Source organism: Diorhabda sublineata, chromosome 5, assembly GCF_026230105.1.
Source record: "Diorhabda sublineata isolate icDioSubl1.1 chromosome 5, icDioSubl1.1, whole genome shotgun sequence".
NCBI classification, from domain to species: domain Eukaryota; kingdom Metazoa; phylum Arthropoda; class Insecta; order Coleoptera; family Chrysomelidae; genus Diorhabda; species Diorhabda sublineata.
In genome coordinates this window covers 32803540-33063772 of record NC_079478.1, presented here as the reverse complement: position 1 = coordinate 33063772, position 260233 = coordinate 32803540, and the positions used below count along the sequence as shown (strand labels likewise).

General features: G+C 31.8%; 16 protein-coding genes and 3 long non-coding RNA genes across 25 annotated transcripts; 10 read left to right on the top strand and 9 right to left on the bottom strand.

Moving 5' to 3' along the window:
* Positions 1–38277: 38277 nt before the first annotated feature.
* Positions 38278–41433, top strand: LOC130444605 (dnaJ homolog subfamily A member 2-like). The gene is made up of 2 exons (XM_056779835.1): positions 38278–38462; positions 38619–41433. The coding sequence occupies exons 1-2, from the start codon at positions 38394–38396 to the stop codon at positions 39771–39773; spliced, it is 1224 nt and encodes a 407-aa protein (XP_056635813.1). The 5' UTR covers positions 38278–38393; the 3' UTR covers positions 39774–41433.
* Positions 41049–56128, top strand: LOC130444604 (uncharacterized). Its single transcript, XM_056779833.1, has 10 exons — positions 41049–41433; positions 41516–41785; positions 43100–43315; positions 43373–43621; positions 44952–45273; positions 46850–47153; positions 48205–48460; positions 50535–50829; positions 52882–53105; positions 55340–56128. The coding sequence occupies exons 1-10, from the start codon at positions 41290–41292 to the stop codon at positions 55484–55486; spliced, it is 2427 nt and encodes an 808-aa protein (XP_056635811.1). The 5' UTR covers positions 41049–41289; the 3' UTR covers positions 55487–56128.
* LOC130444606 (uncharacterized) lies at positions 50269–60822 on the bottom strand. The gene is made up of 2 exons (XR_008909977.1): positions 60490–60822; positions 50269–51379 (listed from the first exon to the last, which is right to left on the bottom strand). It is a non-coding gene; the product is annotated as an uncharacterized LOC130444606 (long non-coding RNA).
* A 46-nt stretch (positions 60823–60868) lies between these two features.
* LOC130444602 (fumarate hydratase, mitochondrial-like) lies at positions 60869–76294 on the top strand. The gene is made up of 6 exons (XM_056779831.1): positions 60869–61102; positions 61282–61407; positions 70689–70911; positions 72822–73137; positions 74578–74802; positions 74855–76294. The coding sequence occupies exons 1-6, from the start codon at positions 60998–61000 to the stop codon at positions 75357–75359; spliced, it is 1500 nt and encodes a 499-aa protein (XP_056635809.1). The 5' UTR covers positions 60869–60997; the 3' UTR covers positions 75360–76294.
* LOC130444603 (arginase, hepatic) lies at positions 76252–81288 on the bottom strand. Its single transcript, XM_056779832.1, has 4 exons — positions 80875–81288; positions 80364–80549; positions 78217–78648; positions 76252–77762 (listed from the first exon to the last, which is right to left on the bottom strand). The coding sequence occupies exons 1-4, from the start codon at positions 81047–81049 to the stop codon at positions 77512–77514; spliced, it is 1044 nt and encodes a 347-aa protein (XP_056635810.1). The 5' UTR covers positions 81050–81288; the 3' UTR covers positions 76252–77511.
* A 979-nt stretch (positions 81289–82267) lies between these two features.
* Positions 82268–88325, bottom strand: LOC130444600 (CST complex subunit STN1-like). Its single transcript, XM_056779830.1, has 5 exons — positions 88180–88325; positions 88043–88129; positions 87775–87987; positions 84812–85029; positions 82268–83193 (listed from the first exon to the last, which is right to left on the bottom strand). Exons 1-5 carry the CDS (start codon positions 88211–88213, stop codon positions 83044–83046), a joined length of 702 nt encoding a protein of 233 aa, XP_056635808.1. The 5' UTR covers positions 88214–88325; the 3' UTR covers positions 82268–83043.
* A 1565-nt stretch (positions 88326–89890) lies between these two features.
* LOC130444599 (isoleucine--tRNA ligase, mitochondrial) lies at positions 89891–92919 on the top strand. Its single transcript, XM_056779829.1, has one exon. It carries the CDS (start codon positions 90037–90039, stop codon positions 92878–92880), a length of 2844 nt encoding a protein of 947 aa, XP_056635807.1. The 5' UTR covers positions 89891–90036; the 3' UTR covers positions 92881–92919.
* Positions 92920–95315: 2396 nt separating this feature from the next.
* On the bottom strand, positions 95316–98343 carry LOC130444598 (FAD-dependent oxidoreductase domain-containing protein 1). The gene is made up of 7 exons (XM_056779828.1): positions 97808–98343; positions 97490–97758; positions 97199–97421; positions 96812–96960; positions 96463–96706; positions 95648–95762; positions 95316–95548 (listed from the first exon to the last, which is right to left on the bottom strand). The coding sequence occupies exons 1-7, from the start codon at positions 98132–98134 to the stop codon at positions 95409–95411; spliced, it is 1467 nt and encodes a 488-aa protein (XP_056635806.1). The 5' UTR covers positions 98135–98343; the 3' UTR covers positions 95316–95408.
* Positions 98344–98511: 168 nt separating this feature from the next.
* LOC130444595 (pre-mRNA-splicing factor CWC22 homolog) lies at positions 98512–106230 on the top strand. 2 transcript variants are annotated; one of them, XM_056779826.1, is made up of 8 exons: positions 98512–98617; positions 98855–99126; positions 99211–99902; positions 102330–102551; positions 102622–102939; positions 103011–103344; positions 103611–103864; positions 105052–106230. In XM_056779826.1, the coding sequence occupies exons 2-8, from the start codon at positions 98882–98884 to the stop codon at positions 105405–105407; spliced, it is 2421 nt and encodes an 806-aa protein (XP_056635804.1). In that variant the 5' UTR covers positions 98512–98617; positions 98855–98881; the 3' UTR covers positions 105408–106230. The 2 variants fall into 2 exon arrangements, with proteins under 2 accessions (XP_056635804.1, XP_056635803.1); XM_056779825.1 differs by lacking the exon at positions 98512–98617 and having other exon boundaries at positions 98733–99126.
* Positions 106231–106353: 123 nt separating this feature from the next.
* Positions 106354–120059, bottom strand: LOC130444596 (EF-hand domain-containing family member B). Its single transcript, XM_056779827.1, has 9 exons — positions 119933–120059; positions 119699–119875; positions 118543–118723; positions 117512–117641; positions 116023–116205; positions 113919–114156; positions 109527–109797; positions 107797–107969; positions 106354–106583 (listed from the first exon to the last, which is right to left on the bottom strand). The coding sequence occupies exons 1-9, from the start codon at positions 119981–119983 to the stop codon at positions 106389–106391; spliced, it is 1599 nt and encodes a 532-aa protein (XP_056635805.1). The 5' UTR covers positions 119984–120059; the 3' UTR covers positions 106354–106388.
* Positions 112972–117446, top strand: LOC130444597 (uncharacterized). Its single transcript, XR_008909976.1, has 3 exons — positions 112972–113351; positions 113408–113574; positions 116691–117446. It is a non-coding gene; the product is annotated as an uncharacterized LOC130444597 (long non-coding RNA).
* A 1103-nt stretch (positions 120060–121162) lies between the features above and the next one.
* Positions 121163–139187, top strand: LOC130444594 (ras-related protein Rab-5B). Of its 3 annotated transcripts, none has more exons than XM_056779821.1 (4): positions 121163–121363; positions 124477–124734; positions 130714–131003; positions 135628–139187. In XM_056779821.1, the coding sequence occupies exons 2-4, from the start codon at positions 124487–124489 to the stop codon at positions 135738–135740; spliced, it is 651 nt and encodes a 216-aa protein (XP_056635799.1). In that variant the 5' UTR covers positions 121163–121363; positions 124477–124486; the 3' UTR covers positions 135741–139187. The 3 variants fall into 3 exon arrangements, with proteins under 3 accessions (XP_056635799.1, XP_056635802.1, XP_056635800.1); XM_056779824.1 differs by lacking the exon at positions 121163–121363 and adding an exon at positions 121405–121731; XM_056779822.1 differs by lacking the exon at positions 121163–121363 and adding an exon at positions 121926–122197.
* A 1123-nt stretch (positions 139188–140310) lies between these two features.
* LOC130444593 (uncharacterized) lies at positions 140311–142723 on the bottom strand. The gene is made up of 3 exons (XR_008909975.1): positions 142572–142723; positions 142129–142200; positions 140311–140472 (listed from the first exon to the last, which is right to left on the bottom strand). It is a non-coding gene; the product is annotated as an uncharacterized LOC130444593 (long non-coding RNA).
* Positions 142724–142770: 47 nt separating this feature from the next.
* LOC130444591 (cell division control protein 6 homolog) lies at positions 142771–148125 on the top strand. 2 transcript variants are annotated; one of them, XM_056779820.1, is made up of 5 exons: positions 142771–142898; positions 143253–143581; positions 143638–143901; positions 144838–145004; positions 146650–148125. In XM_056779820.1, the coding sequence occupies exons 2-5, from the start codon at positions 143255–143257 to the stop codon at positions 147500–147502; spliced, it is 1611 nt and encodes a 536-aa protein (XP_056635798.1). In that variant the 5' UTR covers positions 142771–142898; positions 143253–143254; the 3' UTR covers positions 147503–148125. The 2 variants fall into 2 exon arrangements, with proteins under 2 accessions (XP_056635798.1, XP_056635797.1); XM_056779819.1 differs by lacking the exon at positions 142771–142898 and having other exon boundaries at positions 143071–143581.
* An 858-nt stretch (positions 148126–148983) lies between these two features.
* On the bottom strand, positions 148984–152814 carry LOC130444589 (tyrosine--tRNA ligase, cytoplasmic). The gene is made up of 6 exons (XM_056779817.1): positions 152210–152814; positions 151875–152153; positions 151658–151798; positions 150504–150908; positions 149987–150269; positions 148984–149309 (listed from the first exon to the last, which is right to left on the bottom strand). The coding sequence occupies exons 1-6, from the start codon at positions 152436–152438 to the stop codon at positions 149057–149059; spliced, it is 1590 nt and encodes a 529-aa protein (XP_056635795.1). The 5' UTR covers positions 152439–152814; the 3' UTR covers positions 148984–149056.
* Positions 152811–162085, top strand: LOC130444588 (coatomer subunit beta'). The gene is made up of 8 exons (XM_056779816.1): positions 152811–152926; positions 152981–153332; positions 153428–154072; positions 154140–154439; positions 154835–155049; positions 156520–157622; positions 158264–158360; positions 160616–162085. The coding sequence occupies exons 1-8, from the start codon at positions 152924–152926 to the stop codon at positions 160649–160651; spliced, it is 2751 nt and encodes a 916-aa protein (XP_056635794.1). The 5' UTR covers positions 152811–152923; the 3' UTR covers positions 160652–162085.
* An 876-nt stretch (positions 162086–162961) lies between these two features.
* On the bottom strand, positions 162962–171765 carry LOC130444590 (aladin-like). The gene is made up of 5 exons (XM_056779818.1): positions 171528–171765; positions 170929–171477; positions 170620–170873; positions 166349–166711; positions 162962–163383 (listed from the first exon to the last, which is right to left on the bottom strand). Exons 1-5 carry the CDS (start codon positions 171648–171650, stop codon positions 163185–163187), a joined length of 1488 nt encoding a protein of 495 aa, XP_056635796.1. The 5' UTR covers positions 171651–171765; the 3' UTR covers positions 162962–163184.
* Positions 171766–173523: 1758 nt separating this feature from the next.
* Positions 173524–190951, bottom strand: LOC130444587 (probable serine/threonine-protein kinase ifkC). 2 transcript variants are annotated; one of them, XM_056779814.1, is made up of 6 exons: positions 190218–190951; positions 188085–188446; positions 186406–186674; positions 185225–185430; positions 182940–183260; positions 173524–182879 (listed from the first exon to the last, which is right to left on the bottom strand). In XM_056779814.1, exons 1-6 carry the CDS (start codon positions 190710–190712, stop codon positions 182853–182855), a joined length of 1680 nt encoding a protein of 559 aa, XP_056635792.1. In that variant the 5' UTR covers positions 190713–190951; the 3' UTR covers positions 173524–182852. The 2 variants fall into 2 exon arrangements, with proteins under 2 accessions (XP_056635792.1, XP_056635791.1); XM_056779813.1 differs by having other exon boundaries at positions 186406–186677; positions 190218–190942.
* Positions 190952–191702: 751 nt separating this feature from the next.
* LOC130444586 (multiple epidermal growth factor-like domains protein 8) lies at positions 191703–228978 on the top strand. Of its 2 annotated transcripts, XM_056779811.1 has the most exons (24): positions 191703–193604; positions 196957–197337; positions 198001–198251; positions 198336–198692; positions 200544–200922; positions 202444–202695; positions 203605–203794; positions 204562–204824; positions 205256–205572; positions 206746–206902; positions 207378–207642; positions 209545–209931; positions 211651–212017; positions 212159–212303; positions 212385–212669; positions 215427–215696; positions 215830–216206; positions 217297–217501; positions 219557–219714; positions 221480–221732; positions 223064–223348; positions 224973–225331; positions 226251–226611; positions 228735–228978. In XM_056779811.1, the coding sequence occupies exons 1-24, from the start codon at positions 191822–191824 to the stop codon at positions 228899–228901; spliced, it is 8214 nt and encodes a 2737-aa protein (XP_056635789.1). In that variant the 5' UTR covers positions 191703–191821; the 3' UTR covers positions 228902–228978. The 2 variants fall into 2 exon arrangements, with proteins under 2 accessions (XP_056635789.1, XP_056635790.1); XM_056779812.1 differs by lacking the exon at positions 228735–228978 and having other exon boundaries at positions 226423–226609.
* The last annotated feature ends 31255 nt before the right edge of the window (positions 228979–260233 follow it).

Sequence of the window (260233 nt, the reverse complement as noted above, 5' to 3'; positions counted from 1 at the left end):
AAACATCTTCACAATGCTGTTTTTATTCCATTTTGAGCAAACGTGTCACCCATCTTACTCACAGCTTTCTCATGTTCAAATTTTCAGTTAATATGCGATGTACCGCATTTTTTGAAATGCTAGCTCGCGTACTTTCAGTCGACGATCATCCAGTAATACTTTGTGGATTTTCCTCAACATTTCTGGACTCGTCACCTCATTTGGTCGACCACTTCGATAATGGTCTTCGTAGATTGTACGGCGTCGTTTAAACTCAGCTACCAAACATTTTACTGTTGATAACGAAGGAGCAGTCTCACCCAGAGAAGAATCTAGTTCAGCTCTTTTATTGGTTGGTCTAATGTCTTTCAAATAAAAGTACTGTATCGCATAACGATGACCAATTTTTATGCACTGAAAACGTTCACTATTGATACCAAACAACGTGGCGTCTTCAAACTTGTTTATAGATTGTGTACTTTCTAATACAGTGGTATTTTTCAAGTAATTACCGTCATCTCTAGGTTAGTCCAGGTACTTCTGGAACCATCCTCGTAGACTTAACTGATAGGCATCTATGCGTCTTAATTCTTTATTGTACTTTCTGTGTATCATTAAATTTTGTTAATAAAAGCATTCAATTGTCATTACTTAAATTTTATATTCGAAATTTTTATAATAAAAATATAATATATTCATGATTTAATGACAAATTAACAATAAAATAGTTGTTACTAGTAACACATTCCTCATACACCTGTGTTACAATTTGAAATAAATGAACATTCTTTCAATACGCTCAGTGTGTTGTTAGAGAACAAAGTTAACATTCCACATACTGTTTAACGAATTTTATTCTTAAAAGATGGCCTTCGCTAAAAAGGAAAGAGGTTGTCACAACAACAATTACCGTCTCCTCCTTGACATTATGTTAATCTTGAAAATGAAGATGCATTCGAATTTCTTTAACGTCACAAAATCCGACCGATGTGTGGGATAACCTCTGTACCTAATATTTTCAAAACTGAATGAATTTATTACATTCAAATTATTGAATACGGGGCTCATTTATTATTAGGAAGATAATAATAGTACGAGGAATATCTACAAAGTTAGTTATATAAAAGAAAACGTCTACAGATACAAAATAAATATTTATTGTACTGAAAACTGTGAAACTAAAGCCCCAAAGCTTCCGAAATTTTGTAGGCTCTTGTATAAGCGTGGTACAAGTTTTCGTCTTCTTCATACAAGGTTGCCGCTTGTGTTTTTAACCTTATGGTAACAGTGTCTTTTTATCTCCCGAGACTATCCGAGCGTGTCAAAAGTGCACTAGACCCGTTGTTTTTTGATACCCAACTAAAGCACAATTTTCGAAATTTTAGATTTTAAGTAACAACCATAGCATAAGTACTAATTGTAAACTACAATTTTGCTTAAACTTAAACGGCTTGTAAGTTTTTTATAAATCTTTGTGTGCAAGGGTCTTGCCGGTCTTAGCCGGTATTATAGTGATATTTACTTGGATCACACTATATATTTTGTGATTTTAAAAATCCTTAAGAAACACTAGTTATTTTTCATGTGATATTCTCTATGCCTTAATGTTATAACTACATTTACAGAATCTCCGCCAAAGTTACAATAAATATTGTACATTTAGATGGCTACGATTGAATAAACTCGTTTAATTTGAATATTCATTAATAATTTATGTGCCAATAAAAATCTTGTAACAAATGTCAGTAAGTTGGTAAAAAGTTCAACGAAACTGGTGCAGCAAAATATTTATCTAAATGATGGTGCTGAAAACCTACAACAACTGAAGACAAATCTTTAAATGGTTGTGTCATGGTAGAAGTAGATCCACATTTGTGAAGTAGAGAAAACATACAGTAATTGCGATTACAGCAGTTGCTCCAAATTTTGTCCATTCACTTGAATACAACAAGTCATGAGATTTTTAAAACTTTGCAATACATTTTTCAACATCCTTGACTACTCAATCCTGAATATTGGCAGGTTTTGTTTTATATATGATGTTTTTTAAGTGACCCCACAGGAAATAGTCTAAAGGATTCATGTCAGGTGTTCACGGGGGACATTTGATAAAACCACGCTTTCCAATCCATCTTCTGGGAAACACTTTATTTACCCTCAATGAAATAGGGTCCTTATTATTTTGTCGCCCATTATTCCTGCTCATACATTCAGTTTTGCGGGATATCGGGTGTGGGATTAACGCATACAACGAGGATTGTAACGTGACCAGTATCTACAATTATACCAATTATGTCAAAATCGTCATCTGACAACTCTTGAACCAACTTTAGTTTGTATGGATGGAATTTAGTCTTCTAAACAAACATCTAAAGAGTTGTTTTCAGTTGATGCAGCTTTCTGCGCCCTGAATTGGATAAATCTTTTACTGAGCCATTTTCTTTAAACTTTTCTACTAACTTACTGACAGTAGATCTTGTTATGGGATTTCGGTTAGGATATAAACTATTACAGATATTACACCCTTCTTTAAATCTTGATCTTTTTAGAGTTTTTTTATTCAACCCTCGCAATTCACTATTCTACCGCATATTTAACTGGGATGAACTGACACTCTTTCACTATATTTGGTTCTAAAACGTTTTATGGCTTCTTTGAGTGTTTTCAGATTAGGGACATAATAGGGTGCGTTGACTATTGTTTTGGAACCTCTGAAGGATGGCGGTACGCCATAGTTGTATGCTGTACTTCCTGATTTGATTTTCGGCCAATAATCCAGTGCGTTTTATGTAGTTTCATGTCTAGTTGCTTACTTGTTAGACGTCTATTCAAATGCATGCTTAGGTATTTTGAATCCTCTACTTGTGGAAGTATACTTAATCTTTATCGATAGCGATGCTTTTCTCTTCGTAGAGTGAATGTTACGTTTATTGATTTTACTTAATTGGCTTTGATATACCATTTGTTAATGGTGGCTTGTAGGAATTTGAAGCGTGACATGAAAACAAAGAATTGTCATCAGCATATATTGCTATAATGGTAGATCTTGAAATAAATAAGACTGCTGTGTACGTAAGGTAAAGAATTGGTTCTAATACGCTTCCTTGTGGGACACCAGAGTGAATATGTCTTGTGTCACGTTGGAGTGTCTACTAGTTGTATATTATTTGAGGAGCTGATGGTGAGGACGAGAAAGTAGTTCCTAATCAGACGTAGCAGTCTGATTAACTATCCTATGGACTTGCTCTACCGTACGGGAATCCGAACTGATGGTCTGGTCTTTTGATTTATCATCTTGTTGAGCTTTTTAACTTACAGCTTCCCGAGTATTTTTGAGAGAGATGGAAGTAGACTTATAAGTCTTAAAAAGGAGACATCCTCTGGCTTCTGGGCAATGTTCTAAGTGTACATAAATTAGTTTATTGTGAGCATAGCATACCTACTATAAGTTTGTATGTGTTTCTGATAGTTCTTGTAAAATTTTATCAAAGATTAAATCATAACCAGGCGCTTTTTACATGTTGATTACTTTTATACGGTACGTCTAGGGTTTGAACAATATTATCTTCTTCTTTAGTAGTGAAAATGAATATAAACAGTTGTTGCAACGACTCAATAAGAAGAAATAAAAGCAACAATAATTTTTCCCCGTTGGATAGTTTCAATGTTTTGCAAAAACTGTTTTTGAATTTTCTCGAATTGGCGAATTGTAACTTTTTAATGGATTATCATACCAACACTGCTACCATATGTTTGTCAATAGTACAAAACTTTTAATAATATTTGTGGACTCTGAGACTTTATGTTACTGATAGGCATTGTCACAACTAAGTTCAAAACATTTCACCAAATGTGTTACAACCGTTATAATAAATTCAAATTTCGTTTTTACTTTGTCATTGCTATCTTTTTTATCAAATAACACTACCATTGACGTCGTTCAATCCGTAAAATTCTTATGGCTTGTTGTGGACAATTCCTTAAAATGGGAGTTACATATTGTTGACTTATCTAAAAAATGAAGTTCTTCCTACTTTGGGATGAGATCAGTTTCCAAAGAACTGAACTTAACAGTTTATTATGCATTTATTGAGTCGCATCTCAGATATGCCCTTCCCTTCTGGGATACGTGTGGTGCGACTCAATTTGAGCGAATCTTTAAACTACAAAAAAGAGCTGTTAATTATTTACTGGACTAAACAGCAGGTCTCACTGCGGGGACTTCATTAAAAGATTCAAGATTCTTACCTTTATCTATCTATTCCACTTCAGAATTAGTTAATGGCTCAATATTTTACAATGCAAAAAAGTGCACAATCACTTGCCAACCCAACCCCCTAGCCTAACCTAACCTAACCTAACTTAAGCAATATAAGCTCACATTTTTTTGTTTCCATATTTTTTTTCGTAAATCTATCATAAAAACGAAGATTTAAGAAAAAATTCATCGAAATCGGATGATTTTTCGATTTCATAAAATGAAAGTATAAAATTACCAAATTTTATTTGGTTTGTATCTTTATTTAGCTATTTTTATGTTTGTTCTTTAGTTTTTACAAGCTTTTGTCTACAAATTGCAACTTTTTGACAATAAATGGTTGATCGACTTCAATTGAATCAATACATCGATTATGTAGATCTAAGTAGAAATAGTACCGTTTAGAAAATCCTTATAAAAATATAAAACTTATAAAATGTCTTTTTAAGTTCTCAAATATGATAATATTAAATTTATTTTTAAAAAAATGTACTATGTATTGATCTAGAAAATTTTTAAAACGACGGTTACGTGTTGAGATTGTGTTCAAATAATCAACTTCCGGATAAAATAATTTATGGCAAAAGGAAAACATGAAAGCTATAACCATTTATATATCTTATTCCGCTTCGATAAACAAATTTTCATAATATCTGAATCTGCAATATTTCAACGTCCATTAAATACAAATTAGAGCATGTTGAATAAGTGTGAACTGAAATTTGTATTTACAAGTTTCTTCAAACAGTTATCTAAAATATTTGATGGAATAAACAACGCAAAAATAAGATATTTTTCATATAGAAACGGGAGAAATTATAAGGTAGAATCGGTCGTCATCAGCTTCTAAGAATTACTAACAACCCTCTTCCTACATATCGCAGGTGGCTGTGCCCAGGCTAGTAACAGTGCCGAAGAAACTCCCTACCGATCAATACCAGAGTCTGCTTTAGTCTTCAGCGATGCGTCCTTCAGTCTTGGAACGGTATTTTTTGTAACGATATACATATCACAAATTATGATGCTTTAAATAAATAATAATTTACATCAGCCTATCAAATTATTTTATCTAAATTTATTTCGTCATTGGAGCAAATACAACAATTAAAAATCGATGGGGTTAGCTTGAAGTGTTTGGGAAAAGAAAAAATTCAAATGCACCATAAAATGAAAATTATAATTTTGGTATTAATTTTGGTACATTTGATGATAATGATGATGATAAAGTTGAACAAGTAGACAGTCAACATAAAGGCGTGGATATGTAAAGGAGAAGAATTTATTATTTCCTTAAAATGGTTTTTTCAAGAAAAAATGACTTTTTTGATTAACGTTCCTAATGAAATTCGAGCTTCCAACCATAAGATTGTACACATCGGTCACGAATCATTGAGCTATCCAACTTTATAATAGAAACATTTGACTATAGGCTAAAACAATTTATTTATCTTACAAAAATCATTACGAATTTTGTAAAATCAAGTTGATTCAATTGAAAATGTTATTAAAGAATGACAAAAATCCAAAGTTGACTTGAACTCGAGAATATTTGACTGCAAAGCAACGACCAAACCAAACATTTTTTTTATATAATAAATCAATTAATTAATTAACGTGACATCAAGTATGGCTTAAATTAATTAATTGTCATCAAAATTTCGAGTCAAAGGTATTGAGAATTTGATTAGAAAACTCCGTCTAAACAGGAAAACTAATAGAGTAAGTCAAATAAAGTGTAGTGGAGAAAAATAACAAGATTCTTGCTAAAGGTAGTTAATTAATGATGTTTTTCTAAATTTTCAGCTAGATATATGTTTTCAATCAACTTACAATTATAAATGATACATTAAACAAAGATCAGCTCAAACAGTTTCATACAGAAACCTACAAGTAATCAATATAAGCACACGAACTTTTATCAGTGTCTCTTGAGTAATTTTTACAACAGCTGATTCAATCCTGTTTCTTGTTTACGGAAGATCAGCTGATTGTGAAAACAACTACACACGATCTTTTATGAGTCCCCAAAGTTAGGAATCGAAAACAATTTAGCAACCGAGTACACGCCAATAGTTCAGTTTCATATTATCCCAGCTGAGTCAAGTATGTTACAATCAATTTCCTGAGCTCCAGATACGATCATTATGAAAATTAGAATGTCCATGAGTGTCAAAAATCGAAGAACAGCCAATTTTTTACTTAAGAATTTATCGATTTTAACTCAAATTCTTGTCAACTAGTTCAACTCAATCAGAAGCTAGCCCGTTGAGAGCAATTGGAAAATTATTTTCGTCTTAGATACACCTTGAACTATAATTAAGTTATAGATGTATAGCTGCCTACTGAATTAGGCAACCTGATCTGGAACTTTGGCAGCCAAAAGAGAAAGTGGTCATATTATCCTTAACTTCCTGCAATTTCTCCGAAAAACGCATTTGATCTTGAAGCTTGGATTCTTTTTTACCATCAATTTTCTTTTCAGTATCCTTTTCCTGATTAATTTTTTCTGCTTACTCGATACATTTGGATCAACCATCAGAGACTTCCGAAGCCGATGTTATATTTTTTCATAAAATATATTGTTGCTCAATAGCTGGACACACATTATTTGATCACAAAAGAAATGATGAGATAAGGGAGATATGTGACATCCAGGATGTAGTGAAATTGGCGAGAAATCGGCAGAGGGACTGGAGAGACCACGTGGACAGAATGTCAGATGATGATTGGCAAATATTGCAAAGGAAGAAAAACCGAATACAACCCGACCACCTACAAGATGGTATGGAAGCTAGACTTCATCATCCCAGCTGCAGCTAGGCAACCATTGATACAAACACAGGACTAACGTACGAAGATGAAGAAGAAGAAGATATTGTTGATACACCTTTCTAACCTCTCCCTTCTTTCTCTCACCTTTTCGTTTAGATGGGATACATTGAATACAGGTAGATAACGCGTATTATACTTTAGTAGTATGCTTGGATAAGATCAATTTTGTTATGATTACGATATTTGAGATGTAAAATTAAACAGGATATAGCTAATTTTGCAACAACAATATCTCAAATTCTAAGCACTTAATTTCCAGAGCTGACTTACGAGCTGTAAATATGTCGTTGAAAATCATGAAATATTTAAAAAAAATCACAGTAGCTTTATACATAATACAAGTTCCTAATGCCGTTTCCATCTCTATAGTTCTTTCGTGTCATGGCAGGGCCTCCCTTGATGACGGTCGGTAACACGGTAACAGCGTGGCTGGCGATGGCGTGGTGGAGAATGGATTCCATTCCAGACACAATCGTCCGCCCTTTTCAATAAAAAATTGCTACATTCACAGAACTTTATCCATGAGTCACAGTCATCCACCGGAAACAGTACTGATTAAATTTTAATTAGTTGTGTATTATGTAGGTAAAGATTGTTAATTAATTATCTTTCGATAATTAAAAATAGATTTCTAAGACGCTATTATGTCGAAAACAGTTTCTATATTACCAGACAGATAATTATACTGTCTTATTCTTCTTCAAGTATTTCAAATGTTTATGTCCCTTCCCCAAAATTATTTAAAAAGAATAAATGATTGTAAATCAGACACCTTTGTAAATAACCTTTTTGTATTGTTATAAATTACAGCACTGTACATGAAAAAGGCTTTGACAATCTTTTACCACAACCTAATACATGCTTAGGTGCCAATAAAGGTTCAGTTATTTAAAGAAAAATTACGGAGCACTTCTCTCCCACCTCAACCTATTATTACAAAACGGGGCACTTGGTTGGAAGCTGCTTTTTTCACAGTTTTTGTCAACTAAAAAATTTAATTTCTGAATTGTCTGCCGACTCTACTCAATTCTTTACTAACATTGAACAATTATTCAAAAATAGAGAAATAAAACCATAAAAGACACGATTAAAAAGAAAGCACAAAAATGGAAGAAATACCTAACAATTAAAGCACAATTTGTTTACGAAAAATACAAAAAAGAAAAGTTGAAGAGGAAAGATTAGCTGAAGAACAAAAAAAGCGAGAATTTGAGGACAAACGACTACAAGGAAAATAAAAAAAAATATTTGGAGCGATTAGAAACGCAAGAGAAACAAGTAATAATTGTAAGAGTTTACTTATAAACACCAAAAACACAAAAAAAGATAAACAACTTAAGATAATAGAAAGATGGCAACAATATTTTACAAATCTTTTAAAAGGAAACAGACCAAAGTATGATATAAGTTCAAAGAAATAGAATTAGCAATATAAAAACTGTAACTAGAGAAGAAATAAACCAATTGACGACAGATGTAGTGAAAACAGTAGAAACTGAATTAAAGGATATACTAAAAATCGTAATAGAGAAAATATATGAGACAGGAGAAGCACCAGAGATTGGCAAGCTTCTATAATTGATCTTTTAATAGCTATTTGTAAGAAAACACAAAAATTTTGAAAAAAATATATTTATTTTTCAACTCAATCTCCTTTTAGCTCCATATACTTTTTTTTACTATAATTTCGATACCCTTTTTATAATAATAATCGTCAACTCTTCAAAATAGCCTTTCACTGTCGACATCACCTCTTTATTCACCACATCTGGAAACAGAAAATAATCCGAGTGGGCTAAATCTGGCGAATAGTGTGCATGAGGTAGCAATTAAAACTTTAATTCATTGATTTTGGTTATTGCAGTAACGGATGTTTGAGGTGGTGCATTGTCAAACAACACTTCTTAGCCATACGTGACCGTTTTTAGCTGATTTCTTCGCCCAAATGTTACAATAATTTCGCATAATACTCGCTGTTGATATTTTTTCCTTTTTCAAAATAGTCAATGAAAATTATCTCACGCGAATCACAAACAACCGACGCCATGACCTTGCTATCAGACGGAACGGTCTTTGCATTCTTTGGAGACAGTTTTCTCTTTTCTGTCCATTGTTTTGATACTTCTTTTGTTTCGAGTGTGAAGTGATGGACCCACGTTTCAACCATGGTTATAAAATGGCGGAAACGCGGCATTCATCTTGCCATCAGACTTATTATCATATATAGTTAAGAAACGCCGCAAAAAATCGGCTTCATTTATGTGAAACATTACCAAAGACTCGATGGAAACATCCTCAAGATGCTTGTAAACAAACGGGGCGTCCATCTCGCGCGCAGCTTCTCATGTCTAAATTTTCAGTTAATATGCGATGTAATGCACTTTTTGAAATGCCTACTATGTCTGTTAGCTCGCGCTCGCTCATCATCCAGAACCCTTAGTGAACTTTCTTCAACATTTCTGGAGTCGTCACCTCATTTGGTCGGCCACTGCGAAGCTGGTCTTCACAAGTCACGTAGTGTCTACAAACTTGGAAAATATACTGTATAGATTGTGTACTTTCTAATACAGTCGTATTTTCAAGCAACTACCGCGATCTCTAGGTCAAGGCAGGTACTTCTAGGCCCATCCTTGTACATTTCTCTGACTGTTGCTAATAAAGTGAATACCACCAATTTTCTTGATAAGTATTAGTACATCAATTATTATTATGTACTTTGTAATTAAGTAATAACCAAAAAAAAAATAATTTTATATTTTTATTCATAATTCTCCAATTTCTCCAATCCCGCGATCTTGGAATGTCGATGTCCATGATTCGGCTCATCTCTTTGGAGATCTGCTTGCTGATCTTCTGGTGGTTGGCTTCTCCTCGAATGCTTGTTTTGCCAGTCGATCCTCCCCCTTTCTTCTCCGTACCCATCTGACTACATCTGTTGTCTCGTTCCATGTTTTTTGACTCTGGGGCTAAGTACCACCCCCACTAAGGGTTGAAATTTTATTCGAAACTAACCATAGAAGTCCAAATTATTCTTTGGAGTTTTTTCGTAAAATTAATACACTTTTTAACTTAGTCGTGATTGAAACTTTGAATTTTTGGTACAAAACCATTTTTTCACAAATAACTTTAGAATTTATGAAAAAAACTGTGATGAGGTTGAATGTAGCTTTTGAAAAATAAAAAGAATGTTTTTTTTTGGTTATAGACCTAATACAAACGGAGTTATGATTTATTAAAGGTGGAACTTATTTAGTGAACCGAGTATTTTGAAAAATTTAAAATTGAATAAGTGGAAAACGGTCAATTTTACGAAAATAATGTATTGAAGCTTTTTTAAAAAACTTTAAAACAACATTCAAAAGAGACTTTATAATACTTTGTAGTACGTAAAATAAGGGAGTTATGACGAAAATAAGATAGAATCCCTCCATTTCATTTAAAAACATTCCTTGATATTGCCACCAGAATTGAAATAAAACGTTTCAAATTTTCAAATCACTTTATTTGTATACAAATAATAGGATCAAAAAGTTCAAATGGATTAGAGAGATTTATTCTGAAAAAAATTGAAAAAGCATTTTTTATTTTTTTAAATATTGTCTTTTATTATAAATAACTTCAAACAAATGAAAGATACATTAAAACTACTAGAAAACAAGAGTTAGGGTTTTGACGCGCGTCAAAAACCCAAAACCCGCTAATAGATCCCCTATAATTACAAGATCCAGACGACTAGCTCACCAGTTAGCTCAAAGCTCAGTATATCTTTTCCATTCTTTGATCAATCAGCTCAATTTTAATCAGATTGAAAACTTTCCCAGTTGTAGTTATTAGAATTAATAGTATTGGAAAGTAGATTGATGAAAATTCCTCTACCTTTTATATAACGTGTTGCCACATTTCTAGATTCAGTCCAAAAGGTGTAGTTTGGTATATAAAAATTGCATTTTCGGAATATTCTTTTCGTATTATTAATAATGTTGAAAACTATCTCTATATACTTTGTTTCTAAAATATATATAAATACAATAAAAACAAGATATAACTACATAACACTTTTTTCTTGTATTGATCGCTATTTCGGTATTCTTTGTAATATTTCCTGAGCACATCCAACAGAAACTCTCATTCTTGGAATCATTCGGCCAACTCGACGTTCGTCTGTCTTTCTTGTCATTTTCTGTGATATGTTAAAGGCTGGATCTGGGAACTAGGAGCCCTTCTACTTTAATATTTTATACCGTGTGTCAGGCCCAGATCAAACCGGATTATAAGAGACTTTCATTTCAAAACGTTTATTTTTCGGCGTGTTTTTCGATGTATACCGATAATAGAATTGATAGACAATAATATATAAAATAAATTTCTATTTTGCACCTATAACAGTGCCATACGTGAACAGGTGTCATCTTGAGCGCCGGTATGATACGCAAAATTTGAATGTCGCTGTTAAGTATCAAACAACAATTTAATATACGAAGCAAAAAAGTACTAGACTTTAGTTTGAGATATTATGACTGGAAAAATTAATTTTAATACTATTAAGCCGATAAAAATATGAAAAGCATAAAAATATAGAGCATATTTACTACTTTCATAGATATATTCTCAATATGAGCACTTTAAAATATTAGCAAAGTTATCCAGGACAACAGATTTGTGCAATACGAGAATATATTGATATCTAGTTAGCCTAGACCAGTTCCATGCATAAACAAAATATTGCGGTACCATAGCAACGAACAATAACTTACTAGAAGTGTAAGTGTAAAGTTTGACGTCAAAAAAGTAAACCAGAGTTACGGAATAAATTAAAAAAAAAAATGTCCACCGAAATTGAGGAAATCGAAAAATTGGATTATCGTGCCATCATCAAGTACCTGTATTTAAAAGGGTTAAAAGGCAAGCAGATTTACGAAAATATGCTTAATACCCTTGGTGATCAATGTCCTTCGTATGCGGCCGTGAAAAATTGAACTGCAAGCTTCAAAAGAGGTAAATTTTCCATTGAAGATGATGACCGAACTGTGTCAGTCCCCGAAAATATCGATGCAGTTCATGACATGATTTTATCAAACCGTCGAATTGGGCTAAAACGGATCTGATCTGAAGCACTGAATATTTCATACGAACGCGTTCATGTCAATTTGGACATGAGAAAAATTGCTGCAAAATGGATCCCCAAATGTTGGAATGTTGACCAAAAGCGTGCAAGGGTAGAAGCATCGCGTTCGATCTGTGCTCGATTTAAAAACGATGTACACTTCTTAAACCGAATTGTTACTATGGAGAAGACTTGGGTACATTTCTACCACTCAGAAACAAAGCAGCAATCGATGGAATGGCGACACTCTGGTTCTCCAAGACCTAAGAAGTTTCGTGTCCAAAAATCTGCTGGAAAAGTTCTTGCTTCAGTTTCTTGGAATTCCCATGGAGTAATCATGATTGATTTTTTGGATAAGGGTAGAACAATAACTGGAGATTACTATTCGACACTACTGACCACTGTACGGGAAAAAAATAAAGAGAAAAGACGCGGAAAGCTATCCAAAGGTGCTTTGATCTTGCAGGACAACGCCTCTGCACACAAATCTCATGTTGCCATGCAAAAAATTCGTGATTTAGGGTTTGAATTCCTAGAACACCACCCTTATTCACCAGATTTGGCTCCATCCGACTATCATCGACCAACGAGGATATAAATGTATCCAATTAAGAGGAGAATATGTTGAGTAATAGAATATTTTGATATTGAAATTTTGTTTGGTTCTATAGTAGGCTAAGAATTTTTCAATATGTTCTCGTAAAATTTTAGTGCTTTTTTTTGTACAACTGGTTCTTAAAAATTTACATACAATCTAAATAGGAATTTTATTTTTTTGAGCAGTCTAAACACATCATCAATTTGACGTGAAGACTTTTGACATATTTTGCAAATTTAAATCAATTTTTGATAAAAAGCAACTGCTTCGGTAATCCGAATTATTTGTTAATCCGAATCGCCTTGGTTTTTATTGATTCGTATTATCGAGTCTGCACAATATAACTTGGGTTGGACGTAAAACAGTGTGACCACCACATTCACAATGAAATTTCCATGCCCTGAGAGAAAGAATCAGGTCCTAAGATTTTCCGCCGATTTTTAAAAAAATTATTCAACAGATGGTATCATATATGATGCCATGCCCGTTTAAGGGTTAAGCGGCGTAGCGATCTCCCCAAAAATGTCAATTTTTTTTGTTTACAAAGCCATTTTTAATTTGTATTATTATAATCTACAAAACTATTACAACATACGTTATTTCCTTACAATTTCAATAATTAAATCAATAATAATTTTTAAACTTCTTCAGATCGGTAATCGGGATGCGTAAGACAAAGTTCTACAAATCCCAACATGTGGGAAGTGGTTTCCATCCCGTACAAGCTGTACCGCATCGTATTATCTTATTTTTCATCCCCCTAAATGTTAAGAGTAGTCCACACCTAAATTTTTTGTTCTTATTTTTTAAATAAAAGTTTTCGTTTTCATTTTTTCATGATACCGCATTAACAAATACATACAACCCTAAATTTTCAACCCTCTGCGATCAACCTCTATTTTTCCATCGTGACTTTTTTATTTTTTTTATTTTATCCACAAATCCGCAATAGGATTGCAAGATGGCAATCGAATATAATAATTATAGTACCATAAATTCTTATTTACAATTTCCTTTTTGTAGCAGTACGTCCTATTTTCATTTTTCTGTACAGCTCTCATTTTAATTTTACTCTAATCGTAAATTTATAATTAATTTCTAGTATAATAATTATTTATTAATAACTGAAGAGACAGTTTTTACTCTCGTGTAAATAAACACGTTTTTTGAGCTCCCGCTAACAACGGCCATTATCGTACTTGTACATATTGTACTTAACATTTTTTGCAAATAGTTTTAAATCAAAACAGAAACGTGTACGTGTTTAATAAATATACGTGCTGTATTATTGTGAAAGGTAAGTTAAATAATAAGCAAATAAGTATTTTAATTTGATTTATTTACAGGTTACATGTGGGGCACGAGGCACGAGATGAACGAAATCAACAGACGTAGAGGAATCGACCAACAATGCAAACAAGTTCTTCGAGCATTTACATCAGATTTAGTCTCATTTCAAAGTGGTTATTGGACAACCATATGTGGCATATTCTCGCCCGATTGATAGTAAAAATATGAATAATTATTTTTGATGTCTACAAAGCTATCAAGAATTTTAATTTGAAAGAATACTTCATTAACCTAAATAAAGCGTACTTCCCTTATCTACAGGGTCTTAGGAGGATGTAGACATGTCTTTGTGCAATGTTTGTTGGATTTTGAGATATGGTCAATTTTGTGTTTTTTTATTTTATGGGTGCTTTACTGCCGTTTATATGAAATAAAACTGAAACAACAAGTTTTAAGTAGTTTATTGCCCATTAATGCGCAATGCGCTACGACAAAAAGATGCGTTTACGCACTACAACCACGGAAGTGGTAAGGAGAACTCGAGTATTCGTAATCAAGGAGGTCATTTTGAACACCAAAGAAATTTATTTTCAAAAGTTTCACGTTAGTTTTGATTGATTCCACTTGCAATGTGTAAATTTTATGTTTGTGCTAACTTCGGCCAATTATTTTTGTCTTTTTGTAAAGATAAAAGTACTTTGATGTTTTTAAAGTATTTTGAATAAAAATAGCATTTGTATTTTTCTTGTTTTAACACTTTGACCTCCGGTGTGATCCATAAGACCGCAACAGAACTTCCCTTAGCCCAGATTGATTCCTCGCACCACACGACGTTTTTTATTTCAAACCTTTCTAAGGTTCAAGAGACTGTAGTTAAATATGTTTGGTTGGATCGTCCTGGGTACTTGAAACATTACCCTACACTAGAACCATTTAAGTTTTTTGCATGATCTCTAACTCCATTGTAAAATAAAAAACCTTACTTTTCATTTATATTAATGACTAATCATTAATATTTGACTAAAATTTTTCATTTGTGACACCTTCACGTTACCTTGAACTCATAATATTTTGTAAAACACATCACTTTACATAAAAGCATAAATCATCGTTAAACGAATAAAAAAACAAAAAAAAAGTTGCTTTTTCTTGCTACAAGTATGTTGTACCTTCAAAGAAATATAATTAAATATTTATTTCGAGTGAAAAGTGCAAAATTTGATGTTTTTTGTCCATAGGACCTCTCTTGGCAGTGGGGAATGTTGTAAAAACAAAGAAATTTTGGACCCAGGGGAAAGTTTAACAAATTTTCTTGAGGCTCAACGTATTAAAGCTACGAAAACTAGTTTGTTGGAGTTTACTCCTTAAGAATCGATTTGCATATATAAGAGGCCCGGTATGAGAAAAATGTGGAGTAAAATCTATCGATGAATGACCTCGTTACGTTTTTGGTGCGCACCCTATGATGCGCAACTTTCTAATTTGTCAGTGTCGACATACTTATATTGCTGTTTTTATTATAAATATCAATAATTAATATTGTTATTGTGAAGTTTTAATTTTTATCATTGTGTTCCGCTAAAGTGAACCTGAAAGTATTTTCAAATAACTATGGCAGAAAGAGGTGTAGATGATATTGCCGGAACATCTAACAAACACGTGGTTGCAAGGTACGTTATAATTCACGTATTATATGTATGAGCATGTGCAATTTGTATTTATTAAAATTAGATAATCAACCCAATATGAATTATCGAGCGCATCCACATAAAATAGAAAATTTCTAACCTAACCAAAAATTAATTTTTTTGTCTATGTCTATAAATTCTTCCACGTTATTATGATTTATTTTATAAATAATTTTTAAATATTAACAACTGTAGTCAATAATTCGATAATATTATCAGAGAAATCGACAATATTTTTCATTATAATAATGTTTTTATATAATTTTCTTTCGAAAAGTTATTTTTTAGCTTATTTAAATAATTTTCATGTACTATTTATTATTGTATGTAAAAGATTTAGTGACATAATTATCTTTTTATAACCGTTTTTGTTAATTATTAAGATAATATTATATTTTAAATAAAAAATTAATTATAATAATTTAAAAAAAATGTTTATAAACCTTTTTTTATCAATTTTCTTAAAGTCGGTTAAAATTTTTATAATTATGAATTTATAAATTTTCTAATTTTTTTTATATTTTTTGACTAGGAAAAAATCTAAACCTCCAAAAACTCCAGCCGAGAGACAGCGAGCTTACAGATTAAAAAAAATTCATGAAGGAAGCCCAAAATATTCTGGCAATCAAGTTAAATAAACTCTTTTTGCGTCTGGTTAGACTATCGAACTTAAGGAGTAAACTCCAATCGTGCGTCGAAAAAATACCTGAAATATTTTTCAGACCATAACTTGATAGTATGTTTTTTAAAGTATTGTAGCTTTTATTTGATTGACCAAAGACTCCTTATGCGTATTAATGGGCAATAAACTCCTTAAAACTTGTTGTTTTCCTTTCATTTCATACAAACGGCAGTAAAATTAATTGAAAAATTAAAAAAAAACACAAAATTGACCATATCTCAAAATCCAACAAACATTGCACTAAGACATGTATGGTTAAAAACACTTTAAATGATTTCCTTCATCACCTCCTAAATGCCTACAACGTACCCCTAGAACCCCGTATAAAACGCTTTCGATTATAAGTACATCCCTATATACTTATGGTAAATTAGGTATTTCGTAGATATATATGGCAGAACAACTTTTGCCGGATTAGCTAGTCCAATTATAAATATTTGTTTTTATTTGTCTATCTCAAACCAGCAGCCTTCGTACATACAATTAGATTTAAAAATCATCGTTCGGTGGATGTTGTTCTCAACACGAAAAATATTTTATATTGCGATAAACAGTTTCGTAAACGTTTTCAATCTATGACACCATCAGCACACTTCTTGTATATTGAACTAATGATAAGATAAGACTCGTGCACCTAATTTTCGTCATTTTAAAATTTTATTGCCTCAACCATCTTTAGCAATGTTGATTTTTTTACGTGTTCAAATTTAATCCAAGATAAAGTAATGTGAAAATTCGAGGAAATATTTCTTTGTTTCAAACAATAATCAATATCTTATCAATACAAATGCTACCTAATCTGTTTGTTTTTCACAATGAGTATCAAGTCTTTAATTTTTTTCTTTTACAAAAAAAACGAACATAGATAACATATTTTTCAATGATAACAATATTATATTTAATTATTCTTTTCGAGTTATGAATATCCTATGAAAGTAAATTATTCTCATAGGAAAAATAGAGTTTGTCTTAATTTATATCTACGTATGTGAAATGAATTACTATTTCCCTTTGTCACGCCATCAGGTGTGAACACCTGGACTGATTTCGATAATTATTTTTTTGATGTGTTTGTTATGAAACAAAAAATGAAGAAAATTGCTCGAAAATTTAAGAATACTCAACTACCATTCTGGCCATACGTCCCGTTTTGAACAAGACAGTCCCGTCATTTTAGGCTTTTGGGGTTGTCACGTCGGTTAAAGAAACGTCCCGATTTTCTCCCAGTAATACGAAAATTTAAATTATTTAAGTTTTATGAATTAAATAAAAACTATTACTTGGTATTTTTTGTTACATTTAATACAGATTTAAATTCACTTCTAGAATATTAATAATGAAATCAATCCTCATGTAGATTTAGAAAGAAAAAATGTATGTTCTTCCAATATTAATTACAGAAGACAGTTAAGCGAGGAACAGTCAATATTTCATTAATACGCACGGCACTCATACCAAATTAAGAAATTAAAAATAATGTTTACACCCCGTATAACATTCGGTAAACATCTAACAAACCGTCAGTCCACGTGGACTTATCATCAGCACTTTTTACCAATGAAAACATCGAATCGTAATCATAAACGCTTTTCTATTGGCCGAAGCCGTATGTACACAATATCTTTGAAATACTCCTGCTAAACAGTCTGCGATAAACAGTGGTGTGGCTTGGTGAGAATTATTTAATTCATAAATGTATTTAAATGTAGTGAAAATAAAGACAGTTGTGAATTTAAAATGAAGATTTAGATATACAAACACAGCAAGTATTTATAAAAATAATAAATTCATAAAATGAAGTATCTGCGCCTATGGTAGATCAATAAAGATTGTCGACAAGGGTTTTTATAATCTGCAATTGATATTGGAAAAACTATAACTTTTGGACAGTGGGATGGCGCCAAGGTCATTCTTGTGATGAATTTTACGAAATGCTCGTAAAAAACAAAAGTGTATTGAAAAAAATACGCAATTCCCAGAAGTACTTTCGGAACAAAAAAAAAGAAACTACTGGTATACATGTTGATAGAACAGATTATTTAGTTGAAATGAATTTGTATGATTTAAGGAAAAAGGGGATTTTTTGAAGTTTTGTAAATATCCTGTTCAGTATTTTGTTTCAATAATTTCATAAACATTTTTGTCTAGTTTTAGGTTAGGCCAGTATTGAACAACCCGAAAATATTTTACACTTTTTGATGTTTTAGAGGCTTTCAAATTTAATAGACGGGGAGCTGGCTACAAAAAACAGGGTCGATAAGGTGCGCGCCATTTCAGCTTGTAAACTGGCGGTTCCCACTTAATACATCACCGAACGCCACTTCTTAAGGTCAGCACAGGTCGGATATGAAAATGCCAGCCGGTTTTCCCGGACGAAAAAATTGGCTGAAAAACATCATAACGGGCGCGCGTGAAACCTTTAGTAACGTGGGGTTCAAACCTCAAATAAGAGCGGTGTAATAGCGCAAGAAGTTTTGCAGGCCGGAAAACCCTCGTAAGAAGTGATCGAAAGTGTCGGAAAACTCATCTGAAAAACCTCATAACGGGCGCGCGCGAAACCTTTTGTAACGTGCAGTTTAAGCCTCAAATAAGAGCGGTGTAATAGTGCAAGAAGTTTTGCAGGCCGGAAAACCCTCGTAAGAAGTGATCGAAAGTGTCGGAAAACTCATATGAAAAACCTCATAACGTGCGCGCGCGAAACTTTTTTATTAGGTTTTTTGGGTCTCAACTAAGAGCGGTGTGATAGCGCAAGAAGTTTTGCGGGCCGGAAAGAAAATCTGCGTATATTTGAAATGAAAATTTTTCATATTCGGCTTAATGGAAAATTATTTTTGATGTCTCCATTCAAAATACCTGTTTGAGCTACCCGAAATTAAAAAAAAATCATCAAGATACGATGAAAACTCGCTGAAATATAATCATTTTTTATCGCGCGCCAAACAGGTATTTTGAATGGAGACATCAAAAATAATTTTCCATTAAGCCGAATATGAAAAATTTTCATTTCAAATATTCGCCGATTTTCTTCAATTTTTTTCGGGGGTTTTCCGGCCCGCAAAACTTCTTGCGCTATCACACCGCTCTTAGTTGAGACCCAAAAAACCTAATAAAAAAGTTTCGCGCGCGCACGTTATGAGGATTTTCATATGAGTTTTCCGACACTTTCGATCACTTCTTACGAGGGTTTTCCGGCTTGCAAAACTTCTTGCGCTATTACACCGCTCTTATTTGAGGTTTGAACCCCACGTTACTAAAGGTTTCACGCGCGCCCGTTGTGAGGTTTTTCAGCCAATTTTTTCGTCCGGGAAAACCGGCTGGCATTTTCATATCCGACCTGTGCTGACCTTAAGAAGTGGCGTTCGGTGATGTATTAAGTGGGAACCGCCAGTTTACAAGCTGAAATGGCGCGCACCTTATCGACCCTGTTTTTTGTAGCCAGCTCTGGGACTATAAATGCAAAATAAATGTTGGAATTTCCGCCACATTCGAATTCTTTCCTGACCCTACATCTCAACCGCAAAAATAATCTGACTGACCCGTTTTTGAACAAAGTTTTTATGCCATCCTAATTCTAATCTAAACTTAACGATTTGTCATTTTATTTGATATTTGTCACTTTACTGAAGCTAAGATCGAACTCATCGAGAAGGTTTTCCCAAAAATTGCCAAAATCACCGAGATCATTCATAGTTTATATTGTCTGCAAAAAAAAGTTGATCTCAACGAAATGAATTTTCAGATTAAAAATAAGATAGCTGGCTAATCACTGACATATAAATCGATTGATTCCGTTACTAATCAAGATGAAGCTATCAACTATCTAACGAATATTTTGAATTTGGAACTGCCTGCATTACCACCTCATAATCTGCAATTAAAAATTGGTAGATAGGTACAAATTTTTTATATTCGGGTTAAAACGTTCTTTGCCGTCTTCCGATTCCCAGTTTCCATTTTTCTCGATCTTCCCAAAGATCTTCTTTCAATCCTATCTCTCTAATATCCTTCTCGATACCTTCTCTCCAACTTAATCTTGGTCTTCCTCCCTTTCTTCTTCCTTGTGGTGCCCAATTTAAAATTTGTTTAGGTATGCGGTCTTCAGGTATTCTTTGGACATGTCCGTACCATCTTAACTGATTCACCCTAATGTCTTCCGTAATCGTGTGTTGCACCTTCATGATCTCCCTGATTCTGTCGTTTCTTATTTTTTCCAGTCTTGATATTCCTGCCACGCATCTCCAATAATCCATTTCTGTGGCTTCAAGCATTTTGACTGTTTTTTCTTTTAGAGGCCAGACTTTGCTACTATATGTTGTTATACTTTTTATTATGCTATTGTATATTCGATGTTTGTTTTCCTTGGATATTTGTTTGTCCCACAATATACTATTTAGTTGTCTTATTGCTTGTCTTCCTTGGTTATTTCTTTGTGCTATTGCTTCATCTAATCTTCCATCATTAGTGATGATCATGCCTAGGTATTTGTATTTTGTACAATGATTTATTTTTTGTTGTGTTTCTTCAAGTATTAAATTTTGTTGTTCTCCTCCAATACACATATATTCCGTTTTACTAAAAGTTACTTCTAGACCCCATTTCCTGTATTCCTCTACTATTCCTCTAGAGGAAGAGATAGGTACAAAAATATGAGAAATGAGAGAGAAATCATAGAACAAGGATTAAAACTTGAAAAAAACTCATTTTTATTGAAAATCTAATAAAAATATGATGTTAGGACTAAAATTTAAATCATTAATGCTTCCATTTTACGTCATCCTCGTACCCAATCAAATCTTTTGGTCTGAACCACAAATGCCTTTCTCATCACACACTTTACTCTTTTAATCCTCGACTTCCAATAAACGTAGACGTGTTTATAAAACTATATTATTACCAACCACGCCATAGTAAGCAAAAGAACCTTACTGGATAACGAAATAATTCAAAATCAAGAACACCAGTATGCTTTTTACATCGCTGCGTAGGTACAGATGGAATGCAAGATGCGAAAACTGCATTAATGTCAACCTCATCTTCTCGTGATGCATTTAACAAGGGGGAACTCTTGTGCCCTGAAGCAGGGAAACCGGCTCTTGAAGACGACCAACAGAAGGATAAGGAAAAAAAAGACAAGACACCTCAATAAAGATTCCTAAGTCCTATTAAATCACTTAATGGCAATGCATCGAAAAGGCAAGATTCACCTTTAACCGAATGAGTGCCTTCTTCAAGAATCTCTCTTGAAATAAAAATAAAAATTCTGAATTTTAAGGAATTGAGCTCTGGACCTTGAAAGAAGCAAATTCTCAAGATCCCCTAGACCGCCAAGGTAACAAATGAAGAATTCCTCAGAAGAATGCAAAACAGAAGGAGAAATAAATTTCCATCAATCGAACAGAAAATCTAGAATCAATAATATTCTATACGCATGACGCAAATTTAGTAAAATTATCATTTATTCAAAATATTAAATTAAACTACTGTTTGCTTCTAGCATTAATTTGTATAAAATGGATATGTCATAATCAACACGCTATTATTAATTAGGTTATATTAAATTGATGTTTAAATTGGATACCTACATCTCTATGTCCTCCGCGTTCTACTTTTAAAATAAAACATTTAACACATGGTCTTCATAATCAGAATTACACCGTCATGTTGTTGATATACGACTTGTTAATCCACAAAATGATAGATAATTAAAATAAAAATTTGAAGTTGTCATTAAATAAATAATTTTCCATTATAATTGGTTTGAACCACTGAAATATTGATTCGAAGCACTCAACTATGCCAGTTATGATTATCCTGTATCCTTTGTTGTGTTTGTGCTATCTTATATCTGTGATGATAATAGTTGCTTTCCAATTTATTAAGCCTAAAGCCTATGGGCTCGACTCTAGCCAGCTTAGCACACAAGAATAAATTGGAAAACTTCGAAAAAAAATACAGTCGATTAATTATATAAAAAATACGAATACCATAGAAGTACTTCTTTGTAACTACGAGGAAGGTCCTAAAAGTACCTGGCCTGACCTAAAGATGGCGGAAGTTGCTTGAAAAATACCACAGTCTATACAGCATATGTTTCAAGTTTGAAGACATTACGTTGTTTAGTATTTGTTTGGCAGCCATCCATGGTGAACTTTTTCATTGAATTCGTGAACATGGAAAAAATTGATCATCGTTTATTTGAAAGACCTTAATCCAACCAATATAAAAGCTGAACTAGATTCTACTCTGGGTGAGACTCGTCCTTCGTTATTAACTAAAATATTGGATACCTGTGAAGACCAGCATCGCAGAGGTGGATTTACTGAGGTAACGACTCCAGAAATGCTTCAGAAAATCCACTAGTCGGTACTGGATGATCGCCGACTGAAAGTGCGCGAGCTAACATTTCAAAAAGTGCGGTACATCGCTTATTAACTGAAATCTTGGACATGAGAAAACTGTGCGCAAGATGGGTGCCACGTTTACTCACAATGGAACAAAAACAGCATCTTTAACATGCTCCAATCAAAGAAGTAAAGCCGATTTTTGCGACGTTTCATAACCATAGATGAAACGTGGGTCCATCACTGCACACCCGAAACAAAATAACAATCAAAACAATAGAATGAAAAGGTAGAACCGGTTCTAAAGAAGGCAAAGATCGTGCCATCTACAGGCAAGGCTATGGCGTCGGTTTTTTGGGATGCGCGTTGGATAATTTTCATTAACTATCATGACAAATAAAAAACTATCAACGGCGCGTATTATGCGAACTTATTACAACGTTGAATAAAGACAATAAGACAAAACACAAAACAAGCAAAAACGGCTGCTATTGGCTAAGAAGAAAGTGTTGTTTCATCAAGACGTTACATCCATTATTGCAGTGACCAAAATTAATGAATTAAAGTTTGAATAGCTCCTAATGCACCCTATTTGCGAGATTTAGCTCCCTCGGATTATTTTCTGTTCCTAGACTTGAAAAATGATTCGGTGGTCAAAGATTTTTGCAGAATAATGCAGCAAAGATTGATTTGAGTAGCCCGATGTTGATTCTATTTCAAAAACACGAATGTACAGTTTGGTAAATACTGGAGTGAATGTCGAGAAACGTACGAGAGGCACGAAGTTAAAATGAGAAAGAGGGTTATATGCGCTCGGTAAATTAGTACGACAAATAATTAAAGTACTAAATTCTGTATTCCAGAATAAAGTATATATTAAGTAACATTTTTTAATTATTCAGCCTGTTTTGGAGTGTTGGAGTAGAAAATGATGAAGATTCCCCATTTTCCATTTGCCTCATCTCCCATATTTGAAATCGTATGCACACTGACACCTGTGGCAATAGCAACACGTTCTTGAACTTATTGAATGTCCTTTATAGGTTTATTATCTGACGCATACTGGCGCATAAAATAAATTCTATTCACCAAAATTTTTCGTATACCTGCTGGAAGGACCGTACTAATCCCTACTACCATAATCCAGTAACGCGCAATGACGGACGTGGCTATTTCACATTCATTCACAGACGTGACTGTGTTTGACGCACAGATATTAAAAACTGCAATTTGAAACATTCGTTTGAAGTTTCGCGCACTATATGTTCGATTGGCTGCGCAAATTATGCAATTGAAAAGCAACTATTGAAGATGGATCAGCTTAAGCTTGAGCAAAATAATTGACATTGTAGCAAGCTTCATGTAAAGAAGTTTAGGATATAAAATATAGAACAAAATACAAAAATGGATGACCGATGAAATCCTACACAAATTCAAAAAAGATAACATTTATAAAAACATTCAAAGACTCATAAGATCAAAAATAAGAATAGCGAAAAACGAATGGCTCAAACGAGAATATTCAGAAATAGAACAACCAGAAAATCAACACGATGATTTCAATCTGCATAAAATAGACAGCAAGCATATATAGAAAAAAAAACAACAACAATAATAATAATCAGATAGTACTAGACAGCAAAGAAAAGAATAATGTTTAGGAAAAACAGAAGAACTATTTAACGACGATAGACCCTCAAGCCACATCAATATATCATTAACCTGCCCACAAATAACTAAAAACGAGATTTAAAAAGCAATATATGGATAGAATCCCTTCAGAAATGCTTGAACTTTTAAATGAAAGGCGCATAACAGCACTGATCTTATGATGAAAAGAGTGAAGGAAAGGCGATAGATAGCAGATGATAAACGAATATGAAGGCTACTGGTAAATATAGAAGATAGTCATAACGACAATAACTAACAGAGAAGTGAAGAAATGACTGGACAAAATGGTAATGGAGAGAGACATTTGAAAGACTATGAGGTAAAAGGCGAAAAGACAGACTAAAAAAGAAATGGTAGGAGGAAGTCTCAATGAATTTTAAGGCAAAAAGATTGACTAAGTGTATAAATATAGCTGGCGATAGTCGAAGATGAAGCTTACTGGTGAAACTTATTGAAAAAAATGGAGAAATTGCAATTTTTATTTAGGCTTTCAGTACCATATCCCAAGATTCATCACTGGAGAAACATACCAGTAGAGTCGTAGAGGTAAAAAGCTGAAAGACAGACCGAAAAAGGAATGGCTAGAGACAGTCACAACTGAGGTTAAGAAGAAAAAAGTAAAGGAAATGAGACAGATACCTGACTATAGACGAAGATGGCTATTGGTAAATTTAGAAGATAGATCATAGAGAAGAATAACATATAAAAGAAAATCCACCAAATAAAGCACAAAAATGAAATGCAAGCAGAATCATTGTGGAGAGGCGTGTCAAGAGTTATTTTGAAAACAAAAAAGGGAGAAGACGAAAGAACAGACTGAAAAAGAAATGGTAAAAGGCAATCACAACGAATTTGAAGTAATAATAAAGAAGGAATGAAGAGATACAGCTCATGAAAGTCGAAGATGGAGGCTATTAGTGAAACTTATTGGAGAAAATAGAAAGTAATTTTAGATTCCTCACTGGAGAAACATGCCAGTAGAGTCATTTTTTGAAAACAGAAGAGGTAAAAAGCGAAAGGACATACCAAAAAAAGAATGATTAGAGACAGTCACAACTGAGCTGAAGAAGAAAAAAGTAAAGGAAAGGAAATAGATACCTGACGATAGACGAAGATAGCTATTGGTAAATTTAGAAGATAGATCATAGAGAAGAATGACATATAAAAGAAAATTCACCAAATAAAGCACAAAAATGCAATACAAGCAGAATCATAATGGAAAGACATGTCAAGAGTTATTTTGAAAGCAAAAAAGGTAGAAGACGGAAGAACAGATTGAAAAAGAAACGGTAAAAGGCAATCACAACGAATTTGAAGTAATAAAGGAGAAGAAACGAAGAGATACAGCTCATGAAAGTCGACGGAAATTGGTTAAACTTATAGGAGAAAATAGACAGACATTGCAATTTTTATTTAGGCAGGGATTATTTTTGGTATATAGTATAGCGTTCCATCCTTGTTCATCAAGTAAACAATTTTTATAAACACATTTGGAACGCTTTAGGGGTGGTATCTTAGAAAGCGATAGACTGAAGAAGTTAAATTAAAGACTTATCAATATCATATGGGCAATCAACGACTTTTGTCGTATGAATTTAAAACTACCCTTCATATTATGAAATAGATCGCCTAATTTATTCAATTCACCCGACCTGATTTATATTTATCAAATTAAATTCAGCTGATTATTATTGTTGAGCGACAATTAATCTTGACTAGAATCAACTAAAGAATTCTCGTGGTATATTTGTAGTGAACTTACAGGATGTGGAATGAGGAAACCCTTGTCTGACCACATATCCGCTGAAACATAAATTTATCAACCAACACACATAAAGAAATTAGTAAATACGTGAAAGAATATTTTCAACGACGAAAAAAAATAATAACAAAAGGGAATAACCGATTACAAAATATACGATAACGCGAAAAGTTTGTAAGGAAACTCAAAACATTATTATTGATTTTAGAAAACGATTTCTTGTCATCAAAAGTAATGGTTATTTCCTTTATAATTGGCCGTTGACCTCAGCTTTTCTATACATTGTTTCTCTTCAAACTATTAGAATATTTCATCACTTAAGATTTTGTCATCATGTAAAAAATTCGAATTCAATCACCCGTGGCAATAGATGTTAATCTAATCGAAGCCATTTTACATTTGAAACATCATTTGGGGACCATGCAACAAAAAATGAAAATGACAATATGTTAATCGAAATCTGTACACACAACGAGCTTTGAATAAACAATGCCTAGTTCGAATATAAATAATAACATAAAAAAATACACATTCAAGATGTAAACATTCGATCAATGATGCAGGAAGTTCCGCATAATAACCAACACAGTAAAGGAAAGCCCAAAATTGAACAATTGTGGGCAATTTATCTCTATTCAATGTCTGAAAATAATTTCTTTGCAAGCCTTGAACTTAAAAGAACCAGGTTTGGTACACTATATGAGCCAAAGAATCGATTAGATGTAAATACAAAATAAGTTAGGTTAGGTTAGCTTAGTACAGGCAACATAGATCTATATGGGTCGTAGTTGTTCATTAGGATACCTAAGACCTATTGTGAGAACATAATACAACCAAAAATGATGTTCAGTTACCTGGTAATAGCAATACTAAGAGAGAGAGAACAAATAGAATGTAAAAGCTAAAACAATTAGAAGAGCGAGGTTTAAAGATAGAATGAGAAGAACCAGTAATTCAAGATATGATGAGGTGGGTTAAAGAATGTAAATGAGGTTGAAGATTCATCTCTAAAGAATACCAGGGAACATATAAGGAAAATGGACAGAAAATCTGAAAACGAACACACGAAGACCACTAAGCAAATCACCAAAAAGATTGTATGAGACCTGGACTTAAATTGAATTGATCAGGACATGGTTATATCAGAGAAAAATAAAAATTAATTTAAAAATACTATTGAAAAATGTATTGCTATCAATAGCGAGAAAGTATACTAAATATCATGTCTACGCAGAGTAAATTATATAAAGGCAGAGACTATTTGAAAGAAGATAATTTGGACAGGGAAGTCAAAAATAAGGGTCCTACTTTCACTTCATAACTTTGAAATATCCTGAAAAACGTATAGAACCAAATAGACGACGATTATTTGTCAAAATTGTTACAGAGAATGACAAAATTGTACCCCGAAATAATAAAAGTAAAAGGGGACTATACTGACGAATCAAAATTTTAATTAGGTACCAATTACAGACCGTACTTTTATTATTATTATATTATTATCAATATATGTCTATAAATGCATCTAAATGTTCTTGATTTAAGGTCTCTTCTGTTTTAAAGTTAGTTTTTTTCATAAATTTTAGAAGATGAAATTTGACGTATCTTTATCAAAATATCATATTGACACTGACAATTTGCAAATTTATATTAATCAATAAATCACCTACATCAGAAACATCAAAATAAGAATGAAATCAAAATAGAAAACGTTCTAATGAATTAATTTTTCCTTAGTCCTTACATCTTAAATATGTTGCAGTACTTAATCAAACAAATTATTTGTAGTTTTATTAGAATTAAAAAAAAATGTTACTGAAATTTTTTAGATCTTTTTTATCATTCATAGGTTTTTCATTTTTATTTCCAAAAAGTCTCTTTTTCGAATATTAGATTCCGTTCCAAGATTTTTGAATTCTTGTAATTGAATTTTTTTTTTTGATATTTCATGGTTTGTTAACACAATTTTATTTTTTTATCTTATTGATGTCCTCTTAGTCTTTTTTCTAAATACTGAGATGTCTGCCCTATGTAGACAGCACTTGATATATAATATTGGTGTTTTAGATTTTAATTTAGTGAAATATTTGGATAACGTATTATGTCCTGACTTATACTAATCATATTTATTGAAATAATTCGATAATTGTTGGGAAAGTCCTTGTACATATGGTATGGGAAAATGTTTTAAATTTTGATGTTTCATTTCTATTTTGTCTTTTAAAAAATGATGAACAACATATTCAAGAAAAGGATAAACAGACACTACAATAAATTAAAAGACAGAAAATAAACGAAACATCAAAACATTTTTCCTTACTTATCAAAAGTTGTAAGAAATAAGAAATTAAAGAAATATATATGTATATATAGATATCAAAATCGTTCGTGATGGTTTTTCAACTGTATCGCTCACAAACTTTAGAGTGGGCAAAAACTTTTTACCAGTAGTGTAAGTACACTTGAGGAATTTGGACAATATGATTGATTTATTTCTCTGTTCTCTGTTAGTCCGGTCAAATAAAAGTGAAGCTACATAAATTCCCATCAAGTTGAAAATCAGTAAAATCGTTTAAAATATAGTTAAAAATAAAAGTTCCCCATCATTCCCGTGTATGGAAAAGATTTTATTTAAGCTCAAAGATCAAAAAATGGGATTTTCAACAAAACGGTAAGTTTTATAATAAAAATACCTTAGACAAAAATTGTACACCATAAAATTGTCTACAAAAAACGTCTGAATACTTTTTCTCCTACGAGCCACCGTTTCTGAGATATAACGATTCAAAAAGTTCTAATCGTCATAATATATATGAGTACGCCACGTATGTACAACTTTAAGAGTTGGAAAATATTTTTCTATCGGTCATTGTAACTAACTCTTAAAATATAAATTACACGTAAGTTATAACTATAAGAATATCAGGCAATATGAAGCCCAGTCCCTTAATCAGGGCCGGATTAAGTGACTTTTGGGGGTCATAGTCCCTGGCCCAAGGTCCAAGAGCCGAGCCCCATCATTTGAAAAACATTCTTTATTTTTCGATGTGTTGATACACAAATCTAACGTATTGATTTTATTTTTTTAATTATTCCGTGTTTCCGAATTCCTTAAGGGGGAACGGTCATTATTTTAGCCCCGGGCCTTATAAATCTTAATCTGGCACTGCCCTTAATTTATACTCCATTGTCACCATGAGACAACATGTCTCCTGTTCCATTGTGTGGAACAGGAGACCGCAATAAGTCCTCCTCAGTGAATCAACTTTTTGCTTTAAAAAAACTATGCTCCTTTTGTGGCCAGGAATTGAATGGAGAGTATGGAGAAGAGAAAATTGTCAGATTTTTGTCGTCGAATGAGCAAAGTAAGGAAACTTCAATGCTGGAAGTAGCTCGGACTCGTGACGACGCTCGACTCGATTTTAATATGATTTAGTTGCTGTTGAAGCTAAATATCATCATTATTGATATTCTTCTTTCTTGAAACCTTCGACTGGAGCTAAAATTTTTTGTCGTCGTAAAGACGAAGATACGAATCGAGCAATGGGGGAAATATTTACTTACATTGAAAATAGCGATGATTGTCTTAGCAAAAATACGACTTTAGATAACAGAACGATTAAGCTACAACTAAAACTGAAGTAGGGTTATAAACAAAAAAGTTAGACAGTTTTGTTACCTGGTATGTACACCTTGTCAAGGACGGTCATGTTGAAGAAGAAAAACAGAAGAAGAACAAGAAGAAGAATATGAAATGTACGACTCGGACGATTAAATTACACAACTTTTTTAAATTTAAATCCCTTTCATCTTTTTAATATCTGATATTTTCCATTATTTTGCAATAGTTTCAAATTGAATATGATCATATCAGACCCATAGAATGGGCCTACTGGGAAAACCACGTTTCAAGTGCTAAGTACATTACCTCATAGATGGCGTGGAAGATTGTGCATATTACAACTTTACGAAACATTATATCTCAGAAACAGTGACTCATAGGAAAAAAAGCATGAATACATTTTTTGTAGATAATTTTATGATCTACAATTTTTGTCTGAGGTATTTTTATGATTAAACTTTCTGTTTGGCTGAAAATCGCGAAAAACTCATCTTTTTGACCTTTAACATCCAATAAAAATTCACAGGAGTTATGGGGTACTTTCAAATTTTATTTTATAGCTTAATTAAACTTAGAAACCAAATTTAAAAAATTATAGTTCCAAATTTTCCATTAAAAATTGTTCCACGACGTTTTTCTTGTTTTTTATTACAGAGCTCGTTGCCGTTTTCAAGAAAGTCGTTTCATACATTGTGTAAACAAACGTTATCAAATATTATTTTAGTTTATCGAAGTACAAACCTACCTTTTTATGTGCGTTAACTAGGTTACCGATACGGTATTGAAGAACTAAGCAGTTTAATTCGTCTAAGAATATAATATTCTCCTTGAACTAAAACGATACCGAATTGTTTACAGATAAGCATATATACAGAGCGCGGATGAATAATAGAACTTATTCATTATTTTATTGTATAGATAAAAATCATATACTGGGTTGATTTTTATTTTAAATGACGAGTTCTAATACTTGAGAACTGCACCCGTGATGATTCAAAATTCGTTTCCTTCAGCTCATTCAGTAAGCTTAATTCTTTAAGAAATGATGGACATTTTACTTCAATCAGGAAAATCAAGGTCACAATTCCATTTTATATAAATCGGATGTCGTCATAAGAACATATAGTTCCAAGATGACATCACAACACTATTTATTAGTCCGGTCAATTTGGATATTCGAAGTTACAAAAATTCCCATCAAGCTGAAAATTAGTAGAATTGTTTGAAATATAATTAAAAATAAAATTTGAAAGTTTCCCATCATTCCTGTGTATGGAAATAATTTTATTCAAGGTCAAAGGTGAAAAAAATTAGTTTTTTACGATTTGAAACAAAACGGTAAGTTTTATCATTTAAATACTTCGGACAAAAATTGTAGATTATAAAATTATCTACAAAAAATGTATTCATACTTTTTTTTCTACGAGTCACTGTTTCTGAGATATAATGAGTCAAAAAACTATAGAAGTTGTGATCGTCGTAATATGCACATTTTTCCACGCCATCTATGAGGTAGTGTACGTAGCGCGTTTTTTGACGTGGTTTCCCCAGTAGGTCTATTCCACCGATCTATTGCGATCATCATCATCATTTAAAATTATTACAAAATAATTGATATTAGCAGAAATTGATAAGATAAAGGGGATTTAAATTAAAAAAAAAGCTATGTAATGTATTATTGACCAACTCCCTACCCCTCTCTCCAACATATCTTGTATGGTTTGAGTCATATCTTACCAGCAGAAGTAAGTTTGTAAGGGTTCATACAACGATGTCTTCTTGCAAGCCAATACAATGTGGAGAGCCCCAAGGCTCAATACTAGGCCCTAAATCATGGTGCGATTTTAATCTTCTATGTCTCAACGTTTCTAAAACTGAAGTTTTATCATATAAAAATACATTGCTGCCTTTTTTATTAAATAACTCCACAATTGACGTCGTTAAATCTTTAAAATTCTTAGGGCTTGTTGTGGACAATTCCTTAAAATGGGAGTTACATATTGTTGACTTATCTAAAAAATTAAGTTCCTCCTGTTTTGCGTTGAAATCAGTTTCCATAGAACTGAACTTATCCATCTCCTCAACAGTCTATTGTGTCCTCATTGAGTCGCATCTCTGATATGCCCTTCCCTTCTGGGGTACGTTGGTGCGACTCAATTTGAGCGAATCTCCAAACTACAGAAGAAAGCTGTTAGATATTTACTCGGACTAAACAACAGGGCTCACTGCAGAGAATTCCTTAAAATATTCGAAATTCCAACTCTTCCTAATTTATTCTTCTTTGAATCCGTTTGCCTAATTCGTAAACACGGTTCTCCAATTTCAGAAATGACGTTGCACCTCTATCCACTTATCCACGGCCTTTACCTACCTACTCCACGTTCAGAATTAGTTAAGGGCTCAATATTTTACAATACAAAACAATGCACAATCACTTGCCAATTGAAATCAAATCGATATCATCTTTTCCCGCAATCCGCAATAATTTGAGGGCATATTTACTGGAAAGTGTCTTGTACTCTGTAAACGATGCACGAGTATCTAAAGACGGAACTTCTTGGTCAAAGGTACCGTTTAAGGGTGTAGTAAAGAGAAGGCAATCAGATATTGTAAGAAAACTTCGTGGCTGACACGTATTAGTTCTAAAGTCGCCAGTGTAAAAGATGCTAAATTTTTTTACATTTCAATTTTTTCTGCTAAATTATCAACCAATATACCTGCCCACTCATTAACACAAAAAGTTGAAGGCTAACTAAATTTTTATAAGTTCAATTTTTTCCTTATGTAAGTAACACGTTGTTCGACAGTTTGCAGTTCAATTAGAAATGTTTGGATTGTGTTTTAATACCTCCTCTAAGTAGTTTCAATAAATAATTACAATTTATGATAATTTTCTTCATAATGTCTCTTTATGACGAACGATTTCCTTGGCATATACAACGCTCTAAAAATCTACATATCTCCCAAACTATAAATTTTATCCGAGTATCTTTTTGTTAAAAAGTCGATTGAAAACTAATTTCTGCTATCTTGTTGTCCCTGTGAATGTTACTAATTGTTAACCATTGGGCATGTGCCGCCCCTGGCCTTCAGATAGTAATGTACAATTATTTATTCCGTCAAATACACTATATGAACATACATAATGATCCATTAAAAATTTATAATGTTCAAATGTATAATTTAGAAAATATACTTAAAGTTCTGATTTCGCAACTTTAAAGGTCTATAACTCAAAAACGAGGGGTCGCATGATAATTTTATTATATCACAGTATTATTTTCACGTCATCTACTCACGCAAAGGTAAAAATCTGTACACCACTGACCCTTACGAATATAAATCAAAATATTTCGCGCAGATATACCGTATTTTTTAGTATATAAATGTTACGTTGACATATATCTCTACAAAATCTAAAAATAACCTTTCGTTGTCTATTGTTCATGATCAGCTGAAATATCCTTATCCAAATCCAAGTTTATTTGAAGATACTCAATAAAAAACGAATAAAACGCCTTCATTTAGCGTTACATTTTCATACTTCGTCGATTCGTCGCTACTCGATTCCCCCACAACCTTACTGATAAGAATATTATTATCATTAAGCCACGTTAAAGAAGTATCCGACAAAGACGAAAACAATAAAATCCTAACGAAAATAGATGATAAAATGTACATAATAACTACGTCATACCTATTGTTTGGTATATTATTACAATGTCTAATTAAAAAGTTAACATATGAAAAACGAAATAAATATGAATAAATAAGAATTAAGCTCGATAATTAAAGTACACGTAGACGTTCAGGAGCTACACATACAGGGTGTTACAAAAAAAGTGACCGTATCTAGGATACATAGAAAACTGGTTAATTATTGAGGTTTGGACTGAAGTCCCGAAATCAGATATCCACCGATTGGCTTCAAATTTTCACCAGATATTCTATCACACACTAGATAATTGCACCTAAAAGGATTCTTGACGCCTCGCAAGGAAACCTAACCTAACCTAACCACTTATTTTAGGCTATTTAGGTGTCTATACACAAAAAACTTCTTTCATCCAGCACGTCATATTCCTTCTATGCTTTCTGCAATATCTTTATTAGGTAAAAATTCTTTTTGTGTGGAAATAAATCTAAATATAAGCACAAAATATCGGTTGCTGAAAATAGTGATTAAGTTAGGTTGGAAATTTTTTTTTCATCCCTTTTTTGCGAGACACCAAGATTCCTTAATAGTTATCGACGATCGTAATTGATAAATCTTCGACTCGCAATTAAATTGAAACGAATGCATTAAGGTTCTTGTCGTCAAATTTCAGAATGGAGTAAACCTATTAAAAGTTGACTGGAGCTTACAGAACATCTCCCATCGAAAATTTACAAGTAGAACTAGGAGAGTCATCATTAGCTAAAAGAAGACAAATACCTAACATTGTCATATCCCAGAACTGTAACGAGCAACCTGAACATCCAAACTACAATAGCACAGTTGCAAACAGATATCAACAGCACGTTGTAATTCAGGAGAGGAGTCGACTATCCCTTTTATCAGAGAGTTTTTATCTGAATATATCACACAACTATATATATATATATAGTTTCCTCCCATTCTGCAATCAAATATCGATATACCTTCCCCGTGGCTGATTAAAACTCCGGGCATTGACACAAGATATCTTTAACAAGGCAAAAACGCCACCCTAGAACTTTCACTCGAACCTCTCCATATATTCTAACTTTCATAAAATATACACTGATGCATCCAAAATCCCCAATGGAGTTATAATTTCTCATAAACCTCCATTGAAATATAAATTACCTCACGTAAGTGCTATTCTGCAAGCTTTGGTCGAAATTCAATCATTAAACCTACAAAAAATCCTCTTGAACTACAAATCAAGAAATAATTGCGTCTAATACAAAACAACTTAGATGTCAGATTTTTGTAGGTGCCCTCTCATCAAGGAATACAAGAAAATGAAGATGTTGACAAACACGCAAAAGACGCTACGGTTTACAATGCAAATTAATCTTCATTGGCAATCTAAGTGGCAAAGATCATTTTAAAAACTAAAACAAATAAAGGAAAGTGTTGGATGGCGGATACAGTAGACAAAGGTGTGTTAAAACAACGCCAGACTGACTTTTGATATAGACCTGAACCTCCTCATACCAACGAGAGAGGACTGGGGGGAGAGCCCAGGAACAGTAAGTAACTCGATCTTCACGGACGCGTCCGTAAAGGGAGCGAGAGTATACTCTGAAGTTCTGGGAATAAGAGAATCCTTGAGGATTAGAAATGGCTGCAGCATACTGCAGGTCGAGCTGCGGGCAATAGAACGAGCCGCGGAACTAATCCGATGCAGAGATTAAACGGTGCGTGACATCACAATCTACACGGATAGCCAAGCGGCTCTGAGATCACTATCGTCTCCGGCAGTGAGATCTAGGTCAGTGAGCTGTCGCAAAGCCCTGTCATGGATTCGTGGCCGAAAGGTTAGACTCTAGATTCAGCAATGTAGAAGGGAATCAAATGGCAGACAAACTAGCCAAATTGGGAACGACCAGGAGCGGGGACGAAGTGGTGGGCTTGCCACTACCACCGATCAAATTACTGAGAGATACGATAGATAGAACATTAGAGGGAGAGCTCGGTAATAGAGGGAGTAATAGAGATGACTGTGTCATCTCACGCTCCTTGTTGCCGGTGCTACAGAAGAGGAAGAAAACAGAACTGCTAGGCTAAGTGAAAGCCTCGATCCGAAGGATCGTAGCAGTGATTACCGGTCACTGCACAGTAGGCTCTAGACTCAGAAAAATGGGTACCAGAGCCGACGATCTCTGTGCAGAATGCAGTGAAGAGGAAGAGACAATAGAACACCTAATGTGTCACTGCACAGCATTGGCATCGAAACGACTACAATGCATGGGGAGTGAAACATTAGAATGGAAGAAGCAGCGGAGCTGGGTGTTAAGGACCTGAATCGCTTCATTGCAAACTGGAAAAGCTTGGGAAGGGGGTAGGGACCTAGCAACGGAAGAGATAGAGAAGGGGAGTGAAATGGTGCTGACTGAAAAGCCAGCAAGGGTATCACAATGGGCCTAAGGCCTCCGAGTGGATCTTGGCTTAAAAGTGGAAATCACCATGCTAACCTAACCTAAAGGAAAGTGTTGAACAATGCCCGCTAATATGCAGTAATCGCCCAAAACAAGTAATAGTAACTATGTTAAGAATAGGTCGCACTAAAATTTACGCGAGAACTTACTGTAAGAAATATACATTTTGGCCTCTTTTATACACGCGTTATTTGTCGCTGGTCGGGGGGCGACAAAACATGCGACTTTTCTAAAAGCACGTCGCGACAGGCGTTTCAAAAGTACATTTATTTCAATGCTTTTATGCAGCGCGTTTATTATCGTTTGTGGTTGTCATTTTGAACAGTCAGTTCGCAGAGTTGTGTTGATGTGTGAAGAAATACCATGGACAATCTGGACGTTGAATTTTTTATTGACGCAATAAAAGAAAAAACACGTTTGTGGGATTCATCATCTGAAGATTACAAAAACAGGCAATTGAAAAGAGATTTGCGGAAGGAAATTATTATTCCCGAATTCAGTAAAAAAACTGAAAAAGAAAAGCAGGAAATTGGTAAGCATTGGTAAGGTTTGTTTTGTCACAACGTATTCTATATCTATTCATTTATCAGCAGTATCATCTACAGTATTCTACAGTATTACCCGGGCCGTCACGTACATTATGTTTTGCAGTACCACCTGGGTCCTCACACACATCATGTCCCTCAGTATCACCGGAGCTCACATTTTCTTCGTTCAATAGTAGTCGCAGTACTCGCAGTTACAGTAATGCTGGAGAGAGTGTGGCCATACCAGAAAAGTATCCGATAGAATCAGAGGATTTTATTATGTTCGAAGCCGAATCGTTATTATCATTTATATAAACAAATGTGTATCTACACTATTATAATACTTATTTTCTCAATAATGGTCTTTTGTTTGTACTTACACATTTGTAATGAAAGTGCTTTTTAACTTTTCATCAAATAAGCTTGTCACACACGGTAATAATTGGAGAATTTCTCCCTGTCGGATCTTAATTCTGCATGAAGTGTATAATATGCGCCCCTGAGAAGTCCTCCCTAATTGGTTGCATTTCCCAACGTCTCTATCATATTTTTTTAAAGAAATTTTTATATATTAAATACGTAAAAACACACTGATCCATTTTTGATAACTGCCAGTGTGTGGTCCACTTGCAACAGTTGACACTGATCAAATTTGAAAGCGTCACGCGACAAGAAACGCTTGTATATTGTTTCATAAAGATAAAGGCTATTGAAGAAAAAAATTTTATATGCATTTTTTATGATTTTGCCAAAACTACTGGCAACATCGTAATGTAATTTGATGCGAATATGTATTTGAAGATAGTACATCCCATGAATAAAACTGGTTACCGTTTTCGGAATATTTTTTTTAATACTTTGAAATGTTAGACCTGTATAATTTTGTTAATTATACAAAATACAATACAATAATACAACGAATTACACCAGGGCAGAGAATTTTCTCCAATTTATAAAAATATCAAGTTACACAAAAGTAATTCTACACATTACATTATCATTATGTGTTTACGTTTTAAGCAAATGGTTATATTAATTGACACCAATCCTACATAGTAGGCAACCAATTCAACAATGTCGTTTGGTTAAAATATTAGATACATTCATAGTTTAATTTATATTTGTCTCATATAAATAAATTGAAAACTCCGACTATATTAAAAACAAACAGACATAAGAATGGTACTTAAAATTTGAAAATAAATATTATTTTCTTTTCTATACGAACCTTCACAAAATATTGCAGTAATTCTAGGTAAAATGATATGATTAGTAATTTATTATAATTTAATATGAAAATGAGGAATAAACAGTACTACATTGTATATTTGCTTATTTTATAAGTATCGGGAGAGAACACAATGCAAATAATTATAGTCATTTAAATATATATAATGAATTTATCAATAGAAGCTAATTCTTATTTTGAGTTAATTGAATTCAAGTTAAAATCCAAAAGTAATCTGTCAACCGTTTATTTTTATTTATCTATGATCTCTGAAGAAAATAATTAAGTTATTGAAACGCGCATTAAAAGTATAAGAATGAGTGTTGGTGTAACGGCAATAAGAAAATGCTCAATTCCAAACAATACATGTCTTATGTAATTCAAATAAATCATCTTTTTTTAGTATAAATTCTAACTTATTAATATTCTGTTATTCTCTGTGGTTTATAGAAGTATATAGATAAATGGAATTACATAGAAAGATTTCTAGGTTTTTCTCTATTACAATGCTCTAGATCGGAATAGCACAGTGTAAATCGGGGCACAAAAAATCACACCGGGTTCAAATTTTATTTTTTATGTGTCATCCCTATATCTAGTGACATTTTTGTCATTTATTGTGGTAGTGAAACTAGAGTTATACGCATGCTCGAGAAAATCTATCTTTTAATCCTTGTTTAGAAAGATGGCAGACAACAAACTGTATGAAATATTAGGTGTTAGCAGAAATGCCTCAGATAGCGAAATAAAAAAGGTGAATATATATTTTCATCCTTATACGTTCTAAATATATAATTTAATAAAGTCTCCAGCTGACCGTATGCAAGATAATGATAAACTTGCACGCCAAGGACAGCAGTAGACGTTCTACTCGTGGTCAAATTTTCATGTCATGATTTTGTTTTTACAGCAATATAGGAAATTAGCAAAGGAATTTCATCCCGACAAAAATCCAGCTGCAGGAGACAAGTTTAAGGAAATAAGTTATGCGTACGAAATTCTTTCTGACTCAAAAAAACGATCTTTATACGACAAAGTTGGCCTTAAGGGAATGCAAGAAGGTGCCCAGGATGGATTCGGTGGCGATCACTTATTTTCACATCTTTTCGGAGGTGGTTTATTCGGTGGCTTTGGAGGATTAGGTGGTGGTGGATCACGAAGAAGACAAAGAGGTGAGGACACTATACATCCATTAAAAGTGACCCTAGAAGATATGTATAATGGAAAAACATCCAAGCTGCAACTTAGTAAAAATGTCATATGTGTAACTTGTGCTGGAAAAGGATCTAAAAGTGGTAACACAGAAAGATGCCAAACTTGTAACGGTTGTGGTTTAAAGGTTACATATCGCCAAATTGCTCCTGGAATGGCTCAACAGACCCAAACACGCTGTCCCGATTGCTTAGGAGAAGGTGAGAAAATTAATGAAAAAGATAGATGCACTACATGCAAAGGAAAGAAAGTGTGTAATGAAACGAAGATTTTGGAAGTTCATATTGATAAAGGTATGAAAGAAAATCAAAAAATTTTCTTTAGAGGTGAAGGTGATCAACAACCTGATATGGAACCAGGTGATGTTGTTATTATTTTACAACAGAAACCTCACGAAAAATTTCAGAGAAACGGTGATGATTTGTATTTTAAACATACTATAACCTTAACTGAAGCACTATGTGGATTTTCTTTTGTTATTCATCATTTAGATGGAAGGGACATTCTTGTAAAACATCCACCTGGAGATGTGATTAAACCAGGAGGTGTCAAATGTGTTATGAACGAGGGTATGCCTCATTATAAAAATCCATTTGAAAAGGGAAACTTGTATATACCGTTCGAGATTAAATTTCCAGAAAATCATTTTACCAATGAGACCAATTTAAAAGCTCTAGAAACCTTATTACCTCCTAGATCCGAATTTACAATGCCTTTTGGGGATCACGTAGAAGAGGTTGATTTACACGATTTTGACCCATCCGATAAGGGTAATTACTCTAGGAATGAAGCATATGCTAGTGATGATGAAGAACAAATGCATGGGTCTGGTCTACAATGTGCACATCAATAGAATAATTTTTTTTTATTGCAAATCTGTATGTTGTTCTGTGCTTCTTTCTGAATAAGGATATTTAACTTTAAATTGATCTGTAGAAAGATGAATTTGGATTTAGAGTCGACTACTATTTATTTGTATTTAAATTACGGCAACTTCAGATTGCAGTTTATATCTTTTTTTTTTGTCGCATTATTCTCATATTTATTGCATTGTACACTTCTGTTATTCAAATTGTGTCAACAATAAGGATTTTATTTGCAAACAGGATACTTTTTATTGGTGGAATTGAAACTTGTTGATGTATATAAATTGACAGTTCAATTAATTCTTTTTTATGAAAAAAAAACCATTACTTCTGACTAGTATATGTAGTATATACATTTAATTTACCTATAATTTATATTTTTCTCTGTGTACAATAATTTAAATAAAGTAATGTTTTATAGACAATTTTTATTATATTTCTTCTTCAGGTGTATTTCTTTAATTACTTAAGGCTCCCAAGAGGTTTATCAAAATCTTAACAGGTGCATTGGGTCCAGACTCATATCTTCTAGGTAATATATTTTTTGAATTGAAATTTTTATTTTTACATGTATGTAATTTCGAATTGTGTTTAGCAAAATAAAAAGCGATTTATTATATTAATTGAAGAAAGCTATATTTTCAAAATAATGAAAATATATTCAGGTTTGGTTCTAGAACCCCAAACAAAAGAAATGGTACATAAATATACAAATTTACTGCAAATTAAAAATAGTAGTAAGGAACGCAAAAAAATTAAAATATACAAGGGTTGACTGAAAAGCTTCTGACATAAGGGGTCAACTATAAATTACGTCACACGAATTGTATGATTTTTTTGGTATGGGATATTATAAGTACTTTTGAATCATTTTTATGACGCACCACGAAATATTTTACTATTGCCGAAGAAAATATTTAAATTTTACATCAATGTAAATTAATTAAACATTTCACTAAAAAATTCAATGACTGACAAAAAGTTTTCTCTATTTTTTTTCTGTTTTACCATATGTTAATATTTTTGTCAACATTCAAAACGTCTCGTAAGCCATTCCATTTGGGTTTACGATTATAACGTTCTGGACTAAGTGGAACGGGAAAAATCGTGTACGTGAGTGCTTAGTGGAATGCGCCCAATATAATATTAAATTAAGATCGTCTTCAAATTGAAATTACTATGGAACGCAAATTTTTTGATTGGGTGGAAAGTTAAAAATATGTCACGTGATCTAATTCATTAAACATTGCCATAAGTCAACTGTCAAAAATGTCAACTTTTGTAAGTTTTTACAGTGTATTTTTTAAAGTCTTAATTGATGCACAAAACCTCATAAAGTTTTGAAATTTTTGAGTTAATTGTTAATAATTTTTATTCATATTTATATATGCAATGCAGTAAATAAACATTTTATGTCTATGTTTATCTTATTGATGCTGAGTTTTATAAGGAAACAATTTCAAATTTTAACGGAAACTTTTAATACATTATTAAGTCGATACTATGGAACAACTTTCAAACAACGGTAGTAGTTTAATAAATCAAACATCAATATGTTCAAACATGAGAGAATTGATTGAAGCCATTAATGAATACATAAAAACGAAAACAGATAGTAGTACTGAAATAATCAACAAGTTTCTTCAAGTAAGTGTAGCGCTACATAATACATTAAAAATAAATTGTATACAAATTAAGTCATTATTTTCATTTAGAAATATAATTATAGGCTTATAGTGTAACTATTGATGTCAGTACTTTTGATCCAGAAAATGGTCTTGGAGCTCAATTTTATGTTAGTTTATATAATTTATTTACAAATTTGGATCCACATTCTCAAATGGCTTGGGACTGCGTCGATGTTTTATCTAACGCATGCAGAAATAGTTCTGCAAGACAAGCCCTTATAGATACTTACCAATTTGTACCACCATTGTCTAGACTTTTAAATGATCAATTAAATTTATCTAAAAGGAAGAAAGTCTTAATACTTTTGCAGGTAATTCACATTTTACACTATTATCACTAGCATAATTTTCCTTACATAACAACAAATCATAAAATTATAATTATAAAGTTTATTCTTTAATAAAATACATTCTTGTTTTTACAACTTTTTGCACTGTTTAATCATACTGTTAAATGTGGTAAAATTACCATTGATGTTCAAGATTTGGATTGTTTTTTGTCCATTAAGCTAGATACTGAAGAGGTGAAGACTGCAGTTAATTTTTAATCATTATAATAGCAAAAAAAAGAGCTTTATGGAAAAAATTAAAAAAGAAGACTCTTTTGAACAAGTTAGATAGACGTTTTAGAAATATCAATGCTTACTCAGGGAAAAAATAGTGCAAATTATTTATATTATTTGAGGAAAAGGATCCTTAATGATCTTTTAACTTTGAGCTTCAAGTACAGAAGCTTTGTCAACACTGGTTGAACGTCATCGAATCTTCAGAAGCCTATGTAAGAGCTTACTTTGATCTAGAGGGTCAAGTTCGGATTGTTTGATAAGAAATGAATTATCTCAATGATAGAAGCCAAATGTCAAACCAACTGATAATTTGTTGCTTACCATAAATAAGTCAGTCAGTAGCTTAATGGATCTGTTTTTTTACTGTTATAAGGATATTCAGAAATGGATTCTACTTCAAATATCCTAAATTTGTCTATTTTTTCTTTTTGTAATCAACATTTTCAATTTCATTTCAGAGTTTTTTATGCCTATTATCTCCATTTCAAATTTCTTGAGACTAGAAAAATGATGTGTTTCAGTTTGTCCTTAAAACTACTGATATTCTTTTTAAATCTTCCCCTTGGTATTTTTTTATTTTATATTATTTAGTTCAATTTGTATTAAATATTAGTTAATCAGTGAAATATCTAACAGTTCGCCGTTTAATCATACCATTATTTGTGGGGAAATTACCATTGATGGATATTCATGGATATGATTTGGATTTTTTACTGTTCTGAGGATATTGTTTGTGTTGTTGCAATATTCTTAAAGCTTAAAAAAATTATTTTTCTGAAGTCATATCTAAACTTTCAGTTTCTTCTCAAAACTACTTAAATGTTATTCTTGACTTGGTATTTGTTTAAAATGTCTTTTGAAAACATATAGTTATTTGACCGCATTTGATAGTTAGGATAATTGCAATCCACATAACAAAGGACTGTATAAATAAGTTTCCACTGTAGTATGAAATCCATAAACTCTTATTTTAGCAGAATTATGATACCGCATTAAAATTAAGGGAACAAACTAGGATTTAGTGAAGGTTTCAATGTTTCTAGTTATTTTTATTTCCAGGATTTAACATGTGGAATAAAATTATCATGGCAAGTCTCCTATTTACCACATCTACTGAAAATTCTCACTAAATGGGTAGAAAGTAAAGATCAAGATATTGTTTGCTTGTCTTTAAGTGTTTTGGTTAATCTCTGTTTCAAAAACATTTCTGTAATGTATACTTTATCAAGAATAGTAGATATTAAAAAATTTTTAAGGTTTTGTCTGCCGTTACAGGTAAGTTTGTTTATACAACCAAATGCTTTAATGAATATTCAACTATTCTGATTTCAGGGTCCTTTGATAGAAATTCATGTTTGTAAATTAATGATTATTCTCAACCATTTAAACGATGATATTCCTAAAAACACTTTATTACATTTGGTATCCCCAACATTTAATTCAATGCAAGAGTCACTTGCAAAAAATGATGCCGTGATGCTTAGATCGGTGGTGGATTTTTTTGTGGATATCACATCAGAAAACAAGGATATTTTTAAGGAATACAAATATTATACTGAACAAATAGATGATCTCATAAAGGTGATGTATATTATATTGTAAATTCAAATCTTATTATAATACTAAACAAGTTTTTAATGTAACTTTTTATTCACTAACAAGGTATTATTAAGAACGAACTTTATGGTTCAATGCCCTCGACATGATAATTTTTTTAATCTATTTCTTCCTTTCATTCACTATTTGATGTAATTTCCTGTATTACCTCTTTGTAAAATTGGATCTAATGGGATGATTTGTTTTATAACAATAAATTGAGAAAATATTTCGGGTGCAAAAGTGCTTAACAAGTTACAGATGGCCAATATATGTGGTACAATTTACTCATAAGTGGATTTAAGGAAATAAAGTAGTGTTATGAATTGATTGATGGCAAAAATTTCATCTACAACGACCTTATTTTCATAGTTTGGTCCGTCCAAAACACATATACCTCTTGTGAACACCCACTTCACTTGATAGAAGATATAAATTATCGAGTTAGAACGTCCTGCGACGTTATGCCCATTTACCATTGTTTTCTATTGTTGCAGTCTTTCTCTCTTAATCTTTGCTGGCTTATTGATCATTTTACTCCTTCCATCCATGTTTTCATTTGTCTTCCTCTTTTTAGGTTTTCTGGCAGTATCCATCTCACTACTTTCTTTTTTAGAATTACTTCTGCCATTCTGTGAATAGGCCTGTACCATACAAGTCGTTTCCTTTCTATACATATTATAACTGTCTATTCTACACCCATTTATTCCTTAATTTTCTCATCTACCCACACAAAAGCCACATTATTTCTCCTCTTCTTGGTGTTTGTATTCCGTAATGCAGTGGTAGTAGTAGTATGACATTAGATTCTTGACTACATTTTGTCATTCGAAAATAAATAATATATTTGTCCAAATTATAAATTTGAGGCCTCTTTGTCTTTGAAAAAGACTTCGTTGTTTGATTGTTGCTCAAAATCAAAATGTTATATTCATTCATCAAATATTTGGATATATAATATAAATTTGCATTTTTTGGTTCATTTGTAACATTATTTATAAATAGTTGAAAAATAAAAAATTTTTTATTTGAAAAGAAATAATCTTTATTTTTGATCTAAATCACAAATTTAAGGCCCCTATGAGTAACCTATTTTCAATCGATAGTAGAGATTGAAGATTTGCTGTGGCAATTTTTGAAAATCCGTTAAAATTTTTTTCCTTGTTTCGCGAAAGTTCTTAACTTTGAAATGAGCCTATTTTGATAGAAATATAATAAACTTTGATAATTAATATATATTTTGTGTTGAATTGACAATAAACTATTACTATTTGAAATTTTGTGATATAATAATTGACCAGTAACATTTTTTTAGACTCTAATGTCAAGAAAAATACCAACTAATGCAGATTCAACTCCAATTCAAGAACATGATCCCGAGTGTATAGTACCAGTACTCAAATTTATTCATGCCATAGAAGACAACAAAATAACAGACTTATCTAGTTTGTATTCTAGTATAATAAAATTAGCTCTGGAGTGGGTACAAAATGCGAAAGTAACCTATGAATCTAACATTTTACTCACAATAATTACACAAAACTTATCCGAAATTGGTGATAATAAAAGTTTATTGAATATGTTGAGTATAAAGTTACCCACATTTTTAACTTTACTTGGAAATGAATCCTCTCTGGGTACGTATATGATTGTAATTTTTACCTGAATAAAATTCTCGAAGTACCTAAAAGTACTTTATAAATAATTGTTTTTTTAATTCCAGTTTTCTTCTTAATTATACATTTAAGGTTTGTACCAAAATCAATTTTTTTTTCAGTTTTATAGCTATGACCCAGTAACAAATTGACATGGAACCATTGCCAAGATCAAAAAGGGAGGCCAAAGTGAAGACAGTCTTTTCTTTGATTATGAAGATGTTTTACTCTCTGTATATGCACCAAGAAGGGATTGTTTGCAATATGGATCATACCAAAAAAAAACTGACAAACCCACTTTTATTATATTATTATATATATATATATATATATATATATATATATATATATATATATATATATATATATATATATATATATATACATTTTTTACTCGGATTTACAATGCTAAAGTAGCAGTCTTGGATGTGATCTTTTGCTTCTAACCAGATTCTTGGTATTGCAAATTTCATAACCTTTTCTCACCTCGATACCAACCTGAAATAAAGAAAAAAAAATTAATATGCCTATAAGATTTGATTTAATGATAAATTAAAAATTGCTCACCTTTCAATCATCTTTTACAGTAACTAGAAGCAACATGTGGAGCCTATGTCTTGTCTTGATTCCAAACAGGATAGTCGAAATATGCTTCGTAGGCTTCACAGAGAACATGAGGATGTCTTAAGCCCATATTTTATGTCTCTAACTTCAATAAATTGACCACATATAAAACAAAATACATAAAGCATCTTATTTACACCTTCGCGACGACATAGAGTGCCATCTGGGAGCATGGCGTGTATGTAAAAACCTGATCTCGCAGTATTTTTGAATGTATTATAACTAATTGAAATTTATAAAAAAAATTGATGATGGTAATTATCACGAAAGTAAACTTTATATCAAAAAATGATATTTTCTTTCCGAAAGAAAATTTTTTTGTTGAGTCGTGTAATCTAGCAGACAAACTAAGTGGGACAAGATAAAGATAAAATACTTTAGAAAAGTAATAAAAGAAGAATAAATTACATAATGGGACAAATAAACAAGAAATAGCTCAATTGATATGGATAGACCAAAAGAGAAATGGACAAATCAAATAAAGGAACTAGTGAAACACACCACTAAACCAACACCCGCAATTACAAACGCGTCTGACGCACGTTTCAATAACCAAGTTATCGTCTTCAGAGATTGAAGGTGTATTGGTGGCAAAAAGAGAAAGAATTCTGCCGGAACCCTCATTTGATACTTGAAAAGGCAAAAGGAAACTAAAAGATTAATTCTATAATTTGACCACCAGTGTTGCTTTCAATCTGATTTAGTGCTCTGCTTCGATGTGATTATGGTGTCTTGCTGACATATATCTGAGATTAAAGGATTTCTACAAGAAACTACACAATTCCTTTATAAGTTTTTGTATTTTTTCTTTTTTCTAGTCACTATATCCTTGGAAAGGACATCTTTTTTTTCTGGATCGTAGAATGGAAATTCTATTTATTATATTTGTTACAATTTGGTTTTAATGAAAACATAAAAATTTCTTCTTTTTTAGCAAATATGGATGCATGTAGAAGACTCAGATCTGTATTACAATTGCTGAGAGTGATGCTCAAAGCTACACCTATATCTGAAGAGGTGATGAAATCTTTGACTGAACCTTTATTGATGGGTATATTTTCTCCTGTTTTATCAGATGATTTCAATTCGAAAAAATTATCCCTTCTTAAAGTTAATGAGGACACTACCACTTCAACAGAATATGTGGATGTTTATGTTTGTGGTATTGGATTAGTATATGAACTTGCTCAACATAACGCCGATTGGCTAGAAATGTTAAGTATGTTGATGGAAAATAGGTAAGTGGTAACTGAAATCTATTATTTTCTTCGTCCTAAATTGACATCCGAATTTTCAAGGTCCAAAAACAATCTCTTTAAATTCAATTAGTCCAATGTCTTCATTACTAGCTCAAATGAGTTTGTCTACTCTAAGTTATAATATATCTATTACTTGTCCATTATTCTTATGTGAGTTGATTCTTTGTTGCAATATTATTGATAATTATGGTCTATTGACTACAACACACAATATCTCTGATAGTGTTCTTTCCATACCACTGCCATAGATTCATGCTCAGAAAGTCATTTCTTGACTAAAGCTGTTTTCACCCATGGTTTTGTCTTTGATACCAAGGGTCTAAATCACCCACGTATGGACTAATGCTATAGAGAAATATAGGTAATCCAGAGCAATCGCACTAGACATATTGAAGGCTTTTGACAGAGTTTGTCTTCTCAATCTTCTAAATGAATTAAAATCATATGGTTTGTCGTCGTCACCTATCGACTAGCTAGTACCGTTCTCAAAGACCGATAATAGATGCTCTAAACAGGCTCATTTGTTAATGATAGCAGGTAGGGCATATTGTTTTGTTGATAATGGCATTATGTGGGTCACCGAACAAGCGACATTAGGGCATTGGCATATAACTTTGTTAATAATGGCCTGACAGCGAATACATTATGATGGGGGTTGAGTGAGGAAATTGTATAAGCGAGCCGGATTAAAAAGTATATTCTTATGCAAATCATGTAAATGTTGTGGATACTCCAAATTAACCTCGAGCATATAACCTTCTGGGGGATGTTAACCGTATTATTCGGTAATTAATTTTATATGGATGAAGTACTCTGCTTTCGTCATTTATGGTCATTCTCCTCATTAGTGGCTCTATATATTCAGATTATTTTTAGCGTGCATTGGTAGGTTCCTATCAATATTTATTTATTTACTGTTACAAATCTACTTGAAATAAACTTAAAATTTATAATAATCAGAAGATTTAATGAAATTTTTTTCTTGAAAAAGTACAACAACTGAACCATTTTTCAACAATACTTTTTTTAGGAACATACAAAGTATCATTGCTATAGCTCTTTACGGTAGCAAAAGTCATATAAGACAGCTCGTTTTGGAATTATCCAGATATTCAAGATTTCCAATTGCTAAAATAGCTGAGGCTATGGAAACGTCACAAAACATGTTTTGTAACAAAACATCATCAAATAATCATATGGACGTTACCACATCGCATAATTCAGGGTATCCGGTATTAGGATATGGTCAATTAGAGATGGTAGATGATACATTGAATAGTTTAAAGGTAAGGCAACAAGAATTCCAAATATCCAGAAGAATTCTAAGATCAATCCTTTTAACAAATTAACCTGCATTAAAAGTGAAAAAGTGTATAAATATTTTACAATAATTCATTTTTTTCAAATTAATAATATTTTATTAAAAAATATTCCATGTTCAGCCCTTTCGTTCATTTTTTCTACAAGTTATGGTACCACTTAAACATGCTGAGGTTATTTGTAAAGAAAACTTAGTGTTTTTGTTATCTTATTTCACGTTGTTACCATTTTGTTTCTTCCTTTACCATCCAGTTTTTGTTTAAGTTATGGTATCACTTGAAGTGAACAAGTTATGGTGTAGTTTGAAAAAATAAAGATCCATAAAATGTTTAAACATGCTGAGGTTATTTAAAAAGAAAACTTAGTGTATTTGTTAGCTTATTTCACGTTTTAGCCATTTTGTTTTTTCCATTACCATCCAGTTTTTGTTTAAGATATGGTACCAGTTGAAAGTGAACAAATTATGGTGTTATTTGAAACAATAATGATCTTTACAAATACTTTACAAAATGAAAACTTACCTTTGAGCATAACATGAAATAATTTCAGGTTAGGACGCGGACGCTTCTATCATAAGTATGAGCATGAGAAGTGTAATAAGGGCGAGTTTTACTTTTGTATACATAATGTATGTCATGCTCATGCTGATGACTGAAGCATTACTTTAACACATTCAAGAAACCTGCTATTATTAAAACCTAGTCTGATTTTAACAATATTCATTTTAATGCTTACAAGTCTGTAGTTATCTCTTTAGAGGTACCATTTGTTCTTAATTACAGCCCAATTGAAGCTGTTAAGTTTTTGTGTCTTCATATTAAAAACTTTCTTAAATGGACTCAGCATATAATGAAATTAGTTCAGTTGCACAGAAAGTTTCTTTATTCACAGTCTTGATGACCTAAGTTTGAATTTTACCTATCCCTCTGTGGTTGTTGTAGTTTTTGTTACTTTGATTCTCTCTCAGAATAACATAAAAGAACATTCCAGTATATTTTTTATATAAACATAAGAACACTACTTCAAAAAATACAAAATTTTAACTATTCCTGCTCTGTTTATGTTATTCACAGATTCAGGATCCGATATACCCAACTCAGAGTTACCCTTCAAGAAGTTTTGTTCATAATCCCCACCATAGATTTAATAAAAAAATTCATTTATTCATAATGCCAAAAAAATGTACAATAATCTTCATGTAATAATAAAAATAGCATGAAATTTCGAAAATTGACTAGGTTGTTTCTTTCAGGAGCACTATATACTCCATAATACTTTTAAAACTAAACAGATATAAAAATTATTTTTAAATTTTAAAAGATATTAGTTATCGTTAGGGGTGGAATTAATTTGCAAGCCCAGATTGATCTGGTTTTCATCGATAATGGTGCCCTATTTGCTCAGAGGTATATTGATAAAGTACTCCTAGCGGCTGTGATCCCATCTGCTCCATTTGTTGATAACCAATTCATTTTAATGCAAGATAATGCTTGTTCATATACCGCCAGAATACCGAATACTTGGAGCAAGTGGGAATCGCAGTTTTGGAATAGACTGTACGATCTCCCGATGAGAATCCTATAGAGCATTTGTGGGGTAATTTAGGGAGACGTGTTAGATATAGTCAGACTCTTCCTAATGATTTAGATCAACTCTAAGCTGTCATAATGTATGTCCAAAATTTAATTTCTTCAATGCTTAATAGGTTTGGAGCCCTTTACAGTAGTAGAGGGAGAAATACCTGCTATTTGAATAACATGAAAATTACGGATAAAGGTTTTAAAAAAATGTTTTATTTTCTTGTTTTTTTTTATTTTGTATTTTTTTTTTTGTTAATAACAATAAATAATTAATCGTTGCGGGTAGATATTGTGTAAATAACTAACTGGTAAAGATTAATATATTTAACAAAATTATAAGACCAAATCTGAGTTTTTTGCTGTGTGTATATTCTTATTTTGATAAAAAGAAATTTATATATTTGCTATTGTCACATCAGAAATAATTAGTCAGAAGCTAATACCTCTTATTTTATTTTAGAAATTGATTAACGACCAACAGATTTCCAATATATCTGTATGTCAAGTGATGGAGTTGTATGAATATAAATTAGCATCATTGGCTAATTCGGAACTGTCAGCTTCAAACAGTTTACAGGCGGCTTCCGAGCGTTGCGTTCATTTACAGCATCGGATAACGCAACTATCATCAGAACATAACAAATTAGGACAATTAATACACCATTATGAAAGTAAATTAGAAAAAAATCAGAAAAGTATGAATGATTTGAAGACATTCTGTTTGAATGAGAGAAAAAACGCCGACAAAGAGATTGGTAAGTTTTGAAAATTGAATACATTGAAAAGTAATTGTTATAAACACTCGAGGTGACAAAATTAATGCTGTCAATTCTTTTGAAGTCACTAAAATGGTCGTCAAGAGAGTAATAATATTCTTGAACTTTAAATCCTTTTATTTTGAGAAAAATTATTATAGACAGATAACTTTTTCGTTTTTTTGTTGTTGAAAGAAAGTTGTAGTGGAAGTCGGAATATTTTTGAAACTAGAAATAACGTCAAACTCTAGGTCGTTGAAATGGGCTTTTTTTACTCTCTCTTAACACTGACATGACAATTGTTTGAAATGGTGCCTGTCACCATATGGTTGATTAATTTTTAGATACTGGTCTAGAACACTAAATTTTAGGCATTTTTGAAACTAACGTAAAAAAACGAAAAACATTTTCATCCATTTTTTATATGATATTCATTGACTTTTCAAGAATATAAAAAAAAACAAAAATTCAATAAATTACAGACCGGTAAAGTGGGGGCCACACAAAAACGGTGCAACTTGGTTGACTTGATTCCGGCGCTTGTAGTGATCTAGAACAAAAAAAATTTAAAAATTCTTAATCTATAATTAAAAAAATTCACAAAATAGCGTCGACATGAATATCAATTTTTTTGCCCATTTATTTGACATCTACTCTATCTCCGAAAATAATGCGAATTTTTAAAAATTCTTTATGGTCCAAGCTTCTGACCTTCTGCCATCTTTCTTACAGCTTCATGATTCCGCACTCATAAAACTTCTGGTCCTTATCAGCAAAAAACTGAACAAGGTGCGATTGAAGGTCACTGTAATTTGAGAAAGTTTGACCAATCAAAGAATACTGCAAACTTTGAGATAAATGGTAATCAGATGGTGCCAGATCAGGGCTGTATTGGGTATGTGACATCAGTTCCCAGCCAAGCTTCCCAAGAGTTGCCAAATATGTGTGAGGCCTTGCATTATCATGGTGGAACTCTAAATCTTTCCGATTTGATAATTCTGGCCGTTTTTCTTTGAATGTTACTTCCAATTTCATTACTTATTGATAGTAAACATCACAAATAATCGTTTGGTTCCTTGGAAGCAGATCAAAAAACACAACACCTTTGTAATCCCACCAATCTTACACCTTGAGCTTTTTTTTTTGTTGTTTTCCAGCTTTCGATGGTTTGTGCTGGTTCATCGTGTTTGCTCCATGATCGTTTCCGAACTATGTTACTGATATAACTGATTCGTTTAAGGTGCATATCGCAACTGTTGAGTATTTGTGTTAAATGAATTTCTTCAATTCGTGATTTACCCCCAAATATCAAGCTTCTTAACTAGACAAAGACAGTGTTTTTCAATTGTTGTGTGTGATACATGTAGCCCCTTTGCAGCCTCTCGAATATTTATATGAGGATCCTCTTCAATTATAACTTGGATTTGATCAGCATCGACTTCAGTAAGCTGACCAGAACCACAAAATTCAAATAAGGAATCTCCAGGTCCTCTTTCCTGTCCTATTCACGCTGCTGGACTTCTTAGTATAGGTTGATGAATCTGCCTGCTGTTTGGAAGATATAATGAAACTTGTGGAAAATTTTTATAGCTATCACGATACTTTATAAATTTTACCAGAAATAGTTATGTTTACATTGTTTTGAAATTAAATAAGAAATATATCAAATACTTTTACATTAACCAGAGTATGAAAGCTTCAAACCATCTAAAAACATCAGTCAACGTGTCAACTATCATTGACATTTTACATGTAATGTAGGTATTCTAACAATAATTATAGATGTAGCAAATGAAGCCTTTAACAATAATTAATCGTGTTCATCTCAGCTGTAATAAAGTATCAATTTTAAGTGCAATATAATAATCCTCAATAAGCAAGATCAACGATTCAATAATGCCATTACGATACCTGATAATCAATTTAGAAACCTGAAAATAATTTCCAACATTTTCTTCATTATTTGTTCAATTGTCTTAATGATAATTACTTTCCAAGATTTTTATTAATTAACCAACCTCGTAGCATAATTTATTAGAAATGTTATTACAGAAAAATGGGAGGAAACTGTTAAAGAAAGAGAAGGCAGATTGAATAGCGTTAAACAGGAACTCTTACATATGACCAAGTTGAAGGATGATTTGGAAGAACAAATAAAAAAGAATGAATCGTTGATACAAAAGTTGGAAGAGAATGGAAACAGAGTTGAAAAACAATTACAGTCACGGGAACAACAACTCAAAAATGCAAATTCGCACATAGATGACCTTAACGTGGTAAGTTATGTAATTGAATCAAAAATTTTACGTAAGCCAAGTGTGAGTGTTGGTGTAGTGGTAGTTTTAATGTGTTTAGTTTGGAGAACAAAAATGGTTAAGGAAACCTAACCTAAGAAGAAGAAAAGAAGAAAAATAAAATCATAAAAAAATTTAGGAGGGAAAAAGCAATATTGGAGGCGAAGTTTTGAAGTGTAGATTAGAGAATTTTAAAAATGAACATCTAGAAACAATGGGGGCCAGAAATCTGTAAAGAAGTGAATGCTATGACGATAATACTTACAGTTTGACTCTTAACAATCAGAAACAATAGAAAAGGGGGAGAAAAATCCTTTACTGAAACACAAGATAGTGTTAATCAAAAGTAGGAAAACCCGCAAGCAAAAAATGATCAAGCCTTGGGAAAACTACCATAACAGAAGGGTTAAAAACTGAATAGGTGTTGTGCTACTAGATCCCCATACAAAATCAAATCAATAAAACAGTGTCCTGGAATTAATTTCAGAATCTTGTGGATCGGATAACTATTTTAAAGGTTAAAAAGGCAATATAACTTTGGATGCGGAATGTTGAAATAAATAATGATATACGTCTTGCTGTAAGAATATTGAACCATCAGTTTTGACTTCTATTTGCATACCAAGAAACGTGTCCATAGTGCCAATTGTGATCCTGAACTCAGTTCTTAATTTTGACAAAAACTGGTCTATCTCAGATCTATCGCAAACCAGAATCTTAACTACATAGACGGGGATCTACAATGCTTGCCGCCATGTTTTGATATTCCATAAAGTGAACAAACCTTTGATTCCAGCAGTGGGGTGACTGTTTCAGTCAACCACTTCCATCCTCAAAACCAGTTGGTTAATTCATGAGTACATCCTCTTAAAGTTCATGTTACAGAAAAACAGTATGCACATCAAACTGGCCCAAATAGTACTTTTCAGTAGCAGCCAGATTCAACAGAATTCTCACTGTTTTAAATCAAGCAACAAGGCTGAAGGTTTACTTAAAATCCGCACCCTACTCCTGGGTGTACCCGTTTACAACCAAACGGATTTTATATCTGTCGACATCTCCATTCGCTTTGAGTTTGACTTTAAGAACCCATCGATTACCAACACCTTCTGGCCTTCGTGTAGGTTAACGAGATCCCAAGTATCATTGTCAATGAATTCACCTCTTCCTGCCTGGCTTGTTCCCATAAGTCGCCCTCATCTGTATGAGAGCAACTGCCTGGTACGGCTACTCCTGCGAAATTGAGATGACAGTTCCACTGCCAATGCACTCGTTGTTGTCTTGTGTTTAACAAAGTACGAACCTTATACCTTGTACAAACCTTATATAACCCCAGCAGACCAAAAAAGAGGACTACAGTTTAGTAAACATCATTTGTACTGGACAATGTTCTCAGATATGTCCAAATTTTTATTTTTGGTAATAATAAACAGAAGAGTTACCGTACAACCAGGGTATGTCTATAGTGGTTCGGTTAAAGTTAAGCGGACTTTAATATTAGGGACCACATCAAAATTATGCTCATTGAAAATGCTTACATTGTCGTAACTTTTGTCCATTTTTTGGAGAAAAAAATTTCTCGTGACAATAATTGTCCTAAAAGTTATTAAAATGGCCAACTAACTGTCTGACTTTTGGGATCTTACAAAATTTATCAAATCCTCTTCCCAATTTATATAAGATAACACTCACTTATTTAAATATGGAATGCTCTTGCCCAAAATAAATCAGAAATGAGATTCCAAACATGCCCAGCCACTGTCAAGTTATAATTGAAGCCAGAGAGAGAAATACTGACTATTATAGGGCGTTTATTTGTTTTTTAGATTTTATTTCAAACTCTGTGTACAAATTTGTATGTAGTATTTTTTTTTTCAATTTCATTACAATATTTTATAACAAATAAATTTTGTTGTTAACATGTTGTCTGCCAAGACAATTTGTACAATTTTATTTAATCGCACTATATTATTAAAAATACTTATTTAAACTGGAAGGTACAGAAAATGAAAGCTGTGTTTCAAAAAAAGTTTCATTTCTTAGGTGCATTATATGAAAAAAATCTTGGGGGATGTCAGTCAACGCGTTAATTTCCATTTGACTATGAATTTCTTTGATAGGTAATTTATGTTTCTGTCTTTCATCTGCTGCAATTTTTCAACTTATTAATTTCTGGTAATCTTATTATCTAATATTGAGATATGATTACATTTTAGCAAATTAAAGACTTGAGAAAAATGCTGGACCAAAAAGAGACCAAATTGGCTGATGTAACGAAGCATTACCTAGCAACCAAAGAAGTTCTCAATACAATTACAAGAGTAGCAACATCCCAGATGAATTCTGAACGTCAAGTAATTTAGAAATGTGCAAACACATTTACAAAAATCGTGCTATGATCCCGTTTTATCTGGATTTTCAGTATACACAGGGTTTTATTGAGATTATTGTATTTTTCTTGAAGGAATTTTTACCATCAAGTAAGAATCACAATTCTTGATTTATTTTCTTCTATAAATTACTTTATTGATAAAAAAAGAAATTATGTTTATGGTTAATCATCAATCAAACTCGATGTTGAACTACGAATGCGAATTGAAAACTTTTTCATACATTTTTAAAAATGATTTTTATTTGTAATACTTTATATATATATTTTAAGAACCCTTCTAGATTATACCTTAAATTAGAAATAAGTACTGTGATTCATTTTTTTAAATAAATAGACTGTATTTTTTTAAAACTAAGAATATTTATATTTGATTATTAATATCAGCCAAAAGATATAGGTAAATAAAAAGGTTATATGAAATCAAATTTCAACCATAAAGGAGGGTCGTTTTCCCTTTGCACTCCAGCCTAATAAGCAATAGTAGGAATCAGTAACTCCAGAGCTATATTAGAAAAAAGTACATGGATTAATGTTTAAGAAAAATGCGGTCGTTATAATTAAACAAACCGATTTATTGTTACATATATTATAATAAAGCATATTGTGGCTTATATTTAAGGCTAAAACGACTTAAGGCTTAAAATTTCTTAAAGTATGGTATTTTTCAAAGCAATCGAGGTTTTTCGGGACAAGTATCGCAAATTTTCACAATTTTTTGTCTCTGTCCTTGTTCTTGCCTGTTGGAACAAACTACGCAATACCTTTTTTGCTATTACGCAAGATGTGGAGTCTTGTCAAGCCTAGCTTCTTGATGTGAGGTGGATGGTCTTGATCGAATTTCCTGGAATTCCTCTACGAATTGATCGACTAAGTTCTTGACAAACTTCAAATGGGATATGGATTTTTTATTTTTGTTCTTTTTTATGCATTTATATTAAATGTATAAATTTATACAGGACATCTCCATGCCCTAAAAAATATTTTCCTCCACCATTTTAGGGATTTTCTTAGAAATCAATAGGTTTTTCAACATGTTGCTTATCACCCCTTAAAAATTTTGTTTTTGTGATGTATCCAACACTATCACTGGTGCTTAACAACGTCACGACTCTTTTATCCTTCCAGGATAATATCATTGTTCTTACTTTTTGGTAGGCAATCGATTTATTTACACCAGAAGATCCCAAACTTTTTTAACCCTCGGCTCCTTTTCACTACAAATATAGCTTGCCGGCGCACCTTGAATAATTTACCTATTTTAAATTGCATTACATTAGATTTTTAATTTCTCTAATAGTTAATTGTCAACATATTAAATAAGATTGTTACTATTTTAAACTTTCCGCACAGATTATTTGGTTGCTGAAAAAGTTTAGCAGGCTTACCTTGTTTTTACAGAGGTCAAGAAATAACATTTAACAACATACAAGAGTTGTAATAATACATGATTTACTTCCAAAAAATCTACTTGAAATAAACATTAGGAAAACACATTTTTTTCAAAAAATTCTAAAATATAACTGAACATAAATGAAGTGCCAACTTGCAAAAAAATATACAGAAATTAACAAAGTCCCTAAGTTTCTGTTTCGATGGGAGGGATGCGCTTGTTTGTCTTTTATAAGCTCAATGTATCTGGGAGTAAATTTTGATAGTCACTCGAATTTCTTTTTGGATGTTAAACTTTGCTCTATACTTGGATTTCATCACTGTAACAGCAGAAAAACCACACTCGCAAAAGTAAGAACTGGCAAACGGAATAACAGCATGCAAAGTCTTCTTGCTCAACACTGGAAATTTGTTCTTAATACCACTCCAAAACTCAAAAAGGGATTGGGACGGAAATTTTTATTTCAGTGACAAGTCCAGGTAAAAAGGTAAGTAACTGTGGGTAGTATTTAGGTTTTAGTAAAAACCAATCTCTTTATAAATCTATATTTACAATATAAATATTAATCAAATTAAATATGAATTGAAAAACATAATGTAAATTTAAATTTTGAAAGAGATTGTTTTAGTCGCATTTCGCCACTCGCAATTTTCAAGTCTAGCTCCCAATGGCAGTGTATCTGAAATAAAGTAGTAAGTTTGCCAATGGTGGGTAATTTTTTCTGGATAAGTGGCTAAAATTGCCATAGTATATTGGCAACACTGATTAGTAGTCTCCTCGCTGTGCCAGCGCGGAAGGACGCAAATGATTACAACGACAAAAACGTACAGTCGCAAAATTCGGTGCACAGTTTGGGAACCGCTGATTTACACCAAATCTTGCTGCAACATTCGAGATATCCTGTCCTACTTGTAGCCAAGTAGGTGGGGATTCCGTGGAGCAGATAACATGATTTGTTTTTTTATTTTTTGTTTCAATTTTGGAAAATATAAGTTTACTTAATTTTCAAATTAAGTTGATCTTTTAAAACGTTAATTATATTTGTCTCACCTTGTATATTACTTGATATGAACTATCAACAACATTAAGAGATATTGAAACCAACCGTTGAAAGTATTAAAACGTAATACAGAAATTTTTATTTTATTTCAATTGAATTATTATGAAATGTTGTGGACACTTGATATTCAACAGTGCATTTGACCAATGGTAAAGTTTGAGTTAATTGGCCACACGGTACGTATATATATAGATATTTTTGTTTTTATGATTAATTCTATATTTTTGTTTCATTTAGATGAATTGAAAATTTTATCTCTTTTTTTTTCAATTGTTTTGGCAGATTTTGGATTTTATTAAGTCCAATTTATTAGGATAATGAATATAAAAAAACAATCAAGTATTCTAATGATTCTTTTTTGGTCAGGTATTTTGGTGCGTAGACGACATTTTTTTGTTTTATCAGGCACAAGAACGAATAATGAGAGATGTGGCAACAAAAAATTAAATGAAACTAATAATGAAAAAATATATAGAAACTAAAAATATTGGATGGGTAATGGATGTTGAGTTGCTATCAAGGAGACTTACGTGGAATATTTAGTGTTTCTGTATGGATTTGAAGAACACAGATAATAAAAAAAATTATAAATTAGAAATATTTTTTTGGTTGTTTTTATTGAAGCTATCGAATAAAATAGTCTTAATTATACTTTTTTACCAAATATTTAGAAAAATAGTGATAGGAGGTGCAATTACTTTTCAAAGAATGTATTCGATGTTGTTGAACCATTTCAAATATTCTATTCAGTAAAGGAAGAAACTAAAACTTTAGCCATTATGGACAATTCGTTCAAGTGATTCGTGATTATTTTTCTGGAAATGGGGAATGATCGTTATTGAAAGGCAACAAGTTGGCTATGTTATGATGTACTGTCGTGGAATAACATGGTGTCAGGTTGTTAAAAACATACGGAAAACTTTGTGAAAATACACGAGATCACAAGTGTAAAAAAATTTTAAAAAATGTCCGGTAATGATGAAACTGAAGTCGAAGTCTCCACCTGGCAAAAATCTCTTCAAAAGTTCAATGGCAATCATATATCACTTTTGTCTCTAGAAGGAAATTTATGGGCAACAACTGGGCCAAATGGTTACAGGATTTCAAAATATTTATGAGGGCAAGTGGTCTTGAAGAAGATGATGAGAAAAGTCGCAATATTTCTTCATTATATTGGTCTTAAAGCACTTAGTATTTTAAATTCATTGAGATATGGATACTTGTAATTACACAGATTTAGTTTCAAAATTTGAGTTGTACTATAAGCCTAAGACCAATTTAAGGGTTGAGCCACAGATTCAATGTTCCCATTTTGATTTTACTTTTGAAATAATAACAAAGCTGTCTGTGGCTGACATGTTTGTCATTTTGACAGAGTTTTACACATATTTTTTTTTTATAAATTCTATTCAAATATGTTTCCCAAATGGAATATAATCAAGACAATGTCTAGAGCACTGGTTATGATAAAAGCCTCACCTTTTATTACCAGAAATTTAAATACTTTGACTAAATCGAAATTTGTAGTTAGGCCCCAAATTGCTTCTATGGTAAGTACGTTATTTTGGGTTAGTAAAACAATAAATTTCATAGATTTAGATTCTTTAGATTTTTTGCAACCAGCACTTTACTTTTAAGTAAAAGTTTGTGGCTTAATGACCAACCATGTAGTGACAGATTTTTTTCATTTTTCAATGGAAGTTTGTTACTGAAGCTAAAAAAAACTTTGAAAATATGAATAAAATACAATCTAACAGCCAATTGGCTAATTTAATAAAATGTATCAACATCAGGTTTGTAACTAGTCTGTTCTGATGCTTGAAATTACTTTACGAATCTTATATAGGGAATCATGAAGCTTCAATATCAGTTATAACACTTTGTTGATGTTGGGTTCGGGTTACTGTGACAAAAAGTGTTTTCCATGCATTCAAAATGTAAATGATGAATTAGAAGTGAAATCTCTGAAATATATTCAAATGATCTACAGCTTTAATTATTTTGTGAATTACAGCAATTCATTCCTCCTATCAAACTTCAACTCAAATTGATTGATAATAAAAATAATTTATTAATTGGAGTGTTGAATCAGATATGATCGAAACTTTTCCAAATGTATATATAGCTTACCTATTTCTCGTGATATCGAGTTGTGAAACAGAAAGGTTGTTCTCAGTTATAAAGAGAATAAAAAATTTACATCACTTTACAATGTTAGATGAGCGATTGTCGTCATTAACAAGGCTGTATATTGAAAATGAGTCGTTACAGAATACGAATTTTGGTGAGATAATTGAAAATTTTTCCACAACTAAATCGAGAAAGAAGTTTATTAAATAAAAATTTTATATAATTTAAAACTAATATAATCTTAAAAAGAGTTCGAGCTGATTTTGATTCCCTTAAGTAGGCCCCGAGTCGATTTTAGTCTCAGGCCCCACTACTTCTTAATCTGACGCTGAGCTATATATTTGTATTAAGTTTATATAAATCAAAACCAAATAAAAAGTAAAACAGTTCTTACTACTATAATTTGAAGAGGTTCGTCCAAATATTTTCTGTCATGTCAAAACATATCTGAAACTTTCTTTGGTTAACCGAAATATTTTTTTAAATTTGTCATCACTGAGTTGTATTAGAGGATCTCTTAAAACACCTCAATGTGGTTCTGCAACAATTTCTTCTAGGTCTTCCAACACCCCATTATACAGAAGATCGTCCATTACTACAAATCTCTTATATATGACTACAATTATAATTTTAAACCAGTTTCAATAAAAATGATTGGTTAGAATTGTCTATTTACATGCGAAATGATGAAATATCAATTCTGTATAGAGTATATAATCTTTGTTCTGTATTTTGTTTTGCCTATTATCATATTATGGAAAATAAATTTCTTTATGTTGCGAGTACCGTTTTTGAATTGACAGTAATTGTCAAATTCTGTCTGCTATTTTCTAACAATCTGCGCTCTTTGGGAGAGGTCAGGGGAGAAGTAAGATTTAAAAGAGTTAAATCAAAACAAAACCATGGTATTTTCAAGACTTTATAATCCTAGTGTCCGCTTGGGAGCCGGAGGTAGAACAGTATTAAAATTTTGTAAAGAATCTTTCTCCCCTCGAATAGCAACTATGGTAGGTGTTATGTCATCAGTAATGATTTGTTTGATTAAGTACACTATGATTTTTTAATTAAAATTTTGTTTAAACTTGTTTTAACTTCGATATGCTTTCAAAACTTCAAAATTGTATTAACATCATATTATGTTAATGTAATTGTAAAATTGTAAATGTCTCAATCTAATTCTTTGCAGGCTGACTTCAGAATTGAGAAGGATACATTTGGAGAATTGAAAGTACCTTCAGATAAATATTATGGAGCACAGACTGTTAGATCTACGATTAATTTTCCTATTGGAGGTGAATTTGAACGAATGCCTGTAAGTACATTGCTGAAAGATTCCCATATTATTTTTCAACAACACAGTAAAGTGCCAGTTTTTTGTGGAAATTCATTCATTTCTTAAGTATTATTATTTTATTTATATTTTTTTTGTGAAACTGTTGAATATGGATACTTACAATCTGTGTCAGCACATTAATTTTTTTAATTTGTTTCTTTTTTTACCAGTTTTTCCCCAATATTAACTGATAAAATAAAAAATATCAGACCTATGCAAAAAAATTATAATAAACAATAAATTGTTCAACAATACCAAAGTTATACATATATTATTTTGTAAGTAACATTAATATTTGGATAATTCTGTTTTTCGAAATTAAGGGAGTTTCTAAATTTATGAGACAAAATTCTGGAGATGATTGCTTTTATGAAATTAAGATGGGCTTTTCCTATAACAAAATTTCCTAAGTCCACCCCTTTCCGAAATACCACCCTTAAAATGTGGTGACTAAAATTGAGTTTTCAATTTTGTTCTAAAGCTAGAAACTTGAAATTCTGACATTAGCCACCCTTACTTTATTTCATATCAAAACCTTTTCTTCAAGTTGAAATTTTATGAAATGATATTATAACTCAAAATCCATGTTTTATTTAATAATATTTTGTATTCTTATTTTTTTTTCCAAAAATCAATAGCTGCAGAGAAATAAAATAAACACCATAATTAAAATATTTTTTTAATAAATTGAGTGTAAAACAGTAAATATGTAGAGGGTATGAAAATTACAGATTATAAGTTTCTAGCTTAAATGAAATTTTAGAAAAAAAATTTAGTACCACCTTGTAAGGGTGATATCTCGGAAAGGGGTGGGCTGAGGAAATTTTGTTAAAGGAAAGATCCATCTTGATTTCATACGAGTAATCACCTGAATTTTATTGCATGAATTTAGAAACACCCTGTATGTGTATAATTGAGAAAAGAATCTCAGGATATATTTTTTTATCAGATTACTAACATATATGACCTCAATTTACTTTATTCAGTCTAATAAAAAAGCATAAAAAGTTTTATTTCAAAATCAGTACAACTTAAATATGTTGAAAATAATAACAAATGGATTTCATTATTTTTTAAGCCTCGTCTTCTTCAGATTGAAAAATCTCGTTTTCCGCCTCATTTTCTACATAATCATTTTTTAATCCTCAGACATTTCTAAATTTGGAAAATTGTTAGTTTCTAATTTCACAATATCCACATGCATTTGACAGGGCCGGATTAAGCTAGGGGCTTGGGGGGCTATAGCCCCAGGTCCAAGAGGGCATTTGGAAATCATTCTGTAGTTTTCGAATTCCTTAAGGGAGCCCCGTCGTTATTTTAGCCCCGGCCCTATAAATCATGATAATTCAACTTTTCTGCAACTGCAAATGCAAAAGTTTCGTTGGAGCAACTTCTTGCGTTATTGGTGCCAAAACAAAACATGCTAAACTGCTTTTTCTTTTTTCCGGTCCCAACTGTCAGGTGATTCTTTTTTTTGATAACCAAAGCTGCATTTTGGCAGTAAACTCTAAAAATTAATGCTGAGCAGCATCTGATGTTGGGGGATTAGCAAGATTAACAGGTTTTGGTTTGACAACTACCTTTGAAAACATAATTTATCACAATTCATTAATACATTTTACTGCCTTTGCTACCTTGTATAGATGCAGCAGACATTTTATTCCATTTTGCACAATTAGGTTTTTATGAGCAGCTTCTATATAAAAACTTTTTATAGATTCTTCCAGTTCATTATTGTGATTTTTTCCAAAGTGTTTAAATATATATTTTTTGCTATGATTTAATAAACAAGATGTCGAATCACAGTATAAAAATAAGATGTACTTTTTACAGAAAGGATAATTATAAAACTTTTTGACGAGTATTGAGTGCAGAGTACTATCTTGGCCTTGTCTACGTAATTTCAAAAAATACAGTTTTATTCACAGGTGTCAATGCTATAATCAGAACCAAAAATTCTGTATCTTATAAGGCAATAATAGAATATTGACAGACACTCCAAAAGAAACAATACATTTGGAATATTGAAGTAAACGTTTTTAAATCTTTATCAGTTGACCCAAGGACCACAATTTCAAAACCAACATTACGTTAATCTGAATATTTTTAGTAATATATTTCGAGCATATTGATTTACTTAACATCTGTAATATTTCATCGACATGTGTTGAAATATACAGTATTAACCATAATTGTATAATCATAAAATGCACAATATTAATTAAGAATGTGAATTTTCACTTGTCTTTTTTATCTTGTAATGTTTTCCTTATTTATTTACACTATTGTATGTATGTATGGATTTGGGGTTTAGTATACACTGCAACCCAAAGAATCTATTGTCTCACCCTTTCTTGCTGCGATACTGGAGAACCCCGTGTTAACAGTTGATCAGCCCCATTATCGTCTAGGTCTCCATTACCATCGGTGGGGTAAATTTATAAACACCCTCTTACTCACTTAATTTATTCAAACACTTACAGTAGGCTTAACTTTTATATTTTATTTAAATTCTTCAATTACATTTCTATTTCATTCCATTCACTATGACTATTTATAAACTAATTTAAACATGTTCCATATATAAAGCCGAAACGCCATTTTTCGTATTTTAAAAAGTGAACATATAAATAACAAGACCTGCTATGATAAAAACATTTATAAAAAAAAACCTTAAACGAATTCAGCTATTTATAAAAATATTTCAAACATGCCATGAATTCGCCAAATTTTAGAATTCCATTATAATCGGACAGGACCGGCATCACAACCTATATCTTGAACTTGTTCGTAACAATACCATGATATAAACATGTTTATAATGATATCCAAATTTTCATTATAAATTTTTATATTTCTTTAGATTATTTACCTTTATTTTTTTTCTTTGATCTAGTTCATATTCTATATCCTTTAGTAAAATTTCTCTAGCATATATTTATGTTATAATACTCATGATAATTATCATTATCACTACCCATGGATTAATGTCTACGCTGAATATGAGAGTTGTTAATTGTTCAGTCACCTGCTTGCTTTTTTTATAACAAAATACCAATTTTCTCAAAACGCTTAAGCCCAGAATTTTGACTGAAGAAAATATTGCAAATAAATGGAGAATGTCGTTGAAAGTATCTTTAAATTATTCTCAATATTAATATATTTTTATATATAAATATATTTTTCCCTGTGCTCTTTCTAGTTTAATTTGGTATCTATTACATCACTCAATAAGTCGTTTGACTGAAACATAGATGGCGATGCCATTGCATCCAAATCCATATGACCTTATGAAGTACTAACTTTCAAAAGACTATGTATAAAATTTAACACACTCCTATTAGTCAGAAAAAAGAGACAGTCGTGTAAGGGAAACTACTTTTGTTATTTTCAAAACAATGGATTTAATGGCTTCAAAAGTGTTATCCGGACTCTGCCCCATCGAAAAGACCCATTTGTCATTGACTTGCTGGATTTAAACGTGGTCGTATAGACACTGATGATGATGATGATGATGAACGTTCTGGTCGTCCAATTGAGGTTGTTACTCCAGAAAACATCAAAAAGTCCACAAATTGGCTATATCTAATCGTAAATTAATCTCGCGTGGGATAGCTAAGACCGTAAGGATATCAGAAGGCAGTGTCTTTACAATTATTTGACCACAAGAAGCTTTTTTCAAAGTGGGTGCCGCGATTACTCACAGTCGATCAATAACAACAACGTGTTGATGATTCACACTAGGGTTTGGTCATGTTTACACGTAATAAATCAGATTTTTTGCATCGATATGTGATAATGGATGAAATATGGTTCCATCACTTCACTCCGGAATCAATACGAACATCATCTGAGTGGACTTGCAGCTGGTGAACCACGTTCGAAGTGTCCAAAGGCTCAACAGTCAGTTGGTAAGGTTAAGGTTTCAGTATTTTGGGATACACATGGAAGATTGTTCATCGACTATCTCCAAAAGGGAGAGACAATCAATAGAGACTACTACATAGTTTTTGGATCATTTGTATGCGAAAATCATAGAAAAACGATTTCATATGTCGAAGAAAAAACCAGTGTTTCACCAAGACAATGCACCGATTCCCAAGTCGGTGGTAATGATGGTTAAATTGAAGGAATTACACTTCGAATTGCTTCCTCATCCACCGTATAGTCCAGATCTCGCCCACAGTGACTACTGGCTGTTCGCTGATCTCAAAAAAATGCCTGCCCGTAAGAAATTCAGCTCAAATGAAGAAGCAATTACTGAAACTCAAGCCTATTTTGAGGCAAGACAAATCATACTACAAGCACGGCATCGAGAAGTTAGAGAAGCGTTGGAATGATTGTATCGCTCTTGAAGCAGATTACATTGATTGATAAAATATCGATTTTTGGCAAAAAAATATGTTTTTCTTAGTAACACGACTTATGAGTGATGTGTTGAGAAGTTTTTTAAATAATTATCAAAATTGATCAAAACTCATATTTTTTTTGTGTACCTCGTATAAACTAAAATAATATCTGATGTTGCGTGTTGAGTTTTAGACTTTGTAGAGATTTTTTTAAATATTCTTTCCTATAATTATTAAAAAAGTTATGCGTTGATATCAAACTTTATAGGTGTGTTTTCAGAGCAGTTTTAAGATAATTAATATCCACCACCACCATTTTCTTTACATTCCTTTTAAATATATCGTATTTTCGTTATACTATTCAACTTAACGCAAATATTCTATACCGAAAAGTAATAAGGCAATAAACTGGTTTACAGATGAATAAGATAAATATAAAATCAAGGTTTTTGTTATGAATAACCATAAAAAAAATGTGTTGTCAATATTTTCTATCGTCTACAACAGTTTTTTTATATCAATACACTATGAAAAATTTTCCTACTTAGTTGAAATACTACTTTTAATCCATGTTCCAGATTTTCTAAATCAATTTTCATGAAATTATGCGTTTTAAATCAAATGAAATAACCTTCAACTCTCAACATTCAATTTCAGTAACCTTACCTTCAAAATATCAATGTGTTTATTGTAATTATCTAATAATAAAAATTTTAAAAGACTTTCACACTGTTGTAAATATTTGAAAATGTATTTTCACTCGGAGTTGGACTATTTGCGAGGATGGTTCCTGAAGGATTGTGCCAGAAGAACCTGGCCCAATAAATAATACACAAAAACTTTGGAAAAAAATAAATTTTTCAACGTAATCTCCTTTTAGCACTTTTCGATACCCTACTCTCTTCATTGTTGGAGAATATTCGAGCAGAGAAAGTAATTCGAGGGAGCTAAATCTGGAGAATAGTGTGTATGAAGTAGCAAATCAAAACTTTAATTCATTACTTTTGGCCATTGCAATAACAGATGTATGAGATGGTGCATTGTCTTCATAAAACAACATTTTTCGAGAAACTACCGTCATCTCTAGGTCAGGCCAGGTACTTCTGAGACCATCCTCGTAGGTGCAGCTTTCTTGTTTTTATTCAGCTTCTGTGCGACGAATGTTTGTTAAATAGTTTTATAAAATATCAAACTGAGTAAAGTACTTACCAGGTTGTTCATAAAATTCCATCTATTTATAAATTGAAACAATAATTTATCATTACCTTACATTGTAACCGATTATGTATGTATAGACTAACGCTAGAAATAGAACAATAGAAACTTAAATTCGAGATAATCAGATCACAGTAACAAAATGAATCGTGCTGAGCAACGTACGGTAATTAAATACTTGCATTTAAAAGAATTAACTTCAATGCAAATTAATATTAGAGGAATCTGTAGAATAAGACATTTGCAGACGTCTTCTAAAGCACTGTAGACAAAGGAAATTTTTTTGTAAAGCTTGTTAGGCCAATTCAGTTCCAAAATTACGAAGGAAGTTTCCAATTATTTTTTCTCGATAATTTTCCATTGGAATTGAAAAGTAAAAGTAATTTCTTTACCATTTCTTATTGTAAATGAATCGGGGGTAAAGCAAAGGAATCAGACCTTGTATATTCGAGATTAGAAGTAAACGACCCGGAAAAAATAGAAAAATATATTTAAAAATCATAAAATACTTTAGCAAAAAAATTGTTAATTTCGTACAATTTTTTAACAATACATTTTTGTATCTAAAAATTAGCGGTGAAGGCAAATTATAGTGGAAACTTTTTACATTTTTCGTAATGTTCTTTTATTTTGGAAAGTACTATGCACATATCAACATTGAACTGCATGAGAACCGATACAGAGCAGAGGCGTATATTGGAGTGGCTGCTACCTAAGTAATCTAAAATATTATATAGGACGCTTCATCACTCCATTTAAGACGAAAAGTTCTTATAAACATGATAAATCTTGTAGTTAATTAGATACATAGTGGCGAATACTAAATTTCAGAGTTTAAAATGTGCATCTCCAACCTAAATGAATACATCCGCTCGGCGTCTAAATGGATTGCGTAATACATTCGAAGATACCAAGGTTGTTACGAATAACATTACAATCTTGTATAATACGATTTTGAAGATCGGGACTGTGTAAATGAACGATTTTAGATACCCCCACAAACCTGCCTGTAACGCATTTGGCCAGTAAGCGCACTCCAGTGCTCCAACACCCGCCGTACTCACCAGATTTGGAACTGTGCGACTTTTTTTGTTTCCGAAGATAATATCTGCTTTGAAAGGGGCCCGCTTTGAGTCGATGGAAATGGTAAAGCAAAAAACGGCAGGTTCCTAAAGGCCCTCACCAAAGAAGACTTCCAGCACTGCTTTGATCAATGTAAAAACGTATGGAAAGTTATGTGGCGAGGGGATGGGAGTATATTGAAGGGGAGTATTCGAATGTAGAATAATTTTTATAATAAATCCCGTAACCAATCTCGTTATTTAATAGCCAGACTTCGTATGTCTGACTGGTCAAGAAAAAAGAAGTCCTGTTAAATTATCTTCGATGATGCAAAGCTAAACATTGATCGAAAAGGAGTGTTGGAACCGTGTTTCAACTGTTGGGGATTCACATCGGCCCATATGTACTCATAATGACATGTCTTGGAAAGTTGGCTTCATCCGAAAACAGTAAAATTGGGATTGTTTGCGATTAAAATCCATTGGTAATATTGTATACGAAACGGGTAGTCAGTTACATAGTCCGATATCTTTTATAAAATTCTTCTCAGCAATTTGTCTGGTACTCGTTTCTGGATGTTGGTCAATAATTTGAAGGATCTGGTTTTCTAATTGTGGGTCTTCCAATAATATTCTTTGATTTAACAAAAGTTCCAGTCAACTTTAAACGAATATGTATATTAGTAAAGGTATCAGAAAATTCGTATGATATAAATTTCTTATTCGTTTTTGCGTTAGTTTTTAGGTTTGACAAGTATTTGACCTAACCTAACCTAACCTAACCTGACAATATTCTTTCAAATTTCACTTGGAATAAGCATGTTGTTTCGTATTACTTCCTATTCAAAATTAGGCAACATTGCACGAATGTTTCCCAGACAGAGATACAACATCTGTTAATCATGTAGTTAAGTGATACAAAGTGTCCCTTAGACACTTGAAGTTTCATTAAAGTATCAAATTACTTACCCTTCTTTTTTGTATTGATGTGGCTCTAAGGACCATAAATATTATTATTAATAGCTTTTCTTTACAATGGGATTTTGGTATTTAAAGAGGCATTCATCGAGTACAGTAGTCGGATTATTGAAACTAAGTTTAATTAATTATGTTCGTGAATAATAAATAGTTTTTTCACAAAGTAGTTTTTATGTTTTGATACAAAGAATATGGTTAACCACCATTGGTTAGCCCGAAGATACATACAGTCAGAGCACATTTATTACAAACAATTCAGCTCCCTGTATCTCATTAACGACAAGACTTATCATTTTTCGTTTTAAAATGGAGTGACGAAACGCCCACTACAATATTTTAGATTACTTAATAAACCACTATGACGATTACACGAAACATTTTATTTGCAACTCTTTAACTTAAAAATACCAAATTTGGTACACAGTATGAGACTGTTAAGTATGAAAATGAAATTTTTTAAATCAATTGACGTTCATCCCCAATGAACGCTCCAGAATGTTTTTATCGCCTAATAGTCTCATATACTTTACCAAATTTGATACTTTTAAGTTGAGGGTTGAAAAGAATTATTTTTTTTGAAATTTTGTTCCATACTTCTATATAACTCCCCAAAGATGCAATTTTGTATAGAGATTAATTACCCCCAATAGTTATATTTTTGGCGCCTCTGTTCTATATAATTATAAAATTTTGATTTCAAATTTTTAAATTCGTTTCCTTTAATAATTCACCAGATAATATTGTTACAGCATTAAAATAATCCTTAATTAATTATTGTTCATTGTTATCGCAATGATTTATGTTGTATTTACAATTAGACATGTAAATCTAATGTAATATCAAATTAATGAAATATGGAAAAACAAGTTAAACGGTTTTAATTTACAAACTCATTATTCTATATAATTAATCGCTAGTATTGTACTAGTTTTTAATTACATTAATTATATTTCGTATCATGGTTCAATTAAAATAATATCCTTAAAGACCGCTTGACGTGAAGCAAGATAATGTGCCAAAAATTGCATGCAATTTCTTACAAGGTCAAAGTATGTTACAAACCAAAACTAATCCTTTTTTCTTGCACTAGTGCCATAAATGAGACGATTAAATGAAAAAGAAGTCATTTATGGGAAATGGAAAATACATTGGAAACAAATTGAACTGTTTTAAGTCCTATCCTCTTTGCGTTATCTCATTTTGATATACCAAGATCCTTAAAGTAGATTTTGTAATATCTTTAGGAAAGTTTTAACACTTAAAGGTGCATTTGGAGGATCCAAACACGAATAGACCACCATTCAAACCCGATCTAATCCTCATAGAATATATTTGGGATGTGTTAAGCGCTTAGATATGATGTAGACTGTTAGCTTGTTAACACTAAGCCTTGTCAAGTACGGCACGATCAAATTTAAAAGAACTTCACAATCAGTACTCTTCATTTGATAATATAAAATAAATTATACAGTCCAGTCACAAGTTTCTCTGTTTGTTTGATTTGCTTTTTTTGCAATTTAATTTCAACAAAATGTACATTTAAAAAACAAGCGGTATGAGATTTCCACAATGGTAAAATTATATTATTTTAAGCAGTTAAAGTAGTCTAAACTACTAGATTTCTCATATTTTGTTAATGGTAATTAATTTCCTGCAGTATCCCGTCATAACAGCAATGGGTATTTTGAAAAAGGCAGCAGCAATAGTGAACAAGGACTATGGCCTAGATCCCAAAGTAGCCGATGCCATTGTGAAAGCTGCAGATGATGTTATTTCGGGAAAATTATATTGTGATCATTTTCCTCTCGTTATCTGGCAAACTGGATCTGGTACCCAGACTAACATGAATACTAATGAAGTTATAAGTAACCGGGCCATAGGTATGTTAGTTTAGATTTTTTTGTCTATATTGTTTCATAATAATTGCAAATAAAATAAAAGATGAAATAACTGAAAATTCCAATTATAAGTAAAACCTATAAGAAAACCATTTCATACAAATTTTGCTGAATTCATTTTTTAAGTATCCCACCCCCCGCTGGCCACTGAATTAGTCCTCCCCTAGCAATACATCATTCTATAAATTGATACATACATTTGCTGAGGTAATTCAATAAGTACATGCCACTGATTCTTCAGAAAGTCTAAATAGACACCACTGTGGACTGTCTCCTCAAAAATTTTGGTCTATTAATATAAACTTCAGTAATACTACCCAACAAAGACTTTTTTGTATAATAAATAATATAAACAATCACTATTTGTCCAGAATGTCTCCCCATCTAAAAAATAAATATAGACAAACAGAAATTTCTTTGATTACAAATTTTTGGTTGTATCCAATTCCTGGTTGTTCTTGAAATAAATATCAAAAAAGTTTTCAATTCCAAATACTTAATTCTTATTTTCATGAACCTTTGTACAGAAGACACCATGTGTATAAAATAAATATGGACAAACGAGAAAGTTTTTTAATTACAAATTTTTGATTGTGGCCAATTCCTAGTTGCTCTTAAAATGAATGTAAAAAAAAGTTTCCAATTCCAAATATTTAACTCTAATTTTCATACGTTATTATAGTGAGTGAGATAGAAAAAAGTCAACTTGAAGTAGATCTAGAAATACAGCTGGCCACTGAATTTGTCTTATGTATTAGTGCCCCTTTATGTAGAAGTCACATTTGCTGAGATATTTCAATACAGTAGAGCTATCTGATTATCCAGAAAGTCTAAAATGACATCACTGTTGCCTCTTTCCCTAAAAATGTCGCATAATAACAATAATAAAACCTCATGAAGAATATTTTGTTTCATAAGAAATAATAAACATAGATAATAATAATAGACAAACAAGAAATGTCTTTGATTACAAAATTTTGAATGTGGCCATTTCCTGGATGCTCTTCAATGTATTCTAAATACCTAATTCTAATTTTCGGGTACTTCTTGTAGTGACAGGTATTTTAGATATACTTCATTATTCAAATACCCTCATAGAAAAAATCAACTAGTCAAATCTAGAGACTCAGCTGACTCCTGAATTGGTCCTTCACTACCAATCCATCGTTCTGAAAATTTATCAACTGAATGACTTTATTTTGTTTAATAAGTAGTAATAAACATGAAATTTGTGTCAATTTAAACCACCATTTGTCCAGAATGTCACCACGTGTATAAAATAAATATATATAAATATAGAAATAAATATAGACAATATAGAATTTGTCCTCCTCTACCAATCCATCGTTCTGAAAATTTATCAACTGAATGGCTTTATGGATACTGATGTATTATAGCCCCATTATGTAGAAATCACATTTTCTGAGGTATTTCAATACAGTAGACAGCTGTCTAAATAGACATCACTGAGCACTCTATCCCCAAAAATGTTTAATAATAAAAATTGTGTCAATTTAAATAATCATTTGTTCAGAATGTCGCCCTATCTAAAAAATAAATATAGACAAACAGAAATTTCATTGATTACAAATTTTTTATTGTGGCCAATTCCTGGATGCTATTGAATGTATTACAAATACCCAATTCTAATTTTCATGGACTTCTTGTAGTGGCAGGTATTTTAGATATACTTCATTATTCAAATCTCCTCATAGAAAAAATCAACTTGAGTTAAATCTAGAGATTCAGCTGGTCACTGAATTGGTCTTCCCCTACCAATTCATCATTCAGTTGACTTCCACCACATAGTACACATTATATATTACATTAAAAATTGTTTACTCTTTAGAGAGAATTAATAATACAAATTTTATAGCAGTTTTTTGTTTTAGAAATATTGGGAGGTAAACTTGGTTCAAAAGATCCTGTCCATCCAAATGACCACGTAAATAAGAGTCAGAGCAGCAACGACACTTTCCCTACAGCTATGCACATTGCCGTTGCCGTTGAAATTGAACACACTTTGTTACCGGGATTAAAAGCTTTACACGAAGGACTAGACAAAAAATCCAAAGAATTTAAAGATATAATAAAAATAGGGAGGACACATACACAAGATGCCGTACCGTTAACTTTGGGTCAAGAATTTAGTGGTTACACACAACAGATGGCTTTCGCAATTGATAGAATTAATGCTACATTACCAAGGTCAGTATTTCTACTTTTCAAGATAAAAACATTTAAAATTTTATTTCCGTGAAATAAAATCCTTTTCCTTCCATTTCTAAATGTTTTTTAATTAATACTTCATATAAGTTCTGGTCATTTTATAAAATTCACCCCCTTTTTATCAAGTTCAGTGTAAAATGCTCCAGAATAATTATAACAAAGGATCATTATCCTTTCAGATAGTTCCAGAATCAATGACCAAGTTCAGGGGATATTAAACTATGAATTATATCATCACATATGATGGTAGATTATTGTACATACTTCTGAAATCTCTTCATACGATGGTGGGTTAATGAGACCGCAACAACAGGGCTCCTCTCAAAAGGAGAGGAAATTTGAACAAGCTGCGTCATTTAGTTTGTATAGACAGATAAGGCTAAACTTGATACATACATCATCAATCTCAATGATAAAAAGTTGTTTACTCAATTTCATCCAAACATGGAAGATGCCCAATTGAAGTCTGTACACCCAAAATAATTCACAATATGGCGTTGGTAGAACGTAGATTAAAAGGGCGAAACCAATAGAAATCTTACTCGACTCAATGGTTCCAATATTGAATAATTACTTTTGAGTATGAACTTTCCGCAAGATGATTGCTAGGTCAACCACCAACCACAAATATAATCATGTTACAACGTCACAGGATTAATTGCAATATGTAGGAAGTTATTTCTTAACCCTGGACGAAACATGAATCCATCACAATGCACCAGATATCAAGTAGTAGTCAAAACAGTTACTTCCTCGCCTTAAATTGACACCAAAAAGAGATAAGGTGAATTTATCAGCTTGACTTGACTTTCACAACTACATTGATCACCTTCAAAAGGTGATTACAATTGGCCAAGAAATTCTCTTGCAGTAGAATAATGCCAGAGTGCAGAAATATGCAGTTTCGGTAACAAAAATCCATGGTTTCTACTAAGAACTGTTCTCTGATCTGCTCGTTTCTTCAAATTTGAACTTAATTATGTCTTGGTTGCAAACCTGAAGAAATAGCTCAGCTGGAAGAGATATAACTCTAGTGATGAGATCATCTTACAAAAAGAACCTATTTATTTTGATTAATTCGACAAATTCTATATTATAAAAGGAATAAAAGAAAATAGGAGAAACGAAAAAAAAAATGTCCAAAGACAGAAATTGAATTAAAAATAGATTTGTTTATTCTAAAACGTATATTTCATTGGAAAATCAGGCCTTTTGATGCACCCTCGTATAAACACATATCTCTTGGATTCACAAATTTTATACTTTGATTTATCATACCAAAGAACATTGTCTCATCGGTCTGTTATCCAACTGTTGTACTGATTTCAAAATTTCATTTGTCTTTTTTAAAACTGCTAGTTTTGTCTTTCAGTATCAACATCTTGTAGTACCAGAATTCATTATAATTTTTTTTGGCAGGGTAAGAATGCTGGCTTTGGGAGGTACTGCTGTCGGTACTGGTTTGAATACAAGAAAAGGTTTTGCTGAAAAATGTGCCGCGAAAATCTCGGAATTGACTGGTTTACCTTTCACTTCCGCACCAAATAAATTTGAAGCGCTAGCTGCTCGTGATGCAATGGTCGAGGTATCTGGAGCTTTGAATGTCATAGCTGTATCTCTAATGAAAATCGCCAATGATATTAGGTGAAAATTAAGAATATTAATCGAACAAGTAAACTGATTATTTTCCTCGTAGATTTTTAGCATCTGGTCCCCGTTGTGGTTTAGGAGAACTCTCTCTTCCCGAAAATGAACCAGGTAGTTCTATTATGCCGGGAAAAGTCAATCCTACTCAGTGTGAAGCTATTACAATGGTTGCGGCTCAAGTAATGGGTAACCACGTTGCTGTTACCATCGGTGGTGCTAACGGTCACTTTGAACTTAACGTTTTCAAGCCTATGATTGTATCCAACGTACTTAGGTCGATAAGACTATTAGGTGATAGTACCAAATGCTTCACCAAGAATTGCGTCGATGGAATTAAAGCAAATACTGAAAGAATAGATAAATTATTGAACGAAAGTTTGATGTTGGTTACGGCATTGAATCCCCATATTGGATATGATAAAGCCGCTCTGATTGCCAAGACGGCTCACAAAGAAAATTCAACTTTGAAGAAAACCGCTGTGAAATTGGGAATACTTACAGAACAACAGTTTGACGAATGGGTGAAACCGTCTGAAATGATTGGACCTAAATAATGTAATAGATAATGGATGGTGTTATATTTAAAAATTTTGTTCTTTTCATTGAATTATAATATTTATTTATGAACATGAATGTGTTGAATTTTTTTTTAATTGGAGATAACAATATTTGTTTGTGAGAAGCATTTTACAGAAAAAAACTGTTTGAAAACATCCAGTAAATATCAGTCAAGCTACTGGGTATGTTTCAGTTGATATCCAGTAATTTGCCCTGGTAGTATCGGTAAAATAAGAGTCAGGTCAGCAACTTTCTTCCAAACTTTAAGCTGCCCAAGTTTCTAATCAACTCTGAATCGTCTATAAATCGAATTGTTCTCTTCTGTATTGAGTCGAACCTCTTCAGGGTATGCTTGGGAGCCGAGCTCCAAATATGAGAGCAATATTCCAAAGATGGATATTTGCAAATGAAGTTAAAATTGAATTGTTTGGTTCGCCGCTGAGGTAATTTATTTTTTATAGATGAACTTAAAAAGAGGATAGAATAGCTCCTTGTTAGAATAAGGAAATAAATATGTTCTAATACAATCATTGTTTATTTAGAAAAAAGTCTGGAAAGCTCAAAATTGTTGCAAATTTTAATTACTTCAAGCTGTTATAAAGCAAAATGAACTATTTACTTTTGAGTCAGTCAGATGCCGTCACAATTAAGTCTGCTATGTGTGCAGATACATGTCACTAATCAGGTGACAAACAGTTCGTGACTTCAGTCACTTTTGAGTTTAGTTTCTTGTTAATTTCTCCATGTGTATTGGGCATTAGATCAAAGTTATATTTTCAACAAATTCATCATAAAAATGTGCAAATATAATTTTGACCACGATTTGCGCCTATTTGCAGAGGGGATAAAATAGGAAAGGTTAAAAGGTCAGATAAAAGATAGAAAGAATTCAACTAAAATAATTTTTATTAATAATACAATTTACAGTTTTGTACTAACAACAATTACTAGTTTTATATACAGTCACTGGTATAATAGTCATACATGGAAAAATATTGATGACCTTTGCTGTTTGATAAATTTTTTAGATAGATAGACTATAGATAGTTTTTTAATATGGTAATTAATTTAGCATAAAAATAATCTAGCACGTTTTGAATTTTAAGCACATTTCAGAGGGATACAAGGGTTGAAAAATGGTATATTTTTGGATTATTCTTTTCTAATTCTATTATTTTTATCTTTTTGATATACTCCTAACCAAAAAAAAGGTGCATAAAACCAGAAAATCCAATATTCTCTCAAGTGGGAGATTTTAGCCTAATTGAGAGATTTGAAAATTTACATTCGGGTTCACTCAAGATATAATACTGCTCAAATTTAACTAGTTTGCATAAATGGGTATAAAATTATTATAAATTTTTGATGTTTCTAACCAACTGGTAATTTTAAAATTTCAATATCTGAGAACTATTATTTTAGTTCAGGATGGTAGGTCACAGGGTTATTGGAATTTGAGGTGATCTCCAAAGATCAGTAAAATAGTTTGATTTATTTAGTACATTTACAAGATGATATTATAGTGGTTGAAAAAATCTTTGTAATAATTACTTTGTAATGCTTGATATATACATACATACACAGGTAATGCAAATGTGAATATTTGTATAGTGGCGGTTCCTAAAATTTCAACTGAGTCAACACAATAAAAAAAAGGAAAAACCAAAACATAAAAGTTACTTTTGTGAAAATTAAAAGGGAACGTGAAGTAAGTCTAAGTAGAAAACAATAAGAAGTTGCGTTGCCTTTTTCCTATTCTGCCACTAACAACATAAAAATTGACATTTCTTCCAAAACTATTTTTTACAATAAGTTAGTTCAGTTCAGTAATGGGATGGGGAAGTGTAAATTTTGACTTGGTTATGACAGCCGATAGGTGCATATGAGAAGTTTGGCAGCCATATATTGTATAATGCTCGACAACCTATGGCGAAAATTGTACGAAAGAAATCCAGTACTAAATTTGCCTGCTCAAAGTCTAGCCAAAAACTCAATTCAACATGTTACTCAAAGTACTCCACATATACCTAGTTCTAATAAACAAACTTGATCAATTTTTGAATGGATCGATTATTGTACCAAGTACAGATAGCTAGTATTTACATTTGCAGTTGTATTTCCCTCGGAAAGTCATTACATCATGGTTGCTCACATTATTGGAGGTCGTGTTGGAGGGAATGTTTGTAAAGGCAATGTAGCATTTTTAAGTTTCATCCCTCGCCGGTTATTTCCAAATGCAGCCGATATTAATTGAATTGCAGCATCTACAGTTTTTTTAACATCTTGCTCGCTTCCTAGATCTGGATTAACTTCTACTAGATCCATTGCACTTAATCTACCTGTATCATATACCATTTCCATAAGGTGAATTCCTTCTCTTAATGTTAAACCCCCGCGAACTGTAAGTGAAATAATAGCAATCAATAATATTTTAAATCAATGAGAACTATGAACAGAAGCTAATAAAATTATAATATAGAGGTTAATTTAACATTCTATGGTAGCCCGGTGACTTGAAAATAAAGATTGTGTAATAGTGAGTGACAGTGGATAATTTTCATCATTAATATTATCAATTATGCGATGGAAACAACAGTAATCAACAAAAGGGAAGAAGAAGAACTTAAAGGAACCGAGAGAAAGGATAATGCAATGGACCCCATTGTAACCAAGGAGAAGAGGCAGGTCGAGAAAGACTTGGAGAAACGAAATAGAGGAGGACATAATAGCACTTAATATAAAGAACTGGAGAAGACAAAAATAGAGGAGTAATCCACATCAAAAAAGGCTTGATGATGAATATTATTGAAGGTTCCGGAAATTTTGGTTAAAGTTAATAATATCACAACTTACCGGAGGTTCCAGTACTAGGCGCTTCCAAAGTATCCAGTGAATCGATATCAAAACTAACATGTATTGATCTAGTTTTATCGGGATCAATGGCTCTCAAAGCCATTTCAACCACAGAATGTATTCCGTGCTCTTCGACGTCGGCCATACCAAAAGCAGTTATACCAAGTTTATCTATGACCATTCTCTCATATGGATCGACCGATCTTAATCCTATATAAGCTAAATTTCTAAGAGATATTACCGGTTTCTGCCAATCCATACCTGGTAAGTAAGGCCAGTAGTCGGATAATTCTGACGCTAGAATAGCCAAAGGCATGCCGTGAATGTTTCCACTGTCTGATGTTTTATTTGTATTTAAATCTGCATGCGCGTCTATCCATAAAATGCAAATATCTTTTTTGGCTTTGACGTGTCCATCTACTGTACCTACCGCTGCAAATCATAAATAAAAAATCAACATTTGCGAAATTTATTTGGCTTTTAAAATTAAATTTAAAACAGAAGAGATTGTGTTAAAAAGTAGACAAACCAGTTCGTCAAACAGATGGTTGTCTATTCGATAACTCGGTTAAGAAAAAACTCCCATATATTTAGAAAAAGACATCTATCCATATCCACCTTATTTACCAGATTTTGTACCAAGTGACCACTGGCTCTTGCCAAAGATAAAACTTTTGTTAAATGAGAAACTTTGTGAAACGATTTCTAACATTGAATTGGTCACAATATAGCAGATAAGTACACAGCTAACCATACGCAGTAATTTTCAAATTTGATGTTACTTTTTTACTTTGATGTTAACTCTACATTCAATTTCAAATCCAAAATATCAATTATTCACGAGAAAATTAAAATGTAAACTTTTGTATTCTACTAATTTGAATACCCATTTAACCTTATCTACCTTAACATGGAAAATAGATTACTTTATATAATCCAATTAATGTACTAATCTGAGTAAAAACAATTTTGTAGGGGCATTGCTGCTTAATGGAGACGTTAGGTTTAACAGATAATGCAATGTGCAGATTCTGCTACATAAAAGAAAAAATCCACATTCTCTCGAAGTATGAGAACTCCAGAGCATATAAAATAGAAGATAATCGTCTCTGGCAGCTATAGCCATATACTGAACTTTTTAAAAAGAGTTCGGTAACCACTGAACATCCCCTAGTGTCACAGCAATAGATCACTTGGGTTGCAGTGTTTGTTATACCCTGTACTACACATGCATAATCATAAAGAAATACAGCTGAGAAACGAAATTATTATGAGTAATCTTATCAATAGAATGAAATTAACACATTGTGGCTACTCCACAACATCTATATAAAATAAATGCTAAGGAAAATCATCAAGTCCTTATTAATATTTATTCGTTGCTTCTGGTTCCAGGGTCGAAGTCAGTGGAGCTTTTAGTCAAGTACCTGATACGAATAGACAATAGGCGTTTATATCCAATTTTGTAATGCATGGCATAGCTTATAATAGTTGTAGAATGGTAGAGAATATTTTTACTTTCATATGAGCTACTTTCTAAAGCTGTATTTTTTCACTCTCAGAAAAAAAGTTCTTTCTTTAACCTACTCTCCTTGTGCAACTCTCTGTGTAATGTCCTGGATACACCACAGGACGTGAAGATTCTATATCTGCTACCCTTTGTCTTAAGACGTACCTCACGGTGCAATCTTCAAACAAGCTGTTTACAAGCAAACACAGATCTCGGCTGTATGTCTTTAGACAAAAGGCAAATAGAAAAGAAGAAGAATTATTTCCTTTGAGTCACAGTGGCTCGTTTCTGTTAAACAAGTCATCCACAATCCAACGTTTGCATGTTGGCAGTGGTTTTACCTTTAACGATGGAGATCACACATTTACTTTGGTTTTTCATCAGTAAATTTTGGGCCTTAGTGCAATAGTTCAACCAAAATCACTATTTTTAAAATTAATCTAAAGTAAAAAGAAATCATTTGGGTCGCGGAATCTTGTTTCTGTTGAATAAACCATCCATAATCCAACGTTCGCATGTTGGCAGTGGGTTTTACCTATAACGGTGAAGATCACACATTTACTTTTGTTTTTCATTAAACACATTTCACAACACTAATAACCTCAGAATATTCGAAACAGGATATGCTTATTCATACCGATTGAATGATCTCCTCCTAGTGTTAAGCAGATATGATCATCTCGTAGCAATTCTTCCACTTTTCTAGAAACCTCTTCATTACATGATACCATTTCATTGTATTCTTTCATATTTGGAATTGATTTATGCCTTTCGAGAACCTTGTATGCTATATTTCCATAATCGTGTATCAGGGATTTGTCATCTAAAAAAATAAGTTTATTTTATTAATATACAAAGTGTGCATAATTACATTATCTGTACATTGGGAACTATTCTAATGATATACAAAATATTTTGACAAGTTTATGTTTACTCCTCGTATAAAGGAATTGGTTTTATTTTAATAAATTGAAATTAAGATTTTCCAACATGGAAGTAAAAAGAAATTCAAAATTGACTACATGTAAAATCTTTGGAAGTACATGATCACTTCCATAATTTATTAAGAATTCGTAAAAGGTACAAATGAACTACTTTTAGTATGAATATAGATATTATTTTTATTATTTAAGTAGTATTTTACTTACAAAATCCAGAAAGTTGTTCAAATAAACCTCCAGTCCTTATCGCTTCAGGTCCATTATTGGCTCCTGTTTTAGAGGCGCCTTTACCAAAAGGTACTCCTATTATACCAATTTTACTTTTAACTGATGAAAATTGTCGCTTAACATAATTAAATTCAGTTGTAATCTTCTTAAACATTATTTTAAAACAAAATTGAACAATTAAATAAAAAGATTTAAAAGTTTAAGACAGATACCTAAAGATATGCACATCAGATCAATAGGTTATCACTTCTTGACTTTGAGCAACCTTGAATCAAAACAAATATATCGTTTTTTTATTATAAATATATCTTTTCAAGATACATTTTTTTAAATTCAAATAGCTGAAAACGGTTTTCGGAAGGAGCTTTTTAGCCCGAAAACCAACTCAGAAATAGTTGAAGATATCTTTATACAATATAGTTGTTATACCAACAATACTATATCGAGTAAAAATCTCACAAAATAATTTTTTAGCGTTGATTGGTGATCAAAAAATTAGTTTTAAAATAATCAAAAGTCACAAATTCGGTTAAATAAAGTAGTTTTGAACTTTGACAAACATTTTTCCAGATATTAGATACTACATAAACCCAAAGATCCACACTGACCCATGGCTTCAGAGTTTTCTTCATATTTTCAGTGTGATTTTCTTTACCAAGTTTCTCGATTTACTTCTGTCCTGTGCCTCTTATATCCCTTTCTTCCATGGTCTTCCTTTTGTTTTCTTTCCCCTGCTCTTAATAATCCTTTTGGTATTTTGGAATTATTCATTTGGGAGACGTGTCCCAGCCATTTAACTCATTGTGCCCTTTATCCCTGGGTAATGTGATCCGAAACAGATTAAATTTCTCAAAATTTTCCTCTACTATACCATAATATCCATTGTTTGGACAACTGTTGGTTGAATAACTAAACTAACCTGATATTGATAATTTAACACTGCTTTTAAGGTACCTGCTGCATCACTTCCCTTTCCAATTCTTGTTTTCACCTCAAGAAATTCACAAATAAGAAGTTGAATTGGTCTTTCTACAATATTAAATACTATTCAGACATTTGAAGTGATATTTTATATAGAATTATGAATTCAGATACTTACAATGATTAACAAAGTTCCTTTCTTCTCTTATGAAGGTGATTTAGTAAAATAACTACTTCAAAGAAAATAGAGAGAGAGGGAGGAAGATTCGTTTGATAATTTTTAGGTAGGATAAGGGAGATTTTTTTATAAGAGAAATGTTTGTTGGAGTTAGCCATGATATAGGAGTTGCTCCTCTACAGGTCTGGGGTTTTGGAAGTTGTGTCTGCTGTCCTGGATGGAACAGAGGAAAAACATACGACCATTGGCCAGAATAAAACGAAAAGAGAGATCTGATGGGGATATATTTATTTTTTTGTTTTTCTATATAACGGACAGTGGTTATCACAAAATTCACAGTATTCCAGCACGTTAGTTTACTGGAACATATCGACAGCCACATTACAAAAGCCTGTAAGTACAATCTTATTCGAAAATATGTTTTTGCGCTTTACTAGTCAATGTTGGCTCGTTGCACATTCTGACATCACCAAATGAAACCTTTGAGGTTCTATGTTTTGTCTATCACCTTTTGTAATAACCTGTAAGTTAGAGATCTCAAAATCATGGAGCAACAGCCTGCAATGAATTCGATTGTTTTACATAACTACTCCCCATTTTCCTATGAGGGCAAAAGTCTGTAAGAACCAAGTAAGTTATAGGTAAATACCTATAAGTTATGAAATTGAGTTTAAATCTTATTTCACAAAAGTAAAAACCAAAAATTTTACTTAAAACATTTCATCTTTGTCTTAAGCTTGCAATAAAAATAAAACATAAAATGTGAATTTTATAAAATAAAACATATGCAGCACATTTTTAGTTTTTGCACTTACAGGATTTTGCAACGTAGCTATCGATATTTGATAATAGTCTTTTATTAGTCATTAATTCACAAATTTAATAATTATCAATTAAAACTTCAATCTAGAGCTAAAAATAAAAAAATTTAAAAGTTTACCTTTAATATCTAAGGAAGATAACACAAAACGCCCAATCAGATGGTGTGATTGTAAGAATAAAAAACATAATCAATAAAATTATGAAAATTAATATGATATTTCACTGAATTATTCTTGACTGTACACTTCACGATATAAATAAATCATTTCTTCTAAATGTGACATAAAAATAAGAGGATTGTATAACTCTCTGTTGATTCTTTTAATAAATACATTTCTACCATGTGTATATTCCCTTAATGTACCAATTATTTGAACCTGAAATAATTTAAATTCAATATTCCATATGAACATGATTACTAACTAATCAATATTTTTTTATACGAAAAAGTGAAACAAACACTAGTTCAAATTAGGATTTGGTTTCGTCTGTTACCGCATTTGATGGATATTTAATTAATTGAAGCATTTTCCCAGCTACAGTGAGTAGTCACTAATGGCCAGATCTGAGAATATGATGGGTACGGAAGCCTATATGACAGTTTATGGGAGCGCAAAGAAGAGGCCAAAAGCCTCAGATTAGTGCTATATTATAGCATAACCAAGGCGTCCATCTCCAAAGCTGGAAGGAAAGAGGATGGCAATTCCAAGGCAGTCCCTAACAAGGACCCCGGAGAAACCAGTCCACCATGGGAGGCTGTCAGCCAAGTAACCTCCGCCAAAGAAGAGGAGCCGGAAACACCCGTCATGGATGCTCACTCGCCAGACTGGGATCGGCGAACTCACTCGCGAAATCAAACTAGTGACCGGACTTCTAACCGGACACTGCTATCTAAGACGTCATCTTCACACCATGGGCATTACGGATGATCCAGAATGTCGCTGGTGCATGGAAGAGGACGAAACTGCAGACCACGTTATCTGTGAGTGCCCTGCACTCACACGGACGCGGTTTAAACACCTGGGCAAACCCCACAACCTGCCCAACGACAAAGGGTTCAAGCTAAAACGCCTGATCGGCTTCTCAAAGGACATCGGACTTTGGTAACGTCAAGTTGGGCACATCGGGTCTATAAGATAATTTTTTACATTTATTATTAGTTCTTAAATGGTACAAATGAACTACTTTTAGTATTAAAATAAATAGACCTTGGAAATTATTTATAATAAATATATAAATATTCTCTTCATTATGCAAATAGTATTTACGCATATAATTATAAAAAATTGCAAAATAAGTCACATTTCTCTACTTTGTCCCCTTCCATTGAAAAGAATATTTCATAATTTTAAAACTAGAGTTTGTGGTGTTTCCTTTTAATGATTTATCATTTCTCCATTCAAAAAGTTTATTGAGAAGAATCAACACAATAAAAACAAAATGATATTGCAAAATTAGCTGAAGTCACTGCAATACACTGTATGCAAAACTAAAATATGATAATTTCATGTTCATGATATAAAAAAGTAATAAATAAGTTATGAAAACATGTCTGCGCTGACCATTATATTGATCTTCACCTCCCTTTGCACCTATTTGGTAATATGGCAAAGGAGTACTACCAGACATTGTGGTAACAATGACTCCATATTTCTAGAGCTACATCACATCCTCTATTAGTAGAATTGCAAATAATTCTATACAGTGTTTTTTTACTGGATAACACTATTTTTGTTTGCTTATAAATGAGGATAATGTAGCTAATTTTGATTTTATTTCATGTCATTTGTTGAATAAACGTGAAAATTATTACATTTTTTAATAAAAAATTTATAATTTAAACATGTTAAGAATTGTTTTATAAAAATATACAGTATAACCTAAGTATTTGATAACAATGATAGAAACATTCATTTCTTATTTAATAGGATGTTGTTTCAATTTTTTTATTAAATATCTAAATTTGTTACAATTGTATACAAATATATTACTCACAGTATCTCCTAGTTGTAATTCATGGAAATCTGGTATAGATCTCTGCATATAATCAAAAGAAGACATTAAAACTCTAGCTGCCTTTAGTAAACAAGTTTCAGTGTGTTTATTTTCTTCCATCCAGCTTCTACATGTTTCTAAACCTTTATTTGATTGCTTCATGTAAGCTAAATTACTCATTGATATTAAACATTTAATTGAACTTGTACCATCATCCACTATAATAGAAAAAATCATTATTAAAATTGTATTAAAATTTAAAGCATGGAGTTAAAAGGGGGTTTAAGATGATTATTGTGAAGGAATATAGAAGAAAACAATCAAAAGAAACAGAACTTATAGACAGGGAAATTCATACAATTTATTTTCTACAGATGTCTGCTGGCAACCTTAGGCGCCATATGATTTGTGTCCAAAGCCTTATTTATGTTTACTTCTCCTTGTAAATCAGGAAATAGGTAAAAAGATAGACCTACCTTAAGAAAAAAACTGCACCTTAACATAACAACATAAATGTAAGAATTTAACGAAAAACAATAGTAAATACTAACAAAAAAATCAATGAAATACAAACAGCTACATAACTTAAGCCAAAATACTAGTAGTCTGACAAGAAATAATGATAGTTCACAATTAGAAGGGGTAGAGATGTTTAAATTATAAAAATCACACTGAATACACTGTATATATGAATATCGCCAACGGTTCCAGAAATTTCAACTTAGTTATAAAAATGACAAAAAGAAAATTAAGCAAAGTTATGTAGAAACAACAGAAGTATAACAAAGTGCCATTACAACCAAAGTTAAATTCAAAAGCTAGTGGATCAGAACCTACATTTATAAACTTACCCTATAGACAGTTGGTAGCATTTCTAATTTATGTTATGTTAGGAACCGGACCAGATCAGAGCTATCCAATTTATTATTTCAGTAAATTTCAAAATCGTTATACAAATAAGCCTTGGTCATACTTAAAAATGTATTGAGATTCTTAAAATCAACAGAATTTTGATTTGAAATATGAAAAATCTCAGACTTGGCATATTATTAATACTTATATAGATTATGATTACGCCAACCATATAAAAGACAGAAAAAGCATTTCTGGTTATGGTATCAAAATTTTTAATAATTTTGCCTTTTGAAACAGGAAGAAACAAGCAACAGTTTCTCTCAGTAGTGCTGAAGTAGAGTACAATGCAGTTCTCTTCATTGAAGTTATTTTCTGAAATATCAAACAAAAATACTTTTCCTAAATAAGCATTTAAATGTTAAGCATCATTTTATCGGGGAATTTGTTAATAACAATATATACAGTTGAATTATTTGTCCACAACAGAGCCAATCACTGATATTTTTACGCCATTAGCACCATCAAACAAGAGATATTTTTGTGATAAGCTAAACATTTGTGTTGGATAAACATAGTTTATATTTTGTTACTTCTGTTTGTGAAATTAATAAGTTAAATGAATTGTAAGCTCTCATTAAGGTATTACTTTTTAATAATTTTCATGGAACAAGAATTGAGATGTATTAATACTGGCAATTCTTAATTTGTGAACAGACCCATAAACTATCAACCAAGTACAGTGATTTTATGGTTCTGTAGACCTCTCGACAAGTCGTTTTTGTCTGCCATATTTGTTATTCAAGTCTGTTCTACCCCAATAAAAACTCTTCTATAAACTGATCGATTTACTAGAATAACAACAGTTGTTTAAGAATCAAATGAAGAAAATATAATACTAATAAATGAAGGGCTCACAATACAAATAGAGCACTAACTATGCAATAGTGAATCAAGTCCTAGTTCTTTTGATATCCGCTAGACAGCAACAAGTTCTGTTGCTTAGTGATAGATTTTTTTTTTCAGAATACTAATAAAACAAGTCCAAGTGATTGTTGCAGCAACTGTTATTTCAAAAAAATCAGTGCTAAAACTGATGACAAAAAGACAGCCGACTCAAAAGCAGAAAAAGAATTGTATTTAAGATAAACTGAATTTGATGTAAAAGGCTCACAATCTTAAAAAAGCATTGCATTTCCTTAAACTCACAACTTCAATAGTCTACTATAAGAGAAATCTTTACGTCTATAACTTTGGTATTCATTTTAATAACAGTACTGCCTATATGTACGTCTGAGACTAGTGGCGGAAGATCTAGTTTCATGCTTTACTGTTGTTGTGTCTTTTGATTTATGCACCTGCACAACAGGAATGTAAAAACTAGCTACACTCTGCTGAAACTTCTTCAAGCCCCTTATTGGATGTAGAAACAACTGATATGAAATTTATGATTGTACATAGTGATTGGTATATCATTAAAACTGCAGTGAAGTGAATAAGACTCAGTTTGGAGTTATAAATAAGAGGGGAGTTTTTGAACACAAAACCCCTCAAAGATGCAATCACAAACAGGATAAAGGACATTGAGGTCAGAAAATCAATTGGCTTAAGATATGGTGGTTGAGGTTTGAAAAAGCAGGACCCAAATAAAAATAAATGAATCTTCGGGGTTTCATGCCTTGAATATATTGAAAGAGACCAGCAAAAAATGTAGACTAGGTAAACCTCTGTGGAAGTGCAATTGAGCCCACCCCCTATTTATCATAAATACTTTAGAAACCTTCCAGGGAATCAGACAAATTGTCAAACCCAGGAAAAAGGGAAAGAGTTTTTTATGTCAATTAACTCTTCCTCTCGACTAAGAAATACTATTTTTTTTAAATATGTTTAATTTGATCTCCATGCAGATGTGAAAATAAAGAGTACAAACAACAGTTTAGTTGGTTCATTACTTTCTAAAATTCTTTAGAAAACATTTGAACCAAGTACACTATTTTGGATTTTTTGGGGTTATAACATGAAATTTGTTCAAAAAAAACTATGTAAATGTCTATGTTACTCCTTAGAATGCACTTGGTTCACTTTTATCCAGAACCCTACAAATATCTTACCATCTATGAAGTAATACTCCGAACTTGCATATTTATCAACCACTTGGCCACAAATGTACACAGACGTAAATTCAATATTTTTATGAATAAAGCAACCATTTACTTCTTTAGCATCCAAAAAATCTCTGATAAAGAATTTCGCTATATTTTTTGAGACCATTATATTTTCATTAAACTTCTGTCTATTTGAATCACATTCAGTAACTACCCAATCTAAAATAAATTTAATTTTTAAATGAAAATTATATCAAATGCCGTAATAATGTACCTCTTGTTTTATCGTATACTTGAGTTTCATTTTCTTCACAAGTAGCTGTTTTAACAAATCCTTGTTCATTTTTAATGATCAGCCAGTCTGAAAATATTTAATTTAATTAATGATTTTAGAAAAATTACTATATTTACTATTAGAGTCTTCAGGAATTGTATTGTTCTCCATTTTTAGATCTCCAGAAAAAAAGAGCAATGTATTTGTCAAAGATACGTTTATACATTATTGTTTCTTGTCCTAACCTGTATTAAAATTGGTTAATTTAAATATCTGACTTTTTCAAAACTATCCATAGAATCGCCGATTCCGAATCAGTTGAAAAATTGTGAAAACAATTATCAATCACATATATCATTTATCTATGAAACAAAATATCCACTTTGGGTGCGTTCCACTAAGTGTTCATAACGTCTGAATTACTCTTTTCTTTATACCTCAGTCGAAAGTACGCATCTTTTATACCTATTTCGAGTCAGAAACCAGGACTACTGATCTTCAATTTTCTACCTCGAAATAGGTGCAAAAGACAGGTACTTCCTTTTGACCGACTATACACCACACGGGCAGAAGTTTGAGAGCTCCGCTACGTCTAGGGCATCATGGCGAGTAATTCAAGTAGAAATCTCAAACTGTCTGCTTGTCACCTGAACTGTAATATACTATTTGACCGTTCGACAATCAAAATACGTATTATGACAATTCGACCTAGTGCGTATGTAAACTGGAATTTTTAGTACCGTTGGTGATATTAATACTGAACACACTGTTTATACTACCACTATACCAACACACACAATTACACTCTATGTCACGCGTTCCTTCAGTCTCTGACGACGATAACTTGGTTATCGAAACACGTGTCAGACAGTGTAATTGTGAGTGTTAGTGTAATGGTAATGTAAACAGTGTGTTTAGTAGTGCGCATGTGTAATGCTCGGAGCTTGGAGCCTTTGTGGAATGTGTCAGCACGATTCTAAGCCTTGAATTGCATTAGAAACACTGAACATTGTTTCTGTATATTCTCAATTTCAACTCAAAATAACCAAACAAAACAAAAATATCAAAGATTTATGAAAAGTTAAAAACTGTCCGATATTGGAAGTCATAGAGTTTATATTAAAGATAGAGCGAAGTATTGGAACTTGTCCAATTGTTCACTCTCTATCCCTCTCTACACTATTCTGATTGAAACATAATTACGTCAGAGTTTCGAATGGTCGAAACGGCAAAGGAGGTGAATAACAAGTTTTGATTATAATTTCGATTAGAGAGAGATAGAAAGTGGTAAATCCATAGACATATTAATTGTAGACTGCTCGTTTGATGTTGCAATATTAGAATGAGATACGAAGAAAGTTACGGTAGAGCTATCTCTGTCAATCGTTCCTCCAAATTTCTTGTATGGTACTCCTTCCTCTGTTATATTTATCTCCACCTTAGACCAGAGGCTGTTTCTTTCTAAAATTAGTACAACTTTTCAATATAGAAATTATATATATCCAGCTGTCTAGAATTACTATCGGATCTATCTTTAATACTAATTCTATTGAAAAATTGAAGCAGAATTCAAGTCATTCGACGTCGATTGGATGGTTAAAATACTCTGATGAGAATTCTCATTAAAATTTCTGACCAATAGGAACAGAGTACCGTACAATGGATCGTTAAAAATATTCGGACTAAAGTTTTCACTAAAACTTATGATCAATAGAACTGAGTATCAAGGACTCTTCTAGAAAGAATTTTTTACGGAAGAGTTCATGGCAGAGTGCAAGCTGTTGTACATGGAAAGTCATATGCTGAAACATCGGGATCTCCGTAGAAAGAAGAATTCTAAGAATAATAATTTTATCTATGTTTCATAATAACACTAAACATAACCTCTTAAAATGACGAAAAATTTTAATTTTAAAATATAATAAAAAGTATTGTCATATTGTCAAAGACCCAAAATTGTCAAACTGAAGCAAAATTATCAAATTTCACATAAAATGTTATTCAAGAATAATATAAGAGGAATAAATTATATCAACAAAGCTTCTTTCTGTGCCAAATCACAATCTTCAAAAAAATATAGTAGAACGATTTTATTACCAAAAACCCAGTTTCCTTTGAAGTTAAATAACAGTAAAATCGTAGAAAGAGATGAATCTGTGTATAATTCAGCCGGATTCGAAAAGCTTTATGATTGGCAAAGAGCACATTTGTCAGAACCAGAATTTATTTTACATGATGGACCACCTTATGCTAATGGAAATTCACATATGGGACACGCTATAAATAAAATTTTGAAAGACACAATTTTACGTAGCAAGATTTTAAGTGGCAATAAAGTCCATTATATACCAGGGTGGGATTGTCATGGACTCCCTATCGAATTAAAAGCTTTAACTGGTGTTAAAGAAGAGGATCCTATTGAAATTCGCAACAAAGCAAGAAATTTCGCAAAAGAAGCTATTGAAACTCAAAAAAGAATGTTCAAGTCATGGGGTGTTTTGGGTGATTGGAAGAATGCATACACCACTTATTCAGCTGACTATATGAAATTACAATTTAGACAATTTTTTAAATTATATGAAAAAAAATATATTTACAGAGATGTTAAGCCGGTATTTTGGTCTCCTTCATCGATGACAGCATTAGCAGAGGCAGAATTGGAATATAATGAGAAACATGAAAGTACTAGTGCATATGTCAAGGTGAAAATTATTGATAAACCCAAATTAGAGATTTGTGCAACTAAAAATCTTTATGCAATTATTTGGACAACCACTCCTTGGACTCTACCTTCCAATCAAGGTATCTGTTATAATAAGGTTTTGTCATATTCCATAGTGAAATCATCTAATTTCCAAGATGACTTGTTCATAATTTCAACAGATTTAGTCGATGACATTGCAAAGGTGTTGAATACTACTTTAGAAGTTGTAGAGGTTATTCCAGGTAGTGACCTAGAAGGAATCGTTTATCAACATCCTTTATATCAAGATAAAATGCATAACTTCGTTTCTGCATCCCACGTAAGTAATACCAAAGGTACAGGCTTGGTACATTTAGCTGGAGCACACGGACCAGACGATTTTTTAGTTTGCCGTGAAAATAATGTGAGTATAGTAGATCTAATAGATGATACAGGGTGTTATGTAACAGAAGCTGGACCTTCATTAAAAGGCAAATATTCATTAACCGAAGGAAATGATGCAGTATTGGAGCTAGTACAAGATAACTTATTGCACAAAGAAATTATTACACATTCTTATCCATATGATTGGCGAACTAATAAACCTGTTATTATTAAGGCTAGTAAACAGTGGTTCATTAATACAGAATCAATCAAAAATAGAGCTGTGGAACTGTTAGAAGATGTGAAAATTTTTCCAGCAGATAGAAGTGAAATATACAAAAATAATTTGATTAAACAAATCCAAAAGAGACCGTATTGGTGTATATCCAGGCAAAGAAAGTGGGGAGTTCCTATACCCATTCTATACAATAAAACATTGTCTGATGTAATAATTAATGAAGATAGTATCAGTCATTATTGTAGGCTTGTAGATGAAGTGGGAACTGATTTTTGGTGGAAGATGAATACAGAAGAACTTTTAACAGAAAATATGTATCAATCTAATGACATCATTGTCAAATGTGAAGATATAATGGATATTTGGTTGGATAGTGGTTTATCTTGGAGTAAAGTATTAGATGGTGCAAAAGTAGCAGATATGTATTTAGAAGGTGTAGACCAATTTACAGGTTGGTTTCAATCCTCCCTTCTTACATCTGTAGCACTTAGGGATAAAGCACCTTATAAATCAATATACGTTCACGGTTTCGCAGTTGACCAAAATGGAATTAAAATGTCAAAATCTCTAGGAAACGTCGTTGACCCTTTAGAAATTACCACTGGTAAAAATGATAAAACTACTTATGGGGTTGATGTGCTGAGATGGTGGGTTACTTGTCATGCAAATCAACATGCATTAGCAAGTGTTAATACAAACACTTTGGATTCTAGTGCCGAGGAAGTACAAAAGATTAGAAGCGTACTTCGATTTGCTATAGGAGCTTTAAGTGATTACGAAAATGAAAACATTGAAAAGTTCAAACTATTGTTTATTGATAGATATATGTTGCACTTGTTGTATAACTACCACAATAAAGCTTTAGAATTCATGGAGAACTTCCAGTACCACAAATTATCTAATGCAGTTATAAACTTTCTCACAAATTCTGTATCTGCTTTGTACTTTAATAGTATAAAAGATCGTCTTTATTGTAATATCGTTGACAGTACAGAGAGAAGATCTGCTCAGTTTACACTGTACCAAATACTTGAAATTGTAACTCAATCTGTAGCCCCTATATTACCACATTTAGTCGAGGAATTATATTTATATTTTCTTCAAAAACAGAACACCTCATATTTTACAAGCGAGCATTCGAAGCCTACTGAGGAATGGAAAGATTCGAAAATTGAAAAGTTATTTGATATAATTTTGTTATGCAAACGTGATATTAATAAGGAGATTGGGGCAAATACTACTGATAAAGTTGTCGAGATTATGTTTGCTAAAGATGTGTGTTTTTATGATATAAAACCAATAAGCAATTTAAAAGAATTAGAAAAGCAACTTATTGATATTTTGCAAGTATCCAATGTGATTGTTACACAAGGTGATATAAGTAAAAGTTATCGAATCAACATAACGCAAAGTAAAAAACACGTTTGTCCAAGATGTAGAAAAGTCAATGCTGACCATGATGATGAATTATGCAGGAGATGCTATGAAGCATTCAATTATTTGAGAAGTAAATCTTCATTTGTTATTAACTGAAAAAACTTTTAAATAATAAATGTTTTTTTAGTACACGTAGACTCATTTCCTACCTTTCATAAACAAAGGTAAATACTTGTAGGATTCAACATGAAATCAAATAATCCCAATGGTTTTGGAAAAAAAAAGTTTTTTCTGATGATAAAAAAGCACTTTTTAAATAAGTTTCATTTTTTTAAAATTTTTTGTGAATTTAATCATCTTTTCCTATACCATGTTGCAGGATCTGGATCATTTTTACACTGATTTGGATCCACTAAAACTTATATGTTCTATTTTTAGTAAGTATAAGGCAGATGAGGGCAATAAATTATTTTATTTTTAAGACTGTGGACGCAATGGCTGGATAAAATGATTACCAAACGTATTAAAATAGATAACTATTAGAAACTTTGGACCTTTGTTTTGAATGTTTAATAAAAAGGCATTAGAAGCATCAAGAAATTATTAATATATGCAAACTCTTTTTTTCTATCATTTAAAAAAGTCTCATCCCTGCAGATTGGAAACTTATTCCTGTTCAACTCGTACCAAAAATGGAAAAAAGAAGGTTCCCAACAACTACCGTTCGATTGCGTTAACCGGCAAAACTTGAGTCTACTAACATCATCAACGACCATCAATACGACTTTCAAAAACAAATCAACCGGGAATCTCCTGACTTATGTCACCAACGTATGGTCTAAAGCTATAGAGAAATATGAGGAATCCCGAGCAATCGCATTGGACATATTGAAGGCTTTTGACAGGGTTTGGATTGCCAACCTATATAAATAAAGATCATACAGTTTTTCGTCCTCACCTATCACTCGCTATCGATGGACACACCTTAAAAATATTTGGGATTAACGCTGGTGTTTCCAGGGATGCATCTTGTCATCTACTTTCTTTCTCTGTACATACAGCATACAGCTCAGGATTTGGTCCTATCTGTATATAAAATATTACCATCAGTGCAAATTCGCTTATAGGGCCTTGAGGTTGGAAGCAATATGTCCTAACATAGTCACATCGTCATATTAGCAAAGGCAGCTTCACAAAAACGTGTAGCTCTCTTTAAGACCAAAAAGCTATGGCCCAGATTCGTCCATCATTGAAGTATTGCTCGTACATTTTGTGCTTGGCTCCCAAGAATACCCTGAGGATGATTGACTCAATACAATAGAGAAATTCGACTTATAGGCGATACAGAGTTAACAAGAAACTTGACAGTTTAGAATATGGAAGAAATGTCGCCGACCTGACTCTGTTTTACCGATACTACCACTTCCAAGCTGTTCATAATCTTACCTAGAGGAGTTCACCTGCAGCCGCCCTAAACTTCAATCAGGCACATGCGAACACTACAACCACAGACACCTCCGGTAGGCACTACTCGAACTACTTGAATGTAATAGGGTTTAACCTCTTGTGCTTCCTCTTTATGTAAAAAAAAGAATCTTATACAATTGATAATTTGGTGATAAAAAATTAATTGGTTGAATTTTTATAAATTTGGTTGGGGTTTTTGTTTAATTATTCAGCCCCGGAGTTGAATGGAGACTTTAAATGAATGATTTTGGTATGCCCTAGAGCGATTTTTGAGGAGAGAGTAAAAAAATTAAAAGGCTCAGAAAAATCCTTTCTCATATGAAATAGCTTGTTCAATTCATGTATCAATACCTAGTTAGATTGTATGATGCCCTATCAAATAAAAAATTATGGACTCACCTCCGTAGGCCCAGGATTTTGTTATCGGTCATATCCTTATAGCTATGAATTCATAAGTATTCAACATGTAACTCCTATTGTTTTGATACTTGTACTGGATTTTTTGGACTAATGCTGTGGGTCAGATGTAAACCATCATGAGTGCATTTTTTTACTTCTGAGATTTTTACCAAAAGTGACTAATTTTTGATAATATAATATATGGCAATATTTCACCTACCATCTTATTTTGCATGTAGGATAATTTTTCTAGATGGAAATCAATCAAAAATGAGGCACTTAAAGTGAAAATGTCTAATGTGGAAAAAATTTACTTATGATGGTTTACCTCTGACTTACAGAATGGATAGCCTAGAACCGATTCTTGTAGGGACTTCAGAGATTTTGAGAAAAGAGGAGACTCAATTTGAATTTAGGAAAAAAATTAAGAATATAGCTCCAGCAATTCAAGAACACTTTATATTATCAATTAAAATATTGATTGAAATTATGTGGAAAAAAGAATTTTTGTAATAGAGGATAAGAGATCATTTGAGAACATTTTAAAATTGTGTGAACAAATGGGAAAGTTTCTGCTGTTCAAAACTTTGTCTTCATATCACTTAGACATAATTGAAATGCTCTTAAGGAAATCCTATGAAGAACTGAGTTGTGATGAATCAAAAGAGAGAATTAATAAATATAACAAAAATAACGTTATTATAAGCTATATAAGGGCATTGCACTTTCAAGTAATAAGTTATATTACCTTATTTAGTTTATAAAAAATTGTTCTTTGCTTAAATAATATTTACAGTAACAAACTAATATTAATAACGCTAAGCAATTCGCAATTGATACATTGGTTTATCCACTATTAATCTATCGAACCCTAATCTAGTAAGATCGATTGTTTTAAAGCCTCCATCGACTATCATTTCTGCCACAGCTCGTCCAACACCAGGGGCTTGTTGGATACCTGTAAAAAAAACAAAATTTTTTTTGTATAGTTAAATAAAATTTGAATTTATAAATTATCAAAAACACATCCCATGTAACGTAAAAAAAAGTTTTCTACCTTGGTTACTAAATCCTGTAGCTAAATACATATTGATATAATAAGGATGAGGTCCTACTATGCCATTTCCGTCAAAAACGTTGTAATCATAGGGTCCACTCCAAGACCCTGTTACCTAAAATTTATTTTCATATGAAAATGGTAATATCTATATTTATTTAGTTGAAAATTCAATATAAACCAAGGTAGGGAAACTATTTTACCATTTCCAGTATTCATATTCACTGAAGACAGTGTTACTACACTATCTAGGAAATAATCCTTTGGGAGTGAAATAAGAGCTAAATTGGTAAAGGATATATCGCAGCATTCCATTCAAATGCATGGTCAAGATGGGATTCATGGGGTTTGAGACGATTGTTTAATAAAATTTTCACATTTTGAGACGAAAATTCTCTTATTGTGATCATGATATATTTTATCTTGGTGCTCAAAGAATTGATTTGGAAGAAGCTAACATTTCAACTGCTGTGTGTCTGGTTAGTATCATTAAGTGCTTATCAGAACTTCCTATATATATTTTCCACCACATTAGCTACAAACTATTTTGATCCTCGAATACCTCCAGATTTTAAAATGTAAATGTATAATAGTAGTTGATAACTATAATTTAATTGATAATATCTTCCATTATTAAATGAAAACATTGAATATTTTGATCATTACCTAAATGTATAGTTGTGTAAAAAACAATCATTAATATCCAGAAAATTATAGTCCTGTTTTTAATCCTGAAATATATAGTATATTTTGTTCCAATTGATATTACCTAAGCCACCTACCAAAAGTAGGGCTAATTATGAAATTATAATTACCTGAACATCTTTAAATGCTGGAACTCTTCTTGATAAACAAGGTAATACCATCTCATTAAAAAATTTACTTTTGTCTTCTTCACTATCACTGGGAGGTGTAAAATCAGGATGAGGTGAAGCACCTACAAGAAATGTGCCAGCTAGACCTTCCCTTCTGAAGTATATTCCAGAATAATCTTCTATCATGGGGGTGTTAATACTTGGTACGTGTTCTTTACAGTCAAAAGAATAAACATACCTCTGCCTGTTGATTTAAGTTGATAGTTTAGCTAGTATTAATTAATTTAATATATTATTATTAATACTTTTATTTTAATTTTATAATTGTGGTTATTATACTGAAATTTACCTCTTTTCTATTGGCAATGGAATTGATAACATCCCTGGTTTAATTCCTATCCCTGCTAATTTTGATACCTCAGTTGATTCGTGGCCAGCAGCTATAATACAATAAGCAAATTCTATTGTTCTATAATCTTCTTCATTCGGAAGTTTCACCTTAAAATGAATATTTATTTTAAAATTATTTATAGATTAGTGATAATTTCAATTTTCAACATTTCAATTATATTTTGCAAAAGATAAGCTTCATGAAAGAGTTATTTAATGTAGCTTATTATATATTGTAGTGTAGTCTATAATTTAGCCCTAGTGTTTACTTTGCGTAATGTATTCATACATTCTAATGAAAAGCTGTAATTCCATTAAATGAAAATGAGTTGTAAAATTAACTTACCACAATTTGATTTGTACCTTGATAATATCCTTCTACACCTTCTACCATAATGTCTTTTTTTTCTTCAAACAAAAAGTCTATAGCTTCGGCGTTGATATATTGAGCTCCTAATTTAATAGCATTACTTCTTATAAGTGTTAACATATCCCAAGCATTGAACCATCCCTCTCGTTCTAAACCCAAACTTCCAATAGCAACATCTGTCACATCTAAATAAGGAAATCTAAGAAAAAAAAAACAAAAAATACTTACTCTTATCAATTACAGGCTTTTATTTTTTAAATTATTAACCTTTTTTTAATTTGTTGAGGACTGAGCAAAATATTTATTGTTCCATATTCATTTTGTAATTTAATATTATCTTCTAATTGTGAAGCACCATCTTCACTAGCTAACAACAAATAACCTGCAGGGTCAAAATTTATATTAATTTCATCACCAAATGTCCTTTTACTGTTCCTCAAAAATTCGGCCCCATATGTAGCTAGTTGAATATTTTCTGGCAAAGAATACTGTTGTGTTAATGCACCCATAGATATTGCTGTCGAGCATTTTTTAAACTAAAAAATATAAATGTATTTACCAAATTTTAATGTAATTTTTAATTACCGTTGTATCTTTATCTAACACCACTACATGTATTCCATCATAGTTTGTTTTATATTTCAACCAATAAGCGATAGAACTACCAATAGCGCCTCCTCCTATAATTACGACATCAGCATGTCTAGGAAACTGTCTATTCAATAGTTTCACATGTTCCTCTGGTGTTTTAGGTGCTCGTCGTTTGAATTGTAAATCTTCACCTAATATTCGCAATGTTCTCCAAATGGGATTTTCTGGTTTTCTTTCACACAAATTTGAAGTCCTATGAAAATATCTTCTATCGATTAATGACTTATTTAGTGATAATAAACGTCTTAGGTGCATTTTCATTTAGATATTTGATGGAATCATACTATATTATTTATTATTATATTTTATTATTGTAGGTTATGCTCTAATATTTCATAGACAATTTCTTCTCATCTTTTGCAGGTTAGAAATATTCTCTGATTGTGCTATATTAGTAATAGCTCAAAGGTATCACTAGAAAATTCAGGACAAATAGCGGTATTATGCTCAGCTTAATTACAAACCTAGATAGTTTGTATTTTATCATCGATATATCAAAATAATAAGGTGTTATGATATATGTTCTTCTACCTATCATAAGACTATTTATGGGTAAAAAAGAAGAAGTTCGGAGTAAGAGCACTTGCATCGTAGGAATTTTATTTCTATGTTCTACACTACTATTTCTATGGCAGCGCTGGGAATGTCAATGGAAAAATTATAATTCATTTCACTTTACTTGGGATGGGATAGTATAAGGAATACTTGTGGAAGTGTTCCTTGAAGATAGTATTATTGGGAAAGGTGAGGTATCACCATACATTAATTTATCAAATTTTTTCATGGTTTACAATCTATTCATAAACAAAACAAGTTTACTTTTCAAATCAAAGAGAGCAAGCGAATCTTCCTGACCCTCCCCCTTCTTTAGGTGATCAGGGGTCCCACCAAACTACTAAGTTTTATGAACCTTTGAATTTACCTAATGTGACATTGTCGTATGTCAAAATTTGGTTAGAGCGAAAACAATTTGTGTTTTAGTTATTTACAATCTGTTATTTTAACATAATGCCAGAAAATAAAGAGGCTGGAGAATATTCACCAGAACAACATAAGAAGCGTAGGAAAAGTAAGTCCAATTCTCCAGCACGAAAAAAGAAAAAGTCTTCCAAAAAAAAATCTCATGGGAGTAGTAGTTATGAGGACGATTACAATCCAAGGGACTACCAAAGATATTATGGAGACGATCGTCCTAATAGTGACAGCTATTGGAATAAATACCCAAGGAAGGATAATACAAAAGTTGGCCAAAGGTTTGTTAATGTTGATATTTCACAGTGAACCTAAAATTATTTGTAGTTAAGTTATACTAATACAATTAGTTATTAATGTTCTAGGTATTATGATGTACCTGATAATACAAAGAAAAAAGAAGTTTCTAGTAATAAGAATGATAAAGAAAAGTCAGAAAGTGGAGAAACTACTGACAAATCAGTTATAAAACCAAGAGAAAGGAAAGTAGTAGATATGTTAACTTCAAAGACAGGAGGTGCATACATTCCTCCAGCTAAATTACGTATGATGCAAGCAAGTATAACTGATAAATCATCTGCAGCTTATCAGCGTATAGCATGGGAGGCTTTAAAGAAGTCTGTTCATGGTTATATTAATAAAATTAATACCTCAAATATTGGGATCATTGCTAGAGAATTACTGCATGAAAACATAGTAAGAGGTAGAGGATTACTATGTAAATCAATAATACAGGCGCAAGCTGCTTCTCCTACTTTCACTAATGTATACGCAGCATTAGTAGCTGTAATTAATTCAAAATTTCCAAATATTGGGGAACTTTTATTGAAAAGATTAGTCCTCCAGTTCAAGAGAGGTTTTAAACAAAATAATAAATCCATATGCATATCGGCTACTACTTTTGTTGCTCATTTGGTGAACCAGAGAGTAGCTCATGAAATTTTAGCTTTAGAAATTCTGACTTTGCTAGTGGAAACTCCAACTGATGATTCTGTTGAAGTTGCTATTTCATTTTTAAAGGAATGTGGCCAAAAACTTACCGAAGTGTCTAGTAAAGGTAATTATTTTATTCCTCTTTATTTTATTATTATTATTTTTAATTAATATAGCTGAAGATCGAATTCTATTTACTCAAAGTATATTAAATGGTGTGTTACATGAATTTTATTAGTACATCAGATGGTTTGAATTTCTATTTGATGTATTTTATATATAAATTCAATAAAATTTTATATATCAAGAAATGTCGCCAAAATAATACACATCGACGACAAATTTGTCGCCCAAAATATTTTTATAAAAACCTATGTTTTATATTTACTGTGCTGTTTTTGCATAAAAGAATTTATATATGCCGTAAAAATATGTATAAAAGTGTGTGTAGCATGCATATGTTAATTTCTTTACTTTTGTCTACCACATTATATTTTTGGACCACTAAATTTTCATTGCTGGTGTGAAGCCTAGTTATTGATTAGTGAAGTGAAGATTAGAGATATAAGGCGAGAATATTTTCCTGAGGCTAAAATTTAGAGAATTGAGAATATTTTTTTTTCTTATGGATAAAATAAAACAACGTATAAATCATACCAGTATATAAAATCTAGTTCATTTATAACATAAAAAAAATACTGAACATGCTGTTAAGACTACTACTATACTAACACTTACAATTACACTGTCTGACGCGCATTTCGATTACCAAATTATCTGAACAATAACTAAAATCTATTAACTTGACCTACCTTTTACAGTGGAAAAACCTCTTTGGCAGTAAATTCCACATTCATTCTTTGACTACTAAACTATAGAGTGGAATTTGTCCCTATTTAAACTGTTTTTACATTTAGGGCCAATTTTGCAACCTACGGTAAAACTGAAGATTGAATTAAAGTTTAAACTATGGGTAGAACTCTAGTTTAGATCAAGAATAAACAAGATTGCTCTATTTTACAGGTTACAGTTGAACAGACATTTTTCTGCCAATTGTCACAAATATAACCAAAGTTTTTTCAATATTTGTTTTAAAGTTGAATTCTTTAAGAAAGTTGTATAAACAAAAAACAAAAAAATCGTGCAATTTCTATGAAGTAGTGCTTGTGGAAGGAACCGAAGTTTAAACGCCATTTATATATATATATATATATATATATATATATATATATATATATATATATATATATATATATATATATATATATATATATATATATATATATATATATATATATATAGTATGTGTATCAGTATGTGTAGTTTAAACCAAAGTTTGAGGTTTAAACTTCACTTGTAAAATTGGGCCTTAACAATCTTAGTGGTTTCAAATGAAGGCCACAATGTAATATTGGATACTTTTTTTAACAAGATATGTGCTCTTTAAACTGGATGTAAGTCTGTCCTACCTCCCGTCACAATCATTACAGCTAATTTTTCTAAATTTGATATTTTATCCTTAAGATTATACAAGAATTGTTTTAATGTATTGTTGTACCTGTAAACCAATTTAAAACCCACTCTGTTCAATATTCCTTCCCATCCTTTTGTATTTTTCTTGTTTTTCATTTTGATTTTGGAAAAAGGTGGCTTCACATAGAGATTTCTTAAACCTATTGTGGTGGATAAATATTATCCACATACCTGTACCATACCTTGGGAAAATACTGAAACTCTTGACTAATTTCCTTTTCAAAGTGACTTATGAATAGTTTAGCCATAAAAAGTGATAGGCAATTGCCCATTCATGTTGCTTGAAAAATCATTGTTTATGGTGAACTATTCATGAGTCGCTTTGAAAAGCAAATTAGTGAAGAGTTTCAGTATTTTCCCAGGGTATGGTACAGGTATCCGGATGATATTTTCGCCATATTTAATATGAAAAAGGCAAATGTAGAAGAAACTTAATTCAAAATGTCCATCCATGAAATGGAAAATAATAGACAGGTACCATTTTTATTACTTTAGTTTTATATATTAATTAATATCTTTACAGATTTTCTATATTTATACTTTTATTCAGCTGCATTATTATAATAATTATTATTGAGCAATTATCAGTGATTTAGCCACAAACGCTGATTTGACACCAAATTTTATTGCCTAGCTAATTTTTACTTTGAAAAACCAAGAATTACAAACCAAATATTCAGAAAATTGATAACTTTTAATGATCAAAAAACAACCGTCAACCATTTTAGTATACTAGACTAGAAAAGATCATATAACCCTTTTACTTTATCCAGCTTTACAAACTTTAATGTACTTAATAATGTACATTATCTGGATTTTTTTTAATATTCAGATCATGATCCCGTAAACTCAATCATAGTTTCCAAAAAATCAATAAAAATTCAATTAAAAAACGCTTTTAATATATTCAGCGTTAATAAATTGAACTGTCAAAATTTATTTTTTAAATAAAAATTGATAGTAGATATGGAAACTATGATTGTTCACAACATGTTTTCAATACATCTCATTTTTTAAGGTATAACTGCCATATTTGAAATGCTAAGAAATATTCTACATGAGGGACAACTTGAAAAAAGAATTCAGTACATGATTGAAGTAATGTTTCAAATAAGGAAAGATGGTTTTAAAGATCATGCAGCTGTGATTGAGGAATTAGATTTGGTTGAAGAAGAAGATCAGTTCACTCATCTCATAATGCTTGATGATGTCAAAGAAGCCAATGCGGAGGATATTTTGAGTAATTATATTTTAACTATATCAGTATGTAGTTATATGCTCTAGTAGGATATTATAATTTATTATTTTAGATGTGTTCAAATTTGACGATAAGTATGAAGAAAATGAAGGAAAGTATAAGACGCTTAGTAAGGAAATCTTGGGAAGTGATAGTGATTCAGAATCAGGTTCTGGAGGATCTGAAGACGAATCTGGAGAAGACGAGGATGAAGAGGAAGTTAAAGATCAAGGCAAAATTATTGATAATACAGAAACAAATTTAATTGCTCTTAGAAGAACAATTTATTTAACAATACAATCAAGTTTAGATTTTGAAGAATGTGCACATAAGCTTCTTAAAATGGAATTGAAGCCTGGACAGGAAATTGAATTGTGTCACATGTTCCTCGGTAAGAATTCCACATACATATCGAAAAAATACTTGCAGTGGTAATGTACTAGATACTATATTTTCTTATAGATTGTTGTGCAGAGCAGAGGACCTATGAAAAGTTTTATGGACTATTAGCACAAAGGTTTTGTCAAATCAATAAAGTGTATATTGAGCCCTTTCAACAGATTTTTAAAGACACTTATGCTACAACGCACAGATTGGATGCCAATAGGTTACGCAATGTTAGCAAATTCTTTGCTCATTTACTTTTTACTGACGCGATAGGTTGGGAAGTTTTGGAAATAATGAAACTCAATGAAGAAGATACCAATAGTTCTAGTCGTATTTTTATTAAAATCCTCTTTCAAGAATTAGCGGAGTACATGGGATTAGGAAAACTTAACAAAAGGCTTAAGGATGAGTGAGTTTCTTTAGACTTTTTTTTGTAAATTTTTATGAATATTTTTAGAGATCCTAATTTATATAATTGACTCTCACTTTCTTAGTTTTATCAAGTTAAAAGACAAATTAGTTTTTGAATCGAATATTTTTGGGTCTAGCTCAGTTGAAAGTTCTTCAGAGTCATAAGAGACAGAGTTGCTGGGTAGATTCTACTTTCACTAGCACAGTAGGTCCTTGAGGTGTTAACCACAACAACATTGATTAATTCGTTTTCCTCTGTTTTAGGACACTTCAGGAACATTTTGCAGGATTGTTCCCTAGAGATAACCCTCAGAATACCAGATTTTCTATAAATTTCTTCACATCTATAGGTTTAGGAGGTTTAACTGATGAACTTAGAGAACATTTAAAAAATGTACCTAAAATGGTGAATCTTAAATTAGCTGCAAATAAAGAAAGTGGAAGCAGTAGTAGTAGTAGTAGCAGCAGTAGTTCAAGCAGTTCAGAAGATGATAGTAGTAGCAGTGAAGATAGTGGAGGTAAATAAAACAAAATTATTTTATTGCTTATTATTGAAAATTATATAAAGATATTAAATATTCTTCAGTAAAGTAATAAATAAATATGATGTGAGTGAGTGGATTCAGGCAGGTCCAGCTCTTTAATTCTTTTTAGCAACAAAATCTTCACGTTATACTATGTCTAACGAATTAGTCCTCTTGGAATGACTTTACTCAACAGAGAGGACTCTAACCACTTTCCACTGTACTCATCCATTTCGAACCTGTTGCACTTACTCGCCTCCAGCAATGCCTGTGGCTCAAAATGATCAAGTTGAGACCGCCCTTGGAACCTTAACAATACCACAATTGAGCCCGTGGATTTTCTTTTCAACACAACAGCTAAACGACTCTAATGACATCTTGGCTGTAGCGCAGCTTTTAACACTTAACACAACAAAATCTTCATGTTATACTATGTTTTTCAAATTACTTTTCTTGAAATGCCTGTATACCACTTGTACTGTACTCATCCTCATCCATTTCGAACCCTCCAGCAATGCCTCTGACTCCAGATGATCAAGTTGAGACCGCCATTGGAACCCCAACAATACCACAATTGATCTCGTGGATTTTTGTTACATCACAACAGCTGAACGACTTTATAGACATCTTTACTTGCAGTTAATCACCAAGTTCACTATAGCTTCGTTCCGCTTCTGAAAGGGAACTATGCTAGTATCTAATGTGAATATTTTTATATCTTCTAAATTTACCATCAACCTAACCGGAGATACAGAGTGTTATACTTCGATAATATTTTTTTAATTCGAAATTTCATAATATTGATATTTTTACAAATATCTTCAGAACTATTAAACTCAATGTTTGATGATTGTGCCCAATCTTCCTAGGAAGAATTACTTTACAAAGCGTGAAACTTTCAAATTTGTTACTCTATTGGTTTTTGAGATGAAGGGTGTAAAGCTTCGATAACATGTAATCATATAGCCAAAGTCCTGGAAGAATAACTGAACTAGCCTGGTTACAATATCTTTAACTTAAGTCTCCTATTGTAGTTGAAAATGCTCCAATTATTGTTGGGATTGTTGAAATGTGGTATCCACGTAATGTTATAAGAGGAGCATTTACCATTTGTTTCACTATGAAACCCAAAATAATTCCAAGGATATATCTGTCTAAGACTTTTTCATAAAATGTTTTAGGTACACATGATTCAGATAAAGCAAAAAAGAAAAAGAAGAAATCGACAGAAAAATACCAAGAACGACACCAAAAATTAAACTCTAAATCCAAATGTCAAGAAAAAGACAAGCACAAACAAAAATATGCCGAAAAAGAAAATGATAAAAAATCGAGAAAAGAAAATAGAAGGGATAACGAAAAAAGAAGTAGTAGAGATTATGAATGGGTGAAAAGTAGGTGCGAGGATAATATTCATCAATTGAAAAATGAGAAACGAGTATTTGAAAGATCATCGAAAAGAGGTTCCAAGTCTAGAGATAGAGGTAAGGGTAAAGAAGAACGAAGACGCAGAAGTAGAGAAAGGCAAAGGAGTTGAAAATGTTATTAATAATTAATAATAATGTATATAGGTAAAATAAGTATTTAAAATATGATTTTTATCAAATTACTTGTATTAAAATTAAATATCAACCACTATATTTTATTAATCGGTTTTATTGTTGCTAAAATAATTAATATTACCATTCTTAAAACATACGCCAATTCTTCAAATCGCCGATGTTACACACTATACACTACACTGAACTAACTTATAATAATTCACTTATCACTAACACTTAAATAATTTATTTAAAACATCATTTAAACATCAGAGGCGCCGCGCTTTCGCCGAATGTTAGGATTCCACTACAATCTAGACAGGACCGGCAGAGTTTCTTCCAATTAACCAGTTCATTTTTCTATACTTCAGTCAAATTTCTTCTTTGGTTATCTAAGGTAATACCTAAGTATTTTGCTGTGTTTGAGTGTGGAATCAGGTTTTTATTTATCCCGATTGGTATATGGTCTATCCCTTTGTTTGTTCAGTTGAAATGAACTGATTTAGTTCAATTTTTCATCTCATCGCCCAGTCATATATTCGATGTAGCTTGTTGCTTCTTCATTTCTCTTTTATACTACTAGAATGGTAGTTTCAACGGCGAATGTGGTTATTGTATTGTTTTCTAACTCTGGATTATCACATGCATATCCACGTAGATTTGAAAAAAAAAATAAACTTGAGCGATTTAATGTTTTATGAAAGTAATGTTCTTTGGAATTTTTTACTTCACTGAAGTCTACTAGTAATGATTTATAATAATTTTTTTGTAGCTAAATCTGTGTCAAATGAGGGTATTACTAAACCAAAAAAGTCGGGAGTGCTTCATTTTGTTTCTAATGTGGCTTTTTTTTAATTTCCAAGGATTCACTTAGTCCACATTTAGCTACACCACCAAGTTCATAGATGCCGCTTGTGCTTAATAATGTTAAAAAGTTAATTATTCAAAACATCTTTTATTGGTAAAAAAATAATTTCCTAACAATCCGCTTCATCCACTTGAATTTTTTGTCGATGCGAATATTTTTGTAATATTTTTTTAAAAGTATCAACACAAACCAATCCAGTTCCGTCTTGCTCTACACCTTCCTTCCATATTTTCTCAAAATTATTTTCCGAAAAACTGTATCCAATTTTTTCAAATAATGCTCTCAACATCTCTGGTTGTCTTGGCTAAAATAAACAAATAGGCTTTCAAATATTCCACTATAAGTGACAGTTTAAGAGTTTTAGGAAAGGAGTTTCAGAAAATGTGTAAAAAATAAGAACTGGTACTGAGAGACAAAAACCACCTTTCGGTTGCTGGTTAACAACATTCTTATTTATACGGCAACATGAGGTTTATACAACAAAAAGTAATTTGTTTTAAAATGTCATTTGTCAGTAGTATTCGAGAGCAGAAATAAGACAAACAGTAACCTATGTAGGAAAAACGATGAATCTGACAAAAACTTAACACCTTCAAAAGAAAAATGATAATAGTTGGTCCAAAGAAGTTAGGTGACCGACAATACAGAATATTTATGAACGCTGGAATTAGAAAAAATCTTGAATGAAACGACTATCATCATATTCATGAAATTACAGCGAATACGATGGCTAGGACACATAAAGCAAATGAAAATAATAGTGAAGTTGAAGAAAATAAACAATGGGAAAGTTAAGTAACAAGTTGATCTGAACAAAATGGGAATCCGCAGGTGGTGGAGTAATTACCTAAGACAGGAAAAAATGGAGAAAAATAGTGGAAGAAGCTAAAAAATGCAATGATCTTTAAATAAAAAATGTTTAGAACGTGGATTGACTCACCACAGGGAATGAGTCAAAGAGCTCTTTATTGAGTAATTAATATTCTTATTGGAATATACAACTAATTATATATACAGTAACATGAGGGTTTTCATAGTGGGATTGTGGCAAAATTAAAGTGTACTAACTCTAATATATTTCCGACATTTCGAATACTTATGTATTCATCGTCTGAGACTGGAATTATGGTCAAATACAATATAAAAATATATACAATATTTACAAAAACATTAATTTCATCGGTTTTTAAAAGAAACAAAATTTAAAACGCCGCAATTCTTAACTAATTAATTTTTTACTATTATTTTTATTTATCTAATTATATTGTATTTGACTATAATTTCAGTCCCAGACGATGAATACATACTTTGGTGTTTAATTTTGCCCCAATCCCACTACGAAAACCCTCATAATCTAGCTAGCAAAGACTTCATTCCAATTCACATATAGTAACATATAACAAAAATTATTCAGAGGTAATTTGTTTTAATGTGTCATTTGTCAGTAGTATTCGAGAATAAATTTTTAGTGAATACCAATTTGGCTTGTTTGGGTAAAAGACAAGTTGTTAACTTACCAAAAAGAAATCTCTATAACTTAACCCATAATTGGCGTAGATGCTAGGATTAAGTAGTGTTTTAATATTAGTCGAATCGCCCAAGTTTTCGATGTCTGCTAAACAGGAACCTGGAGGCGTTTGGGGTGCTGGTAAATCTGTTCGGCAAGTTGGAATTCCGGAGCTTCGCATTTCTGGTTCAAATTGAAAAAAACATTTAATGTTGGTTTCGATCTTCGTTAACATTTTGAATGGTAGTATAATTTTGGTCTGGTCTATACCTTGACCTGACAATAGCTTTTGACCAGGTAAAGGAGAATATATATGGAAAGCTCTAAGAAATATATTGTATAGAGCCTATATATACAAGAATATTACTGTATATTGCCATAGAAAGTGTAGTCACATTTTAAGGGGATGTCTTATTAATCTATTCATCATGGGGGTCAGTCCAACCTTTTCATGTTTATCTAAATGTTTTCAAGCGAATTAGTTTTTTATACTAATTTTTTTTCAAAACTTTTTTACTTTCTTTTTTGTTTCCATAATATAATCTTCATCTTCTCATTTTGTTTTTTCTTCTTACTGGTTTCATACTGTATCGTCTCCACTACTTCTGTAAACGTGTACGTACTATGTGAGTCTTCGTACTTTTATGAATTTCACTATGCCTTTCCTATATTTTAACTCGAACATCATCGATTTATTTCTTTTTTTTTTAATTTCTTTTCCATATATCAATTTGCTTCTATTTTTACTATACTTGCCGCATATATTGATAAAATTTTTGATCAATTTTTAAAAAATTATAGGTTAAAAAAATGGTTTTAGAACTCTAGTTCATTACATCACATTAAATTTCTTAAGATTTTATGCCCACAATTTTTTTTGTACGATAAAAAATGAAAGAAATAGTGTAAAAGACCAAAAAGCCTTAACAGAATTTATCAGAGAATTCAGAAAAATAATTGGGGGCCCATATATTTTCAATTAGGGACATAATAAACCGTCCCCGAAATAATTGATGCAAGTTTTATTTTTCGACCTAATTTCCCGGACTAAATTAGCAAACTTCAAAGTAAAATTCAATAAATAAAATTATTTTAAGGACAATTTGTTTAAAAGATTAATTTTTTAATCACAAAAAATAAATGCTTTAGTCAATAGTACGTATTTTGAAAAATATAAGTACAGGCTATATTATAAATTTGCGCTCTTTAGGAGAATAATGGAAACGCGTTAGTTTAGCGTTTTTAAGGGTCGTAAATCCATTTATCGAAGTCCCATATATTGGACATTAGTAATTTCGGTTTTACCTTTAATTGGATTGGGTATCTTGCGAAGTCTTATTTTGAAGCCTATTTTTGCAATATGGAGGCTTGACCTAAGAGGAGAAAGACTTTAAAAATCGAAAAATAATTGTTGTTCGCGCTTTTATTTATTCAATTTTTATTTGCACTCGAATTTGTAACTGTCTCTTGATGGTATTAACCATACCGAGGAACATATCCAATTTTTGGTTAGGTTTAGTTTACTCAGGCTTAGGTTAGGCTATCTTAATTGGCCGATAATTTAGGGAAAAGATCATTTATCTACGAAATTCGATATATTTTTATAATAAAGTGGAACTACCATTTCGTGTAATTTATAAATATACTTTAAAAACCTAGGACCTCGATAAATGGATTCTGTTACCTCGAAAACGCCAAATTAACGTAACGGTTAAGAGTAAATCGATATGAAAATATCACCTGCATTATTAATAAAAAGAAAATCGCAACTTGAAGCTTGACTTGTAGTTATATAATACAGTTTGTCCGGTGGAATATCTTTGACCGACATCAATTCAATGGGTGGAGCATTGACGTTAATCATATTCACGAATAGTGTATAATCAATTTGATCGCCTTCGATTACATTTAATAATTTCAACAGGGGTTCCATATCTGCTAGTGAAAAATTGATGTGGCTATTCAAACACAGTTCATAGAATTTGTCTTTCGGAAGGCGACCTACTTTTTCCTAAAATAGATCATTTTTGTTACTAAAATTGAAAAAATATGAATAATAATTTACAAGTACGCAGATGGTTTTTTAAATCAAAAAATTGAACCCATATCTACTTTCACAACAATACTATTTGTTCTTAACAATTAAGCGCCATCTAGGGGTGTAAACGTTAACTACAAATTTCGTAGCTTTAAAACAATACTGTCAAATTTGTTAGGCGCGAAATTTGAATATTATTTTCTTTGTACCACTACCTCAGAACAAGTGATAAATTTATTTTATCAAAGTCTGTAAGGATAAAATTTTTTTAGGTATATTATCACAAAAATGACGTAATTTTTGCGAATTTGATTTATATCTATGATCTAAATGAAAAATTGAAAAAAATAATTTAAATTTAAGTAGTTTGGTGAACCGATTATACAAAAAGTAGTTTGTGTTGCGTTTTTTTGCAATTACAAAATCTTCATAGATTTTAAAAATATAAAAATGATCTGATACCCAAAGAGAATCAACTAACCAAGGAAAGTTTCCCATTCTGATGATATGTTATTGTCTTCTCTTCGGGTCCTAATTGTTTTGTTTACTTGAGGTTCATTTCCCCTATTTTTTATTTTGGTGGTTTTTCCTGTGTTTATTACATAATTTTTTTATTTATACATTCATATTTTTAAACCCGTATAATCGATGAGTGATTTTTTATCAATTTTCTGTTTTTTTTTCCTCAAATTACCGAATTAATTTACACCAAAAATAGGAATGAAAATAACAGACAGAAGAGCACAAAAGAAAAACTTGAAAATAAAAACAAAAAATTGAATACAGGAGACACAGTGGAAGAAATGTGTACAAAATTTAGAAATATATATAATAGAACAAATTGGTTTTCGGAAACATGAAAGATGCAATAAAAAAGATAAAACAAAAATAAGGAGGAATAAGGAAATAAATAACTACAGTACAATCAGACTATAAAAAATTAACATCTACAAGGAAAATCAAAAACTATTCTTTTGATCCATTAAAAACATCAGAGATACAAGTTAGTAATCATAATAAGAACTCGCTCATCGACATAAAAGAAACAAAAGGAGATATAATAACAAACGAAGGTGATATCATGGAAAGTGGAGAAAATATTTTAAAGATATTTTAGAAGTAAAGGATATAAAACGAGACAAAAAATGAACAGGACAAATAGAAAATACAACAGGCAATATAGAAACTGGAACTAGGAAAGGCACCAAAAATAGACCAAATAACGACAGATAAAACATGATAAAAGCGGTACACAAGGAAATAAAGACACTAGAAATCATACTCAACAAAATATATGACACAGAAGAAGCGCTAAAAGATTAACAAGAGGGTATAATTAAAGCAATATACAAGAAAGGAGCAAGCAAAATATGTAGGAAAATAATAGAAAGAGATGACCTAGAAAGACTCACAAGGATTTAGAATAAACGGAGGAATAACATATGCAAATCTTTATAATTAGATAAATAACTGAAAAAGCAATTAGAGAAGACATACTTGTGTTTTATAGATCTGGAAAAAGTATTCGACATAGTCAATAGGAATAACGTACGGAAAATCCTAGAATACAGAGGTAAAGAAGAAAAACTGACTAAAGACTTTATATAAACAGATGAAAAACTATGTCAGAGTTAGACAAGAGGTGTCGAAAAAGGTCCAAAACAACAAAAAGAGTAAAGCGAATGTTAGATGAAGGGGCAAAATGAACAAAAAAATAAATTAAACAATATAAAGTCGGACACAGGAAAATGGAAGAATAAAAAGAGCAGGTCAAGGATTAAAACAAGAGATAAAGTAGAGAACTTGAGCAACTGGAAGATTATTCAAAGCAATTAAGATGGTTCTTAGCCAAAAAGGTAATACCCAAATAAATAAAAACAGAAATATATAAACAAGTAGCCACACTCATATTGACATACGGATCAGTCACTCACACAGAAACAAAAAAGCAAAATAAAAAGAACAGAATGAGATTTCTATGAGAAATAAAAAATAAATCAAGATATCAGAAAATAAGGAATAACATTATATGAAAAAATTTGATTGTAAAATCACAATTATGATGGTTTGGCCAAGACACAGGATAGGAAAGAATGGAAACTGATGGGGGAGAAGGACCCCGCGTTATGACTCAACTCTAGCATGACTTACATCCGAAAAGATAAAAAGGCTTCAGGATTATATAAGTAATGTAAGTAAAACAAATTTAAGGTAAAATTTCATAAATTATAAATCAAAGGTGAAAAATATGAAAAAGTATCCACGTTATGTCGCAATTCTAGCATGCCTTACATTTGAAAAGATAAAAAGACTTCAGGATTAAGTAAGTAAAACAAAAATAAAGTAAAAATTCATAAATTGTCAAAAAAATGTTGAAAAATATTAAAAACGATCTAAAAATGTATCATTACAGTTTATACGAAATAATCAACTTCAGATAACTCGATATCTCATTCTTTTCACTTTGTTACACATTTCTAGTATCATATCATTAATTTTCTAATGAATAAACGAATGAAAATACCGAAATCCGTGTAATACTTCATTCAAATACAAAAAAATAATAATTGTTGTGTTTCTTTTTGCATGAAATCTCAGATAATTTGAACTCACTTAAATGTAGATAATTGAATTCTAGATCCCATTTAATTTTACTCAAATCAGATTAATTAAGGTATTTACTTCTCCCTTTACCGATGCAGCACCAACTTCTTTCGTTTAAAGGAAATAATAATTACAATGAACTGAATGAATGTCTCAGTTTGTCATTCCATTTGACCCACCATTTCAAAGTGAGAACAGGTGAGCTGATTATCAGCTCAACTTGGAAAAAACTCAGATCATTTGCAAAAGGGGAGCCATAAATAAAACAATAGAGTACATAATGACGAGCATAACCTATAAATGCGAAAAGTTTCATCATTGTTTAAAACTTGATAGTTTGCTCTCATTGCTAAAATAATAACAAAACGAAGTAGTGAAAAGAAGCGAAGTAGTGAATTCATGCTAAAAGTGATGTATACATAATAGATAAAACACGTTGGTTTAACGTTTTCGAGGCCGTAGTATCCATTTATCGAAATTTCAGAAGTCGAAATATAGTACTTTTTACGTTTTACATATAATTAGATTTGTTGATTCAATTTTTTTAACTGGATTTATGAAATAAAATAAAGGTTTTATTATGGAGGGCATATTTTTATGAGATATAGGCTTGGCTTAAGGGAGGAAAGACTTACAGTAAGAAAAAACTTAAAAATAATGAACATTCGAATTGTAAACTCTTGATGTTTATATCCATTTTCTGATTAGGTTAAGTTTACTTCAAATGCGATTAGGTTAGGTTTACTTTAATTTAGGTTAGGTTATCCCAATAGGTCGATAATCGAGGGAAAATATATTTTACTAGAAGTACTGCCGCGTCGTTACTTGTAATTCTTAAATCCAATTCGAAAAGCCGAACTGGAAGTTAACCCATTCAATTATTAACGAGCAAATATTTCTGCCATATCCGCCATGACTCAAAGGTACTATTGCGACTACTTAGTGTTTGCTGCTGATCTATTAACTGCACTGCTTTCAGAAAGTTCAGAATGTGGTATGGTTCTAGCTGTCAAAATGTAATACTTTGGAGTTGCTTTTACATAATGTGGCTAGAGGTTTCGTATTCCACGTAGCAGAATCTGTACGTTGAATCCTAGCGTCTACAGGTGTCCATTCAGGCGGTAGTACCCCGTCAATACTCCAGAGGTAATATTCGTAAATTGTTCTTATTTAGATTAATATATTCAATAAATCTTTGGTTAGAGGTTCCTATGAGTCTCTTTGTCTGTCTTAAGCTAGGTGGATTATTCCATTATTTCCCTATCTATCTATTTTCTAACGTTTTCTCTATTGTTCTGTAGCCAATTCCACACATGGGTTCAGGAACTACTGCTGCTATTTAATTGCCCCCCACTTCGGTGTGCCACGGAACTACTATATATCTTTTATCCTACATTTATCATTATTTTTAATTAATAATTTTCAATTCAATCGATTTATAAAATGTTTTAATTATAAAGTAGCAAAATTGGAACTTCTAAAATATTTACCTTATCGAAATGCAACAATTTCTTATAAAATTCTGGGAAATTGAAGCGCCCTTCTCGGACGAGCTCTTTCGTTTTACTTCTTAGTTTGTTCCACATACAAACCCAAATAAAAAAATCTCTTTTAAATAAACATGGTTCAATGCTGGCATCTTTCATTAAATCTTCCACTCCATATTGATCTCTGACATAACGGTCACCAAAAGCGTGGTTCTTCGGAACACAAGTTATATTACGGTTACTATAAATAATAATAAAAATTTTTAAAACATGAAGCCGTTAGTTATTTTTATTTTTGGTAGAAAATTCCGCATATTTCAGTCCTCGAATTAAGGTTCAAGATGTATTTATTCTTCATCTGATTCTATTCAAAACAATGGGATGTACAGGGTGATTTATAACTATTGGGACATAGAGGGGTGCAAAGAGGGCAAAAGAGGGGTGCAAATTTGAAATAAAATATAAATAAAAGGCTGTGGTAAATAATGTAGAATGAAAGTGAACCTTTACACAGTTGCATAGTATTACTTACAGCCATTTTAGCCAAAACATCTAAAATGACTAACGTCGAAACGATTTTGTACCATTCTATTGTGGGAGTGTAAATAAACTCTAAAAGCACCCGCTAACAAGAAAAGTCCCTTATATCCTAATATGGGTATACCAGGTATACTAAGCAATGAAGAAGGAGCCTTTTCAAAAAAAAGGAGCAACGACTCCATACCTAGGACCAGAGCCCTACTATGGATTCATGAGATGCCACATCAGTAACAAACTGAATGGATGGCTAAAGAATCAGATAAGAGTCTTACTGGAGATACACTCCAGTCTGAAGAACTTTTCGTGATGACCAGAATCTATATGAAACTGGTGATAGGAAGACAATCGCAGTTTTTGCTAGCAAACCATGGAAACAGCAGAGCATCTACTCTGCGAGTAACATCCTATATAAGGTGATATCAAGAAAATTTTTTTTGCTCCATATCAGTTTGTAATAAATGATAAGTTTACATATAATGATTTCATCAAGATCTTTTATTGCTAAATGTGCTTTAAGAATTGATATGGATATCCCTATAGTATTTCTACAGCTTTTTAAGGTATATTTTCTATAAGATATGAAGCACATCTTGAAAGTAGTCTTTCCGATAATTTCCCCTTCAAAGTAAAAGTAATTATCATGTAATGTAATGAATCATCTGCCAACTGATCCCACAAGTCCAGCCTCGTTCCTATAGCATGGTAACAATAGTCCGAAACACTGAGGAATACTTTTCATCAGGTGTTGTGCTCGTCCACATAGGTCTCGACGCACAGTAGTTGTTTTGACGTAGTTTGGCGGGGAATTGTTTGATCATCCACCCTAAAGCCCCGATCTTGATTCCGGTGACAAGAAATTCCTATCGACCGTTTTGAAAAGGAGGAAGAGCTGAAGACTTTTTACATGCTGGTTCCATTCACAGAGGACATAATTATACAAAAGTTGATATCAGTGACAAGAAATTCCTCGAGCTTGACTGGGAATTCATTGATTATCCACCCTAAAACTCTGTTCTTGATCCCGGTGACAAGAAATTCCTATCGACCGTTTTGACCACAACAAGGAGCCGAAGGCATCTGTCACACGCTGGTTCCATTCGCTGAGGACATACACATACAAAATTTGATGTCAGTGACAAAAAATTCCTCTCGTCCGTTTTCGCAAGGAGGAAAAGCTGAAGACATCTGTTACATTCTGGTTAACAGAGTTCGAAGACTATAGTTGATCTCACAAGTGGTTCTGGTGATGGCTAGGTTGAAAAATACCTGAAACATTAGTGTACTTGTTAATACATATGTCCCAAAAATGGAAGTTATTTTTTTTTAAATACATAAACTTACTTTCTGGATGTGCCTATTATCTTTTATGATAGTATTTGATACTACTTCTAATGAGATGAAAAATTTTTTTTATATTATTTAAATGTATTAAATAATTGGAAGTTTGTATACTTGATGCAATTAATTGTTATTTTCATCTAATTTTGATATGAAATGATACCCCATAAATATTATGGGGTATCATTATGAATTTTCAGTTCAATGTAAGTAAAAAAAAATTATTTACGGTGCTAATGATTTTCCAAGTACTGGTTTCCATTTGTCTATGAGGTCTGCTTGTATTCGACTGGCATAAGTTATCGGCTTTTGAATATGCCATTGGCAACAACATTTCACACAAATTCCTCTATAATCAAAATTTGTTTTTTTGCCAAAACATGCCTTTTCATCAAATGGTGGTGACAGATAACTGAAATAATATTTCAAATTAAAATATATAGTTAGCAATTATGTTTCAGATTGCACATAGTTACTCATTACATACCTATACCTTATACCGATATTTCATTATTAAATATAATATGAAAAACAAAAATATACTATGCAAATGACAACTAATGTGTATGATAATAGACATTGAAGACATACATAAGGGAATTTATTTATTGCCAACAATACAAAATAAAAAAAAAAAACAAGAAAATGTAGGAAGGAAAAAAATCGAAATATAGTGATCAAATTTAGAGAGTTATGTGGCTATTTTATTTCCTATCCTTATACAAATGCTCTTGAGTGGGTCTGATACCATGTATCATATTTGAGTGTTTTTTACTTGTAATGTTTCCGGGAAGTATGTATGTATGTATGCTTGATGGTGTGCCCCTCCATCACACAGTTTCCATTTACTATCTATGAAACTAGTATTTATTTATTCATATTTTGATAAATTTGTAGGGTATTCAAGTTGAGTTGAGTCTTCCTGAGGAAAATTGAATAGCTACAGACTTGCTAAAGTAGGAACAAATAAACCCTTCATAGGACCCTACCCCTTTTAAGAAATCAAATACAGAACAATGAAGAAAACTTTGAAAAAGAGTGTAGATTGGGAAAAACAGTTACTGGACCAATCTACCTAGGTTGGGACACTACAGGACTCCAGTGGTTCACACCACACGAAGATCTCTGGCAGCTAAAGCCATTCCAGATCCTGAAGTTTCTAAGGGGAGTTGGATTAATACATCAACTTTAAATACTGAGAATCCCCAGGTCACGACAAGAAAAAAGACAGAATAGATCCTTTGGGTCAAAAATTAGCTGGGAAAACTAAAAAGTCAGATTAAAAACTCAGAAATTATCTATGAAATCTATCTATTGAAATGAGTTGCTCTTTGTTACAACTCTATGTTTTATTGGCTGAAAATGAAGGCATTAATCCACTAAGGAAAAATATTTTCTAGTGGAAGATTTGGATACAACGCCCAATATGCTTTTTTTGAGTTCACTATAGTTCGTTTAGATTTCATTAAATAAATAGTATATAGGAAAATATGCTATTTTAAAAACATAAGAGGCTTTTTTTAATATCCAATTATGCTAGTAAGTAGGTATCATAGTTTATCAAAGTTTATTCATAACCTTTCAACAAAATTCAGTCTCAAGTACTGAATTTTTGGATACTTTTGTTTGTACACAGACTATTATAATGAGTAAACATGTACACTGAATTTAAAAAATAGTATAATAAATAACAATAACATGATTTTAAATATTATTACCCTCTGAGGAGTTGTTCGCCAGCATTATAATCATTGTGCGTTTTTTTGTAATAATCATGACCTACTTGACTTTCCCATAGTACCTCGTATGGTGTTTTTGGAGGGTTAATTAGTTCTTTTACACTTGTCTCTAAAAATGTAATATAATTTAAAGTTTTGTAATATAGAAAGTTTGATACAGGGAAGAACATTATGGAATATAAAACATAAAGTTCAGTGAAGACAGCTGAATAAAGAGGTAACAAAAGCCGGAAGAACTGACATCAGAAACTATAACAACAAATTGTTAACCGAAGCCAACACAAATAGTAACAAAATCTACATTGAATAATTTCAGAATTAAAAGTGAATCTCCAGAAATTCAATTATTTGAATTAAAAAGTAAAGCTTTGTGGAGTTGAAAAGTTACAGAAAAGCAAGTTAGAAGAGTTGGATGACCAGAATAGTTGTGAGGTGAAGAAAAATTAGCTAAAAAACTCAAAAATCAGTCAAAAATCTCAAAAATTAGTTGTAAAAACTTAAAAACAGCTAAAAACACAAAAATAAGCTAGAAACATCAAAAATCGGCTGGAAAAAATTAGGTAGAGAACTCAAAAATTAGCCATTGCTCCTATTGAATTTGTATGCCTATTTGTTATTGAAGTTCAAGTTAGGGTTGTGTATAAATGTTTGTTTTATTTTATTTACTTAAATGATGAGTAATTATCTAATAATTTCATATAAATATGTAAGTATATTATCTAATTTGTTGTAAAAAACACTACAAATATGTGAATAAATATTTTTTCTTATGAATAAAGATTATTTTTTTTACAAAGAAAACTTTAGTTAAGAGTACTATTTATTATGGGCAACATAAAATGTTGTGGCTCTTTAAAAACGTTGAAATTTTATAAATGTTTGGCTCTTCTGATTTAAAACATTAGATTGTTAAAAATGCTGTATTCCAAAGAAATAGTTCCAAACTTAACAACAATTGTTTAAAGAATAATGATTAATAGGTGATAATTATATTGTGATTAAGTGATTACCTTTGACTGACGGTTTTCCAAAAGTAACAGTGGTAGGTATCATCCCTTTCGGTAGACCCGGAACTGGATCTCTTACTTTTCCAATTTCTTTATTCCATAAAGAGTCATATGTAGTTTCACGTAAATCTTGTAAAAGAGTTTGATATCTTGTTTCTAATGGAGGATTCAATACTTTTGATATCTGCAATACATTAATATAACCAGTATATATTATAAAACAAAGTCTGTTCACAATTAACTCAAAAACTAATAAAGTGATTTACAAGGAAGGTCAAGATATATATATATATATATATATATATATATATATATATATATATATATATACTACCTACTCCGTGTTCAGAATTTGTTAAAGGCTCAATAAAATGCAAAAAAATGCACAATCATTTACCTATTGAAATCAAATCTATAACAATTTCTCCAGCATTTCGCAAGGCAAGAATTTGAAAGCGTATTTACTGGAAATTGCCTTCTATGTTATAAACCACTAATATTCAATTCAGAGCATACTTCAAACTGGATAAAATTGGTATTGATCTCTATATCATATTTCAAAGTTTTGTGTAAATAAAAAATAATAAAATTATAGTTACTTGCCCTGTATCAGATAATAATAATAATAATAACATATAAAAAGAGACCATTTTTTATACAGAATTATATATACTTCTTTGAACTTCATAATCCAATAAACACAATTCATTAAAAAATTCTTATTATTAAAAGAGTATCAAAAATTGAAAATCTTATCTTTTTGAGAGGACAGATACTTTGAAAGTAAAATAACAGAAGTTGGAGGGAAGTTTTATGTTGGATTGGTGGCTATAAGATATTCTAAAATGAAAATTATTAAAATAGAACTAATAATTGAATTTAAAAAAAAATCATTTGCTCTTATTTCAACAACTACACACTACTCTATTCACTTTTTTACACTACTTGTAAAATGTTACTTATATAAATAGCTGACGAGAGGTTTATCCTTCACATCTCCCATATTCAAGAGTCAATACCCTATTCACCACTTGTAGAAATATCCGAAGAAGTCCATTTATCCCGCACAATTATTAAATTATTATATTATGATTCAAATGAATTAAATTCAAAATTTCTTTGCAATTAATATTAAATACAATTTATATTGCTAAATCACCTCGGTATTTCGCCCCAAAAAAGCAGATTGCTTAAAATTTGGAAGTTTTAGAGGAGGCTCAAATCTATCTTCATGCCAAATATTGGCATCATGCTTCAGTGCAGTTATTTTATCTTCAATATTATATTCCTTGAACGTGTTAGCAGCATTATTTGAATCTGTTGTTATTTTCCCCGCCTAAAAGGGAAATAAATTATTCCTATAGCCACCGAATTTCTTCATAAATCAAATTACGGCACAAATAAGCGGTGATCTGTCGATAAATCTTCCTTTATTTGAACCCATCCTTTTAATTCTAGTAAAACTATCTGACCTATATTTTTAAAAGTCCAACGTTCTTTCTTGTTCAACTTGACATTGACGTAAACTTGATAATACCAAGAGCACTAGATAGATTACATATACAGTGTGATTCATTATAAATATCCAGCTTCAATAATAATTCAGCAATTATTCTCACAAAAAAGATATAATAAATACACTTAAAATATACGTTGCTCTATTAGTAATTTTATTTATGGATTGGCAATAACCCGTACAAATTCATTAATCCAGTGAAATTTTGGTTTCAATGTACTCAATTAATGGCTCAATTTTTACAAGTGTAGTTTAAATCTTAAACGTCGGTTTAAACTACAGATACAGTTTGTTTTCACGTTTATTGACAACCTCCGGCTTAAACGTTACGGGCGATCCGGAGTAGTTTAAATTTCAGTTTAACATGAAACGGAGAATCCGAACCTTTTTCGAATTTATTTCATTTTTACAATATTATAAAGGTTTTTGGTAGAATGATTGATGACCTCGACTCAAAGATGATGAAGAAATTATCAACATTGCCGACGCGCCGAGAAAACAAAATTTATTCGTTCTAGAGCGAATTTTTAAATGGTTGCACATTTTTTAAATTTGTTGTGGTTCATCGAAAACATGATCGTTTTTATTATTCTCATCATTAAGTTCCCTTGCCAATTCCTCCCAATTTTTGTCTTTTCCAACCAAAAGCACTACCTTGAAGAAATTGCCCGTTTTTTTGTTTTTTGTTCATTTTTGTTTATACAACTTTCTTAAACTTTAAAACAAATATCGAAAAATTTTGTTTATATTTATAATAACTGCTAGAGAAATGTCTGTTTTAGTTTAATCTCCAGTTTACCCTAGATTGTAAAATTGGTCGTACGGCAAGAGCTTGAAAATAAAATATGCGCCGTGTATTGATACCGCTCTAATATTTTTGTATAAATAGTTGCTCAACATCGTTTTTAATTGATGAAAAATTGTTCATCATAATGAAAACGTTTTATTTTTTAAATGTTTGACCCAATTATCATTTTAGCTTAATCTCTAGCATAAAAATTGTATTTATCCAGGGCTGTAGTAGTATTCAGTTTCTGGTAAAAGTAGTAGTATTCAGTAACTGGTAAAATAGGTTGGTATCTCCTTAATGTCCACCAAATAATTGATGACTCAGATATTGGCACCATTGTTGACGTCGTTTAGTGGAACTGTCATTTTTGTCTGCTCTCGTTTACATCTTTTGTGTATAAAATAGGTGCTGTTATATAAAAACTATAATCGAATAAACGTTTTTATGTCGGAAGAAAGTGTTTATTATATTAGTGATACGTGATCTCAAAGTGGGAATTAAGAAAACCCTATATATAGGTAGGTTAACTGTATTAATGTTTTTCCCCTTGTCAAAATGCGTCATTGATATTTTACAAAATCCTTCGAGTTACTACACATACTTTATTCTTGGCAGACCTGTTGATTAGAATCAATTAGTAATAAAATGTAGACATTTTGTTATAACAGTCAGCTGATTTACTAAATCTTTTACGCCCTTGAAATCCTCTTTAATCAGTGAGTGTGCTATACGCCCCCCTCTTTGTTGTTCAGCATTTCTTCATATAATTATATTTGCTTTGCTGTATATATTGGAGTGATTAAGGTGAAAATCGTAGATTCAATAATAACTGGATTGCGCTTTTTTTAACCTACTAGACATCATGTTATACGTATGGAGACAAATGGTACGAACTTTTTATGAATGTTTCTCTATTAATTTGATTTCATAATAAATTTTTGTACTTGTTATTTTTGGATAGATTACATCTTTACTACGTCTCTCAACGATGTCACAAAAGTAACAATGTCTATTTAATTATCATTCTCAATTAAATTTGTTTTTCATCAAAAAATAAATATTGGTCTATCATTAAGATAAGTCTTTAAGTTAGACAACAAAAAGTTCCTTCATGTGCAAATTTACTGACATTGTGGTAATAAACGATGTAGAAATAAGTAACTATTTTCTGATAAAGCCATCAGTTGTGTTTTCATTTTTTATTTATTAATAATCATTAATAAGATATGAATAATTCCAAATAAGATTTGATGTTGATTATTTAGATTTGCAATAGTTTAAGCTTATCAAATGCGATATTGAAAGATATTTTTCTTCCTCTTTATCTAATTTGTGAAGTTTTTTTAAAGAATGTAAGTAGATATTGTGAGTACCTTTTAAGTCAGAGGTAGATGGTTATATTATTATGTACTTATCAAATTAATTTTTCACTATCTCAAAAAATATTATTTGGTTAGTTTATATGCACAGTTTTATCAATTGTATAAGGTTATGATAATTTAAATGTTATTGAAGTGGACATACGCTACAGGTTGATCAATGATCCATTCATTTAAAATTAATTAACAAATTTTTCTTTCATATCATCAACCTAATATTGAAACAGTATCATACAAGCCAAAAATAACAGTGTTTAATTTATATGAGCACATGTTTATATTTTTTAGGTGAGTGTAACAAGTTAAAACTTGCAAGTGCAGCTGATTTGTTTATTATAATTTAGTTGTGAATTATTTATTCAGTGTTTATGATTATAGTTTTGTCCCAGTTAGCCCTGTGAGATGTAATAACATGCTGGGATTTATACTTTAGTACAATCAACCAAAACCAATTAACTATTTGTTGAAACTTGTGCATTAATTGCAACTCTTCATAGTCTAGGCAAAGTAACTGTACTATTCCTGTCAAATTGAAAGATGTACCATGGACTGCAACGGGAAAAAATATGCATCTACCAGTGTTCAGGACTTAATTTAAACTTAAATTAATTTAGGAATCTGCCTTTGAGTACTTCAGTGAGGAGATTGGAGAAGCTGGTCTTTTTGGAAGGATGACAGTGTCAAAATAAATGAAGAAGTTGCAGTGGGCTAAAAAACATAAAAACTGGACGCGAGTGAGTTTTATGGAGTGTTGAGTCAAACTTTGAGGTTTTTGTGTCTAAGAGAAGAGTGTTTGCGAGCACGTCAAAAAAAGAACGGATGTTAGATCCATGTGTAATCCTAACTGTAAACCACAACGGATGCTTGGTGATGGTTTGGGGATGCTTTAGAGATAGAGCGACTCAAGACCTGGTAAAAATTGAAGGGATTCCAGTATGACAAAGATCCCAAGCATTTCTCGAAGCTGTGCAAAGAGTATTTGAAAGACTTGGAAAGGAAGAATGTACTAAAAGTAATGATTTGGTCACAGGCGCCTGACCTTAAGCCGATTGACTTGTTGTGGGAAGAATTGGATAGGGAAATCAGAAAGCAGTGTCCTATTTCTATTTCGCATCTTTGGAGTATTCTGAAAAATAAATGGAACCAAATAGACGATAATTATTTGTGAAAATTATTACAGAGATTGCCAATCGTGCAGCAAAATAATAAAAGCCAAAGGGGTTTCATCAACGAATCAAAAATTTAAATAGACAAGGTGGGCAAAAACTTTTGACTCATAGTATACATACTAATACTGTCTAGAAGAACAAATCAACAAATTTATGAGAGGAATAGATAAGCCTGATACTATACAAATATAACAAGTATTTGTTTAATAAACAAATCTTAAGTACATAAATAGAGGTTAAAGGCAAGTCAACATTCAACTTCTTGGTAGTTTGAAAACACACTGAAAATGCTTTTGTTGAGGATGATTTACACAAAATTATTCAATTATAAGTAATATGGTTATGTATGGAATAACATCCATAGCTTTGCACAATATGTACATTTGTTTTGATTTCCCATGTTCAACATGTGATTTTTCTCCAAAGTTTGTCGATTTTTATTAATATTTCCACACTCCTTTTATTATGACATATTTACATATGTAGATAGCTAATATCGCCTCTTCTCATGCATAGTGTATAATGTCAAAAATTCTCCAAAACACAACAAAGTACACAGAATTGCTTAGTATCCTTCACATTTTCTCTAGAATAGTAACATAAGGTAAGAGATAATTCTGTTAAAAGGTAAAACAATCATCTACAAAACTCCATTCAATACTGTGGAAAATGCTTTCCTGTATAATTTGTAAATTTTGATATTATACAAGTTTCTTCTGAAAAAGCAAAAGGTTTAACATCAACTTATCTATCATTTGATGCTGCTATACTAACCTGAGACTATTAGATGTTGATGGAGTTTGATAGAATTGACAACACTATATTGGATATATTATAGCAAATTAAAATCTTGTCATAATTGTAGGCCCTACAATGTAGGGTCCTTTTTAAACAATTTTTATTTATTGATCTGATTCTATTCTTTTCATACCTTTTTCTGGGGTAAATTCTTTTCACTACTAAGGTATTTTCTTTCCATATTCCTTCTGCCCTCATTACAAAATAAGTTTCAATCTGGTTGCTTGTTTGCGTTCTCTTATTTATTATAGTTGTAAAATCCTTTAAAGACAATTTTTCTTTTAGTTAATTGAAAATGGCGGCAAATAGAACCGGAACTGCCCAGAGACCAAATGGTGCCACTCAAGGCAAAATATGTCAGTTCAAACTTGTCTTATTGGGAGAAAGTGCAGTTGGTAAATCCAGTTTGGTATTGAGGTTTGTTAAAGGGCAGTTCCATGAATACCAAGAAAGCACTATAGGAGCTGCGTTTCTTACACAAACTATATGCCTGGATGATACAACTGTAAAATTTGAAATTTGGGATACTGCGGGTCAAGAAAGGTAAGTCACATACCATTAAAGAAATATTGATTTTATAAACATACAGGTGACTTATTAATGAACAGTTCACAATATGTGACAGTTTAAAATCAAAAAATTGTTCTTAGCTTCAATTCAATCCATTTGGGAACATTTAGTGTACAGTCTTAAAATATTCTTTTAGTTTTGATGTTATGAATATTACTCCAAATAAACTCGGGTGTGTTGACAAAGCAATGTTACTAATGATTTTTGAGAGAAATACCATGTCAAATAAAAACTATTACTGAGTACAAATGTATCATAATTTTGATGACAACAACTATGATCATTACTAATACCAATTCTATGTTACTATTACAAGGCAGTAATGGTATTTTTTGCCAATAGCTGTAACTACTAAAATAAAGTAAATTTCTTATTCCTAAGACCTTTTGATATGTTTATGTTTCTAAATCATCTAGATTTTAGGTCTTTTCTGATATTTCAATAAAGATCGCAATAGATTGAAACTTCAAATTTTTATCTATCTTTAAAAAAATTAATTTTAAATCAGAAGAGACCTAAAATCAAGACAATTTAGAAACATAAAATTAATTTCTACACTCTATTTTTAAAGTAAATAATTGAATTAATTTGTAAATAAACATTAAAAAGGTGTTTCTTAATTCTCTTTATCAAGATTTCTAATGCACTCATTTACATGGCTATGATAAATTAAGTATTCTAATAGTTACTTGTGATATATTGTTGTAAACTTCTTGAATCTGTAGCTGGAGATTGTGGTAAACTACCCAGTCGCGACCCTCTTGATGACATGTTCAACCCTTATTTTAGTAATTGACTTTCAGCAAGTAGGTACTGGAATGTATTAAAAATTTTGTTTATTTCATTATAAAAAAAAATTTGAAATATGAGTAGTATTCAACAGTTTTTGGATTTCACAAAAAGTTCTTATGTTCCAAAAAAAATAAAGCTGTCATTCTGTTATCTACAATGCATTCAAATGCATCAGTTGTTGATGACTCAAAACAAAAACTAGAAATTATAAATTTTTATTATGAATGTAAAGCTAGCATTTTATTTGACCAAAAACATCTTCAAAATAATCAATGGTAATGTTTTTCAACATGCTAGATATTTCTCCACTGATTGTCAAAAAAACGACAGAACGTAGTTAATTTATGTGGAAGCTAAATGAAGAGCAGGTATTACTGATAAATGAACACCAAGATTGTTGTTATAAGTATTCTAGGTTATGTACTAGCAGAAACAATTGAAATAAATCCTGGTCCAGTAGTTCCAAAAGATGAAACCGGAAGGAAAAGGTAACTCATAAGAGCTGTGCCAATTGTCACGGACCAGTATGTGACAAGTACACAATTAATATCATACTGTGCGTTAAATGTTATTAAAAATAATAAAGTTGCATCCATTTATAAAAATCATTTTCAATTTAGTTTCTATACTGTGGATACCAGGGTACCCAGATGTTTCATGGGCCAATAGCTGAAGTTTAAGCTTATTTTAAAAATAAATAAATAAATTAAATGCACCCACAACTAATATTCTTTTAAGCTAAAAAACGACGATTCCAGAGCTTGAAATATTCAATCAATCAATCCATTAGAGAATATTAATGTTAGATTTTTTCAAAAAACTTTGTAGACTAAACCCCCATATCATCACTCCTTGTGTAAAGTTTGTGTTCTACGGCACTGCTCGATTTTAAATTATCCATGCATTTGTTTGACACAATTTGTTGATATTCTTGTGCTCAATTTGCAAGACTGTGTTGACTATGAGGGGGATATATAGTGTAGATTCAAGTTTTGATCTAAATATAGAATTGTTTGGTATCACCTTGCAACATCTTATTTTGCAAATCTTCTAGAAACTGTCCAATCTCTGAACTTGATTGTAATTAAGTGTAAGTCACATTCTTCTGCCCAATTTACAAGCCTGTGTTGGCTTTGAGGTGATATATAGTGTAGATTTAAGTTTTTATTATTTTTACTAACGTGTGATATCATTTCGCTCATCAGTTTAGATTTCTCTTTGTAGTTCAATTTACCGGCTGTTTCTAACATCATACTTAAGTTGGCTGTGACATGCTTTGTTGAAAAAATTTATTTTTCGTTAATTCTCTAGGGAATGATTTATTAAATATAACTTAATTATCTTATCTTTGTACAATTAAAAACACTCATAGATTGTGATTAAAATAGTTTTGAAATGCTGAATTAATTAGCGCATTTCAGTGGAAACTGTTTACCTTGAATGCTTTTTTTAAAAACTGTTTGTTACTTAAAAATAATAAAAAGTGTTGAAAGGTTATTTATATACAATGGAGTTTCAATCTTTCTTCAAAAAATTTATTCTATCGAAGAGAAAAAACAGTGGACAATATACAGTTTTGTCTTTATATAATCACCATTTTTTGTATCGTAAAGCTTTCTGTGTTAACTTACTGCCTCTATTAACTTTTCTTCTGTCATGCTGCACGGCAAACACTTCTTTTTGTCATTAGGGTTGAGAGCCTTCACGAGTTCTAAAGGTAGGGCAAACGCCGTCTCAGAACTTTCCATACAGTTGGTTGGGGTATTCCAAGTTCTCTACTAGCTCTATTGGTAGACTTACTTGGGCTGCGAACAAAACTGTCTTCTATCCGTCTGACATCATCTTCTGATACACGCGGTCGGTCTGTGCTTTTTCCTTTTCACACATTTCCAGTCTCTTTAAATTGATTAAACCAACGAGTAATGCTTTTTCTAGTTGGGGGTTTAGTACCTATTTCAGCACGAAATGCCCGCTACACTACAACTTGCGACTCACTTCTTGCCAACTCAATAACACAGAACATCTTGTGCTCCAAAGTCGCCATCTCACTCACAACAGGCAGTAATACAGAATAGCGGGCTATTGCGAAAACTTTAGTGGCCGTTTCTGGAACCATCACTGCCTGCCTACACTTGTAAAACATTAAAAAAAAACTTTGAAATTTCCCCTTTCAAATGGTATAAAAATTATTCATGTAGCATTTGTACTTTAATAAATACGAATTTTTAAAAATGGGTCCATTATTTAGAATAACGCTGTATCATTGGATAATGTCTCCAGTGATTCCAATTCCTTATAGCCCACTCTATAGTTTAATAGTCGAGGAATAAATGTGAAGATTCCCACAAGGAAGGTTTTCCCTCTGGAATTAATTTTCAGTATAAAAGAGGTTAGTCAAGTTATCGGATTTCAATTTCCCTTCAGTCTCTGAAGATGATAACTTGGTTATCGAAACGCGTGTCAGACAGTATAATTGTGAGTGTTGGTGTAGTGATAGTGTAACCAATCACCAACGGTTCCATAAATTCCAACTTAGTAAAGAAGTGTCTTATTATTTTCTTAGTTTTTTGCCCTTTCTGGTGTTATTTTCTCTCTTCCAGGTAATTTTCTCACAATAGTCTATTTTTTATTAGATGAATTATCCAAAAATTCTCTTTTCACCTTATCTCATTCAACCACCTAATGAGATTAAGAATTTTGGATAGGTGCTCTTTACATTGCCTATTGTTTTTGAAAATGATCTGTTGGTTTTTCTTCGATTTTTTTTATTTGTAAACGTGGTGTTTTATCTGCTGGAATATGAGTTCTAACCTTAAAATAGATAATAATTTGTATTTTTTATATATTTAAATTGTGAAATTGTTATATAATTGGAAAGGTTATCATATTTCAATAGATAAATATTCTTTAATAAAATTTATAGTATCAAATGTAATTGAATTTTGAAGAAAAATTTATAAAAAGAAAATAGATTTTGTTGGACTTCGAAGGAATAGATATTTTTCTTAAAATTAATAAAAAATGTCTTTTATGTCAGTTATTATTATCATTCAAACCAACAAACTATTAACCAAGGACCTTCTGCTTATTTGCATTCTTCTAATTTAATTTTGTTGTATTGTTTTTCTATACAGACATCAATAGATTAAAATTTTTGTGCAAAAAAGTATTGGAAGGTCTGTGAAGTGATGTCTAATTCTTGACATTTTCCTAAAAGCCGATTTTTCCTCAACTTTATTTCATTATTTTTAGTTTAAAATTTGATAATATGATAATCTACGCTCGCAATAGTACATTTCAACATAAAAATATACTATAAGTCAATGAGTCGTGTGACTAACTAAGAAAAACAAGGTTTTTTTAGCCAAAAATCGATTTTATTTATCAATGTAATCTCCTTCAATAGCATTACAATCATTCCAATGCTTTTCTAACTTTTTGACCGTGCTTGTAGAAGTATTTATCTTTTGCTTCAAAATAGGCTTCAGTTTCAGCAATTTTCTTCTTCATTTGAGCTGAATTTCTTACCGGCGAGCATTTTGTTGGGATCAGCGAATAGACAATAGTCACTAGGAGCCGGATCTAGACTATACGGTGGATGAGGAAGCAAGTGTGATTCGTTCAATTTAACCATGGTTACCATCGACTTGTGAGTTGGTTCATTGTCTTGAAAAAACGGTGTTTTTTCTTCGACTTTTGAGGCCGTTTTTCTTTGATTTTTAAATTCAAACAATCCAACAACTATGTAGTATTCGTTATTGATTGTCTCTCCCTTTTGGGAGAGATATTCCATGCGCATCCCAAAATACTGAAGCCATAACCTTCCCAGCTGACTGTTGTGTGTTTGGACGTGGTTAACCAGCTGCAGTCCACTTAGATGGTGATCGTTTTGATTCCAGAGTGTATGGATCCATATTTCATCCATTGTCACATATCGACGCAAAAAATCCGATTTATTAGTATACATGGCCAAACACTGCTCTGAATCATCAACACGTTGTTTTTGATCGATTATAAGTAAACGCTACACCCACTTTTAAAAAAGCTTTCTCGTAGTCAAATGTTCATGCATAATTATAAACACACTGCCTTCTGATATCTTTAAGGCCTCAACTATCTCAGTATCGCAGCTTCAATTTACGATTAGATATAAACAATTTGTGAACTTTTTTGATATTTTCTGGAGTAATCACCTCAATTGGACGATCAGAACGTTCACCATCATCGGTATCTGTACGACTACATTTAAAATTAGCAAACTAATAACAAATGGCTCTTTTCGATGGGGCTAAATCCAAATAACACTTTTGAAGCAATTCCTGAGCTTGTACACTATTTTTTTCTCATCAATAAGCAATAATAAATTGTCACATGAAATTGTTTTGAAAATATCGAAAAGTAGCTGTTAGTACTTCATAAACGTCATATGGATTTGACAATGGCATCGCCATCTGTATGTCAGTCACGCGACTTATCGAGTGATGTATTACTTTTACTCTATAATAACAAGAATAAAGTTGTAATGAGAACAATAAAGAATTATGCAAATATAACCTACTACGTCATTGGGAAAATGTATAATAATGACTGAAAACATGCCTAGTAGGTCCATGGTCCACCAAGTCGTTGGTGTTGTAGACATAGTTGCCGAAAATAGGGACTATAAGACTATGTTTCCAGTGTGTTACAGGGGACATTAGAACTACTCCCACAACTGCAATAGAAGTCTTGCTGGACAGTAAATAATACAGACCTACAGTGCCGACTATTGAAAGCTAATTGAGGATATGAAAGACAACCCACAGCATACAGCTTTAATAACAAGTTAAAGAGTATGGCAAATTCTATAGGCATTTAAAATTGATGGGGTCGACAGAGGAGTCTTTATGTGGATTATGTAGGATCAGAGGAGGAAACTGTGGAGCTAATAAGAAGATTCTGCTTGAAAGATTCAACCTCTAAGCTGATAGACTTTATAAGAAGAATAAGACTGTGAAGCTCGCTGAGAAATAGGTCACTGGTCACCTCCATAAAATAAAATGTACAGACTATCAATACAGATCTTATTTTTAAATTTTAGTAATATCTTGATATCAAATTTATATTATATCTTATTGAGTATATGAATTTAGATTTTTAAAGGATTTTTCATTGTTTTAGATATCACAGCTTAGCCCCGATGTACTACAGAGGCGCCCAGGCAGCTATAGTTGTCTATGATATAACCAATCAAGACACATTTGGTAGGGCGAAAACGTGGGTAAAAGAACTCCAAAGGCAAGCGAGTCCAACAATTGTAATAGCCTTAGCCGGCAATAAACACGATTTGGCTAATAAACGTATGGTAGAATATGATGAAGCGCAAACGTACGCCGATGAAAATGGTTTACTTTTTATGGAAACCTCCGCAAAGACCGCAATGAATGTTAATGATATATTTTTAGCAATAGGTTAGTATAATATTTAACTTAATAAATTTCCGAAAGAATCCCGAAGGAACTATTTGCAATAGGCTTACACAGCATAAGGATCAGTTGAGGAGTTCAAGCGAGCAGCTGAAGCAAGAGGACTCAAAATCAATGAGCAGAAAACCGTGTGAACCTCAAGAGACCCCCCCCCCCCCCCCCCGACCTCCCTAACCACGTTCCAAGTCAGAGAACATCTTTTCCTGTGTGCCACCAATTCAAATGTCTTGGGGCCTTGATAACTGAAGATGATTGTGTGTCAACAAGATCAAGGCAAGAAGCATCTGTGGGGAACAGATGCTTCTGGACAGTCCAGATAGCACTTAAGTTTAGAGGACTCTCACTACAGTCAAAGCTCACAATTTACAAGACAATAATCCCGTAGTCACACATGGATGCAAGACATGGACTATGACGACGACAAGTGAGTGGATTTTGAACTGCTTGGAACGTAAGATCCTACAAAAGATTTTAGGCCCTGTTTGCGAGAACTGTTGCGTGAAGGGTCCAGAGGAATGCTGAGCTGAGCCAGATTTGGTGGCGTTCATCCGAGGAGCGCATCTAAGGCGGCTGGAACAGGTGGAGAGGATGCTTTTTGATCGATACCGGCGCATAGCCATGTATAGAGTTCCTGAAGGACGGCGTCTGAGAGGAAGACTGCGCCTTCGCTAGTTGGAGGACGTTGAGGCAGACCTGATCCAGCTAGGGGTTCGACGTTGGGGGCACCATACTCAGGACAGAAAGGATGTGCAATCGATTGTTGAGAAGACTCTAGTTCTTAAAGGAACGTAGCGCAGGTTGAAGAAGAAAGAAGAAGAATGTTCCTGTATCATCATATTTATACTTGCCTCGGTACAAGTCTTCATATAATTTATAGAATGGTATTCTAGTGGATAAACGAATGTAATCAATCTAGGAGAACTTTTTGATTTTTTAATTTCCCAAAACTGCATTGTTTAATATTATCCTTGGCCATTTTTTGTATATTTTATATTACATTTTTTAGAATCCCACTTTAATTTTAGAAACAACCAATGAAACCAAACGTTTGACAAAGAAAAATCATCATTCACACATTTCCATTATGCTTTAGTATAATGGATTAAAAAGCCAGTGGAACGATAAAGTTTATTATAATTTTTTGCTTAGTTCTATTGAAACTTACAATTTTAGATTGTAATTAATATTTTACATCGATACTCCTACATTTGATAATAATTTTTCAATACATAAAACCATATATTTTTTTATTATATACTGATCAACCAGCAACTTTGTCTTAATTGTATGTAAAATCTTTAAAACTAAGTGGTGTCACCCAAATATTATCTGCTTTTAGACTTTCACTAAGTATTTACACCAGATCTGAACGTTTTGTCCTCTTCAGTCTTCTGTTTAGGTTGTATTGATAAAGTAACTGGGACATGTCAATGATTATGTATCCTGTATTCGCTCTTTTAAGCATATCTTTGATTTTTTTCATTTTACTATTGCTATCTTGAGGTCACTATGAAAATTTACATTTCGAATATAGTATCCACATTAGGGTGGGTGAAAAAAATTCAATATTTTTTTTTTAAAATTTGACACACAAAAATGGGTTGCTAGACACTTTAAAAAAATTCTCACCTCTGATGAGCTCTTAATTTTAATAAAAACATCCTCAGAAATGCAGTTTTTTTTTATTTTTTTCTCAGTCCAATAGCAAAAAAACATACCTCATGAATTGATTGTACAGAAAAAATTTCTAAAAGAATTTTGTAAAAAAATTTAATCCTCTACAAAAAAGGTATCTGATATTTTCTCTGTAAACTTCACCATTTGAATATATTGAAGATTATTCTAAAACATTTTGGAGATTTAAATTAAGTGGTTCATTCCTAAAACTGTAGTTCATATGTCCAAAGTAATTTATTATGTGTTGACATTTGGAATTTTCTGCTATAATCCAATACATTTTCCTATATTTTTCATCTATTTCTTTTTCTTTTCCGCAAACTCCTTCCATCTCATTTAGCTGTGTTTCCATATGGTACATCACTACTTTTTACTGAGATTGGTACGTTATTATTGTTTGTTTTGTTTGTAAAATTTATGTTTACCTATTTTAATTAATTGAGTTTCATTAGTCACTTTTTAGTTCATTCCTTGAATTGATTAGTGACTCTTTGTAGATTTTGTGTAGCTTCTACATTTTTCCTTATCAAACCCCTGAGCTATACACAATTTCAATTAGATCGTGATGCTTCGTACTTGGTTCATCGCCGAATAATAAAATTATTCATAATTGAACAGATATTTCATCATTTAAAAAATTTTTAAAATAAATATATTCCTCTAAAGGAAAAATTTCTGAAGGATTTATCTATATTTCGATAGTAATTTCAATTTCTTAAAAAAAAACCTTTTACAGTTTTCCTATACTACTAATAGTGCTTCTATTTTTAGACAAATACTTTTACAAACTCATTCAATAATCTTGTTAAAGGATATGCTCTATTGACGCACATTAACGTTAAGGGATGAATTAATTAAATAATAAAATACCACATTTTTACAATTACAAAGTAAATTATAAAAATATGAATAATTATTATTGATTTCAACTTTTAGTCTCAATTAACTTCAACTGAAGCAGGGTTATACCAAGAACTGGCAATGAAACTAGCGTTCAGAAAAAAAAGAGTTTTAACCTTGAATCTGTTGAATATACGTTTTTACGATATTTAACTTGATATGTACTAATACAATATTATAACATTTGAAATACACCTCAGCAAAGGTTAAAACAATTCATCATTTGGCTAGAACTTCTAATGAGAGAACTTTAGGTCTTTTTTGGCTAAAATTTTTTGCTGCAAACTTGATTGAAACTTACTCTAGAATAGTGTCCTGCAGCTATTCCGCTGATTGGAAAAATATTTTTACACATATAAACAGTCTAAAGAGTCCATGTCAATTTATATGGCATCAAGGATGTTCCAAGAGACTTAAAGAATTTCGAGATCAGGTCAGGAACGAAGAAAAATCAGAACCTATTTTTACAACTTACAACAACTTAGACTCTTTAATAGATTTATAAAAGTTATATCCATATTAACATATGGTTCCAAAACATGGACAACGACCGAAAGGAAAAAGATAAAAACAACAGAAATAAGGTTCCTCCAGAAAATTGAGGAGGATACTAGATTAGACCACATCAAAAACGAAACATATAGGCAAATATTAAATTTAAAACCTGTAGAACTGTACATAGAAGAAAATCAACTAAGAAGGTTCGGACATGTGAAAAGGATGAAGAAAGTATAAGAAAAAAAAAATACTAGAACCCATAAAGATAAGAGAGAAAAATAAAAAAAGACCTGGATGGACACAATCGACAAAGCGAATGAAAACAGAGGGAAGAAACTGCATGAAGTACTACCACAAATAAAAAACAGAAAGAAATGGAAATAATTTTGGAAGAAAGACTCCATGAAAAAAAAAATAAAATCAACCCCACGTCTTACACCCGTAAGGGTAGTGATACATATGGATTAAGTAAGTAAACAAGCACTAAGATAAAGAATTATATCTACTAGGCTTTAACAAGATTGTGTGTGGAACCATCAACAAGAAATATGATAAGAAGACAACTTACAGGGACATCCGTTAACTGTAGCACTACAGTTTTTCAAATATGATTTGTGATGGACAGACTTCAAGTTGTTCAATGCGATGTTCTCAGATGGGAATAACATCAACATGGTGATCATTAAACGAGGTCTTTACACTCATGTTTGCATTAATTAACGAATCAGAACAAGTCGTATCTTTAGGTTTCTTTATAGGAGAAAAGTTTCTCTTCATGCCCGATAGTAAGAATTGTTCAAAAGTAGTTTGAATCTAACAGTCCTAATCTCAATCCATTGGATCCTCTCCTATTGCTTCACTATATGATCCTTTGAGCCTTCCATAGGTTCCTGATTTATTTCCGACTCGAAGGACCATGCAGTGTAATAAACCATATGAATGTATCCAAAGGCTCTAGAAATTCTAACTTAGTTACTTTTGCCTCAAAAATTTCATAAAACCAAAAGGACAAATTTGTTAATGTGATATTTTCGAATGAGTAGAGTGAACTTTGATTTGTGCAATGCTGCATACAATCCAGGTGTGCATATGGTGGCAGATTAGTAATGGTATCGAAGACCACACCAACATGGTGATCATTAAATGAGGTCTTTATGTTTATGTGTGCATGGTTAACGAATTAGAACCACAAGTCGTATCTTTCGGTTTATTTCTCTTCGTGCATGATAGTAAGAGTTGTTTAAAATTTATAAAAATAATTTATATGAGCTTTTTTTAATAATTGATGGTATGCTTTTAAAATATTGAATATCATATTGAATAAAGTAAAAATATAAACTAATTTATATTAATCCTTTGCTATTTTTACCTGTCTTCTTGTCTTGTCATCTGTCTTTTGACTTATATGCTGTTTACCCATTCATTAATGTTTGTCTATGTCACATGATGGTCTGATACTCTTTAATTATTATATTGAATCCAGTGTTAGCTTTCACATAATAAATTTTTGATCAACTAATGTTCTTTGTTTTAGCTAAAAAACTGCCCAAGAACGAACAGACATCAGGTCAAGGAGGTAGTGCCCAGGGCAGGCGATTAGCAGAAGGCGATGCGGGAGCTAAGGCACCAGGATCGTGCTGCAAGTGATGGTGCACGCTTGCAGGTCAAGTGTTGTTATTGAACCGTCACGAGAAAGGACTGGCAAGTGCAGCGGCACTCTAGTGATATATATGTGTAATAAAGGTCCTTCTATTAACAAAAAAAAATAAATAAATTAAAATCTATTCAAATACACTGTCATATATCTTTAAAATAGAATAAAAACAAAGAAAGAAGTGAGTCTCCAATGGTAACATTGAGTTAAAATGCTCTAAAAGCATATTTAAATTTGTGATAATCGTACCTATTTTTGTTTTTCTTTTGTATATTATAACAATATCTGACAGTGTAAGTTAAAACGTTTAAATCGAACATACTAACAGCACCGGTTCAGTAAATAATGAAAATCTATTTCCTACTTGTTTTTTTATATATACATGTTTTTCACTTAGTGCAATTATAATATTAATATCACGTTTTTTTGAAGCGTAAGTTCGATTTAAACGTTGCCAAATTTCAATTTGTACTTTGGAAACACAAAAAGTATAAACTGTAAGAATAAACGTTATATGTATTTTATTAATATAATTATTTGGTGAAAGTATGTTCCCTAACAATTTATTGTATTCCCTACTCTTATATATCTATTAAAAACGATGTTTATTATTTGGATAGACTGTTTCAGGAATGTACTTTCGCGATGCATGACTGAAAAGAACCTACAACGTGTTATACATAATTTTAATTTTGTGTTTACATCGACAGCATAGATTATTGGAAAAAGCATAGAGGGCAGTTATAAAAATACATTTATTTTTAATTTATCCGTCCTTTAATACCATTCTATTGAATTATTCTACGTTTTATAAAGGATTTAGCTCAATTTTATTATATAAAAAATATTGGAATTTTGGTTTTTTACCCTCTATTGGTACAATTATGAACTATCTAGTAAGAAATATCCGATATTCTTAAAGAAATAATTAAACCAATATCTACCTATCGTTTTAAGTAGTAAAGACCACTGTATCGTTCATCTAGCTTTCTATAGGTTGCTGATTAATTTCCAACTCTAAAGACCAGATTTACAATATCTCCACAGTTTACAGAAATTCCAACTTACTTTTACCCCAAAATTTTATAAAATCATTTTCATGGACAAATTTCTTGAACGAAACTACGATAGGCTTGATTCACTAATAAGTTAACAAAAACCTCATTTTAATCTACACAATTAACAAAATATTGATGAATGTCAGGATTAACGTCTAACATGAATATTAAAATAGTTTTGTTGAAGGAGGATACAGGATGATAGTACAATAAAATTATTATATTCGTGATTTTTGGTTAATTTTAGTACTCCAATACTTTTTCTCTACATATCTTTTAAAATACTGTGTAGGGGTGACTCAATAAAAAGTTATTCACTCTTCTCCTGCTTTATGGATTGTACAAACTTAGTAGCATTTGAAAGGTAATTCAAAGCTCGATAAAATAACGTATCAACTTATTTTGAATGCGATTTTTTTCTTTGTCTCTTTTTGAGAAAATTTATCATGCTGTTGCTAATATTTTTCACACCATCAGAAAGTAGATATCTCAGCGATCAAAAATCTCATCGACTTTTAGTCCTTTTTTGCATGGTTATTTCTTTATTGGTGAAATATTTTAAGGTTATATAATTCATGTTCAAAATCGAAGGAAAAATTGTTGAAAAAATCTTATATATTTATAGTATAAATTGAGCAAAAAATAATATGATGGAAATTCCCATCATCATGCAAAGTTAGATCATTAGCATTATACTAATTAAAAAAAGATGATATCATTGGATATTTTTTATTCTTTATGATAATTAACAAAACAATTATTATTTTTATTTAGGCACAGGCTGACTCCACATTTACCACACAAAATTGTAGAATTACATTTAGTATATTTGCGCTGGTGCTTGTACGAGCTAATTCATTTCTGAACTAGCTCATTTTAAGTAGATTTTTCTTATGGTGGCTTCTTTCCATTGCATTCTATAAATTACCCATGCGTTTATTACTGCAAGATCTAGTAAGTTAAAAACAAAGTACAAATACCACTTTTTTGACCTCATAGGTAGTTATATGGTTTCTACCCAAAAAACTATCCACAATCTACACCTTCCATATGTTTATTCTATTCCTGAATTTTTTTCCTTTTTTGCCTTGTCATATCTGGAAACCTCTGTGACAAGTAAAGCCCCAGGATAGGTGGATAATAGAGGGATAATTTGTCGGATTAAAAAAATTCCTGACTACAGGGGGTTATAGCAGTACTAACCAGAATCTGCGTTGCAAAATTTTTGCTCACCATTGCGATTATGTGCATAATTTTCAAATTAAATAAAAAAATATTCAAATTGTTTTTATTTTATTTATTGTTGTACCTCTATGCTTCATCTTTTTAAAAATTATGTGACGTGTCATGTATCAAACGGTTCGATGCCATTTAGAATAAATAAAATGAATTTCTAAGTGTCTACGATTCCGTTATACGTTTTAAATTTTACATATTGGTATACTGAATTTCGTAGAGGTACAGTGTAGAGGGGTGATTGTACAAAAGAAGTTTAACTGGATATAAGCTAATCTCTTAACAGTAATTGCATTGTAAATTGTTGATTTTATCAGTTTATTCCAACTAAAGATCCTCGATGATATTTAAATTCTAAAATTTAAATGTTGGTTTTATACTATACTGGTTTTATATTATATACCATTCCCGCAATTCGTTTTAATGTATTGTCGCAATAATGAAACAAAAATTTGTATCTAGAATTTTTGATGTCTTTGAAAAAATTACAATTCCTCTGTCTATTTTTTAAATTGTTTGGAAACACTTTGGTAACCCCAGCGCACTTATACTAAAAATCATATGAAAAAAGTCCGCGTGATCTGCTCGTTAAAAAAATACCGCGTCCTTTTATTGTCGAGATATTGTTAAAAAAAATTGTTAGTGGTGGGTGAAAATTAATTTTTTTCTCAGAATTGGTCCATTATTTATTCAATTAGGGGGCACCAAATGAACGCCCCTATTTAAATTATGCAGGAAATAATTTAATTTCCTGCTCGCTGTGGTCTCAGGTTCGATTCCCAGCAAGTCAACTTGTTTGAAAGAATTTAGTTTGATATAATATTTCCTAGATGCAACTCAATAACCCAATAATTTTCCACAGTATTATGTTTAAATAAAATTTTTTTGACAACGAATTCATAACGAGATCACGCGGATTTTTTCAATATTACACTTAATGATTTTTAGCATAAGGGTGCTGGGTTTACGGAAGTGAACTAAGATTTTGTATTGGAATAAACATTTATAGGTTAATAATTGATAATTATTATTGTAGTGTGATAGAATGTTCGTCTATTACATCAATTTATGAAATTAAAGGTGATTTCCCCCGAAATTGTCCATTATAATTGTATTATAATTGAATATATTTTATTATTTGCTTGCTTATCTATTATTATAATTATTCTGTTTGCACAGAATCAGATTGTACAGGAAAGTAAATCATACTCAATAAAGTTATGACATATGGATGTGTATCGTTTAACTCGGGCGTTGAAAATTGCAGGTAGAAAAAAATATAAAAATACAATAACGGTTCATTTCACCCTCCTCATATTTTTAGCTCGCGAACTGAAATTTCGAATCACTCCCAGAATGCCAAATCGGTTTATTTGATAAAAAAAATTCTGTAATTTTTTATCTTTGTATACAAACTGCGGAAAGTTTTAAATTAATTTTGTCATTCCTTTAGTGAATGAAAATATTTACTTACAAAAAAAGTTTTTTAAAAAATGGTCTGGCGCAACTAAAATTTTCAATGAGTTTAAATCTGCTACGTGTAAATTCATTATATTGTTAACCCCTCCCCTAAAGTCTTATTTACATGTAACAAGCCTAAGAGGGTGAAATCCTCAACGCACACTTTACGTCCACGATTCTTCTAACTCGTTTTAATTTATTACTCCATGGAGACAACCTTCGTCAACTGTGATTTACACGATCTTTGTTTTTTAACAGCTGTGGTGCCCCTACGCTCTACTCACACAAATCCTCTTTCAAAGCAAAATAAACTCTTATTGTCATATGAGTAACGCTAAATAATAAAACCGTAAGATTCTTTTTCCCTGTCTTATGTATCCAAAATGATTTCATTAAAAATGTAACAAAACGAAAATAATTTTAGACTACTAAAACAATGCAGTAAAGCTCACTCATTAAATCGTTTTTCACATTTTTGTCTATCCATAATCCTTTTGCAAATTGTAGTAATTGATTCAAAAGTTGAACAAATATCTCCTCGCATAGTAAATTATTTCAAAAGGAATTATGAAAACCACAAATTTTCATTGTATCTAGAATATTTCAAAATAGTCAACTTAATTTGTATGAGGGAACATGATTTGCTGTTCAATAACTTCCCAAATTAATAAAAGCCACAATTTCTTCAGCAGAAAGTGTGTACATATAAGGCAATACCATAAATTTCAATGATTTCAATAAATTTTCTTTCCAATTTCAAATAATTAGGGAGCTAGTAGACATAGCCTTCAAATATTCAAATAAAATACTTTCAATTTTTTCAAAATTTTATTATTTTTTTGGGTTCGTTCCATCAAGTCGTCAATTTATAAAAAAGATGAATGATGATCCAATTTTGAAGTTTTTCTAACAAATGAAATTTCACTTCAAGAATCTTCAGTTTCTGAAAATAAATGGGAAAATGAAATTTCTGAAACAAAAAATAAAAAAAATTAATATGCCAGCAATAAACACTTAGTTGGATATTCAAAGCTAATCCGCCAAATTTAAAATGTTTTTCCATGGAATATTTCAACTAACCTATGTGAAATTTTGAACAGCATTCTTTCAGTTATTTAGACAGATTAAAAGCTGATTAAAACTATCTGGAATAAAATATCACGCCTAAAATGTCAATGTTAAAGTATTAATAAACTTATTGTGCTTTGTATCCCTCCTGGTAATTAATTTAAATTTTTATCTTTATTTTAAAAAATAAAGAAGATTTTCAGGTTTATCCTGTAATGTTTTTTGCAGTTAATAAAACAAAATAAGTGACAAAACATAAAAAGTTACAAATCTTAACAGTGACATATGAAACAATAGATTTATTGAAAATTTACACTTGTGAAAATGTTTTCCAATCGTTGGTAGGTAGAGAGTTTGAAATGATTGAACCCCCATGTTATGACTTATGAAAATGACAGCATGAGGCACTTATGGGGTATGGTGAAGTATTACTATAAATGTAATTTTCTTTGTAGCTACATGTGCTTTTCACAAAAATGATACCAATTAACCTAGAATAGATCTAGCCCCAGAAAATAATTCATTCAAACGTTAAAAATCATTCAATGATTTGATTCTTTAATGTCTTGTTAGCATAAGTTGGTTAAAATTAATATGCATATATTTAATAAACAAATTATATTTGTAAATATGTTATGGACAAAATCAGTTTTCAGGACAAACTAGTTGATCCTGATATAAATATGCTCTAGAATAAACTAGTATGGTCTAGTCTAAATATTATAGTATATCTAGAATATTAAAATATATAAACTGAATAAAATACTCCTTAATTTGAAATATAATTACTTTTATTAGAACAATTATGAATCTATGGATAATTGGCAATACAATTATATAATAAATAATAAGTGTTTTTTTAATAACATCAAAAATCGTATTTCAATTTTTTAAATTGTTATTTATGTTTACATGGTGTGTATTGGTGGTCCTTAGAATTGCAAAGTATCCTTACCTAATCTAACCTAATTGATAACATATTCTAATGAGAAGACTTTAAACTTTCAATTTGTAAAATTTCTGTCAAAAACTTTTCCCTCCATTGTTTTTGATCTGCTTGTTAACTTCTATGAATGATTTTCAACGTTTAAAATGAACAATTTTGCAGAAATAGATCAATTCTAGGATTGGTTAAAATCAATTTTATGAAAACCACATGTAGCTTAGATTAAAATTAAATTTAAGTAATAATTTACTGTACCTACCCCACTTTTGTAATGCTGAAAAAACAATAACATCAGTTTAAAGTAAATTCGTTCAATGTCACAATAATATCTGTTAAAATACATTTTAAGCATATATTTATTAAAATTTTAAATTCTTGTTTTGTGCTCTTAGACTGCCCCTGTTACAAGTTCACAGTGCAGGTGGAAACACAATTTTATATACCCCCAGTTGGTGTAATGGATACCAAATAGTAGAGTATACAAACACCTTCCAAGGGAATTTTCCACCATATTAAATGTGTAAGCATGCAACAATTTATAGATATAATTAAAATGAGCAAAATACATGATTTTTTCAAATAGTTGATATATTAATGTAAAAAAGTACTTACCATGATCTACTTTGATCTCGCACGCATCTTCCTGCGCTTTCTTTTTAGCCTTCGCATACGCTTCTTACGCCACTGAAAATGTTATTTATATTAGATTGAATATTTTTTCAACATTCTAGTTAATTTAATAAAAATAGCTTGTCTTGTGCTCTTAGACTGCTCCTGTTAGGGAGTACACAGTGCAGGTGGAAACACAAATTTATATACCCTTAGTCGGTGTTATAAATACTTTAAATATTAAGTACAAAAACACGTTCCAAGGGAAACTAGCTGTGTAATAGATGTTAAATAATTTTATTAAATGAAAATAATCCTAATACCGTTCAAAACCAAAAAATTAATCATCTATGTATTTAACGACAAAACGTGTAAAAGTTTATATTTAATTTGAAATTTAAAAAAGAATGTATTAACAAAAACAAAAAATATCACTAGATGTTTACCTTAGCCCGCATTTCAGGTTTATTAAAAGAAGGCTAGTTTAAAAAAACTAGACGATCCTTCTAATAATAACGAATTTATACGTACACTTCTTGTACTGTTCAAAACTAAAATGGAAGAGATTAGAGGATTATTGACAGACCTCAACCGTAATGTCAATTACTTAACCAGTGCGACCAATATCTAAGATATCAAAGTTCCTAGACCTAACATAGATGACAGAAAAATTAAATAGAAGTCTATGGCAACATCCCTTTGAAAGGATCAAAGGTTTCATACCATAGATATATATTTCTCAAATTTTCCAAATTCATACCGATAAAATACAGGTACACGAATTCAAATTTTATAGCTTTTAAAGATTGAATAATAATTTTCCAATTGGTAATTGTAACTCAAATTGTATTGTTCTCGATACATGATTCATTTGTTTTTGGATCATTAAATGTGGTAACATTTGATTGCAGCTGGTGTTCTGTATATCTTTTAATTTTGACAGTTGTAAGAGCGGGATTTTGATGTTTCTCTTTAAATCAACGTAGTCATATTTGCACTTGTCGAAAAGAGTGGAGTTTAACAATTATTTTATCACCTATATAAACTTTATATTTTACAATATTCGCGTAACAGCAAAGTTAAATGGTAATTATAGTTGAAATTTGTTTTTATTTGCGATTATAAAGGAATGGTAAGAATGAACACTAGGTCTTCGATACGACTTTCCGACAAAAATAAAACACAATTTAGGAATCAAAATTGGATATATTATTATGAGAGTGATTCTAGTTCCGACGAACTGACAAAACCTCCTCCTAACCCTAGAAAAAGTAAATCAAAAACAAATTCTTGTACTGGAACTCCACCAAAACAAAAGAGATTAGAAACAAGTCCAAATGTGGCTACACCAACAACAAATACTCCTTCATTAGAACGATTAAGTATTATAAGCCCCACAAAACCCAAATCTAGTAGAAAAACTTTATTCAAGGAAAATGAATCTACAAGTACTGAGGTAAGTAGATGTAAATGTTCAATTAGTTGGTGAGTTCTAATTTAGTTTTATTTTAGAAAAATGGAAAAGAAATAGATGCACCTGATGATAGTAATAAAGAAGTAGAAATACCAAAGAATGTAACCTTATATCAAAGTGCCAGACAAGCACTTCACGGAACTTTACCAAACGACATGCCAGGAAGAGAAAGGGAACTAAGCCAGTTGAGAGATTTTATAGTACAACATATTGAAAACAGTACCTCAGGTTCTCTTTATATCAGTGGACCTCCAGGCACGGGAAAAACTGCATCTTTAAACATGATACTCAAAGATAAACAAGTGAGTATTTAATTGTACAACATTATTAATCTTATTTTATCCATTCTACTTATATTGATGTGAAGTTAAAGTCTGTTGCATAATTTTTGACCTGCTGACAGGGAGGAAAATTCGCTATTGCAACATTATTATCATACTAATAAGATTAATATATAAAAACTGCATCTCTCTGATGTTATATCACTGTTCTAAAAGCATAATGACAACTGCTAAAACTGAAATTTTACAGAAGAACAAAAAGGAAAAAATATATTTGACATATGTGAAAATAAATCAGTTGACTGAAAATATTGACAATTGTGAATATAAAGCACATATTCCTTACTTTTATTTTTACAGACTTAGAATTAAACAAGATTAATTTCTAACCCCAATTTTCAACATTTTATTTCTTGTTTAAATACCTTTTATAAAGGCATACTTATTGATTTATGTTATATAAAATGGATAACTGATTATTAAGCCAAACTAGGGTAAAAAGAAAACAAAAAATAAGAAAAAGTCAAAACACTTTGTTTTGTTTTATTCTTCCAAGAAAAAGATACTTTTTAAATTATTGCTTAACATTAAAAAATTAATATAAAATGGATAAAAATTCAACCACATCAATAATTTATCAACCTCCCTAAGCAAAAGAAAAAAATAAATAAAATTAAAAAACAAACTGATACTGATAACTACTTTTTTGAATCAGATATAGTAGTCACAAGGAAAAAGAAAACTTTTTTTAATTTAGGTTTTTATATTTGATTTTATCATTTCTATTTTGTTTCTTTTATTGTACATATTTCAAAATTTTAAATATCCTTTTTTATACAAACTATATATGCAAATTCAAACGCATAAAGTAAAGTTTCTATCTACAATTTTTCCCTCTGCCACTTTAGATATCATAGCTCAAAAAGGGTGAAATTCTATAAAATTTTTTCTTTTCAGATTTCTTCTAGTGTTGATAATGTATATGTAAATTGTACTGCAATTAAATCTCCCACAGCTATTTATTCAAGAATATGTAAGGAATTGAATATTAAAGTGAATGGCAAAAGTGAAAAAGACCACTTACAACAGTTGGATAAATATTTAAAAAAGAAGCATAAACCTATGTGAGTATTTATATTATATTTATTCAATTATACCCTTTTTAGTCAACATTAATTATATTAATATATAATGCAATGATTATAGTGAAAAATTTTGAATTTCGTTCATATTCACATACTATGAATTCTAATAGGTAAGCAAAATGGGTAAATCACTCAGAATTGCACTATAGAATGCCAACATGAAGAAGAACTAAAATATTCATAAAGAAAGAACAGATAGATGTAATGGTCATATCCGAAACTCACTTTACTCATAAATCATTTTTTAAAATAGCTGGCTACCATATTTACCACATAAATCACCCAGATAATGCAGCACATACTGGATCATGTCACTAAAGTAAGCAGAGCAATATGCGCAGGCTAAATAAACAATTAGCGGAAATTCAAGTGCTATATTACAAAATTTTCTTCTATGCAATTCCTATATACATTTCTGTGACATCGTTGGATGGTAGAGTGTGAATGACGGCAACCAAATTTGTGATGTGGAATTTCATTTAAAATGAAACTTAGTATTAAGAGTTTTTTAAGAAGTTTAGATATGATTGACCACATGGATCTGTAGGAGGCTACATAATTTGGGTTTTTGCCTAGCTTGGGTACTGTTATATTAAGTTATTAATTAGGTTAGCATTACGATACATTTTTTGGAGAGTTCTTTAAGCATTTTTTACCCTTACTTGTTCAGGTCCAGGCTCTGTTGGCTCTACAGTGTAGGAATTGTAAATTAAGTTTTCCATTATTTCTTATTCATCATCTATATCATCATTGCATGTGAAAATTTCAGGAAGGTGTTCTGCAAGTGCCATCTCTTTGTTGCTCCTTGTCCAATTTTTCTTGTGCTCATTTACTGGATAATGATTAGTTGTATTTTATATAGTATTGCTAATCGTGCAATATCACTAAAGTCAGCAGAGTAATATGAGATGACAGAAAAAACAATAAGCAGAAATTTAAGTGCTAATTAAGTGCCATATTACGAAATTTTTCACTGTGTAAGACTTTGAGAAATTGCTTTAGAAAAAAGATTGCAAAGCAATGCAAAACTCTTAATACTAAGAATGAGTTCCATTTTAAATGAAACTTCACCAATTTGGTTTTTGCCATTCACACTCTATCATCCAACAAAACCACAGAATTATACATAGGATCAATAGATCCCTCAGAGAAAAAAAATTGCCCATCAGTATTCCTTGACATAATCAAGCCTTTGATAAGGTATGGCACAGATGCATTCTTTTCAAAATAAAACTTCCTCTTACTTCCAATTATTGAAGTCTTCTCGACAAGCAGACAGTTCAAAACCAGAATTAATGGGTAAGTCTTAGACACGTTCCTGATCAAGTCTGTAGCATTCTGCAGCATTCTGGGGACACTGTTTTATTTACTAAATACATCTGTATAAATACTTTAACAGAAACATTTACAGACAAGGAAGTGGAATACAGAAATAAATGAAAATATTTTTACATAAGCCATTATGGTTCCTAAAATACTGTACAAAGATTTTATTTTATCATTGTATCAGCATTTTGCTTTTCATTTATTTTTCATTTATTATCATTACCTTGATTTCATTTATGTTCACTACTAATTTAGATTTTTTATATCTTTAGAGCATTTAGGTATAATTTTTTTTTAGTTTGCTAGTGCTGGACGAAATTGACCAACTAGAAAGCAAAAACCAATCGATCCTGTATACAATATTTGAATGGCCCTCTAAACAAAACGCTCAAGTATTACTAATAGGAATAGCAAATGCTCTCGACTTAACTGATAGGATTCTTCCAAGACTTCAGTCGCGCTGTGAGCTAAAACCTAATCTAATGCATTTTGCTCCATACACAAAGTCACAAATTGTTGAAATTTTTACGTCAAGATTAAGGTCAGCTGGTGTATTGGAAATATTTTCAACTCCGGCAGTACAAATGTTAGCAGGTAAAGTAGCAGCAGTATCTGGAGATGTCAGAAGGGCGTTAGATATAGGAAGAAGGGTAGTAGAATTAGCCGAACAGAGTAAAAAAAGTGGGGCTTTAAAAGCAGTAGAAAACTTGGCAAATCAACTAGTAGAAGAAGAATTGAAAACAGTGAATCTTAAACAAGTATTGACTGTTTTAAATAATATTTATGGTACATCTCAAAACCTGGACGACAAGGGCGACGAATCCTTTCCATTACAACAAAAAATAATTGTGTGTTCTTTGTTGTTGATGCTGAAGAAAAGTAGTAATAAGGATATTACAGTAGGAAAACTACATGAAGTATACCGTAGAGTTTGTGATAAAAGAAAAATTAGCTCTGTGGACCAAGCAGAATTTGTGGGATTATGCTCATTAATAGAAACGAGAGGTATGATAAGTATTACTGGAAAAAAGGAACCGAGATTGAACAAAGTTAGCTTGGTGTGGGATCGGGAAGAAGTTACAAGTGCTTTGAAAGATAAACAGTTGATTTCAGAAATTTTACAGGATGAATCCTGTTTGGGAAAATTTTAAAGTAAATAACGTTTCATTTTTAAAGATTATGACATACTGTTAATATTTTCAAGGGCCTACATTAAATATTTAATAGTTTGACATAGGAATTAGCAATTCATTAGCTAATAATGGCTCTAATGAGAAAGCAGGATTTCATTTAGTACTAGTACGACAACCTTCCGCCAATTAAGTATTTTGTGTATATCATTGGAAAAGTATAGTATACAAAACATGGCAGAAACTGTATATTTCATACTTGTGCGACAAGATGATAGATAAGAGTTTGAGTATAATCATCTTGTCACACAAATATAAAATATCCTATTTTTATATAAATATTTTAAATGACATAAGTATATCAAATAATTACTTTTATAATTCAAATTTTGTTACTATTTTATTTTTACAACATAATTAGAAACAACTGTATAAATTTTAATTTATTTTTAAAAATATTTTAGCTAAATTTATTGTTTAGTTTAGCTTTAAAATTATAATTTGAACTGATTTTTATGTTTCCTTCTCTTTAACAGTTAATCTCTTTATAGTTACTACCCCTGAGTTATACGGACCCTGGGGTAGTAACGAATAAGATATTTATTAAAACATTACTTAACTCTGTTCATATGACTTGATGTAATTTTACATTGAATTACATATATATATATATATATATATATATGTAGGCCTTAAATAATAAATAAGCTTTCAGTGTAAAAAAATTTTTTAGAAGAATGTTTGATATATATATATATATATATATATATATATATATATATATATATATATATATATATATATATATATATATATATATATATATATATATATATATATATATATATATATATATATATATATATATATATATATCAAACATTCTTCTAAAAAATTTTTTTACACTGAAAGCTTATTTATTATTTAAGGCCTGATGAATTCTGTCAAATACATTGAAAAATTATACCATATGTTTGTTCTTCCTTGATAATAATTGGTGGAATCTTTTTAACATAACTTTTTCCAATTCTAAATCTTTATCCAGAAGAATAAATTAAAAGTGCTTGATTTGCCCGTCAATTCACCAGATAAAAACAACTTATGACACATTCTTAAGTAATGTTTGCTAAGGTGGATTGCACTAAAAGAAGACATTAAACTAGTAGAGTCAAAGGTTAGACATGTTTAGGTTTTTTCTTTCAAGGGTGGACATATTTTGAATTAATATAAAGATTATAGGAAATAATGAATAAAAGTCAATATTTTAGAAAAAGGTTTTCCTTTCATGAATCTTGATTAATTCCCACATTTTGTTGTATAGTTGTAAAAAATCGTGACATCCTAGAGATTCGACTCGACTAACTTCGAGTTGAATCAATTCTCGGGGAGATGCAATTTTAAGAACCAATATGCTATATGTTAACCATTTCAAAAATTGTCATAAAGGGTTTCAATTTTATTGGACTAGAGAGGGGGATACAGATTAACATAAAATGAAAATATTTACAATTCAAAGCTTCAATTTTATTGCAAATGCTTATATGAGTAATAAATATATAAAATGCAAAATAAAACTTATTTAATAGGAGCACCAACCATAGTTTTGCTTCTTATTTTATCACCTGTTTTAGTTACCAAGTTATTACCCTGCCATTGTGCTACACATTCCAAATCAACTTTCAAGTCTGCCTGTAGTTTTTCCCATACTTTTTTCTTGGGATTAAGCACTTCATCCGGTTTTCCATCTTCAAAGTTCTCTACAAATACTCGCTCTCCGGGAACAGCATTCTCTGGTGGTATTAGAGTTTCTACTTGTCTAGGTTCTTCTCTGAGAAATGATGTCATTGAATTAATATCACAATATAAAAACCTCTATGTTGTACAAATCATTTTTTGATCAAATTAATTTAATATAGCGATACTGAGTCGTAGATTTGTATTGGACACTAAATAAAAGTACTTTACTATACTAACAAAACCTTTATGTCAAAACCATGGTTCCCAGATTGTTTTTCTGCTTGTATTTGCAAGCAATGAGAAAGAAAACATCCAATTGATGTCGAATCTTTCCAATTAAATCATACACATCGACGACAAATTCGTCGCCCAAAATATTTTTAAAAAACTTATGTTTTATATTTACTGTGCTGTTTTTGCATAAAAGAATTTATATATGCCGTAAAAATATGTATAAAAGTGTGTGTAGCATACATATGTTAATTTTTTTACTTTTGTCTACCACGTTATATTTTTGGACCACTAAATCATAACTTAGGTGGTCCTTTTGGACCACTAAATTTTCATTATTGGTGTGAACTCTACCAATGAAGTATGATTAAAAATTTTAAAAGACATATTTTTTTCTTAAATCTTAGTCTTAGATGTATGCATAAACCGTTATTTTATTTCCTTATGTTCATATTTCATAGTTTTAAATATCGTTTACGTTTTATTTTAAATAATACCCTAGACAGCACAAACTAAATTTTAAATTAAATTACTTACACAGATGCACACAAAACCATTCCTTGAGATTCGATTCCTCTCATCTTGGCAGGTTTCAAATTACACAACACCACAACCATCTTGTCTTGCATTTCTTCAATAGGTATAAAATTAACCAAACCACTTACTATTGTTCTAGGTTTTTCTTCTCCCAAGTCAATTTTTTCTACATACAAACTATCAGCTTCTGGATGTTTTGACACTTCCACAATTTTCCCTATACGTATATCCAGTCTACTAGGAACAATTTCTTCTGATGTCCCGATTTGACCAGTAGTTCCTTCTAAAAAACAAAATTGAACAATAAAGAAATAAAAACATGACATAGTACAAAATAAACCATTGATTTTGAGGTGTTAAACTTTTCTCTGAAAAAGACAATTAGTTATTTATTTGCAATATAATTTTTAGATTTCAGAGACTAATAATTTCATTTTTTTTATGATATTTTAATTAAAATATATATTAAAACTAATTTATAAGGCTTATTAAAAGAACGGCTAATTTGTATACTTACTTTTATTTTGTACGGGGTAAGCTTTCTCTGTTAACTTCTTCAATTCTGGAGAATCAAAAGTTTTTCTAATGGGATCTAATAATCTATTTATATAGATTTCCACTGCTGCTTTCAGATCACCTGGATGCACTATTTCCTTAGCAAAAGCCTGCTCTAATTCATCATATACAGAAAAATTTAGGTCTCCACCGTATTCTGCTTTACGTGAAACAGAAAATTTTTCATCAGGTTTTAACAAAGGAAATAGTACATGTTTGGAAAAAGATAACAAGCCGTTATTTTCAATGTTTCCTGGTTCACAAAAAGCTTTTTTGAGTTTTTTTTTAACATTAGCGGGTGAATCCAGCAAATCAATTTTACTGTCTTCTTCAGAGGACGACATCTTTGTTCCTGTGAGTCCAGGCACTAAAAGCATATGGTTGAAGTTATTTGATAATAATATTGTAATATTGGAAATTATTTGAAAAAAAGATGTGGCCTACAGAGAAAATGTCTAAAATTACATAAATCTTCCAGAAATGTAAATAGGTACTTTAGGGGATGGTTTATCTGACTCCAAAGAATAGGAATCAATCTTGATAAATCTGGTCATCTGACATTCTTTCATTATTACAAGTATTTTCCAAATAAATTTTAACTTTTCAACAGAACAACCATATAGTTGAAAACCCAGACAAAAGGTTTTGACCCAATTTAATTGATCGAGGTGTTACATTGATATTCCCATATACAATTTTCTAATATGTGTAAATAGTTATTTAATATCCACTTAAACATTATGAATGTATGTAATCAACTAAATTCAAATTAAATGATGAGCTGGTAACTTTTACAGTCATCATAAATACCTGGGTATTTTTCAAATTTTTAAACAATCAGGTATTTTACATCATTAGTTATCCATAGTAGTAAGTAGTAAGAAGTAAATTTTTTTTAAATAAATGAATTGTTTGAATAAAATTAATTTATAATATTTCTAATTATATTTGCATATATATTATATTTTATATTGGTCTAGACCTACTAAAGTGGGGCATAGCACGCTGGGAAAGCCTTTCTAGCTTGATTATAGGAGTGTCGCAGTTGAAAAGTTAAATACAAAGAATATTCCTATAATTATCGAATTTAGAAGAAATTTTTAAAATGATACTTACCCATTGGGTTCATAAGGTGGGCTCTTTTCTTGTACCCTAGTTGTGGCAAGTATTTTTCAGCAAGTGTGAAGATTTTTCTTTGATCAACACCACCGAATTGGGCATCAACTTTGAGATACTCTTCATCCAAAGCCTGTAAAACTATAATAACAATTATTTAATAAAATACTAGACATTGTAAATATATATGGAAGAAATTTTGAAGCAAGTAACTCACTAGGGTATAAAAGTCCACTAAGCAGAGGATTGTCTACTTGTTTAACAACCTCAGCTCCAGCTTTTTTCGCATCATGCTCAGTAACTACTGATGTCATTTTATACACATCTAAAGAATATTCCTTTGATAATTCATAGTCTGTTCCTTTTACAAATTTCAATTTATCAAGTGGAACCCCAATAGAATTAAGCATGGCTTTGATACTGTGTTCATAGTACTGAACTCTAAGCTCCAACAAATCCCAAGGTGCTTTCATATTGTCCAAATATGCATGAAGATCTTAAATAATACTTGTTTGTTACACTAAGTTATGCGGTATTTATAAATATACATACCAGCAAATAGTATTGTAACTTCAACACCAGCTCTAAGAAAATCTGCTATTTTGGACATTGGTACAAAATATGCAATGTGTGGTTTACCAGTGGTGGCAGTACCCCAGTAGAGCCGAACATCGCGTTCCTTTAATATTTCTTTGATCCTATCTTCTCCTAAAACTTCTTGAAGATTTCTAGATATGAGATTGTATTTTTCATCTGGTGTTAGCTGTTGTCCTCCTGTCATATTTGATGTTTATTTAAACAGTTTATTGTTTTTCTAGCTATTACTTTTATAATTATTTAAATTAGAGACGAATTACAACATCTGGTAAATTTGTTGCACTTTCAAATGATGTTGGAAGTGACGAGTTAAGGTTAGAAAAGATAACCTCAATTTCTTGCACATTGCATGACAGATATTCGTTTTGCATAGCCAAATTTTAAGCTGTTTATCTCATAATTGAAAAGGTTCTAAAATAAATATTATACTAATATTTTTTTACGGAGTCCTTAAGAAAAATCAATTGCTCTTTACATAAAACCTGGTTAAAATTTGTTATCACATCACAAACGAACGCCTTTGATGAAACACGTAAACTTATTAAAAAAAGAAGAGCCACGTAATAATTTAGGTTATTTTTTTGACAAAACAAGAATGGTGATGTGTTTATAATCGTGTCAAGTTCATATAATTGCTGTTATATTTATTGATAATTATTACACACGAAAATGGTAAATTTAATAAGGAACTGTATGAGCATGTATGATTGTATTTTTAAATTCTAGCCCCTTCGACTAGATATAAAGAGAAAGCTAACAGCTCGTTCTGACCGGGTAAAATGTGTAGATCTCCACCCCACAGAACCCTGGATGCTATGTTCTCTTTACAGTGGGAATATAAATGTTTGGAATATTGAGAATCAGCAACTGGTCAAGACGTTTGAAGTATGTGATTTGCCAGTTAGAGCTGCGAAGTTCGTACCAAGGAAAAATTGGATTATTGGTGGATCTGATGATATGCAAATCAGAGTTTTTAATTACAATACACTAGATCGTGTGCATTCTTTTGAAGCTCATTCTGATTATGTTAGATGTATTGTAGCACATCCAACTCAACCTTATATTTTAACTTGTAGTGGTAAGTAGGTTAATTAATTATTGGCATTAGTAATAGCGAGAAGCAGAATTTTATTTGATGAAAGAATATAATATTGAACATTATTTTTTATGTAGATGATATGCTTATTAAGTTATGGAATTGGGAAAAGGCTTGGGCATGTCAACAAGTTTTTGAGGGCCATACTCATTATGTAATGCAAATTGCCATAAATCCAAAGGATAATAATACATTTGCAAGTGCTTCTTTAGATAGAACATTGAAAGTATGGCAGCTAGGTGCATCAACTGCCAACTTTACCCTTGAAGGACATGAAAAAGGTGTTAACTGTGTAGATTATTATCATGGGGGTGATAAACCATATTTAATATCTGGAGCCGATGATAGATTGGTGAAAATTTGGGATTACCAAAACAAAACTTGTGTTCAAACATTAGAAGGACATGGTCAAAATGTCACTGCTGTATGTTTCCATCCAGAATTGCCAATAGCACTCACAGGAAGTGAAGATGGTACTGTAAGAGCTTGGCATGCCAACACTCATAGATTAGAAAGTAGCTTAAACTATGGTTTTGAAAGAGTTTGGACAATATGTTGTCTGAAAGGATCAAATAATGTAGCATTGGGGTATGACGAAGGTAGTATTTTAGTCAAGGTGGGTAGAGAAGAACCTGCCGTTAGTATGGATGCTAGTGGAGGAAAAATCATTTGGGCCAGACATGCTGAACTTCAGCAAGCCAACCTTAAAGCACTTCCTGAAGGTATGTTGTCTCCTACAAATAATTTTATTGTAATTAAAAAACATTAAATATTATAATTACATTTCAGGTGCTGAAATACGTGATGGTGAACGTCTCCCTGTTTCTGTAAAAGATATGGGTGCCTGCGAAATTTACCCACAGACTATTCAACATAATCCCAATGGTCGTTTTGTAGTTGTGTGTGGAGATGGTGAATACATAATATACACTGCCATGGCTTTGCGTAATAAAGCATTTGGTAGTGCACAAGAATTTGTGTGGGCTCAAGATTCCAGTGAATATGCTATTAGAGAATCTGGGTCCACTATAAGGATCTTTAAAAATTTCAAGGAAAAGAAAAATTTTAAATCAGACTTTGGAGCCGAAGGTAATATAAATAAAAAATGTAACAGTTTGCTCTACAGTTATCTTATTGTTACTTCAAGTAAACCAATTTTTCTATAATTATAATAATTAACTGTTATTTGGCAATGGTATAGTGGGTTATGGTTTTATCTATCAGTACTTGAAATTTATTTGGATGATGGCTTATATTCTACTGTAGGTAGCATTCAAATAAAGTTCCGAAGCATTTTAATTTGAATCTATATGATGGAAGACCAGACTAGACCAACTAATAAGTTCTTTGCTTTCAATCCATTACAAATTCCATCTATAACCATAAGAAGGCTTGGAGCTAGTTGCTAAATATCTCTTGTTTTAAACTGAAAAAAAAAAAAAATCATAAGTTACCAGAAAACTAAATGTTTACAAAAATTTTAGGTATATATGGTGGTTACCTCTTGGGGGTAAAATCAGTATCTGGATTAACTTTCTATGATTGGGAAACTCTTGATTTGGTTCGTAGAATTGAAATCCAACCTAAAGCTGTTTACTGGTCAGATAGCGGGAAACTTGTTTGCTTGGCTACTGAAGACAGTTATTTTATTCTGTCTTATGATGTTGATGAAGTACAGAAGGCCAAGGATAATAACCAGGTTAGTGGATCCAATATATATTAGGGTGCTTCAAAAAAGTTTTTTGTGACTCTTACCTTCTCAAATGTTTCTATTTAATGTAAAGAGAATCCTTACAAAACATGAGCTCTATAGCTCAACTCTAAGGGGTCGCTTTTTCATTTTAGTTTCCCATTCAATTGACACGGTTTTTTTTAATTTGAAATTACACATAATTTATGAAATTTTTTTACGAAAAACTATATTATACTTAAATTTTTAAGTTAAATCTTTAAGCTTTACAAAATTGTAAAACACTTAAATTGTCTTTAAAAGAAAAGTAGTAGCCATAAAAAAATTATTCAATTTTGAAGATTGAGAAAATAGCTTACAATATTTTTTTTACATCATCTGTAAAATATTTACTTCAACTATTAAGCAGTATTGTTTTTGTATGGATCACAAATTTTAAACATGGTTGAGACCACTTATAAAATCTAGATCATATGGTCGTGAAATCATCAGTATTGCAAGCTGTTTTTTAAAATTTCAAAATTCAGTTATTTTTGAAAATAATCTTATACCATACTCAACTTTGAAAATATAGGTTTTTTTGTAAAAAAATTGCATAAATTTTGTATAATTTCAAATGGAAAAAAACTTGTTTTCCATTAATTGAATGAGAAATTAAAAAAAGAAAAGAAAAAAAAGGCCACCCTTTAGAGTTGACCTATGGAGCTCATGATTTTGTGAGGATTTTTCTCACATCAATTAAAAAAATTTGAGGGGATAAGAGTCAGAAAAAAAATTTAACATCCTAATATTTGTACACAATAGATTTATGTATAGTCGTTTACGAGGTTAGTTCAAAAGTTTGTTAACAAATTTTGATTTGTTTAATGTGTTCCATGAAACATATTAGTTGTTCTACTTATATGATAGTCCAACATGTCTATTTGATTGATTCTGATAATTTGATACAATGAAAAAGAGTATCATTTGAAATTGCAACTCAAGCTCACTAAATGGCTCTTTAAGGTTTTAAATAACATAGTGATCATTTTCCAATAGGAAATATCGAACATGGAAATTGTTTCGAAACTACTTTTTGAATTTGTTATATCGCAATAACAAGAGTCAATTTTTTTTTTGATAAAAGCAAACATATTTACTCATTACTCTTGCACTTGGAATATAGTATCAGAGATATTTAATAAATTCATTAAATGAGGAGGAAGTTTCCATAAAAAAAATAATAATAATATATCTTCACATGGAATAAAGAATATCATTGATTTCAATACACTGATTCTTATTAATTTTTATACTTCTTGAAAAGTAAATAACTAGCAAGATTTCTTCATCTTCATCATCTGTAGTATTGTGACTTTTATTTCTATCTTTAATAAATTTAGAACCCTGACAGAATCGAGGCAAAAAAATTTGAGAATGGCTGAACTAAAAGAAATAAGGAACTACGTAATTTGTTCAATATTCTTGTTTATTTTGTAGGTGGCAGATGATGGAGTAGAGTCAGCGTTCAATCTTCTAGGTGAAGTAAATGAATCAGTACGAACAGGTTTATGGGTAGGCGATTGTTTCATTTACACAAATGCTGTTAATCGTATCAATTATTTTGTGGGTGGAGAATTGGTGACTATAGCACATTTAGATCGTCCTTTATATGTATTGGGTTATGTTCCAAAAGATGACAGATTATATCTGGTAGATAAAGAGTTAAGTGTAGTTAGTTACCAACTGCTCCTTTCAGTACTTGAATATCAGACAGCTGTAATGAGAAGGGACTTTCCAACAGCAGACAGAGTATTACCATCAATTCCTAAAGAGCACAGAACAAGAGTAGCACATTTCTTGGAAAAACAAGGTTTTAAACAGCAAGCTTTGGCTGTGAGTACAGATCCTGAACATAGATTTGAACTAGCTGTTGCATTAGAAGATCTTAATACTGCTAGAATTTTAGCACAAGAAGCTAATAATCCACAAAAATGGAGTCAGCTAGGTGAATTAGCGGCGGTTACTAACAATGTAGAGTTAGCTAAAGAATGTATGCAAAAAGCACAAGATTATGGAGGATTGTTACTTCTAGGTACCAGTTCAGGTGATGAACAATTGGTCCGAACATTAGCAGAAACAACACAAGCTGAAGGAAAACACAATTTATCTTTTCTATCTCATTTTTTAGTAGGGGATTTGACCAAATGTCTAGATATCCTCATAAGTACAGGAAGATTGCCAGAAGCAGCATTTTTCGCAAGGTCTTACCTACCAGATAAAATTTCTGAAATAGTGGAACTTTGGAAAGCTCAATTATCAAGTGTAAATCAAAAAGCTGGACAAAGCTTAGCTGATCCTAAAAATTATGAGAATCTTTTCCCTGGTCTTCAAGAAGCTTTAGTAGCTCAGAAATTTATAGAACAAAATAACACAGGATTAGCTCCTGCTTCTATAGCTCCTACAATTACTCCAAATCTCGATAGGAATATTTTAGCAGAGGTAGAGGCACAGTTAAGGAATACTGGAATATCGTCAAATTTGCGAAGTGGAGTACCTGAAGCATTGCCTAGCAGTAATATTGCAGTTTCGTCTTCTATTAAGTGAGTAAAATCACTTTGAATTGATTATTTAATTGTTATTGATCTGTTGATGTGGACCATGTAACCTAAACATCATATATATGAATAAAAAAAGTCTGTTATTATTTTTATTCATTCCATATTTAAATAAAGTTTTTAAACTGTTTGCAACACTTCAGTTAATATTTCATGTAACTTTTATTTTAAGCCATGTATATCTTTGATATTCAGACATATTATATGGGCCTCCAAAAACAATAATTCTGGATTGGATAGATCACATATCAGAGATGATTTCCAAAAAAACATTAAACCTAAAACTCTCTATTTTAATTACTTTTGTTTTGTGGCATAATTTTTTCATGATTTATCACATTTATATTTGTTTCTCTTTATTCAGTGGTTTTATCTGTTTTTTGCGCCTTATTGATCATATATAACTATGCCTTATTCTCTTCAGTTTAGTTTCTGATTGTCAGTGAACGTGATCCAGATTACGAGTGCTATAATTATTTCATTAGATGCTTAATAAAAATTATCATTATTATTATTATAATGAAAAAAAATATACTAGGCAACTAGGCAAAAGTTATGTATTTAATATCTTTAAAAGTTCACTTTTTAAGTTTCCACAACACATTGCAACTTATTATTTGTTTTAGCCCCACTGATAATCAATCGAGTAAAAGTTTATTAGATCAAGATGATGATGATTTAGATTTGGATGACGTCAATATTGACGATAATATCGATACAACGGTAAGTTTTAAATAAAAATAATATATTTAAATAAGTTATGAAAATTATGCCTCTTTGTTCAACGTCAGTTTTTTTTTTGTAAGAAGCAAGCACAAGAAGGTAAACCCTATTAGACTCGAGTAGTTCGAGTACCTGTTGTAGAAGGTGCCTGTGGATATTGGTCTTGAACTTCTATAGGTTGTAGTATTCGGGTGCCTTTGTAGCTGATTTCACAGGCTTGCACCTCTCCAAAGAAAGAAATCTCTATAAATTGACGTTCTGGGCGTCTGTAGACGCTCATGATCTACGTCTGTCTGTCAAATTGCTCTAGGTGAGATTATGTTGGAAGAGCAACTGTCGTGGTAGTATCGGTAAAACAATCAGGTCAGTGACCTTTCTTCTATGCTCTGGATCGCCTATAAGTCGAATTGTTTTCTTCTATATTGACACCAGCATTCTCAGGGTATACTTGGAAGCTTTGGTCTTAAAGAGGGCTTCAAGTTTATGTGGAGATTCTTTAGTCAATTCAGCCACGTGACTATGCCGGGATATATTACTTCCAACCTCAACACCGCAAGCTATCTTGCGGTGATCGTGATAAACCAATTCCAGTCAAGATGGGTGGTAGTTTTCGACCCCATATGCGACCCCACAAGTCTCTTTTGTCACTGTGATTGACCTGTCTTTTCCAGCCAACAGTGAAATTTTGACTTATGAAAGCCTTTGCTCACCGCTTTTATTACAAACCAGAAAGACCTTGATCTATTTTGGCAATTGAAGCAAACATAATTCTAAGGGAACATAAAAAAGATCTTTTAGATGCTTCCATTTGGCCGATCTTTAATCCATCATATACTTTACGTGGTGTAGGTGGATCCTGAGTTTGGATTTCTAGTTCACACGCTGCTGTAAATAGTTTGGGATCCGATGTGGTGGTATTTCATTGGGCGATGGGATTGGGCCACATCTACTACCAACGGCCAAATCTACTACCACATTGTCATGACTTGTGTTGATTCCCAGTATGATAGTTCAGGAATTCGCTATCTTCACTTCTATTTGTAAACTATTTTGCCGAACTATCTTTTGAAAACCCTTTGGTTGAAACTATGTTCCATAACTTGTATTAATAATAGTATAGAAAGTTGCTAACCACTGGACTTTTGTTCAAGAACCCTTTGTTGAAACGACATTTTATATCTTGGTTATAAATAAATCTTGATACATTCATCACATAGCACACAGTGGTGCAAAGGGCACATTTCGGTGCAGTTTACAGGTTTCTATCCTCTTACGCCCTTTTATGAGTTCCATCCAGTATTGTTAAAGATGACTCTCCATTTCCTTCCGTTATTGGTATTTCTGTAGCCTCTTTCCATGTTAAGTTTATCTGTTGCAGTTCTTTCACGGTAGTTTTCCATGTCCCTACAGGTATGCTTATTTTTCTTTTACCTGTTGTTGTCTTGTTATGTTTTTTACTGGTTTCCGTAATATACGACCTCTCAATCTCTATTTTAGCTTCGTAATCATTACGTATATTTTCTTTTCATCAGTTTTTTTATAGGTATCTGTTGGTAAAGGTCCAAATTTTCTGAAACATCTTTCTATTATATTTCCAAGTGTCAGCCCCATATAACAGAGCGGATTTGAGATTGGTCTGAAATAGTCTTAGTTCTGTTTTCGATACATTACCTCATTACCATTCACACTCCAAAATTTATCTGCTTGGGTTATCAATCTGCCGATTAAGATATTTGAAAGTACCTTTTGTTAACCATTTCTAACAACACTTTGAAAGATTAGATTAATGGAGAAGGTCGCAAACAACGGTGTAATTTAATTATATGACTAATCTTTGGTTCTGTTGATGTGAAACATTTGGTGCATATGGAATATTTAGAGATTCAACAAACACCTGGAAATATTTTGAAATGATACCAAATACCCAAATAATGGGTATTTTTGATTTCCAAAAATATTCGTAGACAATTCCAAGCAAATTAATTATTATTAATTATTATTATTATTATTAATTACATATTAACTATGTAAATATTAAATTTTAATAACTAATTACATTGTTTTTCTAGCATAGAATTTTTTATTTCATTAAATCTTATAAACGTAAGATGACAAATTTTACTTTATTATTTGCAAATCTGCTCTTGTTAAATCATTGTTCGAGTTGTTTATATGAAGCTTGGTGCTTGAGAGACAATTCTTACTTGTTTTTTAGATTATAGATGTAATAATTTATGTTAAATTTTTTGTTACAGGATATCAATATTGATGACGATTTACTGAGTGATTGAAATAATTTTGCTAATACATACCTTAGTATTAAACTGTAAATTCTTCATTCCTATTATTAAGAAAATGAATTATATGTAAGATTTCAATGTTTTATTAATATTTAAAGAAAAAATATATAAAATTTTGTGTAAAACACAGAATCGAATGACGAGTGTCCTACAAAATGCAGAAAACTTTTGTTAAAAGTAATTCCCCCCCCCTTAAACACATTCAAAATTGTACACATTGGTGGAATATAATGTTGCATGCAATTTCTTGCACGTTGTTTGATAATATGCAATGCTCTTGTATCATGGCTGCTAAAAAATAAAAAAGTATTTTTTCTGTATTGTATTGTTACGGAATAGTTTGTGTTCGCTGGGTCACAAATATGTTGACTGACGAATACTAAAATTTGGTGAATCGTTGCAGCCCTCTTGAAAAGATTGTTGAATATGATCTGGCAGATCAAAACAACAATTAAACAATGGATGCACCGATATTCTCTAAAGACACTGGCGATCATATGCTCTGTCATGTTATCAATATCAGGAACCATAAGATTTTAGCAAAAATTTGTGAAATTAAGAGCTTGGAACGATCAAATATTAATTTTGAGATCTCGATCATTCTAATGCCTCATTTCTATTTTTAAATTGCTGATACTACTCGCAAATAGTCTTAAATTATTACAATATCACGATAAAAAATTTGAAGGTTTGTTTCTTTGTATAGTTTCTAGTACATTACAAATACTTTGATTGAATGAAATTGACAAAGTCGAATGCATGCAATTTATACTATTCCAATATATGTAGCAAGCTTTAAATAATTCTTGAGCTATTGAAAGATTCAACATTCTTCTGCCACTACTTATCAAATTTGTACACAATAAAAGAGATTTTGTAAGACATTCCACTAAATAAGTATGGAAATGGTGAAAGCTGGAGTATTAGTAACAAATATGATCATACAATTACATCATGTAAATTGATTTACCGAAAATCTAGAAAATTATACTGAAGGATAGATACAGCACACATACCTAGATCTAAAAGTGATGTAAGGCGCAATTTTACCTTAAACGCTAGTTTAAACTACGTATAACGACATGTTTTATACATGGTGTTTACCGACAAACTTAGGTTTTAACGTTACCGGCGATCTGGGGGTAGTTTAAACTTTAGTCAAACATTAAACTGAGAATTTCAACTTAGCTTTTTTAAGTTGTTCACGTTTGTACGATATGTACGGTTTTGAGTAGTTTTGGTCTCGCTAAAATGACTGAAGATATACATTTCGTATTTGATGAACTCTACATGATATTTACCAAATGCAGTACTACCCCATCATCAGAGTTATATGGCCCTCTATTTGTATTTTGTTCATATAAATTTCTTGAACAATTAAAATTTAAAACTAACCAAGCGAATATTTTCTTTTGGAAAGGTTGGTTATATTTCCGCGAGGATGACAACTGACAAAAAAATATGAGTTCAATTGTTACCTGCAAAATAAAGTAACTTTGCTTATTCTTGGTTTAAACTAGAATTCCATCTATAGTTTAAACTTCAGTTTAATCTCCAATTTTATTTCAACTTGTCACATGATGACAGATTATTGCTGGCCTAGCAAATATGATAAAATTGCACAGTCAACTGGATTTACTGAGAATCTGGAAAATTATAGTAAGGGACAAATACATTACTTTCAGCAGGATCTAAGAAAGGTGTCATTGAAAGGGTAAACATGGTGGCAGATTACTGCTAGTCTATCAAATATGATAAATATAGACAACTGAATGGTTTTAATGAAAAGCTGGAGAATTATAGTGAAGGATGAATAAGACCTTTTACTATGATCTAAAAGTGATGTAAGAAAGGTGTCAGTAAAGAGGGTCACATGATGACATATTACTGCTAGTCTAGCAAAAATGATAAAATTCCACAATCAACAGAGTTTATTTATCGAAAATCTAGAAAATTAGAGTGAAGGATAGATACAGCACTTTCACCAGGATCGAAAAATAATGTTAGAAAGATGTCAGCAAAGAGGGACCATCCCATGGTGACATATTACTGATGGTTAAGCAAAAATGATAAAATTCTATAACCAACCGAGTTTATTTACTGAAAAGCTGGGAAATTAGAGGGACAGATGCAACACTTTCATCAGTATCAAAAAGTGATGTAAGATAGATGTCAGTGAGGAGGGACTGTCACATGGTGATGTATTACTGCTGGTCTGCTAAAAGGTTTTTTCCTGGATGTTGAGATTTTGGTAAACTCATTTGTATATTAATTAAATATTAAAACAACTAATAATAATAATTTTATTCAAGATATTTTTATTTAAGAATATTTTTTGAAATATATGAAAATTAAGATTAAAATAAATAGGGGTCAATCTTCCAAAGCCAAGCATTGTTTCTAAAATTGTTGGCCGATGTTGTTATGTTGACCAATTTCATTTTGTAATTTTCACAATTGATATTACATGTTCTTTTGATTCACTCTATGCATTTTTAGTCTTTGCAGTATTTTTGTTATCCATTCAAAAAATGGACGCATTACATGAATTTAAAGTGGAAGATATAAAACTGTTTTCGGTAGATGGTAAATCTGTATAAATAACCGGAAAATATTGAATTCTTCCACTTGACCATCCTATAGATAAACATGCTCCTGCTTCAAAGTCTTGAAGAAAGTTAATAGTACTCGGTTTTTCTTCGGGTAAGCCATTTATTAGAGAACTGAAAACAAGAAAAATGATAAATTTAACTTGTATATAATGAAAAATGTTATGATTTAAGTAAAAGTAAACCAATTTTCCAACACAAATTTTTTCCAATCCATTTAATTTTCTTCTTTCATTGTTAACATGTTCATTACACTTATTAATACTTAAAAATTGAACACTTTATTTTTCCACCCCATTTTAATTGAATTGTGTTGTCTTAGATAAACTACATAGATACAGATGTTTATAACTCGAAGAGGTGGTACATGCATTCAAAACCATATTTCAGAGCTATTATCTTTTGATCAGAAGAAGTGGTTTCATCTAATAAAATAAAAGGCAATGAAAATATTTTTATATTAGATACAGTTTAGTCAAAATGTTATTTACCACCACATATAGTAAAAACTTTAATCCAATAATATCCTTTTGAGATTTTGTTATAAAAAGGGAGATATTTATTTCACCTACAAACCACTTTAAATATGCCTCTTTTTCAGTGTCTATAGTGAAATATTTTCCTAATACTCTATTTTGTAAGGCTGATAATGGATGTTTCATCTTGTATTTGTATTTATTATTTGCTGCATTGGACAAGTAAAAGTCTACCTGTGAACTTTTTGTGAACAAGAATCTTCATGTAATGCAAGTATGCATGCAGCATGTAATTATTTACAAGTTTTAATGAAATCAATGAGTATTTCAATGCATTGTAATTAGGCCTTCCATTACGTAATTATTGGTAATCGCTCAAAATAGTCAACCAATAAAAAGCATTATATGTACCAGTTATACAGGTATAATCTATACCTAATATATTATAATATAAACTACATCGAAACTATACAAACGGGGGATTTCCCGCAGTTTATCTTATCGTTTGTTAAATTTTGAAAACTTCTGGTAGAGCAATGGAAAGGTTACACACTCACATGCGTTCCAAACATATCGGAGAGAGCAGGAGTCGTAAAGGCCGAGTACATCAACGACTAATAGTAGTGTAATTCAATGACGAAAATGTATGAATGTACCTTCACGAAAGAAAATTAAACTCACTGATTATTTTCAAATATGGAGGTTCTATTGACCAGAATGGCTGCATTGGATGGAATACCATTGATATTAGAAGATCTGGGACACAAAACACAAAAACAAATTGAAAATTATGGAGTCTGAAAATAAAAGATTTACAATCACGTTTGATGAGTGGACGTCTACTCATAATAAAAAGTATAAGAATATAAATATTCACAATATTGATGTGGCCAAATATAAAAATTTAGGACTTGTATGGATTTAGAAATAAATTCCAGCTGCAGTAGGCACTCAATTATTACAGCAGTATTTGAATGACTTCTGTCTGGAAGACAACATAATTGCTTTCATAACAGATCAGGTGTAATGGTCAAAATGTGTAGAAATTTTGACAGCCACCACCAATTGTGTTTGGCTCATGAGATACAACTAGCGGTCCCGGAAGTTTTATATAAAACCCAATATATCCAGAACCTGAAGTGCAATTTTCTGCCTTTTAGTCAAGAAGGCATCTAATGTAGTTTGCGTTTTTTTTGCATTTTGTTAGAAGTTGTTGATAAGTGGATGAAGCATCTGTAACACCCAGTCTTACTTTTGAACTCCTGTTAAAATTTGGATCATATTCAACAATTTGGTCCAAAATTTCAGTTATATCGATCCTCCTTTTTACAAACACCATCGAAAGTTCTTTTTGTTCCTCTTCGAAATCGGTACTATCAATAATTTTGTTTTCTTCTTGCTCAGTTAATTCCTCATCATTAGAAAGACTAGTTGCTGTTTCCTGAACTATTCGACGTATTCCACATTACATCATCTAAACCAGTTTGTATTGCTAATTTCGCTATTTCATCTATATCGATAGTGTCCAATGTCTTCGCTCTTATTTAAATCTGTCCAAATGTTCTCCCATACTCCTTTCAAAGATTTTTCTGTTATCTTATTCCAAGAAACGTTTATGTTGTCTACAGCATTTATGATACTGTAGTTTTTTACAAAATTCTCTTATTGATTGCTTCTCTTCTCTGTCTTGTTTTTTCAAACATCTACTTAATTGTTCAATGCAAGTAATAAGCCTTAAAATTGAATATAGTGCCTTGGTCAATTGGTTGGATTAAGGCAGTTGTGTTAGGCGGCAAGAAAACCACTAATAAATTTGTGGAATGGTTTGGAGCTTTAGCAACTAATAGTAGTGCTCTTTGTTCAAGTTTTTTAATTTCTGGATAATGTTCAACAGACAGGCAGAAATGTTCAGTGAACCAATCCTAGAAAATTTTCGTAGTTATCCATGATTTAGATATGCCTTTCATCGCTCTAGGGTTCTTGGAGTAGTAAACTACCAGTGGTTTTAATTTGAAATATCTGCTAGCATAACCACCCAGTAGAAGTGATAAGTGATCTATGGCAGCATTAAATCTTCTTCATAGGAAAGAAATGTTCGTTTTGGCATTCTTTTCCAAAACAGATCTGTTACATCAACATTAAAAACCAATTCTGGAGTATTTCCTTATTCAATTATTGTTTTTAATGTTGCTGGGAATTCAGCAGCTGCTTTTGTTTCACCATTTGCTGCTTCTCCTGTAATATTTATATTATGAAGATTATTTTGATGTTTAAATCTATTAAACAATCGTCGACTAGCAATGAAAGTTTCTCTCATGTCACTTGCCTCAGCCTGAATGTAATTAGAAAATTTTTTTAGCTTTTTCCATTATGACAGATTGGCTTAATGGCATATTAAGTTCAATTTCGTTGTCAATCCATAAACACAGTCGTATTTCCATGTTATTTTTAGAACAGTTAATTCTAGTTGCAGAGCTTTATTGTTAAGAATTGTTATTATTGTTGAAGTTGCCTAATACACTAGCGTTGCGTACAATTTCAGGGAATCCCCGGGTTGAATAAAATAGTTAAATAAAAATATGTCAACCATAATATATTCTTACCTAGCTATAAGTTGCAATCCTTGTTGTCGAACTATATTAAAAACAGCTATACAATCTGTGTCTTGAAACATAACAGCCAACAATTTTCCTTTAGGATCACTTTCCATGCACTGAACTAATCCTCCAACAATAACACCATCTATATCAACCTTACTTATGTCAAATATAGGAAGAGCTTGATTGGACGATGTGTCAGAGTCAGAAGTGAATATTAAATCATGTTTCACAATCACTCCATATATTATCGTTTCTGTATCGGTAGCAAATAAAAGTGTGGTACCACAATTTGACCAACAGGCTGATTGGACTCTACCATTTAATACCGTCCATCTTTCACATTCCCAATTTCGACAATCCCAAACTCTAAAAAATAATAAGATAAATAATTATTGACATGGTTGTCATAAGAAGATGCTGGCAACTTATATCCCACAGTCAAGTTCCCTGAACCAGCTTCTCTAGGCATTCTTTTTATAATTGTAAAAATAAATATTTTTAAAAAGTTATCTCAAGCTACCAAAATTATTATTCAAATGAAAATATAGTGTCTGGTCATGTACGGTCGTCCAGAATAATTTTTACAATCTTTGAAAGGGGTGGATTGAGGACCTTATTTTTTAAAATGCAATGGGGTATTGATGAAGGAATTTATAGAAATACACAACAATTTTTAAATGCACTATCAGATCTAGGGTTTCATATACATGATTTCATATCATCTTGAAATACGAGGGTGATTAAAAAGTATTGTGAATGACTAATGTTGCATCTAGTTGGGAAAGTTATAAAGAAGTTCAAGAAATTTTAAAATAAGCCTATAAGGACTACTAATGGAAAGGGCGCCCTTCGACTTAAAAACAGAAGATACTATACAAGCACTGGAACGTTTGAGAAAAAACATGTTAAGAGACTTAAAAATGAGCCAATGGCTTTCATTTTCTTCATGACCACTCGGTGTACTACAAATCTCTTCTAATTAATGAGTTTTTGGTTTCCAATCACGGATTCAACTTTATAAGTGAATGGCTAGCCAATGACAGAATTCTGAGGCAGATCAATTGTAAATTACATTTTAACTTTGTTTTGGATAAAAATTCATTGTATTTCTTTGTCACATTTCAAATATAAAGAAATTAATTCACACCTGAATATATTACTTTGTTAGAACTTCATAATCACCTTTCTAAAAAGTGGAAAAATAGATAGTGAGTAAGTAAGTTGAATTGGTTGTCAGTTATAATTCAGGAAAGGAAATTATAGCACAGCTCTAGGAAAATTCCTTTTTTAACAAAAATGACTTCAGGAAAAACCTAATTATTCATAGGATGTAATTGACTACTAAAAATCATAGAATCAGAATTTAATAAATGCTGCATATTGAAAAATCATCATATACATAAATATATTATGCAAATATACAATTTCACATGTTTATCTCGGCAAACAAAAGTTTACGGATTGTCGAAATCTTGTAATGGTAAAATGCCTATCCTGTAAGTCCCCTAATGTAAAATTTACTACTCCTGATAATTTTTTTTTATCTAATTAAATAGAAATGTGAAAGGTCACCCATTCTATCATACAATTCCAAAACACAGATCTAATAAATATAGGTTCATTGCAATAAATTAAGAATTCATTGTTTTGGTGTTATTCGTCTTGTAGAGTATTGATTTCTCTGTTATTTTTTGTAAAAATTAAAAGTCGTTTAATATGAAAGTATTTTTAAAAAAGTTGAAAGTGTCTTGAAAAACATTTCTATATACAATATGCAAAAATTTTCAGTCTCTCTTTCATGGCAAAGGTTTGTAATTATTTCAGCAGTGGATTTACCATCAAAATAATAGAATTTCAAGTACCTATTTTGAAGAAAAGATGATATATTAGTGTATATAAAGAATATACTAGAGAAATGAAAAAAAATGTAACCAAAAAGAAAAAGAAGTTATTGGAATGGCTGCGAGTTAACACGTTTCTCTTTGTCTTGAAAACTACCTCTCATCTGAAACAATTTTAATAAAATCAAATTTTGGATCATTAGAAGTCTGTCTTTGTTACTGCAAGAACAGAATTTAGAAAACATTTATCCAAACGAGACTTGTATAAAATTACAAAGTATCCGCGCGCACAACCGAAAATAACAAAAAGTATCTGCAAGCTGTAAAAAAAATATTAAAAAATAAAGATGATGATTTAATATCTGGAAGAATACAAAAAAGTTAGTAATAATAATAAAATCGTTTCATATAGATTTTAATTCATGAAATGAATAGGCGAATTTAATTTCAACAGTTTATTCTCTGATTTTGATATTATCCAATTTTTAATGTTGTGGCCACATCGCAAGAAATGCTAGTCAGTACTTTTGTGTTGTTTAACGAAACATTTTGACATGGACTCTAACACAGCACTGACACATTTGGTTGGCAGTCCTTCATTGACCGAAATCATCATTGAATAATGAGCAGTTTCATCACTTATTGGTCTGCTTTTATTGTTGCGATATTCATACTGATATTTGCAAACTGATTCTCAACGGACAGGAGTATTGAAGCAACACATATCCACTGAAGAATTAGTTCAATATTTTGATGTGATCCTTTACTTGATAAAAGTATTTTAATAATATCAATACTAGATAAAAGTTTAAATTAATTTTCATATGCGTAGTTATTTCTTCCAATTTATGAAGAAATGTCCTATATTGGAACTGCAGCAGATCAATATCAACATCTTTCAACACAAACACAAGCTTTCTGTTTGAAAATGTGAATTTCATTATGTGACATGCAGCTGTGAGTGCTTACTTTAAGTTTTAATTTGACTGATAATGATTTGATATCAGTTATATTTCTAACATTTTCAAACAAAACAATATCATTTGCAGAGAAGACATTTTCATCAAAATCTTTTGCCATGAGAGATGAATGATCTTTAAGTTCTTTTTCAATTGCTGCTTGCACTATCTATATCATGACTTTGCTTTTTTGATTTGCTTCGTGTAAAATTAATAAAATCTTCAGGTTCTAAATTAAAGATGGGAACATTTTGGTACTGACCTAAATTTTCCATTAAACTTTTATCCTTATGGTAATATGCCCAAAAACACTTTACTTGATTCTCTATGTTCTCTCGATTCTCTGGTGTTGTACCATGATTTATGCAAGTACAGATGTTTCTATCCAATATAAAAGACTTATGATTTTAAATGATGAATGAGGAAGTATAGTTAATTTTTGCAAAATATTTATAATTTTGCTAAATTATTCATATAAGTCACATAGTCCACATAGCCTTTAGCAAAATTGAATATTTTTAATTTTGTTTATTTGAACATTTGCATTAACTGCCTCCTGTTACTCGGTAGAAGTTGCAAAAGTAAGAGATTCTAGTTGTTTTTTTTTCCAAGACTGTTATAATTCTTTTATAATCATTTCTGAAATTTTCATAAACTCTTTTAACATAGTTTGCATTTTGCATTTTTAAAATCCTTATTTGTATTTTCACAATAATCAGCCATGGCATCATATAAATTTTCATATTCTTTTCTACATTCTTCTCATATTCCAAAATATTATCTAATTTAGTGGAAATAGAATACCCAGAACTGTTTGATACAATCATCTCTTGCTAATCTACAGTAGCAACTTCATTATTACTGGTATTTAAAAAAATATTACTGGTTTCTGACTCTTCAGATTTGTTTTCAATATAGCAACTTCATTATTACTGGTATTTAGAGAAATATGACCGGTTTCCAACTCTTTAGATTTGTTTTTAGTAAAGGTCTCGAGCTCATCAATATTATTTTGTGGTTTTATAAAAGCAGCAATAAATGTTTTAGTATCCTATTATCATGCTTTCTTCTAAGTACAAAATTACAGTGCATACTGTAATACCTACAAATTATTATTGTTAAACTGTGAGTGTAATATAAATGTATCAACATTACTAATTGTCAAAATAATCAAGGATCTTACAGAAAAACAGTTTTAAAATTATAAAGTTGAAATTTTTTTTAGTAAAAACTGTAATTTGAATAATTGTGAACGAATTTCAAAGAGCAAAAGATGAATAGATGAATTATTTTTCTTCATTGGTTCTAATTCATTGGTTTGGGCTTTGTTTGCGGAAAGTTTTTTTATTAAGTGTGTTGAGGACATCATCCTCATCATTATCCTAATAAATGAATGAATGAATTGTATATATGTCAAGTAGTTAAAAATGTTCGATTAGTTTGGAAATATTTTAAATGATAATATAACACTTACCTAAATACAAGACTATTTGTGCAGGTCAAAAGTTTTTCCCCAGTGGGAGACCATTTTATTAGAATATTTCCTGAGCCTCCAGATCTCTTCAAAATACTAGTTTTTCCTAATTCTACATCCCAAATATATATTGTCCTGTCACATGCTGCTACAGTAGCTAATTTATCACCTTTAGGAGACCATGCCATACTCATAACAGGTCTGTGATCTTCCCTTTGCAATACAGTTGCATTACTTATCGAGGGTCTGGTAATCTAAACAAATCAACAGCAATGAATAGTATAGTTTCAATGATAAAAATCAACTTACCAGAGAGTTAGGATCAATATTCCATACGATTATCCCGTTTTCATGTGCCACTGCAATTTCTGTATTTGACATTGGTCTCCATGCGACACAAGTAATATGTTTCTGGAGTTTATATTTTAACAATGGAGAAACTGAATTGGAATCATTACTGAAAATTCTCACACTGTCATCACAAGTAACTATTGCCACTTTGATGCAATAAGGATGCCAAGAAATATATCTGATCGTAGTATTAAGCCAATTCCTGGTTTGTGTATAGTTACCTATTAAACTAGGGCCACTGTATCTTAAATTTGGATTAATTAATAACCTAACTTTCCTAATATATTTTAATAATGCTAATATTGCTTTGGAAGATTTAGATATAAATAATTGATTGTGAGAAGCTGCTGTATGCAGTGCTTCAATATAACCCTGTTCATAATAAACTTGAGTTAGTTGTTTGAGAAAAGAAACATCTACAGGTAAGAACAGAGCTTTCCCTTCGTCACCCGACGTTGTTGGATGCAATAAGTCTCTGGTAATGTGAATTTTAGGATGATGCTCTAACTACAATCAGTGTATATTAATAATTGTAAAAAAATCGTTTTATAACTTACTGTATTCGTTAACGCGTTCAAATTGGCGATATCGAAATTTGTGTAAAATACTCTACCGTTTATTTGGCATAGAGAGATTTGTCCATCTAGAGGAAGCTCGAAGTCTTGAAGTGTTCTCATCATTTTTATAAAATATTAAAAATATCCTATCACACATACAAAAGTAAACGATTAACAATGTCAATTTCAAATTTCGAGGTTATGTGCCTAATGGTGCATTCTACTAAGCACTCGCGACAAACCATAGAGATATTAATTTAATATCTCTTTGCGACAAACATGATGGTGCGTCACAAGAATGCTTCAAAAGTACTTATAATACCCCATACCGCATCAAATAATGAAATAGATTCTCATGGTTGCGAGAGTTTGAAATTTCCGTTAATCTTTTCAACGCTCGTAGTTGCTATGTGCTAGTTGTCCAAAAACAGTATTTCAGGCGCCGTGAACGCTTAGTGGAATGTACCCTAAATTGTCATCTGTGTACATTTCTTCTATGACCCATGTATCCGTTTTCCGCTAAATAAAATTACAATATTCTCCTTGCACTTTTAGGTTTTTCAAAATATTTCCCACAATAAATATTCGTGGTCATCACATTATAGCCCTTTTCTGTTTATACCAACCAATAAAACAAAAATATTGAAGATATATTAAAAAGTTAGGTTAGAAACGGCCGATATTAGAAAAAGTTGTTGTACAAAACATAATTATACCGACGGGTATAAATAATGTATAGAAGGGAGGGATTATAGGAAGCTAAGTGGAACGCCAGTAAGGGGGGTAACCGACTTTGAACTATAGGAGCAGTCAGTGAGATATGACTATCAGAGATGCAATAGTAGCATTGGCTACACCAAGAATGAGTTTTGGACCTATTGGTGAGTTCGACGATCCCAGGGTGACGGGTGAGTACGCTTCGTAGTTGCCCTTGTTGCTCGAGTGACCGGGCACCCAACCAATCTGCCATCACTCCACCAGTTCTTTTAGGACTTTATTACACTCCAGCAATAGTATAGAACACACCCTTTCGGCTGTTATGGCTTGTATGGCAGCTCTGCTATCTGAGTAGATTGAGATTGTGTTTCTATGGCGTCGATTGAGTATCACGCATTCACATTCCATCACAGCGAATACCAAAGACAGTAGTAAGTTTAAAATGACTAGTTCACTGATCTCTCCCAGTGATGTACCAAGCCCTTATTATTCAGCCTGTATGCCATCCTCCTAGTTTCAAATTGTATCAAAGGTAGGAGACTCTGTAGGATCCCACGGACCCTAGTTGGGGCTGACGCATGGATACTGTGATAATGAAACACGCGAGGCGTTGACCTCTGTCCAGTCGCACTCTTGTTTTTGCTTTTTTGCTATAACCGTACAGGGTCACTACACGATGGTCCTCTATGCGTGGAGGGTTTTAAATCCAGAGGATCTTAGATGAAACACCCCATGTCAACCGAAGGCACTTTTACATGCACATAGGGAGCAGGTGGCCTTTTTTATTTTGTTGTTCACGTGTTCGTACTAGAACAGTTTTGTATCCAGAGTTAATCCCAGATATTACAGCTCTTAGAGTACGTATTTGGGAAAGTGCCAGTGTTGTGCCCCCTGGTAAAAAAGAAGCTCGGTTTTCCTTGAGTTAATCCGTAGACTGTCCACTAGTCGCAAGGCCCTTGTCATGCGGTCTCGCGTCCTTTCCCGGGCGAAGTTTAATTAAAAATAAGTCATCTACGTATCAACCAGACACCACAGGGTAAGAGACAAGAATCCGCGCTGTGGACAGCCCCTGCCCGCTACAGTCGCGAATGAATGCATGCACTACATCTTCCAAAAAATAAGTAAATGAAAATTGGAACCACAGGAAGTCCCACAAAACTAAAAATATTTCAACGGAAACGAGCTTCTAAATTGTTTTCAATATACCTGTTTATTCAGCACATCTTGGTTGGAATACCCTGAACAAAATCAGGTGGAAGGTATAAATTAAAAGATCTGATTTGTCAAAAATATAGTATTAAAAAAACAATACATATAATTTTCACAGAAAATATCACTTTAAAATTTCCTTAAGTAGTAACAATTGGTTGAAAATGCTTAAAGCACATTTTCTTTTCCTTACAAAAAAATCGATTGGTACTTTGCGCCAAATAAGGTAAATTGACGCAACAAAATAAATAATCAAAATACATGGCAATGACTAAGACCTTCTACGCCAATGTGTCAGTCGAAAGACACGAAATTGGAAAAAAACTTATTTAAGATATTTTGTGAACATGTTCTGCTAATGTATACAATCAAATAGAATGTTAGATATCAATAAAATTTTTTTCAATATCATACAACGCCCTACACAATAAATTGAAAATTCCCTTTTTTGAAGTAAAAAAATTGATTTTCTAGCTTCAAATTTCTTACTCTCAATACTACTAAATACAAATAAATGTTCGTTTGTTAGTAATTTATAATGAACAAAAATTGGTATCTAATCCTGTAATAATATCTGAGCACTTGATTTTAAATAATTCGAGATTATAGTACAAATTTTATAATTCCAAATATTGATAAAAACACGTGGCATAATCACAGAGATTCCTAAGAAAATACTTATAAAAAATTGAAAGATGGCTTCGAGTTCTGTGCATTTGTCAATTGAAAAAAAAATTATAGAGATGTCGTTAAAAAATTTCACAGGCCTGTAAAAAAGTTGATACCTAGGTACCAATACATGCGGATGAAAGACTGAGCATTTCAGACGAAACAGGCTGTAATCAGGACCATCCTGATGGAAACAGGAAAATTATGGTGTGCCCCAAGGATGGATACTGGGCCTCCTTGTTATGGAACCTCCTATATGATAACCTACTTAAATGCGAATACTCGGATGTGGCAATAATGATTGCATTTGCAGATGATCTGTCAATCATCGTAGAAGCAAACTGCACAGCTGTATTAAATACAAGAATAGCAACAACTATATACCAAGTGATAAACTGGATAAGTAAGCACAGACTGCTGTTGGCATCCGACAAAACGGAATATATCATCCTTAAAGGACCAAGAAACTATAGAACGGACTTCGAGGTCCAAATTATCATCCGGTCAAGAGCAATCAAATACCTGGGTGTCGTCCTGGACGACGGTGCATACGTTGTATATGCAGCTAAAAAAGCGCCGACAAGAACAAAAATTCTGTCAACCATAATGCCAAACGTTAGAGGACCCAGTGGTCTACAGAGAAAAGCCCTATATGGAATTGTGGAGTTCATACTCCTCTATGGAGCAACCATACGAATAAGAGCAATAACATAAGTAAATATCGAGAGCTACTTTCTCGAAGTCAAGGAATAGTACTAACAGTGTCTGGAATACTACCAATAGATTTACTAATGGAGGAAAGGGTAAGACTCTATTGGAGAAAGGATAGAGGTACAAGCAGGGCCAACGAGAAGGAACAAGAACTTACACTGAATAAATGGCAAACAGGTGGAAGCAAGAACAAGAAAATGTCAAATGAACTCGGATTATAATAAATGATGTGTAAACTCCGCCGCACTGAATACTTTTTAACACAAGCGCTTAGTGTATATGGTACATTGGGTAGTATATTTATCTTCAAGACTTTCAGATACACAAATCTAAGAAAGTGACTGAAAACTTTGAACCTCGAACCATTTAACTAGTTTTGGACACAAAAGTTTCAATATACTATAAAGTTAAACCCAAATCACACCCTTATACCACCACCTACACTTAAAAGTGAAGTTTGACATATTCAAGCAAAAAAAAACATAAACTAGTGTAATGTAACCCAACTAACTAATTTTAAAGTCTTCAGATTCACAATTATGAGACATTGATTATAAACTTTGAACCAATGAATATTTTCGAACCATTTAACTAGTTTTGGACAATAAACTTACAAAATTCTATCAAGTTAAACCTAAAACACACCCTTATACCATCGTGTAGAAGAAATTCAGTAGAATTAAGCAGGCCATACAACGTTGGTATACCGATAAGTGAATACCTCAGTGTTCAACACTTAAAAGTGAAGTTTGGCATATTGAAACAAATAAAAAAATTACATAAACTAGTGTAATATAACCCAACTATCTACTTTTAAAGTCTTCAGATCCACAAATCTGAGACATCGATTGTAACTTTGAATCGATGAATATTTTCGAACCATTTAACTAGTTTTTGACAATAAACTTTCAAAATTTTAAAAAGTTTTTAAATCCCAATAGGAAAATGGCATGGAGAATCATGTATATTTGCCAAAAAAAAAAAAGAAATTTGGAAAAAAATTGTGTATGAAAAGTAGAAGTTGTTCTGACCTAATTTAAATCGAAGCCAGCTTTTCAGTTGATATACAAGTTGATTAAATTTCATATTCCTATAAATATTAGTAAAAATTGTCTATGTTCATTTACAATTAAATTTCCAGACTCAAAAAAATTAAAAATTATCTTTTTTTAATCGTGCTGCGACCGCCTACCATATTTTAACCAACACATTTACTTAAATTGTACAAAATAGTTAACACAACTGTACAATTTCATATAAAAATATAAACACATCTGATTTGTTAGTTAAATATACAGTATTGGTTAGAAGGTATTTTTTCTGTCTTCCTAAACTAGTTTGATGATCACTAACTGGAAATAAATATAGCGAAACTATTAATACGAATTATTTAAAATTTCATTTAATTATTAAAAATTTCCACAACTTGGATCAATTTAAAATAAAAAATTAATACTGGAGGCGGTATATGGAAATACAGAGTGAACATTGAAACTAAAAATTAAAATTTTAAAAGAGAATACAAATAATTAGAGTAAAAAATCCACGAATATATATATACAGTAATAGTCAAATGAACTGTTTCATAATCACGGATTAAGTGATTTTATTATTAGAGTAATATTTTTAAAAAAATGTATGAAAAGTATGACGTAAAGTAATAAATTTAAATATTGACGGTTGGAATTTTAAATAATTCGTTTTACACAATGATTCAAATAATGGAACAATAAGTAGCATGTAACATGCAGATGACCATCGATGATTTAAAATTATTAAAAATTACCCAATTAACATCTACTTTAATAGGCTTATAGAACACAACCATTATCAGACTAGTCACCTTTTATTATTTTTGGAATACACAGAATTCTTATTAATGAATGAATTTATAAATAAAATGCATTTTTGTCTTTAAAAGGAAACGCTGATTACTACTCACATATTTTTGTGGTTTTCCAACTGTGTCTATTTGTAGAAAATCTATGAGTACTTGTTTGACCACTTAATAGCGTTTCCTTAATGCTTTTGGTTTCCTAACAAATTAGAATACATATGAAAATTTAATATTTCATAATAATGTACAATGAAGAAATTTAAAGCGGAGAATATATCAATAAAGTGATAAAATGGCAAAACAGTCGATGATCATTTAAATTGAGCCACTCAAAAGATATTTTTTGTTGGTGTAATTCTTATGGCACAGCTGGCAGCAAAAATAATTTTTATAAAATTTGTAAAACTGATAAGTTTCAAAATAATAGGAAATGAAAAACATTAGTTTGGACACACTGTTTACTCAACTACTCACAATTACACTGTCTGACGCGCGTTTCGATAACCAAGTTGTCGTCTTCAGAGACTAAACTATGATGATATGATGGATCTTGTTTTCGCTATATTTCATATAAAGAAAGGAAACGTAGACGAATTCATTTTGGAATCCAATTCAAAATGTTCATGTATGAAGTTCACCTATGAAATGGAAAACAATGGACAGTTAACATTTTTAGATACTTTAGTAATTAGGAATACGAATAAGCTAGAATTTGATGTATTTAGGAAAAATACCGCTACGTGCAGTTACACTCCAGACTGATTATTTTCATTGTATCCAACATAAGAAGTTAAGTCATTAGGTTTTAGTTTACCTTCAGTCTCTGAAGACGACAACGTGTCAAACAGTATAATTGTGTGTTGGTGTAAATAGTGTGTTGGGTATAAATATTACCAACGTTTTAAAAAATTCCAACTTAATTTTTTTAAGGGAAAATCAACACTAAAACGAAAGTTGATGTGATAACAATCTGCGTTTTTTATTAGCTGGTTTAAGATCTGGCGTATATTTTTTTAAATAAATAACCACCCAAAGTCCCCTTTATTCATTATAATAAACGTATAACATCAAACAATGAAAAGAAAAAAAAATATTGACTCGGTTGGTAATCTCTCAAAACTAGTAGATACCAGGCACAGGAGTTGCAGTTGCCCCAAAAAATAATTGCAAAAAGTTAAGATAAATCCAAAGATCCCAACAAAATGGAGAAATTGTGATAAATCCCCTGAAATATTCGCCAGTTGATAGGCTACTTGAAGCCAATGACAACCAAAGATTCTTTGAGATTCTAGAAACAATACAAAATTCAGGAAAAACACAATAAACATCACACACACCTAAAGTAAAAAAAAAGAAAAAATCCAATAAGGATCCAGTACTGAAACAGACATTCAATAAACGTAGTTAGAGCAAATTGATTATTATTGCTTTGGTTATCATTTATTAGACAAAAGTTTGATTATAAATTAAAGCATCAATTATCCGAAAATCAGTTATCCAGACGTCCATTGGTTGAAAATTAGAAAAAAAATTGAATCCTCGTGAGAGGTTTCGATGAATTTCCGCGTGTGATGATATAAAAAAAAGTAATTGCAAAAAGTTAAAATGAACCCAAAGAATTCTATTTGATTTAACTATACTCAAAAACTATGGAAAGTACTGAAACAGCCAAATATTTTAAACAAACAGTTGTTAGTGTGATAAATCCCTTGAAATATTCACCAGATGATAGGCTACTTGAAAATGAAAATAAAAAATAATTACTGTGAGTTATCCAGAATAGAAATATCAAAACATTGACAACCAAAGATTTTTTGAGATACTAAAATCAATACAAAACTCAGGAAAAACACAAGAAACATCACAAATACCTAAAGTAAAAAATCCAATAAGGATCCAGTACTGAAACCGAGAATCAATAAACGTAGAGAAAATTGTTCATTATTGCTTTGGATATCATTTATTAGACAAACATTTTGATTATAGTTTCAGTTTAGAAATTAATCAATATTGGTAAATATCAATAACGGCTAAAATTGAACTAAAATGTAAAATACAGTAGAGCATCAATTATCCGAATACTGATCCTCGGGACGTTCGTTGGTTAAAAATTAGAAAAAAAAAATAGCTCGTTGCTGTTCAGGAACGCCCGTAATCCCATCATTTTATCAGTCGACAATCTTACATTTCCTGGTTAAGTTGTGATTGTGTTTTTGTGATTACATATTGTACTAAATTTACTGATAAATTAAGTTGTTTTCGTTGTAAGTGATGTCGACTAAACGTAAACGTGTAGCTAGCTTTGTCAATTGCAGAAAAAATATTGGAAGAGCTAGATCGTGGCGTAAGCGGGGCTAGTTTAGCGCGGCAGTACAAGGTAGGCACCTCTACGATTTCGGACATCAAAAGGCAGCGTCAAACAATCAAAGACTATGCATCCAAACTAGACAGTAAAGATGAGAGTACAATAAGAAAATCGATGAAATCAGCAGACAATCATGAGCCGTACTTGGCAATGTATACTTGGTTTATACAAATTAGAAGTCAAGGACAACCAATTAACGAACCGATCATTTGTGAAAAAGCACTACAGGTAAACCAAATGAAAGGTGATCCTAATTTTAAAGCGACAACTGGCTGGTTTCAACGCTTTAAATCCGGGCACGGGATAAGGGAGCTAGACATACAAGGTGAGAGACTGTCAGATGGTTATAGTATCTGCCGAAAATTTAAAGAAGTCATTTAATGAATTATGCATAGCTGGTTGTTTTGACAATGCGAAACAGGTCAAAGCTACCAACCAAGTCCCTTGGTTCCAAAAGGGAAACTGCAGCGTCTGAGTACAAAGCCAAAAATGCCTGCATTACACCCTTGGTTTGTGCTAACTCTACTGGTGATCAAGGCTCCCGCTGCTTATTATTGGGAAAGCAAAGCAGCATATATGTTTTAAAGTCATAAGCAAGCTCTCTATTGTATACAAAAATCAAAACAATTACTGGATGGAAACAGATTTTTGGTAACTGGTATAAGAACGTTTTTACCCCACACGTGGAAAAACACCCACCAAATACAGGTTCAATCGGTAAAATGCTCTTACTTGAAGATAATGCACCAACTCACTAAGTTCAATGTGTTGTTTCTTCCACCAAATGTGACGTTAGTCCTACAACCAATGGACCAGGGTGTGATGGAAACATTTAAAAGCTTCTACAGACAGCAATTGTTTCAAATGCTGCTTCTAAATATGGAGAATGGAGCAGAATCTGTGCTAAGCAGTAACAAGAAATTGAATTTAAAAGACGCCGTCTACATGAGGATGATCCTCAAGAACCACAAGTAAGTGATGATCCGGATGGAATAAGAGAAATTATCAAAGAAGCACCAGGTTTTGAGGAGTGTGACAATGCCAATATAAGCGATTGGTTAAATTGCGACGTCGACGATCCTGATTATCAGATTTTTTCTGATGAAGAAATTGTGCAGCAGATAAAGAATTAAAGAACGATAATCAGAAAGTAGGAGAGGAAGAGGAGGATGGAGAAGACACTGGGGTAGAAAACGATGTTCAGACCCCCGATGAGATATCTACTTGTTTGGAAAAAGCTACGAAGTGGCTAGAGCGTCAAGCTGAGTGTGACACCATTCAGCTTTTGTCCTAAAAAAGACTAAGAGATTTAGCTGCAAAAAAACGTGTTAGAAGTAGTCTTAAGCAAAAAAATATCTGATTTCATTTGTCAGCATCCTCAAACCTACAGTACTGTAATTTACATAATTAAAGGTATATACACAGCGGGGGTCTTATAGCTTTCTTTGCCGCATCCCGCATTTCGTACGCTACACTTTTCTATATATCCAATCGTTTTCCTGGATAACTCTGTCTTTCATATTTTGTGCAATTGTTTCCTTCCAGGTCCTTGAAGGTCTTCCTCGTCTCCTTCTATTTTGCGGTTGATACATCAATGCTTTCTTCGGCCACCTGTTCTGCTTCATCCTCGTCACCAGACGGTACCAGAGCAGTTACTTAGTCTGTATTCTATCTGAAGTCGACCTGTTCTTCTTCAAATATCTTCATTCTGCATATACTCTGTTCTAGATATCCTGCCCAATCTTCTTAAGTAGTTTATTTTCACAGCCTCTATATTTTTCTCCTATCTATTAGTTTCCAGTATTCACATCCAAACGTTAAAATAGGTTCCACAATGACTTTGTATATTGCCATTTTTGTGTTTAGGTTAATTAAAGGCGTTATGTAAATTCTATTTGCTGTTTTCTGTTTAAAAATCCTATGTTTGCGGTGTATATATTGATTAAATAGTTGAATTACATTACATATTACAGTGTGAATAAAATTAAAATCGAGTCCAAATCAGTTATCCGGAATTTCAATTTCCCGGACACTGACATGCAGCAATTATTCTGGATAATCGATGCTCACTGTGGCTTCAATTTAGAAATTGATCAATCAAAATCAATAACAACTAAAATGTTAAATAGTTGGACCAAACCGTCAAAAATTACTTCTATTGATAAAATCAATGTTATCTATTTAAATAGACCACAAATCAAGAATATTATATACAAGGTGTTTATAAATTCATGCCTGTATAAAATTATGATAAATGTTGCCCTTAATACAACTTTTTTTCTCTCAACCCTTTTTAAGATATCACTCTTGAAATTTATTGAGAATAAGACATTTTTCTCAAATTGGAGTGTACTGTTTTTAATTCCTCATATTTTTAAGGGGAAGAAATAAGCATCCCTTGACCATAATAAGAAAATATTTTAACATTGCCGAAGGTTTGAAGAAAAGTAATTGTTTTCATTCAATAATAGATAAATGGTTCAAGGTTGAACAATGGACAAAAAGGACTATTTCGAAACAGCTGATAACTACTCCAAGATCTCAAAAAATCCTTTGAAAAAAATGATTGTTAACCCGATGCGTGAGTGGTGGGGTGACAATCAACTGAACAAAATTTTAATCATAGATTACACAGTGTTTGCACTTATGTTCCTCCTCTTTTCAGCAACTGGAGCTGCCAGTGTCTAGACTGCGATGATATACTTGTTAGTTACTTGGGTCATTGTCACCCTACCATTCTGAGTATAATTTAGCTTTTAACAAGCTAAGTTATTTGACTTTTGTCGTTATTGCTGTTATTTTGTTATCATTTGCATTTATTAATGATTTTTTTAATTTTTATTACTGTTTAGATAAAAAGACACAGCTACGAAAATGAGCAGAAAATGCTTACAGTTTTGTGAAATGCGTTACAAAGTGATGAGGAAAATGTTGACTCCAGTGATTCTGAAGAGGAAGACATTACACATGAATCCGAGCCTGAGCAAGAAAATGGAGTAGAAGCAATCACAGAGGCAGTAATGGAAACAGCTCCTCAAGCTGAAGATGACGCTACGGTCTAAGAACTGTGATCCATTAGGTAAAATATAAACCAAGAAGACAGTTCCTGTGATGCTGGAGGTGATGAAACTCGAAAATATTATTTAGGAAGAGTTAAAAAAATTAAATGGAAGAAAGAATTATTATTATTTTTTTATTATTAGAACACATCTACATGGTGGGTTTTGTTTTTTTAGATATTATTTCCCTAAAACAAATTGATGAATAATAAAAATTATTTTTTCACTGATTCTATTGGTTTTAATAAAAAAAAAAACAAATGTTCTGAAATAAACAGAGATTTTGAATAATTTATAATAGAAAATTGAATAAAAAAATATGATACCTTATTGAATCAGTCGAGGGATGCTAATTTGACCCACCAATAATGTAATAAAAGTGAAAAAATAGTGGTTAATACATGTAAATTACAAAATCAAGTTATGCACTTTCATTTTAGAGAAAAATTATATCTCAGAAGGGGGTTGAGACCAAAGGAATTTTGTTACAAGTCGATCATATTTTAATAAGGAATATCACCTTATGAATTTAGAAACACCTAGTACATTCGAAGAGAAATTAAATAATGATTAACACATAAAAACAAAAAATGTACTTTCAGAACAGTATATACACATACTATTATATACATATTTCACAATTTGACATTTATTTGGAATATTTATTCAGATGGATAAATGTTTCTTCTGATAAATATTATAAGAGCCTTTGTTGATTGTAACTGTTTCAATAGTTATAATCCTTAAAACACTCAATTTTAAAAAATAGTACTGTGACCAACCAGCTGAAATAAAATAAATTGACATAATCGCCGCTATTATATCACATTTTTTTAAATTCATACGCTTTTAATCCCGTGCATTTTGAGCAATTCCTTCAAATGTAGTATCTCTTCATCCTTTTCTGCAAGCTGCATCTTCAGTTGTCCTATTTGTTCATTTTCGTTACATTTTAATGTTTCCAATAAAGTAGTAGTATCAGGTCGAAGATCAGGGTTTTTGTTCATCAGTTTTTGTATAATTTCCGACATATGAGGATATGTGACCAATACGTTAGATGGAATGTGTCCTTTACGTAGATCAGTGATGTATCGAACACGTTCCATGTCTGTATTGAAATTTTCTACCAATTCAAAGATGACAATCCCTAAAGAATACATATCACTCTGAAATGAGAAATATAATTAATCAAAATGTTTTGTAAACAAGTAAAAGTGGTTAGGTGTACACTACAATGAGTATTTATAAACAATATTTTATTAGAGGCCTAATGAACACATTTCTAAAGAGAATATAGATGATATTTTAAACAGAATTTTAATAATAACAATAATTGGAAGAAGATCGAAAAATTAAAAAGACCAGGACATGACAGGATAAGAACAGAGATGATCAAACATATAAGCTAAAATGGAAAGTGTAGTTACTACATATATAAAAAAAAATTCTGACAAAAGAAAAACATATCTAATAATTATTAAATTGCTTATTGATAATAAAATGTATAAAAATTGAATATAGGAGTAAAACGACATGTGAAAAATGTATTAACAGAAGCATAGTAAGGTTTTGGAGAAGAAAGAAGTACTTGGGATCACAAATACCCATTACAAAAAAGATTGAAAGAATTAGTGTATATATGAAATTATTGATTAATAAAAAGGATACAGCAGCAAGGGAGAAAGTTTCAGAAAGAAAAACTATGTAATTAACAAAAATAGTAATATTCCATAAAAAAGGAGGATCATGTCAAGTTTCAAGTTCTCCCTTATATATAATATCCATAGACGAAATAATAAAAGATTGTAATCTTCAGAAAAGGTGGAAAAATTATACATAGGATATTGAAATATGGAAATAGTGCGAATCTTAGAGAATGCTTTAGCAGATGATATCGAACATAGAAAGACTTACAAGAAAGTATTAACAAATGGAAAATAATAAAAACATGATATGAACATAAAGAAAAAAACTAAAGTTATGGCAATAACAGGAAATCGAAAGGCACAAAACATTAAGGTGGGGTAGGGGTAGTTTTGTAGCTACTCCAAGATAAGGAAAAAATATTTCTAATAAAGTTTGAGATCTTAATATCAATATTTAGAGGTAATTTTTATGTATTTCAAGGAATTATTGTGTAGTGAAAAGAAATAGAGATTTTTGTAGAAAATTAAAAGGTCTACAAAAAAAGTCTGAAGTAATTTTTTGCCAAGTCAACTCGGTTAAAAGTTATTTGCAGTTAATGTTCAATCCAAAGTAATATTTAATAACGATATCAGCACTTTTGCCTACACCAAGTATGGATTTTGGTCCCTTTGGTGATATTGCCAATTCCAGGGTGGCGAATGAGTCTGTTTCGTTTTTGCCCTTGTTGCACCCAAACGAACTGGATCTTGCAGCCATCACTCACCAGTTTCTGTTGGACTTTCTTGCACTCCAGTACTAGCCTAGAGCAACCCCTTTCGCCTGTTATGGCTTGTATGGCAGCTTTGCATGTGAGACCTTCATAATATATAATAAAATTTAAAATTGTTTATTTCTTTATACAATGAGAAATAGTATTCTTTTTAAAGAGATCACTTTTGTAACAAAACTAAAAACTAAAGAAGGATTCCTGGAGCCATGTGGCAAAGAAGCATAGGTGCTGAAATAGCTGGACACAATTGGGAGGAGATTGATATCTGAAGTTAAGAAAAGTAAAATGGATAATCTGAGAGAAAAACAAAGAAAACGGGAGATTTTTTAAACATTTCCTATTTATTTGTGACTCATCAATATTTAGTTTTCATTGTCTTATAATATTTATAGTTAAATGTTTAAAAACTCTTTAGAACCAAAAATTTTTTATTACAAATTGATTTTAGACATCCGAAGAAGCTCTGAAAAGAGTACAAAGAAGGAGCATCATCACTTTCAATCAAAAAATTTTAATAAAACCTAAAATTAATCTTTGGTCGAAAGTTTTTCAGATTTATACAGTTAAGGGTACATTTCCTACATTTCTTGCTTTTTTTTTAAATGAAACACATTGTATATTAAGAAAATAATCGAGTATTTGTTATCATTCAAATAATATTCTAAGAAGCAATCAGTTATTTTGTTTTTATACAGAGAAAAAAATTCAACTTACCTTCTTATCACATTTTCCTGCTAACTGTTCAGGAGCAGCATACAGTTTGGTTCCGAAAGCTAGACTATGTCGCACACTTTGTAAAGGACAAGCCAATCCAAAATCTCCCAACTGAATTAAAATTTTACCATTATCTACTTGGATGAAGATATTACTCGGTTTAATATCATGATGAACAATACCTTTCGAGTGAATGTACTCTAATCCTAAAATTAAAAAACTTGAGTCACCAAATCTTTTTATATACTGCTGAAATTAAAATATTCAAAATAGTAACAAATTAAGGCAATGGGATTGAGTAGTAATGACCTAGCTACATCTTTATGGGATTTGTTGAAATGGTAAGCCAATTTGACCAATATTCATAGCCATATCTTGCAGACAAACACAAAGTTCATTGGAGCTTCATATCACTACCAAAGAGGACCTTTGCAGATTTCTAATCTGCAACTTTTCCGACCTCATCTTCATTGGGTTTATCTGCAAATACTAAATTTATGGTAGCCTCATTTCAATAACAAAACAAATAAATGCCAATTACAAGGCTCTGAAAAATAGCCCCTTATTGAGTAACCTATACAATACATTAATAAATTTTATATTAGTTTTTTTATTGAAATTCTTTGTGGTTTTTATTATTTTAATCATTTTCCCTACAATCTTTTCCGTTTTTTGTTTGATCCTACTATTTTTCTGATTACTGATTTTTATTGAGTTTAAAAACAGCTACAAAAATTTTTCTTTTAGCAAAAAATATATTTATTTTTCAACTTAATCTCCTTTTAGCTCCATACACTTTTCCCAGCGATGTTCAATAAGTTAGATACCCTTTCTTTGGCCACTGAACCATTTTTTCAAGTGTGGGAACAGAAAATAATCGGAGGGGGCGAAATCTGACGAATAGGGTGCATGAGGTTATACTTCATTAATTTTTTCCTCATTTCCTCTTTTAGTGCAACAGTGTTTTTGTTACTTTTCTTTGCTCTAGGTATACACTTCTTCAATTCTACACAGTCTTATTTATGTCTCTACATCTTTGTTCGTCACAAAAGTATGACTCAATATGCATCAATTGAACCTAATTCAATTGAATGAAATTTATAAAGAGGAATTGAAATTCTAAATTTTTTAGAATTATTACAACTTTGAAAATATCTAAAAAGCATTATAATTATATTTACCATTCAATAACTGAATCAGAATCTGGTTAATACTGTTGTTCCTAATTATTTGTTCGTTTTTAGGGACTACAGCCTTATTAGGATCAGTAACGCAATTTCTTTTTTCCAGCCACTGTTTTAATGTACTTTGGCACAGCGCCATCTGTATATAAAGTGTAGCCCATTTTACTTTTGTCTTGTTTATAGCTTTGATCCTTTCTATTTCCTTTAAATCTAGTTTACACACCGCCATTTCTTCTTCTCCTTCTGAAAGACTCTTCCGCTTTTTCCTACTAATTGAAATTTAATTTAATTCGACATCATTAGGAATGATGATAAAATAAATACATCACTTATATAAAATTGACATTTTCCTCAGAGTATCTATAAATTTAACTAGTTGAATTGTTTATTTCTTCAAATTATGAAGAAAACTTATTATGAAAAAATCGAAAAAAAAAAATTAATACATCAAAGAATGTATTAAACTTCATGGAGGTAGTACTTCTTTCAGGTAGCTCATGAGCCCACAAACTAAAATTGGATAAGAAGGTATGTAGGAAAAAACCACAGGAGTTGAGACAGACAAAAACACTCCTGGGAAACTATTACCAGAGAAGATCAGCTGAATTTATCAACCTAAGTAAGAGCAGCCCTGTCGCTTCCATTGACACCTGAAGATACTAGACAGCATAGAATGCAGCTTGCAGATTCTGCTGCACAGATGATAAAACCTCTATCCACATTTTCTCGAAGTGTGAGACACTATGGAACTCCAGAACACTACACCTGGGAGTGTAATCTCTGAGCCATCCTAAATTCTGAATTTTCTAAGAAAACTGGGATTAAAAGATAAGCTGTAAAAACTAGGGCCCTCAGTGTCACCAAAGGGGGACACAATAGATCCTTTGGTCTTAATATACACATACATACAACCAAAATACATAAAAGAAATCAAAGATGGCTGGTAGACCTGGATTATGTATATATATATATATATATATATATATATATATATATATATATATATATATATATATATATATATATATATATATATATTTATATATAATGAATTAAATTCCCAAAACTGGATAAAAATGCAATTAAGATACAGTGAAAGAAGAAAGATCAATAAGTTGTTCCATTTTTAATTCTTTCATTCTTAATTTAATTTTCTTTTGAACGGATTGATAAAACTTTTCTATTGCTTCTATTGAATATTTGGTTATATGGTGTTGGGTTACCTTTATGTCATTGAAACATTGAAATAGAAACTGTTTTTCTTTTGAAAACCCAAGTTTTCCTATGACATTTTATTTGATAATTTACATTAACGTGTATCGTAAGAAAATTTGAGAATCTGCAAATTATTTTAATTTGTTCAAATTAAATATAAATCAGAAACAGTGTGATTCATAAATGTTTATCAATGTTTTGAAACAATAAGATATAATCAAATTATTTCAGTGCATTTTGATAAAAATAAAGATTAGATTATACAAATAATATATGTACATATATGCAAATATTAATATATTTATAAAGCTATTGTTAAATAAATTAATAAAACCAATATTTGCAACCTTATTTATGCATTGAAAACTTTTTGAATCAACTACATATGTGTTACTAATAACATATTTTATATGAATCTTTGAGCTTCCCCAATTAATAATAAATTACCTTCAAAATCTTACCTTGATGCCTTCGACTTCACAGAACTAGCTCCACTGACACTATGCTCAAAATCAATTTGAAAATCGGTACTATCTTCATCATTCTTAGTAAAAGATTGCGAGGTGTCTTTATGGTATATATATCCAGTTTGATGTGAAGCTGATGTAAATGATTCTGTGTCTTTATGAACAATAGCTTTACTTTTAGGTGGCCCAATTTCCAACCAAGCTCCTTTGTACTGAACAATATTGGAATGATTCATACTGGCAAATGTTTTTACTTCAGAAAGGTAGTTCCTAACAGACTGAATGCCTTCAGATAAAATTGGAATTTTCTTAACTGCATATTCCGTACCATCCAATTTATGTTTCACTTTATATACCTGAAAGATCAATGTATAATTTTTGGTAAAAAGTATATATCATTAGAATGTATATTTTCAGTGGAATTGAAGAAGACATATATAAATAAACAAAAACAAAAATTATAGAAGAATATGAATAGAATATCAGTTTAAGGAAGAAAAAATAAAGAAAATGCTAAATTTATTGATCATAAGAAGAAAACCTATGCCTAGTTTATAAATTTTAAGCATATTTGATAGAAATTAACTTCTTACAGTACTAAACAAAAGAAATCTGTCAAAATTTTTTAATCTGAAAAGGCATATGACAAGTAGATCTTTTATGACCCATTTTTTTAAGATGTCATAAGACAACTCAAACAACATAATATATAGCGTACCAAATATGATTAGTAAATAACTGGAATGAAGTAATAACACTTTACTTTTTTAATCACAGCAAAAATTGTATTGCTTCCAGTTGAGAACATTTGTTGATTTTGCTCCGACCACTTCCATATTTGCAAATGATCAGGACCCCCTGACCTTTAAAAAAAAAAAAACACAGAATGCATAGTCGGGTCAGTGCAGTGGACAATCCAATTCGATGACACCTCCAAAGTTCATAGGGCCAATGCCTTTTGATGCGCCCGTCGTGCCCCACTCAATATTACCAAAGATGTCCTTTGAGAAGCAGATCAGACTATTTGGCTTGAGTTGCAGTTTCATCCTCCTTCATGCACTAGTAGTGGATTGTCACTTATGGTGTTGACATGGCATCTTAGATGACTGTCTGGTTAAAAGTCCAGTCACCACTCGAATTGAAGGCCTATTTGATTGGAGCAATTTTTTGTTAAGACAGGCAGAAGGTACATCTATGTGTGTTTTCGCCTGTCACATGAGAGGTGCCTCAATCTGCCAATCCAGCTTTGCAAGCAGATCGTTAGAGATATCATAGTGGCACTTTTGTGATGAGACATTATTTTAAGATGAGTACTTCGGAAATGACTAATGCATTATGTTGGTGAAAGTTTGTTCCCCTACAAATTGCCTTGTAGATCTGATTGCAAATAATTAGATAATATTTCCATCCTTTTATGACACTAATAATGTTGACAAATTCACCAGTCAGAAATTAGTGTATGAAATAAAGATTTATTTCCTATACTTCTCACAACATTATATGACCATCTGTTGCAATTTTCCACTGTTAACCAAGAAATTTAAGAAGTCAATCCATGCTTTTTCTGACGACATAGCATTCTTCTGAAGCATCAATCAAAAGTTACAGACAAACTGAGCAGTGGGTTTGTCTAGCGACAATTAGATATAGTATACAATAGCAAACTAGTTCTTCAATAGTCACATATTTTAAGTACATGGTAAGTGCTTTAGCACCCAGAATGGGTAGTCAAAAACGAAATTGACTAGAAAATAATGCAAATATGAAAAAAAAAGAAAACTTTGGAAAATAGATGATAAGAAGAATAGAAGGAAGCAAAATAAATTTGAAGGAATAAAAAGTTTTAAACAAATACAAATAATATTTAAAAAGTATTCGAAATATAAATAGATACACATAAATGTTAAACATGGTATTAAAAAGCAAAGGGATGCCAAAAAAACTTAAAATTCATAATAAATACAATAGTCATTAGGTCTCAAGTAATAAATTTAACTAGATGTTCAAAAATAATAAAAGCACCTTTTAGTTCAAGTTGAATATAGATAAATTATTGGACTACTACTTCTAATTAGAAAAATATTTTTAGTAAGTAGTTGATAATTATCAAGAAACATTTTTATTTACCTGTCCAAACCCACCACCTGCGATATACTCTACTTCCTCAAATTCTCTATGATAATGAGAATTAAAATCCGACTTTGGCCAAATAGGACTAATTGGCAAGTTTTTGTCACCATTTTTAACTGAAGCCAAAAGATGTAATAAAGCTCTTTGATACTGACTTCGGATGCTTTCGAATTCGTTCATTGTGTAGCTCTCTCCAATAAGATTCATATCATACAATTTATCACAAATAACTTTGTACATAATCTCAGCCTGTTGATTATCAGTCTCATATATCATACAAATTTTTTTAATTAATGACTCTATTAGTATACTAACTGGAGTAGAAATGCTAGGTTTTGAGACAATGCAAACTGATTGAGGTTTTGTCTCATTTGATACAAGGATTTTACTGTTCATAGGTACATCTGGAGTATTTCCCACATTGTCATCTTCGTCGTCAATGTCGTTATTAAATTCAATTGAGATTCCATTAGAGTTGGTCGTATTGGACATGTCAAGACTTGATTGGCGTATTGCAAAATATTCATAAATTAATTAACAGCTATAAAATACGTTGACTCTTGCTTCTTACTAAACTAGAATTGTAAATAAGTGAATACATTTAAATATTATGTATGAAATACAGAATTATTTCGTAAGATTTAAACATAACCTCTTGCAATGACAACATGTAACTCGCACTTCTCAAAATTTTCAACAAACTGGAATATGTAATCTTAGCTGGAGTTAATAATATTCCGAACACGCGCGCAATAAAATAAATGTCTAAGCTTACAAATGATCAATATTTATCTATTATCAATTTCACCAGAATAGAAAAATTGCAAATTTCAGGTTGAAAATCCCGGTCTTACGCAATTTTTTTAATTCTCGATATTTTTCCTAGTGATAATAGCGGTGGAAAAAACTTATTATCAATGTTCATCACTCTGCAATTGAAAAACAGTAAAATTTATTTTTGTTAAAAACCAGCTTTGAGCTCTTTACTATTTTACTGCCACAAACTTGAAAATTTATTTCTTCTATTTCAATAATAACTAGTTTTTAATTTCACGAGCCTAGTAAAATTAGCCAGTTTCTATAACTTTAATCAAATAAATGAAGGCCATAACAAAAATATTCTAGATTATTCTGAAAACAGTGCCATCTTTAATTATATTTCTGAAATGATCACATGGGTTTAACATGGAAAATGACATAATATTAAATGTAAATAAATATGAATATAAGTATAACTTGATTTTGATTCTGTATTAAAAGATTTGAAGGTGTAACTCAAATTTTTATGTATCAGATATTATGGGATCTTGTATTGTTAATATGTAATTGTAATTTTATGTATTATTTTATCATAAATTATGTTGCTTCTCTTTTTATTTCATTGTTTGAAAATGAGAAAGAGTTTATACGAGCTTCCCACCCAAAGTTCCGGGTACAAGACTAAAACAGTCCATGTGTCATTGTCATTAAAACGTCAAAACAATCACCATGAAAAACAGTCATAATACTTAAAAATGTTTTTGTTACTAATTTGTGCTGATATTATTACCATTGAAGAACAAGAACCTTATGAATGTGTAGTGGCACACCAGTAATAATGGATGAATGTGACTTCATATTCTTGTAAAATAATTGCTCAGTTCGACAATATGCGTCCTCAAATAATCAATTACTCGCTGACGGAAATCGTGATATGTTTTATTGTTGTGGGATATGCGGCTGTGGATTTGGTTCCTTGTGATAAAACCCGAAGGATATTTCAAAGTTCTTGGGGAATAATAAGTGATGGTCCGGCAGGCTCAAATTACACCCAGGACAGTCATTGTGAATGGTTGATCAAGGCCAACGACAGTGACAAATTCATTACATTAAAGTTTCAAAGTATGGGTACCGAATGCTCTTATGATTATGTGTTTGTTTACGATGGTGATTCTTTCAATTCCCCCCTCTTGGGCAGCTTTAGTGGAAAGACTGAACCACAGGAAGTAATAGCAACTTCAGGGTACATGTTGATTTTATTATATAGTGATACTAACTATGTGCTAGAAGGATTTAAAGCAGAGTTCTCGATAACTGATTGTCCTAACAACTGTTCCAGCCATGGTGTTTGCTATGATCATAGTTGTGCTTGTGAGACTGATTGGGGGGGTTATGACTGTTCAAGAAAACTTTGCCCTGACAATTGTGGCAGAAACCTCAGTCACGGACATTGTGACCAAGGGCAGTGTGTATGTAGGTCTGGATATTCAGGAGAATCTTGTACATTATATGAATTTGATTCTATTGGAAACAAATGGCATTGGCTGTCACATTCTGAAGGAGGTTTGCAACCTCGTGCTGCACATTCAGCTGTGTACATAGAAATTACTGATGCTTTGTATGTTTTTGGAGGGTATAATCTAAATAGTGTCCTAGGTAATTTAGAAATCTATAATTTCCAATCAAGTAATTGGAGAGATGAACATGGTGCAGTAATTCCAGATTCAGGATTAATTAGTTCCATAGAACCTGGCTCAATAGCTAAATTAATAGAACATGCTGGTCCTGATTGGGAACAAAAATGGGGACTTAATATTAAAACTTCATTTTTAAGAAATCTATTGTATGCTGGAACTGAAAACACCACACATATCAGAAGGAGGCAAAGGCATTCCAGAGTTCCAGAAGAACATAAACCAGCTCCTAGATATGGTCATTCCGCTTGTGCTGTTACTAAAGGATTTGTTCTTTTTGGAGGAAAATTACATAATGGCAGTTTATCTAATGATTTGTGGTATTATAATGTTCAGACAAGATTGTGGCAATTAAGAGCAAGATTATCAAGTTTAACGCCACCGCCTTTAACAAGGCACACTTTAACTTGCATTGGTGATGTAATATATTTATTTGGCGGAAGTACGGAAAATGGAGAATTTTCTTCTTCATTGTATAAAATAGAGTTGTCCTCAGATTTGGATGAGGATTGGCAAGAAATAAAACCCAGAGGTGGGAAGCAGCTGGATGTAAGAGTTGTAGCTCATACTACTACATATCACCCACATACAAATTCTCTGATTGTTTATGGAGGGATCGTGCCGGGTGTTGCGAGATTTTCCAAATTATCAGATAGAGTGTTTGTTTTTCAATTAGATAATTTACATTGGACTGAAATTCATTATACAAGGGAACATTTACGAGAAAAATTTGTTCCTAGGGAGAGAGCGTTTCATACAGCTAATATATTTGGTAATTATTTAGTTGTTTTTGGAGGTTATTCTCACAGACATAATAAGGAAGAAATCTGCTATGACAATCAGATGTACCTGTACCATTTAGGATGCCACACCTGGGTAAATCCTGACATATTGGGAAAGTCCAATGATTCCAGGTATCCAAAACAACAAGGTAAGAACATGTTTTTGTATCCTACTATATTGACATATATAAGACCATATAAATTATCTTTATTACAAAGATATCTATGAACATGAAGCATAAATACCTAAATAAATCTATTATTCAACTACATGCATACAATTTATAATGAAGATTTTTTATTTTTGTCAAAAGGCATTATTTACGTGCTTACGTAGCTGTCTTTTCCCCAATGGTTTAGCTAAGTATCTACTTCTTTTGAGTCAGGAAATTATTATCTTAACCTTAGAACATTTTTTCAACAAAACCAATCTTCACTATGCTATCAAAAAGTGGTTTTATTGAATAAAATAGTACATTATTTCTTATTACAATTACTTATCAACAAAACATTCTTATTTAATTCAATCATATATTTATTACATAAGTAGGGTAATAGATTGGTACAAGTGTTCCTACATAATGGTTTATTGCATTTGTAGCAACTACATTTCGTCTCTTCGGTTTGCTGGAGGTTATATGGCGCCAAGTTTTTTTCTTTGCTATAGAATAATCTGCAACCTCTCTTTCTTTAGTCTCGAGTGTAAAACATCTGTGTAAGAGATTGGCGTAAGCCAGTTCAAAGTAGTATCAAATATGTCCTTTGATGTTAAAAAATGGTTATAATTCATTGCTGCAGTTAATGTGAGAATCTAAATAAAAGCTGTAACCTCCATAGGATCCGGTGATCTGTGAGTGGCAGGTACCTTCTGGTATTTTTCAGAAGCTGTAATGGGTTCAAATTTGAATTCACGTTGTCGATTTGGCTAATCTTATAGCTCTCAAACATTAATAAGTTATAAATACTTCAGAATTAAAAATAGAGACTATTCATTTAACTCTTCATATTGCTCAATTTTTTTAAAACTCTTTGCATCATTTCCAGATTGTTTTAGCCTCTTATACTGAGTGTAAATTATATAACAAATCTGCCTTCAGTTGTAAATTTACTCCTAGAAGATTTTCTGTCTACTACCATGAATTTCTCACAATTGTTTAAATAAGTTAGTCGAAACAGATGCCAAATCCTAACTAACATTAAATACAGGTAGATGTCATGTGCTAGAGCGTAATTTACAGTATCCAGTATTGACTTTGTATTTCCCTTTTCTCTAGCAGAATGATTTTTTTTAGAGAATTTTGATGGACTACTGAGTTTAAGAACTGTTAATTAACATAATCAAATATAAACTTCTGCTACTGCTACTTCTTACTTCACTATATCATAGGAATCGGTAAATATATTTTGTATTGATGAAATTGAATCAAATGAATCTGTACATATGGCAATTTGCTTATAATGTCAGGCGAGGAAAGCTACACTCATTTTTGGATACATCTGTATAAAACTAAGTGATAATTACAATTAGCTATTATTTACTTGTTTGTGGAAGGTCAATGTCTTGAAATAGAGGACACGAAAGGCTTTAAAGGCCACACTCTAAGAAGAACCACCGCTACATTACTTGCCAACAGCGGTGCAAATGTATTCCAATTAAAAAGGCGAAGATGATGGAAATCTAGTACTGTGGCATAAAGTTGTGGATAGCTCAATGGAAAATAAAACCAAAACTGCCAATATGTTATCTCAATGTGCCATGTCTAAGCTGTTGCAAGTAGGACTCAAACCTTAGTCATTCAACAGCAAAGTAATTTGTCCACCAAAGATATAACTGTTGGAGACGCCAGCGCTGGTACAGGCCTAAATATTTCAATAAATGCTTATAATAATTCAAATTTAATTATTAATTTTAATAACTAGTTTGTTGTATTTTAGTTCATTGTTGGTTTTTATTGTTTGTCATTAAATAGGTATTATAATATTTGTTAATGTATTATATTTTTAAATATAAAAAATATTCATCTAGAATAAATGAGAAAAATTTGAACGATCATAATATTTTAAAGGGCGGTAAGTAAGTAGAGGTGTGTAATACACACTTTCTAACCTTCAAAGACTTTAGTAATGACAGCAATGCATATATAGTTGTATATAATTTTGCATTATAAACAATTAAATTGTTTATAACAAATTACTCGACCAGATTTGGGCTCGGCGCCCTCGAAAAATCGATTCTATGCATCAAAAAACATAGGAAAACGCTCTAAAACTGAGGGGAATATGAAACAGCTACGGGACCCTCTTTAGCTGCCGTACTAATAATACGAAATAATAATTAAATTGAGAAAATACAACACTTAAAGTGACGTAATCCATTAATGGATCCTTAGAGGTGTAATATTACAATTTATTTCAAAATATTATGAATATTAGTATTATAAAAGCAACTTAGATTCAATTTGCTTCCATATTAACCAAAAAAATATTTATATGAAAATAAAGAAACAGAGTTGCAATTTTTAAATATCTAGATGTAGGACTTAATGATTCGATGGATGTCTCTATTAATGACAACTTCCCTCATAAATCAGTTTTTGCATTGTCTACATAATTAGTCGTTTCATGTGCATATAATGAATCATTTACCGCTAAATCTGTAGCACTCAAACAGCTTTTTAATATAACTCTGTAGAAACTTTTTTCATATCTGTCTTTGTTTAAGAATTATAACTTTATAAACAATCAAAATTTTTTGTAATAAATTACTAGACCAAATTTGAGCTCGGCACCTTCGAAAAGTCGATCAAAAAACATAGGTTTCGAAAAAGTGCTTTAAACAAAATTACCGAGATGTTAATTTGTTACACAAATACATAAACTATAAATAAATACTGGTTTGAATTATATTCATGCTAATTGATATGATAATATATACTCATATATTCAAGCAAAACTAGGTATTATATAATATCCTTTTAATATTTTAATTCAATTAATTTTTTTGAATAATAAAGTAAATTGAAAATGTATTTTTTTTTAACCACAATATTACTAAAATATAGTCGCAAAAATAATGTTTGACTAGTATAAAACAGTTAACGTCTCTAAACATCAATAAACCCATTTTAAATAAAATATAAATGAGAAATATATAACAAAATACAAATTTAACCTTAAAATTTTATGCATCCAAAACACAACAAGCAATAAGTTCTGAATAATAAAATTTAAAATAATATTTTTTTCAATTCAGAATTTGTATCTTTTAAGCTCTACAACTGCATAATGTCACTGATATTGCATTTAAAATGAAGTCACCTGTATATTTCAATTATTTTAAATAATTAAGATTCCAATGTTTATACAGTTGATTATTTCTATTATTTTTGTTAAATATACTTTTTCCTAAATTAAATCATCTCAATGGAATAAAATATGATTCTTTTATAATTTTTTTTTTTCTATCAACATCGATTAAAATTTCGTTTTAATACTTTCCAGGTGTATTCGCCCATGCATCAGCCGTCCGTAATGAAAATACTCTACTTTTAGTCGGCGGTTATCATGGTAACGTAAATGGTGATCTTTTAGCATATACATTTCCTCCAATGGTAGCAGCACGTAAAGATGCTATTTATTATCCAGAAGCTGCTTGTACTCGCCACAAAAATTATGGAGAATGTTCTGCAGATCCAGAATGCGGGTGGTGCTCCGCTGACGAGCAATGTTATGGTAGAACTATAGGTGCCAATTGTACTACGAACCTACAAACTACAAAGTGCCCTGGAATATGTCCAGCGCTTGGTGATTGCCATTCTTGTCTCATACATGGACATCCGTTACCTCAGAATATGCCAATGATGTCAGCTGCTCACAAATTAGGTAGGTAAATTAGTTATTTTACTTTTCTTTATCATATTGGAGACTTTCTAACCTATTTCTCAAATATTTTCTCTCTGTAAATACTTCCACAATTATGGTAAAAACAATGTTCTTTTTCTGATTTTTGAAAATATATAGGAAACATTTCTAAAAATTCTGTTTTTATCATATTGGAGGCTTTCTAATCTATTTCCCAAAAATTTTCCCTCTGTAAACACTTCCACAATTATGGATAAAATAATATTTTTTTTTGTCCCCTAAATTCGAGAAGTATCGATGGGATATTGAAAACAGTGGGTAAATGTGAGCAAAGTAGACATGTTTGCATCAATTGTTCTGTGTTTTTGGAATATTCAGATTCGAAGAAAGGACTTCAGATTTTTGTTTCCACTTTTTGAAGGGATATTAGAAATTCCATACTTTCCTTTTTACCTCTATATCTACATTCTTTTTAATTTTATTTAATTATTGTTGATTTAATTTTTATTCCTACTGTCCACTATTATTCTTTATCAATGTATTAACTCTATCAACTACTGTTGTTCTACGGATTCATTTGTTTAGCATACATAGTTCAGATATAAAGAACTAATCATTTGTTGAACTTATTAATATATTAATAAAGGTAAAAATGTATTAGTAATTTTGTATCTATGTCTTTAGGTTTGGAGGAATGCACATGGTGTGTACAGAATGCAAGATGTCATCATAAAGATGATAATTATGGTGTATGTGGTTTACAAGAAGATAGTCCTAGTCAAATACCTGGATGGTGGGGTTCCAAAGGAACAGAAGTAGTCAAGCCAGAGCAGTGCAGAGAACTAGACAAAAGACCAGGATTAACGTTTGTCAAATATCATTATCCTGTCAATTATTCTCAACCCGACAGTGTTGCAATTATTAATGCCACAACGGTAAGCAACATTTCAAAAGTAACAGATAATCAGAACAAAATATATCAATTCTCCAATGTCAAATTTATCTTTTATATTTTAAAGGTTGACTTTGTTAGTCCAACAAGCTCATTACCTCGAGGTGATTTTTCCAGTGGAGGTGAAATGGTCGCAAGACTGTTAGGATTTCTCAGACTTCCACCTTCTTGGCAAGAAATGCTGAACGTCTGCGTTACTTTTTGTTCGGCTACTTTGACGGTTTCAGATAATTTAGTAGCAAACATTACACCGGAAGTAACAGAATGCAAAGCTGTTAGGTGGCCTGATAATATAACTCTTGATAGAATATCTGTAGATTTTAAATCAAAGAAGACAGTGAATATTCAAGCTGCTTATTCAATTTATATGCAACAGAGTAAGATGGAACTACTACATTACAAAGATTTTGACGATCCTCAAAAGGTAGGTTCACAAACAAAACTATATTTTTTAATAAACTGTTTGCTATTCCACTCATCCATCTGGTTGTCATATGTTGTCATATATTTAGATTCATCTTTCTTGATAACTTAATATTAATATTAATGCTTCTAAGTCAAATCCAGTGTGGAACATTATATTAGATTAGATTGTTTGTAGAGTCGATATGGGTTTCCAGCTACTTTACACCTATATTCAAAAAGATTTTCCATGCATGTCTCTATATTTCATTGTTCTACCTCCAAAATTCATAAAATCTTCGCAAACAATGGCTAGTTTTCTGGTTTTTGTTCCACTTCTTCCACGTCTTTTATTAAAATGGGAAAGACATTCACAGAGTAGATGCTATGCTGTATCTGTTGGTATGAAAGGGCTCAAGCCAAAGCGCTTGATTGGCTTCTCAAATGACATCGGCCTCTGGTAACGTCAAGTGGGGCGCGACGGGTCTATCTGAATTCAATTTACCATAAATGATCAGTGAAGTAGGATGTTGTGCCGGAGACTCATATTTTATATTAAAAAATAAGTGATACAGTCCACTGAAGTTTATGAGTTTTCTAATCAATCATAGTTTACCCATACAGTATCTATATTGCTCTCAGAATCTACACTATACTCTTTTACCATGCTACAGTAGAGCTGTGGTCAGATTTTTTGCCCCCATTTTGTCAAGAGTACCTGCTTTCTCATTGGCTAGTGCTTTTAGAATATGTTCACAGTTCTGAGTTCTAGCTTGGACGTCCACTCAAAAGTTTTCATGGCCCTCAAGGCTCACTGGTTATTGAAGAATAGCTTGCTCTCAGAATCTGCACTAGAGTTATTTACCACGCCACAGTATAGCTTTGGTCAGATTTTTTGCTTTCCCACTAACAGTAGTATTTCAATCAACAACATATATGTTTTTCAGGTTTCTTTTCCTTTATTTTTTTTCTAGTGGATTTTCCATTTTTTCAAATTTCTTTTATTTTCCCTCTATATTTTTGTTATTATTATATTCATTTTCTGTACATTATATAATTTGATTCATTCTAAATATGTAACACAAAACAAGTACCAACTATTGGAATGTTAGAAGAAAGAAAATTTAATTGAAAAGAAATTTAAAAAGATTACAATAGAAAAAAATAAACAATAAACATCTGTGTTGTTATGTGTATATCGTTAAAATGGAGACAGATAGACAATAAGAAAAATAGTGTTGGCTGAAAATATCAATAAAATAACAAAAGGAGAACCACAAAAAAATAAATAGACCAAATGAAGGGAATGAGAACAAAAGGAAAACAAACTTAGAGGAATTAAGGAAGATGACAAAACACAGTGGAAGTAATAGGTACAAGAGCTCTCATCTAGTACCTAAGAAAGTAAAATGAAGATAGAACATGCTCATTTTTTAATTGAGAATATGAAGGTTCATTCACAGTGTATACGACACCCTAAAATCCATAATATAAACAAGCTTCCGACAAGCCCATATAGCCGCAGTGGCTTTGGAAATCACCTTGTCTAGATAATTGTTTCAAATAAGTGTTTTATCCAGGATAATTGCTAGATACTTTACTTCATTGGAAAGTATAGATTAAGTTCCATCAAGGGTAGGTGCGTGAATAGTCTTTCTTTTTCTTGTAAATAGAACTAGTGTTGTTTTACCTGGGTTGATTGAGAATTGCTCTTCATCATCCCAATTTTTAGTTCTGTTTAGGAAAAATTAACTGAGATTTCTGAGAGATCTGATCATAACGTAGACAAATAAATTTTGAATTACACTTCAGATGCAAAGAAATTTTATATTATCGTGATAACCTATTCATATATCTTTGTTTCTATTTTTAGGTGTTTACATTCGAATATTTAGAACCGTACGCAAACGGTACCTGCGAACAATACTCTAACTGTCTGCACTGTCTGACGGATTCACAGTGCGGTTGGTGCGAATTAACCAATTCCTGTCAGATGCGTTCAGTTGAAGAAGAAACTAGTTGTTCTGCAGATGGTAATTGGCAATACCTGACTCTTCTACCGAGCGCTTGTTCAAATTGTTCAAATTACATATCATGCGATTCTTGTATTAATTCTAGATTATGTGAATGGTGGATTGAAGAAGCCCGTTGTCAAAGAATCGGACAGAGGGTTGACGCAGCTTTGTCTTTAGAGCAGTGCCCTGTACCTTGCCATAAAAGAACAGATTGTGGGTCTTGTCTGGATCAAAAAGGTAACGATAAACTGAATTTAACCATGATGTGGATTACAGAATTAGTAAAATTGTTTTAGTGTTAAATTGAATCCAGAAATTGGAATATTATTTTTATTTAACTTGTAATCATGTCATATGGGGGTTACTGCAGTTGAATTTGTGATTAGAGGGGATGGTGTAAAGAGATGTCTTCAAAATGTTATGTAAAATGTCACTTTACCTTCTATCAATTTTCCTTTTTACCATTTTCGGTTAAAAACTGACAGTGAATCAATTAGTATTACGTCTTCTATTAATTATTGAATTATTAAAATTTTCAATCGTGCAAAATCTCAAATCTTTTATTTTGGACATGACAATCAATTATTAGAATCAACTTTAACAATTGCCTGGCAAAAAGGAATAATCCCAATCTCATTAATAACATGTATTTGTACTGGGTATACCACAATGAATTAAACTGACATGTATACTCGATCTACTGTTCATATTTTCCTGAAAATTGGCTTACGGTAGTTTCCATTTCAAAAATATCTTCAATTAATTCAAGATAACTGTATTCGAAGGGTCTAGTTTTCAGTTATTTCAATTTTTTTGCAAATCTTAACATCCAAATAGTGATAAGTACATATGAAAGGTAGATAAAAATTTTGTGCACCCCATTTTCTTTTTGTTCTAGATTGATGAGAATAGTGGTGTGATTATTAGTACTAACTAGTTATTTTCTAGTTTTTAGTACATTATCTAGCGCCCGCGACATACAATGTTTTACTGCTGTCACTATTCCTGTGCTAAGTTGAATGCAAGAGAATGAAAACACAGAATTATAATTACTCAGTTTTATTTACTTGCAAGTTAAAACTTTGATGAGTGTGGTTGAATGTTTCACATGTTTTAAAATGTGTGAAACATTTTCTATGAAATTGCGACCAAGCCAGCATATGGCAGTATGATATGGCAAGACATTTGTCGGCGATTTAGCCTGTGAATCCGATGAAGTTAATAACTAATATGACTGGTTTTAGAACTTCAGACAAATCCAAACAATTTTGGCATATGCACTTTTGATGAAGAATACAGTATAAGACCATCATTTTCTACAGCCTTTGGCACAAATGCGATCACTTCTTCATTTTCAATTTATGTATTTAAAATTGTTTTGGCCCTTGGAATATACTGAAAAAATTATTCTGACCTGAAGGCTTCAAAGTTTGGAGACCCCTATTCTGAATCATTACTTGTCAGTCAAACTATTAAACGTAAATTTTTTTCTTCTTATTCCAGTAGTTGTTACTATATGTTTCTTATTTTCTTTGTCTTTAATGTTGCCTAATTAAGTGATCTCATATTGCTCTTTAATTTATATAGTCGCCAGTGGGTGTCATGATATTTTTCACGTTTTGCTCTATATTTTCCTACTTTCCAATTCAATACTTTCATTTAGTTCAGTTTGTTTTAATGTTGCTTATCTGAATAAATGAAAATAACTATTTAAAATGAAACTTTTAAACAATTCATTAATAATTGCAATTTTTGTAGGTCGATGTGTTTGGTGCCAAGCCACTCAACAGTGTTTCAGTTTTTCTGTGTATACTAGTGAATATCAATTTGGATTATGTCGTGAATGGATGGATCAAGCATTTCCGTTAGTTGCTAGACAAGAAAATGGAATACTACCAGTACCAAAAACTCAAGAGCAATGTAAAACGTGTTCGATGCATACTAACTGCTCCACTTGTTTGAGCTCTCTAAGCTGCGGTTGGTGTTACAATAGCACAAATCCCATGACAGGTGATTTAATTTTATGACAAAGAATATCAGAGTATTTACCAAAATGTCCTTTAGTTTTTTCATTATCAGTAGACACCTAAACCTAATTACAGTTGAGTAGTTCGAGTAGTGCCTGTGGCGTGGTCATGACTGAATCTTAAACTTCTGTAGGTTGTATTGTTTGGGAAAGACGTGCCTTGGTAGCTGATTCCACAGGCTTGCACTACTCCAAAGAAAGGAGTCCCGATAAATTGACGTTCTGGACATCTGCTTGTCGAGTAGGTTTTGCAAGTACTTCTCTAAGTGGGATTATGATAGACAGCTCGGAACAGTATTTACCGTGGTAGTATCAATACAACAGAGTAAAATCAGAGACTTTCTTCTATGCTTTAAGCTGTCGCAAGTTTCTGGTTATCTCTCTGGATCGTCTATAAATCGAAGTGCTCCCTTCTGTATTGAGTCGAGCATCTTCAGGGTATGCTTGGCAGCAGAGCTCCAAATGTGCAAGCAATATTTCAGAGATGGACGAATCTGGTCTTGTAGAGGATTAGAAGCTGTTGTGAGGTGTATAGCTGTTTGGTCTTATAGAGGGCTCCAAGTTTTTGTGAAGCTGTCTTAGCTAATTCGGCCACGTGAATATTCGGCCAGGACAGATTGCTCCCAACCCAACAAGTGAATGAGTATTTACTAAAATGTTCTTTAGTTTTTTCATTATCATTTTTTGTAACTTGACAATGAATGTAAGTAAGCCCATATTTTCAATTGTTCGAACAAAAATCAAAACTTCACAATGCAATGTAAACAAAATGATACTTTTCCTTATAGGTGATGAGTGAAGAATAATACGTATAAGTTCAATCAAATATGGCTCCAACTCGAAATAATTGATTATTAATTCAGATGTAATGGTTACATTTATTCTAATTTTAGGTACGTGTGTTCAGGGAGACTTCAACAATCCCCATATCAATTGTTCTATAACCCTCAATGCCCCAGAAGCTAAATGGGCATATGCTCAGTGTCCAGATGTTGATGAATGTGGATTAGGATTACACGACTGTCACGAACAAGCTATTTGTACAAATACTGATGGATCCTTTAGCTGCCATTGTCGTAAAGGGTATGTACAACATTTGAAATGTTTGATATCATTATGTACTTATGTCATAGTACGTCAGTCATACAAACCACAGTTTCTGGATTGGTTGACGACTTTTTTGAAAAGAAATGTTTTTGATTAGGTTAGGTTAGGTCTTTAATGCTTAGTTTATGCTGATGATGTGACATTGATAGCAAATAACAGAAGAAAGCTCGAAGAAACCACAAAACAACTAATAACAGCAACAGAAGAGGTAGGCCTACATTTCAGTAATGACAAAACAAAGTTTATGGAAATAAATAATAAATGTGGAGCAAGACAAAAAACAATTTCAAAGTACATAAACATGGTGGGACGTTAATAGAATTCGAGGAAGTTGAAAATTTCATATATTTGGGTGTACTACTAGATAATAAATGCCAAGAAGAAAAGGAAATCGAACTAATAATTGCAGCCTTACAAGAATATTAACATCGAAAGAGATATCCAGACAATTTTGAGACCCACCCTGATATACATCTGTGAAAAATACTAAGAAGAATTTTTGGTGGAAAGCAGACAGAGTTATCGATCAGCGCGTTTATAAAGACAAGAAGGTTACAATGGTCAGACCACTTAGAAAACCTTAGAGAAAAACATCCAGAGCTGGAGAGAAAAACAAGAAGTGGAGAGAAATTAGTCTAAGGACCCAAATCTAATTGACTATTTTTTCATTAAAGTAATTATATTTTAATTGTGTCACCCTGTGTAAAGAAGCCGCTATAATTATTTCTTATATCTTATTGCAGATATATTGGAGACGGTAGAAAAAATTGTCATAGAACATGCTTCAATGTTTGCGTTCACGGAGTATGTCAAGGTGAACCTGACTATTCGTGTAAATGTGACATAGGATGGTACGGTGATGACTGTTCTAAAAATTGTGGGTGTAACAATCATTCGGCTTGTCCAAAAGGAGAGGGCATCTGTGAAGAATGTATCGACAATACCATGGGTGAATATTGTGAACTGTGTAAACCTGGCAGCTATGGAAATGCCACAAATGAACTAGGTAATTTAAGTTTTATAGAAAACTTTGAAACAAGTTTAGGTATAATCATAATTTTTCGTATTTTCCGTAATTATTCTTTATTTTTTTACCATAAACTTGAAAACCATCTCTCTATTGATATTGTGGTCAATTATTTCGATTTTTAAAGATAAAATTGACTTTATTGGCATGTCTGTTAGTTACAAATTTTCAAACAGTTTCTTATGAAGGCTAATATTTCATATAAACCTCATTTTTCACATACTCCATAGAAAAAAAATTACTATTGTTTAATCTGGTGATCTAACAATCTATCGTTCTGGAAACTGATTGTGAATTAAGCCTCGTCATATATTTTTCATGCAATAACACTTTTCAACTATCTCTGGAACCATTTATTTTAGTGGATATTGTAGTTTTGAAATGATTAATATGGTGTCTGTGATTTGAAGGTTGTCGAAAATGCGACTGTAATGGACATGGGAACAAAGCTTTGGGTGAATGCAACATGGAAACCGGAATATGTTTCTGTGAGGACAATACGGTAGGAGACCATTGTGAACAATGTAAATCGAAGTATTTTGGAGATCCGAAAAATGGAAATCAATGCTATTATCAATGTGACCGAGGATTCCTCAGGGATTCTCACGGTCAAGGAATCAGCTCTAGACAAGGTCGTACTAAACCATGGTATGGTACTCCAACAAGAGAATGCTTATGGATAATTAAACCAGATGTGAAGTATGGCTCGCCAATTATCCAACTTCAAGTAAGTTCTGGTTTTTAAAATAAAACAAAGTTTTGTTGAAAATAATTTTTTTTAATGACAGAAGCCTTTAAATCTGAGGTGTTATTATTTTGATAACTGCATTAATAAAATAACAAAAAAATTTTAATTTGATACAGCAATTTATATTATAGAAGCTATTTTAAATTTTAGACGTTAAAAAAATAGACAGAGAAAGTTATAAGGTATTTTAAAATAATTTTCTAACACAAGTTCAAAAACATTAATTTCGTTTAAAATGAGATCCTACATTCACAAACTTTTCGTTTTTGTACAAAATATAATTATTTGAAATGTTTCCAATTATTTATATTATATCCCAACAAAAACAAAATCAGATTAAATTTACAAAATCCAACATTTAGCTAAATTAAACTTAGAAAAGCCATTTGCAATCCAATTATATCATGAACTAATTTTTGCCTGACCTTGTCCGAATTAAACTAATAGTCCAGTCCACCAAGGTTTTTACCTCCGATTTCCATGAACCTGCATAGATTTTAATGAAATTTTGACAGCATGTAGAGAATACTTCATAAAGCAAAATCTACCCTACGCCGATGCATGATTTTGCCCTAGAGGTGAGTACCACCCCAACTAGGAGTAAAAATTTTATGTTGAAAATAAGCACGGAAATTGGTAGAGGGCCAAATTTTTATCAAAAAATGTTCTTAGATAAACAGATAAAACAAATCAAAACAGATGAAAATATGTCTATTTAAAATAAATAAATCATTAAAAAGAATAAATATGTCTACAAGTATTTTTTTTAAATATTTTTCGTAATAAGGAATTTATAAGGGTTGAACATTTGGGATACACAATATTTGAGCTCAATACAAACAAAAATAGTCAAATTAATATAAGTAAGTTACCACAAAGTAAATAAATAATATTTTTTCAATTTTATATTAATCGGGGGTGCTTTATAAGGTATTAAATACATCAAGTAGAGTTGAAAAATTATAAATACTATATCCAAGCATTGAACAACTTTTATTCAAACCTTAAAAGCATTTTTCTACTCATTAAATGCTTATATTTGTAATTTTATTTATTTTTTCTAATAAGGGGTAGTTTTCACCCATAATTTGGTAGCCTGGACTATAAGAAATGTAAATTTTTGACACAATGCAAATTGCGAATATGTTTTAGATCAATTCATCCCAATTGAACATATCATGTGGTGAAAATGCTGTTTACGTTTTTGATGGTCTTCCAGAACTTGTCGATATGGGTAATCAGAGTCCATTATCTGCCGTTTTTTGTACAGAAGAAGCTTTACCATTAGCTACAGTAGAATCCAGAACGGGTGAGTAAGGAAAATTTAATTTCCTGTCAATTGATCTCCAAAAAAGAACTGCCCTTTTTCATGGCTGTGGTATTTTCAGCAAATTAGAATATTAACTTGGAATTTCTGGAACCATTGTGATATTCATACTGAACACACCTAACCCTAACCTAACCACTACACCAACACTCACAATTACGCTGTCTGGCGCACGTTTCGATAACCAAGTTATCGTCTTCAGAGACTGGAAGTAAAACCGAAAAAACTAGCAGCACTAAAGAGTGTGTTTAATATGAATATCACCAAGGGTTCCAAAAATTAAATCTTGAAATAGTGTTGGAATTATATTACATTTAAATCTAATGCATACAATCGATGTATCAAACTGATACGACCCTATGACAGTTGAACATGTTGGTATTATGTTCGTTAAGTCGCTGCGGATAGTTCGTAATAAATTTGAAAAAAAAAATTGATTATATTTCTAAACTTTTAGGACAACTCACTGTTCACTACAAACAAGGACAACCTGGAGAAGGCTTCAGTGCATTTTATAAAGTAATTAGTTGTGATAATTGTCGACCACCTAGGGAATGTAAAAACGACCAGTGCGTATGTCAAGATGGATTAGTTGGATTCAATTGTGAAGAGCGTATTTGCTTGGATAATTGTAATCAAGATAAAGGACAAGGAACTTGTGATAAATCATATGGAAGATGTCTATGTAATGATGGGTGGACCGGTTCTTCCTGTGATGTAAGGTACGTCATTTTAGGACCTTTTTGAAAATATATTTTTCACGTGGCATTTGAAAGAGTAATTAAAATTAAGGTATGGTAATAAACTTATCAAGCTCAAATTTTTACTTTATTCAAGTTTTTTATCCAAAAGTGCAATGTAGTCGATAACTTAACAAATTCATCAGAAAGTTTTAGAATATATGTTAGCTCAGTACTGTAAAAAGGCTCAAATACCATTATAGTTTCACTGTAACTTTGTGTTAAGACTTGCAGATCGAAGCTGTTGTAATCAGATTTTGTAACATTCTCAATTAATCCACAGAAGAAGAAGAAAACGAGAAATTGCATTGCATTAGTATGACCTTATTTTTTAAACAGAATAGTGAAGAGAGACAGCTTGTTGAACTGTTGGTGATAGAAAATCGTCGAGCTTATGGCACTCAACAACAAGTAATCAAGCAACAAAGAACACTTAAGTGATACTAAGCATTGCAGGACGATCCATCCATGGAGATTTCTCCCAGGAATTGTCGACTATCAGTAATGATTGTGTTCATGCAAGTAGATTGATTTTAACTGGCACTGAGCATTGCAGACTGATCCATCCATTGAAGATTTCTCCAAGCTATTGTCGACTATCAGTAATGGTTATATTCATGCAAGCAGATTGATTTTTGCTAGCACTAAACATTGCAGACCTATCCATCCATTGAAGATTTCTTCAAGCAATTGTCGACTATCAGTAATTGTTCTGTACATGCAAGCAGATTTTATTTCTTCCGAATTTTTGACATTTGATCATCCAAAGTTTCTCAACAAAGATTTGTATCATTCAAACTTCGTTATTCAGAACCAAATCATTTGTACTCTGCATTCATTCTAATTTATTTATTGTGTGATAAAACAACTATCCAATTAAATTTTTATACCCCTAAGATGATTCTGGTTCATCACCACACCATTTACACACTAAAGGTTGGTTTATTGGTGATCTTACTTTGAAATCTTCATCAACCAAACATATTCAATGAGATTATTTTGAGGATAAGTAAAATGATGGTTGATTCGAATCAGACTTATATACAGATGATTTTGATGATCCTAATCAATATGCTCTTTAGCTTAAGCAATTCAATTTCAATTGTAACCTTGTTAGGATGATTAGCAATCAGGAGGCCAATCATTTGGTATGCATTTATAAAATGTACCTTTTTCTCATACTCATGGTCAATTTTACGTGATATGCTCATGCTTTAATTAATTTTATTTATTCCTGCACTTGAAACAAAATGAAAAATGTATATCACTGTGTCAGCTACATAATTTCATGTGTGTTAATATGCCATAGAAATACTTTATTTTTATATATTTATTGAATTTATATGTTCTCTATATACAAAGTGGTCCAGAATTATGTACATTAATTTCTATAGTGGATAGTACCTTCCAAAATAATGGTTCTGCTGAATGTATCCTTTTAAAATTAAACAAGGGACGTACAATTCATTGAAAGAATGAATTGAGGACCTTATTTTTTAATAAGTTGGTCTTATGGTTTTGATTAATGAGTACATATTTTAGGATTAACGATATGACATTATTTCATCACCCCTTTATTCTAAATTTAGACTACTTTTCTAAATTTTTCATCTTTAGAAATCATTAGATCAATGTCACCATTTAAATTCGAAAATATACTGCTATCATTATATTTTTGCAATAAGCAATATATATATATATATATATATATATATATATATATATATATATATATATATATATGTATTGATATGGAGTTAATTGTCATAATATCTAATAATTACCACCAAAATTTGAACTCCTCAATGAAAATTCTTTAGCACTATTTTTACTAATTATGGACCTACCAGTATATTACCTTATTCTTTATTTCTTTTTTTGCAGGAAATCTTCAACTCAATTGATTTTTACCGAACTCTTCAACACAGTAAAATTATCAGACTCTTTAGAACACTTCCGAAAAACTCTACCCCGCTTCGGGCATTCTTTAGTTTCTGATCGTAGAGGATCTCTGTGGATGTTTGGAGGTTATTCGTTATCACATGGACCACTTAACGACGTAAGACTTTTTGACACAAAAAATTTGACGTGGATGCAAGTCACTATAGAATCGACCCCAGATGCGAAAATGCCAATGGGCAGGTATTTCCACGGAGCAGACATTGGACACGCGCAAACGATATATGTGTATGGAGGACTTTCTAAAAAGCATAAAAACTATCATAATAGGACTTTGGACGATTTTTGGCAGTTTGATATTCAAAATCAAAGGTTAGTTGATTTCATTAATTAGAATATTCATAGTCATTAGAAGTTGGAGAAATGTTTAAAGGATCATTTGGAAAATTGAAATTTTGAATATTATTTGTGTAATAATTGATGCTTTTCTTTAATTTCTCATTTCTTAGACTTTTTTTATGTTTTTACATCATCTTGATTTTAGGTGTCTTCTGTTATAAAATTAGTTTTTTTTGATAATTTTTGAAAGAATCTTTTTAAATGAATTTATGCTTTTTTGATATCTCGTGGTTCGTTAATGCAGTTTTATTTTTTGTATCGTATGATGACCTTTTAGTCTATTTTCTAAATAGTGGGATGTCTATCCTATAAAGACAGCGTCACAATTAATACTAGATATATAATCTTTTGTTTTTTGGCTTTTTAGGTTTAGTTTGGATTTTAGTTTAGTGAAATATTAGGATTGTGTATTATGTCCCCTATGACTTATTCTAATATCATATTTAATGAAATAATTAGAGAGTTGTTGAGAAAGGCCTTGTACATATGGTAAGGAGAAATGTTTCATGTTTTTATTGAAATAGATTTTCCAGAAAAAGTATAAACAGATACTATAAACAATTAAGAAACAAAACAGAAACGAAACATAAAACATTTCTCCTTACCATATGTACAAGAACTTTCCCAACAACTATCTAATTATTTCAATAAATAGTATAAAAGGTATAAAGGACATAATACACTATCCAAATATTTTGCTAAACTAAAATCTAAACTAAAACTAAAAAACCAAAAACAAAAGAATATATATCAAGTATCTTGTACTAATTGTGACCCTGTCTACATAAGGCAGACTTCACAGTATTTAGAAAATAGACTAAATGACTAAATGCTTTATTATCAACAAATTGTTACCATATGTAGACAAAAACTTGTAAAAACTAAAAAACAAACATAAAAATAACTAAATAAAGCTACAAATAAATTAAAATTTCAATATACAGAAGAAAACCACAATGAGTTACAAAATTGCATTAACGAATCACGAAACATCAAAAAAACATAAATTCAATTATAAAGATTCAAAAATTTTTGGAACTGAATCTAATACTCGAAAAAGAGAATTGAATAGCTAAATCTACAATTATATCAAATGAAATATAAAATAAATTTACAAAATAAGATTCTTATGTTAACAAAAAATAAACTTAAATCATTTGTTATACAACATGTTTCAAACAACAAAATATTTTACTTTTTAACAATCCATTTTTCTCTCTTAAAAATTTATTTCTTTCCTTCATTACTTTTATTTTTTCCTTTTCAACTTCCAATTTTTCCTTCTCCAAGTTTATTCTCTCCCTGTTATACTCCTTCCTATATTATTTGATCAATAGTGAGATTTTTATTTTTCAATAAATTTTGCCTTTTCATCAAGACATTATTTTTTGATGTCTTTGGTGTGGTTAAGGTTGATGGTAGAGGTTCTTCTAGGTACCTTTTACAATAAATTGTTTTAGTGAGGTCTTTATCAGAAGTTCCAACCTAAAGCATAAATTGATTAGGAAATAAATGTCTTACCCCTATGCGTTTTATAAATGATTTGCAAACTGTAAGAAATATGTTTGTGATTAAAGGTTGGGACAGACCTATAGTTACACCACTTTTGAAAATTGAAATTTTTTCTGATGCTTTATCAACAGCAAACTCTTCGATATTCTGTTTAATACAATTTTATTTTTATGTTAAAAGATGGAGTGAAATCGAAAAGACTGGTGTTTGGCCGCCCGCACTCTCTGGACATACTCTAACTTATCACAAATCTCAAGAAAGTCTCATCCTTATAGGAGGTATATCACCTCAAACTGGATTTCTTAATGTCGTTTGGGCTTATAAATTTGGAAAAGAACAATGGATACCTCTAAATACTAGGGGACCTGGACCTCTGGGAATTTACGGACACACAACTGTTTACCACTCACAAAGCAGTAACTTGTTTGTGTTTGGTGGTATGGTTTACGAACGTCAGCTGACTACTGTTTCTAATAATTTGTATATTTTCAATTATGAGAATATGACTTGGACACAGCTGAATAATCTGGGATTGTCAGTGCATTGGGTAAGTTTCATATTTACCTCCCAACGTTGCAGTAGTTCATTTTAACAAACGTGAAATATAGTCAGAATAGTTATTGTTAGTCCATCAAAGTACATGATATTTTACAATAACATTTATGTGATTGAATTGATACTATTTTAGCCACGTCCCAGATTTTTCCATTCTGCTGTTACAACAGAAGATTACATGATGGTGATGGGTGGAAAAATTTATCCATGGAATACCACTGACACCTTATATGCCTACTCTTATAACTGCAATCGATGGATGAACCTAATGTCAAGTGGTAAGACTTATAATTCCAACAATAAAAATATCTCGTTTTTCACATTTTTTATACATCTATTCTTGAATAATAATTTTTTAGATATTGAAAAAGTCGGTCCGTTTCCAACCCAGACTTTCGCCCAGGGAATGACGGTAGAACCAGACGGAGATGCTATATACACAATAGGAGGATGGGGGATAGATACTCAAAGCACTGTGCTTAGAATTGAATTACCGACTGATTTATGTAATCTCTTGCCAAGAAGAACAACTTGCCTTTATATGTCAGGCTGCGGATATTGCGCCTATAAAAATGGCGATGATATTATTTCCGAACAATGCCATTCTAATATTAAGGAATGTACTTTGGAGACTGCCGAAAATGGTATATCTATCTTTTCTATTTTAGTTTATTTATCTAAGTTGGAATCACATGGAAAAGTTTTTTAATATAAATTTTATATAAAGTTCTGCATAGTACAAAACCTTTAATAGAAGTTCACTAAATAACTCCTAAGTCAGAACTAGACCATAGAACTGTAGGGTGCTCGATGGTCGTATGGAGGATAGATGATAAAGGGATAGTTGAGGATAAATACATCTTGAACACAGTGAAATAAAGCCAGTATCCAACTGACTGCCGAGTGGAAATAATGCCTCTCTCAAAAGTTGCGAAAAAAATAATCTTTGGGAATTATAGTTGCAAATAGTGTAATAAAAAAACCGTGGGTGCATACTTAAAATTTGAGGTGGCAACAGGGCGTATAATTCGTGAGAGTATACATCCTTAACGAATCTACTGGGTCCCAAATGGCTTTTCTTTTAACAACTTTCCATTTTCGCTAGGCTACCAGGATGGAATATGAAACATGACTGATATGGGTGGATAGACGCCAGGCGGTTCCCTAGGGTAGTCTCTCACTCACAAATACAAATAGCTGGATGGTGGCGAAGCAGGTATCTACCATCCACCATCTTACTCATCTTCCTGCAGTGCGGCCTCGGGTTCAAGAGCTGCATTATTTCACTTTTCAAAAAATAGATTCTCTTGACTTATTATCCCTATCATATAAGTATTGTCTTTTGAAAAGTGAAATGTTGCAGCTCTCAGTGATGTCCTATCAATGATTTAGTGGTGATCCAACAAATTGATAATGGCAAATATGAAGAAATATTACCACATTATAATTATAATTATAACAAATTATTAATTCACCTGGAGATAGTAAAAGAAGAGAATTTTAAATGAACTTGGAGAGAAAATTATTGAAGTAATTTTTCTGTGTTTAGAGTTACTATGCAATGGAAGTGACTGATGAATTACAATAATTAAGAACGTCATTTTTGATTGAATAATTTAAATATATCAAAGATATCTGATTATTCTATTTTATGTTTTGAGTTACCCAAAACTTTGTAAAGTTACAAAATTTTGGGTAAATATCTTTCAAAGTAACGCCTTTGTCCCAAAATTGGAGCCATGACTAGAAACATTAATTTCAAAATCGCTTTATACTTTCTCAATATCAGAAATGGTATCAAAACGTTTCCCTTTTAGCTTTTTTTATTTCTGGGAAGAAGAATTTGTATGGTTTTGAATCTATTAACACTGATGTGGATAGTCATGAAGATTTTAAACCCCCAAAAACTTTTGAATCAAAGCGATTTGTGACATGACACATTATCACTTAAAAGCTATAGGCTCATTTGTCGGCTATATTTCTCTGCTAGGCTCTAATAGTCATTTTCCTATTGGAAAAGATTTATTAAAATGCATTCTGACATGTGGTAACACAATATGGTAAGTCACATTCCCCAAAGGGATCCACCAAAAGCAAAAAAAAAAATCCCAGGAAGTGCAAGATTAGGGCAACTGTTTCCTTGGGAACCAGAAGTATTTGTTATACAAAAATGCGAAGAAAGCCAGTGAATATCGACAAATTAGTCTAATGAGTCACGCATTAAATATTATCGTACATAATAGAATATACAAAAAATGCCAAGCTAACATCAGAGATACTCAATTTGGCTTTAGGAGTGGAATGGGGAAAAAGAAGCTCCATTCAGTATCCTTATGCTGGTCCAGGACTGCCGAGACGTGCAGAAGGATGTCTTCTATGCTTTGTTGATTAAGAAAAGGTTTTCGACAAGTTTCCACATCACAAATTATTGAAGGTATTAAAAAATTAAGAACATATGATATAACAATTTTTTAAAATTCAAGAATATCCTCCAACAACTCCAACCAATAAAGATATTAGCTTGAAATTAAGAATGCGATACATTAGATATTTAATGGACGATATTGCTTAATGGTATGGAAATATGGACTATTAAAAAATCGGAAATCAATAAATTAGAAGAGTTTGAAATGTGAAGCTATAATCGAATGCTAGGAGTACTATGGATTGACAAAGTGGCAAATGAAGAAATCCTAAGAAAAATGGGAAAATACAGAGAAATTCTTCTGAATATAACAGTCTATTTGGGTCACATACTCAGAGGTCCAAAGTACCGACTTCTTCAACTCATAGTTGAGGGTAGGAAGGATAGTAAACTGGGAGTCGAAAAAAAAACGAATGTCTTGGTTGAAGAACATAAGAGAGTGGACAGGTTTGAGAAATATAGGAGATCTGGTTCTAACAGCGACGGACAGGGAAGCCTACGAAAATGTGATCGCCAATATCCAATAGTAGTGGAGAGATAACAGAAGAAGTAGAAACAGTAATTAATGCAGATGCATATTGTGAAATATTGCGATGTTTATTCAAAATAAACGAAGAGGGATACTACCTTCTGGAATTTTTTGGATCCAACTCGTAGTTCTCGTGTGACACAATGGCTCTTTTATTAATTTTAATGGGTGATTTTCGAATACAACACCATATAGTCTCGATCTGGTGCCGAGTGACTTTTTTCACTGGACCTAAATCTCAAAGTCACAACTCTCTTTTTATCTTTTTATGAAATATCAAGGCGATTTTTTGTATTAATTTTTGGTCTGTTTTCTAAACTATAGCCCATCGGATATTGAAATAAAACATAGTTTTCGTACTTGAAGAGCTTTTTCCAATCGCCTTAAGTTCCATATAAATTAAAATCATCATTTGATTATTTACAAATAGAATTATCGATTTTTTAGCTAGTCTAATAACCAATCAGAGCCAAGTATGTTCTTTGTACAACATATATCAAACAATGCCCAGCAACTGTTCTACAATACAAGATTGTACAGTATGTCTACAATCAAGTTCATGTTCTTGGTGCCAAGGACAATGTTCCAGTAATGCCAATAATTGTAATTCGACTTTAGCAAGTTGCCCTTTCAATAAATGCACAGCTACAGATTGCTTACAATGTCATCAAATGCCGGGATGTGAATGGAGTTCTTCCAGGCGACAGTGTATGCCAGGTTAGTAGTGAATTCAATAATACGAACCATTATTCAGAATAAAACTAAACTAAGTGTGAGAAATGCAGCAAAGGAGTTTGTTGTAGTTTTATATTTCGTTTCTTTTTTTTTAAAAAAATATTTTTTTGAACAGTCGGTCCAGTAGCCGAAGCCAATGCAGTAGTCGTCTGTCTCCAACCTTGTATCAATTACTCAACATGCTCCTCTTGCCTTGAAAATTCAGATTGCCGATGGTCAACTCAACTGGACGAATGTGTTTCGGAATCTTACCAAGACGTTTATTGCGCTGGCGGTGTTTGTGGATTAGTACTGCGCCCTGATGACCGCCAAAATTGTCCCGAGCCTTGTAATTCCTTCACGCAATGCTCTAGCTGTTTAAAACATGCACCATGTGGCTGGTGCTCAACTCCAGGTTTGAGTGGAGAAGGATTCTGTACCGAAGGATCTAACGAGAGACCATTGTTGGGTACATGCGAGGAAGTATTTTTGGAAAATCATAGAAAAGTAGGGGTGCGTTAATAATTTTTTTTATGTATTGATTTATTACAGACCTCAAATCAATTACAAATATCTGGTATCATTTTTTATGTAGCTTGAATAATGTCATGTAAATCATCTATTTTGTCCCTTAGACTTAGTATTTATATATAAAATGTACAAAATGTTCAGATTTTTATACACAGCCATTTCAGTAAATGTTTAGGTCCTTGGTTTTGTTTTTCAATTCAAAGATAGTAACTTATTGTCTTGCTTACTTCTGATTCTAATCGGTGGATCGGTTTATTTTATCTTGATATATATTTTGTCATTGGCAACATTGTCATTGCTCCACATAGCACATATTTCTTTTTAGATTCTCAGGCTTTTTTGAATAAAATTTGATTTTTTTGCATGGGATCTTCATTGAAAAATATATTCTTACTTAATCCCAATAGTTCACATTTATTTAATTTTATTCCTTTACCTTGTTTTACCTGCTTTAATAGTTCCTGCTTGAATCTTGAGCTTGACAAATATTGGTGAATCATCCTTTCAAATTATCTGGTAGGTTTCCTGTATGCCATCGTCCTGGATCTCCATTTTAAGTCCAATTAAGACTTTTTCAACGATTTTTTTTGTTCTTCTTGTTTTGGGATACCTGCGATAACTAAGTTATTTGCTTTCTCCACTTACTCGATGTAGTCCAATCTGTTTTCAAGCATATTCACTAGATCTTTCAATTCGCTGTTTTCTTTCAAATACTTTACTTCATTTATGAGATCATTAATGACATCCTCGTGCTCGTCGAAGGTGTCTGACAGAAACTGGATTAACTGCTTTATTTCTTCAACTACTGCTTACAGAGACAGAGACTGCTGGAACGGGGTCAGGTGTTCCTTGAACATGGTTTCCATGTCTTTTCAATTATTTTTCGTCTACTTCTTCAGTTTTTATTTCAACATGTCAAACCTCACTTCCTGCACCCTCTCTGCACTCTTTTTGCAATATTCATAGCTGTTTTCCAAAATTTGTAACTTTTATGAGTTTGCATGAGATAAAACCTCCTATTGTAATGATTGGTATCGTATATTATGACAAATATTTGTGATAACATTTGCAGGAAGTGGAGGACGTCGAACCATTGAACAACGTTACATATAGTTGGCACTATGTGAAATGCCCACCGGAAGATGAGTGCAATAATGGTCATCATACCTGTGCCGTAGAATCGGAAATTTGTGTCGATTTGGATGAAGGTTTTGAGTGTAAATGTGGAATAGGATATAAGGCTGGCCTTAATGGTTGTGAACCTGTATGCCCATTAGGTGAATATTTTATTTAATTAAAGAGCTTTTAATAAAAAAAACTGTCGCTATTTTTTTAATTGAGGTTTGATGAATTCTAATTACTAATTGTATTAACGGCTCATTAGCAACTGGACAATATTGTTTTCTTTTTTTGAACAATATAGAGTGTAAGGAATGGATTTTGACTGAAATCTTTTCCAACGTTTTTTTAAAAAATGTTTCAGTATTACTCTTATACCCAACTCACAATTTAAGTGACTACTTTAGAAAAAGTGAATGCTTGGACAACTGTAGCCAATCAACTCAAGTCTCAGCAACTCAATTCAAAATAATTCGTGGTTTTTGTGCCCCTTATAGACATCTACAGCTTATTTTCCAGTTCCAGAGTTCTAATGAATTCTAGTATATGTGTTGGCTCTAAAAAGATTAGATCTTTGCTTCCCCACGTTGTAACATATCATTAGACATGTTGTGTTCTTTTTAAAATATGTTAGTATTCCTTAGTTCACTTATTGTGGCACTGTAGCTACTTTTTATTTTTTAAATCTAATATTCCAGTTTTTGAAAAAATTTATTTGTTAACGATCTCCTACTCCATTCGAAGAATTTAATAAAACCTCAGTGTCTTTGCTAAAACATCCTCTATCTACATTCTACAACTGAAGTTTGAAAGCAAAGTTAAAAAGATATTAGAAAAGTATCACCACAAATTTACTAAATTTATTTTGATTTTTTGTCCAAAGCACTTTATGTACATACTTCTAACGTTCTAGAACCATATTATCTCAGAATGTCACTACTAAGCCAAATCTCATCATGTGCTTCCTGGAAGGAAACGAGTAAAAAGTTGTAGCTTCTTTTTGCTCAAATAATAATACTTTTTAAATCTGATTGTAGTTTTAAGAGATTTTTTTGGAGTGATTTAACTTTCATTTTCCTTTTGCTTCTGAAACTCTTTCGTATAGGAGCATTTTCCTACACCACAAGAAGTTTCCGAGTCAAGTCTGACCACACTAAAGAGACTCGGTTATTATTATGTTAGCTCTGAGTCGATGACATGACAGCTAAATATTTTCATAATTGCCTGACTATCAAAATGACTTGCAAGTATTTCTACATATAAGATTGAATAGAAGCCTAGCCCCAACATTCCCTGCAATATTTCCTTTTTATTTACTTACTTATTATGAAGTTTTTATGTACTTATTTATTAATCATGTCATTATTGGTGAAATCTACTTAATTAGACTGATTCAGATACTCTGAATTTTGCCGATGCTTGTCCTATTGCTGTTCTTGAAGGTTTTTACATACATGTTGTCTTATACATAATTACTGGTTTCACAGTTATTCCAAATTTTCCAATGCAGTATTTAGGACTGCAGCCCCATGTCTTACCAGCTACACGTTTGCAAGCTATCATTGCTTTCCTAGCAATTGTTCAAACGTGATTTTTTCACAAATGCTCACCATCTAGAGTACGAAGAGCAGTTTATCTTTAACTGAATATTTTATCTTCAGCCAAACCCATCTAAGCATGCTTTTTAAATGCATCAACTGCTTCTTGTGGTAGTGAAAATCAGTACCCATGCAGGTTTTCTTTAATTACTGCGAACAAGAAGAAAATATTGTGTGCTATGTTCGGGAAACCTCATCAATTTGATCTTTGGTTTGTCCAAGTATTTTATTTTGGAAGGGCTTCTGTTTATTCATTGAATATTTCTGACAAACCAATACACTTTTGATTTTCGAAAAGCAAATGTATAATAATTACTGGTGATACGATGACAAGATATACACTAGTGATTAAATGCTAAATAAGTATAAGCGATATTGTAATAAAGTGAAAATTTCTGGTTTTTTCTTCTACTCAGATCATTAATTTTGGTCGCTCCCATCTTCACATTGTCAAGTTATAAAAGCAAACACATAGTGCTGACACATTATTATGTAAATTTTTCACCCTAATTTAAATGATCTATATTTGAAATATATTAAAGAAAATAATAATATTGATATCGATAATTTATTGTGCATTTTGTTAATAGAGTTTGTTTTGGCTTGCTTTGCTAGGTTGTGTTCGTGGTCAATGTATTCAACCTAATAAATGCCTTTGTGACTTTGGGTATGTTGGTGCTAACTGCAGCATCCAGTGCCAATGTAATGGGCATGCTAATTGTGAGGGTCCTGATAAATTGGATAAATGCTTGGTGTGTCATAACAACACAATGGTGAGTTCTTTTTATTAATGTAATAGTACTGATACTCATTAACCAATCGCTATTTATAACACTTATTTGGAATTTCCTATTAAATAGTTACTGTTACTCTAAACTATCTGTTATATTTCAGAGGTATACTTGACAGTTGATAATATATTCGAAATTAGAACATTGGAATTGAAATTTTAGAGCTTCTCTTTTTGTCATTTTGAAGCGTTAGAGACGGTCTTATTTTTGTAGGGAAATGTTATTCCTACAGTGTTGAGACTTCATAATTCTGATAATTGTTTATTTATAGAATACATTGATGTACACACGATAAATCCTGTTTTCTTTCAGGAAATAATTTTGTTGCAATTTTTTTTCCTATCCAAATTTCGAAGGGACCGACTGTTGGAGTTGGCCCTGATATAGGAGTTGCTCCTTTGCAGGGCTTTAAGCTCTTGTATCCAAATACCCTCTCCTACTGGTATATAACATGTTGGTCTAGAGCTTCAAAATTGAAAGTAAATTCTTCATTTAAACTTTTTACTTTGATACCTTCCTTACCATTAAGCAATGAATGAATATTTGCTTCTCTATTTAATCAAAATTCGAGCTTTCCTCAATCATCTTGGTGAATTAAATTAATATTTAGTGTTTGTATTTGATTCATTAAAGTCATTTCAGAACTTTCAATATTCTTTTCTTGTGGTACATCAATCTTCCTGGGTTTTATAAACACAATATTGTTACCTTTTTCTTTTTTTCTTTAAAGTTCATTGTTTGTGATTTCGGACATTCTCCAGAACTATGTGAATATAAAATTAGTTTCCTTTGTGACGTCTTACTATAACAATTCCGATACTGTTGGAATCCATTTTTTTTTAATTCCTTATAGTTGTCTTCTAAATTTATTTTGTATGTCAAATCCAGATATTGCTAATGCGATTCTTTCTTCATTTTGGATTTCCTTGTGTATAAAACTTCAATATATTGTCCAACCTATTCTTCAATGTTTGATAATCATTATTTAAACAACTTGTTTGCCACACTAGGAGTAAAGTTTCTAAAGCTGGTAACTATGACTCTTACTTTATCATGAAATTTTTTTATTACTAAATTTAGTTCTTCTACGAACATACTTCTCAATTACTTTTGGGTAATTTTCTTTTGTGGAAGGAGAACTTTCTGCCAACTGTTTAGCTATACTAATTTTACTAAACTGACCCCTAAATCCCAGCCAGTGTTTCAAGTTTCATCCAATTTTTTTAAATTCCATATCTGCCCCTTTAATTGTGCTTTTCGTACTATCTACTGAATCTTACTATTTTGTTCTATCAGGCTTCGTTGACTCAATTTCTCTATCATCAATTATTAGTTATTTATCAACAATTTCTACGTCTCTAGTAATAGAGGTTAATTATTCATCTGAAGTTAATAATTTTTCCATTATTACTAAATTCAGTTCACCCATAGCTTCTTTTTCTGCTTAAGTATCTTCATTTTACTATGGATTTCTATTAGTTTATCTGAATACTCTTTTTTGTTCAGTATTTCATGAATCTCATAAATATTCGTGAAACTGGTTCTTTGTACCTTCAGCGCAAGTTTTGCTCTTTCCATGTTTCCAGTGTCCTGCCATGACAAAAAATGTTATATTTCGAAGGTCTACCTGACAATTGATAATATATTCGAAATTTGACATTCAAATAATTCCTACTTGAATTCTGAGCTTTTTAATCGTAATCCGTATTTAAGAATTAATATCCTTCATAATATTTTTTTATTACAGGGAGCCCAATGTGAAAAGTGTAAACCATTGTTTGTCGGAGACCCAGCTGATGGTGGTGTTTGTGTCTCTTGCTCTGATTATTGTCATGGCCATAGTTCTATTTGTGTTGATAATAGTACCGAGATTGATACTGGAGATTATATAGATTACGAATTTTTGAATAAAACATTAAAAGAAGGACCAAAAGCTAATGCAAAATGTCTTAGATGCGGAAATTTAACATCTGGTGCAAGATGTGATGATTGCATTAAAGGTAAGATACTTATAGTAGAGTGGTCAACAGAAAAATCAGTGAATATGATATTGTTGATATATAGCATCGATTAATGAGTCCCTAGTCTAACAAATTAGATTTTTATAATTTTTCCTTGAATTACTGCTGTCAAAATTTTACCACCAACATTTTGTTTGTTAGATTTATTAAAAAATGAAAATACTCTTCAGGAAAATCAGTTTTCATTGATTGAGTTGGTTAAGTTTAAACATAGTCGAACAAACACGATGATAACTTGATAAAAAAAATCCAATTGAAAAATATAGTTGATATCCCGAAGATATCTTATGAATACGTTCATATCCATTTTATATGTGAAGTTAAAGTAATCGACTAGCAAGGTTATCGTCTCTGTATTTAGAGTTACATACTGTATATTATTAATCAACTATTTGGATCCGAGTAAAACAAATACAGTGACTATTACTGTACATTATTGGTCAAATTCAATGAATTCAACTTTACATTGCTTCCTCACCCACCAAATTCTCCAGATCTGGTCCTCAGCAAGTATCGGTTCTTCCCAGCCTTGATTGAAATGCTATAAGGAAAGAAATATCAATCAAATGAGAAAGTGATCGTTAAAATTAGCCAAAAAACATGTTTGTTGTTTGGTATTTATAGTTTAATGATATATGTGTGCTTGATGAAAAATTTTACGATTTTCGCTTTTTCATTTCAAATAAATAGAAACTGTAAAACCATGTAAAAAATCCTGATCATATTGTAAATCAACAGTGGAAGTTCTTATTTCAAAAAACCTTGTTGATTCCCCGGAAATATTCGACTTCTATTTCATACGCTCCCAGTGTAGTGCTTTGGAGTCCTGTAGTGTCTCACATTTTGAGATAATGTGAATAGAGTTTTAGTCTCCTGCGCCTTCAGGTGTCCATTGAGGCGACATTGCCCTGACAGGACTCCTGTTAGTATTCATAGGTTGCTTTTGCCTAGTTTGATATATTCAGCAGATCCTCTTTGGTTATAGCTTCCCAGGAGTGTTTGCCCCTGTAGATTGTCTCAATAACTGGTTTTACCCTTATATACATTTGTTTCCAATAATTTTTTTACTGTTCTGTAGCTGATACCACAAAAATGGTTTCTCTGCCCCTACTTTATCGAGTCTGTCAGCTATTTCGTTTCCCTCCAGCCCGGTGTGCTCCAGAATCCATTACAACTTGTTATATGTGAAATCTAATATTGATATTGATACATTTTTTACATTTCTTCAAAAAAAGATTATATGGAACACAAAAGTTTATTTATTGGAGTAAAAAATTTAGATTACTTGTATAATTATGTTTTTATTTTAGGTAATTTCCGTGGGAGCGAAAATCATAGAGACGCTTGCCGTCCATGTGACTGTCACGGTCATGGTGATACGTGTGATCCTATTCACGGAGACAAGTGTAACTGTCAAAATAATACTGAAAGTGATGTTTGCAGAGGCGTATCTGACAAAAATTCAGCACATCCTTGTTGGATGGTTCAATGTTCTAAATGCAAAGAAGGTTATTTAGGAACACCAACATCCGGTCATCAGTGTTATAAACAAATGCATGTGGATAATAAAATGTGTTTTGATGCCAAACCGATGGGTGAGTAAAGATGAGTTTATTTAATTTTTTTTAACGTTTAATTTAAAAAACATCAATGTACTAGTATAAATTTTTGTATATTTGGCAAAATTTCTTTTTTTTTCGAGCTAGTTTTTGCGTTTTTAATTTTTGTATCCTCTAAGTTATTTTCCCTAGTTAGGCTCCAATGCTTCTAATAAGTTCGCTTGGCTACTAAAAAACTGAAATTTTCAAATTTGATTGTATAGTCTGTAATTAATTACTATCTCTTTTCTATATAGAATTTTATTGAACTTGAAATATTTATCAGTTCATATTTCCAATTTTCATAGTTTTTGAATTTAAAGTGGCAAAGACCCATTGTCTCAACCTTTTTTTTTTCAAAATTTGGGAACTTAGTTGTGGATCTAACTACTCTCCCATCATTTTTCTTTTTATAGTCTATTTTTAAGCAATCTAACCGATTTTTTTACTTTTTCCATATCTAATTTTTCTATTTCTTCTAGATAATCTATGTGTCATTTCCTAGCATTTCAAGTCGTTTTTCTGTAAGGCAGGGCATCGACAGAGCAGATGCTTGATCATCTCTTTTTCTCCATTATACTTTTTGCTCATTTTTGAAGTCTTCTTCCAATAGTACAATGTCCAGTATCACTCAATGATTTTCGCGATTGTTTGGTGATTCTTATTATCATTTTTGTTTTCTTTTTATTGATCTTTGGCCAAATCGGCCTTAGATGTCGTACAATCACTTCTGTTTGACATGACATAACCTGAGGGTTTCAATAACGTCTCTTTGGCATCCTCTGCTTTAGAGTTCCCTTCCATTTCATAGTGTTCATGTACTCAGCGGAGGCTCACTTTAGTGTAACAAATTCAGGAGATTGCTTTGCCAATTATTACAAATTTTGATGCTATCATTTTTAAAGCCCTATGTAGATTGTTGTTTTTGTTTGAATCACCACTTTCCCTTAGCAATCTGGAAGCATTTGACTCTCTTTAAAATCTGACACTAAATTTATTATAGAGGAATTTCTAGTTTTGTACTGAGTTTCTAGCTTAAGTCTATGTGTACAGTTGCCTTTTTGGGAACTAGATTTTTGGTGATCATATATTTCACGTGGCATAATTGTAGTAGGCTTTTAAACCATTTGCTTCTTCCATCTAACTTTAATTCTTCAATTATTGCTACTCTCTTTTGGTTCCTCCATACATCTTGCTTATTTCTAATATTATTCAATCTACCCATCTTTTGTCATTAGAAACTTGGCTGGAACTGAGGGCCATTTATATTTCATTTTCAAATATGATTGTATAAGAGATGATCCTATCGGATCTGGAATGAAGCGATTCTTGTTACCTACCATATCCTATTGCTATGACCATTCGGTATTTGAAAACTTTTCGTGATTATCAGAGGTACAACAGTTACGACGAGCTGAAAAAATGCTACTTCTTAGTTCATTGTATTGATGGCAACATTCTACAAGGAGGGTATACAAAAAATTGTACAATGCTATGTCAATGCAATTAATTTTTTTGCTTATCTATATTGGCTCTTTTTTATTTCTAAGTGGAGTTTACTTAACTAACATCACTTGTAAATAATAGTTTCTTGTTATTTGTATGATATTTTCTATTTTAGATGAATGTAAAATTAAACCTAACCCGCTCCATCCTGGAGAAGTAGTTTTCTTCGTTATCCAGCCTCGTTTTATGAATGTCGACATTCGTATTATTGTTGACGTAACGCAAGGCAAATTAAATGTCTTCATGAGCACACATGATGACACTTACGTGGCTAGTCGTAACAATACCAGTGGTTTTATTGATGTTGATATAGATAGTATGTATGGACATTGGGAGAATGGGACTTTGAAATCGAAAGATATGTATTTGGAGAAGGAAGCTATGGGATTGAGAACTTATATTACGATATGGCAACCAAAGACACTTTTGTTGGTTAGAAATTTACAAGATCGACTGGTTATTACCTTGCCAGAGGTAAGTTTGTGTTTTATCAATTTTCTAATATACTAGGTGTGTGTGAGAAAAGTAATGAGACTGATTTTTTACGACAGCTTTATCTTTTTAAACAATGGTACCCCCTTCAAAGTAGTTCTTTTGGACAACTATATACTGGAGTTGTTACCACTCTTTTTAGCAGCGTCGAAGTCCTCAAATAGTATGATTTTAACTGGTCAGGATTTAAAATCTTCTTCAGAGTTGTAAAATGACGTTATTTAAGACATGTTTCTATTTTGGGAAAAGTCACAAGGACTCAAATCACGATTCTTGAAAATCCTCTTGTTAAGATCAATGTAGATATTTCTTCAATTGTCTTGTTCAGTTGTGAAATTTTTTTTCTCTTTCATTTTGGCACAAATTATTTGCATGTCTAAATCGTCTGTCAAAATTTGATGTACAATGCCACAAATTTAACTGTTCACCCATCACCATTATCGTTAGATGACGGTCTAATCACACAAGAGCCCTCACACTATCTAAGCTTTCATCAGTTTTCGAATTTAAAGATGTTCCTTGTATCATGTTGATATTCCACATCTTCTTGGTCTAATGAAATGATTCTTACCTCATTCAATTTTTGAAAGTCACACTCCCAGATTTACCAGACCTGGTTCCAAAATGTTCCCCAATAAAAAATTTTTATGAAAAACACAACTCAACTGTTTGCACTGGGAAATATAATGTGGTAGCTCTCCAGTGTTGCAACTCACAGTTGACGAGATAAACAAAGTTGTCAGATTACCTACAGTGTTTGCAGTCTCACACACCATGTATATTAATTTTCTCCATGAAATATAATATTCTCTTTAAAAAACTTGTGATGCCAATGTTTAATCCAGGGAAACTTGAAAAAAAACATTGAGTCTATGATCTCTAAAGTATCTTTCAATTCCAGGAATTTCATAGCTTGGAAACAACTCGCTTCTTCTTGGTTCTCCAGGCTCTTGAACCAATTGATTCCGATAAAAAGGTGGCTTACGGTATCGTCTATTCCCGTCAAGACCAACTTCATATTGATCTTTTTGTTTTCTTCTCCGTCTTTTTCTCTTGTTTCTTTTTATTTTTAGCAGCATGTGTTGTTGCTTGGAAAGCAAAACAGGCAGCCGACGTTCGAAGAGCTAGAAGGCGTCATGTCGTAGAAATGTTGCATATGGCAAAGAGGCCTTTCGCCACCATTTTATTAAACCTTAACGGCAAAACTAAACCTAAGAAAACTGCACATTATGATCTGAGGCCGATTGCTGTTGAACCAACAGGTGAGTTTGAAATTATTTTGTACTATAAGGCATTTGAATATAAACTAATAGAAAACTCTAATAAAAACTTTAAAATCCATTATAAATTTCTTCCCTAAGAATGGAAAAACGAGTTAATCGAAATTAATTTTATTGCTGTTCAAAATATTCTTCATTAAAATTAATATGCTTTTCCATGCTTACGAATAAATTTTTTTTACCTCGACTATTAAATATTCGTTTTGAACACAAAAAGGCTTCTTCTGTTGTTGAAAATAGTTGACCATGCGATCTATTAGAAAAAGATAGAAATTCAATTCTTCCAGCAGATGTGTGATTGCATCGTAGTAGTGAAGAATCATTTCTCTTTGAAGTATTCTGAATTTCTTCAATGACTTTTGGCTGAAAAATGGTTGTATATCATTCAGAGTTCACCGTATTGTGACTGTACTTGTCACAATGCAACAGTTACAATATCAAAGAATATTGTCAAAAAGCTATAGAACATCAAACTGAAAAGAAAAACAAAAATATGGGGCTTAAGATCTTGGTCGGTTCATTACGGGCTTTACTGCAAATTAATTGAATTTGTATTAAAATGAATTCTATAAACTTGATAGAGTAATACCACAAATCTTTGGGGAGATGTTTTAGCTATTTTTCCCGTTGGCAAGCAAAAGTATTTAATTTTTATGTAAAATTTGAGAGAAAAAAAAACAATTGCATTGCAACTATACCTAACAATATATTTTGTGCAAGTCTCTGCATCTCAATATTCACAGATGTTTTGAGGTTTCCCATGACTTACTCGCAGTTGTCATCTTCTGCCACGCATATCAGGTGATATTTGACGGGGTAGTGACCTACCACCAGTTTTAAGTCGTTCCTGGACATCTTGAGACTTAAACTTCTTAGTTGATATATTTACGAATCATATGGGTTGTTTTTTGGTTTGGATTGTTTCTCCAGTAAGGCTTTCCTCTTTCTCCTACCGCCATCCATTCCGTAGATGGTGATGTGACATCTTATGAGGCCACATTGAGGTCTGCTTCCTCATTACCTGGTATACCACGGTAGCCGCATTAGTGTTATTTTGTTTCAGTGATCTGGTACTTTTAGAGTGTTTTTAGACTCTCAAGCTAGCTGCGAAGTATATTCTATAACTTTCAGAGCCTTCAAGGCCGCCTGGCTATCGGAGAGAATGTAAATGTGTTTTATAGCGAGGTTTTTATTCAAGTACTCTTAAGTACATGTGTATATGAGAGACTGAGTAACTCTGTGCCACTTATTGTTATTGTTTCCAGTTGGGTAATTTGTTTCGGATGCTTACGGGATGAGTTTTAAAAATTTATTAGATTTTAACTTCGCAACTTTGTATTTATTATCAATATTATTATTTTTTTTTCTTGATAACTTGATCCTAGCCTTTATGTTTATGCAGTTATCAAATAAGAAAACATTCGAGAAAATCTTATTGGCTATAAAAATAGGAAGTAAATTAACTAGCGATATGATTCGATGTAGGAAAAACGTCAAAATTCAGTTAAGTTTTGTGGTCATTGATTTATGTTTATAAACTGAATTAAAAACGCCCTGTATGTAATGTTGCTTATCGCAAATGGCGCTCAAATACTAGTACTGAAAATCGTACCAACTTTGTTGTCTCGAGAAATACCTACAAGCAGGCCACATATACTTGCAATTAATTATATAATGAGAGAGTGGGAAACAAACTTCTCTATTGACCAAATGAATCAAGGTTTTTCTAGTCTGTAACATAAGTGGTGATCTGAGCGTTTTGTAAGTCAATATTCAAATTCCACCGTTCTAACGTCAATTTATCAAGATTCCTTTCCTTTGAGAAGTGCAAGCTAGTGGAATTAGCTACTAAGGCACGACTTTTCGAAAACTAAAACCTATAGAAGTTCAAGATCAATATCTCTACGTAATGTATTTGCCTTTTTAGATTTCAAATTTAGACAGTCTAACACAAATTATACAGTTGGTAGGTCTCCCCATAGATCAAGTTTTGTTTTGTTTACTGCAGAAGTTTGTAATAAAAATGTTAAGATACACAATAAATGGCAATATATTTTTTTTCAGTTTTTTTTAAATGTTTTTGATCACATTTAGATTTTTTTTAGATGATAATGTAGCAGCAGTGGCGACCGTTTTCGTTAGTTTACCAGGAGACAAAACCTCAGTGAAGCTCGCATTAGCATCGTCGTTGATATTATTAGCTAGACAGTTTCCAACAAGTGGAAGAATATTTTTAAGGAGGCGATCTATACATGCCGCTCCGCCTCTATAAGTTTTTATATGTTTTTTTTTTTATTTTACATATTTTAAGTTTGTTATTATTTATGAAAATATAAAAGAAAAACCAAATCTTTTTAATTATTTACATCCTCTGTTAATATTGTTTTTTTAACCTTGAGAGACTTTCATAAATTACACTCTATAAAAAAAACTGAATATACAGTTTTTCCCAAGGATGTTAAATCATAGATCTCTCTATAAATGTATTTGGCAAAGTAAATCGTAATGTAGTTCGGTTATTTTTTCTACAAAAATAGTGGAGGAATAGACAAACACACTGTTGTGATGGAAAAACTCTTTTCTTGGACGAATCCGATGGTTTTTCATACGTTTGACATCAAAATGTCCCATGATAATGAAAAAAATTAAATTTTGATAAACGGTATGAGAAATGTAGAGAAAACTAACAATGTTTATCCTCAATCCCAATAACACTTGTAGCGATCCATAACAATCCGTGCAACTGATTTCTGAAGCATTTTACATTTTGTTGACTGCAAACAGATGCAACGCCACTACATTGGAAGAAGCAGAAAGTGTTTTTAGAGATCACTCTAAATAAGATGAACAACTATTGTGAGATGTGATATAGTAGATAATTTTTGGATGGGAATGATCGAAAACATTAGTTGTAAAAAGTGGTGCAACTTCAAATAATTTCTCATTGCAGTGTGACGACAGCAAAAGAGGATTTTCTGTCAATAAGGATATCTTGGTTGAAAATTTGAATGAAGAATCACTTATACGCAAATGATTAGTGTACGATTCCCTACAAAAAATTGGTGAATAAAATAATGTATAATATATTCCAAATTCTATGATAATCTCTATGAGAAATGCCTACTCAAGATATGGCGTTATATAAAAAGATGAAAATCACAAGATTTACAGAAAATTGAAAGAAGAAAACTAGAGAAACATAGAAAAACACTGGAAACGAAAAAAGAAAAAACAGCTTGCAGCAGTGGAGCAAGAATTAGTTGAACTAAAAAAATAGGTAATTTGGTTGTTAATTATACTTATATTTTTTATAATAAATAGGGGTAAGTGTTTCTATTGCTTTTGTTGTGAAAATTTTGAGAAAATTTTTGTTGGTTCACACTTTTTGTAGTGTTGCTTTGTTTTGAATACTATTCTATGATTTGTTTGAGCCTGAGCTGAGAAAAGTTCAAATGAGATCACATAAACAGTTCAAAAGTCATTGCAGTAAAAGGCAAAAAAAAAACAGTTTGGTACGTTATTTGCATAAGAAGAGGTGCTCTCATGACTCTAGTCACATGTGTGAGCCTTTCAGGGATATTTATTCCTCCACTTATAGTATTTCCTAGGCAAAATATGAAGTCTGAACTTTTGGATGGCACACCTCTAGGCACCATCGCAAGATGTCACAACTCTGGATGGATTCAAACTCATATTTTTACTGACTGGCTACAGCATTTCATAGACTACGTCAAACCTACCCCAGAGGATCCCAGTTGTTTTAGTTTAAGATGGTCATAAAACCCATGTAAGAAATATTTATGTAATTTTGAAGACCAGAGAAAATTGAGTTATCATTGTCTGCATCTCTCACCACAACTCTAGCTAATGGACGTGGCATTTATGAGCCCGTTCAAGGAAGTCGAAACATGGCTTTCTAACAACCAATTAGAGCTTTAACCTCCTACTAAATCGTAGAACTAAAGGGTAAAGCCTATACCAAAGCTGCAATACTGCAAATTGCTACGAGTGGTATAATACCATTTTATAGGAACAGATTTCAAGATTCCGACTAGTAGATTTACTGATCCAGAAAGCCAAACATTTACCACTGCAGCTTATAGCCTTGTAACATCTTTAACTCCGCCAGTCTCGACCTCTTCATCCCCACATTCCTCAGTCGCGTCTCCTAAAACTCACGTAGAAGAAGGCAACACTCCAAGGACATGTTTCACCTTTTGTTCTCAATCCTCTGACAAAGCTTCCAGGAAAATAGTCCAATCCTAAGCGTGGACGCCCTGCTGGAAAAGACGCAGTTGTCACTAGCTCGCATATAAGAAAAATTTGGAACACCAAATCAAAAAGTTGAAGAAAAAATGGCTGCAAATATGGTTAAGGGATTAGATATTCCAAAGAAAGAGTCTATGAAGAAGTCTGATGAATCTAGAATGAAGAAAAGTTGTAGCAAGCAACTGTTATTCAAGCAAGGAAAAAGGGCCAAAGCTAAACCTCCTCCAAAATGTGATTTTGGATATCGACAGATGATGAAGACAGCGCGGATGAAGAATGTGTCTCCTGCTATCAACCGTAAAAAATAATACAGATGGAGAGCATTGGATAAGATGCATTCTTTGTGTAGATGGGCGCATGAACTTTGATCTGGATGTGACGAGAAAGGTTGGAAGACTTGCACGTGTGACTTCTGCAGCCAGAAGTAAACTATTTAAAAATAACCAGAAGAAAAGACAATTTTGTATGATCTAATCCGCAAAAAAAAAGATTCATGTTGATTTATGATAGTTTACTATTTTCTTTTGTTTTATTTGTTTTGTACTTTTATACTATTCTTTTTAATATCACGTTTCATCATTAAATTTATAATGAAATATTTTTTATGTTGTTTCTAGCCGATATTTGCACCTTATCTCCCTATTTGATATTGGGAGCACTTATCCGATTTTAGGAGCATATTTTTCAAAAGTGGGAAAGTGCAAATTTTTATGAAAAAAATAAAGAAATTTAGTAAATATAATTTAATCATTCTGAAAGTCTCAGAACATAATAAAGTATATTTTTAAACTTTAAACTTAAACTTTTAAACTTTTTAAAAAAAACATAAAACCTACTGAGTGGCAAAAAAAACAAAAGCTACACCAACACTCACAATTACACAGTCTCTGAAGACGATAACTTGGTTATCGAAACGCGTGTCGGACAGTGTAATTGTGAGGGTTGGTGTAGTGGTAGTATATACAAAGTATTCAGTATGAATATCCCAGGAGAGTGTGAAAACCAATCAGGAAAAACCGGGAGACAGACGGGAATTCGATTCGAAATCCCGAAGAAGTTATTATCATAACTACCACAAAAACGAACTTTTTAAGTAGTATGGGTATTACGAGGATATATTAAAAAATTCTTAGCCTACTATAGAACCAAACAAACTTTCAATATCAAAATATTTTATTACTCAACATATTCTCCTCTTAATTGGATACATTTGTTACAGCGAACCTGCAACGTCTCTAGACCTTTCAAAAAAAAAATGTTTCTTCTTGCTCTGCAAACCAGACCTCCACAGCTTTTATTACCTCCTCGTTAGAAGAAAATTTACGACCATCTAAACTTTTTTTTAGTTGAGGAAAGAGATGATAGTCGGACGGAGCCAAATCTGGTGAATAAGGGGGGTGTTCCAATAATTCAAATGGCAACATGAGATTTGTGTGCAGGGGCGTTGGCCTGCAAAAACAAAAACCCTTTGGATAGCTTTCCGCGTATTTTCTTTTTAATTTTTTTCCCGTACAGGGGTCAGTAATGTCGAATAGTAATCTCCAGTTATTGTTCAACCCTTATTCACAAAATCAATCATGATTACTTCATGGCAATCCCAAAAAACTGAAACAAGAACTTTTCCAGCAGATTTTTGGACACGAAACTTCTAAGGGCTTGGAGAACCAGAGTGTCGCCATTCCATCGATTGTTGCTTTGTTTTTGGATCGTAGAAATGTACCCAAGTCTCATTCATAGTAACAATTCGAGCACGGTTTGAACGCGATGCTTGCACGCTTTTGGTCAACATTCAAACATTTGGGGATCCATTTTGCAGCAATTTTTCTTTTGTCAAAATTGACGTGAACTATGTGATGAACGCTTTAGGATGAAATATTCAGTGCTTCATATATCCGTTTCAGCCCAATTCGACGGTCTGATAAAATCATGTCATGAACTGCATCGATATTTTCGGGGACTGACACAGAAACTGGCCTTCCCGATCCGTCATTATCTTCAATCTCTTTTGAAGCTTGCAGTCCAATTTTTCACGGTCGCATACGAAGAACATTGAACACCAAGGATATTAAGCATACCTTCGTAAATCTGCTTACCTCTTAACCCTTTTAAATACAGGTACTTGATGACGGCTCGATACTCCAATTTTTCGATTTTCACAATTCCGGTGGACATATTTTTTCTTTTAATTTATTGCATAATTCTGTTTTACTTTTTTGACGTCAAACTTCTCTCTGACACTTGCGTACTAATAGCTGATCCATACGATACCCATAACTGCTCAGAAAAGTTTCTCAACTGTTCCGACTTCTAACATGTTTTAGTTTCAATAAAAATTTTTCCATAACTTGTTCAGAGAAGAAAACCAAATTGTTCGTGATTGCGAATAAACCTTGGAAGTGAATTTATAAAGTGTGGGTTGAAATGCAAGAGGGTGATTGTAGAGTAGGGGCTGTTTTTCTATAAATTTGACATCTAATTCGTAATCAGCGATCCAAACACCGAGTGAGGAGTTTCAAATTGATAACTTGAATTCCTTAGTTTTGGTTAGCTTTCAAATTTCAAATCATAGTGAATGGAAAAATGACAAAATAAATTTTGTGTATGTTGAATTGTATTATTAAACAGAGCCTATACTTACATCTGAAATGGCTGAAATTCCAGTGAGACATTTTCTAGTGGATTACGGAATCTTTCAAACAACACTCGTATTAAAAATGTTTTCATTTATAATGTTAAAGATACATGGAAAGACTTATTTTCTCGTCTAAGGAATGGAAAATGTGGCAATATTAACAGGTGTGTGGCTATATTTGATCGTGGTATTTTCATTATTTTCGTTTTTATAAAAATTATCACACCATAAGAAGGCATTTCCCATCAATGGTATTAAAAATAGACCATACTTGTTTTGTGAATTTATTAGTACATATATACTCGTATTTTTGTTTATTTTCCATTAATGAACAATATACATAAACAATTTATCTCCTAATCAAATGTTTCATACCAATAATATTTTTTAATGGAATGCTCGTTACATACAATACCATTTTCGTATAACAAATGATTACAAATTTGTCCTGACAACAAAGTATTCTAACAATCATTATAAAAATTATTTAAAATGCTCGAGGCTTTTCAATTTCACGGTAAGTTTTCAAAGTACTCACCAAAAATATTTTTAATTAACCATAAGAATTTTAAATAGAGGTCCCAATTGTGACATATGGTTATAAATATATCTTGCCATACTCACCATCTCTTAAAACCAAATTACTTAATGTACAGGGTGGTAAACATAAAGTTGGACAGGGTATTAGTATGGCCACTGTGGGGTAAACAAATACTTTTGTCGTAAACTTTTGTTTGTAAAATTTTTTTATTGGTTTGTAGATTTCAGTATTTTTAGTTTTATTTAGAAAGTTTTTACTTAAAAGTTAATACTTGAGAAGTGCGAGACTTCCTCAATGGAACGTGGTATACTGAACACACAAATAAACTAAAACCTTGACTTAACTTGACTTACCTATTTTATACAAAATGAATCTTCTCCCGCGAAAAATAATTTCAGCGGAAAAACCCTCCCGGCGGGAAACTAACTACTAAATTATAAAGTGGGCTGAAAGGAATAGGCCCTTTGTCCTTATTTAAACTGTACTTATATTTAACAATTAACGCTGTTAAATGTGGAAATCAGTGGGGAAGTGTGTCGGACAAACTAAGAGATGCATTAATGTACGGTTTAAAGAGCACATTTAAAATATGAACGGACCGAAAAATTGAGTATAATGTAATATAAACAATGTAAATTTGTTAAAAAATGTTACCAATAATAAATTGTTGGATGCATTACATCGTTAAATATAAGAATAGTTTAAGTATGGACAATGGGTATTATTCTTACAGTCTACCCAATAGTTTAGTAGTTAAAAATAAATAAAAAGATTCCTGCCGAAGAAGTTTTCCCACTGAAACTATTTTTTTGTGGGAAAAAGTTTATTGGTAGGAAAATTTAGTATAAAATTGGTAGATCAAGTTAATAAGTTTTAGTTAACCTTTAGTCTGTAAAAACGATAACTTGGTTATCGAAACGCGTGTCAGACGGCGTAATTGTGAGTGTTGGTGTAGTGGTAGTGTAAACAGTGTGTTCAGAATCAATATAACGAACGGTTCCAAAAATTCTGACTTGAACGTAGCTTTGTTGATACTGTCAGAGAAATGAGCGCACAAATATTAATCTCATTGAAAAAAAGTAGATGATGACCTCGGGGATTACTAATACTAATGGAAGTAACTTTACTTTATGTTATATTCTATAATCGACTTATTATTCACTATTTATTATTATTCACAAGACTATATACTTTAACGGTAACAAAAATTGAATTTCAGAACATAGCAAACTAGTTGATAGTACTAAGTAGGTGTTCATATTGAGAACAACTAATTGATAAAAGGACTAACTCCTCCTAAAGCTATTAGTTCGTCTTTATACCTATCATCTGAGATATCACTTTGCAACCATAAAAAGTACTCACTCATGTTAAAAAAAACTTATATTAAGTTTATCACCACAGTCAGTGGCCTAGTCATAAGGGAAGCCCAAAGTGCTGGCTCTCGCTGAACAATGAAGTATTTTATAAAATTAAATGAACGTTCCATATAACCACAATGTTGGGCGGAAAATAAAACAATGCAAAAAGGAGTAGGAAATAACCCTTAAAACGTGTTAATACTTTTGGGGGTTCGTTGGTTTTATCAAAACCAGAAACTGCTCTGTGTACAGAGATCGGAAAGTTTTTCAAGGAAATTTTTCAAAAGTTTTGAACGAAGGCCTCGGATCCTCTTAGTTACGTAAATATTTCAGAAGCTCGCAGTGTTGCCAGCCCCCAAAGTCAATTTCTGGCTACACTACTGGCCACAGTGAGCACCAACCGTAATTTAAGCACAAAATAGACACAAGTGGTCTAAATTTTGTATAGTGCTTGGAACCAATAATATATTCAGCTTCTGTTATATTAATTTCAATGAAATAGATCTAAAAATTATCTATTGAGGTCTTTCAAGACCATAAAATAAAAAAAATAATACAAAACAAGGAAAGCTAACACGTGTACATACGAGAAAATCGATTATTTATCCCATCGCCGCCATTTTGATGTAAATCAGTTGTTTTCGTCATAACTCTAATTCCCGTGTATTTTCGGTTTCAAAATTCAGCCTTAATTGAATTTTTACCCGCACAATCTTGAGACCATGTGCTTTAGTGAGTTTTGTGAGCTGAGATTGAAAGTGAGGTTAAGGACATCACATAAGTAAATAGGTATACAATACTAAATCATTGTAAGCAGTCATTGAAGTAGAATAATCTTATAAACAATATTATTTTAGTTATGTCGTGCATTCTACTATGTTGTTATTGCGAATATTAACTCACATTACGCTTATTATTCACTGAGTAGTGACGTCATTATCTGAGTATAAGTTACATAAGTGAGTGTCTCAGTTCACTTTAATGTAAATGGAAAGCGGCTATTATAGATACAAAAAGAGATGCACAAACAAAACTTTTTGTCTAGGCCTGTGTAAACGGTCGTTTTGGAGGCAATTAACACTTTCAAAAATACTGAATCATTTCATATGCGAACCATTTAATAATCTATACGAGTGACATTATATAAATTTATCAATGGGACAAATAAATAGTAAAAAAATGTTTGCATTTTGAAAAAAAAATTATTTTCATAAACAAGCAGTAGCCTTCCTGTATATCTTTTATATTCACCGCCTATCATACCGGGCGATCCGATATATAGAGATGATGCGCTGTGAGTTAAAGTGTTCTTAACATGCCGGCACGTCGAAGCCCCCAGGGGTCTGCACAGGTGTTAGCGTTCTCCATCTTGCAGCACCTATTCGGTCCTTTCGGATCGAGCCGGTTTCATCAAACCCAATTACAGGGCCGGTTTTATCAAAAGATTAAATTTAGAACAATGCATTTTTATTGCTCATAAATAATATTCCTTACAATATCATCGGGGAATAAAATAGCTTCTCTCCGTCCGTCTGTTTATAAGTATTTTTAGTTGCGGGTGAATTGCACCTAACTAGTAAAAAATCATTGTGAAACAGAATTTATGAAAGAGGGCGCATTCGAATTGCACAGAGGCGGCTAGTGCTTAAGCTCTACAAAGCTCTCAAAAAATAATTATTCGAGGTCTGGCTATTAAATAACGAGACTGCGCGCCTAGAGAACGCCCTAGACGCATTGGGTAAAAAACCAGTAGTGCGTTGGGTATCTAAATATTTCGTCTATGCACGTCCCAAAACACGTTTCCGTCACTATTATAGTATTTGTGCAGTAGCGGTTTGAAACGAATGTGTTTGTTTCTCGTCCCGAAAACCATGCGACGAAAAATCTCTATCTCTCTATCTCGTTTGCGTGTTTTTGAGTGGTGTAAGCGCTTTAGTGGGAGCCGTGAGAGCACTGAAGATGACCAGCGCCCAGGTCACCCTATGACTGTTCCAACTCCGGAAACAGTGCGTGCAGATCGTCGAATGAGCATCCGGAAGATTGCCGAGGCTGTAAACGCCGCTAAAAAAACGGTTTACACGAGGAATTATACATGACAAAAGTCTGTACCAAGTTGGTGCCCAAAAATTCTGATTCCTGACCAACAGCTCTTGCCACAACGGGTCTGCTCGGATTTTCTTTAAAGGTTAGAAAGTTTAGAAAAAGATCTGTTTTGACCCGATTTGAGTCGATGAAGCGATAAAGCGAAAAACGCCAGAGCTCCTAAAATCCCTCTCCAAAGAAAACTTCTAGTAATGTTTCGATTAGTTGAAAAAACATATGGAAAGGTGTGTGGCGAGAGGAGGAAAGTATATTCAGCATTCAAATCTGGAATAACTTTTAAAATAAATCCTTTTTTCGTAACCGGTCTCGTTATTTAACGGCCAGACCTCGTATAATATAAGAAGGAGAAGAAGAAAAATAGTTTATTGATAAAAAACCGCTTACAATTTGTGGACTAGAGTTTGTAAATAACTATAAATCAAACCCACAAGTCCTGATTTGGAATTTTTGGAATCGTTGGTGATATTCAAACAGAACACAGTGCTTACACCACCACTACACCACCACTACACCACGTCTTCAGACTGTTTACCTTCAGTCTCTGAAGACGAGAACTTGGTTATCGAAACGCGCGTCAGACTGTAAACAGTGTATTCAGCTAGAAACGTTACGATATAGAAGATTAGAATCGCATCATGATTTAAGTGAAGTGCCATGACATTAGAGTTGCTCCAAAATAAATTAGTAAGTATAGTCCGCAAAGAAACATATATTTTACTACTGATGTTTAAATGAACATAACATAAACAACATAGGGCCTAGTACTAGATCTCTAGATACTCCATATTCAATTGGCTTGCAGGAAGACATCGTTTTATCAATCCTCATAAGCTGACTTCAGTTGGTAATATAGACTCAAACCATGCGAGAGGTGTTCCAACAATCAATCATTTCAGCTTGGAAATCGATAAAATTAATAGAAATTTGGCAAAGACCTTCTACAAATAAGCTTTTTTGTTAACATTGTGGAATACCTAAAATTTCTTAACACGAACCATCACTTTTATGCTTTTTTTGCTTTTGCTTTATATATCTTCCGTATGAATCGTTCTCCTCTCAATCTCATGACTTAGCCAAACCATTTCAATTGTCCTTCTTCCATTTGGTTTTGAATTAATTTGAAGTTAAAATTTCTCATTTTGTCATATATTGATTTTATTTTTCTTAGAAGTTTCCTTTCTGTACTTTGTATTTGGCTCATTTTTTTTGTGTGATTGTCTTCGGATGGATTTACCTTTCGGACTACTATCATCATCATGTGTTCATTTATTCAATATTTATTACCTGTAGACCGTCATTGTATATTTTTCTAAGTTTAATATTTTCTCAATTTTTGTCATTATTACCATGTCATCTGCGTAAGGTATTTTCGATGTTTTTTTTGTTCCCAATTTCCACTGTTCGACTTTATACTTGTTTTTTTGATTTTTTATGCTTTTTATTCCTTCATATAAAAATATGGTAGATAAATAATGAAGTTTAGCATACTCACTTCAGTTCTTTTATTGATTTACATTATTTGCATAATTTTATTTTATATAAAACCTCTACACCGCTTATTGGTTTTTACTCTATACTCCTGTATTCCAGGATTTTCGATATGCAATTTCTATTATTGATTTTTTAATTATTTGTCTAATTATGAAGATTTGCATCTGTTGCTCCTCTGTTTGTTCTATACCTTGGTGACTCTTCTATGTTTTTTTCTACATCGTCTCTTGGTCTGTTATTCTATTATTTTTCTATTTATTTTGCTATCCGTATTCAGTAATGTTATTTATCTATAATTCTTGGGTTTCATTTCTTGTAATAGGTTTAATTTTATCAATTGGCAATCTTCTGGCGCTTTTCCTGCGTAGTATACTTTGTTCACTATGATTTTTGGTGTCTCTGTTATTTCCATTTCTGCCACTTTCATCATGCCCGTCGTTATTTCGTTTATTACTAATACCTTCCCTAGTTCCAATTTCTGTACTTCCTGGTGTATTTTTTATGGAACTCATTCCATCTTTTGTTCTTTGGATTCCTGCTACTGTGTTTATAACCAATCCTTCTAAAAGACCTCTAAAATATTGTCTACCTCTTTCCATGATATCATTATTATTACACCTAGTTTGGTGTCTCTTATGTTAATCAGTAAGTTCTTATCATTATTATTTCTTTCTCTTGTGTTTTTAATGTCTTTAATGTAAAGAATAGTTTTCGATTTTTTTGTAGGCGTTTGTCACTTTCCTCCAAATTCTCGCAATGATTTCTGTTTTTGCATCTTAACTAATCTTTTAATATCTGTCCTTTCTTTTTTGTATTTTTTATAGTGAGGATAATAAAATTATGGTCCAATTCATAAGCTTTCTTCAAAAATAATACATCTTCAAGTTATTATTCTTCATCCTTTCCTATTCTTCCCAAATTCCGCTTGGCATTTCAGCTATTTTCTAGTTATTTTATGATTTGTGAATCTTTTATTTAATTTGAGGCTTTTTCATGTATCAAGTTCAACTTCAATTTTTTCCAGCTGTTGTCTATTGATCCTGTTGATTCACCCATTTTATGGGCGCTAGTCTTTGTGTTGAGGGTAGTGCAATAAACAAAGTTCGATAACTTAAACTTACTATAAAATATGAAAAAAATTATCATCTCAAACATTTAAAAAGACCAGTGTTCGGTTCTTTCAATCTCTTTCCGGATCTACTCGATGACCCTAAAAAATTTTATAACTATTTTCGCATGAGCCCAGATTTGTTTCTTCAATTAATAAATTTGATTGCTGAACGTATTCGAAAAAAAAATACCAACTACAGAACTGTCATTTCACCAGAAGAAAGACTAGATGTTTTCCTCAGGTAGGAAAATCATCTTCTGAATCTTCTGAGGTACATATGACTCGAACGTGTTAATGCTGTTCCCCTCTTCTAGCGAATATGCAGCACTAGTGGAATTATTGGCCACATAGGAAATTTTCACTGATGGTTGGATGGATACTCGATCTTCAACTTCAGTCCTTAAGACCTATAAGTATCCACAGAGCAAATACAAAGGCAAATCAGATCCGGGAACAATTAACTGAGTATTTCATGTCACCAGAAGGTTCTGTACCATGGCAAAACGAGAAATATCGGGATGCTTTGTAGACAAATCTGTACTTGTTTTTCACGAAAATAAACTGTAATATAAACCTAGTTACTTACCAGCTGTGCTTAATTCTATAGCTATGCTTCTCCATGCAGCAGCACTAAAATCCCGATCTCTGTGCTTTGGGTGCTTAGGATCGTAATTTGCTTCTTTCGCTTGCACTGATGCAATCCATTTTCTCCGTACAACTGTCACGACTGATTAATTCTTAAAATTTTCGACCAGCTGAGTTGCAATAAGTCTTGACAAGTCTTGACGCGTTGGGACTTGACGGGACGCGCTTAGTATGAAACCAGATTTACATTCTCTTTGTTTTAATAGTTAATATTTCCAATTCAAAAGCGTCCGACTTGACTGGACGCATATGGACTAGACTGGCTTTGTGCGAAATGGGCATTAGGTAAAAGCTGTTCATAAAACCAAATCATTCTGCCGTCATATCTAAATAAAATTTATTTATTGTAGTTAATTCAGCAATTCTTATTATGAGCAATATCAGATTGCTAAATGTTTTCCTTTTTTAGACAATTGAATATATTTAAAATAACTTGCTGCTTGCTACTGTGCAATTTCATTGTCTTCAATCGCCCATGGTTTAAATAATGTCATATTAATATTTATTTAAAGAAATTTATGAATTGAACTAATCTCACCAAGCCACGCCAATGTTTATGGCAGACTTTCTTGCAGAAATATTTCGAAGAAATTGTGTACATAAGGCTTTGGCCAATAGTAATTAATTTTTGTTTACGATTCGATGTTTTCAATGGTAAACAGTGGAGATGATGAGTCCACGTGGACTGACGGTTTGTTAGATGTTTACCGAATTTTATACAGGGAGTAAATATCATTTTTTATTTCTCAATTTGGTATGAGTGCCGTGAGAATTTATGAAATATTGATTCTTCCTCGCATAACTGTCCTCTGCAATCAGGGCCGGATTAAGCTAGTGGCTTGGAGGGGGGGCTATAGCCCCGGGCCCCAGGTCCAAGAGGGCCCCATCATTTGGAAATCATTCTGTATTTTTTGATGTGTTGATACTACAAATCTAACGTATTGATATTATTTTGTGAATTTTTCCGGGTTTTCGAATTCCTTAAGGGGACCCCGTCATTATTTTAGCCCCGGGCCTTATAAATCTTAATCCGGCCCTGTCTGCAATTGATAATCGGATAACTATAGAAGGTTTTGGTTTTTCCCAAAATCGGGTATATCGGGGAGGAATAATTTGATTGTATGCTATTTGGACATTAAGAAGGTTACTTGGAATATCCTAGGTCAGATATCGGTCAGTCAGGTGTGGACGGCTTAGGAGTCTGTTCGGAAATATGTTTACTTGTATTACGTACTTTTAAATGCAAGGTCACATGGCGTGGGCACCTCAATTTATAAATCTCTCAGCTAAAAAAATAGAAGCTCAACAACTATTTTTTCTACTCGCTTTTCCTGTATGCTAACATTAAATCCTATTTTTTTGTTTTATGTATGTAGATTATATTTTTCATTTGAATCTGCAATTTGTAAATATATTCATTCATGATGTGTATAATTATAAAAATAGCGTTGACAAGACATTTTTCTAATAACCAATTGTCGTTGACGCTTGAATTAGTTTCTACATATATGCCGATAATGTGATTTTTGTGAATTTTTTTTTGTAATTTGTGAAACTATAGGTATTAATTATTATTATTTAAAAACTTACTAAAAAAAATCTTTTAGTGAAGTAAATAAATTTCAGTCTTTTCTTCTAAAACGTTTAAATAAATTCATACACTTCAATGACATGATAGATTAAATGAGAAGTATTTAGAGTGTACAGCGTATGAGAAAAGATGAGTCCAGTTGATATACGACCTGTCCTACACGTTTTTTCTTATTATCGAACAAGATATTCGTGATTTAAATCACTTTGGCGGGGAAATTCTCTGAATACCTTCTATTATATGAAATTTATGGTACACGCATCTAAACATATATATTTGCATTTGCCGCTTTGTTTTATAATACAAGACGAATCGCATGCTCATCGTGCGGTAGGGAAATCAGTTCTTCTGTTTCTCGTGTAGCTACTTAATGCTTGAGAATGTAACACGAAAAGGAATTGTGGGTGTCTGTAGAAAATAAATAAAGATGAACATCACCAACCTAATTTTTATACAATGTTTTTTAATATTAATTTTATTGAAAAAAGTTACTCTTTATAAGAGTTCTGCGTGGTGTAAATACTAAATTATAACCATCATATATATATACTTTCTAAATGATATATTTGTTGTTTATTTTTATGCGGTTTTTCTTATGGTATACGCACTTCTTTATGCCTCAAATTTTCTCTTCTTGTGAGTAATTGAGCCACCAGAAGTAGAGCAACTTGCTGTTTGGATATCGTCTTCAAGCTCTCGTGGCGATTCTTGGAGCGACTCTTGGGCCTCCTCTTGAAGCTCGTAATGAGACTCGGTGTTACTCCTTTCATTAATATTCAAAAAATGAACTGTGGCTTTTGGAACGTTTCCTGACGTTCCTTTATGTTGAAATGAAATAGAATCCAGAAACTATAGTAACTTAAAATACGGCTATGTTATTTTCGGGACACTGTTTGCACCAGTCCTAGAAGGGACACTTTTTAGTTTGCGCTTTTCGCGCATATAATTGCTTCGTAAATTTTGCCATCTTGCCTTGACTTCTGTATCTGGAATAACAAAAAGAAATAGGATTTTTTTCGGACTGATAATCAATTTAAAGAATCAAAATCTATCATACTTTTAAAAGGGAATGAAGTACCTAAGTACACAACGCCTGTTTCTTTTTTTAGATACTAGCAACAGGAGAATCGTGTAAATCCCTAGCTATACGTTCCGGATGGGAATCAGTACTATTCATCAGTGGTTTGGACTGTTTTGCAACCATTGTATATGCCTTTGCCTACAGCAGAGATATGGAAACACATTGCTCAATCGTTTTATACGATTTGCCAAATACTGAACTGCATCCGGAGCATCGACGGTGAACACTGCCGAATAAAGTGTCCACCAAACGCTAATTCTTAGTTTTACAATTACAAACATTTTCATTCTGTAGTTTTAAAGTCCTTCGCTGCTGCAAACAATAATTTCATTTTAATCGACGTAGGAGCTACGGTAGAGAAAAGATAGTATCGTTTTCTCTACAATAGGAAGAGCATTTAAAGGAAATGCATTAAATATACCTACGAATATTAATATACTTACTATACTATTTAGTAGGTGATGAGGCTTTTCCTTCAAGTGAAAACCTAATGCGACCTTATGCTCGTCGGCAGTTAAATTTTTCCAGCAGAATATTTAATTATCGTTTGTCCAGAGCAACCATAGAGTGTCTTTGGTATATTAGCACAAAAATTTGGCATATTTCAAAAAGCTTTAAAAACTGATGTACAATTAATGGAAAACTCAATTAAAATTGTTTAGGTATTACACAATTTTGTCCGACAAGTTCAAAAGGAAAGTGACAAGACTCTGAAAACCAAATTTTTGGAACAAAATTCAATCGATCTTCAACTACAATCCTTAAGACCTACAAGTATCCACAGAGGAAATACAAAGGCAAATCTGATCCGGGAACAATTAACTGAGTATTTCATGTCACCAGAAGGTTCTGTACCATGGCAAAACGAGAAATATCGGGATGCTTTGTAGACAAATCTGTGCTTGTTTTTCACGAAAATAAACTGTAATATAAACCTAGTTACTTATCAGTTGTGTTTAATTCTATAGCTTTGCTTCTCCATGCAGCAGCACTAAAATCCCGATCTCTGTGCTTTGGGTGCTTAGGATCGTAATTTGCTTCTTTTGCTTGCACTAATGCAATCCATTTTCTCCGTACAACTGTCACGACTGATTAATTCTTAAAATTTTCGACCGGCTGAGTCGCAATAAGCGTTGGCAAGTCTTGACGCGTTGGGACTTGACGGTACGCGCTTAGTATGAAACCAAATTCTCTTTGTTTTAATAGTTAATATTTCTACTTCAAAAGCGTCCAACTTGGACGCATATGGACTAGACTGGCTTAGTGCGAAATGGGCCTTAGACGTCCCAATTATTGAACATCTTTTAATATTTGGTGAAGATTATTGCTCAGATTGTTCAATCGTTGACTATTCACTATATTCACCATCAAATAGAAACTCCAACCTCTTTATAATGTCTACGAAGTTGGAACGAAGTTTTGAGATATGGCAACACTGATGTGAATACGTCACTCATGACATTTCCATCATAAAGTTGGACAATTTTAATGGTGAACGTACTCAGAAAGTGGTGTCATACGCGTGCTGTTTACGAATACTTGAGACTTTCATCTTGGATTAAACCAACAACTTGTTTCAACTTTTGGTGATGAAGCACCATGCTTCGCTGGTTTTAGAATTCAATCATGCTCGTACTTCGATATAGTAGAAAATTTCGTGGAGGTATTCCAAAATCGATTGTTGTACCAGAAAGCATCGATGCTGTGCGTAAATTGATATTGCAAGATCGTCATGTGATATACCATGAGATTGAGGAATACTTGGACCTCGGTTCCACTCGAATATATTCAATATTTCCTCAACATTTAGTTGTCAAAGAGATTTCGCTCGCGTTGGATATCGCCTAATTTGACAATCGCTCAAAAAATGCTCGTGTTGAATGGTGCAAAGAAATGCTGAAAAAATTTAGTAGCGGTACTTGAAGAGACGTCTATAAGATCGTGACAGGCGACGAATCATGGATCTATGCATATGAATCAAATACGACTGCATTCGAAGCAAATTGTAGCGTGTTTTTTAGGTATAACTGGACCTGCCACTACCGTTTATCACTAGTATTGGTTTGCCAGAAGTGCTCAAGGAAACCAACCGTAAAAGTCTAATCATTCTCCACCACGACAATGCGATCTTTCACACATCAGTTCAAATAAAAACGTTTCTGAACAGTCAAAACATCGAATTGATAGGTCATCCGCCGTACAATCCTTTTGCGGTTGTGCAATCAAATCACATGTTATGGAGATACCTCAATCGACAATGAAGCCATATCCAATTATAAATATTTGTTTTTATTTGTCTATCTCAAAACTTGAGTAGCAATCCTCGTATCTATCATTGAAACACCCCTGGAATACTGTATTTTCAGCATTTATAGAACAAATCACGAAAAACTCACTAAGAAAAGATATGATATTATGTTGAATGTCTGGTAAGAAAAGAACCTGAAAGCGTCAAGTCCTATCGACCTATTGGTGTTTTCCTAGTGGTCGCCAGGGTTCTCGAGAAGTTGATACTTAGCAAACTAATGCTCATTATAGAAAACAAACTAATACCTTCACACCATTTTGGAATCAGAACGCAAATAGTGCAATAATTTACTGATATGGAAGGATGTATTGATATCTACTTAGCCAGTTCTATGCATAAATAAAATATTGCGTTATCATAGCAACGAACAATACTTATTAGAAGTGTCAGTGTAAAGTTTGACGTCAAAAAAGTAAACCAGAGTTAAGAATTTCACTCCTAAAGTGAACCAAACAGAGGAAGACATAAGAGTACTTAACATAGAGGACTGAAGGGCAGAATTCTGGAACTGAAAGGAATGGAAAATAATAGCAAAAGTAGCTAAAACAAACGATAAACTATAAAGAAAACAAAAATAGAAAACGAGAAGTAATCCACTTCAAAAAAGGATTTTAAAGCGCTAAATGACATAGGATTGATAATGATGATATTGAAAAAAAGTTGATGTTTTTTATTAATCTTTTGATAGATTATAAATAATCCAATATAAAATAGTCAAATAGATTTCCTATTGTAAAGATCCCTATTTATAACTTCCAATCCTATTATTCATCGTTCCACATTATTGATGTTTCCTTTGTGGAGCACACAACAAATGGTTCGGTTTTATTAGTCGTGAATACATTTTATACACCAATGGATATAGCGAAGAAAATCGAAATACAATGAAATAGGTGTGTTTTTACGACCGTATTAATAAATGAGGAACTTTAAATGATATTTTCAGTAATTTAAACGTAAGACAATATCAATTTATTGGGGAAATTCGAGAAAATAAGTTTATTAATGTGGTAAAAGTACCATAGACTTGATTTTTTTTTAATTAGAAAGCTTGTAGTATGGTTAACTTATGGTAAAATATAACCGAACCGTATTAGTCTTGATCCGTGACAAAAAATGGGGGTCCACAATAGTAAGGAGGGGTCCATGAACATTTATTTAGTTTCGATAGTGAAGAACTGAAATGCTAACTTCTCCTAGCACTATAGACAGATAAAAGTTTTATAAGCTCAGCGATTGTTACTTGTAAAATCTTACTCACTGCAACGCGTCGAGTCTTGCCGTTGCGGCGCCGGCCGTCGTCCGTCCGCAACGCTTGTTAAGTCGTGCAACTTAATACGACTTGTGGTGTATGTGCTTGCAATCTTGCATGCACTAGTTTGATTTTTCATCAATATAAATTCGAATGTCAAGGATAAACTAAATAAAGACTTCCAACGATCGCTGTTACATACCTACCAAACAGCGCTGGTTGTCGAAAGGTGCATGTTTATCAAGATTTATTTAGTTTTTGATACAGTTTTAGAGTTTTGACAGGTTTGTTCAAAACAATTAATGACCAATAATTACAAGGGGAAAGCCTTAATTTAATAAAAAAGAGTGTGATTTCAACTTTTCTTGGTATGGAGATAAAGTGAATGATCCTGTTAGATATTGGCTTAAAGTTGTATGTCTACGTGAATATGCACTTTTTACTTATCAATACCTTATCTAAAATGGCGCATTTGTGGAAGTATGCAAGCCCTTAATGTTAATATTTCATTGCAGGATCCAATTCAGAAGCCGTATTTTTAAGTAGAAAAACACTTATTGGCTATTATAAGGATTTCGATTCCAAGAACCACGATGCCAAAATGGCGTACTTGCAAGCTAGAGTGCAAACTGCCCTACAGGTAGATGATTTGTCTGTTGAAAGCAAGAATTTGCTGATTCGATTAATCTCGGAATACAAATCGAGGTTATTAGCATCTCATAGGAATTTTGTACGTTTTTACGAAAAAAACAAAACTTGGATTGGACAAAACATCAGCTTTCCTATTGCAAAACCTATTCGGAAGAGCGCAGGACGATCCTTGAAACCTTTTGAGGATTGCACTAATCGCACTAAACGTCGAAAAACGGAGGTTATCCGAAAAGAACTGGAGCCTTCCCAGTTAGCATTTGCTGCTCAAGTGAAGTACAGAGCTCGTGGCTAAGTAAAAATCGCAAACCTAGTGAAAGATGTTGCTCTTCATGGGGCAAAAAACATAACTAAAAAACCATTACATGAAACGCTTGCTGCGGAAAAAGCTATTGAAGTTAACAGTTAACTAAATTTCAATACAATATTATATGTCTTCCAAGGAAATAAACTGCAATATGTTCTCAAATTACGAATACATAACAGCAGCAAAAAAGCTCTGTTACCCCAAAAATATAGTTTGCACGAAATCTAGCGCTGAAGTTTCTCTCCAGAACTTGATGGACCATACCAGTAACAGGTTATTTTTATCGTTGTTTGACGTAATAAAATCAATTCCAAAAAATCAGCAAGAAAATATGTGCCTTATATCAAAATGGGGTTGTGATGGATCGGGCAGTCATTCAATATATAAACAACATTTTGAAAATGAAGGACATTGTGATGGTTACATGTTTACAACTTCTATAGTGCCTTTTCAATTGATATGCGGTGAACTTGGATCGCCAAATACACGCATAATTTGGCAAAATCCGCGTCCATCATCGCCGAGATATTGTCCCCTTTAAAGTTAAAAATGGCTCACGAAACAACTGCCTTATCAAAGCAGTAATATCAGAATTTTCAAACCGAGCTTGGCTCTCTAACAGAAGAGCACATTTTCATAAAACACCATTTGAGCATGACAATGGTAGATGGAAAATTGGTAAATGCCATAACGGATACGACCTCTGCTCAATAACATCAAAAGATTTTAATAGGTTAAGATTTTGTCTTGACCAGCTAGTTAAAGAGGATTTTTTATCTTATGGTATTTCATCGTTGCATGCTTGGATAAGGTTTACCGAGTGTATCCTACATTTATCGTACAGGTAAATGGCAAGTAAGATCCCCAAAGGATAAGGTGACTGTAGCTGCCGAAAAACTACGTATCCAAAGCGAAATCTGGCAGAAGCTGGGATTGCACGTTGATAAACCAAGGCAGCGTGGAGGTATATCTACAGATGGAAATACCGCTCGCACTTTTTTCCAAAATGAAGATGTGGTTGCCGAAATAACAGGAGTAAACCGAAGCCTAATTAAAAGATTGCATATTATATTATCAACCTTATCATGTGGTTACGTTATTAATGCAGAAAATTTTAAAAAATTTTATCACAAAACTGCGGCAATATATGTGATGAACTATCCATGGTATCAAATGCCTACAACCCCACATAAAGTATTAATTCATGGTCACGAGATCGTAGATGGCTCAGATATCGCCATAGGTTTATTAAGTGAAGGTGCTCAAGAAAGCCGAAACAAAGATATCCGATTATACAGACAACAGTTCTCTAGGAAGTTTTCCAGAACGCTAATTATGCAAGACACATACCTACCAAAGTCTTATGGTTTCCTCGGATCCATATATTACTGGGCTGAGGAAATTGCTTCCTAGAAAAACAGGATTACTATCACAAGAAGTTTTAAACCTTTTAGAAAATCCTGACACTGGAATTGAATAATTTTTTTCCATTACTTTAAAGGTTTTTTTATTAAGATATTTAACTCCTAATGGAAAAATCGCAGGGAAAAGCATCTCTTGAAAGGTTATTTTTTAATTGTCTTGTATATTCCAAACAAAAAAATGTGTTAAAACAAGTTATTTTCTTGTATTTATTGTCACAAAAAACTTTTTAAAATAAAAAACAATCTTCTTTAGGAGCTAATATTATGCACTACACACTACAAGTTTTTTTATGATTAAATTTGAAATTTGTTTATTTTAGCAATAAAATTATATTATTTTTCAAACATTTTATCATAACTTTATTATATATACTATTTTTTATGAATTGATTACCTACATTTCTTAATTTTTCACCTGTGTGCGACAGTTTTTCAACATTTGACTGCCATGCATGATGCTTCTAAAATCAAATTTGAAGATGTCATATCTATGGATCATAAATCCATTTGATGAAATAGCAGTGGAGAATGCGATATTACAAAAGGAGCTATTCGAGATTAGAACTGAGGAGCTGAAAGAGACCTTTCAAATAAGGTATCAAAAATTTTGGCTGCAAGTAGAAGTACCTAAAAAATATCATGGACTGTGGGGAATTTTGCAAAAGCTTTTGATCGCGTTTTCTTCGTCATATCTTGTCGAAAAAAGTTTTAATCTCAATACAAACTTATTAATAAAAAAAGGAGCAGATTGAATATCAAAGAACGGGGATATTTGCGGCCATTTCTTACAAAACTCAAGCCAAATATTGAAGATCCATCAAGTGCAACCTTCTTATTAAAATTACCATTGTTATAAATGTTTAATTTTGATTATATTACGACTGTTATAACAATAATCATTAATTTATATACTTTAATAAATACTTAGAACACAAATCTATTATAATTCTTCTTAGCACTCCAAATGGGAAGCTTTCTAAATAACATTTGTGAGAATTGATTGACTCTTGTGCTGTGAGTCACCGTAAATTTCAAAAAAATTTCGAAAAAGTTGAAAGGAGTCACTTTTTCAATTGGCCAGCTTTGCTTTTTTGATATATAATCACAGTATAATCAATTCAAATTTAATTGAAAATTTGTTAAGTTGATTTTATTATCAAATAAATAACACTATCAAGAAATCAATTCCAACCTTTTTTTTTTCGAAAACTGGTAATTAGTCTCTGAAACTCACCCACAACGCAAGTTTCCATACATAGATCTTTTTTTCGAAATTTGGAAATTGTTATTAATGTAGCTGTCTACCGGACCCAGCAACATTTTGAAAGTGATCCATGAAACAAAAAAGTTTGGGAACCAATGATCTTGATGAAGTATTCGTACAGATCACGTAAAAAGAAATGTTACGTTCAGTTTTCAACTTAAAAATGCTTCAATGTTCAGTTTTAGTACAATAATAAATGAAGCTTCTTGTCATGTAACATTCTCTTTATTTGATAAAATACAAATTTCAAAATATCCATATATTAATTTAACACCAACTTGGAGGTTGAATGTTTTCTTGATGTTCCATATTCTTTACTGCAAGCACAAATTGACGTCATTATTTTTCCGAGTAATATTTTCTGTCGGACTCGAAATGTGCGGCAAGGGTGTGAAATGAGGCGTTATGGCCTTTTATTGTTGTAGTCAAAATGCACAATCTTTCCATTTACTGACTCACTCTTTACAACTTTAACCATTACATCATTCAGAGATTTTTAAATATTGAAATATTCCATTCGATTTATTGGATTCAAGTTTGAATTGTGGAAAAAGCATTTCGGTGCTTTGTTTCATAATAAACTGAAGAGAGGATTTGTATGCAAAAAATGTTGATGAAATATGCTTTTATATATGTACTAAAAAATAGCGAAATATGCTCGAAATAAGCACAAATATAAAAAAATTTTTAAATCTTTTATTTGAAAGAATACAATTTATTTTTAGATTAATTTAGAAAGATATTTACAAATAGGAAATTTGTATATTTTTCCAACAAATCTTCTATTATAACTTATGACAAGATGTTGTTCCAAGTTATCCATCGGAAATTTTTGCGTTTTATATATTTTTATATTTCGAAAATGTCCTTTCAATATCTACCGAGCTAATTGGAACGTATTTGAATGGACTTGAATCTGAAAATTTTATACCTTCTTCAATTTCAAAGTTTCCTAAATTTACTCGAGGAGTTTAACGCCTTTGTTTTTTCTATGAAACAGTTAAACATTTTTTGTTTACTCAATCACCAATACCTGAAAATTTTGAAATAATTTCCTTAAATTAACAATTTTAAAGCATTCTATTGAAGACATTTTTGTTTTTCCAAATTGTTTATAGTTTTCAGTACAAAACTGTCATGCATTTTGATAAAGGGTAGTTGATTTCTATATTTTGTGCCTCTACAATAGCAGTACGAGGATGCCCCCACAAGTACCTGGCCCAACAGAAAAAACGCAGAAATAAGTTGATATTCAATAAGTTTGATACCCTTTTAATAATAAGAATCACTAAGTACCTCAAAATAGCCATTAACTTCTGACGTCACTTCTTAATTGTTGAAAAATCTTGAAGCACCGAGCTATTTCTTCAAGTCTGGGAAACAGAAATTAATCCAAAAGGGGTAAATCTGGCGAAAAGGGGGAATGAGGTAGCAGTTCAAACTTAAATTTATTAATTTTGACTTGATGAAACAACCCTTTCTTGTTGCCGCAATTTTTGCTTGATTTGTTCGTTCAAACGTTCGCATAATACTCGCCGTTGATAGTTTTTCCTTTTATAAGAAAATCAATGAAAATTATTCCATGCTCATCACAAAAAAACGACGCCATAACTTTGCCTGGAGATGGAACGGTCTTTGCGTTCTTTGGAGCCGGTTCTCCCTTTTCGGTTCATTGTTTTGATTGATCTTTTATTTCGGGTGTGAAGTGAAGTACCCAATTTTCATCCATGGTTATGACACGGTGCAAAAATTTGGCTTTATTTCTGTGAAACACTCGATGGAAACATCTTCACAACGCTGTTTTTGTTCCATTGTAAGCAAACGCGTCGCCCATCTTACTCACATGTCTAAATTTTCAATTAATATGCATTTTTTGAAATGCCTACTACATCTGCTAGCTCGCGCACTTTCAATCGACCATTATCCAGTACCACTTTGTGGATTTTCCTCAACATTTCTTGAGTTGTCAACTCATTTAGTCGCCCACATCGATGCTGGTCTTCGCAGGTCGTAGTGGCATCGTTTGAGCTCTGCTATCCATTATTTTACTGTTAATAACGAAGGAGGATTCTCATCCAGAGTAGAATCTAGTTCAGCTTTTATATTGGTTGGGCTAATACCTTTCAAATAAAAGTATTGTATCACATAATCATTACCACGTTCACTATTGATGGCTGCCAAACAAATACTAAACAACGTGCTGTATAGATTGTGGGATTTTTCAAGTAACTACCGCCATCTCTAGGTCAGATCAGGTAGTTTTGAGACCATTCTCGTACTGTCTTTATCATAAACTTTAATAACAATTTCTGAATTGCTATGAAATGTTCAGTATAAAAGCCGTTTCCAACTAAGTTCCCTGTAGAACTGATTCCCTAGAGGAATTTGACAAATAAGTACTTCTTTAACGCTAATAATTAGTATCTTCAGCTACTCTGATATATCCATGATAAATCTTGATAAATTGTCTCAAAATTTCACCGATTGAAATTCAATACGAGTGAAAGTGACAATTTAACTCTACAAATATATAACATACTACGAGAGCCGTAAATAATTTATTGCCAGTAAAATTAGCAAAAGTATACGAAAATTTTAATTCTCAATTTATGCAAGAACCGGAATAATTATAAAAAACTAATTTTTATATTGTAACTTGCATAGTTCACATAAATAATTCTTTAATATGTCATTATAACTCACTATTTATTATAAATTTAATGAATTTTGAAAATAAATTGTGTGTTTTCCATTAATTTGATTGGTTGTGGAAAAAATAGTGTTTGCAACTCTTATTTAAGGGATAATAAGACACTAATTATTCATTACGACACTCGCGTCTTAATATTAAATGTTTGTTGCATAATAAACTATTTTATAAGGTACCACAAAATCTCGTAATTATACCCCTGTCAAACGGCACACCTTACTTCAGGGGTGCTCAAACTTGAACTGCTGGCGATCTACCTCAATATTTTTAGACTACTTACCATCGACTCTGAGAGGCTGCAAGTATGTGTGATGCAGGGTTGGCGTACATACACGATACACCCTACCTACCTAGGTAGGGTGTACCGTAGCATATATAGATATTAGCTTTCTGCACAATAAATTATTTTAGTCAAGGTTTGGGTTAGGTTTAGTTAGGTTCTTCTCTACAATTTCAATGAAAAAACTTATAGTTATTCAAAATTGCGAGTTTATTGGTTGTTACAAAACAAAAGAGTTACATATGGTGTTAAACCTAACTAAAGAGTGGCTTTGGATGTTGAAGCGTGGCACTGCATGTCCTCAGCATACTTTTCATAAGATGGTACGTAACCACTGAGTGCTAATCGCAAGCATGATGACATATGATCGTCAGTTAGTCGATTGCGATATTTTGACTTAATTATATTCATTTCAGAAAATGCAGACTCGCACAAGTAAGTTGACCCAAACAATGCCTTAGTCAGTTGAAGGGCGATTTGCCTTAGATTCGGATATTTATCTTCAGATATAAAACACCAGAAATTTGTATCAGATGCTGTAACTTTGAGATGTATATCTGATATAATCTGCATCAACTCATTTTCAACAGAACATGAGTTCATATTAAACTGACTTGCTATTTCAGTAGCTAATTCCTCAATGTTTTTACATGAAAAAGGATAACTCATAAATGATACTATATTTTCCAATTTACTGCAATCATAAAAACGCATTTCGAATTGTCCCAAAATATTTGATAATTCAGCCTCATACGTATCATAATTAAATTGAGGAATCCTTGCTTTCAAAGACGGAAAATGTTTCAGGTCCTTTCTTTTCAGTTGATCTATCATAAGTTGCAATTTACTTTTGAATGCGTTTACTGCGCTAATCATATCAATAATAGTTTTTCCTTTACCTTGAAGCTCCAAGTTAACGATGTTTAAGTGCATTGTGATGTCAGTCAAAAATGCCAAATCAGTCAGCCATTTTTCGTTTTTCAAAATCTGAGTGTCATCACCTCTTTCGTCTAGAAAAGCTGTTATTTCGGGCAATAATTCTTGAAACCTTTGTAGGAACTTTCCGCGACTCAACCACCTGACGTCTGTGTGAAGAACTAAATCAGTGTGTTCAGCTGACTCCTTATCTTCCAACTGCAACTGAAAGAGCCGCCGGCCGTTGTAAGCTACGTGCACGGATGGAATTCACAATTTTTGTTGCAATGCTCATAATTTCCTCCGTGTTTAAAACTTTGGAACACAAAACTTGTTGATGTATAATGCAATGGAATGAAAAAAATGAAGGGAATTCTTCATTAGCTCGACACAATGCCACAAAACCGTTTTTGTTTCCAGTCATTGCTGGTGCTCCATCGGTTGTAATGCACACTAATTTATATATTGGTAGCTCGTAGTTTTTTACAAAATTAAAGAAAACTTCATATATATCTTCGCCACGGGTCTTCCCCTTCAGAGGAATGGTTGTCAAAAATTCTTCCTTAGCCGACATGTCATTGAATACCATCCGAATAAAAATACACAGCTGGGCAGTGTCTGTCATATCGGTGGATTCGTCGAACTGTAAAGAAAAGTATGTACATTCCATGATATCATGTTTTAGTTTATCTGCGATGTCCTGACTCATGACTTCAATACGCCTTTTGAAAGTCGGACGAGATAACTGAAGTTCTCTAATAGCAGACATGATTTCTGCTTTATTTTTAAAATCTCCAAATAAAGTCTCACCCGCTTCAATAAATGCTTCCTTCACCACCGATCCATCATCGAATGGTTTCTTGTGTTTCGCCAATATATGAGATATTTTAAATGACGCGATCGTAGCAGCTTTTAATTGTTTGGCTGGTCTTGTGAACATGGTTTGTTCTTTTTTCAAACAAGATATAAAATCACTTACTTTTCGTTTTCTTAATTCACTCTGTGGCGGAAAATCCTTTTGACAGTTTTTATGAACCGTTTTATGATGCCTCTCAAAGTTGCCACGCTTAAGTATTGCAACTGACGCACGACAAATAACACAAATGCACTTATCCTTCACCATACAAAAGAAAAATTCTTCCTCCCAATCCTTATTAAAATGATACGTTTTAGATTTCTTCACTGCACTCATTTTCCACTATTTAATAATAAACTTTGTATCGACGTAGTATCGCTATCAAGTTACAATTCAGAATGATTCCAATTCATGCAGGCACAACATTTATATCGGTGGGAAAGAAAGTCTCGAATGTTCCCGTCAAACGCGCCGCCCGAAACTAGACAGTACAGTCTAGTCTAGAAACAACGCGGCTTTTCTTTGACAAGTGCCGCGCGTTCCTTTGATAAAGCCGCCTTTTGCCGCAAGCAGTGTTATTTTATTACGTAATACATTTTTGTAGTTTAGTTACTTAACTACTTATTAAAAATTTTTGCCTTACCTGATTTGAGCTCTTGTGACTTCTTTCTTTCCACGAAATTTTAATATGTCAGAAAAGGAAATTATTTTGGTGAACAGTCGAAAGAAACTTGAAAAGTTTGAACGGGGTAATTTGTTTGGGAAAAATCAAAACTCTATCAAATCAAACAGTCTCGTTATTTTTCTCACTCACCTCGTGTATCTCGAAAATATATAAGGTGAGTGGAACAATATAATTTATAAATTGACCGTTAAAGTATCAAATTGTTGTCCGCCTCGTATTATAAATTATCTTTGAGAAAAATCGACCATTCTCCGCTATTGTGTTAAAAATGGATTTAATAACTAAGTATAATTAATATCTGTTGTACAAATAAGTTTGACGGCACGGTTATTGTATATTGAGCTTGGTTTTCGGTTGTGGCTCATTTTTGGGAGTGTCTAATGGTTCGAAATATAAAATTTAACAGTATAGAATGAGAGGTTATGGTGAAACGTGAAACAACGATTTTAGAGCCATAACAAAACAAAAACCTTTAAAAAGTAATGTTGGACCAGGTATTATCGGCATAATTAATATCTCACCCTTCATTATAAAAGTCAGTTCAATATCACACAATCTCATATTAGCTTATATTAGTAGTTGAGCTATACAGTGTGTCCCACGGCGAGTTAAAACTATCTGTTTATGGCAAAATACTTATAGTAAAATCATGAAAATTTCTACGTTTGGGTTTTCGAATACGATCTTTTTAACTAAAATATTTTCAAAGATGGCTGTAACTTTTTTATTTTAAATAGAACATTCTTTATATTAATACATTTTTGGAATCTACGTAAAATTTTAGTATACTTTTGTCCACAAATATTTTTCGAACAATGCATACTTTTCAAGTTATAAATTTTTTTGTAAAAATTTTACCCTTGCAGACCCTTATAAATTATTTTTTTACGAGGATACTCTTAAAGGTATGAGAATGGTTTCTGTTCGGTTGCTTTTAGCAGGTCAGACGTATTTGAATCTATGCTGAAAATTTTTTCATTGTATACAGGGTGTATATAAAAAGTGTTCAAAGTTTAACTTAACAAATATCAAATTTCTTTATTTTTTTAAATAGAACCACCCGGTGTTTTCTATTTTAATTCATTCAGGGGTGAAAAATAAGACAAATTCATGTCTTTCCTATATCTAAAACTTACTGTTATTCAGATATTAATTGTTTTCTGAAAATTTTTAGAGATGCAGGTGTAGTCTAAATTTTATTTTGACCTGTTAACTTTTGCTTCAAGTGAACCGTATAGCTTCAAATTGTTGGGGATTCTATTAACAGTATGCAAGTTTGGTCGTGGTCTATCTGGATATCTTGCAGAAAATAAATGAGCCATTTTAACGATTTTCAAGATTATCAACAATTGACGAATGACAGTTAAATATAGTCATTTATTACAAAGCCTACTAAAAGTATACATAAAAAAATTAAACAAAAAAATTAAGACAATAATAATGGGATTAGTAAATACAATTTGATTTGATTTTCTTTACAGACCTTGACAAAATAAGGAAAAATACTTTTTTATTTCTTAGTGTTTGTATCAACGGGTCAAAATAAAATTTAGACCACACCTGCATCTCTAAAAATTTAATATCTGGATAACGGTAAGGTTTACGTATAGGAAAGTATACATTAATTTGCCTTATTTTGTACCCCTGAATGTATTAAAATAGAAAAAATCGGGTGGTTCTATTTAAAAAAATAAAGAAATTTGATATTTCTGAAGTTAAACTTTGAACACATTTTATACACACCCTGCATAAAATGAAAAACATTTCAAAATAGATTCAAACACGTCTGATCTTGCTTAAAGCAACCGAACAGAAACCATTTTCATATCTTTAAGGGTATCCCCGTAAAAGAATAATTTATAAGGGTTTGCAACGGTCAAATTTTTTACAATCATTTAAAATCATTCCTCAAAAAGTATGCATTTTTCGAAAAAAGTTTTTAGACAAAAGTATACTAAAATTTTACGTAGATCCCAAAAATGTGTTAATATACAGGGTGTTCTACTTAAAACAACAGAGTTACAGTCGACTTCCAGTAGAACCAGAAGTCGGTTATCTTTGAAAATATTTTAGTTAAAAAGATCGTATCTGAAAACCCAAACGTAGAAACGTAGAAATTTTCATGATTTTACTATAAGTATTTTGACATATACAGACAGTTTTAACTCGTCGTGGGACACCCTGTATAGAATTGAGGGTCTTGAGCGTTGCTTGGTTCTCTGTATAGCTACCAATTGAACGATATTCTTCCACACAACCGTGGATCGTCTTCTGGAAAATAATAGCATATTTCGTTAGCTTTACTTGCGTTTTCGTCACTATTTTCATCCTTATGGTTTCAGGAGTGTTTTACCCATTTGTGTTACCAATTATATTCCTCCTCTATACTTGCACATTACTCTTTGAATTGTTCAAATTATATCTTGGAAGTGTAGTATCAATGGACTACTCTATAACATTATCCGCTTTCATATCTGCGACGAGCTTCCTATAATCCACATTACTGTTACGAAGTCATACACGAAATGAACCGTGAAGCCGGTCCTGTTCGATTATGTTATTACAATCTACGATTTGGTGGATGCACCTGGTACTTAGTGTAAGCGTATAAATAAATTAAGTGAGAAACATCGTATGTAGAATTCACCTCACCCTTGAAAAACAGTTTAAATAAATACGAAAAACTTTACATTGGTGTCGTATAATGTACATAATACAGTGTGGTTAATATGTTTTGTTTTTTCATTAAAACCTGAGGATATTTTCTCATCCTCTAGTCATAAGCTATCAAATCGTAATCCTTCATACGTTTGGAAGTGTTTGACATGGCATCTTTAAAAAGTGAAGTAAAAGCTTAGAATTTATACATTCCTGGAAAGTAGAAGAGTCGATAAGGCCCGGAATAGCACCTTTTTATACTCCGGTTTAATATTTTCTTGTCATATTTGACTCTAGAATATGGTAGAATATGTAAGTCATCCGCTACTCTCCTTGACGATTTTTTTTTACTGTCAGTACTCGATATTCACACTCTACTAGAAGTAACAAAGTCTTACTTTAAGGGGTGGGTGCTAAAGATTTGTCTTATACATTTTTCCTACCACATCATTTTCGTACTTTGAAATTGTGAAGAACATTGGATCATGGAAATTAGTTTTAGTAGCAATTATTCACTCGAAAGCTGTTTTTATCGAGTCTTTTTTCTTTTTTTCAATTGTCACTTCTATAATCTTCCTTACAGTTTTTTGTATTTAAATTATAGATTATTTCCCTTATCACTAACACTTTAGTATTACCCTGTATGTTTATCTAGTCTTTTTAATATCCCTCTTATAGAAAGGACTCATATTTAGACCGTTTATTGTAACAGTAGTCACTACTACGATTTTATGCACGGAGGCTGCTGCCACATTGTCCTTTTCGATGTTTTGTCCTACAAGAGATTGCATTTTTTTAAATTAACTTAGTGACATGTTGATTTACGATTTGTGGGCTTGGTTTATTTTTTCGCTATATTAATTTAAATTTAAAACTCAGTTCTTCTAATAGCTCTGTGTATAGATGAATCTTCCTAAATATAATTAACTATGTTAAGCGGCGACATTAAAAAGAGAGCAATTTAATATGTTAACATGTTTGATAATTGCAATTTTTATTTAGATACTTATGATTTATCGATCAGTATATACAGAGTTCTGTATAACATTATGACTGCTCAACTAGAAAATGAAATGAAAAATTGAAACATCAATAAAATAAATTTTTTTCAACTGCAATCCTATCCAATTCACATCCAATCAAATCGAAAGTATGTTTTACGAAGATGGTCTCAAAAGTACCTGACCTGACCTAGAGATGGCGGTAGTTGCTTGAAAAATACTCAAGTATTAGAAAGTACAAAATCTATACAGCACATGTTCCAAGTTTGAAGACGCCACGTTGCTTCGTATTTGTTTGGCAGCCATCAATATGTAAACTTGGAAAACACTAGACATCGTTATGTAACACAATTTTTTTAAAGACATTTGCCCAATTAATATGCAAGTTGAATTAGATCCTACTCTAGGTGAGACTGCTGCTTCGTTATCAACAGTAAAATATTGGGTAGAAGATCAGCATCGCAGTGGTAG

Bases quoted from the DNA above. Each gene is read 5' to 3' on its own strand.
- LOC130444600 (XM_056779830.1), bottom strand. From the start codon at position 88,213: ATGGAGAACAATACAATTCCTGAAGACTCTAATA. The intron at 85,030-87,774 runs GTAAGATATTTG...TTTCTATTATAG, and splicing joins GGAGTATTACTTCATAGATG to TGGATGATGGTACAAGTTCA. The intron at 83,194-84,811 runs GTGAGTAATATA...AAATTATTTCAG, and splicing joins AATTACAACTAGGAGATACT to GTTCAAATAATTGGTACATT.
- LOC130444599 (XM_056779829.1), top strand. From the start codon at position 90,037: ATGTTATTCAAGAATAATATAAGAGGAATAAATTATATCAACAAAGCT.
- LOC130444595 (XM_056779826.1), top strand. From the start codon at position 98,882: ATGCCAGAAAATAAAGAGGCTGGAGAATATTCACCAGAACAACATAAG. The intron at 99,903-102,329 runs GTAATTATTTTA...TCATTTTTTAAG, and splicing joins TACCGAAGTGTCTAGTAAAG to GTATAACTGCCATATTTGAA. The intron at 103,865-105,051 runs GTAAATAAAACA...AAAATGTTTTAG, and splicing joins TAGCAGTGAAGATAGTGGAG to GTACACATGATTCAGATAAA.
- LOC130444602 (XM_056779831.1), top strand. From the start codon at position 60,998: ATGGTATTTTCAAGACTTTATAATCCTAGTGTCCGCTTGGGAGCCGGA. The intron at 61,103-61,281 runs GTAGGTGTTATG...AATTCTTTGCAG, and splicing joins CCCCTCGAATAGCAACTATG to GCTGACTTCAGAATTGAGAA. The intron at 61,408-70,688 runs GTAAGTACATTG...AATTTCCTGCAG, and splicing joins GTGAATTTGAACGAATGCCT to TATCCCGTCATAACAGCAAT.
- LOC130444594 (XM_056779821.1), top strand. From the start codon at position 124,487: ATGGCGGCAAATAGAACCGGAACTGCCCAGAGACCAAATGGTGCCACT. The intron at 124,735-130,713 runs GTAAGTCACATA...TCATTGTTTTAG, and splicing joins GATACTGCGGGTCAAGAAAG to ATATCACAGCTTAGCCCCGA. The intron at 131,004-135,627 runs GTTAGTATAATA...TCTTTGTTTTAG, and splicing joins TGATATATTTTTAGCAATAG to CTAAAAAACTGCCCAAGAAC.
- LOC130444589 (XM_056779817.1), bottom strand. From the start codon at position 152,438: ATGACAGGAGGACAACAGCTAACACCAGATGAAAAATACAATCTCATA. The intron at 152,154-152,209 runs GTATGTATATTT...GTATTATTTAAG, and splicing joins AGTTACAATACTATTTGCTG to ATCTTCATGCATATTTGGAC. The intron at 150,909-151,657 runs GTAAGTATCATT...ATATGCTTTTAG, and splicing joins CCACCTTATGAACCCAATGG to TGCCTGGACTCACAGGAACA.
- LOC130444604 (XM_056779833.1), top strand. From the start codon at position 41,290: ATGGAACAACTTTCAAACAACGGTAGTAGTTTAATAAATCAAACATCA. The intron at 41,434-41,515 runs GTAAGTGTAGCG...ATATAATTATAG, and splicing joins TAATCAACAAGTTTCTTCAA to GCTTATAGTGTAACTATTGA. The intron at 53,106-55,339 runs GTAAGTTATGTA...ATTACATTTTAG, and splicing joins ACATAGATGACCTTAACGTG to CAAATTAAAGACTTGAGAAA.
- LOC130444603 (XM_056779832.1), bottom strand. From the start codon at position 81,049: ATGTTTAAGAAGATTACAACTGAATTTAATTATGTTAAGCGACAATTT. The intron at 80,550-80,874 runs GTAAGTAAAATA...TTATTTTTTTAG, and splicing joins TGAACAACTTTCTGGATTTT to ATGACAAATCCCTGATACAC. The intron at 78,649-80,363 runs GTATGAATAAGC...TATGATTTGCAG, and splicing joins AGGAGGAGATCATTCAATCG to CGGTAGGTACAGTAGATGGA.
- LOC130444588 (XM_056779816.1), top strand. The intron at 153,333-153,427 runs GTAAGTAGGTTA...TTTTTTATGTAG, and splicing joins TTATATTTTAACTTGTAGTG to ATGATATGCTTATTAAGTTA. The intron at 154,440-154,834 runs GTAATATAAATA...CAAAAATTTTAG, and splicing joins ATCAGACTTTGGAGCCGAAG to GTATATATGGTGGTTACCTC.
- LOC130444587 (XM_056779813.1), bottom strand. From the start codon at position 190,712: ATGTCCAATACGACCAACTCTAATGGAATCTCAATTGAATTTAATAAC. The intron at 188,447-190,217 runs GTAAATAAAAAT...TTGATCTTTCAG, and splicing joins CAGGTGGTGGGTTTGGACAG to GTATATAAAGTGAAACATAA. The intron at 186,678-188,084 runs GTAAGATTTTGA...AATTTCAATTAG, and splicing joins GTGAAGTCGAAGGCATCAAG to TAGGAAAAAGCGGAAGAGTC.
- LOC130444591 (XM_056779820.1), top strand. From the start codon at position 143,255: ATGGTAAGAATGAACACTAGGTCTTCGATACGACTTTCCGACAAAAAT. The intron at 143,582-143,637 runs GTAAGTAGATGT...GTTTTATTTTAG, and splicing joins ATGAATCTACAAGTACTGAG to AAAAATGGAAAAGAAATAGA. The intron at 143,902-144,837 runs GTGAGTATTTAA...TTTTCTTTTCAG, and splicing joins TGATACTCAAAGATAAACAA to ATTTCTTCTAGTGTTGATAA.
- LOC130444590 (XM_056779818.1), bottom strand. From the start codon at position 171,650: ATGATGAGAACACTTCAAGACTTCGAGCTTCCTCTAGATGGACAAATC. The intron at 171,478-171,527 runs GTAAGTTATAAA...CACTGATTGTAG, and splicing joins TGAACGCGTTAACGAATACA to TTAGAGCATCATCCTAAAAT. The intron at 166,712-170,619 runs GTAAGTGTTATA...ATTATTTTTTAG, and splicing joins ACAAATAGTCTTGTATTTAG to AGTTTGGGATTGTCGAAATT.
- LOC130444598 (XM_056779828.1), bottom strand. From the start codon at position 98,134: ATGAAAATGCACCTAAGACGTTTATTATCACTAAATAAGTCATTAATC. The intron at 97,759-97,807 runs GTAATTAAAAAT...TATATTTTTTAG, and splicing joins TGTTAGATAAAGATACAACG to TTTAAAAAATGCTCGACAGC. The intron at 95,549-95,647 runs GTAGAAAACTTT...TTTTTTTTACAG, and splicing joins TACAGGATTTAGTAACCAAG to GTATCCAACAAGCCCCTGGT.
- LOC130444586 (XM_056779811.1), top strand. From the start codon at position 191,822: ATGAATGTGACTTCATATTCTTGTAAAATAATTGCTCAGTTCGACAAT. The intron at 205,573-206,745 runs GTAAGTTCTGGT...AATATGTTTTAG, and splicing joins CGCCAATTATCCAACTTCAA to ATCAATTCATCCCAATTGAA. The intron at 225,332-226,250 runs GTAAGTTTGTGT...TTTCAATTCCAG, and splicing joins TGGTTATTACCTTGCCAGAG to GAATTTCATAGCTTGGAAAC.
- LOC130444605 (XM_056779835.1), top strand. From the start codon at position 38,394: ATGGCAGACAACAAACTGTATGAAATATTAGGTGTTAGCAGAAATGCC. The intron at 38,463-38,618 runs GTGAATATATAT...TTGTTTTTACAG, and splicing joins CAGATAGCGAAATAAAAAAG to CAATATAGGAAATTAGCAAA.
- LOC130444596 (XM_056779827.1), bottom strand. From the start codon at position 119,983: ATGGGTTCAAATAAAGGAAGATTTATCGACAGATCACCGCTTATTTGT. The intron at 114,157-116,022 runs GTAAATAATTTT...TATTATTTATAG, and splicing joins CTTGGAAAATCATTAGCACC to TAACCGTAATATAACTTGTG. The intron at 107,970-109,526 runs GTGATATTTTCA...AATTTGAACCAG, and splicing joins TCTTTTTATTAATAATGCAG to AAATGCGAAGCTCCGGAATT.